We start from the raw sequence: 288,358 nt of genomic DNA, 5'->3' as shown, positions 1-288,358 counted from the left end.
AGATCGTATCATCGGCTACAGGATTAATGTCCTAAAGGTAAACGAAACACACCTGTGGATGACCTGTGAAATGAGTGGCACATTGGAGCTTGTGGTTAAAACGTCACACTCAGCCATTCAGAGCCAGTATAGAAAGCGGTTGTGCATCATACACACACATAAACACACACTTAGATCTGCTTGTTTTTGTGAAGCATTGGGATAAACATCTGTATGTAGTGGAGTGCGCATGCAAAGTAACCATTGGCCTTCAAGAGCTCCGGGAGGGTGAGTGAATGTGTAATTAATCAATTGAGGACTTAGACTGAATGAACAATGACAGCATGCATCTCTTTTTTTTTTTTTTTTTTTTATTGCTCCGCTTCTGAGGCTCACAACTGTCAATGACTTTATTTTCATGTGACAGCTCTTTTCATTCCAGCCCATAACATTATGTTAAGCGCAAGAAACATACACACTAGTAATTTAAATGTATTCTGAGAAAGTGAGAAAACAGCGGAAATGTTACGTATGTAAATTATCAGAATAATTTGCCTTTTGTTTTCATTTTCCTTTCAACTGAACCCTCAAGACTGCTTTTCTTCAGTGAACGTGTATGGATGTGTATGCACACCTGAATGGAGAGCAGCTTGTTTTGTGCCGCTGAATAGTTGATTCTACTCCCATTTTAATACCGGGATGCTGGCCAAATGAAGTAAACCACTACAAGAGAGGAGGAGAATGAGCTGTGTCCTTCCTTGAGATTTCTATTTAGTCGCATGCCTCGGATCTTTCGCTTTTCTCCCCGAGCCCTGCGCTTTGTCCTCTGATTAGGAAAGAAAATAATAAAACACGCACACAGCCTTTGAATTCATTTTGTTGCCCACCTCTAACCCTCCAGCTCTTCAGTGTTTTCATGTATTCAGATGTTGATGGAATTTACTCAGAAGTGGGAAAAAAATGTTCTCAAGAGTACTGTTACTTCAGAATACTATGATGCAAATAAAAGTAAGAAGCTGTCTTCCAAATAATTACTCGAGTAAGTGAAATAAAATAAAAAAAATGACTCAAGTACTGAGTAACTGGTGAGTAATCAGAACATGAACATCCAATAAACATATTAAATAGGAATGTGCAAATTCAGGTATTGGCCAACAATATACCCAAAACAACAATATACTTAAAAAAATTTTTTTTTTTAATGACAAATTCAACCACAAGAAGCGGTCTTAAGTTAACTTTCTTTGTTTGAAGTTTGAAATTGAGTTCTTGTAAGTTGAATTGTGGCCATTTTTTGGCATATTGTTTGATGTGAGGCTGCTGGTTGTTGTTTCTGTCATGTAATGTAATTCATGTAATGGCAGGCAAGGCACAGAAGCTTTATTTATATAGCAGATTTCATACATATTGATTAAAAGTGCAACATTTAAAAGCATTTAAAACATGTAGATAGATGAGCCACTTTGAAAACACTGGTCATGTCATACTCTCACAAGTACAATTTATCCAAAAAGTAAATGTGACAGACTTGGTATTGTACAACTCTGCACCCTTGTATATAATCGAAGTATTTACAAAGTTACGTGTATGTTTACCATATGTTTGCGGCAAATGCAGACGGCAAAGAAAAAGAAAACCGGCGAACGGGAATGAAACTGAAGGAATAAGATGGAAATGAAAGGAAAAACATTAAATCTCGACGGTCCCTTCCACTATTAACTAGAGGAGGAGAACATTGAAAAGTAATACCGCATCAATTTCACAAGCCATCTATTCCGGCAACACTTTCTACGACTCATCCTCTTAACGTCTCAGCACTCCATCTTTTTAGCACATGCCCGATGATGTGGGGCTCCCGGGGGACACATTGAGACGGTGACACGCAAGCGCTCATATCAGACGTTGTGGAGCAGACGTCTTTACTCTAGAATTGACGTACTTTTGAACACCCACATTCCGCACACGTGGCGGCTTCTGCTTGTTAGGTTTGTCTGATGTGTTTAAAGAAAAAAAAAAATAATCACGTGAAATGTTTTGTTCAGTAGATGTTTGTTTCCTTGATCGCATTGGTGAGTGGCCGTTTATGCCATCAGCAACGTGCGCTCAGAACATACGACATTAAAAGGCAGTTCTTGATTGTTTAGTATGTGTAATAAAAAATGTCTCAGCTATGCTAAAGCATCTTCGCTATAAATTGAGCAAGTTACAGGAACGTAGCGTTTGTTGTGGGAGTGGCTTACACCACAGTTCAACCATGCAGGTGACTTTGACAGATGGACACATTGAGTAAACTTCAGCACAAATCTCGTGATCTGCTTTTTTTTTTTCTTTTCTCGGTTTTGTGAGATCATGTGACACAAAAACAACAGGAAGTGGTGGCAGCTCCGATTGTTGACAGCCAAATTGTTAGCAAGGTATATTTGTTTGAACACAAGAAATCCCATTCTGTCAAATTACTGTGAGGATAATACTTCAATTTTCAAGTGTTGATTCCAGCAAATCGTGGGAGAGGATAAAAAATGCTTTTATAGGGTACTCTTCAGGTGCGTATAATATTCGAGTGTGTGCTATTCTGTAGAAACTGTTAGTTACTTAGCAACCACAGTTATTTTTAAAGCGGAAGTCAACCTCAAACATTTCTTAACAATAATATGTTATATATAACCTCACTAGTCTAAACACAACATAACATTAATATTACATTTGTGTAATATAAGTTATGAAGCTCAGGGGGGGGGCATTTTGCCACTTGCTGTCGACTGACGATGTCATCACAGTTGCTCAGGCAACAACCAATCACAGCTCACCTGTTTTCTGAAGTTGAGCTGATTGGTTGTTACCTGCGACCTGAGCAACTGAGATATAATTTTCACTCGACAGCAAGTAGCAAAAATGGCCGCCTTCTGATATTGATAAAAATGCTTGGATTTACCTGCTTAACTCATATATTACACTAACACAATATTAACCAGAATACTGTAGTGGGGCTGCATAGAACATATTTTTGTCAATAATTTTTTTGGGGGGGTAGACCGCCTCTTTAAATAATTTTTCACACACATACACATGATCTGGGGTTAGAAGGCTGTCTCCAAGTGCCCACTTCATAGCTGTCATGACAGGGTCATGCAAGAGTTATGTTTGGGTCATGATCGTGAGGTCAAGTGTCTGTTATGAACTGATGTAAACAGCATTTAGTTTCAACTGGTAAGACACGATGTGATGTCAAGAATCTTTAATCTCTTTATCTGGTCAACAGCCAATCAGATAATTCCATGTCAGTCCTGTTACCCACGTCTAGCCACAACCAATCAGATCGATTCGCTGTCTATATAAGCCTGTATGAGAAGGGTGTGATTTTTTTTTTTTGTCGGATTATTACCTCTGTTCCTCTGTGCAACTCCACCGCCCAAGTTAGCTTAGCGTCTTGCGATTCTTGATACATTCTCGTCGTTTCTCATCTAGTCAAGTTTGTTCCACGGTTCTCGATGTTATGGGAATAAAGAGTTAAAATCTTATTTGTGTCTGCGTTTTTGGGATCCAAATCGAGAACATAACAATAGCGGCCATCTTTATGTCAGTTGTACATCTTTTCAGTCCCACAATGGTGCAATAGCCATTTCTAACTGTCCCCATCTACAAAAACGCCAAAAGAAAGAAAAGTCCACCCGTGCACACAGTTAGACTGCACTTTGCGCTAGACTTGCACTGGACCACCTCCAATGATCATATATATGAGAAATTTGAGGAGGGAAAATCATGTTGAATTGAAGGTGTACGTTGAATCTCGTAACTGCTTAATATATGGATGTAATATAGCCCACAATGCAGATTGAGTAAATTCCAGATTTTTTCAAGACTTTAGAGCTTGTAAGCGTACATACGCATACACAAACAATGACTTCACCTACACGCGGCTCATAGCAGCAGACTGGATCAAGTCATGAGAGATCCGTTAATAGAGGGTTGAGAGAATAATTAACTTCACACTCTTTATTATTTGAAGAGGCCGCCTCCTCTCATGTTCTCAATTCATATTTAGTTCACATGCATAATTGTCTGTTTCCATTGTGTGAATGCCTCCACAATCTTCCACTCTTTCACACAATTGGCTTGTTATCATTACAAAAGGACCTACTTCGGTAATTGTATTGGAAATGTTTTGAAATTGAACGTACTGGTATGATTCTAGTGAGGAAAGGATCTTTTGTCTGGATATACTGTTGCTGTCGCCGTTGATCAACTGCCAGACAGTTATTGATTTTGAACAATGTCGAATTTTATATGAGATGTGTGAAGTAGCTGCGGTCGATGTCCAGATTAGTCGGAAGAAAATAGTCTTTGAATTTATATTTTACACAAGGGAATCAAATTTACAAATATATTGTTGTTAATCTAAAATGTCTAATCTCAAATTGATAACGATTTTTTTTTTTTTTTTTTTTTTTAGTCTAATCACCTATTTCATGTGAATTATCCAAATATTAACTCGTGAAAGTGTAGAAGGAAATTCTACAAATTCATATAATAAAACTGATTATTCAAGCCTGCTGTGTCGGTTGGATATTTTGAGAGTCTTTAACATGGTATATTAACTCATTCACTCCCAGCCATTTTCACAGAAGCAATCCCGTTCGCTCCCGGCTGTTTTACTGAATTTTGATTGATTTTCCAATTGCTATAAAAGCATGGAACCTATCAAAAGAAAGATTAAAGTCTCTTCTTTCATCAGGAAAAAAAAGTATGTTTCTATCTGTTCCCGTTTTGCAGTTTCATCAGTTTTCGCAAATCTATTTAAAATTGTAAGTAATTGAGCTTTTTTTCTAAATGGCCCTGGTTGATCTCCTTTGTTCTGCTGCCACCTTCTGGCCGTTTGTGTAATAACTACCATTTCTGCAACCGTTCTTTGCAGTTGAGAGGCTGCATCAAAGCCTTCTGTATGCTTTAGCATTAAATTAAAATAAAACGTATAAATACGTCTTTGGGAGCAAATGAGTTAACAAATTGTTCAAGCGGGTCCTTTTCTTGAGTCATAGACAGGAAGTCAAATCAAGGCGCTAAACAAACTGCAGTCGCTCAACTAACAGTTTTATTGTAAAAGATGACATCTGCACTTTCAAGTTGTCCTTGATGGTCGACAGTCCGAATTGGAGCAGAGGAAGCCATTAAAAGGTTTTAAGAAATCCGAAAAATTCCGCAATGGTGAGGTCCTCTTATTGGCGACGTTCTGGAAAGGAACTTGTTGACTCAAGAAGGCTGCATAGACTTCATGATGTTTACAATCTTCTATGTCTATATTCCATGACCGCAACAAATGTGCGTCTGTGTATTCACAGACCTTGACTCCTCTGATATGCTTTTTCCTCTCACTTCTGAGAATCAGCTTCCACCGCCGCATGAGCGAATCATCTCTCCCACTTACCACATACTTAATGGATATTACATGCACACCTCTCCACCTTTCTCCTATATTGCACATCATTATGCACGGTGTGTTTATGGGATGTGAGAATGTTTACACGGATGAACACGGGGTTTAACTCTTTGTAGTAAAATTGGAGCCTAAATGTTGATTAATGGGTGTTAGCACTGGTAGTAAATTGATATAAATATGAAGCGTGACAGTGTGACAGATGCCCTGCAGGTATCTGCAATAATAGGAAAATAATTGTCAACAGGAAAATAATGTGCTTTACATGTGAGCGACTGACTCATTGATATTATTAAATTTTAGGGGTGTGAATTGCCTAGTACCTGACGATTCGATTCGTATCACGATTCACGGGTCACGATTCGATTCGATACCGATTAATCCCGATTAATACCAATTTACAAGTCGATTTTTTTCATTCAAATTTAGAAAATACTAATCAGTAGAGTGTAAGATTTGTATGAAAATGTATTATTTATTTATCTGAAATTTCAGTCTAATACAGGTTGTAATCTGTTTCATGTTTGAACAGCATTCAAATAAAATATTCAGGCTTAATGTTCCGTTCATATAACATTCTTCCGTGCTTAAGGTGTGAATCCTAACCCGAAGTAAGACGTTTTGTTGAATATTTTTCCATTAAAAATGGAAGTTTAAAAATCGATTCAGCCGCCTATTGAATCGATTTGAGAATGTAGTATCGCGATATATTGCCGAATCGATTTTTTTTAACACCCCTATTAAATTTGTAATGTGTTTTAAGAGAAAAGTGCTATTTTTTTTCCAGTGCTTCTACCAGAAATCGTATGGTGTTTATGTGTAGTTTATGACAAGCATGATTTAAATATTTTCAATTTATTTTATTTTTTTTAATCAGAAATGAATTAGAAATGAACTCAGTCGACCTCTACATCTCTTTGCTACAAGAGATGATTTAGTAAATAATTAGTCGTTGACAGGTAATGTAATTAACATTATCAAACATGTATTGAGGGGCAGTAAGTATGTTGGAAATTCAGTATAGTTCGACAATGCACCGTGCACTTTGAGGTGTTTAACCCATTCACACGCACACATGCACTAACACACACTTCTGTTGCATGAATTACCTGATAATGGCATGCTGTGGGTGTACCAGTGTGTCATGGTCGAGTGGCTGACCTAATACATTAGAGGGAGCTGACTGTCAGGTCTTTAAGTAGCTCGGATCAGCGGCAGATACACAGCTAATGGAGCCTTCTGTACGGGGGTGGACGAACACCGCAAAAGCGTTATTAAAATGGTGTCAACAAAATACACACTCAAACCTGATTTACTTTACTTTTACAAGATAACAGCCTTCACTGGATTACCGTTTTTACACTTACCAATTTGATTATTAAAGCTTGGGATTTAATGACAGTTGGTTATGTAATGTGTTTTTGTACTGGACCTAGTGGGGTCTGAGAAGTCCGAAATGAATGAAGCATGATATACAACCACAATTTCTTTCTCATCAGAAATTCTGGTAAATAACTACAATTGGATATCTTAATTTGTTTTCTTCAAATCGATATGAATAAAATATGAGTGTTTTTCAAATGGGGCGGCACGGTGGAGGAGTGGTTAGCACGTCCAACTCCCAGTACTGAGGAAGCAGGTTCAAGTCCAGGATTCGGCCTTCCTGGGTGGAATTTGCATGTTCACCCCGTGCCTGCGTGGGTCTTCTCCGGGTACTCCGGTCTCCTCCCAAATTCCAAAGACATGCTTGACAGGAAGAGGCGGGACTGTTTTTTGCACAACAGTTTGTTTCCGGTTCGGTTTGCGACGTGTGGGCTGCGTCAAAAATACTTCCGACTTTGCGCCCCTAGGTTGCGCGTTCCCAACCCAGACCGGAAATAAACTGATGTGCAAAATCACGTCCCGCCTCTCCCGTGGCATATACCCCATTGTCCCTAGGTGGGATTGTGAGCGTGGGTGGTTGTTTTTCTCCGTGTGCCCTGCGATTGCCTGGCGACCAGTTCAGGGTGTATACCGCCTACTGCCCAAAGCTAGCTAGGATAGGCTCCAGCACCCCCCGCGACCCTTGTGTAAGTGGTCAAGAAAATGGATGGATGGATATTTTTCAAATGCCCTCCAACAGTACAAGATACAAACTTGTTTTCCTCACATGGTTTCTCTGTGCCCCGCCATGTGCTTTTTAACCATATAAGTTCTTCAGCTTGTGTGTGTCGTGTTTGTGTGAGCACGGGTGTTACAAAAGCACCGGACTTGCGTTTTTATGAATGAAAAGTGAGATATAAATAAAGCTTGATTTGATACAAAACTTAACCACTCACTGACATTGGGACTGCCCTTTTTTCTTGAATTGGATCACATTTTGCAATTCTTTTATTCCGTTCTTTTACAATTTTATCATGTTCTCCTATGTGTCAATATTCCACTGATACCAGTGCATTACATTTTGCACAAAATCCTATTAAAATCTCACAAGATCAGTCTCAGTCAGACTCATCTCACATGCTAGCAAAATGCTTAAGAGTTGGCTCGTACCTTTCCCCTTGGTCATTAATGGAAATGTGAAGGGCATGCACCGTTGTAAAATAATATGAGGATATGCTGATCAATACGATGCCATTAGTGGTATCCACAGCACAAATCACATACCTTTAGCACTCCAATCAGGGATGCTCTCATCTAATCGTATTTGAATTGTGTGGATTTATAATGAATGTCCTGCTTAACCTTGTATCCTCATTAACTTATTAGTTTTGTCCGGAAGGAGCCGTCAGTGTGGTTGGGTGATCATAGTGCCACCGTTTGCAATCTCTCGGTACTCTGGTACAAATATTGAAATTATAATATTTGGAGGGGAAGAGATTTAGAAGACAGCAAAATATATCCAAAGCTAGCAGACGAGGGAATAGGGAGGAAATCAAGTTATTCAGGCAGTACTGCAGTCTTTTGAGTGTATTTTTTATTATATCTGCGTCTCAAGCAGATTTGTTGTATTTGTGATCCTCTTTGTTGGATTTGTGCACTGTGGGAATGTATTTGTGGTTGCTACTAACTTTTTGTTTTCCCCCACACTTGTAAATGTTCTTGTACGTTCTATCTGAGCTCGGCCTCTGCTTCTCTATGTTGCTGTGCCTTCGATCCAGAATAAGCAGAACATGCTGTCGAAGCACATCGACCTCAAGGGCAAGGAGCCAGAGAAGGGGGTGCTGATGTCCTACACCGTTCCTGACCTGAGAATACCTCTTTCATATGAGGTCCAATTGGCCCCCATCACCACCTACAGTCCGGGGGAATTCGTCAGTCGCAGCATCCAGTACTCAGAGCGTGAGTTCATTCATTCATTCACAGTGGAACATTTAATATCAAAGGCAATACAATGCATTTGTATGTATTCACAATTTAAAATAACTAACCATTATTGTACACAAAAAACGTATTTTTTTTTAATAGCAAAATACTAGATTATTTTTTTTTTACTATCTTTTCCTTCATAAAATTATTTTAAATAATGACACCACAATTCATATATTTCTCATCAGCGAATACGCCGCAGCATGCTACCCAGAAATATCTTAAAAATAAAACTGGTCCAAGGCACTAATTTCTATGGAAGCCCATTCCCGCCAGTAAAAAAAAAAAATAATACAAATATTTATTTATTTATTTATTTTTTCAGCGTCAGGAAAGCGGCAGTGTTTTTTATTTTTGGTATCTTTTTTTTATCGTTCGAACGTGTAAAAAAAAAAAAAAAAAAAAAAAAAAAAATCCACTGCCGGTTACTGACGGTGTAAAAAAAAAAAAAAAAAAAAAAAAAATCCACTGGCGGTTTCTGATGAAAAAAAAACCCTTTATTTTTATTTTTATTTATTTAATATTTATTTATTTTTTACTGGCAGGGATGGGCTTCCATATACTATCACTGCATTTGGAAAGACTTTATTTTGAAGTTGGCCTCACCATATTCGTGTTACGTCATGGATAGCTTGAACAATTGTCGCTGCTTTTGGTTTGACATGATATATAGTATATGTATTAAATGATAAAATGTGAATTTGACTTTTGTCTGATTTCAAATTCCAACATACAGTAAACATTCGTTTGACTTTAAAAGTTCTATTTGCTTGAGTGTTGTACTTATCTACGTTAACCAGTGCTCCATTTTCTTACAGCATACACCTACCCAAGACCTTCAGGTGAGTCCTCTCGCTCAGCTTTCCATCATCCATATTCTTCTAATCTTCTAAACCCGTTGCTGTCAAATGATTGATGACAGGGTGGTGAAATTAGCAGCACGTTTATTTTGTTTTTTATTTTCCTTCCAAAAGCCAATTTATGTTTTATGGCTGCAAGAAGTGTCAACATAGGTTTGTAAAGACTTGAGATGATCCAATCTGGTTGCTTTGCGGAAGAGGATTCGGATGAGTATCATGATATGATAATTGCAGGTATATTCCATGTTCTAAATATCAGGAATGGGGGATAGCTATTATTGGTGGCTGTACACTATAGCCAAGTAGAAAACAAATATTGATACTGCACACACTTCTGTTAATTAATCAATCAATTAGGATTTGGACTTGATCCCTTAGTTGCTAAACTTAATTCTTTAGTTATCGAGACATGTTGGGCATTTTTTGTACTCAACTTTATGGGCACAGTTTGGGAAAGACTCTTTTCAGTGCTCAAGGTTCATTACTGTAGGGCATGATTGAAGGAGTTTGGTGGAGTTTGGTCCAAATTATTATGCATTGCAATGATATTTAAGGTGGTTCATAGCCAGGCAGTCGCTTTCGTTGGCTATTCTGACATCCTGTTCAAGTTCAATGGTTGTAAGTATTCAAGTGTTCACTCCATTTCCATTTATCATTGGTTTGGTCCAAATATTGCATTTAGCCGATGGATATGATGCAAATAACAAAAGGGAGAAAGGAGGTGTCTGTTTGAGAGAGGTGTTTGTCTTAATTTTATGATGCACCCAGCAACTAATTGGCAAAATGTGTCGATTCTTCCCAAAAAAAAGATAAGGTTTGTTTTCCCAGAGTGCTGAGAGCCAGATTGTCTCTTCACAAACAAACTACCTTATTGCGCTTGTCAGCCATATTTTTTGTTTACGTTCCACTCTTTCCTCCTGAGGTCGAACCTCATAAGCTCGTCCAATCTGTCCTCTTCCCCGCTTTACCCGAATGCAGCATTAAACTACATTAAACCTACAACTTATCTCAGGTTTCTGCCATATTTCCTTTTATGTGAATATACTCGCAGCGTCTCAAGCGCATCTCACGCCACCCTTCTCTCTTTGCCTAATTTCTTCATTTTTCACACATTTTTCATGTCTTTATCAGCCCACTGAACATTCTCTGTCCTCTTCAGTAAGCGACATACAGCATTTGTCTGGCACGGGTGTCACTCTGCTCTGCCAGAACGATGCAATTAAAACAACTGCAGATTGGAGCAGACTGCGTGTGAGAACAACGGTGCAAATTGAAACGAGTGCGTGTGGTGGAGCACGGTGTGAATAGTCAATAGATTAGCTCATTGAAACAAATACTAACACATACAGCAGATACAGTATTTAAATGAATAAGGGATCGTGTCCTTATTCATTGGTTTTATTGATTCAACATACTGTGTTGATTACCGATGTGTGGAATTTGATTAGGCTAATCGACTAATCCCACATGTACATTTGTATGTTGGGCTCATTATGACCATTTTAAAATACATAATATATCATATATCTCAGTACTAGTTACCTTCCTGTGATGTCATCATGTAAACACAGGCAAAGATGCAGAATTTAAGTTCCATTCTTGGTGTGCAGGGAGTTACGAGTAATGTGGAATCTTGTAAATGGACTGTGGAAAGTGAGAGGATTCCTAGGTTTGACAAGTTATGTTAACAAGTGAGATACAGTGCTACAGGGCAGGTGGCCACTGCCCGGGGCATGTAAAACAATTTGATCCCTTAGGACAGCACATTCCTCAGGTTTTCTTCACCCAACATCTTGTGAATGGATAAAAACACAAAAATGTCAAAGGAAATGCATTTGGAAAAATACAGATGGCATCCAAAGCTGATTGTGGTCTGTTTTTGTTTGAGCCATTCTAATTGCCAGTTGAATTTTGATTATTTTGAAGCAACATATTACTTGTTAATTGTAATACCTGGGAAGTAAGTGGAGCAAGTTTCCACCTCAGTGTCGATTTTAATGAGGTTTCCTTTGTAAACCTTTTAACTTCATTAAATGTATTACAAGAAAAAACAACTAGCACATAAAAAATACTTAATGTTTTAAGTAAATCTGGATAACTCAGCTGAACTCAACTTTATTTGTCGAAGACTTTAAAAATGACCATAGCATACAAGTAAAAACAAACATAAAAACAAACACAGTTAAAGCAATAAAGGAATAATATAAAAACAGTAAATACCTTACAAGGGGGGAGGAGCTAAGAGAGGTAATGTGGGCCGAGACCAATTAAAGAAAACAAGTAAAAATAAAAATCTTAAAATGAACTGCAAAGTGAACAGAGAGCCAGTGAAGGGAGGCCAGAACTGGAGTTATATGCTCCCTCCTACGAGCTCCAGTTAGGAGGCAAACAGCAGCTTTTTGGACCAAATGGAGACGCTTGAAGGAGAACTGGCTGGCTCCAAAATATAAAGTGCATTCATCCAGCTGAGATGTAACAATTAAAAAAAAATTGTAATTATAATTATGAACTCCAAATGATATTTACAGAGTCAGAAATGTTTGGGTTTTTTTTATCAGTATACATCCGCATTCTGGCATACGAGAGAGTTATTGACACGTTTGCCCCATCTTTGTTCAGGTTCCTGACTTTTTGAACCAAAATTTCATGATGTTTTAGTACAATTCAGCGAGGTGCAACCTCCAAACGAATAGCATTCCCAGGTTGTACTGTACTGCAATGGCTTTCACATCCTCAAATGTTACCCATTTGCTTTCTTTAATGTACCGGTACATCCCTTGCAAGCAACTACAAGACACATACATTTCCTGCAGTGATCTATGTAGTGGCATTCTAGGAGCATTCCCTGTCCAGATCAGTTGATAAACTGCACTTGGCTCCGGTCCAACTTCTCTGCTCTTCACAAAGAAAAGCACTAAAAGTCACACTGTGCTCTTAGGGAGGATGTATCAGAGCACACATGTACATGAGTCGGGTGGGAGTTGGGTCAGCGGTTTGAATTAGAAACAGCGACAAAAAAAAAAAAAAAAAAAAAAAGGGCAACACACTTTGATGGTAATCCAGGTCAGATACTGATTCATTTTCCTGGCTTACTGCTAGCAAGTATTGATTTTTAACCCATGAACATCCCAAGATACAAAGCACTCCGGCACACAGGAGGCTTTTTCATTAAACTTGCCTTCTAGTTGGGTCAGTTCGGGGTTGGACCAAGTTCTCTTCATAAACCCGTCCAATATGTCAGGCGGATTCAAGGCAGGGCAGTTGCCAGGTTGCGAAATGCCAATTTGGTTCCGTTTCTGTGAAGTAAGAATCGGCACCGAAAATGACATGATAAAGAAACCTTTCATAGCCGTTGAAATGAGGTCAGGATGTCTGAAATGTCAAGCTTGATGACAGTATGCACCTCTGCCGTGACTTTAAAGGCATATTTTTTTGTCTGGGAAAAACATGGTATTATCACAATTGTTCTGCATATCATATCGCTAATCTAACACAGTTGCACACTCTGTTTTTTTTTCCACATTGCCACAACAGACCACGTGTGCGGGTTTGAGGATGAGAGGATTTGTGGTTTTTCACAAGACCGAAGCGACGTCTTTGACTGGACGCGACAGAATCACCTGACCCAGAATCCCAAGCGGTCCGCCAATACAGGCCCGGAGACGGATCGCAGCGGAACCAAAGAGGGTGAGGAAAGCGTAATAAATTTTAATCCGCAGTTGGACACAGCAGTGAAGACCTCTGAATGTGGTTTTCTTGTTCCCAGGCTACTACATGTACATCGAAGCATCGCGGCCACGAGTTCAAGGGGACAAGGCCCGTCTGCTCTCTCCACTTTTTAACGTGAGCACGGTCAGGGGCCCCAAGGGCTCTGGCAGAGTCCCTTACTGTGTCTCCTTCTACTACCACATGAAGGGCAAACACATAGGTGAGTGAATGAGGGGGCAATAACATATACACATTTAAAGCCCCCTGAGAGCATCCACAGAAATACGATTGAACGTGCAGCAAAGTCAGCTCTGTATCAACTTTCAAACAACAAAACAAGGAAGGATAAACTTTCAACTTTCACACATCAAAATAAGGAAGGATTCTTATTCAGCAGGGTATATACAATATCGTATATTCAACATTTAACTTTTAATTTTAGTCAACACGAGGTCTGAAATTAGATTGAAATGACCATTAAAAAGTTCTTAACTTATTTGCTCCCAATAACGTGTAAATATGTTTTTTTTAATGTTTTAAGTGTCCCAAAGACGTATTTATACGTTTTGTTTTGTTTTTTTGGTTTTTTGGTTTGTTTGTTTTTTTTTTGAGGGGGGGGGGGTTCATGCTAGAGCATACAGAAGGCTTTGATGCAGCCTCTCAACTGCAAAGAACGGTTTCAGAAATGGTAGTTATTACACAAACGGCAATTACAATTACTCACCGTTTCCTTGTTGAATGTTGAACAACGATAGGCGCTTCGTGCATTTCTAGCTGGTAAGATGTCCGACATAGAACGGAGATGACATTTTGAAAGTTTCACCCATGGCCGTGATTGGTTAAAACAAACGCGTAGAATTTCGCATCGTCCAATCAGCTTGAATTATTATACAAAATGTCCCGCCTTTTCCCGACGAAATTACTGTGGAGCGATACCAGATGGATATTGCGAAGTATATCCATCTGCCCTTTTCTGTCCTCTAACGGCTTTCGGGAACACATGACCTAATGTATCTGGCCCAACAGATGAAAAATTACCATTAAACTAATAAATCTGAACATTGCAACTCCAAAAATCGGGAGAAATAGACGATTATTGTGACACCAGACGTTATTGAAATATGGGACATCTTGGAAAATCTGGAGGTTTGGCAAGTTGTGCTTGAGGGGAAGTTCTCAAACCGGCGTGCTTCTGTGCAAATCTCAGTTTTGGACTTGACCCACAGCTTGACGTGTAGACAATAGCGGGGGTGGCAGGTCTTTGTACGTTTCCACTTGTGCCTTTATATGTGTGTGTTTGTTTTTGAAGTGGGCAGTGGGTATGTGATTTATGGCAATGCTACGACACAATCAGTCACTTGGGTAAGCTGTTCATCATAATATGCTCTGTCACACAGCTAGAAGGCATCCAGCGCCTGCAGAACTCAACACAGGCACACACAAGCACACACACACAGTATTGCCATTAGAGCATCACCAGACTTGCACATAACATAACGTGGGCACACAATGGCTCAATAACAATATGATATCCTAATCCAACCCAGTTCTCGTCTTGTGGCGTAAGTGGAAGGTCAAATTTATGGTGTTTAAACGGAATATCTTAAATGTGTATGGAAATGTGGACAAAACAATATTAGTGACAGTTGCATAAAACTGTCAGTTGTTCATTAAAAAAAATAAACTTGCTAAGCCTGTGTTATTCAGAGTGACTTGAGATAGAAAATGGCTAAGCAAAAAGTTGTAAATGTTAAACGGGATAAATATTTAAGATAATAAAATTTAGCAAAACTAAAGGGACACATCCTTCAGCTGCATGGAGATACAGAATACAAGAGAGAAGCACAACACTTTTTGAATTTGTTACGATGGGGGTGTGATGGGTGGACCCAAAAGCGGAGAAACGTGACAGGAAGACAAACTTAAAATGTGGAAAAACTTGACTAAATGTGGAAAACTTGAACAAACAGAGAAACTAGCAACGCAGCTTAGCACTGGACAAGACAAGACAAGACAAGACAAGACAAGACAAGACAAGACAAGACAAGACAAGACAAGACAAGACAAGACAAGACAAACTACACAGCAACATATACAATGCTCCCACACCCATGTGAAAGAAACACCACTCCCTTATACCGACACTAATGAGACACTAACAGGACACACCTGGGAAACACAGCAGGCAGGGGGAACCAATCAGCAACACACACCGGGAAGGGAAGACACACGCAGGTGGACAAGGTTAACTCATTCAGTGCCATTGACTATACACGTCAAAGTAGAGCTGTGCAATTCATTGAAATTAAATTATAATTTCAGTTATTACACTCCACAATTACAAAATCAGCATAATCACAAAGTAAAAAGTTGCTTAAATTTATACATTTGGACGTTTTTTTAATTTTAAAATAACTAATTTGATCAATTTTGTTTCATCCAAAAGGAACTAGCATAAATATAGTGTTTCAAATAATTTTATTTGTCTTAATATTTTTTCATGTTTTTTTATGTTTAAAAATTTTCTTGTTTTGGACCAAAAATTAAAAAAAATATTGCCCTACTGCACAGTGCATATGCTGCATTCCAACTTTCACGTTTTTGCCAACATAAATAAATATATATTATTATAAATTCTGTTTGGTCCAAAACTTAATTATAGTGTTTCTATTTTTTTTTAAATTTGGTCCTAATATTTTTAAACGCTTGAACATTTTCTTGTTTTGCGCCAAAACATAAATAACCGTTTGAATAATCGTGATTTCAACTATTGCCAAAATAATCCTGATTATTATTTTTCCCCATAATCGAACAGCCCTACTTCAAAGATCCATTTTTACTGGGCTGGCAGTGAATGAGTTAACAATAACGAGACTGGGGAAAAACACAAGAACACCAGACAACCAACACTCTCAACAAAATAAAACAAAACCCAAACAAAACTGAAACATGACAGAATTCAAGGTACAGATTTTGTTCCCCAGTAAACACTATGACTTAAAAAAAAATAATAAATAATTATTTGTTTTTCAATGATGAAGGATTCGCATAGGAAATTAGTTTACTGAAATTTGTAGAGGGCTGACAGAAGGGCCAGGGAGGAACCCATTCAAGTTTTGGTGCTGATCCAGTTACAGTCTGCTGGCATTGGCATGGCAATTAGATGACCCAACAGATCAACTCAACTCAACTCAACTCAACTTTATTTATAAAGCGCTTTAGGAACAGGTGTTGCTGTATACAAAGTGCCGTACATAAACATCAGTTTTGCAGTAAACAAGAACAAAGCAAACATTTTGAAGTGCGAATACAGGGTTTTTTTTTGTTTTGTTTTTTTTGTTTTTTTGTTTTGTTTTGTTTTGTTTTGTTTTGTTTTGTTTTTTGTTTTTTGTTTTTTGTTTTTTGTTTTTTGTTTTATTTTATTGTATTTTATTTTATTTTGTTTTGTTTTGTTTTGTTTTGTTTTTGTTTTTGTTTTTGTTTTTGTTTTGTTTTGTTTTGTTTTGTTTTGTTTTGTTTTGTTTTGTTTTGTTTTGTTTTGTTTTGTTTTGTTTTGTTTTGTTTTGTTTTGTTTTGTTTTGTTTTGTTTCACAAGATCAAGCAGATATGGAATGGCAATCTACTACCATGAACAATTTTGTATTACAGTACACGAAGAAACTTTTGGCCAGTGATTTCTCAGATGACAAATGCTTCATCCTTTGCACTTTTGTATTTTGGAAGACTTTACAATTGAGGACCAAAACACAAAAAGGAATTGTTTACAAAGGTAATCAATTCTACGAGAAACATTTTCTCTGAGGCGTCCATAAAATCAAAGTTCTCATCACTGGTGGTCTTGTTGCGGCGGTGTTTTGGCAGCAAGGCAACATCTGTCACCGAGCACTTGCTTACGATTACAACAATCTGTTAGTAGTTTACGCCAAGCTCCTCGACAAGATCCGCTTTCATCGGCGCTGTTGTTCTCCCATTCGCTTCCAATCTGTTGTCACTTTAATTGCCTTTCTCTGGCCGAGCTCACGCCGTAGCCGCCGCCGCGACAGAAATGAAGACAGAGGTAAGGTGTCCAGTAAAAGGAGTGAGTAGGTGGAGGTCAGTAAAATGAGAGTGGGAACGGAAGTAAGGAGGATGAGTGTTCCAGCATTTCAGAAAAAAAAAAATGTTATAAAGCTCTCAAAAGAGCTTGAAAGGCTGTGCTAGAGATGCAAGGTGATGTGAAAAGGCTTGAACAGAAAGAGCTGCCGAAAGGCCATCAGCACAGCACATTGATGTTCACACACAGTCAGACGACACTGAAGCACAGTTACCACTGCACATGCACTCTAACAGTTTGAAGGGAAAGTACATGAAGGCTATTGAAAGACATACTTGTGCTGCATATTCCGTGTTTTGTTCTCCTAAGGTCACTGTGTTGTGAAACAGTAGAAGAGGTTGTTCTGATTCGGTTGGTTCAGCTTAATGCAACTCTTCCCTAGCAGCAGCACATGAGCAAAATTTGATGATGTTTCTGTGGTCGTACTTTAGTTTGGCTTTATTTGTTTGTTTTTTTCTCGGTGCAACTGGCAAGCCAATTTGGAACTGATGGATTGTTTTGAGAACACAGTGATGGAAGGCAAATGAATGGTTATTTAAATGATCCTTCACTTGCATGATCGTTTGTTTGAGGTTTTTAATTAAAAGAATTCCAGTGTGATTTACAAAGGGAAAAACTTTTTGGGCATATGTTGACAAGTGTCTGGCTGAGGTAGCAACGTTATGTGCTGCTCTACCTCAAAATAACAGTTTTAGTCATTGTTATGAGTGCAATGGAACCTCGAAGGTCAAAGAGATTTAAAAAAAAAAAAAAAAAAAATCCATAGGATATGGAAATAAAAATAATCGGTTCCAGGTAGAAGCTGTCACACAACATTGTGGAGCTCCATGCTTGAATTCATCTGAGACTGCTATGATGGTGCTATTTTGGTTATTAGATCAGATGACAAAATTTTAGTTATTGGCCCATTTGCTCCATTCATGGTCTATGTCTTCATGTTGGGTCGCTATTATCAAGTGATGTTGTTGTTTTTTGTTTTTTTTGTTGTTGTTCTTTTTTTTTGGGGGGGGGGGGGGGGTGACTTTGCAACTCCAACCTTCCATTTCTAAGGGACGTTCCAGTGAACGTTTTTTTTTTTTAAATAAATAAATAAATAAAAATTAAAAAAAGGAAAAGTCCAATTTACCACCTTACTCGAATGCAGCATTAGAGACAATAGTTGAAAAGGGGAGACCTAGAGGAATAGCCACTATTACTATCAGACTTTTCTTCTATTCTGATGTTCTTTTCTCAACACCGATTCCTAAGGCTGGTTCTTGGACTGAGTTGCAAAACAACCCAAGATAAAGAAAATAAAAAATAAAAAAACACATGCAATACATTCTGTGATGACGTCACTCCTGACATGGCTGTTGACACTTCAAAGTTTTGTGCAACTTTAGAGGCACACTTTTCCTTGAAATACAGTCAAATCAAAAAGTCCAAATCATATTTACATTAGAGATTAGAAGGTCCACTCATCTAGTAGGGCTGCACAATATATCGAAAAAATATCGATATCGCGATATTGGCTTTTGCAATATGCATATCGCAATGACATGCAATAAGTTCGATATGGAATTTTATGCTTTTATCTGAATTTGACGAGTCAGACTGTCAGGTTTACCTGTTTGACGTTTATTAAACATGACAAAAAAGGAGAGAAGACAGTTCAAAGCTTGCGAGGAGAGAGGAGAGGAACTGACTGATACAATTCACCACTGCACTCTCAGAAAAAAAAAAAATCCCCTCCTCGCCCTCTCTTTTTATTTGGGTTCCACGCCCCTAGTTCCATGGGTGTTCCAACCCTAATAATGCAAATGCAAAACATAGTTGGAACACAGTGTACGAAAATGTGCATCACCATCCAATAGTCGAACATTATCGAGAGGTAATTACAATTAATTATGAATACATTTAGTTGGTTTAAAAAAAATGTAATTCTTTCATTAGATAAAAAAAAAAAGTCATTTCTTTAGGTACATGTTAAATATCGCGATAATATCGATATCGTTATATTCAGCAACTATATCACATATCGCATGTTTTGCCAATATCGTGCAGCCCTATCATCTAGCACATCTGATTTTCGAGAGGAGCAGCAATCGAATCAAGTTTAATCAAGATGATTCTAAAATCTTGTGTTCACACTACATAGTTTGCTTCAGGACGCTTACCCTTGGCACACATCCCTTGCGACAGAACAAAATGTTAATTACTTACTAGCTTGATTATTTCAAGTCTTGAGTCACATTACCTCCGAAACATGCAAATCTGACCCGTGAGAGTGGACGGAACATTTTGTGGGCATATGGGGTGATGAATTTCCGTGCAAAAAGCAGACTCCCACCAAATGGAAACATAAAATACCTTAGCACCGCTGCCTACGCATGCGTTAAGAGACTGGATGTTGGTTAATATTGCACTTAAGAGCTGTCTGGGAATTCTTAACAAGACGAATGGTTCTTTAACAACTTTGAGGCCGAAGAGAGTTGGAGGAATTGTGCTCTGTGCTTGTTTATAGGACCTCAGGGAGGTTATGCGATGTTGGAACAGTCGTTACTTGGCCTTGTGATATAAGTGAATCACTTTTATGATATTAAACGTTAGTAGGTATGGCTAGTCAATCGGCAAATATTTTGTGCCATCATCTTATTATTTACTCGCGGCACCAAGGAGGGGGGAGGGATTACACTTGCAATTGGATTTGAAATTATTTTCAATTTCCATCTTTGTCCAACAAACCAACATTGTCCAACAAAAGTATTTAGTCACCTTTCCTAAATATGCCCTTCATTTTCACAGGCACTCTCAATGTTCTTTTGAAAGTGAGGAGTATTGCCTCAGTGGACACCTTGTTGTGGACCAAGTCAGGTCATCAGGGCCCCGACTGGAAGAAAGCATACGTCGATATCAGCCCCAGCGGACCATTTCAGGTAAGAGTGCAATGAAAACAATACCCCAAAGCTATTGTTCCATTGTCTAAGAAAATACAAAAAATCCATTTGTTCTATATTTTGGGTCAAGAGAAAATAACGATGACGATAAGTTGTATGGATGGATGGATGGATGGATGGAAATAAGAAAGAAAAGTCTTTAGATGTTTGTTATTATTATTATTATTATTTTAATTTTATGAATGTCAGGGTCAGATCTGGGTCTGGTTGCTAAAAACCTTTGGTACCATTCAGGTCAGTTCATTTGAAATGTGGATGTTACCAGTCACCGAAAGATTAAGAGCGGTCAACCGAGAAAATCACATGACAGAGTAGAATTGTCAAAATAGCCTTCACTTTGTGTGTTCATCGCTTAGTCGTTTTTACCAGTAACTTTTAATGCTAAATGCCATTTTAAGTGTCAAGTGAATCTGAGCAACTTTGCAATGCAAAATTTACTATGTATCATTTTCCGCGTCACCAAATTACAAGTAAACGCAGCCTTGCAGTTCAACTCCAATCCTAACTTTTTTTTCTTGTTGTTGTTGTTGATGCAAATCGTAGAAGACAAAAAAAAAAGCGCATGCAACTCTGAAAGTGAAAACAAAGTTCTCAAACACATATGTTACATGGCAGAAGGCAGCCCAGGTAATAGTGTTTTTTGTTTTTTTTTTGTTTTTTTTTATCATGTAAAAATATGAGTAGAGCAGAAGACACATTGTAGTCGACAAATGAATTGAAGATAAAGACTTTTTATGCATAGAATGCAGGGGGGGGTGATGAAATGTGCATCTTTGTAGTATTTAAAGTAAATTCTGTGAGGTCTTGCGTACATTAAAAAAAAAATCATTTTGGTTGTAAAGTACATGTTAGGGTTTTTAATTACTTTAGTAAAACTTTTGGTGCCTGTAATTGTCCATTTTTCTTGACTTATGTTTTTGCAACATCATGCTCATGCTGGTCATTTTGGGCATCTCTCTCATCTCCAGTTGGTAACGTTTATAACATTTCAAAGCGGTTGCCTAATTGAATTGATGATGCACCCTGTGGTGTTTTATTATGCCGGAGCAGTGTGGGATCATTCTTAAGTGAATTCACAACATAGTGCAAAAGGTTGCAGAGAGTTGAGATTATAGTTATGCAACTTGAAGTGTGTGTTTCTCAACGACAGCAGTGACCTTCTTACTTGGCCCTGCAGCTTTCCGCTCACCTATGTTGAATGCAAAGCCATGACTTGACCTAAATTTTGTGACCCACTCATCTGTAGTAGTGACCTCGGTACTATTTGCTGATTGTCTCTGAACTGACAAACAGGCTCGGGCCCACGGCATGTTCCAACTCGACTGTAAGTCTGTTGGTCCAACAAGAAGAAGAAAACAAAAATAAAGAGTTTATGAGGCTTTTATTTCCACGGTATTACATGGTGTTGCTTGCTTTTCTTGTCAGCTCTCTTATCTTTGGGAGATTTCATCTACTGAAGGGTTCCTCTCTTCTGCATATTTCCCAAGAGGGAAGTCTCCTATGCAGCCTAGATAGAAAAAAAAAAAGGTGGTGGGGGTGTACACTCTGGGGTCTGCTTGGAATAAAAGGAATCCAGCGAAGAATTGAGCCTCAGACTTTGTTTGGAATTTGATACGTTTTTCATTGGAAATTTACCGCAAACGGTGTGCAGTGAAAGAAAAGTTGTAGAACGACAATTATGAGCTTACGTGGAGTTGACGCATCGCTGCCATTTTTAGTCTTCCTTGGAAATGCAAATAAATCTCGGTAAGTAGCTAATTGCTGACAAGGTTACTGAATCCATTTATTCCAATGTCATAAAAATAAACCTCCAAGCATCTGTCATGTTGGTGCCAGTGCCAAAATTGTAGGTTTTGGGATGATTTCCCTTTGCCCATATCAATCCATATAGTCTGTTAAAACAATTTGGACATGAATCAGAATAAATGGGAGCGATTAAACAAAGTATCACACGTTTTAATTAACCTTACATTTTGACACTGGCAGTGAAATGTTTGTTTTTTTTCTCATGCAATACGTCCATTCATTTGGAAAGTTGGAGCATTTTGATATTTTTGGATGGCTGTCCGTATTGATAATTGAGAATCTTTTGAGTGAACATTCAGCTGCTTTTTCAGCAACTTGCTTGTCCACACAGCTGCCAGAGGATTATTTGCCTGGTGGAGAATGTGCTGAGCTCTGAGTAGCCACTGAGAGACAATATTAAAGGAAGACTCTCAACATCGCACTTTCCTTAAAATTGAATGAAATTTTTGGCAGTTTTCTACTATCTTGTTTCCATTTAAGCATAGAACTCCCAACTAAATGAATTAAAATAATATGAAACACATAATAAAGTAGCCAGAATAAGTCCCAGCCGTGGTTGTACAATGTCATTCAACCAATACTAGTATCTGATATCTTGAAATAAGTCATCCCAAGTATGGATGGATGGATGGATGGCCATCCATCCATCCATCCATCCATCCCATCCTCCCTGCATCCATGCATCCATCCATCCATCCATCCATCCATCCATCCATCCATCCATCCATCCCATCCTCCCTGCATCCATGCATCCATCCATCCATCCATCCATCCATCCATCCATCCATCCCATCCTCCCTGCATCCATGCATCCATCCATCCATCCATCCATCCATCCATCATCCATCCATCCTCCCTCCCTCCATCCATCCATCCATCCATCCATCATCCATCCATCCATCCATCCATCCATCATCCATCCATCCTCCCTCCCTCCATCCATCCAATCATCTATCCATCCATCCATCCCATCCTCCATCCATCCATCCATCCATCCATCCATCCATCCATCCATTCATCCATCCATCCATCCATCCATCCATCCATCCATCCATCCATCCATCCTTCCATCCCATCCTCCCTCCATCCATCCATCCATCCATGCATCCATCCATCCATCCATCCATCAATCATCTCATTCACTGTCCCATCAGACGGATGGATGGACGGTGCTGCCAGTTCTGTCTGAGCTGTTATCGTTTCCTGTCCAAATGTGAACGTGGATAAACATTTTTTCAGCAAAGATAACAAACATAACATCATATTTTTGGCCTGCAGCGTGTCAGTGCTCCCAGTTAGTTCTCCCCGGATGTCATGTAACAAGAAAAGTAACGATGACTCAACATGAGGCTAGAAGTCAACTTCACTGAAATTTTAACCCACTATTTGGTTGTTTGTGTCTGGCTGAGTAAGTTTACAACTCGGCGGTGTGAAAAGTCGTGAGGGCAAACAAATTATTATTATTATTATTATTATTTTCCCTCCCTCTCGAGTGTTTGTTGATGTGTGTTTCCCTTTCTATGGCCTTGTGGTAGAACTCTTACCCTGCTCTCTTTTTCATGCCGTCACATTGCCAAGCCGACAACAAATTGTTCCATAATACACTTTTCCCAACTAACAAACCACTCTGACACTTTCCTTTATCACAATGCATTTTCTTCTTATGCTGTAATTTTCTGTCCTCAAAAAGGACAGTCAAATCTGGGTACTTAGTCCTCACCAATACAGGAAAACAAAGCTCACACACATTTTTTAATCAAACATCTGTTTAAAAAAAATCCCATCCACCTGCATAAGTACCATGTTAGATCCAATTACATTCTCATACACACGCAGACGCGCACACACGCAGCAGTCTCCTATCCCCTGCAGCAATTAGCTATGACAGGTCAATTAACATGTTTATTTATGTGCAGGGGATGCCTGCAAGTTGTGTCGTAATGATTCCTGATTCTCTCGGTGTGTGCATGCATGGGGAGGAAATCGAATCCATGATGAATGTAGACTGAAGACCGACGCTGGGGGGTGCGTGAGCCCTTCATTAACTTTGTTTCTGCCGCAATGTGCTTCCTTCACGAGTTGTGGGGAACATTGGGATACGTCTGAAAGAGCGCACCAGCAGAGGTTCACTCCTCTGGGATGTTAGGCGGTCTCAGCGGTGTATTGATTGAGCAATGTAATGAGCGCCTTCAGTAAACTCACAGCTCTGGTTCATTTTGATGCATGTGGCTCACATGGAGAACACCTAGCGAACAAAATCCATTCATTTCATTACAGGTTGTTTTTTTTTTCCCGAACTGTTTTTATTGGATACCATTTTTGGAGTGCATATCATATCATTACTGTGTAACCATGCAGACATGGCCAACATCATGATGAATATTCCTAAGGCAATGCAAGTGCTTTAATATAAAATTGCTTGCCCACAGCATGTGCCTTCTAAGTCAGACTCGAGTGCATTCAACATTACGCGCAGTGTTGATTGTGATTTAATGTATATCCGCAAGTCTGGTTGGCACAGTAAAGTATAAAACGGTAAAATGGTTATAATGGAAGTCTACCAGAACACACTGTTACAGTACATGCAGGTTTGGACAAATTACTTAAAGAAAAAAAAAAAAAAAAAGTGAGTAAATTCATAAACGTTGCCCGTTCACACTAAAACCAACAGCAGTCTGGGATGCGAGTGTGTGTGTAGCGAAGAAGAAGAAAATCATATGGCAAATATATTTGCCGCATCAATAAAGTGATTACTGCATCTTAAATATTCATCATATCGAGACTCGTAAAGCAAGATGGATGAGAGGGACGCCTGTGAAAGAAGCGTCTCCGTGGCAACCGAGGAGGCTGCGTACGTGACTTCCATCTCTCATGGCAGGAGTGGAGCGCTGTTATACGGTGATCTTGAATAATACAGTCAATCCAGATATGAATGTGGCTATGTGTCATATATGTAACACCGTCACTTAGAATAATGTCCGTACTCATGCTGTTATTTTTTAAATTTTTTATTTTATTTTTTAGGAGACCTCAGTCTTATTCATTTGGCCGCAATTCCAAGTCATCGCTTTTATTTTTTTAATTTTTTTTTATTTTTTTTGGTGCCCTTTAACTCACATCTTTGAAACCAGTTACAGATCCAAGACCCTTTACACTCACCGGATACATCAGAATCCAAACAAAATCAGGAAGTTGTCGGGAGACCAGAGGAAGGACCAGAGGGAGGATAGATGAAGCAAATGAGATCTCAATTTTAGTATTATACATTCTAATGGATAGAAAAACTATGACACTGTACACAATTAATTATAAATAAATCAGACATTATGCTATTGTAACCAAAGTGCATAATATGTTTTCACACATCAATACATGTTTTCAATTGTTAATGTATATTAATATGTTCAAAGGTGAATAACTCTTTGAGGTGAATTGTTCGAACAAAAAGGTAAAAATGCTGAATACCTACCGTGTGTAACTGTGTGTAATTAAATAAATTTAATCAGAGCACTGTGCTCATAACTGCAAAGTGAGTTAAAGTTGCTATAAGCAATGCAATGCACACATGATCAAATACAAAAAAAAACATAAAAATCTGTAATTTATTTATGGGAAAATGCGCGTACTGACAGATTTGTCAAGGAGTGCCCACATTTCAAGGTTGCTCCACCCAGAGTGCCTTTAACTCACTTACTCCCAATGACGTATAAATACGTTTTTTTAAATGTTATAAGTGTCCCAAAGACATATTTATACGTTTTTTTTGGGGGGGGGGGTTTATGCTAGAGCATACAGAAGGCTTTGATGCAGCCTCTCAACTGCAAAGAAGGGTTGCAGAAATGGTAGTTATTACACAAACGGCCAGCAGGTGGCAGCAGAGCAAAGGAGATCAACCAGGGCCGTCTAGAAAAAAAGCTCAATTACTTACAACTTTAAATAGATTTGTGAAAACTGATGAAAATTAGCTCCCTTCTAATGCTAATTGCTGCAAAATGGAAACAGATAGAAACATACTTTTTTTTTTCCTGATGAAAGAAGAGACTTTAATCTTTCTTTTGGTAGGTTCCATACTTTTACAGCAATTGAACACAATATTCTGTGGGCCTTGCAAAATCAGTCAAAATCCAGTAAAACAGCTGGGAGCGAACGGGACTGCTTCTGTGAAAATGGCTGGGAGTGAATGAGTTAAGCAGACACGCCCAATCGGGACGTCTACTTGAGCGGAAGAACTGATATGCGACCTCTAACGACAGCGTTACGCATTCAGCTCATGTGCGAAGCTCGTCTTGTAGTTAAGGTGGACCAGCAGCAAGCCGAGGGGCAACCAAACTCAAGGCGGTCCTTAATGAGCTGCAATAAAACATTGACTTATTCACGCAGTGACTCACCCGCTTGTTGTCGAAAAAGTGAATGCCATTGAGTGTGTGACGTGCGACGTTTGAGCCAAATGGTTGAATGCAAATCGGTAATGTTTGATGGTCACTTCAAGCTCAGACGAAAATACCAGAGGCGAAGCAAACCACTATTGTGACTTTAGCTTCCTCTTAAATGTCAGCTGCAATACTAATGACCCTCAATTGGTATTTCCTGAAAGCTATTCAAATATGTGATCAATTATTAATGCTACCCAAACCTCACATAACACTTGTCATTTTGACTTTTAGCGTCACGAATTTAAAATGCCATTCTTGAACGCTTTTAAAGCAACGCCCCGAGACATTCGAGGACTTTTAGCTGTTGAACACATACAAACACAAAGTGTGGCGAGTGCTGTGAATGCGGCACAGGCCATCTGAGGTGAGCTGATAAACTACTTTTTTTTTTTTTTTTTTTTTTTTTTTTTTTTTTTTTGCTCTAGCCCTCCCTGTCACACTTTCCCCTTCTTTCTTCAAACTTTGTTATGTATCAGGGGCCGCGGGGCGAATCCCATTTCTCTCTCCGACCGTTTCATTCCTCCATCAGCTTTCTCTCTCTCTCTCTCTCTCTCTCTCCCGCTCTGCTCTGCGTTTTTCCCTCTTTTCGACCGCCTCCGGTACCGCCGTCGCTCGTCTTCATCCTATTCCGTCGCTACTTCCCACTCTGTTGGTGGTGAACATTTTGTTTCTGTTGTGATCAATAATAATGATTAATCTGTCTGATGTTGACAATGGGAATGACCTGAATCAACTGGTTGTCATTTTGTTCCAGTTTTGATATATCCAAGGATGGCTCTTTACTGATTTCTAATGTAATGCCTATATATATGATTTATTTTTATATTTTATATAGCCAATCCATCCATTATCTATATTATTTGTCATCAAAGCTGTTTTGGACTATTCAAATTAGGGGTGTTAAAAAAAATCGACTCGGCAATATATCGCGATATTACATCGCGCAATTCTTGAATCGATTCAATAGGTGGCCGAATCGATTTTTAAACATCCATTTTTGATAGAAAAATATTCACCAAAACGTCTTAGGGTTCACACCTTAAACATGAAATAATGTTACATTAATGGAACATTAAGCCTGAATATTTTATTTATATGCTGTTCAAACATGAAACATATTAACACCTGTATAAGACTGAAGTTTCAGATAAATAATACATTTTCATACAAATCTTACACTGTACAAGTTTATTGATTAGTATTTTCTAAAGTTTAATTAAAAAGAATCGCAACAATCGACTTATAAATTCGTATCGGTAGTAATCGGTATCGAATCGAATCGTGACCTATGAATCGTGATACGAATCGAATCGTCCGGTACTAGGCAATTCACACCCCTAATTCAAATAATTACTAGAACCGTGTCAAGTGACTGCATCTTTGTGGAATTAAAAAAATAATAATAAAAATTCATAACTCCATAATAAATACAACCAAAACAATTGATGACGAAAGTGTATGACCTATTCCACTGCCAACACTTCTTTATATATAAATATAGGGGCAAATGCCCACCAGACAATGCATGAGATTAAAATTGTGATGCTCGTCTGGTATAATAATTACACATTTACGTTAGTTGTTGTCTTCCCCTCCTCTTTCCCCCCACACGCACACACAAGACAAAATATGTCCAATACCAACATTTCCCCCAAGAAATTCATATTTGAACTCAAATAATGAACTTGTCCAACCCTGAAAGGATGAGTAATGTGTGTCAAGAGAACGTATGAAAAAAAATCTGTTAAATGAAAACGTAGCATAAATGCTAGCTCAGTGGCATGCTAACGCTAGAACCTCACTCCATTTTTCATAGGATTTTACTGTAGATTTATATTGTAGCAATATTTCCAAAATAAATCGTATTTATGGTCCACACTGATGCCATTCTTGCTGTTTTAATGTCAACAGCAGCCCGTTTAAGCAGCAAATTAACTGGGCCTGAAAAAGCTATTCTCCACGATGCCTTTATTGCTTCACACAAAAACTCGTTGATTGAATCTTGGACTTTCAGAAAATGCATTTATTGTGTCTTTTTTGTTTGTTTTGTTTTTTTTCTTCCCAAATCCCAGTCCATCCACTTTACATAAATTAGAATGAGAAGTTGAAAAACAACAAGTCCCCGCATTCCTTCAAGTGAAGTCTTGTCGTGTTGTTGAGGGAAGCCTGGGAACCTGACCGAGGAGACAACAAGGTTTTCACGGGCTTTTCTTGCTCACCGTGACAAGTACACCGACATTAACATATAAACTTAGAGAAGTTGCCCTTTTAACTTTCAGCCTTGTGTGTGTTTGTGTGTATGACTCGCTCGCTTGATCTTTTTGGGAAGTCAGGTAAATGTTAAATGTCAGTAGCGTTGAGTTCAGGCAGTGTGCGTGACCCGTTCTTGCTGGATTGATCACATGAGCTTCACCTGTGAAAATGTCAGTTTTTGCCAGGCGTTATTTTGGCACCTTTTTGTATTAGTTAGTTATGCATTATACGTGGCATGTCGTGTTTGTAGTCATGTTAAAGCATTGTGATATAACAAAAATATATAATAATAGTACATGGTCACTGACGCATCATCTCAAGTAGGGGCTCCGGGTCGTCCCCTTCAAGAACCCTCTGATGTTTTCAGGAACATTACAACTAGAATTTTGTCTTTCAGTGAAGGATGAAACAGGTGAAAGTTGCAGACTAAATACTTACGCCAGTAGAGCTGTCAAAATTAATCGATTAATGGACAAGTAATCGCTTATCAAATTAACTTTTACTGCCACACGTTATCCAAAAAAAAAAAACATAAAAAAAAAAAAACACAGTGCCAGCCGATTTCCACGATTACAAGCATTCATCAGATTTCATCAGATTCTGTCACATGTCATTGTAATTCCATACACCGGCAGCCCATTGAAATGAGACACAATGCTGCCATCTGCTGGCCTAGATAGTGGGTGTTTTTGATTCCACAACCCATTAACCAGGCAGTGGTGTATTTAGACGTTGTACTACCCATTGATTAAATTTTTTTTTTTTTTTTTTAACGTAGATGACGTCATTTAACGTTTATGGCAGCATACATCGCGATTTTACTAATCGTTATTAAACGTTTTTGGCGGTCAAAGAGTTAATAGACAATTACTTTAATAATCAAGCAATCGTTTGGAGCCATTTTTATTTCATTTAAAATTGTCCAAATCCTTTGATTTCAGCATAATTCATTTCTGCAGTCCTGTTAATCTAACTAAATAAGACATTTGAAAACATTTTTTTTTTTAACCACAATAGGAATAAGACGTACGAAATAAATACCAATCACTGGTTAATAAACAATAATCAGGAGGAGGGGAAATGCTTTTGTAATAAACTTTAATGCAAAATTAAAATGAATTCAATAAATAGATTCATCAATTTAAAAAAATATTACATAGTGACAATACACCTGTGTAAATTTTCATCATGTTTTGTCTACAGTAATAAATAAATAAATAAATAAGAAAGAAAACAATACATTTGTTACACAGTACCACAGTCAGCTTGGTAACTCAAAAATGTTGCCAAGTGAAAGTCGCCATGTGCTTATTAGATGCAAACATTTGCTAAAAATGCTACCCTGTTAGCAAGCTCACACATTTTGCTGCTAGCATGCACATTTTCTTCTTGCCGTTAATTTATATCATCTAATTACAATGATTAAGAAGTTCAATGAAAGATGTTTTGTTTCTTTTTTTAAATGGGACATCTCATAGGCACCTGATATTGATAGTGATATTGACTGTTTCGAATCCATTGCATTCCACCTTATCACCTGTCATCATCTTCTCAAATGTCAGAACAAAAAAAATTCTCTTAAGAGTTGCACATTTAAAGCAAATGTTATCTGTGTCAGCACATGCGGACTCACATGGATGTTTGTTTCATGTCGAGCGTCTCCGTAGAGAAGGCAAACTTTTCCAGCGCACTGACTGCACACGCCAGAGGCCTTTGAGGTGCTGCCACTCGTCTCGGCAGCTCCCCCTTGCTTTGTTGCCGCTGCCAACAAAAGTGAATGTCTTTGAGAGCGCGCCTCTCTTCCTGTCCCTCCAAAACAAGAGCAACTGCTGTGGAAATATTCAAATTGTTTACTGCTGCGCAGATAAACATCATGCAAATTCATAAAATGAAAATCGCCATTTTATGAGCCTTTTTTTGTTCCTCATTTCGTCTTTATTGCACCTCCCGGGGAGGCGTGTAACCAAAACAGTGTTTTGCTGTTTTGTTTTTTAGCTTGGCGTGCACATTTCAAAATTGCCTCGCGTTGTCAGTCAGCAGATCTGCGGCGATGGCTCGTTATTGTTCCAGCAAAAGCGCCATCTGCCTCGCGCCTGCGAGCGTGCCAATCACCATCCTGTCTGAAATTGACTTAGTTACAACTGCTGGACTTGATGCCAGTTGTTTATTCGGGTCAACAACTTATCCATACGTATAAAATCAATGGAGAAGCACGTGTCCCTACTTGAACCAGTTATCCAGGGGACATCTTGTGTTTCGTGCCTACCTGTGTAGCTGTTATTTATTTCTTTATTTCTCCCGAGTCAAACTCTGCCCAAGTCTCGTCCCTCGCGGCCGCGTCCCCTCCCGTACGCGGACTTGCACATCAGTGGCAGCGTTAAAGGTTACAAAGCTCGACAAAGCGACACGTCGGTAAGCGCCGGCCGGAAGCTTTACTGTAGCCGCTTTGATGTCGGAGTCACGCGCTCGCATGCGGTCGACTTCCTCAGTGACACGCCTCGCCGACGTGGACTTAAAAAGTGAGCACATTTTACACGCGTCTCACAAAGTAGGGTGTGTAATTACTGGTGAATGTCAGCCTTATACATCAGGCACATTAAGGACGGCGGCAACCTTCTGTGACCCATAACCCCATTTCTACATTTCTATTTACAGTACAAGCCGTATAACCTGACAAAGTGTTCCCAAGCACTCTTTAATCTTTGTCTTTTGAAGAAAAAGGAGACATTATACATCAGATTATTACGGCAAGGCCTTCATCGCTAATCATCTTCACCTGCCTATATGAATAATGAAACCTCATTTTTCCTGTTCTCTTTTAATGTGCCCAAAAAAAAAGGGAAGGAGAAAAAAGTGGAATCTCTAAAGTGGAACACAATCCATTCTGGGTTGCTGGTTGACTTTCAGCACATTTTCCAATAGGACAAAAATTGTTACTTTCATTAAACCGTTCTGAACCGGGCTGAAATAATATTCGTATGTGTCATGGAAGTGTAAGAGAATATGAAATAAATAAATATTACTGTTAAAACTACTCAACTTGCCTGACCAACAATCAATAGAGAGCCGAGTGGTGTTAAGTGAAGTACGACAAGCACATTTACACATGCAAATATTATGTGTTTTTAATGAACATACCCAGACCCTTTTCTCCTTCACGTACATCTTGTGGTTCACACTTCAGGAGTTAGTCCAAAATATGATGCCAAGACTGAGCTGAATTCTAAAGTGATATTGCACATAATGATGAATGTTTTTTTTTCTTTTTCTTTTTACTTTTGACGGTTGAGGCCTATTTTAACAAAATATTTTGGTAGAATTCCAAAGAAACACAACTTTTGGGGAGTTTGACTTTCGATGTTATCCTGAAGACCCTGTAAAGTGGAAAAAAAAAAAAAAGTAAGTAAAAATGCATAAAAGCAGAATGTTAACAACCCTGCCAAAAACAGTTGTCAAGTTTAAAAAAATGAGGCTCCAAAATTGTGAAGTCATGCAATTTTTGCAGCTCTCAAACACTGCGTGTATCTGCTTCATGCCATGAAGCCACGCCCCACTCAAACGTCAATCAAATTTTTGTTTCTATTGCTACCAGTGCTACTTCATCTGGCATCTTTTTTATGCCTATTCTGTACAGTAATTGCATGTGTAAGCCACAAAAACGCAGGTCGTTGTGGGGCTTTTCCAAGGCGTGACAACGAGGCACTCTAATATGGAGGACCAAATCTGCCAAAGTTCATAAGAAATAAATGACGAAACAAGTAAATAAATGACTAAAAGTGAAAATAAAAATGGATATAAAAAAATATATATAATTTGAAAACTATATAAAAAAACAAAACAGAAATGGAAATAAATCCGCTTTTATTTTCACTTTTAGTCGTTTATTTATTTATTTATTTATTTATTTATTTTGTCATTTTTTATCTATTTATTTACTCATTTATTTATTTTTCATTTTATTTTTTATTTATTTATTTTATTGTATTTATCATTTATTCCAACCAAAATAAAATAATTTTTTTAACGTTATTAAACAAAGTGCACAAAGTGATAATAGGAAGAGAAATTGGGAAAAAAAAATGCTTTATCATATAATGTTCCGAAACTACAAATGCAAAAAAAAAAAACTAAAAATGCTGCCTTCATCTTCTTTTTCAACCTAAATAAACGAGATGTTAAAGATTAGCATGCAACAACAAATATAAAACATGAAACAACAGACCAAAAAATAATATATTTTTCAAGTAGAATACTGTATGTGTCTACTACAAAGATGAGATTCTAAGTCATGATGGCACGTGATTGAAACACACTACTGTGATATGCCAGTTATCTGTTTGACCAAACCGTGGCGGTGCATAAAAGAGCCAAACTGAAGCTAAGCTACTAGATCGATATTTTAGTGCCCGTATCGACACGATATCGATACTGACTTGGTATCGATATTTGGATCGACCCACCACTTTTCTGAAGGGAAGATACATTTTCTAGTTACATCGCAGAAGCAAATAAAGGCGCTCATAGGAAGTTCTTATAGAGGAGGGGTGACTCATGCTGGATGCCAACCTTCGTCACACAGCACCAAAAAAAGTACCGTATATATTTTATTCTTCTTAAATTGATCTAAACTTTGTACAAAATCCCGCAAAACTCTCTCAAGTGACTTTGCTAACAGTTCCAAAAACCCCACAGAGACATCGGAACGAATGATGTCACAAGAGGTTGCCCGTTTTCTTTTGTGCAATTTGCTATGCATCTGACTTACGTTTTATACACGCTCAAGGAAACGGCGCTTGTTTGTCAAGGTCACTTGTTAATCTCTGGATTTGCATCTCCCAATTATTTTTGCATTGTCTCCTATTATGCGGCAAGCTTAACGTTGACTTGTTTCTCGCTAACATGTTTGCAAGTGCACTGAAGCATGTAACCATGTTGTCATGATTACATGCATTTACACAGCAGATAGATCATACATTAGCTTTGCATTGGCCATTGTTTTAAACTGAGCATTAAAAAAAAAAAAGCCTGTTCTCAATGGTAATTTAGTTGTATTTTATACAATCAACTACTACAATTAGAAAAAAAAGAAAAGCTGCTTTTGAGTTGGTTGATTATTTTTGCTTTTAGTCCTGACAAGGAAAGTTTTTAACGTGGATTTTTATTTATTTATTTTTTTTCCTTAAAGGAAATTATGTATTTGCTCTATATGATTTGTTTTGTTGTTACTTTCAAAAGATACATTTTTTAAAAATAATTTCAAGTTCAAAATATTTTGTAGAAACTTTATTTGCATGTACTCCACCATTGTTGCTTGCATCACCATGCATTCTAAGTGTTGATGTTGAATGGTTGCCGAGCAAAACAATTGTGAACTATACTAGAATCAGTCAAAAATAGCTTTCAAAAAAGAAAAGTTAACAAAACATTGGGATGCGGGAGAGTCCAGTTCATCATTTTATTTTTATGGAAATTGATTATGAGCAACAAGGGAATATTTTTGTATTCAATTATTTTATTTCTTCAATATTTGTATATTTACAACTTTCTACTTGATCACTTACATACTGTCACTACATCGTCACGTTATCATTGGCAAAATATCGCAAAAAAAATATTGGATAACGAATTTCTGATTAACACATTCATTGCCAGACCAACAAAAAAATGCATCATTTGACATCTTTTTCCGTCAATGGCAGTGAATGAGTTAACATTCATCTTATTGTCAACTAATCTGTACGTGCCTTGCTCATGAGTACTTGCCCCAAGAATGTAAACAAACACACCTTAATGTGGCGACAAGCCACAAATCACACCCCTGAGATATCATTCGTTACACCATTATTACACCTCAGACAAGACAACTTGTCATATTTTATCGAAGTAAACTTTTGCCAATACCTGCTATAGTTTTGCCATTATTGTGACTTTGCTCCAACAAAGTAGTTTCCTTGTTTGTTTGCGCTCCCCCGGTATATCCCAGGCAGAATATGCTCGGCTTTTGATTAGCCGGGTGCGATGGGCTTTTGGAGCCTCGGCACACCGCAGTAATTAGACTGTCAGTCAAAACCAGATGGCTGCTGCCTGAAATGGGAAAGTCGCCGCAAAGTTTGTAAACGAGTCTCTTCTTTGGATTTATTTATTTGTTGTTGCGGTTGCACAAAAGACGAACGCTCCCCTCGCATTGGAGGATTATTGGACAGATTTACAGCATGATCCGATTCCCAACTTCACGCTGATTACGACTGATAGTCGGCCCAAATGTTCCTGTTACACAAGCAATTTACATGCCTTTGTTTGGCAAGTCAATGTCGGTGGGTGGGTTCGCAATTGTTGGATGACTTTTTTTTTTTTTAATAAGGTACAAGTCGTGGGTAATATTTTTTATGGACTACGGGGAATTGTGTCATTGTTTTCGAGGGTCGACCCTCGTGGGACCTCATGTCATGGCTATTCCATCAGATTCAAACAACTAGATTTTTTTTTTCTAGACTACATACGTTTCCTTTTTTTTTTACACAAAATGGAATTTTACGAATTGCTCACCACCACTTGTCTCATTTTGTCTTTCGCAGATTATTTTTGAGGGAATCCGAGGGAAGAGCTTCGAGGGTGACATTGCTATCGACGACGTGTCTATCACCATGGGCAAATGCAAGCAGCAGAACACTGTTGCCAGCGCAGGTAAGACAGGTAAGATAGATTGGGGACTGGTTTTCACAGGTGAATATTCGCTATATGGGAAAAGCACGCAAAAGCGTTTGATGAAAATCAAATCACTCAATTCAACTTGACTGAAATAAGACTAATAGTGCTGTACATAAAATGTAAGTAACGATAATACAATCATTAAGATACTAAATATATTTATTGTGGGAATGCTGAAGCACCATATGTTATTGTGATTTTTATTCTCCACACTTTTTTGCCACGTAACAAATCCCACATAATACTTCCAATTTAAAGTGTTCACATTTCAACTAGCATCAAAAATTCACGCCTCCCGGGGTATATATCATCTGATTCCATATTACTTACGGTATTTTCATAATTTCACTTTTCCCCACATGCATTCAAATCTTAGCATTCAGCTATTAGCATTCAGCTTTCAGCAGTCCCATGCAATTTCTCCAGAAATTGCACTTAGTCTAGTTGTGGGAATGCTGAAACACGCCTCCCGGGGTATATATATCGTCTGACTCCACATTATTTACAGTATCTGCACAATTTAACGTTTCATATCAACTTTTCCCTATTCATTTTCAATGGAACAGACATTGAATTTGTTTCTAAGTATCACTTTCCACGCCCATTTCCGTACATATGACTTACCGTCATTACCAGGTGTCTGATACGGCAACTGTGGCACAGTTGGTTAAGTGCATTGTCTAGTAACCAGGAGGTCATAATTTCATAATTTATGTCTTAATTTACTTCAAAAGCATTCCACATGCATTCAAATCTTAGCATTCAGCTATTAGCATTCAGCTTTCAGCATTCCCACGCAATTTCTCGAAATTGCTCTTAGTCTAGTTAAATAAAATACAGTATATGGGAAAGTCTAATATGCTGCTTCTGATGGCCAATTTTCTACAATGTACTTCTATTGCTTCCACCACATATATATCTAAACTTTCATCCTCAAACTTTCTACACCCACGCTGACACTTTCTACTTTATTATCAGTACACCTCTGCAGAGCCGCATTCTTAAGGGCTCTTTTCGACATGAGTGGGGAATTGTTCATCCTGATACAAATCAAATGACGGTGAAATGTTTCAGTGTAGACAGAAAGAGTGCAGCTTGGATCGTGTGTGCAACTGTGCGTTTGTGTGTAAGTACATGCAAGAGCTAAAAAGGTAGTTGCGGCAGAGAAGATGAGTTAAAATAAAATTATGTTTTGTTTTGTTTTTCTTTTTTTGCACTATTGTTGTCCTTTGTTGACTTAAACTTTAACTTCAACTTTGGTCACATGAGAGAATTCCCTTCCCCGTAAATGTGTGCCGAATCAAACAACTGCCTGCCAATGTCGAATCATAGTTTATTTATAGGGTGACTGCCAAATGTAAAGGCGGGTCGTGACAATTTGTTATTTGGCCACAAGGTCATTGTGAAAGCACATCATGTGAGAAAACACCTTCACAGCCAGCCTGGCCCACAACACCAGCGCCCGAGAAAAGCAACAAAACTGAGAAAGTGAATTACTAACACTCTCCTTTTTTTCTTAGCTCCTCAAACCCGCAGCTTGCCGTGCGTGCGTGTGCCCGCTCGTGTGAGATGTGGCACATATGTGTGCGTAAAGACACTGGCGGATGCTTTGAATAATGGATGAAGGTGTAAACAGGAAGGGGAAAGCTCTTGAGCACTTGAGAGTTTGTGTGAGGTTGTCCTGCAGGTTGCGCGCGAGTAGGAACTCACCGTGCCGGCAGATGGGTAATTATCAGGCAGGCGGGCGGCTGAACGCTCCCCGTAAGACACAAACGTGAAGTCTGCCAACGTGCGGTTGATGAGCTAAACAGCAGGAATAGCAAAGCATTCAGCTCAACTTAGGCTTGACAGGTATTCAAAGTGAGAGGAACTTTTGATTCATCTTCAAAAGGTACCAAAACATAGTTTCTATCCAGGTAATGAACCAGAACACTGCATTACGGTATAATAAAACTAGGGATGTTCTATACCACTTTTTTCAGACCGATACCAGTGAGTAAACGTAATAATAATGAATATCAAAAATATATGAAAAAATAAATAACAAAATTAATATACATGAACTGTGATTGGCTGGCAACCAGTTCAGGGAGTACCCCGGGATAGGCTCCAGCACCCCCGTGACCCTTGTAAGCAGTTAAGAAAATGGATGGATGTACATGAAAAAACGAAAGATATATGCATAAATAAATTAATAAATGTCAACATGAATACAAAAATAAAAATAAAAAAGATTCAAAAATTAAAAAAATAAATAAATATAAAAATAAATGTGTAAATAAATACATAAATAAAATTATCAATAAATTAAAACACTCATTTATTAATTTCATGTTGCAGAAAATGTCAAGCATGAAATGTGCAAGGAAATGTTATTTATATGTAAATTTATTTACATATTTATTTATTTTATTCTCACTTGGTATGTTTGTATAATGTGTATAAAGTATATATTTTGTTATTATTTCCATGTATATTATTATTTTTGTATTTCATTTAAGAATTATATTTTTTAATATCCGTTTTTATTTTCACTTTTATTTATCTATTGTTTATTTCGGCAGTGTTGGTCCTCCCTAGAGCAGTCACTTATACCAAGTAACAATACCACATGTACTTTTGTTTCATAAAATGCCCCCCCCCCCCAAAAAAAAGACCATTTTAAAGTAACACTTAAATAACCCATTATAAGATTTTTTTTTTTTCTTAAAATTGAATGAAATTAATGACAATTTTCTATTATTCTAATTACTAATATCTAATTTCCAAATAATTCGGACAAGTAGTATTAATCCCGGAAAGTCAGAAAACATCATCTATCTATAAATAAATCTATAAATCTGATGATATTACCTCATTGGGTGGCTCTTCTTTCTCGTTCATAGTTCTGATCGGTGGCTCGCAAGCGCTCCCAGTGGCCAGATGGGTGACCGTTGTCCTCTCCTGCGTCGCCGCCCTGCTCTGCAGATGATGAGCGGTTGACCACAGCGCCACCTTCTGTCTGTGCTGACAGACACTGCCCTGACTCGCGCTCTTACTTCTTCTCTCGACCCGACTCCCAGACTTCTTCCCCCTCTCGCCTCTCGTCCTCCCTGCATCGTTGATCCATGCAAACACGGCCTTTACTTGATTTCAACACTTTGCCCCAATGACATACTGTAACAAACATATTCTTATTATGTATTTAAGAAAAAACATCTCTCTTAGTCCATTAGATCTCCTAATATCCATCTCAAGAGTCCCCTCGTCTTCATTATTAGCCTTCATGTATGACCATCCCACCTTCGCACCCCCTTTTCCTCCCTCCCCCGAGACACACCAAAGTGTCGGACACTCTACCAAAGATAACCTGAGGGAAAAGAACGAGGGGCTCCCGGGAGCTGGCGAACGAGACAGATAACGTGGGTGAACTTTTCCTTCTGCTGACCTTCGCCACCAGTCGAGCCGCCGAGCGACAGAGACAGCTTCGACGAAGTGAAGAATGAATGAATGAATGAACTGGAAAGACAGAAACGAGATGACGGGATGAAGCGGACGGTAGCCTCTCTGCGCGCCGCAAAGAAAGTAAACTCAGTGTGGATTATACGTGTACATTAATCACTATATATTAAATATAAGCAAAGTTTAAATATAAGCGGGGGATGCTGAAGGACTCTATGAACTGAAATTAAAGAAGCACAACATTTATACGACCTCTGTTGTTCCTTTGGGTTTTGTTGAACTTATGTGACGTTACAATTTGTCCGAGCAATTCCCTGTTTCGTTTTTTTTGTATTTTTGGATTTGCTTATGCCGCTACGGGCAATGTCTGATGTGAGTGTCGTGACACAGGTGTCAGGCGGTAACCGTACCGAGCATACTGTGTGTGTGCGTGTGTGCGCTATGGAGGGGCCGAACAGTGCGACAAGTAATTGAATGTCCCGTAAGTAGAAGTTGGAGATGCGTATGTAGCTGCTGTGCTATTCACCCTTTCGCTAAGCCACGCCCCTGAAACCCAGACTAGACAAAGAGAGTGCTGCTGTACCGAACAACGGTCCAACACTTACCTGGTGACTTTAATGTTACAGTTGCTGTTTTTTTTTTTGTGTGTTTTGTGCTTTTGAAAAGGGATGATGGGGAGTTCATCATGCCTCTCAACCAAAATTACAATCCGAATGAAGATGCGTGCCATTGAAAATGGATGCAAATGCATAAGGAACGACACATGAAATGCAGAATCTGATAAAGCTATGCGACTATCTACATAGTAGATTCAGTACGTGAAAAATCGGTAGTTCAACTCATCCAAAGTTGGCAGTGTACTTATATTTTCCGTACAATCACAGCATGTTATAACATTTCATTAATGTGAGGTCCTAGCGAGCTAAGCTAGCCTAAATAAACAGAGTTTGCTAGCTTTAGCCACAATGTGTTGCTCCTTAATAACATCCGTTATTCCATGTGTCAATAGTTGGGTCTCCGATCACCTATTTTTATTCGACTTATCAAGAATTGTGAAAATATCCCTGAATGGAAACGTCAGAAATTTGAAAAAAAAAAAAAAAAAGGCCTAAAATTCTCCAAATAAAACAAAATCTTGGCAACAGAAACATGTTTTGCGAATAAATGATGGCAGGACCGGATATGCGTTGCAAGTTTTGACTGAATATTACGTCACAAAAAATGGCGGTTGACAATAAACTAGGATCTGTTTGGGACATGAAGAAACTGAAATATTTCTGAAATTAATAAAAGAAGCATCATTAGGCTACTTTTTTGTTGACCATCAACCCAGAGTCTTTTGGCATTTTCACTAAATTGTGTAAAAATTTCAAAATATTTGGATGGAAACCACATTATTGGGTAATATTACAGATGGCAGGAGCTCCACTTTGAAACAGAAAGCTTGACGTACTTATCAACGGCCGCGAAGGGGGCGGGTCTTAGCGAAAGGTGAATTAAGAAGGAACTCTGCCGACATTGTTTAACGCTTGAATGTCTATGTGTTGTGGACAGTCATAAATATCCTCGCCTTGCAATGAACAGCATGTATCGCCACATAAACTGCTCATTTTTATTGACAAAAGTGATTTTTTTTTTTTTTCTTGACAAATCACGTAACGTTTACGGTTACATGCTTTTCATTGCATGGTATGGATATGATTGTTAAAATCAAGCAATACTCATATCTATAGCTCTATAACCCATAGTTTACAATTACATTTATGGTAGCAGTTCATCTTCATGTCCAAATGGCATCATTATTGAGTTTTAATGTATAATTTATGTGTTTATTCATACAGGTCTATACTGTGACTACAACTGTAGCCTGTTTAATCATTTATCAATGTACGGTATCTCAATAATAATTCTCTACTTTGATTCCAGCGTGTTTTGCCAGCATTCTCTGTGTCCGCCTGCCACCTCATGTTTTTATTGATCAGGGTTTTTTTTGTTTTTTTGTTTTTTTTTAAATCTCATTTTACCTTAACCACACGCTATTGCTATTATCGAGTGTGTCAATGTCACTTTTTGTTCCCATGTGTGTCGCTCACGCTGGACAGTGCTACAGATGGATGAATTAAATCAAGCAAAAGCAAGCAGCTTTCAAACGTGTTTTTGTCTGTTTTGTTCCTCTCATGCTGAGTTGATGCTTTTATTATATTTCAACAATGTATTAGAAAGCATGTAGACAGAACCTTTTTGCACATTTTGTTTCAACTGGCAGCCATTAAAGGAGAAACATTTGCAGGTGCAACGTATTAAAGCAACCCTTTCATTAATATTAAAATAGATCACATTTGTGAACATTATAAGACTGAAAGTTTAAACATGCACATCTTGTTTCTACATGAACATTTTTATTTTAATTAGCTTATTCTCATTTTTTATATGATTTTATAAACAATTCTGTTTGGATATAAACCAAGCTTAAAATATGTATTGCATAAACACCACCTGCTTGCTAATCTACACTGTGTTTATCAAAGAAGCATAAGGCTTTGTTTCATATTATGCCATCTGCGAATCCGAATATCAAATATTTTAACATGTTTAAAGTGAAAGTCAACCTTAAGCATTTCTTGACAATAATATGTTATGTGACTTCACTAGCCTAAACATGACATTCTAATTAATATTACAGTTATAGAATATGTTATGAAGCAAAATCCAGCTGTTTTGATCCATCTCAGGGGGTGGCCATTTTGCCACTTGCTGTCGACTAAAGATGACATCACAGTTGCTCAGGGCTCAGGCAATGACCAATCACAGTTCACCTGTTTTCTGAAGCTGAGCTGTGATTGGTTATTACCTGAGTTTTCTTTCAAGTTTTCTTTTTTACGCTCCTTTTGTTGAGTTGTAGATGATGAACTTTCTTTATTGCCACTGGTAAACATGATGTTTTTGTTTTTTTTGTTTGTTTGTTTTTCATGCCATGATTATTTCCTGATGGTTTGTTATGATGTATTACTATGTTTGGCTTTCTGGAACATGTCATATTGTCTGATCTGCTCAAAAAACAAATCAATCAATCCGTCAATCAATCAACCTGAGAGCTGAGCAACTGTGATGTCCTTTTCACTGGACAGCAAGTGACAAAATGAACCCTGAGATGGTGGTTTTTGCCGTTACACTTATATCCCACTAACGCAATATTCACCAGAATAACAAGCACTTTCGAGAATGTTCTCATCAGAAAACAGTCGGTGGAGGACGTCGGCAATGCAATTAATCTGAAGCCTTTTTAACAAATCCTGCAGCAAGTCCAGATGGCGATGTCGGAATTGTTTAAAACACTCCTGGAGCAACAACCCATTTAATAAAATTATATTTCTTCTTTACTTCATCTATAGTCATTTATAGAAGCATCGCTGGGCTTAAGTCCACGGAACAGGAGGTATCCGACTGTTAACATCGCACCTGCTGTAGCTATACTCTGTGCACTCTCTTGAATAGATTGAATTTGGCCCGTGAGAAGCGCCGCGCTGTAAAATCATCCAATAAATGGAACACATCTATTCAGTCCTCAGGACAAAATGAAATACATGCAGACGTACAGGTAGAGTCAAGTTGGAGGATATATTTTTATATTTATATTTTATTTATATGTGTTATATTTTTACAAGCCCCGCGACCCTTGTGAGGAATAAGCGGTCAAGAAAATGGATGGATGGATATATTTTTACAAGCATCTTGATAAAACTCTTTTTGTCAGAGGGCGGCCATTTTATCGCTTGCTGTCAACTGAAAATGACTTCAAAGTGGCTAAGGGCTCGGCTTGTGGAGATCACATGACCAAACTACACCTCATCGTCTAATCGTGATACACAAATGAAGATAGATGATGTGATTCGATTTTTAAACGAACTGATGATTTTAGACTTAGACTTGACTATTGATCCCTTTGGGATGGCTCCCTTTGGGAAATTTACATGTCCAGCAAGCAATGAGAACAGATAATAAAATAAAAAATAATTCAATCACTCAATCAATAAGGTTATTACACCAGAGATTGAATTAATAATAATAATAATAATAATAATAATAATAATAATAATAATAATAATAATAATAATAATAATAATAATAATAATAATAATAATGGGCGGCACGGTAGTCGAGTGGTTAGCACGTCTGCTTCCCAGTTCTGAGGTCTCCGGTTCGAGTCCAGGCTCGGACCTTCCTGGGTGGAGTTTGCATGTTCTCCCCGTGCCCGCGTGGGTCTTCTCCGGGTACTCCGGTCTCCTCCCACATTCCAAAGACATGCATGGCAGGTTAATTGGGCGCTCCGAATTGTCCCTAGGTGTGCGTGTGAGTGTGGATGGTTGTTTGTCTCTGTGTGCCCTGCGATTGGTTGGCAACCAGTCCAGGGTGTCCCCTGCCTACTGCCCAGAGCCAGCTGAGATAGGCGCCAGCAGCCCCCGCGACCCTTGTGAGGAATAAGCGGTCAAGAAAATGGATGGATGGATAATAATAATAATAATAATAATAATTAATAATAATAATAATAAATAAAAATTCAATCAATCGATAAATAAGGTTATTACACCAGACAGAAATGGAATTAATAATAATAATAATAATAATAATAATAAATAAAAATTCAATCAATCAATAAATACGGTTATTACACCAGAGATTGAATTAAATAAATTAAAGTACAGTAAAGTCTACAATTTCAATGTCTTTGCCAGTCCATCTTTCTGGCTCTCTATGGATGTGATAGATTGAACACGTGTTGGATACAACACACGTGACGATTAACGAGATTTCTAAGGAGGAAATAAATTACCCACATGCACCCGCAAAGAAAAAAATAAAAAATAAATCAGCCAATGACTTGCTAATGAGTTTCATATTCAAAGCTGCCTGCTCGTGCAAGGCTAATTTGTGCATAACGTCTAATGAATCGCACATCTGATCGTTCAGCGTGTCACCACAAAGTCTTAACGACAAAACAAATACCACACCATCCATTACACTTCAGCACTGTGTGATTAAGCTCACAAACAGTATCACTCACCTTGTATTGTTGTTTATTCATTTCATTGTTGGTTTTTTTGTGTTTTGTTTTGTTTTTTTAATCATCTTGTCTGGATGTTAGCACACGTGTAGTACATCACATCCAAAACATGCCATTGAGGAGCTTTGTAACCAGCTCATAAGGAGCCCCCCCATTAAGAGTCCCCAAACTCTGCTTCTTCATCGCTTACTCATGCTTCGACATATCTCATATCATTCCTTGTTATATCTAACTTCTAATTCATAGTAATTTGAGCAAATTTGTTCTTTAAGAAGTGTGTTTCTAACCAGACCTTCAAAAATAATATCTAAGAAAGTAGTTTTCAAGAGGTCTTCTGATTTAGAGTCTTCATTTAGGCCAAGGCTAGGCTTTTTTTTTTTTTTTTTTTTTTTTTTTTAATAAACCCAAACTTAGAAAACACTCATAAATGTTAATTAAGTGTTTCACCAAAAATCCCAGAAAAAATGAAAAAATACTAATAATATTGAAAAAAAAAAGATTAAAGGCTGCGAATATGCAAGTTGCTGTTTTGTGCCATCATTGAATGGTAATGTTTGTGCAAGAAAGTTCTTTGCACTGGGGAAAAAATAAAATAAAATAAAATCATTGTATAGCGGGTATTTTGTTGTTCGTGTGAAACCCTTTGTTGTTAGTTTAGGATAGTTGATTTTTTATAAATGATTTGATAATAAATGAAATGAGCAAGTATTTTGCGCATATGCATATATTTTGTGCAAATCTACATTTGTTGTCATACATTTACATTTACCATAAGTTGCTCATTCCTGACTTAACCCATAACACGTGTTTCGAAAGTGTATCATTTTAAAGCCATTTGCTTTTGGGTTATTTAGAAAGGCTAACATATGTGCCATGTGTTTAAGAGTTGAATATGAAAATGTATTCTGCTTGAAGAGTTGCCATTGATTTGATATTCAGCCGCACACATTCCTTGTGTGTCAGCCACGAGCGTGCAGGGAGAACAATTGGACATCCTTACGACTGTCCTCTTTACATTATTCATCAATCACTCCTTTTGCTCTGCTATCTTTAAATGTTTCCTCTGTTAAAAAAAAAAAGAAAAAAAAGAGGGCTGCAAAAAGGTAAAAGGTGGAATTGTTCTGATAAATGTTTCACGCTCTCATGAGAGCGATAAAAGAGTGAAATTGACCTGAATGTGTGGTAAAGGTCAGATCTTTCGGGTCGTTTCTCTTCCAATGCGTACTTCTCTGACTTTTGTGCTTGCATGCCATAAGCCTCGACACTGTCTCCACTTGCTTGGTGGACAAAAACTGACCTTTACAGGTCTGACCACAACCGGCATTGGCTCAATGTATGACATTGTATTATCATCTTTTGAAAGTAATTTGCCAGATTACAGTATTTCTGTAACACTAACATTCACGTTTTTTCTTAGTATAACATTTGCTTCAATGCACCGATAAACTTTCATTCAAAATAACAGATTACCAATTGCAAAAATATAAACAGTACTGCCAGCTCAGGAAAATTGTTTTGGTCCATGCCAGACATCTCTCTCAACCAGACTTGGTCAAAAAAAAAAAAAAAAAATCCATTGTCAAAATTTGTCATGTGTGTTTTGTCTGTGTTTTATTTGGGGCAAGGGTTATGTTCGGGTCATCATTGTGTGGTTAAGTGTCTGTTTTGAACTGATGCAATCAGCATGTAACCGGCATCTAGTTTCAACCTGTAAGAAGCTATGTGAAGTCAGAAGCTATGTGATGTCAGGAATCTTCAATCTCTTTATCTGGTCAGAAGCCAATCAGAGAGATCCATGCCAGTCCTGTTCCCCACATGTCTAGCCACAGCCAATCTGATCGATTCGCTGTCTATATAAGCCTGACAGAGAAGTGTGTTTTCGCCCATTTATTCCTCTGTCCATCTGGCCACCTGCTCATCTGCTCCTCGGCCCAAGTTAGTTCCATGCCTCTGGATCCATGATGCCTACTCGTTGTTTCTGGTCTAGTCAAGTTCGTTCCACGCCTCTTGATGTGATGCAAATAAAGTGTTAAACCCTTATTTGTGTCTGCGCTTTTGGGATCCAACCCCAGAACATAACAAAATTCAAGTTATGATTTACAGGCTGCAGTGACTACTTTGAGGACTAGAAAAAGCACTGCCATATGTCAGATTGGGTTGTTGAAGTTTTGCTGAAAATGTAGCGGTTCTACATAAAACTTAGTGCACTCCACTTGAGTACTTCCACATATCAATACTAAGTAACTGATACCATTAGTACTTTTGAAGTGTAAAATTTCATTTAATCCAATGGCAGATAATTTCAAAAAGACATAACAGTCATTCAGCAATAAAGAGTTAGAAGTCCAAAATAAAACACAATTATTGATTAAATTGAGTGAATTTGATGATTATAACCTTCAAAATAAGAAGAAGGTTTTTCTTTGTGCGTGTTTGAATGAACTAAACAAAAAGAAATAAACAAATAAATGACATTGAGATTAATGTTAAACCTAAGAATTTTGTTCTGAAACATGATATCAGCAGATGTTTTAAGTCGAGCACACGGAAAGATAGATGTGCAACATTTGAGTTTGAAATACATTCCGAGGTCTGGTGTACTTTGGCATGCAACTGGAATTAAAGTGACTCCCCATTGCTGTAATGATCACAACTATCGATCGGTGTGTGCCGCATATAGACAAGGTCACGCAGTAACTCTCAGACTAAAGGACAAAAAAAGAAAAGAAACAGGAAGCCGGCTGTAATCACATTTGGATTTACAAGACAATGCCGATCCATTTTCCACTTAAGTTAAGGGTATACATATTCTGAGAACATCCTCTACCTCTTTGTATGAGCTATGATTTTATACGTCAGTATTGTGCAAATGTACTGCAACTTTGGGAGAAAGTTAATAATGAGCCATTTCAGCCAACAGGATGATGGATGTAGGTCATATAAGCCTTTATAGGGCACTCATTGAAATACAGAAGAAAACGTAGTATTGAACTGTAGTACATTTCTCAGAAGTTTTAATTACGTTTATGTTTTATTTCCAATATAGTAGACAGTTGTTTCATTATGTGAAATTGCCTAGCGACCAGGCCTCAAGTCAGCTGGAGAGAAAATGTCTAAATGGATGCTAATATCTGAACTGTATTATTATTATTTTTTTTTTTCATTAGCGCAAGTATTTGTCCTTATTTGAATGGATGAATGAATTATGCTGTTGTATTGGATCTCATGTACAGTAATGTTTTGACCAGGGCGAATAAACATTGATCTTGTTGTCATTCTCCCGTGTGTGTTGGATTTTCTATATAGTGAGATTTGAAAGAAAGGGGGGGGGTTCTTTTTTTCATGGTTTCATTAAAGTATTTTTGTTATTCAGTTACATTGTGTAATTGTTGTTTTAGTCAGGCACATTTGTAGACGGCCATTGGGGCTTATGGGGCCCATTATGCTAGTAGTGTTGGGAGTGTTAGCTCATCATTTGAAAATGCTCATCAAGGAAATGTCTTCATTAACTGGTAAGCAGTTAAGCAGTTACTATTTTTTAATAGACTCTTAAGTAAAAAAAATTAAATTAAATAAGAAAGCACTAATATGTCTATTTTATTTATATAGCACAACTCCCAATTCACTTCAGGGGCACTTCCTTCGAGTTCACCAAGGAATTTATCTCTTAGGGATCAATAAAGTGTTTTAATCTGAATAAAATTCGAATTAAAGTGGAAGCAAAAACACCATACCATTAATAAAAGAAAAGCTAATCAAAACAATCAAGTAGCAGTTAGCTGAAACTGTCAGCTTAAAATAAGTAAACCCATTCGATGATTAGATAAACATTGAGTTACACATAGATATAAAAGAAATATAATGATAGATAGATAGATAGATAGATAGATAGATAGATAGATAGATAGATAGTTAGCTTGCTAGGCCAGATGGATAGCTAGTTAGCTAGCTAGGCCAGATGGATAGCTAGTTAGCTAGCTAGGCCAGATGGATAGCTAGTTAGCTAGCTAGGCCAGATAGATAGATAGATAGATAGATAGATACTGTAAATACTTTGTGACCTTGTGTCTTTTCCCACAATGTCGACATTCTCCTTCACACATTCCAAATATAACACGTGAGCCAGTCATTACGCCACTGATCTTATTCCTGGTCAATTAGTCTGATATCCAAATGACTCGCTTATCCCTCCACTGTTTGCACATACGCATCAGCATGGAGCAGATAGAGTGTCCGCGTTGACTATGTTTGCTGTGAGGGCGCTAACGGAGATAAAAGCCTAATTCAGATTTCTGTGTGACTGTTATGTTTTTAGTCCATGACAAAAACTTTTCCAAAAAACTTTTCAATAAGTTTTTTGGAAAAGTTTTTGTCATGGACTAAAAACATTGGGACAAAAAGTACAGTCATCATATCAGCTGGCTGAATTATCATGAAATGAACAAGCGTAAGTGGCCTTGCAGTTTCAACAGAATATGTCCTTGGATAAAGTCATTTCAAATCCAGGCTGAAATCTTCGTATTTGGAGTTTGCATGTTTGTCTCGTCCTCGCGTGGGTTTTCTCTGGCTTCCTCCCATATTCAGAAACATGCATGTTAGGTTCATTGAAGACTCTAAATTGTCTTTAGGTTGTGAATGTTGAGTGTGATTGGTTGCTTGTCTATATGTGCCCTGTGATTGGCCTGTTGTCGACTCTAGCACAGTGGGAACCGTCACTTGCTTTCAGTGACGGTAGGCGTGGGTTCGCTTCCCCGCCTGGGAGACCTTGTAGGTTTTGTGTGCGTGTTTGTGTGAGTGAGTAAAGAAAATAATAATAATAATAATAATAATAAGTGGTATCGAAGATGGATAGATGGGTATGAAAAATATGTTTAAAAAAAAAATAAAAAAAAGTCCCTTGATTCTGAACCAAAGCATTGCTTAGCATTCTTCGCTATAGCCACTTACTGAATCACTGCCATTAAAGCAGGAGTGCAAAATGACATTCATTTGCTAAATGAATGCGAATCCATTCTTAAAGTAAATCCCAATCTAACCCTTGAAAGCAGCACATTTGTAATTCTTTCCTTCCTCCCGAACACTCCTTCATTAGAGACCAAATAGCATTTGTCGGGTGAACGCTGATTTGTATCCCTTCAGCTCTAATTAAATTTGTCCTGGTAAAACAAAAGTGAAAGCCTATCAACAAATAACAGCAAAACAAACACGTATACATAGAGCAAGATGAGCAAACCTTGGCTGGGCCTGACTGGGTTCAGATGTTCTTGATTAAAAAACAAAACAAAAACAAAAATAAATAAAAATAATAATAATAATAATAATAATAATAATAATAATAATAATAAACAACTTTTAATTATTAACACGTCAATGAAAAAGCCGCATATTCTAAGAGGGAGTTCTTGTGGGCTCATCATAACTTTTCACTTTGCGTTACGATGGCAGGATAAAACACCATCATCTTCCTCCTTTTCGCTCAAGCGCAGAACTCTGTCACTCACTTTCATTCCTGGAGCAATGAGCTGGGCTTCTCAAAGTCTTCAGTGAGCTCATGCTGACAAATATCTCAGTTCTTCAGCCAAAAGTGGCGACTGGATTCATTTGACCTCCGTCTGGATCTCAGCGGTGGACATGAGCAGGGGGAAATGGTTTCTATTAGGATGAGGCAGACAAAGAGGAGGACTCGGGCTGGCGGCATGTTCTGTGGACAAGTGGACAAGGCAGATGGTTTATTTGACAGATGGTTAAATACATTTGTAAAGCACCGCGCAACAGGACAATTCCCGCTTGTCATTGTCTACATTCGCAATATTTTTGTTCCTTCTTTAAAGGGGCAACGTAAGACTCAAATTGAAGTGTTAAAATAACCATATTTTTCAACCGCACATGTTATAAGAATTGTATAATTGAATGCACAATTTATGGCACGAATCATTAGTACTTGTAAAAATCCATTAATCTATTTTCTCTAGCGTCAATGGTTTTGTCTGTAGGTGAGTGGGAGCCTACATCAGGGATTACTAAGGGAAAACCCACGAGGTTAACATGCCTTCGGGAGGCCAGAACTGAGATTTGAACTCTCACCTTTAAAGCTGTAAGACACACACAAGGCCGGAATAAAAACTATTCATCAGTCAATTCATGAACAAACCTAAGATAGCCTACAGGTTTTTGGAGAGTGGGAGAATCCGGAGAACCTGGACAAAAACCCCAAGTTGACATTTGAATTAACTAGTGTCTTTCTTTGTGTTAGCATTCAGCCACGCTTTGGGCAAAAACAGTGTGTTTCAGAGTTCTTAAGACATGTTGGCAGTTTAATCCTTTATTCATGTCCCTTTTACATCACACCGGCACTAGTGCTGCATTCACTTTTCATTCTTCATCTGCCAAATGTGAACAAAAGTAACTTGTAGGCAGCCTGAGAACTGTTGCTTGAGGGGCGCCAAACAATGTGCTAGCTTGGGCAAGATCGACTTGCCAGTTGTGTAACAGGCCAGTGGCAGAAAACTGTTTGGAGAAACTAAGAGAAAACGAATAGGGAGCCACACGTTCTCAGTTGCTGCGCCAAAATTGCAACGGACAGACTCACTTTCTGTTTTGAGATCCTCTCTTAAAACGATTCGCTTCACATCCCTTGTTGAGACTGCGGCTTCTTTTGAAATATGATGTTTAACACACGAAAAAAGAAAGTACTGTACAAGTTAATTATTTGAAGCTCACTATGCTTCTCAAATTCGGCCATCTTGTATTTGTAACAATCTCATCCAGATACTAAAAAGCAAGCATTTGCTCTTCCCTATGCTCACTTTTAAAGGGGAAGTCAACCCAAAAAAAATGTTTGTAACATGTTCTATGCAGCCCCATTAGTCCAAATATGGTATTCTGGTTAATAATGTGTCAGTGGAAATGTGACTTAAGTCGCAAAATCCACCAGTTATTATCAGTATCAGATGGCGGCCATTTTGCTACTTGCAATCGAGTGAAAATGACATCACAGTTGCTCAGGTGTCGGGTAACAACCAATCACACCTCAGCTTCAGAAAACATGTGAGCTGTGATTGGTCGTTGCCTGAGCCCTGAGCAACTGATGTCATCTTCAGTTGACAGCAAGTGACAAAATGGCCGCCCCCTGAGAGCGATAAAAACTGCTGGATTTTGCTTCAGAACTCATATTCCACAAATGTAATATTAATCAGAAAGTCATGTTTAAAACTAGCGAGGTCCTATATAACATTATTGTCAGGAAATGTTTAGGTTGACTTCCCCTTGAATGGATACAATCCCATTCACATGATCCATCTTTTTGCACTTTCATCTTCATCTTTGCTTCTCTTGTCTCCACTTTCCCTCTTGGAGTTTAATGTCTGCTTGCATATGGCTTTCTTCTTCGTCGTCTTCTCTCGCCTCCATCTGCTTGGAGCTAATCAGTATCTAATCTCAGTTTTAATTCTGCTGCTATTAACCTCATGCTTGTTTTACAATTAGCCTCCACATACACAGTACACACACATGCACACTAGATTGCCTTCTGAGCTAAATTGTGCTTTATTTCCACTTTGAGAGAGATATGCAGAGTTAATTACAGGGTGCAAATGAGGCTCGAGGAGGATAGTGCGTGTGCACAGGGGGAATGAATGGATAGTGCTCGCAATACAAACTCATATCTTAGCACTGGCACTCATTCACAAATGTTTCCTGCCAATTCATGTGTTCTTTGATTCTTTTTTTTCCAGTCTTTTCAAGAAAGTGTTTGAAAACACAAAAATCATAAACAAACCTGTCTGTATAACAAATTGTGTTGTAGTGGGATGTGTATGAATCGGTGGTGATTCGAGTGAGGGTAGAAAAAAAATGAGTATCAAATACAAATTTATGCACATGGATCAGAACGAAATGTTTTACGTAATGCTATTGTGTGCACTGTCCTTTTAATAGCGAACTCAATGTACACGACATACTGTACCGATGTGGGGAGTGCATCATTGTTGGTTGTTTGCAGGCCAAAATTCGAAATGAATAATACTTAGTCATTTATTTATTTATTTAGTCATTTATTTATTTTAAATTTTGGCAGTTTTGGGCCGTACTGCCAAGTCGAAATGTTATTCAAATGAGGGGGCGGTCCTAAGCGTGTCTTAGATAAATAAATGACTAAATAAATAAATGACAAAAAGTGAAAATAAAAACGGATTTACTTCCATGTATATTTATTTTTTTTTATATAATTTTCAAATTATATTTTTATATTCATTTTTATTTTCACTTTTAATCATTTATTTATTTATTTAGTCATTTATTTATTTCGAATTTTGACAGTTTTGGTCCTCCATATGAATCAACTCTTCAGCAGTGTAGTCTTAAAAAATAAATAAAGCCGATCTCTGCACACTGTATCAGACATCTGTTGTTAGCCTTTCTCTCCCACGGTCACGCCTGGCAAAAAAAAAAAAAAAAAAAAAATGAAAGCGATTTGCCCCAGAGGGAACGTCTCCTCAGCTCGTTAGCTGAGCTGTAGGAGCCGCTGATGCCCACCGATGTGAAGGATTTATTTTGTACAACACCAAGCGTCACAATCACTGACTTGGATTTTACCTTTGGCTACAGTGCAGAACGGGATCCTGGTTAAAGTAAGCCATTTTGAACAAAAACGTGAAACTTTTTGACATTTAATGAGCTAAAACGTTTAATGAGTAATAAAACGGCAGCAGCCTGCTCAATATTCTAAGTGGTTTTGATATCAATTGATATTTCACTGTTTAAAATAACAAAACACAACCTGCAGCTATACACTGTTTCAGCCTGCATTGAAGAAAGACAAAATGCTGCATGATCATAATGTCACTTAAAACATTAGTTAGTTAACGAGGCAGTTACCATATGACAGAATGGGCAGAGATTTTAGGGACGGGTGCAAAATCTTCACTATGATCATCAAATAATTTGGTTTACAAAGCCATGTAAAAATGATTTTTGTGGCATTGAACCATTATTATGTGTGTATGGGACGTACCAAAATCACCTTACATCAAATTCAAAATGGAGACGTACGTGTGCAAATGTCTGGCCGCTTGTAATAAGTCCTCAAAGTTTCATTATCATTATTCTGCTACATTTCCATGATGACTGAGTGATTCTGATGAGGACACTTCATATTTTATAAATCAATTATTCAAGTGCTGCCAACCTTGGATAATGAATGAAATCTTCCGAGCACATACATGATTGACAACAAAAGGTGCACTTTTGCTAAATGGAATTTAGCAATGTCAAAATACACTGACTAGCCTGGGAAATAAATATCAATTATGCTAATTTTAAAGTCACATATGAAGGCAATGTGCTGTCGAGTCTAGCTTTGTGTAAACATGCAGTTTTACTTTTTGCTATGTGTTGTCAAAAGCTGAGCCAAAAATATTATTGAAATTCCTTCTAAACATCTCAAATGATAAAATGGATACAGTGTCGATTAGGAATTAGGAAGTATTAATTGTGTTTTTTATTGATAAAATACGTTGTCAGTCATGATCATTTCTGTAAAAATAAATAAATAAAAATAGACATGAACATTTCAGTGAATGACAATTTTTTTTACTTCTCTTGCACAGATAATATGGTATATTTTTCTCGATATATTGATTATCACAAAATAACGGTAGTGTGATGTTGCATTACTATATGTTCCCCACACCTAATCAAAATATGATAACGTGTAAACGAAGGGGCCGCAGTCAAACACTGTCACTCGTATGCATTATGACTCGTCTCAGTAAATTCAATTAATTCAATGGCAGTTTATAGTCGTTGTTAAACCTACTTCCAATAGTGCTGCGTATCCGGCGTTCACTTTATGAGATCTTGCCACCATATTTTATAAGCTCGTTAAATATATATGTGCATGGGAGTAAAACGGGCAAATAAGGACAAGCGTTCTTTTTGTGAAAGCTTCAGGCTGCAAAAAGTGAGCTTAGATGAGACTTTCATATGGGAGATTGCGTTCTCCCGCCTCATACAGTAGAAGCGGTATATGCTGTAGGTAACAATAAGACAGGTGTGGGCCGGCATCCAATGAATAAAGGCGAGCAGTACATTTAACCCTCGGAGGGGCTGATTTTCAATATAGCCAACTTGCTGTTCTCCGGCTGAGTCAACAGTTCTTTGGAGGCTCACGGATCAATGAAAGATGCATATTCTATTTGGCCGTGCTCCGCTGTTTGCTTTGTGTTTCTTCATATATATTTCCAATGAGCTGAAGTTGCAAAGGGCCACTCTGGACAAATGAATTTTCAATTCCAGTCTCAAAGGGGACCATTAAGATGCTGGGGTTTAATATAGTGGTTGCAACCTCAAAGGACTCGCAGCACTTGACTGCAATTTACTTGAACACTTTTTTTTTTTTTTTTTTTTTTAAAGTGCTCAAAGGTGAACCACAGGTTTGGGTAACATTCACGTTTTCAAGAATTAACTGGGATTGAACATAATTAGGGCCCCATGTCCACTTCATTCCATTTAAAATCTATTCTGAAATGTACTAAATAAGAATCACGATTCTTATGAGAATCTTTATATATATATATATATATATATATATATATATATATATATATATATATATATATATACATATATATTAAGAGTATGTCTTCAACATTTTTTGATCCACTGCACACTCGCATCCTCTTCTTTTTCTAATGAGTGAATTACTTGCATAATTTAAAATGAAAAAAAAAAAAAGACTCCAGTAAGTTTGAACAAATTCTGAATGTCACACGCAAACATTTATTAAATGCTTTACTTTAATGCATGTAGTTATGTTTATTGTTCAGCCAAAACCTGTGCTATCATTAACGTAACCATCCGCTGTCAAGATAAAGGATAATCTGTGGTCAAAATTAATAGTGCGATTAATCTGAATTAATACATGTTTAATGTGATCATTTTTGTGATTAATCAAGTAGTTAACACTTTAACAACATAATTTTATATATCAACAGTTAAAGGGTTCAAGAGCCCATTCTTCAGTTTTTGCAAATTTAATTACGCTTGTGATAACTGTAAACAATTTGGCAATGCCCTGCTGCTAAACATGACATTTTTTTTTTTTCCACCAAGTACTGGATTCTTCCAACAAAAAAAACAAAAAACAAAGACCAAAACCTTCGGCCTTATTTACATTGCCAGTCTGTGCCGCTCGAGCTTAATTGGCCTGGCTGATGGAATCACACTTCAAGTTAGAAGTGCATGAGGCATAGATCGTAGACCCGGAGCAGTTCCCAGGTGAGAGCTATGCTGCGGGAAGCTGCCTTTATAAGTCTCACAGCAATTTGCTCCAGACTGTCGAGAGGAATACCAAGAAGGGGTGTCACACGGAGAGGGCGAGCGCGGTTATTTTGTTTTAGATCGTTTATTTCCACACAACTTCAGCTTTACTTTTTCAAGTCACTGCTGCTAATAGGCATTTTTCCCTAAATTGTTGTCAAACGTGTGTTTACGTGGAGAAATATTGCTGGTTTTATCTAACAAATGTCAAAATGAAGTTATAGAATAGAGTTGAAAAGAAAATGCACAGGAGAGTAAAGTCTTGCATTGGACTCACTGTGTGATTCTGTGTGGTAGCAAAACAGTGAGAAGTTCGCATGCGCCGGAGTGTTTTGCTGGAGTGTTTGTTGAGCATGTCCTGGAGCTGTAGCGCGCTGGGAAAACGGCACATTATGGAAGAAGGACGGGAAGGGGAGGCGGGTTTTGGATGGAGGGAGGGAAGTGGCAAGCAAAGGAGGAAAAGGAGATCTTTGATGAGGCCCCGCGAGTGTCTCTAATGAGACGCAACGTGCCGCTCTCCTCCATTGCAAACAGCGGCGTGCCACGCTGCTACTGTGTTCAAGCCAAAGATAACCAACGGCCTTAATTAAAAATCACAAAATCACCATTCCGCCCGGCGCCTTGCGAAATGCTTGCTTTCTTCCAGCAGGAAATCTCAGAGCGGGCGCACAATAGGGAGACAACACTATCAAAAGCTTGTTTTGACAGTGATTTACACTTTTTAGTCGCAGTCTTTGTAGCAACTATTTACTTAAATGTGAACTTGTGTGTTGTTATTTTGTTTGGTCGTTTCCGTGTACACTCGTTGGACATACTTTCAAAAAAAGTCTCCGTTTTGTTTGGCCATGTCAGAGAAGTGTTGTCAAGTGCCCCAATTAGTTGACACCTCCCTTTTCCTACCAAAGATGCTATTCTTCACACGAAGATAATAGTGAGCCTGTTATGGCTGCTACTAACTCTTTTGCTAACCAAAACAGCAACACCAAAGCATGTGAATAGTCTTTTGGATGGATTCAAGTTTGGAGTGTCCACCCAAACGTTCCACGTGCAGGAAAAAGATGATCTTACATTATGTGAAGGTAATTAGAGTTAGGATATTCAACACCACTTTTTTGGACCGATAATATGCCAGTACTCCACTCTTGAGTAGTCACCAATACCAAGTACCAATACCACTACTACATTGGATACATTAAATTTCCCCCCCAAAAAAACAAATGACAGAAAATCCTATAGTATTTTCCTTAAAATTGCATGAAATTAATGGCAACTTGCTAGATCCTGATTGTAAAATGGCCACAAGTATCAGCCCGATACTGATACCTGGTATCAGTACTTGCCCATCCCTCGTAATTAGTGATCTCAGCACAATGTATTTTTTAATGCTAACTTTGCTTGACCACACCATCCATCCATCCATTTTCTTGACCGCTTATTCCTCACAAGGGTCGCGGGGGCTGCTGGCGCCTATCTCAGCTGGCTCTGGGCAGTAGGCGGGGGACACCCTGGACTGGTTGCCAACCAATCGCAGGGCACACAGAGACGAACAACCATCCACACTCACAAGCACACCTAGGGACAATTCGGAGCGCCCAATTAACCTGCCATGCATGTCTTTGGAATGTGGGAGGAGACCGGAGTACCCGGAGAAGACCCACGCGGGCACGGGGAGAACATGCAAACTCCACCCAGGAAGGTCCGAGCCTGGACTCGAACCGGAGACCTCAGAACTGGGAAGCGGACGTGCTAACCACTCGACTACCGTGCCGCCCTGCTTGACCACACATGAGAAGAAAAAAAAAGTTGGAGTTGTAAAAATTATTTATTTATTTTTTCATTTTCCAGTGCATAACATCTTTTTTTTGCCATAGTATGACAATTAATTACAAATATTAAAATAAAGGGCGCCACGGTGGTTGACTGGTTAGCACGTCTGCCTCCCAGTTCTGAGTACTCGGGTTCGAGTCCAGGCTCCAGCCCCCCGTGCCTGCGTGGGTCTTCTGTGGGTACTCCGGTCTCCTCCCACATTCCAAAGACATGCATGGCAGGTTAATTGGGCGCTCCGAATTGTCCATAGGTGTGCTCGTGAGTGTGGATGGTTGTTCATCTCTGTGTGCCTTGCGATTGGCTGGCAACCAGTCCAGGGTGTACCCCTGCCTACTGCCCAAAGACAGCTGAGATAGGCTCCAGCACCCCCCGTGACCCTTGTGAGGACTAAGCAGTCAAGAAAATGGATGGATGGATGGATGGATATTAAAATATTACTTAAAACAGAGTCTGTATGGTAAATAAAAGTCATGCTAGAGATAGCAAGGGTTAGGGTTAACCACAAACAGACAATCCTTTTGTCTTTTGTCTAAGACATGAGAGTGGTGTTTTGATTTTGAAAAGTTTCTGCAGGAACATACAATGATGACCGCATTAAGTCTATAAGAATAAAAATAAGACAAACAGCACAATAGACAGAGCACAAGTGACCAGTGGAAAAACAAAAAAACATCAAGTCAGATCAGCTTTTTTTCCCCAGACAATAACGACTGAACCACCTTTTTTTTTTTTTCATTTTGTTCATTATATGTGCAGAACACAGAGCAAGAATAACTTGAATCATGCATCGCTCACAATATCACATGCCCATACAGCATAGGACTGTGAAATGGCACACCAGAGAAGACATAAAGTATCAGAGAAAGTGTCAGGGACTTGTCTGCATTTTTTTTTTTTTTTTTTTACGCTCTCGCTAATGCCCCAAATATGACTTTTTAAGACTTTTTTAACATGGATTTGTGACTGATGTAGAGCTCAGACTAAGACCTATTAGCTACTCGCTTCAGTGGCACTGTGATGAAGTCAGATTAGCAAGATGTATTTGACACTGAAGTCATGCACAAGTAAGGCAAGGCAAGGCAAGTTTATTTGCATAGCACATTTCATCCACAAGGCAACTCAATGTGCTTTACAAGACAACACATAAGCATCAATAAACAGTAGTTAACATTCAGAGGAAGAAAAATAAATGAAAATAGGTTACAAAATTTACTAAAAAGAACATACAATAACAATCTTAAAACATTATGCAACAAACTTTAAAACATTTAACATAAGGAAGTTTAAAATAATAATACAAATAATAATAATAATAATAATAATAAAAAAAAACTTAATTAAAGCTGTTTAAAAGTCCCTAATTAAAGGTGTAAGATAAAAAGCAAAGTTTTTAACCTGGATTTAAAAGCATTTACATTCGGGGCTGACTTCACTTCTGTTGGCAGCCTATTCCATCTGTGTGCAGCATAATAGCTAAATGCAACTTCACCATGTTTGCTTCGAAGTTACCTCAACCTTAGTAAGGAAGTTACCTCAGCAGGTCTTAAAATGACAAAACTACTGACTGCTTCGAACAGCGACAAATATTTCTGTAATTTGATAGTGCTGTGAAATGTTGTTGTTTTTTAAAATAGTATTTTGTTTTGCTTTTATCCACTACAAGGTGCAATCATGCTGCTGCAACAAGTAAATAAAAGTACATATTTCTTTTCAGCATTATTTCTATAGTCTGTATAGTGCTGTATAGTGTTTAAGTATAGAGTAAAATAATTATGAAATGTATTTTAATAACATCACTGAAGAAGTAAATAAGGAATCAAATAATCATCGAATTAAGGCAATGTTTGGGATTCCAATGTAAAAATAATGGCTTTTTGGTTTCATTTCACGTGACACACATGCAAAAGGATTTCTAATCACCATGCTTCGAAGAAAAAAAACTGCTTATTAACAGTGCTTAAAAACACCAAGGTCCCCTATTAAAATAAATTAACTAATTAACCTTGTACTTGAATTAAATACTCTGCCTGAATGCTCAAAAACATTGGTTGCAGTTGAATACAACTCGAGCAGTATTGATATTGCATGCTAAACACGCATAAACTGTTTTGATTAGTTTCATTTCAAATGCATTGCCCTGGGAAGAAGGAAGATGATTCAAATGTGGATGAACACCAAATAATGGAGGAAGATTTTTATTTATTTTTTTAAGGGCTGACAAAGTGGTTTACAAGCTTGCTACCGGGAGAGTAATTAAAGAGGATGACGAAACAGCATCCCAAGTTTTATATTAGCGGAATACACGCGCGCTGATCAATGAACCATGAAATGAAAAGCCATTGATCTTTGGCTAGCAACTATTCCAGCATTATAAAGCCTGCAGCATCATCTGTGACTGATGAAGTACAAGTCCAGCTTTCTTTGGAGAAATGATACAAATATGCTAATTTCTTTGCAATAAGTCAAATGTTTATATCATTTTCTTCTTAGAAAGCTCGCAAATATTGTAAGTGGAGAAAATTGAGAAATCTATGATACACGCATTAGAAGGACTGTCATATTTATTTGGAATGTTTGTTACCACATTTTTTTCAGACCGATACCAAGTAACGATACCACTGGTACTTTTGATACATCAAATTTACCCTCCAAAAAATAATGTCATATAATTAAAAAAAAAACAAAAAAAACAACAACTATATATATATATCCCAATATATTTATTATTTAAAATTGCATTAAATTAATGTCCAGTTCCTGATCATAAAATGGCCACAAGAGAGTGGCTGATACTGTTGTCATGATTACCGATACCTTAAAACAAAGCCAGGTATCAGCCCGGTATCGATAACTTGAATTGGTAACCGCGCTTCCCTAATAATGACCATAAATTAAGTGTTATATTTTTACGTGTATTTTATGAATTAATTTAACTTGTGGATTATTTAGGTGAAGAATGGCAATTTAATTATGTAAATAATAATATTGTTTGACTTTACTTTTACTTTCCTATAACATACATCATGCAAGCCACTCTCATCTATCAGCCCCAATTTGTGTGTGCTTTGACCGCCTTGATTTGAATGGGAATGAGTGGAGCTGCTTCGATTGGCAGCGAGTCGGCTGCATTCCATTCCGCAGCGCTACAAAACGCACACATAGTTAGACTTGCGCACGAAAATAGGGCTCCTAATCTTTTAATTTTATATATATCTGTAATCTGCAAGCGTTGCCGTGGTGACGTTGAGCACCTAATGAAACGGGCAATGGAATCAGAATGATTCAAAGCACAATAAAGATGACAGGACGTCTTAGCAGCAACAGCTGAGCTCCAACGATAACCGCCGGGCACCAATCCTCCAACTTCCCGTCCAAGCTTGACAAATGAAGAGGGAGGAGAGATGACATATACAACGACCCCGTCATCTCGGCTTCCTGAGAAATGACTCAAACTTTCCACACACACATAAGCCATCTGCTCAATTAAGACTTCTTTTAAAGATGTCTTCTTTTACCCAAGAAAAAGTTAGCGAACACTCCACTAGGCATGGGTAATATTTGCATAAAGGTCACACATCTCTATAGCTTTTCTAAAAAGAATTCACCCCAAAGCCCACGTTATTGCAGTCAGCGGCAAAATAACCCTTGTTTATGAACCCAAATCTGTCTTTTTTTTTTTTTTTCTTTCCCAGGCTACCTCCCTGTGATGTATGGCCACTGTGAGTTATTCCAAAAGGACTCTGGGCGGTTCACAATGTGTTTACCTTTCTGCTTCACGGCACAGCCTGTGTAACTTTGATAGCAGGTACTCGTGTGGGCTTTGGGGACACAACAGACGGTAAGCATGCAAGCACACAAAGCTGATCCTCGCGGAAGCAGATGTTGCGTACACGCGTGAGATGCACACACGTGCGCACGAGGGCAGAGGTGCGTGAGCCTCGCAGTGGTGATTGATGCTGCGGTGAAGAAAGTCGCGCAGAAGGTGAGAACAATGGCTTCTGGCTTGTCCACAACAAGAGTGTAAATCAACTCTAAGCAGGAGCGTGTGCGCGCGCTGACAACGCGTGTCCCAAAGCTTGTGAACACAGGACATTCATAACACTGACACGCTGGCAGCTGAAGAAAAATGGCGACCGTATCAAACTTGCGTTTTTCTGTATAATGCACATTATTTTATATGATACCCAGTGTTGCTTGTGTTACTTGTAAAATGTAAACAGCGAAACCCCGAAAAGCATAATGTCCATTTGTGACGGGCCATACCAGGTGATTTTGAGTCGATTCGATACATATTCGATATTTTGGGGAGAAGAATTTTTTTCAATACCAACACTAGTACCAATGCATTGTGTGATTTTATTTTTTTTTTTAAGTGTTTTGTTCACATCAGTGATAAGAAATGACATTTTTTATTTTTTTATGAAAGATATGTAAATAACTAAACTAAAGGCACACTTCAGACCAACCACCATTACATTAAAAACAAAGAAATTGTCACTAGTTTATACACAAATAAATATTTAACGTAATTATAAATTAAATAAAATAGGAATGAATTAAACAAAACAACATTTTATGTTGTCAGATAAACCATATACCTTTAGTGACCAGGATTATTCATAAAAAAAACAAAACAATGTATATATATATGATATGAATAAAAGCAAACAGATAATACTTACAAGTCCTTACAAAATACTTCAAAATTCATTCATTCCCTGTGATTTTCTTTTTTTTTAATGTCTTTTAAGAATCCAGAGATTCAATACCTCGTTCATATTTTTATGTTTTGTTTTTACATATTTTTAAAGTGGGAGGGTCAAGGTTATTATAGTTAATGAAAAAAATAGCTAAACAACTCAAAGAAAAAAACACATTTCCATGAACAAATTAAATTTAAAAATAAAAATGCTTTGACATAAAATGAAAAGACGGTTTTTATTTTTGTGAATTAAATTCATGCATGAGATTTCAAGTTTCATTTTATTATTTCAGCACTGCTGTACATCTTTTGCTACAGAAGCAGGAAATTCAAACAGTCATTTGAGAATTGTAGTTTACTTTATTAAACATATACACACATAGATACTTAATTGCGACCATTGTCAGTCAAGCCATGATGCTCCGGTTCCAGATAGCACCACTCCATAAGACATTTTGAACTGATCTAGCATTGAATAACCCATTCCAACTACTGCAAACGTCAACCCAGTCAGTTACAACTTTGTTTGCTACTCTCTATCTGACCAGAACACATTTGGATCCGCCCGCACCGAAACCCACCATTAAAATTAGAGAGCATCATAACTTCTCGTTTCGGGGACTAATATTTTACATGCAGCATCATGCCAAAACCAACAAGCACCTTGTTACCACTTGATTATCATTAAGCTCCTCCTCCTCCCATCCATTTATATATATGTATAACCTAACCACGTTGAAATGTGTGCGTATAGACACATGCGAGCACCCTCACCTTGTGATATTGACACACAAGCTGCACAGCCACCAATGATGATCACTCTCACATAAACACATGGATGCTCTCTTCGAGCACAAGCAGCCATGCTGAGTGTTAAGCGGCGGGGCCCAGATGGCTGCCACCTGGGGTGCGGCCATGTGGGCTCCGGACAGGATCTGACACACACGTACACAGATGGAGACCCACTGCAAGTGGCTGGAAGGTGGACATGCTTTGCTATTGGTTTGCTCAGATCAATGATTCGCAACCTGGTCATCTGACATGAGGGGATGCAGGGGGTTGCACCCAGTGAGCTGGATTAGCGGCTTTGGTCACATATTACTGTTTGTATGCTAGGAATACATTTGAGCAAAGATTTAAAAGTGGATAAGGACTGAAAGGCAGCTCCCACCACTGCGTTAAGATCTTGAAATGCACACTTTCACATTTTATCTGAGAAAATTGCCTCTGTGGGTGCTGCTGTTAAGGTTAGCAACAGGCTCTGAATGGGCTGAGCAGTTTAACGTGTGAATGAACTATGAGGTATCATAAACGAGGGAAACGCAGGGAGGCGTCTATTTGGAGGGAGGCACTTTTTAAATCATGTGTGTATTTAAACCTGACCCTGACCATTGGAACAAATAAGGTGTTATGGAAATTCAGGTTAAATCCTGTTAAACCCTTACTAGATTGCTGGTAGAAAACTGAGTCTGTTGTTTGTGTGCATGTGTGTCAATACATTCATACAACAGATTCAAACTTTGTACTAAAACCGTTCAAGTGACCGTTTGTCTCATGTATCAGATGTTCAAAAGTAGTTAGTGGATTGCAGAAGAACAACACATCTGCTTGTAAAGTTTTGGAGTTCATGACCTCATCGGTTCCCTCAGAGCAAGTCTCTTCCTCACTGCCTATTCTGCAGTGTTCAAGTCACAGTGGGGGAAAAAAAAAAATGATGGGGCGGATATGTTAATTTTCAGAGGCAATTAATGCTTAACACCCCAGAAGCCATTTAAGTTTCTTGGCTTATTAATTATGCACTTTGTACATACTAAAATATCCTCCTATGTTGGGGGAGTGGAAAAAAAAAATCTGCTAATTAGTGTCTCCAAAATATTGGTCGTTTTTCTTCTTAAGACCTTTAAATAGGACAAGCGGGTGTTGGGAAAGCGAGCCAAGTTATCTTCTTTTCTTTTTTTTCTTTTTTTACATTTATTTTGTTGCTGTTTAACATTATTTAAAAGCACAAATTAACTGTAATGAGGTTCTTTAGACAGGAAAAAAAAAGTGCATTGGCACAATCTGCTCTCCACAGTGTCATTGTTAATGAGCAGGCTCTTTTCCCACTTTCATCTAAACTACTTTTTTTTTTTCTTTTTTTTTCTCAGCAAGTCTTCCAAAGTAGACTCGCTTCAAATTGTGCTTCTGGAATGAAAGCAGAGGTAAAGGAAGGGAGGTGCAATAAACACTGTATTAAATATTGTCTTAATGTTAGAGTTGCAATTAGGGATGGGCGAGTACCGATAGCAGGCATCGGTATCGGGCCGATACCAGCCTTTTTTCAAGTACTCGAGTACTCGTGATGCAGACGAGTACAAGTGACCAATGGCAGAGGGGGAAGACGTTAAGTGAGTCCTCCTTGCCTGTAACTGGCGCTAGCTTGCAACAGTTTTTCACCAAAACTTCACCGGTTTGGAAATACTTCAAAATTGGGACTCTTAAACTAAAAGCATTTTTGTGTTTTATTTTGAGCATTAACACTATTGAAGAGTGACTGGTTTTTTTTTTTTTTTTTTTTTTTTTTTTCAAAATTAAAGGAAATATATTTGTTTAAAAATATCTTTTAGTGATTTTTTTTATTTGTCAAAATGTACTATTGGTATCGGTATCGGTGAGTACTGAGGGTCTGAGTATCGGTCTGAAAAAAAGTGGTATCGAACATCCCTAGTTGCAATATAATAGTTGTGTCATACTTTACTTCATTGGAAAAGGCATACAACTATCAGTAGATTCCACTTTAATAAATGTGTCAATTGCTCGCTGGCATCAATTTAAATAAATTACATTTCAATATCCACCATAAGTGAAGTTTAAATCCATGCCTACTAAGATGCAGTTGAGTAAATAAACACCACCTGCCACTATCAAGGAAATCACACATGCAGGAGATGCACTTGGATCACAGTAAGAGTTGGTGAAACCTTCACCGTACGCTTGGTAGTCATCGTTACTCGAGAGGTTGCGCTTTGTTTTTTTTTCTTCCCAGCAACACATTTGGAGGAAACGTTCGTAGCCACTGGAGTCCTAACAATGACAAATCCCCGGGATGAGGCGCCTTCTCACAGATGACAATGACAAATACCCCCAGGCTATTTTTTTCTTGATAAGTCTACTCGGGGACTCATTGTTCTAAGCTCACCTCAGAAAAGTGTATCTCTTCAGGAAGTGGGTTAGTAGCCCGTGTGGATTTCATCCATGTGCACTTACAGAAGAGATGTCAGTCAAGTCACGTTATATGGAAAACTCGGCACAAAGTGGTGTTTGTTGACATTTTTGGGCGCTTTCAGATGGACAGTGATGAAAAAAAATTTAAATAAATAAATAAAAAATCGGCAATCTTGCAACCTGGTTGCTTTTCACTCACCAACACTTGCATTTCCACTGTTCATATTACTATTTTGGTAGTGTAGAGATTATCCACCACCTCACTTTTGAATTGTACAAATAGTTTAAAATATGAGAAAGACAAAAAAAAAAATCAGGCTGCGATACACACCATCTGTGATCTGACATCATGGGAAGACAACCTGATAGTGTCAGTTGATTAAATGTGACTCTAATCCATTTTTTGATTCCTTTTGATCCTATCAAGATTTTAAATGCAATCTTCTGTCACGTCTGCACAGTTAACACCTCTTAGAGAAAGAAATTATGATGAAACTACAGTATATTCACATTTTGTTTATTTTAATAAATTTAGAAAATATTTTATTATTTTCTTTTTGAACCTGCTGTATGCATATGGTTTATACCAAGTACATCAATTAACTAATAATATTGGTGAAAAAGATTTAAAAAGATAACACAATATACTGGACCTGTATGTCATATTAATATTTATCTATATATGGGGGTTATATTTGTATGCACAGTATGCGTTTTTATATGTTACCGTTATATATCACAATCTATGTCAAGTGAAACTGTTATTTAATTCTTTGACTGCCCAAAACGTTTAATAACGATCAGTAAAATCACCACGTATATTGCCATAAACGTTAAATAACGTCAACAATTTTTTTATTTTTTTTTTCTCAGTGCAACGTCTAAGTGCAGCGCTGCCTGGTCAATGGGTTGTGGAATCTAAAACACTCTAAACTATGGCCAGGAGATGGAAGCATTGTATCTCTTTTTCGTCAATGATCAAAGCCTCTGTCATATCAAAGTTTTTCTTTGATAACGTATGGCAGTAAAAGAGTTAAGAAACAAAAAGGACTATTAGGGCGGCACGGTGACTGACTGGTTAGCACGTCCGCCTCCCAGTACTGAGGACTTGGGTTCGAGTCTAGGCTCCAGCCTTCCTGGGTGGAGTTTGCATGTTCTCCCCGTGCCTGCGTGGGTCTTCTCCGGGTACTCCGGTCTCCTCCAACATTCCGACATGCATGGCAGGTTAACTGGGCGCTCCGAATTGTCCTTAGGTGTGCTTGTGAGTGTGGATGGTTGTTCGTCTCTGTGTGCCCTGCGATTGGCTGGCAACCAATCCAGGGTGTACCCTGCGTGCTGCCCATAGCCAGCTGGGATAGGCTCCAGCACCCCCGTGACCATTGGGAGGAACAAGAGGTTCAGAAAATGGATGGATAGAAAAGGACTATTATAGAGAAATGCATAGAAAGTGCTTGTACAAGAATCAAGGCAACATAGTGTAAGATTTGACATTTGAATTCATCTGCTTGGTAAGTGCTGCTCTTTTTGTTTTGGTTAGCAACAAATACCAATAACAATCGTGTCTGTATGAACTGTAATTATTTCCCTTGCGAGGGAGAAAAAGGCACCTATTAGAAGGCACCGAAATAAGAAATATATCTGTTCAGCTCATTGCTTCCCATACACATTTATATTCTCAGCCACTCATAATGCTACTCCTATCACATATTGCTGTAATAAAAAATGGAAGCAGGCTTCTCTTTTTTTTTGGAGGAGGGGGTGACTTTTCCCTACGTGCCTCGCTCCAATGGTCCGAAAGGTCACAGGGTCCTGTTTACCTCCGTGAGGATCCATAATGCATGCTTTGTATCGTTTACTTAAGGGACTCCCTGTGCCACTCATAACTGGCTCAGCCCGATGTGACAGTGAGGCAGTTGGAAGATTACCAAATGTCGAGACGCTCCTTGGGAAAACTGTGCATAGGCACTGCGCACACGTTTGCATGCGCAAGCACCGTATACGAAGCACACTTCATGCCGAGTTCATGTTCTCGGCAAACATTTATTTATCACTCCTAAAAAGTTGTGCGCGACAGGCAGGGCCGTTTCTAGCTTCATGGGGGCCCTAGGCAAGATTCTTATATCATTTTCACATAGCACCAGCAAAAGCACGAGCAGCAAATAGAAGAAACATACAGTCTTATTTAATTACCAGTAGGATAAGTAGGGCAGAAAATGAGGCTAGTTGCCCATCCAAAATGATCATATGGCCAAATCAAGGGTTGCCTCAGCATGCAACCTGAGCACGAGGTGCCGGACCCTCACTGACCAGCAATTGTGTGCGTGGGTGTATGCCTGCGCACGCATATGCTTCATTTCCATGAGCATGCCGCATGTGTGCACACACACACACGTGTGTGAGTTTGTGAAAGTGTGTGTGCATGTGTCAGGGGACCTTGGCACCTGCTGATGAAGAAATCAAGTCAGACAATCCCCCCCATGGTCGCAAGCTGCCCTTTCACCCCACGCGTCCTTCTTAGCAGTCTGTTGCATTGGCCTCAGCAATCATTGCTCAGAGTGGGATGATAAATATGTATCTGAGTGGAACACACACACACATACACGGTAACACCTCCAGAAAGACGTTTCTATACTTGTCTGTCCATTAAATGCAGATGTTATCAGTTCTTATCTAGCAGTGAACACTTCAGACAAGGCGTGTTATGCCTTTGGGGTGTTGTTCAAATAGGCCTATCATTCTGGCAGCAGAATCACTAAAGGTGATTCCAGGACAGCAAAGCATAGTCATCGCTACATCCACAGCATTACAGCTTTGAATGTCAACTGTTTGGAAGTTTGAAATCACATACTGGCAAAATGCTATTTAGAAAAGGCAACAGAAATAAATAAAAAAAAAACACTTGAAATCCCTTTAGTGATAAACAATTCTTGTAAAATTGGCACAAAATGGAGAAGAGTTGCTATCTACCCTGCCAAATTTAAATAATAAAAAAAAAAATGTAAAAAAAATTAAGTGGTTGTCTCCACTCTCAAATGCTGTAGGTGTGTCTACTGAATGCTAAAACCACATTTTGACAGTTTTGAAATTATTTATCTTGGTCTCATATTTTTATAATAAACAAAGCTGGCATTTGTACATGGATGTACAGACTTTATAGCCACCCTATAAGTATAATCGGTTCCCAGGAGCCGCCAATTACATCCTTCCAGGTTGAGGAACAGTGCACTGCTGAGCTGGGACGGATATGTCCCTAAAAAGACACTGCCATCCTTGAAGGGAGTGCTGCAGGCAGCAGGGCAGAGTTCTACAGACTTTAATGAAAAAAAAAAAAAAAAAATCCAGATATCCTTGGGTCTTCCAAAAAACTGTGCAGCAGTTATTGGAACAAAACTGAAAGAAAAACAGATTTGTATCTAGTAGTAGAGAATAGCAAAATGTTCCATATCATGAACCAGATTACCTGAACTTTCGGTTCATAGGCTATATTTTATTTTTTATTTTTTAAATGTCATATTAGACTATTGTGTCTCCACTGTGCCATATAGCGAAGACTACAGTTTGTAACAGAAAGGTGCCATGAAGTATTGTCCAAATAAATTACACTGGTTGCTTGAACGGTGTTACATCAGAATGCATCAGATGAGGCTAACAGTGCTATAATTGCAACAAAAATTAACAGTAACAATATACCTTATGTTGTTGCTATATTTTCAATGTTGCAGTTAACTGTAAGCAACCTTACACTAACATGAGTTTACTAGCTTAATGCTAACATATAAAGTGAAATGTCGTGAAAAAATTAGCATGGGTGTAAAAGTGAGTAAACAGTTACACACAGCAGCATATAGCGAGGGTTCACTATGTGTTTTATTCGACAGTGGTTAAATTCTCTTTATACACTTATCACAGTTAAGGATGTTTGGATGTACTGTAATTCATAACATAGTTAAAGATTTTGAGTGTTGTTTTAGCAATTAGAACAGCTTGGGCGTCCAGCATCACGGAATGGATTTTGTTCCATTTTGTCGATTTCGCAATATACCTCTATCAACAAATACTTTTGTCTGCTTGTTTGACATAAGCATAAAACTCTTAAAGTTATCATAGAAAAGGTTACGACCGCCATTCAGACCCCACGGTTTAAACCGTGAAGCAAATCAAACTATAAAATGCTAGAGGAGACCGTGTCTATAGAGCAGGACCATCTGTTTTATGATACAGCAGCTGTGCCATGCTTTGAGACGGCGACATTAAACGCAAATTGCTCCTTGGCGTTTGGGAACGGCGCTAAGAGCAAGCGGAGCTCGGCCACATGCAGCTTTTTGAAAATGAAGAGCTGAAAGTGCGAGTGGCGCTCAGAAGCCGTTCCTCTTCGACTTTATTAATTACCGTGCGCACCCCTATGTGAAAAGGTGTCAGAAGAGCAGAGAAGCGAGCCCTGTTCTAATAAATGGCAGCAGATGGACGAGACGAGCAATGAAGTCAGATGACGGAGGGTCTCAAAGGAAAATCTATCTATCTATCTATCTATCTATCTATCTATCTATCTAGCTAGCTAGCTAGCTAGCTATGCCCCCTTACCTCATTTAGAGTTGTGGGCAAGCTGCCCTGGACTGGTTGCCAGGCATATCTCTCCAATTATTCCCTAAAAAGGCAAACTAGTGGATGGCGACAAGTCTCTTGTGATCCCTGTGAATCAGCTTTAGTTGAGTGAGTGCAGGGATTACACCGCTGGCTGCAATGGACTAGCTGTTTAGTCAAGGATGTAGAATTTAAACAGCAATTTCCCTTAGCAGACCGTCATGTCTTACTTTGACAAGTGTTTTTCAAGTAGAAGGCACGGAACGACAGGGCCAGGCAAAAAAAATAAAATCTGTGCGTGCTGTCAAGTTGCCACGGGAGTGACGTCATGCAGCCGACAAATTCGCCTGGCCCCGTCTGCAGACAGTGAGTGACACGCCCCCCCGCTCTGCTATTGGCTGGAGGGGTAAACAACTGTCTGTCCTCAGAAACGTCCCACTGTTGACAAAACAAACACAGGCTGGGGGGTTAGGAAAAAATCACCACCACACATTAACAGAAGCCCAGAGGTGTCGATTGAGAAGGAGTTCATGGCTATACATCCTGTATTTATATAGTACATTTTCCTGAGTGAAAATGGAAGACCCTGCCTTTAAACATTTGCATGAATGTGCCAAAGCATGTGCAACTTGTTCAAAGAAATGTTAAACTGCTTTTAAATGGTAAAAATGTGTAAAAAATAAAAAAATAAAAAAATAAGTCTTTCAAAAATTCGATTCTGATCTGAGAAATGTACCAAAGAAACTGAGAAAAATTCTGAGGCTCAGCTGCACCAGCCACCTCTGTGTGCAACACGCCCGTCTGTGTGCATGTATCAGCAAAGTGGAGAGGAAAGGCTCAATAGATTGCTTTGTATGGCTAATTTGCTCCGCTCATTAAATATTGAGGCGCCTGTGTGATTGCCAATATAGCGGCTGCGCTGCTCTTTGTTATGCCTCGCAGCCTACAAAATGGGAGTGAGCAATGTACTCGGATGGGGGAAAACAGCAGAAAATGCGGAGACACTTGTCACGGCAGCAATTTGTGCTTGATGAGCGTACAAATCAGTAAAAGCATTTTCAAGCTTTATTACAAGTGCAAATTAGTTTAACTTAAGTGATTTTCTTTTCACTGTGTGAGTAGAAAGATTAAAAAAGGGGCACTGTGCAATCATATTAGGCCATTATGTGCTATTTTAGCAAGACAATGCTCTTTTAATAAAGATTTCACAGCCTCTTTATTAAAATGTTAAAAAAAAAAAAACTAATAAAAACTAAAATTTTTTTGTGTGTAATTTCCCCTTACACTACACTTTAGTCATAAACACAAACTCAAATAGTTTCATCCATTTCTGCAGGACTTTGGGCAAGAGTCAACCCACACTTGTTGCTGGCCAATCACAGCTATACTAATACAGTATAACATGCAGACAAACCATCTGAAAATGTTTATTAACAGTTAGCAGTTCAGGACAGCATATTATGAACTTACAATTCTACATTTTAATATCTTAACTGTAGTATCAGATAAAGGATTTGTCAACTCGCTTTTTAGTTACAGTTACATTTGTCACTCAAGATGAAAAAAAAAAAAAATGTTTACCACTATAAAAGTAAAACAACAGATTAACACGTATGGTGACGATGAAGCAGGGGTTTGATGGACTTGAAAACATGCATTCAGTCACAAGCACATTATACTGAATAAATGACTTTTATTGGCCTTATTTTGTTTAAATTAAGAAAAAACACATTCTCCTTCAAAAGTCTAACGGTGCATCCACTACATAAGGTATTCTCATATTTAACTTGCGCTATATTTCCAAAATGGACATTCAAAAGTCTCCATGATTTGCAGCCGGCCTCACACCCGTGTTGAGACTACCCATCAAAAAAAAAAAAAAAAAAAAAAAAAAAAAAAAAAGGCACTTAAAGGTCAAAGGTCAAAGCAAGACGGGCAGAATTCATCCTTTTCAGAAACACAATTCAAAGTTGTTTGAGCTATAAGGTTGGTCAATGTCGAAATGATACTTGGGGACAAATTTAATAACATAGTGCAGTCCCCCTCACCCCCCATTATATTTTTCTTGCATCAGAAAAAAAACAAACAGCTCAAATTTTCTGCTATGATACTGCTTTACCTTCATTCATCCTATATATCAATTAATTAAGTTACGAAATGTAGACTAGGTCAAGATTATGGTTACGCATGAAGAAATCCACCCGTGGCTCCGACATTTCCAACAAATCCCCCTCCAGATATCGTACCGCTTCTCTCCATGGAGTGCTAAGGTTAAGCATTCGAGCCCATTGTTCTGTGCTCTTCTTGCCCTCACATACTAAACCTGGCAGTGGTATGCAGGACTCCGGCTATATAATATACACGCGCATCTCGGCATTCCTCCACCCCAATTGAGGAACTCAAATTCCCCTGCACATCCTCTCAAATGGCCACTTTAGCCTTTGTTGAATTGTGCTCCAGTGCAATCTCGGCCATTGTCAGATGCAGTTTAGAGGCTATTTCTTAATGGTGCAGCCATTGCTCTCTGTCCTGTTTCCCCCTCTTCCACTCTCTCCGTTCTTTATTGGGTTGCGACGTGCCCTCCCTTCTGAGAACAGAAGCCTTTTCCCCAGTGCTGCTTCGAGGCACCTGCAAGGGCAGCGAGTGCTGTCAAAACAGCTTTGGGGAGAAGAACAACTACATAGGCAAAACCAAACTATGGCGAAATTATAGGTATTATTAACTATAGATGATCATGTTAGGCATTTTTTGTCAGAATTACTTGGTTTCCGAGTAGGGACAGACTATGAATGAAATTCAGCCTGGGAAAATTTTCATCAACGAGGGTCTTGGGGGATTTGACGATGAATGACAGACAGTGAATCTTATTCGTCGACATAATAAAGTCATAATATTAAGTGAAGTAGATTTGTGTTTATTGGGGGCGGGGGGCGAAATTTTACATTATTTATTCTCCTGACTACCACGGAAAAAAAAAAAAAAACATTGTCCAATCATGGTTATTTTGATATTCCCCAATCTTTGTGAAGTAACTGGAATACTGCAAAACACATTTTTGAGGAAAAAAAAATTATTTTTAAGCTATGATGTGTCCACTACAGAGGACATTTTTTTAAACTTAAAAGCTAGGCTCAAGTACAGTTAAAATAATTCAAACAATACTTTAATGTGTTCTTAACAACATTTAAAGCCTAAATTTGTTCAATAAAAAGTGTTATACACGTACTTTTCCTCTTCCCTAAAAAGTGCTTGCACTGAGGGAAGCCATTTTCTTTTATGATGCAATCAAAAGTAGCCCCACCCCTACACATTTGGTATCATTGGAAAGCTCCAAATGTCCTCTATAGAGCATAAAATGAGTTAATTAAATCGTATGCACTGGGTGGGAGATATTCACGTTTAAAAAGGTCCACTACAGAGGACAAATTTGAATTGCTGATAGTCAGGAGGTTACGACAGGTGAATTTTAAAATTTGTGCCTTTAATGTTACACTTTTTTTTTTTCAATTATAAACAGAATCACGTATGCATCTGTAGTTGATTAGGGTGAGACCATCCTTTAGTTATAATGCCGTGAAAATGCAGCCAAAAATGTAATTGATGCTGTGTCTTGGAATGAAAGTAATAAACATCTCCCATTTTCCCACCTGAATAAATGGTTATTAATTGTGATTACCTCAGTTCATACATTACATATTTAATTGCTGTGTACATTTGAACTCTGTGAAATAGTGAAATCGTGATTATGACGTTTGCATCACTGTGAAGATGTTCTGAGTTTGAATCAAGCCCTTCTGAAAAGTCAGCTACAAGTAAAAGGCTCCAGCTAGACAATAAATGCTAACCAAAACAGCATCACCTACTCATGATTTATTAGTTCAGTGAGGCCAGTTTGCCTCAATTCCATTTCATTTCTCCATAACAGTACTTTTTTCCCCTCATTTTAAGCTCCAGTTTCACTATTATTATGTATATTAGTTCAACCAAGTTTCATTTTCACCAATATATATTTATTATTGTATTGTAAAATTCATTTGAGGCCTTACCAAGTGTGTAATCAAGAAAAAAAAAAAAGACAATATGAGGACATGCAAACTTTTAAATCTGTCCTTCCCGAACAGTCATTCATCTGGCGTTCAGATAGCCAAATGAATAGTATACGGGAATTTTACCAAAAAAAAAGTCCAAGGAGAATAGGAATAGAAAAGTGTCGGAAAGTTCCAATCTGACGAAGGCTTTCAAAGATGTGATGAGCGCCCACGCTGTTTATATGCTCCGTGCGGAGTCTCTGACCATCTCGGTGCACGGCTTGCAATCCAACGTGTCGCCACTATATCTGGCCTGGATAACAAGCACTGAGCTGTCAGACAGTGTCTAACCCTCCGAGGATAGCTGCGTGTCTGGACCTCGTCTCGCTGATGGACAACTACAGGCCGAGAGGGAGAAAGGGGGGTGGGTTAAGAGAGGGAGGTGATGGTGGAGATAGAGAGATTGTGTATGAAAAAGACGCTGACAGGTGAAGAAAGACTGAGTCATTGGTGGACAAAGTGTGTGTGAGAGAGAGAACACACTTTTATTGGGAGGAAACAGCAAAATAAGCACAATCCGCCAGCAAGCTCTTCATCTTGTATGAATTTAGAAACACATGATCTGGGTTTGAATCTGGTCCTCCTTTATGGTGTGTTAATGCGTGTTATCTTCCTGCAACTTTACGAAAATGTGCTCTAGGTCCAATGAAAACTTTTTGTCTATAGGTGTCAATGCTAGTTTGTCTATATGTGCCCTGTGATTGGATGTCCACAACCCCAGTGTGGAAAAGAATGAACTTCTATTACAGTGGGCGGTAACTTCAAGACTATCGGAAAATGTACGTGCGTGTCTCGGGGTGTCATCATCCCAATGTAAACAAACACAGAATTCAACATCCTGAAAGTTGTTTAGCTACCGACAAAAAACAGTCTCATGACTTTCCTGAGTGAAATTGCAGCATCGGAGCACAATTTGTACCCTCAAAGGTGCAATTTGTCTTCAGTCCAAAATCAATAGTTGGCAGTATATTATTACCATCAAAAAGTTCAGGTGTCCATCGCTATTTGGAGAAACAAGGTTATGTGAACTTGTCTCGCATAAAAAAAAAAAATGTTGTTTTTGGGAGAGTAGGCTTCGACCTGTAAACACGAAAACAACTCTCACGCAATAGTTGAGTTAATCAAGCTGCTCTGAAGCACACCAACAACTGATGAAAGGTTCAAACTACCAACATATTTCAATCTTGAGCCAAATAACATGAATACAAAGTGGACATGGACACAGTGAGGAGGACTTCCAACCATCCATCCATTTTCCTTATCAGTGACATTCACACATTTTAGAGTCTTTAATTAATTAAGCAAACATGCATGTTTTTATTCTGCTTTATGCGAAGAGAAACTGGGTGGCTCTCTAAGCTATAGATTTCCTCGTCCAACACAGGAGAGCAGAGAAATCAAGACGATGCATTAGTGAAGGTTTCATTGGAAGCTTATAGCTCAGACGAGTATATTTCCATTAGTGTAAGTGGTCCTCTCTCAGGATTTCACCTTTGTGAAAAGAAAATCAAACAGGTTTCCCTTTGTTCCCCTGTCTTAAGAGCTGATAATACGTACATATATATATATATATATATATATATATATATATATATATATATATATATATATATATATATATATATATATATATATATATATATATATATATTTTACACAAGAGTGGCTGATGCCATTGTTCAGTGTACTTTAGATTGAAGTGTTCAGTGCGTACAGCTCGATATGGATTTCAAAACAGAGCCAGCACAGTCAATTTACCGTAATTTCCGGACTAGAGAGCGCACCTGATTATAATCCGCACCCAGTACATTTCTAAAGGAAAACGCATTTTGTACATACATAAGCCGCACCTGACTGTAAGCCGCATGTGCCCAGATTGAAACATGAGATATTTGCAAAGAAAGACGGTACACAGAAAGAGTTTTCAAAGGTTTAATAATCTACCTTATCTTTTCTTTCCAAATTGTTCCGGTTACGCGACAGTACCACAGCAGCAATACGGTAGTAACTAACAGGGATGGTTAAAATCAACATACCGAGCGCCCCTGGTGGTCGTTAGAAAAGATGCATAAATTAGCCACATCATTGTATAAATTGCAGGGTTGAAAGCGTGTGACAAAAGTTATAGTCCGGAAATTACGGTATTATAAAAACATACAAAATATTTATTCTTTCTTACTATTTACTAAAATCTACAATTTTACTATTTTCTAGAATTTAGGACATACATATCTACAATGGTCGTACCAGGTGATGGTTGGTCGCATTGCATAATATTTTCAACTTAAATCAAAGTTATGTTTTGTTTTGTTTTTTTTACATGATTGTGAGACAGTACAAGCCTGATAGCTGGTCTCATGAGTTCTTTCTTAACTGTCTCTTTTTTTTTCTTTTTTCTTTTTTTATAAACCACTCCTTTAAATGTATTTCAAAATAAAAGTCCCAAATTGATCATTTCTTTTTGGTAATGGTAATGATAATTCATTAAATGAGCATCTGTCAATGAACCCATATGCATGCAACTTTGCTGCTTCAACTTTTTTTTTGCCCATTTCGACCCAAGACAACACCCCCCCCCCCCCCCCCCCACACACACACACACACACACACACACACACACGCACAACAAAACAAAACAAAACAAATACAACCCTGCTATGTGTAATCAGAGGCAACAAAAGCACACCAGGGATGGTCTAGTTTCATTTCAATGCAGATTATGTTCATTATCAGTCAACACTGCTTTCACTGAACTTTTGGCATTCCAAATATGGGCAAGTTTCCGCCCATCCCCGAGAAAACAGAGTGAGAGCGCCGTTATCTTTTCTGTCCTTTGTCACTGCATGCACGCATGTCTGAGCGCATTTCTTTAGAAGTTTCCGCGGCACCTTTCGCATGCAAGGTGACAGTCAAAGTCACTTTTTATCAATCAAAAGGCGGATCTACGTCACATGCTGCTACCTCTCCATAATTTAACATGCCTTGAAAGGAAGAGAAGCTTTGAATATCAATTCCACACGCCACAATATGAAAGACTTTTTTTTTTCTTACACACACACGCACATGCGAGTCTACATTGTCATTCTCCACACTGGGAAAGGTCTCTTTGATATTTTAGCATCGTTCCGGGCCGTGCTGGCAATTAGCAGCCACGCCGGATTCGTTGGCCAAGATCGTTGTGTTATATCGTTGTGTTGCGAGATGAAGAAGAGAGACCAAAGAGCTGCAGGGACAAAAGGAGAAGTGAGTGAGGAAAAGCAAGACAGGTTGGCAGATTTATGTTTGCCCGGCGACCAAAGGCAGTAAAACATCAAATTGGACTTGTGTCCAACTTTGAAGGAAGCGGCCGCAGAGAGGTGAAGGACTTATTAAGTGAAACTTTGTAATATGTCGCCACTGTTCAATGACAACACTGTATGTCATATTTTCCTTTCAGGATCAATATAAACTGCGCTACATAACAAAATATTTCACCAAAACACACCACAAAGGAATGTGAAAAAAAACCTCAAAATTAAAAAAATACAGTCAAACCTCGGTTTTCGAACATAATCCGTTCCAGAAGGCTGTTCCAAACGCGAATTGTTCGAAATCCGAAACAATTTACACAAATTAAATTAGCGCAGTTAAGCTAGCGTCATTTAGAACGTCACTTCCGGTATGCGCTCTTATTATGAAACTAAATGGTGACACTTCCGGTTTCGGACTTAGCAGCTTAACATCAATTTAGGAGTGCTATGTGGTAACGTGCGGATGAGGAAACACCGCCCAAACATTTGTAACAAACATTTTAGAAGGAACAAGCTATAGCTGATTCTGGCAAGAAGGTTACAGACAAGAAATAAGGACAACAGGACCCACCAGTCATTGACGCACACGCTAGCGTCAGACTTCCTGCTGCTATCGCTGCTGGCGAAGACTGATTCTTAGGATTCGTCTCAGTTACGCAGTTAAAGTTGAACATATCAGACTTAAGGCGAGTGAGTCGCGTTCAGGTACGCTCGGCTATTTTCAGTTCGAGAGCCGTTTTTTTCGGACGAGTTCTGAGACATAAAATTCTCAAATTTTCTGGTCGAAAACGGATTTGGTCGAGAAAAGAAGCGATCGAAAACCGAGGTTTGACTGTATAAGGAAGATAAAAAGCATTTTGTTATGAACCTGCATCACCGTCACTCCAGCCACACCCATGATGACCAAACACACGCACACTCGCATGGATGATGAGGATGTTGGTTCGGATTGGCTTTGCCCACCTTAATCCGAGTCTGAGTGGCCTGCCTCTTTAATAATAGCAGTCTTACCTGAGCTTTATTGAGTGCACAGCAGGTCTTTGCGGACTCATCCTTGTTATTTTTATCCCTGCTGCGCGCTTCACAATTATAGTGCATTGCGTCGGACAGCAAGTGGAGGGTCACCTCAAGTGGATATGAAAAGGTCTTCACAGGTCACTTCCATTTTATTAGGATCTTATAGGAGTTGTTTTTTTTGATTATGTTGTTCTGCAAAGAATGAATGATGTGTTTGTTTTGAGATTTACTGTTTTTTTTGTTTTGTTTTTTTAATTTACTATTTCCAATCATCAACTGTCTGTAAGCCACAATGTGCAAAAACATGTTTATTAGATTCTTAGTTCTATTATTTTACTCTTTTTTTTTTTAACAAGAAAGTCTATTTTCTTTTAACATTAAAAAAAAATGTGAATTTACAAAGAAATCATTTTTTTAAAATAAAAAGTCATGTTATGAAGTGATAGTCTTGTTAAAATAAAGTCATTCTTTAAAAAATAAGACGTATAAAAAATATTTCAGTAGACCTCAGTTATTCGCAGACGATAGGGATTTTGGAAAACGATTTAAAAATAGCGTATTTGTTATACTACACCTGGTTGGAAGTAGGGATGTAACGATACCGGCAATATCGTGATATTGCGATATTAAAACTGCCAGAATATATCGTCGTCGTCATGTCACAATATTAAAAGCAGCACACCTGTTAAAAATATCGGGTTGATTTCCATCTGTGCAGTTCTAGCATCTTCTGGTGGCTAGCGTTTTAGCACAGCTTAATTTTCACAAGGCATGTTTTGGCCCGTATATGTTTAAAATCCAAATGAAGGGGATCGTAATATGCTTGTGAGTCAATATGTGAACTCAGTGTGAGCCTGCATTAGCAAGTAAGTGACTCAATATATATTATATTTATATATTTTGTATATAATATTTTTATAATATTTTTAATTGCTGTAATGTACAATAGCACAATATTGTGTGGGTTTTTCTTTAATATGAGCTCATCCATCCATCCATTTTCTGAACCGCTTGCTCCTCACAAGGGTCGCGGGAGGTGCTGGAGCCTATCCCAGCTGGCTATGGGCAGTAGGCAGGGTACACCCTGAACTGGTTGCCTGCTAATCCATGGCTAGTATGAGCTCATTTTTTTTCTGCTATTTTACAACACCAACGTGTGCAAGGACCGACCCACGTTTTACCCAATGGTATATTTTCAAACAATTGAATGTTGGGGTTCATTAAAAAAAAACAACAACAACAACAACAAAAACGCTTTGGACACTAGCTGTATGGCATAGATAGAGCACTATTTTACAAATCCAGCCAGAATTCGCTCCCTGACGTCGGCACGATTAGCAAATCAGAATTTCAAGTAGGAAGTGTGCCCCAACGTATAGCGCTGATGAATAACCGTGGTCACCCCACTATCATTTAAGTTGCCCATCCCTGTGTATTTGCAACATTAGCGTTGTGACTTTTCACCATTACAGAAAGATCTTCTCTGCTCTTGTCGGCATGTTGTGACTCTCCACTTCCAGTTCTCTCCATTTCCATATCTGATGCACAATTTTCCAGATTGGTAAACGCAGCCGGGGACTCATAAGAGCGCTGGGCGACCGGAGTGAGAGTTCAGCCGCAAAGCAATAACTGGCTCGGGGATGCAGATTGCTTGTGGCTCACCAACAACACGTAGCCACCACAGCTGGGAATTACTCCCGTCCCCCGAGTTCTACGCGGACACGAGGCGGAAAGGTCCATTTTTGTGGTCAAACACATTTGCAAAGTGAGGCATTGAAGTGCAGTACACAAAATGTGTCTCCCTCTTGGTGTTCGACGTGTATAAAACGATGATTGAAGAACAACTAATGGGAAGTGTGCGCGTCTCACTGGTGTGCTTAGATGTCGTGTTGTGTTGTAGTGTCTGCGTAATGATTGCAATAGCGGTCACACTCTGAAGCGCTGATGATCACTTGGCTATACACATTGACCTCCATCCACTTTTTATTGATGGCTCTTTTCTCTTATACGCATGTTCTCCAGTAAAAAGTTGACACTACTTTATTCTAATAGATTAACGTAACGACTTCTTTCTTAATGAAATAAAGCAAATTCATTCTGCAGAAATACAATTTACTGTCTTTTTTTAAAAAACAACAACTTTTTTTCCTCTTCTTTTTAGCTTTTCTTTATAAAACAAGCCTAGCTAATTTCATGAGGGAAAAATATATATTTTTTTTAATCTAAAATAAATAAACATGTACATTTTTTTTAAACACAACTTTGTTCTTTCTAATGTTTTTCATGTAATTAAGAATATTTTTTTATTAAATTGAGACACGTTTCCTTGTAAAACAATCTAAGATTACACATATTTTTCTCATACGATTACAACTTTTTTTTCTGATGAAATTATGACTTATTTCTAAAACTCATTGTAAGAGACAATTTTGTTGAAATTGTTTATTATATTAATATTTTTACTTTATTTTTATTAGACTTTCATGAAAATGTCGATTAAACATGTAATTTTCGTGACATTACAACTACAGTATTTTGTATTTCCTAAAATCTTACTTTTATTAAAATAGATATATAATTCTTGGAATTATTCTTGGAAAATGAAGTTGTTGTTTTCATAAAATTTAGACTTTTAGAGGCCATAAAAATCATTTTTTATTTAAGACTTTTTAACATATGAAATAATGATTTTTTTTCTTGATGAAGAAATGTTTTTGTAAAACTAGATTTTTTTTCTTGATACATTACACCTGTTTCTTAAAAAAATATATATACTTTATCCTTCTAAAATGGGAACTTTTGCTTGTTAGATATAACATTTTTTTTTTTATAAGATCACATCTTTAATCTTTGATAAAATACAACTTTTCATTGAAAACAATACGACTGAATTCTCCAAAAAAAGACTGCTCATAACAATACAACTTCATTCTCATAATAAAATGATTGAAATAGTTTCAGTGTGACCCTAACGCTCTTTACACCGCAAGCAATTAGCCAGCACGTAAAGAAATGTGCTGCCGCTTTTGTTCCTCCACTGACAAGCCAGAAAGTGTTTCATAACAGTGAGTCGAGCGCTTCCCGACCTCTAACAGTCTGCTTTCATTGTGTCTGCTCTTGTCCCTCCTCTGAGTGAAGATACCTTCTGCTACCAATGAAACAAAGGAGGTCACCTATCACACGCTGGCAGAAGTGAACAAGGCAAGAGGGAAGGATTTTAAAGGGGGTAGAAGTGTTGCTGGTGGAGTGGAGTGAGAAAAAAAAAAAAATCATATCATCCGAGTAGTGTTCTCAAAGTGTGGTACAGGTACCACCACATTAGTTAAGTATAGTTCAGCTGTATTTATTCCTTTACAACTTTTGTTTCTTGTGTAATTTTTTTTTTAATTATTACTATTATTTGAAGACAACCCAAAGAAATTCTTTACAACAATATGTTCTATGCAGCCCCAATAGTCTTGTACGTGCGGAATATGAATTAAGCAGAAATCTACCTGTTTTTATCTATCTCAAGGGGCGGCCATTTTGCCACTTGTTGACTGTAAATGACATCACAGTTGCTCAGGGCTCAGGTAACAACCAGTCATGGCTCAGCTTCAGAAAACAGGAGAACCATGATTGGGATGTGACAAGTACAATAGACGAATAACAGCAGACACTATGCGTGTCATGACTGGGTCATGCCAGGGTTAAGTTTGGGTCATGCAAGGGTTATGTTTGGGTCATGACCGTGAGGTCGTGTCTGTTTTGAACTGATGTAACCATCATCTGGTTTCAACTGGAAAAACGCGATGTGATGTCAGGAGCTATGTGATATCAAGAATCTTTAATCCCTTTACTTGGTCAACAGCCAATCAGATAATTCCATGTCAGTCCTGTTACCCACATGTCTAGCCACAGCCAATCCGATCAATTGACTGTCTATTTAAGCGAAACCGAGAAGTGTGTGTTTGTCGGATTATTGCCTCTGTTCCTCAGTGCATCTCCACATTCTAGTGATTCTCGATGCATTCTAGTCAAGTTTGTTCTACGCCTCTCGATGTTATGCGAATAAAGAGTTAAAATCTTATTTGAACATAACACTGGGGGGAACATACTACACCTTGCAGCTGTGTGTACAGTTTGAGCAGGACTACCAAATAGACTTGTCCCAAGTCAAGTGTCCATTGTGCTCTTAATGATCAGGCAGGAGAGCGCGTGTGTGCTGCATTACAAACGTGTAGGGAGTTTCCCCGCACAAGTCTGCCAACTCCTCTCAGCCGAGCCCCACAAGGTGATAAAAGCCGACACTTGGCAAGCCACTTTCCCCAGCAAAGCATCTGCCCATTTGCAAGCAACCGCTTTAATGTCAGACTCTATCATTCTTACGTTGAAAATGACCTTGGCATCGGCGTGCGCGCGTCACTAACTGATGCATGGCTCTTAAGAGCAAGAGGGAGAAAATGTGACTGCAAATCAACTCAAGTTTCAACACAGGGCCGTGTGACGGCCATTAGTAAAGTAGTAAAGTCACCTTCAAAACGTGCACAGACAACCATCACTTCTGCGAGAGACGCCTTATTTGACGTGCCGCTTGATTCGCGTCACGCTTGCTTGCCTTGCAACTTTTGGAAATTGGGTTCTCCAGCCAGTTAGGAGCGCACACTCGGACGGCTCTATCAACTTACAGTTACGCTCTACTTCGCCGTCTGCTTACGAACATGTAGCAGTAGCAGTGTGACGTCGCTACTTTGGTCAGCACCACCTGAAATGTGTGAGCTTGCACAATGTGGCTTGTAGAAGCTTGCTCATTAAATGGGCCTCTGGAGAAAATGCTAGTTTTTTGCTCAGAAAAAAAAAATGGGATGGGCAACGACTTGTAATGATACCAGGTATCAGTATCGATATTAGGCCAATACACGGCTTTACTTCAAGTATCGCCGCCAGTCCCCCTCTTGTGTGCCATTTTACAATCAGAAACCAGAAATTAAAACAATTGAAAATTATATATATATATAGATATATATATATAGAAAGAACAAATGCGAATGGGGATATACTGTATAGGACTTTCTTCAAAATCTATGTTATTGCTTATTGGCGGAAAACTTTATGTATCAAAAGTACTAGTGACATGGGCACTTAGTAGTGGTGACCACTCAAGCGTACTCTTCTGATATTAGTGCTACTTTCTCAATAAAATATAGTTATAAAAATGACCATTAAAAAAACACACATTATTTTCTTGATGACAATTGAAATTGTTCTTGATAATGTTGTACGTAATAAATGTCAACATTTTCCTGAAAAAAATTAGACTATAGAGTGGGGATGTACAAATTTTACTATACAGTATGTACAAATATGCTAATATGATGTAAACAAAAAGAGCGAGAGAAGGACAGATCTTTTTACAGTATTCGATTGAAGCTACAACGAAAGTAACTTTTTATTCTCGCATTATATCCCCTTTTTCGTTGCTATATTCTCCTTTTTTATTAATAGGGTGGACTTTTTCTGGAAGAAATTATCTGAAAAACTTCCGGACAAAATACATCATTGTTCATTAATTAAAACATGAATTTTACTCTAAAAAAATATATATTCTCACTTGTGACTTGCACATCCTGTATTTGATTTTCTCCCACCTTTGCTATATACAGTGTATGCAATGTGTGCTTTTCGCCTTGAAATAGCAGCACCGTGCCAATATGGTGCATGGCGATGAAGCGTCACGCGAGGCTCGAATGAAGTTCAGTGTGACACCCTCGAGCTCATGAGGGAAACAACTTGACCTTTCCATCCTCTTTTTATAGAAGAAAGCGGCACCGGTTCCGTCAGATATTCCCTCGTTACAAAGGAACGGGAGTTATATGCTGGAAGGCGTTGCATAATTCCCAGTAGAACTGTAAATAATTAGGACTAATACAACCGGTGGCAAGGTAGACATTATTTTTCAACTTCTGCATTGATGTTTACCGGTAGTTGATGAATAGATTCAAGGATTACATTTTAATTCAGTTCTGGGTTGTTAGGCACAAATTTCCCCATTGTAAGTAGGAGGGGGGGAAAAAAATCCATTATGGTGTGATATGCATAAATAGATGTTGCTCAAAATAATCAAGAACCTTTTGCGCTAACATTCTCCACTTAAAGACAAAAGGTGGAATATTCTGCTTAATAACAAAATACTGTTCTTGTACTTTAACTTTGCCCCACAAAAAAAAAAAAAAAAAAAAAAAAAAAACGAACCGAGGTTTACCTTTTCAAACTTTTATGTGACTATACAGTGCAGGCCTTTTTCTGCATATGAACAATGTATTGACATACAAACTTAACCGTGACCGCAACAGTAAGTGTTCACTTTTAATAAGTCCTTCATTTATAGACACATTGAATCCTATTTGGACCATTTGAGCAGATTGCAAACACAGTTGCTATCTCCGATGATGCAGAATTCTAATCGGGGCTAATATTGACAGTGGGAAAGCAACCATGCGGAAACAAGACAAACAAACAGAGCCAGTGGTGCATTGGGAAGGTCTGTCTGTCTGTCTGTCTGTCTGTCTCTTTTCATTGGCATACATTTGTAAATGAACACGTTTTATTTCTGTTGTTAACTTCTCAATTGCTATAAGGACACAGAGTGCTGTCTATAGTGATTTAAACATGATATCACGTTAATATCTTGTTGCTTTGCTGTCTCGTTTCTAAGTTCTTAAAGGCACGGTCTTCCGTTTTCACTCAGAAAAATGCACTATATAAATACAGGATTCATACACATGAACTCCTTCTCAGTCTACACCTCTGGGCTTCTGTTAATGTGTGATGGTGATTTTTTTCCTAAACCCCCACCCCCTCCAGCCTGTATTTTGCCATTTTGTGTTTGTTCTGTCAACAGCGTGCCGTTTCTGTGGACAGACAGTTGTTTGCCCCTCCAGCCAATTGCAGAGTGGGGGGTGGCGGGGGGCGTCCGGGCGAATTTGTCGGCTGCATGACGTCACTCCTGCAGCAACTTGACAGCACACACGGATTTTTTTTTTCACTCACTCACTCACTCACTCACTCACTCACTCACTCACTCACTCACTCACTCACTCACTCACTCACTCACTCACTCACTCACGCACTCACGCACACAAGCTTACATGTGTGAGTGACTGAAAAAAAAATCTGTGCGTGCTGTCAAGTTGCCGCGCCAGCCCCCACATTTTTCTGAGTGAAAACGGAAGACCGTGGCTTTAACAAAAATAACAAAAAAAAAAGTGTTATGTTTTGCTATATGATGAAGCTAGCTTGTGGAAGCGACATGAATCATCTCTAATTGACAACCCAATTTGTAACCCTGTTTGAAAGACTAAGCCAGATTGAAATGCTTACCGTATTTTCCGCACTATAAGGCGCACCTAAAAGCCTTCAATTTTTTCAAAAGCTGACCGTGCGCCTTATAAACCAGTGCGCCTTATATATGGATCAATATTGAGCCACAACAGGTCTCGCTGTCAAGACGCTATCGGTGACCCTGCACGATGTGCAGAAGATCCCGCCATCTTGGATCGCTAGCTAATACTAATACTTTACCTCAGAGAAAATAATAAAACAGCTGTTTATTCATTTTGGGAATGAATGGAGTTGTCAGAAAGCTGGTTTGTAATCTATTCATAAAGTTTGACTGACCTATCTGACGGTTTTGTTGACATTCCCTTTAGCGCAGCACCATCTAATGGATGCATAATGTAACCCCAGCCTCTACTGTAGCGCCTTATATATGAAAAAGGTTTTAAAATATGTCGTTCATTGAAGGTGCGCCTTATAGTGCGGAAAATACGGTACTTGAAATCTTAACTGTAACTTCAAATCCTAATTTGAAACCAAGTTCAGTACGTCCAACAAGGTTGAATTAAGAGTATGCTTGTGAGCATTGTCTTTCATTCAGATTGTTTCATTCTTACGGCATTGAATTGATCATAACTGGACTGTTCTGTGCTGTGATTGGCCAGGCTGCATTTCAGGGGTGTTGCTTTATAAAAGGTGAGAGGTTTTAAATTTGGTTGGACACTTTTCATAGGCAGAGTATGGCTACTAGGTTATGTCTAAATGTGTAATTTGCTACTTACGGTACCCATAAACAGCCTAGCTCAGCTTTTGATTATGGAAACACTATGTTTTTGTGTTGAAAAATTATTCTAAAAGCCAAACATTCATTTACAAGGTAAACGTATCCAGCCGCAGGAGATTAAATGGTATGCATGAAAGTGAATTATCCTTGGCTTGTGAGATATGGGCCACAGTAAATGTTTCCCATTCATCTTCCATGCAAACAGTGAAAGAAGTGACACCTTCGCAATGACTCCCCAGTGCCTGTCTTGGAGTTCCAGCACTAGGCCAGCAATCTCTTTTAAATGAACTGTTTGTGTTCCTCTGACACGCTCGGTGTTATTTTAATGGTCTGGAAACCACAGAGCAATATCGTAAAGGATTATTATACCTTTAAATCACCTGTGAGAACCAATCAGAGTGCACAGGTATTCCATTAATCATCTTTGCCGGAGTGCGGCTCAAATTAAATGCTGAGCTTTAGTCACAGCAAGCAAGCAGCTTTTTGGGCTGTGGCTATTTGTTTTCGGGGAGTTGCAGTGTTACCTTTGCAATGTGTTTCCTATTTTACGATTGGTGCACAGTAATAGATGGTGGCCCAATCAGGTCCAGCCAGGAAGTTGCAGAGGACTACAAAGGAAAGATACACACAAAAAAAACCTCAGTAAGTACACGATTGAGCTACAAGAATTTACCCTAAAACCTTCTAGTGGATGAAATGGATACAACCAAGTCATCGCAGGGCTTTTCCATGCCACAACGAGGCACTCTAAAGTGGCCACACCAGCATAAACTCTACATGAAGAAATTGGCTGCCACATCAATTTTTTTGGTTTTATTTTGGTTTTTATCCCTTCTCACCCATCCACCTTTCTCTCCCTGATGTTCGCCTACTTGTGGCGGACAACAAGGTGCTCTAAAGCAATTACGGAAGCAGTCCACCTTCTGGCTGCGCTTTTTTTTTTTTTTTTCTCTCTTCCGCTTTTCCAAAAAACTTTGAAGCGGCCACTCCAGGGGGCTACCTAAAGGCAAGATGCGTTTTTGGAGTGTAGACTAGGGTGACCAGGTTTTCAAAATAAAAAACTGGGACACCAAAATTTTGCTGAAAATCAAATATACAATAATATTTGATTTTCAGCAAAATTTTGGTGTCCCAGTTTTTTATTTTGAAAACCTGGTCACCCTAATTGCAGTTCTAGGAACTACCGCTAACAAATTTATTTGCTAGTCAATCTGTTGACATTGTGGTTGTGTTATTACTTTAGCTAATGCTAAATGCTATCTTGACAAACAAACCAATGTACACTCACTGTAAGTGAATGTCAAAGTAAATAGGAAGGAATTTAACAACAAAATGAAGGGGCTAATGAAATCCTCCAGGACTCGTGACACGAGGCTGAAAACTTGGGACTGTCCCGAAGTAACCTATGTAGAAGAAATTATCTTCAAACGTGTACAATGTATTTCAAAACCAATTTCTGAATTCAATTCGCAGAATCTTTAATATGTTTGTGTGCAAACATCATCTTGATTTTGTGACATGTTTGAAGCACCGTTCTGGCAGCCATTGGAGATACTTGTTTAAAAAAAAAAAAAACGGCGTTGACCACATGCTTCTGTTGGTTGTTTAGCTACATGCTTTGAACAGAGATGATAATGTTAAAAATTGAAGTGGAGGTCCAGGCATTCATTATCAAACATAGGAGACTTAATTGCTGAATGAATTAAAAACCAATCTAACTCTCTCGCAAGCGTATTATTTATCATCACATAGAAGCAGCAGAAAAATAAAATGGATGAAAGACAGATACTCATCCAAGCGCAGTGAGTCAATCGATACATCAGCCAACAGCGCGCCATGCCAACGCCTCTTTAATTGCCTGTTCTCGGTGAATGATTCAGGTTCCGCTGAAGCCTTTAATGAGGTGTTGAATTTCACTGCAGGGATTGAAACGCCGGCAATTAAAAAGGCAGATGTAGCGCGGCCCAGGTGAACTGAAGGATGGCTACAAGATAGCATATAACATATTAACATCATCAAAGCTGATGATTGGAACAAAGGTCCCAAATGCATTACCGCTGCCTATAGAAGAAGTGTGATAAAGAATTAAAATTACCCTAATAAAATGCATTTTCTCATATTAAATACATTACAGTTGCTTCTGACACAAATAAATGTAAAATATATTCTTCCAGTGTTTATTGTTGTTAACTCCGCCTCTGTCCTAAATTATAAAGCAGTACATGATTAGTTTGGGGATCTATTACTCATCCACAAAGAGAAGGAAACAAAATGGGTAATAGTGCAGCAAATGTAATCGTTTTTACACAAAGAGCCCTGTTTACGTTGGTTCATTCGGGTTAATGGTGCAAAAGTGTCTATTATCAACTAATCACAATTTGCTCCCCTTTAAGCTTGGATGGATCAGTGAGTCCGGATTCAACCAGCGAGCAGTGAATTCTAATTAAGGCAATTGAGTGTTGTGTGAAACACTTACCAACAGGCTAATGGCCTCTGCGCTAACATCCCATTTACAAGCAAATAGCCGACCGTGGGGCAGCACGATAGGGCACAAGGTTAGCACATTTGCCTCATAGTATGGGGAGTGGAAACATCTCTGCGGAGTTGTTGACTTTTAACTCATTCACTCCCTGCTCCAGTTTTGCAGCAATTAGCATTAGAATATAGCTAAGTTTCATCATTATTCACAAATCTATTTAAAAAAGTGGCGAAAAGAGCTTTTTGCAACATGGCCCTGGTTGATCTCTTATACTCTGCTGCCACCTGTTGGACGTTTTTGTAATCACTACCATTTCTGCGAGCATTCTCTTCAGAGGCTGCATCAAAGCCTTTTGTATGCTCTAGCATATATATATATATATATATATATATATATATATATATATATATATATATATATATATATATATATATATATATATATATACTTTGTATATGCCACTATACAGGACTGTCTCAGAAAATTTGAATATTGTGATAAAGTCCATTATTTTCTGGAATGCAATTAAATAAGCAAACATGCCATACATTCTGGATTCATTATAAATCAACTGAAATATTGCAAGACTTTTATTGTTTTAATATTGCTGATTATGGCATCTTTTTTTAACTTGGCCTGAGGAAATATTCTAATATTTTGAGATAGGATATTTGAGTTTTGTTCAAGCTGTAAGCCGTAATCAGCAATATTAAAATAATAAAAGGCTTGCAAATTGCAATATTTCAGTTGATTTGTAATGAATCCAGAATTTATGACATTTTTGTTTTTTTTAATTGCATCACAGAAAATAAAGGACTTTATCACAATATTCAAAATTTCTGAGACAGTCCTGTATTTATACGTTTTTAGGAGCAAATGAGTTAAGGGCCATATTTTGGTGGATCGGTGCATGTGCATTTCATGTAAAAATGGGCACAACATAATTTTGGGCAGTCGAGCATGTTTATGAATTTGGTACTACATGCAACTTTTATTTATTTATTTTTTCTGCAGCCACTTTTCTAAGTTCAGCCTTGATGTGCCATGTTCGGCCCATCCTCAGCCACTTTTTACTCCTGCATTTGCCTTACTTCACATCCCTTCTCTTCTTTCTCCCACATGAGAAGGCTCACTTTAATCTTGATTTCTTGGATTCTTTTTTTTCCAACTCTCACTTATCTGTAACCACGTCCCTTTCCAACATCACTAGGCCATCTAACAATTCAGTAATGGTAGAATAAGTCTTTGGAGCCCAAAGCTATGGGATTTTACGCCTCTAATTGTTTTGTTTTTTTCCTCCTCTCTCTCCTCCTCTATTCTTTTACTAGTAACACAACTGCCTATTACATACAAATTGGCCACAAAAGCGTGCAACATAAAGACTAATCTTAGACATTCTCAGCGGATGCAGTCAAAAGAGGGAGCTAATAACTTCATACTTGTGCAGAATTAAGAAAGAAATAGAATAGTGCAATCATGTCAAGTCATTTATTGAAACTCTTTTCTTCTCCTGCATTATTCACTCTTTTTCCCCACCTCATTGTCGCCATTTCTAATAGCTGGGGATTAACATTTAATATACTCTGCTGTCGAGGATTAGAGAACAGGTGACACCGTTTTATTTCTGTGTCACTCCAGTGACGTGTGCCCAAATTTCATCCAGGATTACCGCAAGAAGATAAAACACAAAATGATAAAAACGATTGTTTGATGTAAGCCGCCTTTGATTTTGATTTTTTTTTTTTTAAGACACAACTGGATTAAAATGATCAAACCATGGACTCACGCTCTCTATGAAGAAGATGGTCTGCATTTGTTGTCAATAACTGGAAGAAAAATATCAAATCATTTTTTTTTTTGTAAGCATAGTGGCACATACAATGTTGATTAAATTGTTCTAATATAATTCCAGACAAACTAGCAGTTTTAAAACCGTACGGCAAAGTGTTTTTTTTTTTTTTTAAAGGTCATTTAGTTACCATCTGATGCATCATTCTTGCAAAAGCACATACTGAGGCCGTCAGATGGGAGCACTCGCCACAAAATCAAGCGATAATTGATTGATTTGACCCACAAGGCTAACCTTGATTAGCCCTGATTTAAATCATTACTAACAAAGCTAAAGTCTCACAATTTTCCTTTTAAGTGATATTTTCGCAGAAAATGTTGGTCGAACCCGAAACTCCACCACTTCTGCGCCAGTCTGTACTGTTTGTTTAACAAGTGGATATTCCCGGCTGACATCAATATGACACGCAGCGCGAGTACGTTGAATGACAGAGCGTATTATCATCGCATTCGCTCCGCTTTTGTTGCCACAACCCTCCACAAGCTCTCGCAGCTCATCAGAGGTGACAGCTCCTGCATGAAAGAAGCAAACAGCCTCTTGACATCCTAAGTGGGGGTTTCACTGCCAGCTATCACAGCACAGCAACACCGGGCCAATCATGGCTTCCTGCAGGGCGGAGGCTAATTAGGTGGCCTTCAGCCCGTGTGGCTGCATGGCGGTGTGTGGAACTGGAATGTCACACGATCACGCAGTTTGCAGAAACAGAGCAGAGCGACCATCCTTGGCTAAGGCATATTTTCACCGCTCCGGCCCTTCATTCTTGATTCGCACACTCAGCATATGTTGTGATGGTGGTTTTACGGCAACAAGAATGTTGCCAGATTGCCTTATTCCTAAAGTCATTCAGATAAATTTGGAATAGTGACAAAAGATTCATAAATGTGCATTTAAAGGGGACAATAATATGTCCCATGCAACCCCACTAGTCTAAATATGTTATTCTGTTTAATAGGTAACAACCAATCATAGCGCAGCTTCAGAAAACAGGTGAGATGTGATTGGTCGTTACCTGAAACCTGAGCAACATTAAGTGTCATCTTCAGTCGACAACAAGTGGCAAAATGGCCTCCCCCTGAGTTGGATCAAAATCGTTGGATTTTGCTTCATAAGTCATATTCCACAAATGTAATGTTAATCAGAATGTCATGTTTAGACTAGTGAGGTCACATCTAACCGTATTTTCCGCACTATAAGGCGCACCTTCAATGAATGACATATTTTAAAACGTTTTCCATATATAAGGCGCTACAGTAGAGGCTGGGGTTACGTCATGCATCCATTAGATGGCGCTGCGCGAAAGGGAATGTCAACAAAACAGTCAAATAGGTCAGTCAAACTTTATTAATAGATTACAATCCAGCTTTCTGACAATTCCATTCACTCGCAAAATGAATAAACAGCTGTTTTATTATTTTCTCTGAGGTAAGGTATTAGTATTAGCTAGCGATCCAAGATGGCGGGATCTTCTGCGCATCGTGCAGGGTCACCGATAGCGTATTGACAGCGAGACCTGTTGCGGCTCAATATTGATCCATATATAAGGCGCACTGGATTATAAGGTGCATGGTCAGCTTTTGAAAAAATTGAAGGGTCTGAGGTGCGCCTTATAGTGCCTTATTTATATTTATGGTTAACTTCCACTTTAAGTAAAATAGTCGTCATTACATTACAGTAGCCTTTTTGTTTGAGCATAAAAAGAAGAAATGAGAGGGAAGCACTCTTGATGTACAGGATTAAGCATGTTTTTTTGTCTTTGTAACAAATTGTTAACTCACACTAAGAGAGCATAACAATTGGAAGCATTGCAAGAATAAAAGCACCCACAGGAATTTTATTTCCTGGGGCGGGAAAAAAAAAAAAAAAAAAAAAAAAAAAGAGCATCACAATGCAAATGGGTTTCTTTAATTAACTCATCCCAAATTGGGAGAGACTACAACACTAATGTGCATAATCCACCATGTCTGCTCCATGCACATTATGGACTTTTATTCAAGTCCCTGTGTTTATATGACGTGATAGAATTGCAGCCCTAATTGTTCAAAGTGATTTGCATGACTTATTGACTATACGCAAGCTGACCCTTCAGGGGTAATTCAAGTCATAGTAAGATGTATACTTTTGTGTTACGCACCACACATACAACCAGATCAGATATGGGGATGAAAGGAGCTGCTCCCATTGGCCAATCAGATGGACGGCGGTTGTGTTCACCCCCACAACGGCGCCTCTTTCTTACTACATCAGTCAATGAAAACACCAAAAGAGAGAAGACAGCAACAATGTGCACAATTAGACTGGTATGTGCGAGACTTGAATTGGACATAGAAATAGTTTTATTTTAATTATTTATGAAGCTACTACTTGTTTTTTTTTTGTTTTTTTAACTCTTGTAGGGAAGTTATTCATGGTTATCTGTAATTTAAAAGGTTCCTAATAAAAATTTTATGATGGTGAGAGTTTGACCCAAGCAATTACGTTGAATAAGTTTAGCCTGACTTAAAAAGCCAAACTCGAGTGTTTTTCATCCAATCGTGCTTTCACTCATGCGCTTAAATGCATTTAATTTGCGTTACAGCGACCGTGGATTGGTGAAGTACTATATTGTTTGTGCATATTAATCCAAGGTCAGAGACTGGGCGCATATCTTACGGGCGTCTTGCATCACTCCAAATCGACACATTGACACGCCGAACACGCAAGTGATTTGTCAGTCAAAATGAATGGCTTTTCTTTCATAGCAAATGTGTGCTGAGAATCGAGGCCTTTGTAGGCTCACTGTAGCACCGTGAAGGTCAAGGGAATGGTGATGGCTTTGTCATTGTGGGAGCTGTTCGTGTGCAGTGTGTAGTGCAATCATCATCCTTAAGAAACATGTCAAAACAGTGAACGTAGTAAAAACAAGCGTCTCACTAGCTGAACGTTCACCTTTGAGTCAAGGTGAAGGGCTAAGAGATATTTCAAAAGACCGTTTTTCAACCCCGAGGCATGATTCCAAAGAGCTTGCAAAAGGTCAGTGATGCAATAATACTGCTGGTGCGAACTGGACCGGGGCACAATAGAGAACCTCTCATCTATTGTATCATCCGATTGTATTTTGAAAGCACCAAATCACAATAGCATTTATCTCAAGGCGCTTTCACTACGGAGCCTGACTAAATGAGTCTCAAGTACCGTATTTTTCGAATTATACGTCGGTCCGGATTATAAATCGCACCAGCCAAAAAATGCATAATTAAGAAGGAAAAAAACATATAAGTCGCACTGGAGTATAAGTCGCATTTTTGGGGGAAATTGATTTGGTAAAATCCAACACCAAAAACATACGTCATCTGGAAAGGCAATTTAAAATAAAATTAAAAGAGAACAACAGGCTGAATAAGCGTACAGTATACTAACATTACATGACTGACATGCCTGGTAATGTCAGCAACGATGTAACATATTAAGAGTTTGTAGTGAGCAGTGACGGGAGTCGGAGTGTTGAAGCTTGGAGCCAAAGGCTGGCGTTTTATTGACATCAGCTTCTGGGGTCTTAACAGCAACTCCCCACTCAGCTAGAAGCCAACAGGCTAACTCCCCTTTTCCACATAACAAAACCTTCCCACACCCGGAACTCTCCCTTCGTCCCAACGTTCCGTGGGTGAATTATGTTCCCATCACTACAAGTTATTCATATAACACTAGCATAAAGAACATGCTAACAAGTTTACCAAACTATCAGTTTCACTCCAAATCACTAAATCCAATGAAATCTTCCATCCTCGGTGTCACTTTTAAACAACTCCCCCAACTCGGGAGGTAGACGATGCAATGTTGAACTTATCAACACAGGCCTAGAGCGCCCTCTTGCGGTTTAGTGTGAAAATAACATGTGGAATTATATAATAATGTGTTAATTTCACACACAAATCGCACCAGAGTATAAGTCGCACCCCCGGACAAACTATGAAAAAAACTGAGACTTATAATCCGAAAAATACGGTAAGCTAAATGGAGCAAAACAGTCATTTGTTGACAACTAACTGGATAATATAGGCCACAACAATAAAAATGTAAATTACTGAGTACACATTAAACACAATACTTGAGTACAATATTTTAATTTGTGTGGTAAAAAGAAGACAATAGCATGCTATGCTAATCCAAAATTGTATTCTTCTCCCTCTTCCAGCAACCAAGAAGCTCTTTCTGTGAGATTTCTGCAAATGATCCAACTTTTCCCCAAACTACAATACTTTGATCACCTTTACTGTTGATGATGTGATCCCTGTCAAAGTAAGCTGCTTGCCTGAGTGTGAGCCTCCTTCATCACATCCTTTTAAGTTTGGAGACGACCGCACATTGTGTTCTGCCTTTCTGCTATACAGTACACGTCACAACATACGGCTACATTTGACTTCAGTCTTGTCATGTTTTAAATGTTGAAAAGGTGCGTATTTCATTTAAAAATGAACTATATAGTCTGATTGTTTCATTCTAAGATGAAAGCTACATCCGGGACTTTATAGGAAACGAAATAAAATATGCGAAGGCGTATCATGTCCTACTTTGAGATTTAACATCAAGTAAAACCTCACTTTTACAGTCAGGAAAAAAAAAGCCCTTATTGAGGTAAGTCTTTCAGAAGATTTAGTGTTAGCGCATGTTTGACTGAACGCACATAATTCAATTTCAAATTGCTGCTGCCACCTGTGGCTGAAAAATGAAACTGCGCACACCCTTCTGCGTACACAATGCGGGCAAAGTCTAATCTGCAGACAGAGGGCGGGAAATTCAAACCCAAATCCAGTGTGAAAACTATTGCCCATTGTGAACAGCTAATGTGTTAATCTACTAATTAGAAGATGTTCCAGTCATAAATGGTCAAATAAAAAGTCTATTGTAGAGATTTCCATCCATTTTCTGAACCGCTTGCTCCTCACAAGGGTCGCGGGGGGTGCTGGAGCCTATCTCAGCTGGCTCTGGGCAGTAGGCAGGGTACATCCTGAACTGGTTGCCAGCCAAATTGTTACAAAGAGCAACTTCGAAGATGATTTTACTTTATGTGGAGGCTTTGCCTTTAAGAACGATTAGTGATCCAATAGACGTACGTCTTATGTGACTCCATGACAATGACCCAACAATTTATTAATTCCGCACAGTCTGCCTCACTTCTTATTTTTGTGCTACATATCTCAATGATTTTTTTTTTAATTTACTTTTGAAATACAGGTTGCAATATGGTTTCCGTTTTAAATGTGCAAATTGGCATTTAAAAAAATGAACAGGATGTTTGCATATCTACTTTCGCCATTCTAATATATTTGATTGTATTACATGTTTAAAATGTTTTATTTGTATTTAGATCCTGTAACTTAGCTTGCTGCAATTGCAGCACACTTTGAGAATCACAACATTTGTACTTGAGGACCATCTGGCATCATCAGAATTCTCTGTAGGCATTAAGAATGATATGTTAATTTATCTTTTAATGACTATTCATACAGGGCAAAAAATATATATGCATGGCCAATGAATTTTCTATGAGGCAATAAAAATGTAAAATCTTGTTACAAGTTACATCAAGGATGGTAATGTTGGCTGGTTTAACCAAGACACAATGGCATAATTGAGTCTGAATAATAATAACGATTTTCCTTCTCGACTTCTGACCTCTTCTCAAGTGTCATGTCAAAATGTCAAAAAATGGATAATTATGGATGTTAAATCTATTGAAAAGTTCAAATGAATGAGATCAGGGGGAAAAAAAAAAACTTTCATACAAGTAAATCTGCCTTTCACAAACTTTAACAATGTATTCGTTTCCCCCAAATAAATTAAAATACAAAGCTGATTGCAGACAATTAACCTTTTTTTCTAATTACATTATTTTCTATGGCAAAACCTGTTGATTTTCAAAATGTTGTTCCTAGAGTACCGTATTTTCCGTACTATAAGGCGCACCTAAGAGCCTTCAATTTTTTCAAAAGCTGACCATGCACCTTATAATCCAGTGCGCCTTATATATGGATCAATATTGAGCTGCAACAGGTCTCGCTGTCAAGATATTATCGGTGACCCTGCACGATCGGTCACGCGCATGCGCAGAAGATCCCGCCATCTTGGATTGCTAGCTAATACTAATACTTTACCTTAGAGAAAACAATAAAACATTTCATTTTATTAAAACAACTCATTTTGGGAGTGAATGGCGTTGTCAGAAAGCTACTTTGTAATCTATTAATAAAGTTTGACTGACCTATCTGACTGTTTTGTTGACATTCCCTTTAGCGCAGCACCATCTAATGGATGCATAACGTAACCCCAGCCTCTACTGTAGCGCCTTATATATGGAAAACGTTTCAAAATACGTCATTCATTGAAGGTGCGCCTTAAAATGAGGTGCGCCTTATAGTGCGGAAAATACGGTAATTTGACTCCATGGAGTACTATTTATTGATAAAACTGCTGCATACAATGTATTTTAATTTTCTGTGCCCCGTGCAAACAATAATATCCGCTTGATGAGCACCTGAAGCATATTTACTTTGAAGCGTCCTAACTTTTACTGTCAGTGCTTCGCAATGTAGCGCTCATATTATTCCAACCTTTTATCCTTCACTGCTCCCTTTGCTCTGCATCAAAACAGACAGCCGGAGGTGCGTGTATTCTTATGTATTGATCTATTCATTTTTAATGGCCCCCACGCTTCCCTGAGCAGGAACCGTCGCATGTCGGTTCCGCCGGGGCAAATGATGTTGTCAGGCCTCGCCGCCACTCTGTGCTTCTTAAAAGCAGAGCAGACAGCCTTGGAAGTGTTTTGAGCGGATTCCCAAGAGATGTGGCCTTGTGGATCGTCATTGTCCTTGTCTTTCACAAATGTCATAACCTTTTGGTCTCTCTGCCCTTCTTTCACGTCCGTCACCATCAAACAAAGACATAAAACAGAAAAAAATAATAATAATAATACACAGGATATTGAGATCCCTTGGGTAAGAAAGGAACAGTAATTTTCTGATTGCATGTTCTCACTGCACAAAATGTCACCATGACATATAAACCGACACACATCAATCATATTTCTTCCACGTTCTCCTTCCAGATGCATTAGAAGCCAATCCCTCTCGCCTCCTGACTCCTCTTTTTGTCCTCTGTTCTAACCGGTTTAACTCATTTCCTCATTGTGATGAAGGCGATGTTACTAATGAAGGTTTCAGACACTTAAAGGCCAGTCAAAACTCAGCCAGCTGAGATAGCGAGCAATTATTTGCTCAGGATTCCGAAAGATATCGAGTCAGAACTGGCCAGCCAGAAGATGAAGGTTAGGACATTTTGGGAGCCGAGCTGGAAAGCCGTGCTCTAATTCAGCGTTTGAAACTCTGACAAATTGAGCCGTGCTTTTTCCTCCTAAAGTGTACCACAGAATGCTCCTGGAGGTTGTTCAGTGCCTTTGGCCGTCAAACTTTTTGAATTTGTTATAGATTGTAAGTCGTTTATATTATGGTCTATTGTCTCACCCTACTCAGTTTCTGAAGCTGACCTCAAAACAATCCTGCACATGCCCTCGGAAACCTTGTCGAAAACTCTGCCAGAAGAATAGAAGCTGCTACAGCTACAACAAAAGACAGTGTGATATAGTTATCTTTTCGCCTCCATCCATCTACCATTTATCCCTTTCAACCTAACCCAGCAACTTAAGAAAACAAAGAGGGACAACGTCAACATAGAGCCTAACATTCAATAATGTAGCATTATTGGCTACAATGGCGAATGTGTTGTCTTGTTCCAGCCTAAACTTTAAAAAAAATAAATGCTGTCTATTTGAAATATAGAAATATGAGGGGGTTCAGTTGTCACAAGCTCATTTTGTTTTTGTTTACCAGATCACAATGTTTAAAAAAAGCCATGGGCAGACATTGCGTTGATAGCAAAAGCAAAAGCTAGCTAGCTCATAAACAGCTAAATGTGACATTTAAACATAATTATTCTTCTCAGAACGATCACTATTTGGTTTATTAAAATAAATGGACTATTTAGTGATTTTTATTACTGGTATTTTAAATTTTTGGTTTGTGCCAAGTTATTTAAAAAAAAGAGCATTGGACACAAATGTCATTATTTGTACTTAAAAAAAAAACAAAAAACAAAAAAACACACTTACGAAAAGTACTTCTACTTTTATTTATTTATACAGTACAGTATATTTTGTAGCTCCACTGTCAGCCACTTTCAAACTGCAGCTTTGTCTTGTCTACGTTTGCTGGGGAAAAAAAAAAAAACAGCTTAATGAGATCACTGGCAACCAATTCGGCACGGGTCAACACTCACTCAGAACAATTCCTTTTTAATTGGTCTCAAATCCAATCCATTTCATATTGTCGGCCCCCGTATTCATCATTATCGGAGTCGGCTGAGTGACACGGTTGTTCCCTCACGGTTTTCCACGTATTGTGCATTGATAATTTGCCTGCTGTGACGATGTCATATGTTTTATGTTGTCCAAGTACTGTAATCTTTTCCTTGCCCTCCACCAGTGATGTTCAAAATAAAACCTGATAGAAAAATAACGTTTTAGTTCTTATTTTTTGTTCATTGGAGGAATGAAACCATTTATAAGGGTCACTAGCGACCAAAGCCAAAGGAAGTAAGTGATGCTAATGTTGACATAACAAACTAAGTCACCCTAAAAATCAAACATCACAATTTCTATTATACATATATAAAATCTATCGCTAGTGTATAATGTAAAACTGCGAAATACATCCACACAACTGTTTGAGTACAAACAAGGATATGGCAACTAGCTTAGCCGTCGTCTAGCACGAGAAGGTAATGTATGTTCGCTCAATGCTTGTTTTTGTCAAATATCCCAAATGGATTCAAATGCAATACACCATGCAGTCACAGAAGATTCCAATCAAAGTCCTTTGTTCACAAAAAGCTGCTCGATGCAGAATGGGAGTCTTATCCCAGCCTATGGGAATGGGAACAAAGGACAAACATACCAAAAATAAAATTTGTTACAAAACAGCACCTGCTCAGACATCCTGGAGATTATTTCAAATGATCATGCCAATGAAACAGCTGGTAACCCAACTCCACATTATTCTTTTGCCGTGTTTCAACTTCATAGTACTAGTATATTCATCAATCTGCATAGTCCGCTTTGTTTGGATTCGATTTGTGTCTGCTTTAGCCACACATACACACACCTTTTACTTTCTTCTACTTTTCAAGCGTTCCCATCCTCCGTCTAACTTTGGTGACTAGCTGTGCCTCCTGCTTTGGTTCCATCAATGTGTCACTTCTAATTTGGTGTTTGTGCTGACTCCATCCCTGCTAGCAATCAGTGAAGAAGACATCCATTACTCCTCGCCGTGACAGCTCCCTTCAGACTCTCACTGGACTTTAATGACACCTGACAGAGCACAGGTTTACTACTTAGCAAACTGCCCTCCCCAAGTCCCCCAGAGACGGCCGACGGGGCCGGTTTGGATAATACATCCTTACTTGGTGTACAAACACCACACAGGGGAAAGCAAAGCAAGTGATCTCTAACCCTGGCCAAGAAGAAGAAGAAGAAGAAAAGATGTTGAAGAACTTTGCTACATTAAGTGTTTGGTTTTTTTTTCTTGTACAGGGGACCTTATTTAGTCAGTTGGAAACTGAATTAATCCAGATGGGAGCTCCAAGTTTTGAGCCATATTTTTTATTTTAGAAGCTAATTTTTCCAGAACATTCTGGTTGGTCTCTGAATTGTATTACTTTGGTGGTTCCACTGCATTTCCAAAAGATTAATTTACCAACCACAGAAATGATCTTTGAGGCTGACTTCTTTGGGAGACAAAACAAAAAGGATTTTCAGTTAGAAAATTTGGCGTATTTGTGTTGGGGCAATCCAAGTGTTGCTTGTCACATTGCTTGCTCTAGCCATAGGCCATTTAAGACCTGCCAAAAAAAAAAAAAAAAAAGTCAACAAACAATGTGGCATTGCTGAAGGAAGGCTGACTTCTTCTTTTTTTTTTTTTATGCCTGGGGCTACACAAAGCAGCATGCAGTGCGCGAGACATCACAACACTCAGGGTCCGACTTGCAATATTTGCACAGACACAAAAAGGTTCATCACAGACTCAATTAGCTTGAAATGGATAAGAAAGGAGTGCCAGAGATGATGCTATCATCACTACTGCTTTGTGCTCATCATCAAATGTACTCATGAAGTGTGTGACTCACACTCTTCTAGTACTAAAAACATTTAAACTTCGCCGGAGTGGCTGACCCACCCTGAAAGTGAAGTCATATTTTTTTTTTATATTACTGCTATGAATGCACAGAAACACATATCACATAATTTGGCAACAGCTACTGCATGAGAACAGTGTTGGACGTGAGGTAATAATTGTTTAAAATGGACCCATATGCAGTGATAAGATGGCAAGTGTCCTTACCACTTCCTGGAGTGCAAACTTGTACGTCTTTTGATTTATTCCAAGCTTTTCATTTTATGCAAATTCCCTTTTAAGAGTGTTCACTTAATTAAGCAAGCAAGCAAGCCGTGATAGAAGGCAGTTTTAATGTGTGCATTTCTTTGCATCTGTAAATCACAATGTATGAGCCGAGCTGGGAACACCAACGCTAATCCATTTAATATTGTTGTGACCGTATTTCAGTCGGAAGCTGTGAGACACGCCAGTCACTTGTGAATGAAGTTTTAAGTGGCCACTGTGAGTAGATGTTATATACCATAGCGTACCCAAATGCCAAAAGCTATAAAATGTTACATTCTGTCTCAGTTTGTAGAAATATACTGCACTTAACTACAAATATCAATTAATTATGAATTGGTATGCAATGCTTCACAATGTAGACTGAGGTGGGCGCATCAATGAATTTAGAGCATCCGTCATTTGTCAACAGTTCCGTCATTCGTCAATACGTATGGGGCGTCTATAACTATGTCTGATTATGATAAAATCCGGACTACTTCCGTTCATACTCATTTTTTTTGTGTACTTGCATGTGCTAGAAATCCATTTTGTGATAGTGTGCAAGGGTACAATCGGTTAGTGTTGTTCCGATACCGATACTAGAGGTGCCGATACTGCATTAAAACAGTGGTATCGGTATCGGTGACTACTCACAAGTAACATGCCGATACCATTAAATCCAACGCCAATATAGGATTTTGGATGCAGCATCTTGTGTCTTGGTCATGCACGACATTCACTGGTATGTGACATGCTCACTGCATGCCGATCTAAGATATCTTATTGGTCCTTGGATGCTCTGAACCAATGGCAGGACAGCTTTTTCATGTTGAGGAAAAAAAAAACGTAAGTATCGGTATGGTATCGGTATCAGCCGATACTGCAAAGCTGGGTATCGGTATCGGGAGCCAAAAAAACGGTATCGGAACAACACTACAATCGGTACAGATATAGTCTGGCAAATCCAATTTATAACCAGTTGTAGGGTAGGGAGTTTTGTCATGTCCAGTTTGTATCCACAAAGATGAAAGTCTTAGCTAGCTCAATTTGTGCACACAGGTGATGGTACAGTCTGGACAAGATCAATAAATATCAATGATTAGTCAAATTTGTAACCACAATTTAGATCTGGGCTCTAATTCCCAGAGGCGAGGTTCCAGTCTGGACTACAAAAGTGGTGTTTTACCACCAGGAATACAAGAGGGAAGGACACATGGAAGAGCTACATTATGGGCTACGTATTTTCATATAAATGCAAGGGACAAGAGAAACGTCCATACTTAAAAGGGTTGACTACAGCTGGAATTGTCTTTGTGACAGTAAAATGTGTTCAAAATTTTTGTCTCGCTGTATGCACATTCAAATCAGGAAGTCACACCGCTCCAGATGGAGACTTCCTGTAAGCTTTGCCGAAAATGAAGAGGTAAAAGATGAAGGGCTAGTAAAAACCTGGCTTAGCACCTGGCTGGTAAAGACAGTGGACTCATAAAGAGACTTCGACAGCTAACCGCTGAATCATAAATCCCTCCGCTTCAGGCTTTACAATGATAGGTCTCCTATTGTAGATGGAAATTTTGACCAATGCCTTAAAATTGGCTGTATTAAATTTGCTTTGTAAAAGTTTTACAGTAGCAGAGGCCAACTGTGCAGTGGCTCCCCATGCCAGACATTAACAGCACAGCAGGACAATTCCTTTCATTTCAGTTGTTTAATCAATTATTTAGAATTCTACGATGGGACTTGGGGGGGGGGGGTTTGTATCCACGACAGTACCTTTGGGCTTCATGATTGTCATCGGAGATATCCTTAACACATTCACTGCCAGCCCAGCAAAAATGCATTATTTGACGTCTTTTTCCGTCAATGGCAGTCAATGAGTTAAGATGAGATGTAACCAAAATTGATGGATTTCTAAGCAAAATTTGCCTTAAAAAAAGAAAAAAGGAAAAAAGGATGCTGCAATATAATCACAAAATATATTGGCACATTGTGTTTAACACATTCACTGCCAGCCCAGCAAAAATGCATTATTTGACGTCTTTTTCCATCAATGGCAGTCAATGAGTTAAGCGTGTGTTGCTGTGATGAATAGCAAAACCGCATTTTTCATTTTCCTTAATTTTCATCCTGTCTGCCTTTAAAACAATTTTGCAGTGGTCTCCTAAATGGCATGCTTGTTTTAAATATGGCACATTATAAAAAAAATCTTATAGGAGATGTGTTGTGTTTTTTTAACTTGACGTCAATAAGAGTAAATACAAATATTTTGCTTGATAAATGCCACCTGGCAGCAATGCTTCTATACCGCCTCTGTGGCAAGAACATGACATATTTTTACAAATAAAGAATCGCGGCGAGGAGGAAGAGATGTGGGAGTGAAAGTGTGAGCTTGAGAAACCTCGGGGCACCGGTGACCTTTTCTGTCTGCGAGAGGCAGAGTTGAAGTTTGTGTGAGCTGATGACATGTCAGCTGCAGCTCATCTGATGACACTTCTCACTTGTGGCTCACATTTGCTTTTCTCAGGGCCAGCGGGTCCTATAATTGAGGTGATGCCTGTGGAATGTGCTGAATTCTTGCGGGACGAAAACAAAAATAATCCATGTGGACCACTGTGTGGATAGAGAAGACTTACTTTTTTGTCATGCAGGTCAAGGTCAGAGTTTATCAAACATGGCTTAGTGTAAAAACAGTATCGAAATAGAAATGGAGCAGAAGAAATTATATTGAGACATTTAGACTTGTCCCTATTAAATCCATTCATCACATGGATTTAATAGCAAGGAGTCTAGACAAAAAAAAAAAAACACGGTATCTTTAGCATATTTAACATGGTCCATTACAGAAATACAAAACCAATAACTTGTTGAATAACTAGTTAGACAGATAGATCAGGTCCATATCCAATTTAGGGCTTCCATGTTACGTTCTGAGTTTGGACACAAATAAGATTTTAATTCTTTATTCGCATAACATCGAGAGGCGTAGAACAAACTTGACTAGACGAGAAACAAAGAGAATGCATCGAGAATCACGAGACGCCAAGCCCCCTTGGGCTGGGGAGATGCACAGAGAAACCGAGGTAATAATCCGACTAACACTTAAATAGACAGTGAATTGATCGGATTGGCTGTGGGTAACAGGACTGACATGGAATTATGTGATTGACTGTTGATCAAGTAAAGAGATTAAAGAATCTTGACATCACATATCTTAAAACCTGTTGAAACCAGATGATCAGTTCAAAACAGACACTTGACCTCACGGTCATGACCCAAACATAACCCTTGCATGACCCAAACTTAACCCTTGCATGACCCAGACATGACATTTCATCTTCATCAAGTATTTAAAAAGAGCAAGCTGAACGTATTTGAAATAATAAACAGGTTTGCCCTTGCGTGTATGATTTATATTTAATTGTCACTTATTTGTGGGTAGAAGTGTACGGTAAATTACAGTTGGCACAGAGCAGAAGCATTTCGATGGAGGAGGGAGAAAGGGAGTACCATGCAGGTAACTGTGGATTCATTCTGGAAATGGGTCCAGTAAACCAGGACAGAACAATGACACTACATTAATAGCGTTGTTGTTGTGTCAGTGGCTGATTTGTACGGAAGGTGGAACTCACATTAGCGGCGTAGTATGCTAGAAACTAGCTCTGCCATAGCAGGTGCCGCAGGACTCTGACAGCTCCAACTTTGCTTTGTAATTATTATTTAAAATGAATAAATCCATCGGTGTGTGTATAGGTGCCCCAAACAGTGAATAGTGGTCACCCCCTCCGCGCTGCTTTCAAACTGGAGGACACGACATTGCCCTTTCACCTGCTCCTCACGACCGCACTTGTACACCCGTTTGCTCTCAGCAACAGCGCGTGAATGGAGTCAAGGCTGAGCTATGATAATTTATCCACTTGTTATGGTGAGGACTCTCTGGCAATTTTAATACAGCGAAATAATCCAATTTGTCAATAAATGTCCCTATAATCTGGTTGTTTTTTTCCCCCCCTGTAACTGTAGCATAATACTTTTTTTTTTGTTTGTTTGTTTTTGGTATCCTGAATAGACCCTTCCAGATGACGTCATCGCTTAGCTCCCGCGGCTCCTCCCGGAGGGGCAAACATCCCATAACAAATGAATGTAGAGAGCTCGATTTTCACTGAGCGTTTTTGTTAACTCATTTGCTCCCAATAACGTGTAAATACGTTTTTTTTCATGTTTTAAGTGTCCCAAAGACGTATTTATACGTTTTTTTTTGTTTTTATGCTCGGGCATACAGAAGGCTTTGATGCAGCTTCTCAAATGCAAAGAACAGTTGCAGAAATGGTAGTTATTACATAAACGGCCAGCAGGTGGCAGCAGAGCAAAGGAGATCAACCTGGCCGATCTAGAAAAAAAAGCTAAATTACTTACAATTTCAAAATCAGTCAAAATTCAGTAAAACAGCCGAGAGCGAACGGGATTGTGAAAATGGCTGGGATGAATGAGTTAAAAGGTGGAAAATATGTCAAGTGTCACAAAAAACGTCCCGAGTAGGACACTACATTACTGCGAATCATTGAAACCAGTCGTTTGAAGCCGCTAGCTACAAAAATAAGTTGCGTCGTAGTTTCACTCTAGCCACTGTGCTCGTCTTTTACTCCTCGCTGTCTTTCGCGGGGTTTAGAAACGCTGCCGGCAGCCGAAAGAATGCTCTCATCTCGCTTTGAGCCATTAGAGCGTCTATTGGCCGCGCAAAAGTTCACCATAGCATTGGTCGCTGATTTATCAACTGTTTGACCTATTTTCTAGTTCACACTGATTGTTTTTTAATTCACTCGCATTGACGCCCTGACCCCCACCGCTAGGGGCGCACTTCAACATGTCGTCACACTGGAAGGGTTTATATGTCACATACGAAACACACATTTTGTTACTTAACAAGCCCCTTTTCTACCGTCAAGTATGCGCCGGTTGACCCCCACTTAAGTCGTAACAACATCCTGTTTCCACCGGCTAGTGCCCACGGGCTACCATTAATGTTTGAACTAGAGTACGGTAAAGAAGTTGGTAACGCCCTTACTTCTTCACATGCACTGTTGTCATGGTAACGAAAGCCTACCCATCATTTGCATGAGACAGGATCGCCGGCAAAAAGACTGTGATTTGAACCAGAATGTGACAAGTACATTTTATGCGTGCTATGATTTTTTTCATTTTTTATTTTTATCCTTTATGTCAGAATGCCAGACAGGTTTTATTAAAACATATATACTGTATAAGATTGTGATGGAACTCCATATGTCTCCTTTCAGTACAGTATATCTGTGAAATTGACCAATGACATTGCTTATTTTCCTGCAAAATCCTATCTGAGAACTTTTTACACACACAAAAAAAATCAACTTCTGCGTAAGTCACAAGTCGTCAGTGTCACTTCTCCTTCTGCCGACCAATCAAAATCAAACATAGGTGTGACTTGATTACCAAGGTGCACTTGCAATCAGAAAACTCTTGCGCACGTGCGCCCTCTCCCTTCCACCTTGACGTCCTTCCTTCTTTCTCCCCCTTCCAGAGCTTCTCTGTTCTCTCCCCAGTCGGGATTATTTACCAGCACATCCAGCAGACTGAAGCGGCGCGGCTCCCCTGCCCCGGGAATGCCCGCAGCCAAGCAGCAATCAAAGCAAAGCGTCATCTCTCTACCACCTGCTCCCACGGGTGCTGCGGAGGCAGTGCAGAAGGGAGAGAAGGGAGAGGTGCTGCTTGGGGATGGGAGGGAAGACGGAGAAAGGCGGGGATGGAGAGTGTGAAGAAAAGACTGTGAGTGAAATAGCACGAAAAGTGAAATAAACAGTGGATCAGACGATTGGAGATGGTCTGTGGGGTGAGGATTGGGGGTTAAAAATGAAGGATGACAGCAGTTGAAAAAGTTGAGTAGACAGGTGACAAAGTTCATGGACGTTACGTCCAAAGAAGCAAGAAAAAGAAAGATCCATCGTGATGAATCTCACTAAGGACTTTTGAGAAGTTGTAAATTCTGTCAGTGTACTTTTACCTTCTGTTCTTACCTTTACAGCACGTGTGTTGTGGCATTTCACATCTTGAAACCACAATTTCGATGTTTGCTCAAACTGCTGCTTAGGAAACTCAAATCTCAAGTTTGTGCTCGCAATTCAAAGCAAAAAAATAAAAATACCAAATTGGCCAAAAGATAGCTATTATCTCGACCACTGTACTGTATGAAAAAAATGTCGTGCAGTTTAGAAGGCATGTTTAAATTAAAGCAACAAGCATCAATGTTCAGATACCTGTAAACTTTTTTGTTTTACACTTGCTTGACAACTATTGAAAAAAAAGGTGTGTACAGTGTTAGTCATGTTAATGTAAAGTTATATTAGGGCTGAGCAATAAATCAACTTAATTAGAAATCATCATTTTTAAAATAGAATCGTTGAAAATTTGCTAAATCGGGAAATCCAGTTTTGTCTTCTGGATTATTAAAAGCTGTTGTTCTTATGTTCTGTTGCATCCAAATATTGTTGTGAGTGGCAGAATGCTGGATGGGTGGCTTACAAGACATGTTTACAATAGCTTCCAACTACTTAATTGTGGCATTTAAGCACAAACTATGTTGTTAATGTGCAAAATCATTTTGCACAGGAATTATTTTTGAATAAATAAATGTTTGTTGGGTTTATTAGATTAAAATCGATTAAAATCTTAATGGTCCTGAATGACTGAAAAGAAAAATAATTGAGATTTTATTGTTTGGCCATATTGCCCAGCCCTAAGTTTTATATAACCAGAAGCAACCCGAACAATGTGTCTGACAGGTCATATTCAGGTTTAAATAAACTCAAACCAACAGGCAATCAACTACTCCAAGGTAAGTTATAGTGGACTTAATGTATTCAGTTCGACATGATTTCCTAAAATTTATGTCAGGATAAAGTTGCATAAACATTTGATCAACAGCCATCGGCACTTTGACTGACCGATAATGAAACCGACAACGTGGAGCCGAGTGCGTTAGCAGCGGAACCACTTCTCCATTGTTTTGTGTGGAGGTGGGCGGATGTTGCGGCCCGTAGGCGGCCCGGGCCCACCTGCTCCGCTGTCAAAGGTTCCACCTGGACCAAATGCTCTGGTTTCTCTTCTACATTATTCATAACCTATATATAAAGTTTCTTCTGCTTTTGTTTTTGTATCCATTAAAGGACTATTGAAGAATGGATGACAACTAAAATGTTTAATTACAGCAGTAGTTTGATTTAATAATCAAAATAAAGCTATAAAACTTAGTGGAACCTAAGATGGCTTAGCATAACTTGACATGGCTTGACTTTCACACTTCATGTGACGTAATCACATAACGGACTTCACGTTGGCACTTGATTTGGACAAGTGCCGTAACTTCACAATAATGGCAGCGACACCTCACAAACACTGTCATCGAGCGTAGCTTAACTTGATGTAGCGTAGCTAGAATCACCTAGTGTAGCCTAGCCTAGCATAGCTTAACATCATAAGTGCTGCATTATGTAGTGTAATTTCATATCTGCATAACATTGTGTAACCAAACCTCCCATAAACATTACATAATGTCATTTAACACAGTATACAAGATACATAACACACTTTAATATGCCCCCACAGAGGAAGTGATTAATAATAAGAAGTAGAAGAAGAAGTAGAAGAAGAAGGAGGAGGAGGAGGAGGGGAAGAAGAAGAAGAAGATAAAACTGTATTGGCTAACATTGTTTTGTATTTAAAATGTATCATCAACTGTGAAAAGGGCGTTGTCATCTGATACTATTCTCCAGATGGAAGAAAATACCGCTCCAGAGGATAATGTCAGTGTTAACAGCTGGTTACACAAATAAGCAAATGTTTGCAACTGAAAGTACCTCATTTTATTCAATTATGTTCTATTCATGGGGAATAAAATGCTTTCCTGATGCTCAAATTTCACCTAGCCTTTCTATTAGTGAGGAGTATTGCATAACCTATGGAATTGCACATCGGCGTGAATATACTGTATCAGAAATTCAAAGTGGTCACGTCCTTTTGAAATGAACCGCTTTGTAGCGCCCCAAGCAACAGCCTTGCCTGCCTGTTAACCGCGGCCGTTCTCCAATTGTACTATGATAAAGTTAGTCTGCCTTAATTGTCCATTAAGGTAATTATCACGCGCAGTAATTGCCTTTTAAAATAATGGGCACCCAAAATGATCCGGTAGCTGAATTCTGATAAGCGCTACACCTAAATTAGACCCATGATGTTTAAACTGAGTGATAAAAAATACGCCAGGGAGTCATTAAACCACAGGAAAACACTTGCTGGGATCATTAAATGTTCAAGAAACACAATTACAAAACCCTTCCTTTGAAACTGCATGAACAAGCCAATAAAGTGGATAGATCTGTAAACAAAAACTTGATCAAACTAGAATAGCACTTGATAGAGTGCAAACTTTCGGCAAGTCTGAACTGTTAACAAAAGTGAAAACGAGAATAGTAGGCTACCATGATTGATTGTGGATATCATGGATAGCAGCCACAAACTTGTAACGTAGTTTTACACAATCAGGAATTTAGGGCCGATCACTGATCGAGTTTGGAAAAAAAACGTTCATCAATTTGATCATAAGATGGAGTAATATGTCGATTTAAAAAGAACTTATTTTTACTCTGCAGTCGACTGCCACCATTTGTAAGGGAACAGCCCGGTTCACAAATAGCGGATTTTTATTAATTTTTTTAAATAAATGTTTATTTTTATTTTTTTTTGGTTGTTATTCCAACGCCCCGGTTCTCGTGAAAAATCTTTTTTATTTTTTGTTTGTTTCTAAAAATGCATTTCAATGTGTCTATAATGCTATATTCAATAATCTACCGTATATAATAAAATAAACCAAAAAGAATGCGATCCAGTATGGCGCAGGAAAGAGTTATTGGGGCCACCTGCCAAGCGAAGGCCCGACAAACACCTGAGCCTCAGCCGATGAAGATGGCCGTCACGGAGCGAGGTGATAACAGTAATAAACAGCAGCATAAATGAGCTCGCCGCCTGTATGCATCCACGCTTGCGCAAATGAGCTCCCCTCTTAGCGTTGACGGGGCTTTATAGATGGCTTGCGCATTGTCGGGATAAAAAGGCAGATCCATTTGCATTTCACATTAGGTGAGTGCACGGATTCGTATTTTCTTTCGCGGACCATCATCTCGCTCAGATCAGATCTCCTCATTTTTTAACCTCCCTCTTAAAGGCTTTTACAAACCTGACCTCTTCTTTTTTTTGCGCGGGATGTGATGTTATATTATTAGCCTATCCCTACACGTTTGAAATCTGTGTTTAATCATATGTTCTAGGGATGTAACGATATCCAAACATCACGATATGATATTATCACGATATGAAGTTCACGATACGATAATTATCACAATATTTTGGGGGTGTTGATGATATTTAAAAAAGATCACAATATTGTAAGAAAGAGAGCTCATACTAAAAAAAAATACAACAACAATATTGTGCTTTTGTACATAACAGCAATGCATATAAACCACCTTACAATCTCTCATAACAATACTGAGGCATTTACTTGGTAATGCAAGCACATATTGATCGCTTCACAAGTAAATTAGGTTCCCCTTTATCTGACAATTAGCATAGATTTTAAACATAGAAGGCCAAAACATCCCTAATGAAAAATTCAATAGCACTAATAAACTAGCCACTAGAGGGTGCTATAACTGCACAAATGGAAATCAACCTTTTTTTTTAACAGATGTGTGTTCCTTTTAAATATTGTAAACATAACGACGACGATATTGTGGCAGTTTTAATATCACGAAATTGCCCTTATCGTGACATCCCTAATATGTTCCTCATTGTTACAAGACATTTCTTCTCAGTTCTGAATTAAAATGTTGCTGAAAAATGTGAATCTATACAAGAAAGTTGTGCGGTCATCTGCAACCAACGAAGCTCTTTGGTTTGTGCATCGAAAAAATGAGAAACAAAATGCAGAAAATGAACTTTGAATTTTGAATATGTTTTTGACAGCTGAAAGAAACAGTGTATTGCATTCTACGTCAACACATCCAATTCATTTTCCTCACTTGGGACCAACTGGTCCCAAAGCATGTGAAATGTTTGGACAAGTTCTATTTGATTTTCCTGAGAGTCATATCTATGGGCTTCAGCTTTGCTGCCAGGACTTATTTATGAGAAACTACCTCAGGAAGTTCGAGTCTTGCACATTTAAAAGGCTCACATTGAAGCTTAGAATGGCTTATGAAGGTGGGATGGCCCCCTAATTGGTCAGCAATATACTCTGACTCAGCTCCGCTGCCGTCCCACAGGGGTGTGTGCCATGCAAAGGAAATAAGATTTGTGGACTAGGCTGCTGGCAAGAAGTTGGATGACCTTAATTATTAGTAACAAGCTGCATATTAAAATCCGGGAAATGTGTTAATTCCTGCCAGGGTGCCTGACAGTGATGACTTTAATGGTTCCCATTCAGCCATTATTCCCCATCACTGCGAATTTACTTGGAAGGTCCACATTGGGCACCGGTGGGGGGGAAAAAAAAAAATCCAAGGAAAGGTGTATTTTTACTTTACTGTCTGCATTTGAATCGATTGCACCTCAGTCACTGTACTTGATAATTTAATCCTATTAGCAGCTTCAACATGTCCAAAGTGTACTATGTTAGTCCTTGAAAGAACTCTGATGTAATGCTCCAAAGTGTGTTATGCCAATTGTTATGGGATGGGATTCCTAAATGACTCATGAGCGTAAGAGCAGAGACCTCCACCAAGGCTTACATCACACAAAACTAACTAACTATGTTAACTGTCCGTTTTAAAACGCTCTCGTGAGCTGGAGCCTATCCCTAATAATTTTGGGCAAGTGTCCAGCCTTTGGAATTTGGAGTGACCGCAATGTGGGCAAAGAAGCTGCAGTAACAACAATACAAAGTTATCGACAAAATTGTGTTCAGCTTTGTAATCCAACAAACAGATCCAGTATATCTATCCAACCTGTGCACACGTGTGTGCTTGTGAGACAGGGGCTTTCACGTCTTGCTGGCTCCGCATCTCTGAAATGGCAAGAGGAGATCACTGGGATTAAACCTGGGGTCCTCTTCTGTCCAAACCGCAGCCTCACGGGAACTTCAGAAAAACAAAGACTCGACTTTATTTATAAAGCACTTTAAAACAAGGATTGCTGTATACAAAGTGGTGTACATGAAACAGAAATTGGTCATGCAGTAAAGAGTAAGGTAAGAAAAACAAGAATAAAGCAAACATTTTAAGTGAGTATTCAAGTAATTTTTTGTATACAAGTAAATAAAGTTTACATCAGTAAATTAGTAACAAGAAGTAGGTGAATGAATGAATACATACATAACTGCACAGATAAATAAATAGAATAAACATCAGATTCAAAACACAAAATACAGCACACACCACAAAACACCAAAAACAATTGAAGTCTCATGGTGCGCCAAAAGCCAAAGAATAAAGATGGGTTTTAAAAGCAGACAAAGAGGGGTACCTCCAATCGTGTCTGGTCTGCTGATCCTGAGGCACCGGGCAGGTGCGCAGGGGTGCAAGAGCTCAGCGAGGTAAAGTGGGGCAAGACCATTTAGAGATTTAAAAACAAATAGAGGAATCTAAAAGTGGATTCTAAATTTCACGGCCAGCCAGTGAAGAGAGGCCAGGATAGGGGTTATGCGCTCCCTCTTACGGGCACCAGTTAGGAGCTGAGCAGAAGCATTTTGGACAAATTGGTAAAGTGCATTACAGTAATCCAGACATAAAACACGCACCATGTTACTTCTTTCTCGCCATAGAAATAGGATGAAATAAAAACTGATGTGTTATATTTTTATGGAATGGCAACATGCACTAGCACACACATCCACACTTCTTTTTTTTTTCTTAGGAGTGAAAGCTAAAGAGGTTGATGAGATGACAAGACCCGGGAAATGACACCCTTAAATAAATGACTTCACAATCCAGTTTACCTTGTTCCTTCTACAAAGTTAATATTGACTGGGAGCAAAGATAGCCCAGTGCAATAATGGGAGTTGAACATGTTTATTAGAAGAGGAAACACTTTGAAAACCTCTGAGTGGGCTCAAACCTCGGAATGACCACTCTTATTTGTGTAAATACACATTTTCCAACCCAAAAGAAAAATATTGAATAACTAACTAAAAAGAAGTGGAGGTATTTATATGGCAGAGACAAATATCTTTTGAGGCTTTAAAGGTAACATGGGAAGAATTTGATCATCCAATGACGGAATGTAGTCAAGTGCTGTGTAGGCATCCATTTACAGTAAGCTACTGTGTGTAACAAACATTCGGCCATTTACAGTAAATAAATGCTCATGATTGCTTTTGGAAATACACTGAAATGAGAGCTTCAATAGGAATTCATATCACATCTCTTCTCTTCTTAGTTGAATCGCTCCCAGTCTACATGCAGCCTTTTATATCAAATTAAATGCGAGACACTGACCTTTTCAAAGATGCAACTTTCTTGTCTGCGCTCTGGCGTCCTAGTCAGAAAAACACACATGAAATTTAACTTAAGGGTTATTATATTCGCAATCCGCATGCCTCGCTTGTTTGAGGCCCTCACTATACAAATACAACAAAAACCTTTCCATAAATTGAGGACTGCTTCTCCCTCAGAATGACTTCTTGATAACATTTCTTTTCAGAACCAAACGTGTGTTTTGAATAAACTTGTGAAAATGGGATTTTGAAACATCCAGTTTGTTCATCTTGTAACAACGCACACTGAATTGAATGCTACATTGAATGGTGGTTAGATGTCTCTTGTATGCAAGTGTAAAAACAAACACCAGTATACTGACAAACGTCAAGTGGAAGTGGCATTCAAAGAAAATAGAAAGAGCTATTATGGAGAAATGTTGCTCACAGTGGACAGAACTAATCATTTGTGTAGCTTCTCAGAAGATAAACGCGGATGCACATTGTGGGGAGATTGCTTGTCAAGACTGGAATTAAGCAAACATCATCACAAAACTTGTGGAACTTATTTATGACGTGCTTGCCTAACACTATACATGAGTTCAACTGAGACATAATCACACACTTCACTTCGTTGGTACTGCTGCTTTGAGTCGCAACAGAATTCAAAAGGGCTCAGCAGTTACTCCTTTAATGTCTGTGTTTACACAATAGCACCAATGAACTGAGGTACCTATAGACAATCTTTTTTTTCTTGATTGGAAGGTGTTTATTCGTCCACCTAACAAATAACAATAGTAGAGGATGTGTTAGAAGGACAGATAGTATATTTCAAGACTATCAAGACTTTAAACTACTAAACTAGGTAATTAGCTGTGTTTAAAATATTGTTCCTTAATTTCTGTATGCCATAGTGCATCCTTTAAATAGCCTCAGTACATCTTGATAAATTCAGCAATATTGTCTGCTGCTATTTCTATTTCGTTTTGGTTTAAAAGGCTACTTGTGCTATGCGTGTCGGGAGTATACCTTTATGGATTTTACTGTTTTATTAAATGTGTCATCAAGACAAAGATATTGCGTAAGATGGCGTCAGCATGAGGAGGTTTTTCATTCAACGTGATATAAAGGACCAAATAGATCAGACTATTTTGACTCTGTCATCCATTAACTTGACTAGAAATTACATTAGACAAGAATCACCACTAATACTAAAAGTTAACTCACCTGACTTGTTATCCGTACAGGCAGCGTGGGATCAATTCCCACTCCAGTGTCTCTATGCTTGTCTGCTTTTCATCCAAAGTCAGCTGGGATAGGCTCCAGCTCTTCACTACAGGAAGCTGGAATGGATGGATAGACAGGAAACAAATCAGAGCATGTTGAATGACAAAACTAACAAACGTTCCTGTCAGGTGTGGGACGTCAATGATGACTCATGAAAAAGATGTGAATGTATTGTAGAACAACCAGAATCCCGTCCCATCTGCTGTTTTTTTTTTTTTTTTGTCCTTGAGATCAGCATTGCTTTCGCTCAGTCGTCACACCAGAGACACAATCTGCTGCTCCGAGCGCTTTCATCGTGAACAAAGATGTGTCAGAGGCCTCGCACCTCGACCCGTTAGCCGGACTCAGTGAGCAATTGTGGCAGGTCCACTAGCAGGAGGAGTCCACTATGCCATCTTGCATGTGGTACAGTCCAGTGTTGGCTTGGTGATAGATGACACCGGCCGTTCTGTTGCTGTGAGCTGTCATCGTTCGTATTGATCGGGTGACAGATGAGCCCCAGGAGGAAGTACGCAGCGGCAGATTGGGTCTGCTTCTTGTTTTTGCCTCCTGCTTTCTTGGCATGATGCGATTGACACAGAATCTATCGATTGGGCAATTATACGAGTGGACTGGCAAGGAAATAATTGCCCATCCCCCCTTACGGACGTTGGCTGGATGCGAGGACCCACCGGAAAACTAACAAGCGGTTTAACTGGGAACATCATGAAATTGATTCCTGCTTGTCCCTAACCACTTGCTCATTAGCTTGGGTAGCAGTGGTGGTAGGCAATCCACTAGCACATATAAGTATCGATTGGCCAGGTGGGGGACGCAGAGCCTAAATCACAAAGAGACCTAAAGCTACTTGTTAGGACAAGAATCAACCGAGGGCCTAATTGCGTTGTGTTGCTTAGAATTTGTTTTCCCCGATTAGCTCGATGCCTTGTCAAGCAGCTCGGCATTCAGGTGGGCTCAATCAAAACAGCCCCCACCTTTAAGCCAACGCCGGCACATATTGCAAGGCGAGTTGGAACAGCGTGGGGCCAAAGATTACTTTTAATGGCGCTCTTAAATCAGCCCGAGTGTCAGGGTGAGGGGCTTGTGTGGGCGCAACATCCAGCAAACCGCATTACTCACTCTCCGGAGGCCCGCGGTGAGGGGACAGCGGCGTCATATAAAAGCCGCCTTAACTCGACGCTCTAATTGCCTGTTGTTCTTTAGCAACACTCGAGCTGACGGAGAGGCGTTTAAAGACAAGGATTATAGCTTTTAGAAGCGCGATCGATGCGGGAGGAGGAAGCGAGCACCTCTCATGTACAGCGAAACCTGAGAATATTGACGCTGTCAAAGCCTGAGAGGTCTCCGGTGCAACTAAATTTATCTCAGCAGGTGAAGTTTAACAAGGTTGTCTTGGACTGAAGCACATATTTTTTCGTCGGCTGTAGCTCTCACTTACCAAAACAGATCATCCATTTTGTTGTAGAGGGGAGGAAAAGTGACATGTAATGAGAAAATAATGAGCAGCGCGAGTAATGAGCCTTGTGCCCGCCATCGTCATTTATATCGAGAAATGTAAGTATTGACTGAGACGAGGTACTTTACTCACGCATAAGTGACCCACTGAGATTTATAACAACAAGAAAAGGTGATGCTAATCATTAACAGTTACCATTATTAATATGTGCAGTGATTTAATGAGTCTTAATTAGTATGATATGGCCTGTAATAAGAAAGTTAGGGAATACAATGCTACAATGCAAAGTTGATCACAAGAAAGGAAGTCAATAAAATTAAATTATGTTTGGAATAATTTGCTCCAGAATCCAAATTGTAGCATCCTCAAAACTGCATTAACTGTAACAGTTTAACATTTTTGCCTCCAAGACAAGTAGACCTACATAGGTCTACTTTAGAAGCACATAATAAAACCCTATGATAACTTCACTGAAATGACATCAAGTTTAACATTATGAATCTGCTGTTACCCATGCCGAAAAACATATATGTGACGTCACACGCCAAATGAAATCCAATTTGATCATAATGGTAAATGGAGAGCCCATATTCTGGTTCAACTACACCAGTTGTCCACAGCAATTTACCAAACCAAACCAAACCATTTTTTTGAAAACATATCACATAGAGTGTACAGAGTGTGCTGCCGACTAGCTAACATAGTCGCATCAACATAAAGGAAAGGTTTTTGTTTTTAGTTTAAAATAATTTACTTTACCCACCAGGATACCTTGTACTCTGACCAACCGCAGAACCTAGCAGCTAGCTAGCGCTAAGCTAACACCTGTGAGGATTGGTCTGTCCGGGCCAACATCCAGATTTGCAAATTCCCTTCGTGTTAGGAGGACACCTTCAGAGGCCAAGAGTGTCATAACTACAAAGGCGTTGATACACTGCCTTTATGTGCTGTATTGACAAAGCAGTTATAATGCTTGTTAGCTAGCTAAACATTGGTATCTGAGCCACCACTGATTCATGCCCAGACTTAGCGTACATCCCGGACTGGTCCCCAAGATTTTGTAGGGCACATACTTATGTTCAACCTTTCAGGCTCCTATGGACAATTTAGAACATCAAACCTAGCATGCATATTTTCAGAATATTGGAGGAATCCAGAGTACCTGGCCAAAACAATTTTTTTTTTTAAGATGGCTGAATAGTGAGGTGGGCCAAAACCTAAATTACATATGTCACACATTATGACATTTAAATTGAAATTGAAGCCTTTGGGAATGGATGTTCTGTTCACACACACTAATGCATAAATTAGGATTGACCACTACTACATACACTTGAAAGGAGAAAAAGAAAAACATAGATAACAGGCCATGGCCGCACACACACACACACCTGGAGGCCATGCTCCAGACATCCTCAAGAGTACAATGGGGGCAAGGGAGACAGTGATGGATTACAGGCACATCTGGGTTGTAATAAGTAGGTCCCACATCCCACCTGCGTGCAGCAGGAGGCAGGAATCCAGCATAATGGCTGCACATAGTAAGGCCAGGTAGCCAAGGCTCTCTAATGCCTTGTCAGCATGCAGGCACACATCTTGTCACCGCGGGATTTACCACTCAGAGGGCAGAATAAAGCAGTCTCATGAGGAGTTTGGCCGTTTTTTTTTGTTGTTGTTTTTTTTTGGTCATCCTCTTTTTTTTTTTTTTTTTTAAGTTTCTTTTTTATGTAACAAGACAGACTTAAATCGAACTTAGTAAATTTAGTTTAGTAAATTACAAGCTTCGGAATGTAAGCGTGTGCAGGTTGCCTCAAGAGCACACCTGGGGAAAATATTTTACGATAATTTATTACAGCCATGTCCTACCTTTGTTCCTGTATTACTTTCAACGAGAGATAGGATTAAAAACAGCTACGATTTCAGGTTATTAAATGATCACAGGCATATTTATATTTGTCAATTTATGAGGTCCACCAAGATGATGAACAACAACAACAAAAACAAGAAATTTGAACAAGCAGGCACATTCTGAGCTCTGCAGATATGTGTGAAAGGCAGACGCATTTAATTCATAAATATGAAAACAGCCAGCATCAAAACCTCTGGATCAGTGTAGAAATAAATGTATTGAAAGCATTATTATTATTATTATTATTTTTAAAGCACAAATGATCAAGGATGGGTACCCTCTTACATTGTCTGTTGCCACACCAACCAAGAGCAGTAACAATGCTCCAGTTGCGCATGGCTCGCTGAATACTTTTCACACAGAGATGTCTCAATGCGAGACAAAACACCAGCATTTAAAGGGAACAAAATTATTTGCTTTTATTGTTGGCAAATGATGACTTGCACAGGTTATGAAAATACAGCCTTGAGTGTCAATTAGTGCTCATTTACATAATCTACCCAAATAGACACCCTCCATGTAAGTGTAATTATGTTATTTCATAGACCTTCATTGTTCGCACATTGACAATAAACAGTCAGTTGCTGAGCCAACTATGATGCAAGCCGAACAATAAGTATCCAGTAAAGTAGGTAAACTATTTCCAATTAATTAACATGTGGAGTCTTACCGCATTTTGCAAAAGTCCCAGTAGAGTTTGACGTGATTTCTCAAAATTTATGTGTATTTTTCTGCCTTCCCTGCTTCGGATTTTGCCATTTGGCTTAATTTCTCCATCCATCCATCATCTATATTCTATAGCACCTGTCCTCATTATAGTCACCGCTAACTGGAGCCTATCCCAGCTGATTTTAGGCAAGAAGCGAGGTACAACCGAGACTGGTTACCAACCGCAGCGCAATTTCTCCATAATAAGCCATTTTATTTTGTATTGTGCGAAAGTAATTGGCCTCCATTCAATGTTTTATTCGCAATGCCATAATTCTCATACTAGTCTGTATATAACTACAATTCCAATAAGTAAAGCACAGACCTCCGTCAAAGCTGAATTATTAAGAATTTAAGTTTTAACTCACATATTTGTTTCTGTTCCTGTTTCTTGGAGGTACTATTATGATTCTGGGGTGTACGGTTCAAACAGTTATTAAAATCATAGTCAAATATCAAAATGAATGATGAAAATAAAAGGCAGCAATACTTTTGACTTGTTACAATGAATATGTCTCTCAATCCGGACCTAGCTCCTCCTCACAATCAGAATCCGAGCAATTTATATGAGTAGGATAATCACTGATAGCGTATAGTTGACTGCCGCTGTAGATTCCACTCTAAATGACATTATTGTCAAATAAAAAAGTATGAATAACAATGACACTTTAATAATAAATAAATACGACAGTGATTTACATTCATATTTCATGTTGTGCAATCTTGGCTCCAATGAACCAGACAGGATCTAGAGTTATATAAGGCTACTATGATTGGGTTGGTCTCTACATAAAAAGTACCTTCCCAGAAAGCTATTAACGTTATCACCGGAGAAGTACAACAGACGGCGTTGGCATGTGCTTCCAGGGATGTGTGCTCACGCTTCAGCGCCCTCCTTGTTTGAGGAGCGCTGACCCCGTACCGGAGCTACTGGCCGGCGCTGATGAAGTGCTCGACGGCCGGTTGTAAGGCAGGTTTGGATTAATTAGCACCAGGTCGAGATGCTGCGTTGGTCGTGTAAAGCCCTGACCTTTTTATGTTGGGGTGAAGTCAAACAGAATCGATCTTGGCGGGATCCCACTATCTGCCAAGGGTGGGCGTTAATAGATTTCCATCAACGCTCTATGTCTTTGGCAAACAAAACATGGCCTGTTATGAGCCGTGATGACAAAATACTATTGTTAGCTTGAGGAAGGACAGGACTATTAGCCGGGTAAATCGAACAAAAAGATGTGCGCCAAAAATTAGCACATCGAATAAGATGTGCACATTGGAGTCAAGAATCGATCTTACTAAATACTACTACTTTAAAGTAATGACTCCAGCCCTAATTAAGCACTATAGAAAATTGGTGGATGATTTTCAGAATGCAGCATCTGTAACTTTATCACAACTTCTAAAATGAACAGCAGCTCCGTAACGCAAAGCTATATTTTCCTGAAGAGGTGCTCATCTTCATGCTCTGTCTCTCACCTGACAGCGAATGTAGACCAAGAGCACGCTGCCAAGTGAGGTGGTCAGTGAGCTTGCCGCCGCCGGTGTGAAAGTGTACATCTACAAGTTTGACACATTCCGAATGAGACCCTCAACGAGCCTCCCACTCTGGAGCACAAGCACAGCTCTTGGCTATTACATCCAAGCTAGCATCACTCCATCACGATGGCAAGCTTTGTGACCCTGAACTCAGTCAACCCAACATTTTCTAACTTTTTGGAGTGTTGATTCAGTGGGTGGATGCATATTTCACCTTTGGGGTGTCTCTTGCAAACTATGCAATAAAATGAGTTGAGTACTTCTGGTGGAATACATACATTTAAGACACCACTTTCATTCAGTCCTTCAAAAGTAAAAAAAAAACTGGATGACTCACATCAGGGTATTCCTATCGTACCGTGCTTCAGCACAGCTATCATCCCTTCGCTGGCCTGTTTTTTTATTATCAGAGGTGTGCAATGTACAAAATTTTGCTGGTCCATCATTTGTAATTTGTCAGTGAGCTGGGCACCGTTCCGTCATCATCAGTGGATTTTCAAGCCGAATCGAACTGTAATCGTCAGTCCGTCATTTTATTTTAATTACGCTTCCGTCATAAGTTCATCACCACTATTTTAGGGCCGACAGACAAATGTGGGCATTCCGTCAGTCCATCATTTGTTAGACATCAACAAAATGGGCGTCCGAAAAGTTGGAAACCCACATCAGTGCTTAGTCCATCTTTTTTTTTTTTTTTTTGTTTCGCGTCATTCGTCAGCAAAATGGGTGCAATGTCCACCTCTGTTAAAGTCTGAACCATAAAATATATGAGATAAAATTGAAATTCTAATTCTGTTTAGAGTATTTATTTGTCCTTTTGAACAATTATTATTATTATTTTTTTTAAATAAACTTACACATATGACTTGATTTGTGTCATATTTGATACATCCGGTCACAATGCTTTAAATTCGTACATTTATTACTGTCAAAAATATAACAATGAACAGACATATCAAACATATTAGTATTTTCAAAAGTCAGAATGAACATTTCCCACTATTAATAAGTATAGGTATATCTCCTTTGTGGGGCGATCTTGCAAGGTCGCTGGAAAAGCCATCAGATGGGTGATACTGCCCTCTAATGGATTATCCGTACATTGCATTTGTCAGATTCTATACTTCAGGGTTTTAATAGGGAAGAAAATTTATAGAAATAGAGGGCTCAAAATGTCTTGTATTTAATATGTTTTTAGTTGTTATGCTTGTAGGTGATGTGTAACTGTGGTGTGTACCGATCTGCATCATACTGTTTCTAATTTTTACCATCAGAAGTGAGAACTGCCAGAACCAACTCTTGGCATGATGACAAGCACTGCAAAGTACAACCACAAAATAGCCACATTGTGAAACAAATACCTTTCTGAGAGAGTCAATCAAAACTGTGCATGATTATCTCATGTTGGATCTTATGTTACTGAGATGTCTAATGACCCCACCAAAGGGTCCAGTTTGTTAATTAGCATGACACACTGAAGTGACGGTGTTTAGTGCTCTAGCAATATGCTACAAAGCAAAGACAAGCCACCAGGTGACAAAAGGTTGTGAACTTGTCCATCACTCTTGGACGTGTGTTGTTGTTGTTCTACTTCTGATGATTGAACCCAAATCAAGTATGTGCCATTCTCCATCTGGCCTGCTGGCTACAGATGCTGCTGCCAGACTTTTTTTTTTCTGATTGCGCCATCTGGACCTCTCTTTGCGGGAGCAGACTCAAAGTAAATATAGCATTGGAGTTATCTCCCCCTTCCTGGTCTTTTTTAATGTGCAGACATCGACAACTTGAGCACACTTTTTAAATGCAAGGCACAGCCAAATGGATACAGTGCCTGGCCTGTGCCATAGCAACAGCTTGAACTAACAATAAAGTCCTATACAGTGGTACCCCTACTTACGAAATTAATTGGTTCTGGAAGAAAGTTCTTAAGTAGAAAATTTTGTAAGTAGAGACGCATTTTCCATGTAAATGCCGTAATCCGTTCCAAGCCTCCCAAAATTCAGACATAAATGTTTTATAAAGCATAAAAATGCATCAAAACATGTAACAAATACATGTTACAATTAGATTATTGCACAATAAATGAGTTGTGCTTGATGTAAAAAACAAAGAATAGAGTAAAGAATAAAAATGATGCTCATATACCCTTTTAACTGCTGCCCTCATCGTTTTTTGCCCTCTTTGGTTCATGTTCTCCTCTCTCAGTAGTGTTGTTGTTGTTGTTTTTTTATTTGCCTGGTGTTTTGTAAAGAACTGATCCAAGGATGTTTGCTGTTTTTTTTTTTTTTTTTTAAACAATCCTTCGGAAATGTCCAAGGCAAACATCATCTTAGTGAGCAAACGTCCGACTTGTGAACACTTTTTCTGGGCGATTCTTTTAAACAAATTCTGCAACTTCATGGAAACTTCCAGTATGGCGAGGCATCTTTTTGCAAAAAAGGCCCGTCCCGTCGCTATTAAAAACTTACTGTGCCTTCATCAATCACTAATTGTTTGAATTTTTGCATAAATTTGTCGCAAAGCAAAAAGCAAAGTCCAAGGAGCTCAGTGAAGATCAAGAAAGGAGAATTATAATTCCGGTGTGTCTTTTGAGGCCCTTTTAAAACATTTGCAATGAACTTTTTACAGCTTAAACTTGGTCAGCTAGAGTCACGCCGCACCCGTCCCTGACCTGACTAACCCCAAAATACTGCATCTTCTCCCATGCACCCTTGCAGGGATTAATACATCGATTTGTGGCACAGGACCATGACCTCAGGGAAGGAGCCGCTGACTTCCAATCTGACGTCCTCTCGCCACACATACATCCGCACAGCGAGGACCTCACCTCTGCCTCTTCTGCCTATTTCAAAACATGCCTGACCTTTCCACCTGTGCCACCAGGGGGGCAGGCACATAGAACATCAGCTTTTATTATGCTTCTGCAGGCTGGGCTTTGCTCTCATGCCCTGCTGGCCTCATTTTACCTGTCTGCTGCAATAGAAATACTGTATATACATGTCGAGTACACCATTACTGCACTCAACACTGACATACGTGGTAACCCTGAAATTCGATTCCCTCAAAAGTTGTGGTGGTGGGGGGGGGGGGGGAAGTGAGGTATCTTTCTGTCCTCACGAGAAAGATAACACACCACTAAAACAACTAGTTTAAATGTTACCTTAAAAATTGTAGGCAAATTATAATTTGGTGACAGTTAAACCTTGTAATTGTCGAATTAATAAATGCTCCAGTTTCCTATGGAGCCTTTCTTTCCAAATAAATGAATAACATTCAGTATTTATTACATTGGGAAATTCTTATTCATGCCAACCCGTCCACACCCATAAACATAAACGCCCTGATAAAAAGCTCAATTTTGTTTGCTTTCATTTCCTGTGGAATAAATTTCATCCATCATCTCATATCGCTTTGCTTCTTATGACAGCCATTATTGAAACTTTACCAAAGGATGAAACCTGTCCATCTGTATAACATTTTGACTTTGGGTTGGAAGAACATGAAGTCACAACTTCGTGATAGATTTTTTTTTTCTCTCCCTCTTTCTCTCTCATTGGGGTCACTGCTACCTGGAGCCTATCCCAACTGAATTGGCAGGAGGCAGGATAAACCCTTGCCTGGTCAGCAGTCAAACGCAGGGCACATGCAAACAACTTCATACATATGGACCATTTCGAGTATTTTGTTAACGTACATGATTTTATAATATATTATTTATATTAATATATTCATACAAAGAACAGAATAACGCTAGAACCATGCTAAGCTAAACACTAGACTGATATGTTCTCAAACATGACAGACACTGTGCAACCTAATCATGTGGTCACACAGAAAGCAATAAATATCCAAATCATGAGTGATGTGATTGTGCAGTTTGACAGCCCAGCTTTCAGATGAAATATGTGAAAGTATACTTTTGTTGACCAGTTCAAAGTAGCAAATTAAATTAGTATACAAGGGACACTAGCTAGCTTCGCGAATTCAGATGTGTAGTACTTTTAGCCCGACAGAAATAGAGCAGTATGAAACACTTTGCTTTATTGCACCATCGGGGGTCTATTTCACAAAGAAGGTTTAGCGAGAACCCTGGGTCAAGAAACCCTGAAATGTGGGAAACTCTACAGCTTAATTAATAATTTGTGCTCGCGGTCAATTACCGTAGCACCATTGTCCATGAACCTAACCTGTTCAGTAGCAGGCTTTTCACAATGAACCTCAAGGTTTTCTCTGTTCCCGCCTCCTTTCAGCCACACACGACAATTCATTTCCTCATTCATAAAGTCCGCTGCAGCAAGTTTGTGCGTAAATACATCCATAATGTATAGCGTAAAGTCCACTTTTGTCATAAACATGGCAAGTCCTTTCAACAATGACCCCATTGATGAAGGTGCCACTCAGGGAATTAAATATTCATTTGTGAGATAGTTATCATACCGCGCATAGATATGCTGACATTTCCGGACGGTTATCCTTTTGAACAATACCGTTTCACATCACAGTCCATCATCTACATACACAACTTTATCCGTCCTTACATTTGCAACATTACCGGCGACGTAGCCATGCGCTCACATCGCAGTATATATTGTGTGTTACGTTACGCTTTTTTCTTATAACCGTTGGAATAATGTTTTTATATTTCATCTTAAGTCAAGTGCACTTCTCCTCCGAAGGATTGCACCTAAATGAAATGGATGAATGAGCTTCCATTCAACAGGTTCCCCCTGTAATAGACTATTATTGTGATTGCAAAGGTCTACATTTAAATTTATGCACTGACCCGAGCACCCGAGCAGCAACGTTCTCCCACGCCGCCTTCCTCTACGGAGAGCTGCTGTGGTGTTGCACTTTTTCCCCCCTAAAGACATGTTAATATTCAACATATGATCACATTTAGATTTCCAGTTGAGATGGGTAAAAAAAAAAATGGGGGAAAAACCGTTCCCCATTGCCATGGTGACTCGACAATTCGGTTCTCCATTGATGTGGTCTTTATAGTGGACTGGTGAAGTGATCTGCATTGATAAAACTACTTTATTTTCTGCACTATAAGGCGCACCCTCAATGAATGACATATTTTAAAACTTTTTCCATATATAAGGTGCTACAGTAGAGGTTGGGGTTACGTTATGCATCCATTAGATGGTGCTGCACTGAAGGGAATGTCAACAAAACGGTAAGATAGGTCAGTCAAACTTTATTAATAGATTACAAACTGACAACTCCATTCACTCCCAAAATGAATAAAGAGCTGTTTTATTATTTTCTCTGAGGTAAAATATTAGTATTAGCTAGCGATCCAAGATGGCGTCACCGATCGTGCAGGGTCATCGATAGCGTCTTGACCGCGAGACTTGTTGCGGCTCGATATTGATCCGTATATAAGGCGCACCGGATTATAAGGTGCATGGTCAGCTTTTGAAAAAATTGAAGGCTCTTAGGTGCACCTTATAGTGCGGAAAATACGGTACCTAAAATCAATTGTCCTGGAATCGTAAATGCAGTTTCCTCTCTCAGTGTATGTCAACTTGCATATGGGGTGCATTTATAATAATGCCACTGGAAGCTTGCAGTTTCAATTAAGTGAAAGTAGAGTTTAACAAACTCAATGAGAAGAAGGAGAACTGTAATGACGATACCGACACTATCGGAGTCTACGGTCAATTGCTCGCAAAATTCTGCTATTAAACGTTCAGTTTTCATCACAATATCTGCCCTATCGGTGCACAGATTAAAAAAGAAAAAAATGGACAGATTACCAATGATAACATATCAGGCACTTACCTCGACATTGTGGGAATATAATTCACCTGAGGCTCAAATCCTTCAAATAATCTCAAAATCCTGTGGCCTATCAACCTGATGTACTGTAGTGACCAGATAAGACGGGTGTGTGTGGAAAGTGCTCTAAAATAAGATTTTATTTTTTTTTTAAGTTGGGGGCACTCGGTGCAGTGTGCACCATAGCAGAGAATCAAGTCCTTAAAAAAGGAATTAGTGAAGGAAAAGCAGGGATCACAGCAAAGTGCCACGGTCAGTCTGCTGTGGGAAGCTGGGCTGAGCAAAGCGAAGACAGATGGGAATGATATGAGAGCTCTAGATTAGAGTAGTCATTATCCACAGCTATTTCTTTCTAAATGCTTTTTTTATTGCATTTCTGCTTTATCGCGCTGTGGAAGTTTGGATTAAATGAAAGTGTTAATACGGTCAATTCAAATACAGAGAAGAGCAACAGACAGCATTTAATTGTGCCAATAAAAACAAAATCCTACTGGAGAAGGATTAGCTGTCACAGCCAATAACCTGATAATTTCAAACACTATAACATTGACTGTAATAACTCTTTGAGTGTCAATGAACAGTAAGCCTCTCTGTAAAGTGAATGGTGGATTGTCAACACCATATGTGCCCTGTGATTGGCAGAAACCAGTCAGTGTGTTAGGTCAGCTTCAATAGGCTTCAGTGCACCCGTGACCCGAGTAGGATAAGCGCTGTTCCATCTCAAGTAAACTAAAAAGGATCTTGCAGCACTTTCTTGGCCTGAGTCTTGGCTTTTTTCGATAAAACGTTGTTTGATCTTCTTTCAAAGCAATGCCCTATTGATTGTTTAGGATATCAAGGTAGCTTATACCAAGTGTCACATCGGTTTGTTTACAAACATGCTCAAAATTAAAGGGATCGTTGGACTTCCGTCAAACTGCTATTGATTCTAAATCTTTATCCAAAATCCAAACTACCCAATTATACCAATATGCAAATTCTTAGTTTAATTCCATCACTGCACTAACAGTTGTAGTTTTCAAACAATAAACACCTAATAAAATGTGTTCCATTTCATTTTTTTTTTTTTTTTTTTTATTTCCTGCTGTATACAGTGTTTTTACAGTACTGTATTTTTCGGATTATATGTCACTCCGGATTATAAATTGAACCAGCCAAAAAATGCATAATTAAGAAGGAAAATACATATATAAGTCGCACTGGAGTATAAGTGGCATTTTTGGGGGAAATTTATTTGAAGTTTGAAGTTTGAAGTTTGAAGTTTATTGAACATATGCATATATACACGTATAATTATATAAACACATAAAGTTAAAAATAAAAAAATAAAATAAAAGAAACATCCAATAAATATCGATGTATATGTTCAAGGGAGTAGGAAGAAGTTGAAAACTTATCCAGTCCTACCCCTTATTCTTCTTATTCTATTTGGTAAAATCCAACACCAAAATCATACATGTCATCTTGAAAGGCAATTTAAAATAAAAATAAAAGAGAGAACAACAGGCTGACTAAGTGCCTGGTAATGTCAGTAACGACGTAACATATCAAGAGTGAGTCGGTGACGGGAGTCGGCGGCAGAGTGTTGAAGCTTGGAGCCAAAGGCTGGCGTTTTATTGACATCAGCTTCTGAGGTCTTAACAGCAACTCCCCACTCAGCTAGAAGCTAACAGGCTAACTCCCCTTTTTCACATAACAAAACCTTCCCACACCCGGAACTCTCCCTTCGTCCCAACGTTCCGTGGGTGAATTATGTTCCCATCACTACAAGTTATTCATATAACACTAGCATAAAGAACATGCTAACAAGCTTACCAAACTATCAGTTTCACTCCAAATCACTAAATCCAATGAAATCTTCATCCTCGGTGTCACTTTTAAACAACTCCCCCAACTCGGGAGGTAGACGATGCAATGTTGAACTCATCAACACAGGCCTAAAGCGCCCTCTTGCGGTTTAGTGTGAAAATAACATGTGGAATTATATAATAATGTGTTAATTTCACACACAAGTCGCACCAGAGTATAAATCGCACCCCCGGCCAAACTATGAAAAAAACTGCGACTTATAATCCGAAAAATACGGTAGATCTTCATACAATAATGTAATACAACCTTGACATCAATAACCTCTTCCATCAATACGTTTCTTAGCTACATCTTTTCAGAACCCTTATAATGTCTCAATTACCCAATTAATGTCGTGACCACATTACAATTGTTAAAGTGAATAGCCCTTGACAGATTAGCATGAAATCACTCTCATCGCGTATACAGTTTCACAAAATGAACTGAGCTTTGAGAGAGATGGATGCGTTCTAATTTGCACTTTGACTAAGTCCAAAGACGAGTGTCTACATGCTAATTGTGTGCACGTAAGCATCATATTTACTCTTAAATTATCTGCACACACACATACGTGCGCGGCTATCGACACGCATGCAAACACGCGCGCACGCACTCAATTATCCCGGGCAGTTTGTGCACACACTTCAAGTTGCGCTTATTAAACAAGAAAAACAGTTGCTTGTTTGATTAACATCAACACAAATTCTTCCTCTCATCTAACCAAGCGACGCGACGGCCTCGGTCTGTTCTTGTCTGCCTCAATTTGAATCTCCACGCTCGCTCCTTTCCACTCGGGCGGCATCCTTTAATAAAGGCGCCTGCCTGCTTGTCCTGTCTCTAGTGAGATGGTTAATAAAGGCGAGATGCTCTGCCCACATCCACAGGCTTTGAAAGAGGTGGTGGGGTTGAGGAGGGGGGGGGGGGGGGGGGGGGGGGGTTCTTGACTATTATTCAGTCAAGAAAAACAAGGGGCTTTACATAGCGGTGCCACTGTGGGGGGGTAGTGCTGAACTTTCTTCCTCTCCCTTTTTAATGTGTTTTTCTCTCCCAGAGTCTAATAGCTTCCCTGGACCCAGACAGCTTCACATTAATTGGCCAAGGAAGCGATGCCAAGGCTATTCTGCTCAGGTCCGCTGGCGCTGCTGCCGCCAACTCAATATAGACCTTGAAGTTTGCTCCTATTCTCACACACACACACACACACACACAAATGTTATCAACTCTTGCTTTGTCCCTGCATACATACAGTATCATATAGTCTGTGATTGCTTCCATATTTCTGAGCAAACAAAGGCGCACATATACACATCTTCCACCTTCTTCTTCGTATGACTGATCATTTCCTCCCTCTCTTCCTCTCAGTCTCCTACCTCAGGAGCATATAAGCAGAGGGCTTCAGAGCGAGCCATGGCTAATTTGGAGCCCAGAGCCCAGCGGGACTCGCACTGAGGTCAGCCCAGCAGGACATGAGAGGCACCTGAAGCACTTCTTCCTCTCAGGCTCCCCTTCCTCTGCCCACTCTTTGGTGTGCTACAGGCGGAAATGTGCAGGTTAGCTGACACTACGCTGCAGAGGCTATTTTGAGATGCATATATATATATATATATATATATATATATATATATATATATATATATATATATATATAAAATCAATTCGGCAATATATCGAGATACTACAGCACGCAATTCTCGAATCGATTCAATAGGCAGCCGAATCGATTCTTTAACATCCATTTTTGATGAAAAAATATTCAACAAAACATCTAACTTTCACACCTTAAGCATGGAAGAAGTTTGACATCAATAAATAATACATTTTCATACAAATCTTACAGTGTATATGTGCAATTTTACTGAATGGTATTTTCTAAATTTGAGTAAAAAAAAGAAAATCGCAACAATCGACTTGTAAATTCATATTGGGATTAATCGGTATCGAATCGAATCGTGACCTATGAATCATGATACGGATCGTATCGTCAGGTAATAGGCAATTCACACCCACTGTATACGTGTATAAAGATCTATAAATATAAATATATAAATCTAAATGTGTGGCACTCAACCCACGGGAAATACACAAGCAGAGAAAACCAAACATGGCGATGCAGCACAGAGCCAAAATTTTGGACTGAGAAGGAAACCGACTACTTTATTAGCGTGGTGAGTAACATGAAAATAATGTCTTTTATTCAGGGTAGAAACTTAAAAGCTGAAATGCTAATTATGAACCTGATAATAATAACTAATAATAATGTGATTTCCTTTTGCTATGTAGACCTGGAATGGAGATCCAATTGTGTGTTAGTCACGCTGTCTGGCCCGCTGCCTCGCAGTGAGAGACGTCATGTGGGGAATGAAATAAATAACTAATGAAGACATATCTCTTCCTGCTCTTTGACCCGACTTTGAATGATGCCTTAGAGGAAGTTTGCAGCTCCCGTGGCGTCGGTGACCTGCTGCAACTCTGAATCATTCGCCATACACAATACGTTACAGTTTGTTCAGAATAAGTGCTTTTAAAAAAAATAGAGAAGCATAAAATCCAAATAAAGCTTTTGCATATCCAGTTGTCTGCAACAGAGAATTTCAGAGATACCAGAAGCAGGTCTTCACAGAGACATGTGAAGCTGTTCTGCAAAACAGTACTACGATTCCATATTGAATGGTTTGCTGAGAAGTCACCTGGGAAAGGTTCTAGCTCACCCTCAACCGTAACGAGGACAAGCACTATAGAAAATAGGTGGATGGATAAATGGATGTACCAAAAATAGGTCAGATCTATGCAAATTTGAAGCAGTTCTCCAAAACTGACTGGCAACCAATATGCTTCAACCTTCACCCAAAATCAGCTGGGAAAAGTTCCAACTCAAGCAATACAGGAGATATGTTGTCACGTCCATCTCTTTTTCCTACAAATAGGTGGCTGATGAGTCAAACACCGTATTCGGTTGGTGATTCAGTCTAGTTAGCGCAAACACGGCGACCCATCAGTAAGTCGACAGCTATTGATCACAGCGAGGCTGTCAGATGTATGAGCGAGGGGCTTCCTCGGAAAGCTCTGCTAACGAGCTGTGTTTTCTACCCCGCTGACACTTTTGATTCATTGGCAATTTGGGAGGGAGAACAAGATGGAAGAAATGCGCTCTGGTAAATGCGCAGCTTAGTGTCACAATCAATGGAAACGGCAACGGCGCGCTAATCGCTGGAGACGAACCCTGGTGCACACAAACACTCTTTTGCCAAATGAAATCGTTTTTCGGAGGGGAGGCTGTAGAGAGGCGAGGCAATTGAGAGCTAATCAAATACCCTCACCGGGAGAGCCTCGGAATTGACTAGCATTGCAAGGCAGAATTAAGCTCTCCCTAAGTTAGCTCAGTGTAGTCGAAAAGAATAGACACGTACGGAGACAAGGAAAAGGATTGGAGGAGAACTTTACTCTTAGTGAATCAAAACAACAGCTAACCTTAAAACATTTATGTGGAATATGGAATAATTCCAGATTTAAATACAGCCTATCCCAGCTGACTTTGAGAATACCGTATTTGATTTGTGAATGGTTGACTTATTTTTTTATTTAATAATATTTTGTTGAATTTTTATTAAACAATACTCACAGTGGTGTTTTTATACTGCATACAGGAAATACACATTTAAAAAAATTAAAACTTGCCATAGCTGACGTCATTTTGTTGAGACTAAATCAACAGCGCCTCTGCTGGTGGCACCAAAGTAGTGCACTCCTTTACACCTCAATTGATTCGTAACGCCAATAATCAACCATTAGTCACACACAGTCAATGTAATTCTTCGGAATCAATTTATTGATTATGTCCAGCCCGAATGTTAAGTGTTGTGTAACATCCTTTTTCATCATTAGTGTTTGCTGGCTGCCTCACGCACACAGCAAGCTGAGTTCCACTGACCAGAAATGATGCGCTTGTGTCAGGCAGCAGGACAGACCTCCAATTAGCTTCTCTCCATCTCTTGGGAAGTGAGCGGGTAGGAGTGGGGGGGGGGGGGGGGGGGGGGGGGTACTCTAAAAAGCTCCGGCTGCCTCCTAATGAGAGCACTGGAGACCACCAAGACAAACCCAAGCATTAGACAATTTCACTTTTGCAGACTCTTTAAACTGTTTGTCCCTGCTGGTCTCACTTTTTCACCTGTGTCATCTTTTCTCCAGTTATCCCTCCACTCAGGCGAAATAGTACTCTCAAAAAGAAAAAAAAGAAAGAAAAAAAACATGAATTACTGCTGGGTAGTGGAGATAGTCTTGGTAAATTCCCAGAGAGGACGTTTTAATCTAGAGTCATAGGAGCGCTAAAGGTAGTAAATTACTTTAATATGTGAACGTCCAAGCCATTAACGTCACAGTTTGAGGGGGAGCAGCAGGTTTAGTTGTGCAAGAAGCGGCCGGGTGGGCTATGTTGTGTTTTGATTAAAGAACGCCCCTCATTAAAAGCTTCCCTCCAGTTAGTAATCAAAGCCATCAAAGCCGTGTCGATATCTGGGAATTAGCTTGCCAAACACTCTCCCCGTGCTGTTTTTCACTCACTCTGCTGTAGCTCTCTCGCTCACCCCCCCCCCCCCCCCCCCCCCCATCTCTTCTTTCTGCCCTTCGTCATCTTCTTTTTGCCATACCGGATCGCATCTCATTTTGCCGTCAAATTAACGGTGACAAACTTGTCCCAGTAGTGCAAGTTCAGGCTCATCTGGAACAACAACATGGCGGTTGGAACTGCAGAAACCAAAAGCTACAATTACAAAAGGTATTTACATGAGGGTTAGTTAGTTAGTTGATCACATTCCAAATGTTTTGATAGAAGCTTCCTTGGTTTGTCCTGACAATGTCGACGTTTAATTCATCCCACTGGGATTTTTTTTAAGTGTTAATGGAGAAGCAATTGACCGAATGGACAGAAGAGTTCTGACCTTGAAAGGAGTAGTTGATGATTTATACAAGACAGTCAAAGCCAGCTCACTTTTTTTTTCTTGTTTTAGTCATTCCACTTGCTGAGTTTAAACACAACTGTGATGAGAGGAGTATTGTGGCGACGATATTGTGGCAGTTTTAATAAGTGTTGTTCCAATACCGATACTGGTATCGGCAGAGGTGCCGATACTGCATTAAAACAGTGGTATCGGTATCGGTGACTACACACAAGGAACATGCCGATACCATTAATTCCAACGCTAATATAGGATTTTAGATGCAGCATCTTGTGTCTTGCTCATGCACGGCATTCACTGATATGTGACATGGTCACTGCATGCCGATCTAAGATATCCTATTGGTCCTTGAATGCTCTGAACCAATGGCAGGACAGCTTTTTCATGTTGAGGAAAAAAAAAACTTAAGTATCGGTATGGTATCGGCCGATACTGCAAAGCTGGGTATCGGTATCGGTAGCCAAAAAACGGTATCGGAACAACACTAGTTTTAATATCACGATATCACGATATTGCCCTTATCGTGACATCCCTAGCTTTAGGCCAACCTGATGGACTGATTTTCGAACATCAAGATTTAAGTTTCAGTCTGCAGCAACATGAGTGGTAACAAACAGTAACATCATGAATTTGGATATATTTCACATCTATTAGCAAGAAATGTTTTGTTCATGTCATTCTAAAAGGGTTCTGAAAATGAACAGATATCCCTCAGTTTCTATCAGAGCATCCCCATGGTAGCCTCTATGCTTGTCACCGAGCTGACCTTATCTTGTGTATTCAATTCCAAACTCCTTTGTATGTTCATGCCTTTCGCTAATCACAGAACACAGCGCTCCATTGGCACCATTAGAGACTCCCTCATCACTCGTCTGTCTTTTTCACAGTTTCAGAGAGAATCGGCATCATTGCCCCACGGGGGGGGACTGAGCCTCGGCCACTGTCTACTCATCCCCCCCCCATCCTCTTGTGTAGACAAACGTTTTTTGTGTGCTGTGCAAAGAAGCTACAAAGGGTTTCTGCCTCATACTTTGTTGGCTAATTGCATCAAAGCTGTTGGAGGCCGCTGTCTCAGCTGCAGTGTTTGTACAGGCATCATAAGGGGGAGAGCCTCAGCATGGAGGGGGAGACCAGTGCCAGATATCATCTATCGAAGATTGAGCTGCACAGGAATGCAGAGGCTAAAAAACCGTGTCAGTGCTCGGTGTGCCAGGGTTGTACGGATTTATAAGCATTAGCACTTTATAACACATTACAGTGAGACAATCAAATGATAGCCACCACAGCCAGAAAAAAAAACCTCGGAGAACTATACATGGGCTATGTCAAGTGACCATTACGTAACATCTACAAATTTCTATCACTAAAGTTAACAAAGACGGTTTAAGTAGAAGAAATGGGACATGGGAGGAGTTAGGAGGTGGCAGGCCATTCACCAAGTAGGAAGAGGACAAAGGAGAGCAGATTAGGACAGAAAGAAATGTCAACGTCAATGCGTCCAGGTGTAGAAATGATGGCGGGTGACAGATTGTGTGTAAAAGCCCGGCTGGGCGTGATGAATATTCATGAAGAAGACGGGCAGCAAAGGGAGAGTTCAAAGTCTGCTAGATGGACTCTGGGAGGAAATTGGAAGGGACAGAGTGACTCCTCTGATGGATAATGACGGCAGTGAGTCCCGGATTAAAGCCTTGGACCACCACTTCTATGTTAAAACCACCTTGGGGAATTTGGACAATGAAAGTAGGAGAAAGCAAAATAAAGCAATGAGAGAGGAAACTTGCTGCTTGAGACAATAAACAGCCATTGTAAATCAAGATGAAGTGGCAGTGCGCTGAATAAGAATTACCCATGATGCACTTTGAAGAAATGAAAAGGAACATCTCCGCCACAGAAATGCAGTTAATATAAATATGTTGAAAAGTGAATAACAAGACTAATTGGGCAGAAGAGTCCTACTACGTCACACTAATATGGCGACAGCATGTCACTCACAATTGCAGATTGCATTGAAGTTCAATAACAAATCAAATAATTGTTGACACCCAACAGCAGCAATGTGAATGTGATCTCATTTAGGGTAAATAACCGTGTAGTTTGCATGTTGTCTTGGTGCTTATATAGGTTTTCTCCGGGTATGCTTTTTTATTTGTTTATTTATTTATTTATTGTCTATACCAGGGGTTTTAATTCATGTCCTATTTTTTGGGTGCACAAAATGACAACTATATTATGAAAATATTACCATTTATTATTATCTTACTGCAGAGTAATTGGAAATTTCTTCCCAAAAATTAGTGCAAATTGTTTTACATCAAGTCCTGAGGAACAGCCGCATTTCAGAATGTCATTTAAGTGGTCGTCAGTATACCCTGCGGTGGAACAAATTAACAACAGTAGTTAATTCTAGAAAAGGAAAAAAATTAAAAAAATAAAAATAATTCCCTTTGCGTTCTGGGATTCTAGGCTTTAGTCTGTTGGGGCCCCAAGCAGCAATTAACTGGGGGGCCCCCCTCTAACCAGTGTTTGTCATCATTTTAGTTAATCAACAAAAAAAATGGTGAACAGTAAATGTTTTTATGCAATTAAAGTGTCAATTATAACAATCATGGTTCAAAACAAAAATCCTCAAATTAGAATATTTTCATCTTTGAAATTGTTTTGTACAAAAAAACCCAAAGCATATTATGACAGTAACATTGTTAGAAAGTACTTTAGTAAAAATGTCACAATATAAAATGCAATATCCCTCAAAAAATAAATACTCATAGTGCAACACAAAAAGCAGTATCTTTACTCAAGATATACAATTGTTTTAAGATTATGGAATGCACTTTCAAAATGCGATAATAACAATACTGTGGGAAGCCACTAGATAGTTTTTTTTTTTTTTTTTTTTTTTTTTTTTTTTTTTTTTTTTTTTTAAATAGCTTTCTGGAACCAGCTGACCTTGGGTAAGAAGGGTACATCCTGGACTAGTCGCCAGTAGTCAAGCATCAAGTCTAACAGTCTTTCATATGATCAGTAGATAGGTCAAACATTCTCGAAGGCTGTAATAGCGCGCACACACATGCATAGTGGCACAAATAGTGCTGTAAAAAAATTAGAGCACTGAGTTCCTTCTGGCGAGACGGCTCGTGGTTTGCGAGAGAAGCATCTGGACAATACCGTCCCACTGCGCCCAACACTGGCAGCTAAAGTGCTGGGTCCCTGCTGTGTCTAAGAAGAGAAAACGGAAAAGCTCACAGCCCAGAATCGCACATCAGTCGAGACAACTGGGGCCAAGTCACATGTCCAAACTAGTGCCACAGATAGTTGGAGGACAGAGAAAGTTCAATTCCCATGTGAAGGAAAACTTTTTCAGAACTTTACAGTCATGCAGTCGTAAGTTAATGTCTTTGTTGTTTCTTAAGTCAACACTAACTTAAGAGGACCGTGAGCAACTTTTTGAAAAATTAGGTCAAACATGTTTTGTTTCCAGTCTCCAGTAGGAAAACCAATTTTGCCTTAAAAAAATAATAATAATTAAATTATTCTAGTGAACCATCAATCAAAACATTAGTATGACAATGTACCGTATATAACTAAACATGCAGAACATTGTCAAAAACTTAGGCTGGCATTCATTCCGCAGGCTGCTCGGCGCAATCGGCAAGCATTAGACACAAGAGCTAAGGGAACGATTACATAAAAAGAAATCCACTCTTGAGATTCTTGGTTGAGAGCACTTGAGCCAACAAATCTCAAGGGTAAGGACAAGCTCAGGTAAAAAAAAAAAAAAAAAAAAAAAGCTTTCAAATATGTGGCCCTGTCTTCCTGGAAAGATATTTTTGAAGGATTTAAAAAAATTCTTTACCCATAGTGAATGCAAGTCTTGATCATTATAACTGCTCATGTTGAGTTGTCCCGCCACATACTGAGCAATGCAATCAAAAGAGACCTCACATATAATGACGTGCTGCAATTAAAAAATAAAAATACAAAAAAATGTTACGTTTCTGGTTTTGAGGCTCCTCATCTACGGAGCATTGTCCAAAAAGAGACAACCACAGAAGGTTCAGGCAACAGGAGGCACCGACACTAATTTGTCAGGATGTATGCTAACATCTACCGTGCTGCCAGAGCCCATTCAGTTGTCTCTCGTTTTGTTCTCCCATTACAGACACTGTGAAATATCATGAATACGTCTCCATTTAGATCACATACATGATGCTATTAAAAGAAAAGAGAGCCCTGGAACACTACTAAAGTTCTTAGCGGAAGTTTGAAAGTTATTTCTAAAAGTTTTCATTTGTGACTAATTTAGCACTCGGATAGCCGGACAGAGGATTTAAATAAAAAAAAATGCTGCTGAAAAGGAAAACCTAAAAAGATTTGTCAGAAAGAAAGCTAGGTTAAATGAACCACGTAGATAATGATCACTTTGAAGCCTTTAATGGCTAAAATGTAGCTCAAAGATGTCAAACCTGCTTTGCAGGATTACAGACTGATAACTGTTTTTATGTCTCAACTTTGAGGGACAGTATCTCCGTCGTAGCACTCTAGAACATCATTGATTTCGAATGATATCCAACACAAGATGGCTAAGTTAGCGCCAGGCATATGTCCTGTTGCCGCTGCTTCAACCAGTTACAGTTTTTAATATTGGTGTATTTTACTAAATGTGACCGACATGACGACGCCTGACTGCATCACTCCGGAAAAATGACAGAAACAGACACTGACGCCAACTATTAAGTACCTTATACGGGAGGAGTAATCCCCCTCCAGACCACCAGCGGCGGTAGTCACTATTCCTCATCGTTAGAACAAGCAACCGGAAAGCTTTGTACAGGGGCCAAGATATTAAAATGTACATGTAACACTTTCTTTTTAACTCACTGTCTTTTACTCCCACATGAAACACACAATCAGGCTATTTACAGTGTATCGTGTAATATAATAGCAAATCCTACCTTGTATATCCAGTTGTGTCTCCATGAACTGCCATAGTTTGGCTTTCATCACTCGATCGTCATACCCTTGAACGGTAATGTAAAGAAATGCCGGTATTATATTTATTTCCAAATTACCAAAATTGTAAAGTTTTTCATCCGCCGTTGTCACTTCCTGTTCTTGCCGCATGCGCTTATTCGCGCTAGTTAACAGCCAATCTGTCATCAAATGTCACGATGTACGGACGCCGATTCAACAAGTTGAATCCGCCAAAAACGCTCCCCAACGGCGATGGCGTTATTACGGTGAGTTTATATTAATCAGACGGTGAATATCAATCAATGCCCGAACTCTTCCCAACTTTGGATTGGTGGATTGGTGGCCTTAGCTACATGTTAAATATAGCTGTGATACTGCAATATTATAATATTCAACACCCATATCGCATAGTCTTTTTTTTTAAACAACCTTATCTACAAATAACCTGGCCCAACTGTGCCTTTTAAAAATCTAACTCTTGAGCCCAAAAGTTTGCTCACACATCTGATCCAAGGTTGTTGACAAACTTGGCAAAGTATTTATTTTTTTGTCAACGGTGCTAATCAGCAATGTCGTAGGTGGATCAGGAGAGCCCTGTGGTAATTGACGATGTGAAAGGTGGCGAAAGAGGATCAATGAGGGTCATTGTAGGTGAAAATATATATTATGACCCTAATTCAACGAGGCTTAGGTTTGCGATTCCTGCATTAACCTCGCCGTTTAACGGGTTGCGGCAGCTCTCGAGCGACATATCACGCTCTGATGTAGAACGTTACCTTTAATTATCTCGCGCCGTGTGCTGCATATTGTTATCGGCGGATGATTAATTAGCTCCTGGCTGTCTGTCCCCCAGGTAACGCGGATGTCAGAGCCTGTTGAAGATCGTCGGCGCGTTCAGCCGTCGCCATTTTATCATCTCCCCGCTTTGCATGTCATGAAAGCTTTAAGCGACACAAACAACATTTTCTGAAAATAGCTTTTCTCCGTTTTGCTATTATGATGCACAGGTCTCTCGCAGGAATGCGGCATGTGTTTCTTCTCCGTGCGCTTCACCACAACAAAAAAAGGAGAACCTACAGTAAATATCTGCAGACAGCCGGTTTCTATTCTTTGAGGCTTTGCTTGTTTTTCCCTCTGATTTCATTAGAGCAGCGAGTTTCCCCCCGGGGGCCGCAGAGCTGGTGACTGATTACAGATTCTGTCTGTTGACAAGCTTAGCATCAGTGTGAAATGTGCGGTTGCATAATTACCCATTTCATTATAGTCCATCAATGGCTGCAACACAATATTTGGCTGCATCACAGGAAGCCGTCGTGGGTGGCAGAGTTGTCACCAAGCATTAATGGAGCAGCTCTTTAAAAGGCTTTTGTGATGCTGACGTGCCGACATTGCCACTAAATCAAGAAGTTTTTTGTTTCTTCCCACACTTTTGGTGTCCTTGTTCAATGGTTTGAACATACACAATGATTTAGATTGTGTCACTCAGCCGCGGTACTTGTAACACATCTCACGCTGTGGGTAATCATTAGTTTGTCTATTAGCTGCAAATGTATACCTTAGCTCAAATTTCTCATGCTTTCGCTGTATAACAATAACCTTATTAACACAAGCTCTATAATTGGGGCTACAGCTTCAATTAACCCTTTGGTCAAAGCCTTTTTTTTTTTTTTTGATTTTTTTTTTATATTTGCCCAAGCCTCACAGTTCTACCAGACAAATGTGTCATGGGTGTAATTTTATTTAAACCTTAAATTATAGTGAGAAAAGACAAACAAACAAAAATAATTAATTATCCATTTTAATTGTCCTTTAAAAGTGTAGACTGATTAGATAGGGATTGTGTAGCCTATATTTGTCGTTGCATTTGCAAATATTATTGATGTTTTCTTCTTTGCACACCATTAGTTATGTAGGGATGTAACGATAAGTGCAATATTGTGATATTAAAACTGCCACAACATCATCATTCTCATGTTCATGATATTTAAATGCAGACATATGTTTAAAAAAATCAGGTTGATTTCCATTTGTCCAGTTCTAGAACCCTCTGGTGGCTAGTTTTTTAGCGCAATTAATTTTCATTAGGGATGTTTTGGCCCTTCTCTGTTTAAAATCTACACTAATTGTCAGATGAAGGGGAACATAATATGCCTGTGAAGCAAGTCAATATGTGGAGGAACTCAATGTGTGCGTGCATTAACAACATAACATAATAATGATAACATAATAATAATAAAACATAATAACATAACATAGATGTTATGTACAAAAGCACAGCATTGAGCTTTTTTTTAGCATGAGCTCTTTTTTTTTTTTTTTTTTTTTTTTACAATATTGTGACCTTTTTAAATATCACCAACCTTCCCACAATAATGTGATAATTATCGTATCGTGAGCTTCATATCGTGATAATATCATATCGTTACATTTGGATATCGTTACAGCCGTATTAGTTATTGGGCCTTACAATCAGTGTTGACACAGTTAACGTGAAAAAAATAACTTAGTTTTGCTTGCTAACTTGCTAACTAAAAGTTAGATTACAAGTTACTTTAATAGTTACATTTAGCAGATTCTGACAACTCTGCTGCTGCATACAAATGAGACCTGCTTTTGACATTTAATTGAAAGTGTGTTTTTAACAGTGACATTTAAGTTTGCGTACATTAAAAATAAAATACAAAAACAGCAACTTTTTTTTAACTCAAGGTCGTCGGAAGTCGATTTAAAGTGATTCTCATACACAATTGGGCAAATTGAGCACATGTTCAGCCTGAGAACATGAATTGCTTGGTTTCTTAAAAAAATAAACTACGTACAACTATGAGTTACAGTACTGTAGTAATTCTCTGCATTGGCTGCATGAGAGAAGAGGGGATTATATTCCTTAATACTGAGGCTTAGCCCCGTTCTGTTTGCCAGGTCTCTGGGATCCGCATGGCCTTGCCTTATTATGAAGTGGCCTAAATGATTTAAACCCTTCCTTGGTCTAATCAAATAATTGCTTGGTGAAGATAACCACCAGTTTCTATGATTGCAAAAAAAGGATTCCCCCCCCCCCCCCCCCCCCCCGAGAATGTCCTGGCTTTGCTCTCAAAGTGCTTTTTACGAAGCATATTTTCGGATTGCTTGTGGAGCGGAATAAAAAGGCTGCAATTGCTCATACGATTGTCCGTTTGTTTTTCTTATTTCATTTGCTGTAATGCGTGGAGCGTTTTTGTCATTGTTGCTGTGGAGTTAATGAAGCTTGACTGCAAGTCACTTGCTGCTTTATTGTCCTCATCCGGAAGCTTATTCATAAAATTCACAGTGTAACCAACATGCTGACACAAAATTCAAAAGAGTATCAGTCTCTTACTGATGGTGAAACTATTGTGCAGTCAGCCTAAAGGAAACACAAACTCAGTTTTGTTTTGTTTTTTTGTTTTTTGTTTTTTTACAGTAGCTGCCAGTTCTCATCCAGTACTATACAGTCATCATGTCGGTCTGCAAAATCTCAACATATAGCATAATAGTACAGGTTAGTAGTACGTACACATTTTTGTCGATGGCCACATCATAGTCAGGGTTTCCCTCAGAGGGTTGTTATGACTATGAAACCATTTAAATGGATGTTCAATTCATCTTATTTCACAAGGAATTGATAACTAGTTTCAAAATCAGAAGCTATTGCAAAGTATAAACACTATTAAAAACATAATTTGTTTTTTAAAGGCTAGGAGAATATATAATGGTGGTATTTTTAGCACACACACAAAAAAAAAAATCAGATTGACGCAAATGGTTTACTTTTGCGGGCCACATTAAATGATGTGGTGGGCTATATTTGGACCCCAAGCCACCAGTTTGATACCTGTGATATAGTACAATTCGTTTTTACAGTTAACATTATTTCTACATTTGATTACCAATTAAAAGCCCTTCCCACTCAAAACTGTTTTCTCTAAAAATATTTTGTTTGTCTGGCCTTTTTAAACACTAGCTTTCAGTCACAAAATTGTCATTGTGAAGATAATAGCAAAGTCGCGATGGGCTTGAGAAGCGATTACAGTTAGTCAAATGAATGAGAAGTCTGGCAATTGTGTGCAACCGCTTGCTCCTCCCAAGGGTCGCGGGGGTGCTGGAGCCTATCCCAGCTGGCTTCGGGCAGTAGGCGGGGTACACCCTGAACTGGTTGCCAACCAATCGCAGATTTATACAATGCATAAATAAAGATAGTCTTGAATCATTTGCTCATCCCAAATGAAACACAGCAAATCTAATTCACCTTTCTCAGAACCTTACCAAAATAGACTTCTTGTACTTCATTCATATCCTATTCACTGAAATGGAGTGAGTAAATTTCACACATCACCAAAACGACTGCCAGTGGTTCCAGGAAGAACCTCTTTTGGAATCCAAAACCGGGCCGATGACGAAATCTCATCCCAAATCACCTCTCATGAATCACCCGGGGTTGATTATCAGAGTATATTTGAAGGATGTAATGGTAGCGCTTATCATCAGCCCGTGTGTCTGTAAAGCAGCGGCCTCCATTCTGATGGCACCTTTGTAGAGTTTCACTGCACTTATTCCCTCAAACTTTACTTGCACACAAATCCAAACAACCTCAACATGCTATATGCTCTAAAATGGGAATAAGGGGTATTTTCTGTATTATTGTTTTCAAGCTTTTCCCTTTCATATCCTCCCTCATTCCTCCCCATCATTTCACCTGAGAATAAACGGGGTGTCCCGGTGTCAAAAAAGCGGCGCGCCTGTTGGCGATGCGGGCTGACGGTGGCACGGTGCGTAATGAGGGACTGTCACTTGAGCAGCGAGGGTCGACGGCGCTGACACGTCAGCATGTGAAATTCATCTAAATCCTATTACCAAACTGTGGCCTGAAGGCGCGCATGGCTGGCGTGTCTGCCGCTGTTGGCTGGTAATAAACATTGTAATCAAGCCCACCGTGCTGAATGGCTTAACAAGAAAACTGACGGTAAAGAGAGGGAAGGGGAGGAAGCATGAACACAACTTATACAGAGAGTTGCGGGGCTACACTGTACTATGCACAGGATTCAGGTAGGATCAGCACAATATTTATATTTTTTTTCTCCATTAGTAAGTTGAATTTACTGCTTTACTCTGCATAAGTCAACAGCTATTCCAGTATTAATATGCATTTATTTATTTATTCTCTGAATGGACCTGGATGTTGTTTATTTAGCTTCTTTTTTTTTTTTTTTAGGAGTTTAGGGTTAAGTTTGAGTTCATGACCTGTTAAGTTTGGGTTCACGACCGTGAGGTCAAGTGTCTGTTTTGAACTGATGTAACCATCATCTGGTTTCAACTGGAAAAACGCTATGTGGGTTTTATGCTATGTGATGTCATGAGCTTTGTGATGTCAACCTTTAATCCGTTACTTAGCCACAACCAATCAGATCGATTCACAGTCTGTAGTAGCAGTCTGAGAATTGTGTGTTTGCCGGATTATTGCTTTCTGTCCCTCTGTGCAACTCTCTTTGTTTCTCGTCTAGTCAAGTTTGTTCTACGCCTCTCGATGTGAATAAATAGTTAAAACCTTATTTGTGCCTGCGCTTTGGGAACCAACCTCCAGCACATGACAAGGTTTAAAGTATTCCTGGCATTTAATTTTCCACAGCTGTTCATTTAAACTTGGCTTTGGTTGCTGGTTCAAATATATGTGTTGAGCACTGTTTACACATTAATTACTGACAACGTCATTGTGACCATTAGTGGAAAATGTGGATGTATTTTTCTGTGGTATTACTAAAGTGGAAGTAAAAAAATAAATAAATAAATAAAAAATAAAATAAAATAAAAAACATTATTCTGGTTGATATTGTGATAGTCTGGTTAATATTGTGATAGTGGAAAATGAGATAAGCAGCAAAATCCAGCAGTTTTTATCAATATCAGAAAGCGGACATTTTGCCACTGACACGGAGCGAGAAGGTAGGACTCAGACGCAGAGTGTAAGTTGGCCAACAAGGCTGCAACTTTAATCCAATTGAACAAAAAACACCTCTCAAGGAGGGAAAAAAGGCAGAACAGAAAAAGCTCCAAACTGGAGATAAAACAAGGGCACTCAAAAACAGGGACAACTAAAGGCGCTCCGCTAGGGAGGAAAACAAGGGGCAAACTAAGGGCGCAAGACAAAGCAAGGCTAGACATCGAACGAGGACTGTGGAACAAGGGCTGTGAGGACGCTTCCATGCACTGAGATGTGACACTTCGGCAACGGAGGGGAGAATGCAGGTGGCTTTTATGTCCGGGTTGATTGGGAACAGGTGGTGGTGATCATGGGCGTGGACCGGTAATCAGTGAGCTGCAGGAAGGGTAAGTGACCTGGGGTGAGAGGAGAGTTAATACTTTCAAAATAAAACGGGAACCTGACTTTGAAAACAAAAGCATGAACCGCCACTCTGGTGGCGGCGTGACAGTACCCCCCCCTCAACGGCCGGCTCTCGACGGCCCAGGAATGTCAGGGTGCTCTTCATAGAAATCGTCGATGAGGGAGGGGTCCACGATGAACCGGGCGGGCACCCACTGCCTCTCTTCTGGCCCGTAACCCTCCCAATCCACCAGGTATTGGTGTCCCCGGCCCCGCTTTCTGACGTCCAACAACTTTCTTACTTTATAGACCGGGCCCCCCTCCACCATCTCCGGAGGGGGCGGCGCGGGCTCGGGCGGGACCAGGGAACTGTCCTGGACTGGCTTGACCTGGCTCACGTGGAAGGTAGGGTGGGTGCGGAGGGAACGAGGCAGGCGAAGGCGCACGGCGGCAGGGCCTATAGTCTTTGCAACTGGGAATGGCCCCACGAATCTCGGGGCCAACTTTGGACAGGGAACTTTGAGATGAAGATTTTTTGTTGAAAGCCATACCTTCTGCCCTGGCTGGTACTGTGGCGCGACCCTCCTCCTCCGGTCAGCAGCTCTTTTCACCCTGTCGCCTTGACGTTGAAGTGCCAGTCGAGCTGCTGACCAGATTCGGCGACATCGGCGGATCATGGCGAGGACCGAGGGGACTGAGGCTTCCTCCTCCAGGTCCGCGAAGTACTGTGGATCGTATCCGTGAACACATTTGAACGGCGTGATTCCTGTGGCAGAGGTGGGTAAGGAGTTATGCGCCAGTTCAACCCAGACCAAGTTCTTGCTCCAGGAGGACGGATTTTGGGAGACCAAGCATCGTAGTCCGGTCTCCAGCTGTTGGTTGAGCCTCTCGGCCTGTCCATTGGCCTCTGGGTGGTAGCCTGAGGTCAAGTTCGCCTTAGCCCCTATGGCTCTGCAGAACTCCCTCCAAAAACGAGAAACAAACTGGGGACCGCGGTCCGACACTATGTGCCGCGGGAATCCATGGATCCTGAACACCTGGTCGATCATGACTTCGGCGGTTCTTTTGGCTGAGGGAAGCTTAGGTAATGGGATAAAGCGGGCCATCTTAGAAAAGCGGTCGACGACAGTGAGTATTGTGGTTTTACCATGCGAAGTGGGAAGTCCAGTCACAAAGTCCATAGAAATCTCCGCCCAGGGCCTTGAGGGGATCGGCAGTGGTTGGAGGAGACCCATCCGGGGTTGATTTGATGATTTATTCCGGGCGCAGACTGGGCAGGCCTTGACATAATCACGTACCGAGGTCTCCATTGAAGGCCACCAAAATCTCCGGGCGACGACGTATAGGGTCCTGCGAGTACCTGGGTGGCAAGAAAGACGAGAGGTGTGTGCCCAATTGATCACCTGCGCTCGTAGACCCTCCGGGACGTAGAGCCGTCGTGGTGGACACTCCTTTGGAGCGATCGTGTCTTGGAGAGCCTCCTTGACATCCTCTTCAACCTGCCAGGACATGGTTCCGACAATGCAATCCCTAGGCAGGATGGGTTCAGGTTCGGCTGTTGTGGTTTCCGGGTCATGGATTCGGGACAGAGCATCTGCTTTGACGTTCTTGCTTCCGGGTCTGTAAGTTAGAGAAAACGAAAACCTGTTAAAAAACAATGACCATCTGGCCTGTCGTGGGTTCAGTCTTTTGGCATGACGTAGGTATTCCAGGTTGCGGTGGTCTGTCCAGATGATGAAGGGGTGTTCCGCGCCCTCCAGCCAGTGCCTCCATTCTTCCAAGGCGACCTTGACAGCCAGCAATTCTCGGTCTCCCACGCTGTAATTGCGCTCAGCCTTGGAGAGCTTTCTGGACAAAAATGCACAGGGGTGCACCTTCCCATCTTCCTGGCTCCTTTGGGATAGGACGGCCCCGATACCCAGATTGGAGGCATCCACCTCGACCACGAACTGGCGGGTAGGATCAGGAACTCTGAGTATCGGGGCCTCTGTGAATCTTTTCTTGAGTTCCTTGAAGGCAGTGTTGGCTTCCGGGGTCCAGGTGAAGCGTTGCTGTGGCGAGGTCAAGGCATGGAGTGGAGCAGCGATGGAGCTGAAGTTGCGGATGAAGCGACGGTAAAAGTTGGCGAAGCCTAGGAATTGTTGCACCTTTTTTCTGGATTCCGGTGTGGGCCAGTCCCGGACCGCGCTGACCTTCTCCAGCTCCATCTCGACTCTGCCCGGAGATACGATGAATCCCAGAAACGAGACGGTGTCCGCATGAAAAAGGCTCTTTTCAGCCTTTACAAAGAGCTTGTTTTCTAGCAAGCGTTTCAGGACCTGGGTGACATGGTGCTGGTGGGTTTTCAAATCCGGTGAGTAGATCAATATGTCGTCCAGATACACATACACGAACTGGTCGAGGAAGTCCTTGAGTACATCATTAATCATGGCCTGGAAAACCGCTGGTGCATTAGTGAGTCCAAAAGGCATTACTAAGTATTCGTAGTGGCCTCGGGGAGTATTGAAGCCAGTCTTCCACTCATCCCCTGCACGAATACGGACAAGGTGATAAGCGTTGCGGAGATCCAGTTTGGTGAATATCTTGGCTTGCTGGAGCTGGTCGAATACTGAAGACATCAAAGGCAGGGGATAACGATTCTTGACTGTGATTTCATTCAGAGGACTGTAGTCAATGCAAGGGCGTAATGAGCCATCCTTCTTGCCCACAAAGAAAAATCCGGCTCCAGCTGGCGATGACGATGGCCGGATAAGTCCTGCTTTCAAGGAAGTGTCTATGTACTCGTTTAGGGCCTTGCGTTCGGGACCCGACACCGAGTACAATCTCCCCTTGGGGATGGTAGATCCAGGAATCAACTCGATCGCACAGTCATAGGATCGATGTGGGGGAAGTGACATGGCCTTGGTCTTGCTGAACACCTCCCTGAGCGGATGATAGCAGGAGGGAACGGTGTTCAGGTCCGGGTAATCCTGGTCATTCTCGAGAGACACCTGTCGGATGGCAGCGGGAGGTGTCTCTGCCGCTGGCCGCTCCACCCCATGGTGGTCACAATCATCTCCCCAGTCCAGGACTCGCCCCGATCGCCAGTCGATGCGGGGGTTGTGCAACTGCAACCAGGGATGACCCAGGACCAGTGTGTGTGATGGGGACCGGAAGACATGGAAGCGAAGGAGTTCTCTGTGCTGCCCAATGTGGATCTCGAGTGGTTCTGTGACGTGCGTGATGAGGAATAGATCTTTGCCATTGAGCGCCCTGGCCCTCATGTGGGTAGTAAGTGGTTCCGTGCCGGCCTGCAATTTCTTCACCAGCCCCCAATCCATGAGGCTCTCGTCCGCTCCAGAGTCAATGAGAGCTAGTAGGTCTGTGGGAGTGGTATTGCAGGAAATCGTGACTTGCGTGAGTTTTCGGTTTTTGCCTTGCTGGTGAGTCGCGGTACTCACCGGAGAGCCTCTCTTGGTGGGACAAGCTACCACCAGATGGCCTTGTTCTCCACAGTAGTAGCATCGCCCCTCTTGACGACGTCGCTGGCGTTCGTGGTGAGACAATCGGGCGCGGTCCAGCTGCATCGGCTCCTCGTCACTCTCGCTGGGCCTTTCCGCGGTGGGTGACTGGGGAAGGACACCTCGCGGAGGGCCTCTTGCTTCCGGATGCCGGAAGAATCCGGAACCGTGTCCTCGTTGATGTCTGCTGGTCTGCAAAAGATCTCGCCGTCGATGATCGGTGCGAATGGCCAATGAGATCAATGAGTCCAGATCGCCAGGCAAGTCTACGGGCAATAGGAGCTCTTGCATAGTTGTGGAAAGCCCCTTTAAAAAGTGGTCAAAAAGAGCTGTGTCATTCCAGCCACTCCTGGCCGCTAGAGATCGGAATCGGATTGCGTAGTCATTCACCGATTCTCTGCCCTGTCTGAGGTTACTAAGTTCTCGAGTCTTTTCCCGATCCATGTTAGTTGGATCGAACACGAGACGAAGTGCCCTGCTAAACCCGGCTGCGGTTGAGCAAGTCGGGGAGTGCCTTGCCCATTCCGTGGTGGCCCAGTCTCTGGCTCTTCCGGTCAGATGTGAAATCATGAAGGCCACACGGGAACGGTCAGTGGGGAAAGCCTGTGGCGAAAGTTCAAAATGTAAGTCGCATTCGGTTAGGAATGCCTGACATTGTCCCTGGTCTCCCGAGTATCGCTCCGGGGGAGCCAGTCTCAAACCAGCCCCGGTCAAGGCTGGAGTCGGGATCGGTGGTTCTGCTGTCTCTGGATTCGTGATGGCCGGCGTGGAGGGTCGCAGGTGGCTCATTAGCTCCTGCACCTGTCCAACGAGCTCTCCCATGCGGGTGGCCATCGCCTGCTGGACCTCCTCCGTCTGCGACAGGCGGACGGCCTGTCGTCGAAGTGCAGTCTCCAACTTCTCCGCTGGGTCCATGCTGGCCGAAGTGTACTGACACGGAGCGAGAAGGTAGGACTCAGACGCAGAGTGTAAGTTGGCCAACAAGGCTGCAACTTTAATCCAATTGAACAAAAAACACCTCTCAAGGAGGGAAAAAAGGCAGAACAGAAAAAGCTCCAAACTGGAGATAAAACAAGGGCACTCAAAAACAGGGACAACTAAAGGCGCTCCGCTAGGGAGGAAAACAAGGGGCAAACTAAGGGCGCAAGACAAAGCAAGGCTAGACATCGAACGAGGACTGTGGAACAAGGGCTGTGAGGACGCTTCCATGCACTGAGATGTGACACTTCGGCAACGGAGGGGAGAATGCAGGTGGCTTTTATGTCCGGGTTGATTGGGAACAGGTGGTGGTGATCATGGGCGTGGACCGGTAATCAGTGAGCTGCAGGAAGGGTAAGTGACCTGGGGTGAGAGGAGAGTTAATACTTTCAAAATAAAACGGGAACCTGACTTTGAAAACAAAAGCATGAACCGCCACTCTGGTGGCGGCGTGACAGCCACTTGCTGTCGCGTGTAAATGACATCATAGTTGCTCAGGGCTCAGGCAACAACCAATCACGACTCATCTGTTTTCTGAAGCTGAGCTGTGATTGGTTGTTACCAGAGCAACTGTGATATCATCTTCAGTCGACAGCAAGTGGCAAAATGGCCACGCCATCAACAATTTCTTAGTAGGAAGAAAGGAAGAAACATTTGCATCAACGTCATGGTCTTTATATGACCAATTTTGTATCTTAAGTTCTCTGAAATCGGTTTGATTCCAACTAATAGGGCTAATAGCTCTAAGCTGTGTAATGTACTTGTCAGTGGCAGTCTGACACAGCGCACAGTGACTCAGAGGGGCTGTGACAGCAACAGCAGGAGTCTGTGTTGACGTTTATACCACATTAGCACATTCAGCTTTCTTTCAAACGTACATACATGCACCCACACAAAGTTGAAATCCAAGCTGGAGAGAGACACGGACTAATTTTGGCCTCGAGGCTACCAAGTCATTGACAAGCATACCTGGAAATTCTGTGTTCAAAGGCAATATTTTTTTCAAATAACTGGAAAGAATGGCAAAGACAAGACTGAAAATGTTAAAGAAATTAAGATGAAAATTGTGACATTTTGTCTGATCTATCCTGAAGTCTAACGATGAAAAAAAATGACATACAGTATTATCATTTATTCCCGTTGGCATAGTAACTGAACAGCAAGACTCCTGAAAGTCACTCGCTAATTACAACTTCATTTTTTTCCACAGAATATTTCCACATCTCATTGCTGGGCTAAAACGTGTACGAACTGGTTACCTTTTTTCTGGTTTTGTTTCTGCAGCCACCCGCTTCACATTCATTGAACCAGTTAAGTGCTTGCTCACCTGGGAGCTAAACACTACAGCCACTCAATATACGGCTCTTTCTCTTTGACTCGACTTAAGCCACCAGAGAAACTGGGGGTTAAGCGTGTTGCCCCCGAAGCCCCTCGACAGGAACACGCAGGGTCACTGAGTTTGCAAGCCGGGACTCTCTCGAAACTTCTGGACATGTAAAATGAATGTAAAGCAGCGCAGCGCATAGCGCGGTGTAGAAACGCAGTCGTAAGTGAAGCAGGAAGGCTTTCCACGATGAAAACGATCCGTTGGTAGAGTCATTAATTCAACCGCGTCAAGGGTGTTTGCTCATCGCCGGCGCATTAGGATAAACGAAATTCATCTTTGATTGCCTGAGATGTTGACCTCTCCCTCAACATCTATTCCCTTAATTCCAAGTGAAAGCCACTAAAGCCACAAAGGCTGAATTAAAAGTGAGATCTATTCAATATTGGGGCCCACGCTTGGGGAGCTCGCAACCTCCTGACATTTAAGACGGGATTATAAAAGCCAAGACATATATGCCTAGCGACTGGTGTTAAGTGGAATGAAGCCCACAGGACCTGGGCAGGTTCTGGCCCTTTGAAGCTGACAGGCCTGCTCCCTCCTGGCATGCCATGACTCCACTCTATGCTTTATAGGTAATTTATTCAGCTGAATAATTAAAGGCCATTTGGCAGCAGAAAGCACGAATAGCAATAAGGTTCGTTTCACTTTTTGCAGGTACAGTAAAGCCAGACTGCCCACAAGCAAAGTTGTATCCATAATGTGATTTGAGAGGATCCTGGGTGCTGATTAAAAAGCTACAAAAAAAAAATGCTGATGAAAGTATAAACTATAAACTAAAGCAGAATCACAAGGTTAAACTCAGTTTTGGAAATATTTTTTTTTGAAAAGGTTGCCACCATAAAACTTTACCGAATCATACATGAAACTAATATAAACATAAGGTACCCTAGTATCAACAATTTACTTCTTTTTTTTTTTACCCCAACAAGTGCAATGACACATGCAATCAGCTGACACTGCGGTGTTATTATTATTATTATTATTATTATCTGGGCTCAAGCACATTCTCAGTCATGGCTCGAAAGCACTACACCCATAAAATGTGTTTCTTAAAACTATTTTCACCAATTGACAGCAAGTTAGGTAGACATGTTTAGCATGACAGTATGCATGAAAAAGTCTCAAGATAAAATTAACCGGATAAAATTAACACGAGTCTCATGCATTCGACTTAAAAAAATAAATAAAATAAAAAAGACTATAACTAAAACAAAATTAAAATTTCTTGTCAAAATTAACACTGCTGACACCTTGGCTCGAAATGTTACAGTCGAAAATTCCAAATGATGTTGCAAATAAATTTGCTCACCAATGTGGAGCAATCCAAGCAAATGTTCTCATGCTCGGTGGCGCAGTAATGGAGTCTATTATGACGTGAAGGCAATTAGATGGGAGGCACACACCGTAGACGGCCTCTGACCGCACTTGATTATGGTGCAAACACAATGATTTTGCTCTCAAACACCACGACACTTGCTCAGTCTTCCATGGCCACACTTGCTCCCGGTTGCCTACACCCAATAATGACTGTAAATGTGTTGAAAAGAAAAGCTCATATGCTCCAAACTGGAGTCGCACTCAGTAGTGAAAGAATCCCAATTTACATTAGCATCAAATTGAACACCTACAAAGATAAAGCCAACCTCTTGCCATTAAAAAAAAAAAAAAAAACTCAAGAGAGGATGTGAGAAATGATGAGCGCCTCAGACCTCAAGCAGTGTGACATTTTGAAAATTACATCAATTCCACTGTTATTTACAAAGTCACAATAATAATACAGTGTAATAGTATTCCTTTGTCAGAATTTGCATTTGGTAACATTGTCTCTTCCTTTCCCTCCCAGTAATAACATTTCAATGTGAGGCTACTGATATCCTATTGATATATTGATAAATACTGTCTGCTTGTCTTTAATTTTTTTTCACTTGTTTGTCCAAGTGACAATTACTCAACATGTCTGTCTCGCTTTTGTTTTTGTTTTTTTGTTTCAGAGTCCAAACCATTGAAAACATTGTAAAACCTTTTTCACTGTGCTGTGTCGACAGACAGACAGCATGGAAACAGGAGACTTGTGCGACAGACGCGTTTCCCCTTCCTATACAGCAGCAAAGAGACCATGACCTTAAAATGACCTGTACAGTATTCTATTTGTGTACATAAAACTCTTCCTTTAGAAACCTTTGAGACTCTCCACATCTTTTGGATACAATAAAATCCTTCTATTTCCTTTATTGCATTTGGTGAAGCATCATTTTCTATTCTTTGAGCTGTGGATACACTAACACTATTCATACTTCAATGAAGGCCAAATAAATACTTTTTGTAAATCAATTTGATTGTCATGAGTAGCTTATAAAAGCAGCAATGATTTGACTTTCCATTTATTGCAAGTATGTTCAAGCAGAAACCTTTTCCAGATCATGTTTCTTTTGTTAGATCTATATAATTGGGTTTGACTTGTATTCATTTATACAATGTGAATAGAACACATCTCAAAAATATTGCTATAGCTTATATCTATGAATAACACACAACTTAATAGTAATAAATGCAAAAACTGCTGTGCCAGTGAGATCAGTGTGTCAGTTAAAAAAAATAAAAAATAAAAAGCAAGCAAAAACTTCTACATATAACACAGACTGGTGGAAACAGAATGGAGTGAGATTCCTTGGAGACATTAGGACATCAATGTTTGCAGCTCTCAGCAATTAAAGCGGAATGTATCAAAGACATTTTTGCAAATGCCCAAATCTTATCGGTACATTTCTTTAGATGACATTTTAACTGTGTTCTACTTCATTATCACTTTTGATGATTAAATCAATGGTCGAGATAGTCTGATCTACCAAATATCCAATCTTAGGAATACGGCCATTTTAAAAATGTGTAAAACATATTACTAGTCTGGTTCTTTGTGTTCTCATCTCCGCAGGATTCAGTGACTATATCTCGACGTTAAAAAGGCTCTGATCCAAATCTAATCACATTCTAGTCAAATCTAATAGAGCACAGAGTTGCTCTTACATTTTTCTTTATCTTGAGCAATTGTCTACATAACGTGCATTATTGATTTGAGACGCATCCAACAGACTTAAGGCTCTGTCAAAATAACGGTCCCGCTGCTGCAAACAATTAGATTTTCAAGTGATAAGCGCTTCTTGTTTCATAGTTATTGTACTGCTTTGCCAGGCTGGGAATCACTCATGAAATGTGTTAATGTAGTTCCACCAACCGCGTCTCTCTTGCTGGCTTTAAAATGGCAGTGGATGATAATCTATTACTGTAAATAAACACTCCCTCATGGGTGTAATGTACATGAACGGATTGGAAGTTGCAGGATCGCCATCAGACTTGGACACAAATGTTTACATTTAGTGGAACAGAAAGCCCGAGAGTCAGTACAATCAGTACAAAATAATAGCAAAAATACAGAAGAATAAAATCACACATCTCAGGAAATGTTGAAGTCGAACAAACTTGACTAGACGAGAAACAACGAGAGTTGCACAGAGGAACAGATGTAATAATCCGACAAAAACACACATTTCTCAGACGGCTTATATAGACAATGAATCGATCTGATTGGCTGTGGCTCGATAGAGAGATTAAAGATTCCTGACATAACATAGCTCTTGACATCACATAGCGTATTACCAGTTTAAACTAGATGCTGTTTACATCAGTTCAAAACAGACACTTGACCTCACGGTCAAAACAGACACTTGACCATAAGGTCATGACCCGAACATAACCCTGGCCCCAAATAACACACAAGCAAAACACGGCCATGACACCTAGAGGTTCCCACCCCTACTTAAAACTGTCAGGCAGTAATGCTAACCACATAATGGGTCAGATTAAATTAAAAATCAGTAGACTGAAAACTTTGGGGTTTTACTTTGATTTACAGGGTTTGAGTTAAGGGGTATTTAGCTAAAATTAACCAGGTCTTGACGTTTGAGCCATCTTGTCTATATTTTATCAGACATCCTTTAGCATTTTTTTTTCCATAACAATTTAATATTCAGTACCATGAGACTAGCTAGCAGCATTGTGCGAACATGTTTTCTGTGGGCGACTAGTAACTGATGCATGTATGTGTATATGTGTGTGCTGAAGAGAGAGAGAGACACACACACACACACCGGCGAGTGATATAAATTTTTTAGCCACATCCAAGACTTCATTGATTTTTAAATATGTCCTTGCGGGCCCGCTTCACTTTGATGTGGTGCTGGTTGTGCCTACAATGCAACAGTAGTCAGCCAGGATAGTGAGGAAATAATTGAAACAGACACATGGGTAGACATGCACACACTCACTCACTAAAAAAAAAAAAAAAAAAAAAAAATGTCTGTAATCCACAGGCATTTGTTCCCAGAAATTTCACTTTCCAATAAAACTGCATTTGTTTTTATATGACGGCGAAGTAAAAATCCTCATTTTCTCACACTGAGAGGAACATATAAAAAATTGAATTCAACATATCAGGAGCGTCAAGAACTCTTCACCTACCCAAACATATTTGGATCCAATGTACGCGTTTCAACCCACACACTGGCTGTTTTACTTGGCCAGCCCAACACACCGTATATGCATGAGGCCACCGTTGCCACGTTGTTGTTTTTTTTGTCAAAGTGAGAAATTTGCTTTGTTTGTGAATATTTGGTTAAGGGTTCTTGTTTTGTGATAACTTTAGTGGAGTAGAATGCTAAAATCATTTCAAACTAGACTAAGTGCAATTTCTGGAAAAATTGCTTGGGAATGCTGAAAGCTGAATGCTAAGATTCGAATTCATGTGGAATGCTTATGAAGCCAATTGAGAGATAAATTATGAAATTATAACCTCCTGGTTACTGGACAATATGCTTTACCAACTGTGCCACGTGGAAAGTGATACTTAGATAAAGTTCAATGTCTGTCCCATTGAAAATGAATGGGGAAATGTTGAAATTAAATGTTAAATTGTGCAAATACTGTTAGTAATGTGGAATCAGACAATATATACCCCGGAAGACGTGAATTTTTTTAAGCTAGTTGAAATTTGAACAGTGTAAATTGGAATTATTATGTGGGAGTTGTTATGCGGCAAAAAAGTGTGGAGAATAAAAATCACAATAACATATGTTAGCATTCCCACAATTAATATACTTTACGTTTTAACTGTACTGCTCCACCTGCCTCTTTCTTCCTTTCGCATGTCTTATTTCCTCTCATACTGAACACATTCCCTGTCAAAATTTCTCACTTGCTTGTTCATTAGACATGTCTACTCTGGCCCAGTGAAGCCTGGAACACAGCAGGTGTGTGATGTTCTATAGCAGCGACAGAACTTCCTGGCGTGGCCCGAAGCAGAATCGCCACCTTGCACTTGTCATTGGCTGTGGCATGAACTCTCTCGCACACAAGCACACATCTCACACACACACAGTGGTACAACAAACTCAACACCAGTGCCCCCTATTGGTAGCAGCTGTAACTAGACGTGGCTCTTACCTAGAACTAGTGACTAAAAGTTCCAAGTTTGGAGTAGAGAGGAAGAAAGTGGATGTGCAGGATAGGCAGGAATTTATACAGAGCTGCTTTAATTACAATGATCCAATTAGACACGAGGAGACTGAAGCTCAATTAATGACCTGACATTTGCACATGCAGGATGTGGACGTGTGCCTCTGTGAGCGTGTGTGTGAATTTTCACACTGTGAGTGTGTTAGCACTTGGCATATGTGTGGATAAATGAGGAATAATCAGCATCAGAGGTTCAGATGGAGGAAGACGAATATCACCATATATCGTCTTTAACTCATTCACTCCCAGCCATTTTCGCTGAAGCAACAACTTCCTTCACGCCCGACTGTTTTACTGGATTTTGACTGATTTTGCAAGGCCCACAGAATATTGTGTTCTTTTGCTATAAAGACATGAAACCTACCAGAAGAAAGATTAGAGTCTCTTCTTTCATCAGGAAAAAAGTATATTTCTATCTGTTTCTGTTTTGCAGCAATTAGTATTAGAATATAGCTAAGTTTCATCATGATTCACAAATCTGTTTAGAATTGTGGGGAAACCGCTAGTTTTCATCATCATAATCTCTTATACTCTGCTGCCACCTGCTGGCCGTTTTTGTAATTACTACAAATTTTCCACCCATTAGCTGCAGTTGAGAGGCTGCATCAACGCCTCCTGTATGCTTTAGCATTAAAAAAATAAAATAAAAACATATAAATGTCTTTGTGGCACTTTAAACATTTAAAATAGAACATATTTATAAGTTTTTGGGGGCAAATGAGTTAACGAACAGGTACAGTTACAGTAGTCTCATTGTATAACAAGCGACTATATTCATAACATTTCCCTTCATGGAGAATATTTTTTTTAATTTTATTATACTGTATATATTTAATTTGGTCATTTAGAAAAATTATTAGTACTGTATATATAAACAATTATTAATACATATGAATTAATAATAATAATAATAATAATAATAATAATAATAATAATGGAAAAAAGTGGTAACGAATATCCCTAAAAAAAAAAAAAAAGAAAAAAAAACATGTAAAATGTAAAATAATCCTTCACTTGTAGCTAGGCAGAATGGCAGAAATATACCCAGAAATAGACACATACTTAATGAAATTACTAGATAACATCATTCTATAACGATCAGAAATGTTTCCCCACAGCGCCATCTGTTGGATGTGGTGGGACAGTGTCCGAGTTGTTCCTGAAGCATAATAACCAGTTTAAATATCGGTTCAATTTTGGCCCGTTTAAGCATCATGGCATTATTAGAGTAAAGCACTATGTCTTACATTAAATTGGGAGTTTATCCGTGTCATCCTCCGACAGACAGACCTGTCATGAGCTCATCCCTGCATCCCTGTGGCGGTTAAAAAAAAAAGAAAAAAAAATCCCCCTCTCCATCTGCCATATCTCAGGATGCCTTGGCCGACCGCGGCCCAATCCATATCCTCAGGCCTCCACGTCCCGTAGTAATCTTTCTTCCCTTCTTTTTAGTTCACCCCTACCCTGATGTTCCTCATCGCCTCTGCCCATTTCCCCAATTCTCATTTCTCTACCGAGCGCCAGTTGAAGCATTGTCCTTGCCCGGCTTTTGATGTCGCCACTAAATCACGGCGGATTCGCACCGTCACCTCGTCGGTTTCCCCACTCATTCGGATATTGCGAGCTTTGGGCCCACTGGCGTCATTCCCGGTTTGTTTACGAGCGTCTTTTTTGCTACCATGAGCACGCACGTCCCGAGATTATCGTCAGCATGGCGCAGAGGAGATAAATGGGTGTTCTGTTGCCTGGCCGCTGGCTGACAGAGCCTAGAGGTGGGAAAAGATCGGCAAGCGAGTGTGGGATTGTCTGGGAGATGATTGACAGAATTAGAGTCAAACTATGTGTTTGTAATTACAAACAGGGTAAGAAATAGGGCTAGGTATCGATTCTAATTTCCTGAAATGATTTGATCTCGGAGCGGCACGGTGGTTGAGTGGTTAGCTCGTCCGCCTCCCTGTACTCAGGACGCAAGATCAAGTCCAGGCTCCGGCCTTCCTGGGTGGATTTTGCATATTCTCCCCGTGCCTGCGTAGGTCTTCTCCGGGTACTCCAGTCTCCTCGTACATTCCCAAGACACGCATGGCAAGTTAATTGGGCGCTCCGAATTGTCCCTTGGTGTGCTTGTGAGTGTGAATGGTTGGTTGTTTGTCTCTGTGTGCCCTGTGATTGGCTGGCAACCAGTTCAGGGTGTCCCCCGCCTACTGCCCGAAGCCATCTGGGATAGGCTTCAGCACCCCCGCGACCCTTGTGAGGAGCAAGCGGTTAAGAAAATGGATGGATGGATGGATGGATGGATGGATGGATGGATGGATGGATGGATTTGATTTCGACCCACAAGAGTTCAGTTCGATTCGATTTAGAATTTTCCAGATTCAATTCACTTCACGTGAAACCGAAATTGATTAATTATGAAACATCAATTCTTCCTAAATATCAAGGGCATGATAAAAACTCTACAAACATCAAAATTAAATTTTGCGGAGGAAGTAACTGGTCAAATGATTTAATTTATTCATGAAAGTAACACATAACACAATATAATTAAAAATGTTCACAGTATAAATTTTAAAAAATGTTCTGAATTGTCTTAAAGTACAATAAGTCAGGTCTTTCATAAATGAAAGAAAATATTTTTAAATTCAGGTGAACTGCCAGTGAGTAAATTTCAAGAAGCCAGATGATACAAAAAGAAAATTTGGCCTTCATAATTCTATTTGCTTATGAATTTATGGGAAAAATAGATATTAAAATAATCAATTCATGGCTTTATAAATCAATATTATGCTCGAAAAAGAAAATCGATTCAATATTGCCCTAGTAAGAAATGTGTAAGAATGCGTAAAAATGTCATCACGTAGCACAAGATGAAGATCCATCCAGCAAAAGATAATCGATCCTTGAGTAAATGTTATGCACAGAGGAATGAGGACAGTACCGGTACTCCCTTCCTGATGGCTTTAGAAGTCCCCATACATCACAAATATTGACATTTCCCCCCTATACCCACTGTCATTTTCTTTGAGAGAAATATGTATAAATATGAGTGCAAAACTACATTAAAGTAAATAAATTGGCATTAGCCATGTCAGGAATCAGTCTAGAATTTAGAATCCCGCATCGTGAAATTCAGGCCCATATAAAATATCAGCAATGTGATTGGAGTGGCATGCATCTCCCCCGTGACCGATATACTGTATATCTACTGTTATTATATCAGCTACTAACATTAACATCACCAAGGCTGGGACTAGAAGAAGCAAGCAATGTTATCAGTATTCTGTCGGAGTGCTTTTGAGACCATGCGGAGGCCAAACTCTCTCGAACCCTCTCGACAACCGTCTGTTCTCTTAATTGGACTGTGTGTATGGGGGCCAGACCAAAACCTCTGCACATGCCCCAGGGAAGCTTGCTTAACTATTAAATCAATAATTTGATACGGTATGTTAAAAGATTATGACAATAGAGTGAGCCTATAGTTTCGTATAGTCTTGTCTGCTCATCTAGGTATAGCTATTGGCTGCTAAGGAAAAGGGATAGGCGTGTTTGTTGTTGTTGTTGTTGTTTTTTTCCTCACATTAATAGAGTATGGACTTGTCAACATGCATGAAAAGAACAGCGTTGCTCTCAAACTTTGCTGTAGGTGTTGGTTTATTTTTGGCGGCAGTGCTCTGGCACCGGCGCTTTTAATGGCACCCAAGGAACACAAAATACAACCTATGACAGAGTGTATGGCTAAGTAATTTACAGAGAGAGAGGGAGAACATGTCAGGTTGAAGAGAAGCAAAGAGAGGGTTAGAGATTCATTAGTGTTTTCCACTCCTTCCATTAGTATAGGAAAATGGGGCTTTTACTTTTCCCATTATTGTTCTGGGCTCGCACAAATCCAAGCGGCAGGACTGTTTTTGTCTCCGCAGCTCAGCACGTGTGAGAGCTTAATAAGGAGAAAGAGATAAAGGAAGGTGTCCGAATAACAAAAAGACTTGAATAAAAGGATGGCCAAGCGAGACTCTATGTTCTATTCTAATGGGCTTAATGGGTTTTACAGATGGTTACTGATGATATTCCTGCTTCACCTTGCTTATACACACACATTGCGCAATAATAGCCAGCACACAAGCCTTGGCTAAACGACATGTTTTAAAAATTTTGCTGAGTGATTATAAATCGCACACTTTCAAGCCAAGTTGTCGAATTTGGAAAATGTCATTTTATGCTTATTATGTATCTCAAGTTCTATATTTCAGACTGCCTTTGTTATTTCTTTTTTATAGCGTTCAATTAATGCTGATCAATAGTGTTAGTCCGAGAAACAAGCTGTCATGACTGGGTCATGTTTAGGTCATGCAAGGGCATGTGAGGGTTATGTTTGGTCAAGTGTAGCAGGATCTCGTTTCAACTGGTAAGATGCTATGTGATGTCAGGAGCTATGTGATGTCAAGAATCTTTAAGCACTTTATCTGGTCAACAGCCAATCAGATAATTCCATGTCATTCCTGTTACCCACATGTCTAGCCACAACCAATCAGATCGATTCGCTGTCTATATAAGCCTGTCTGAGAAGTGTGTGTTTTTGTCGGATTATTACTTCAACTTCACGGCCAAAGCTAGCTTAGCATCTCGTGATTCTTGATACCTTCTCATTATTTCTCGTCTCGTTAAGTTTATTCTATGCCTTTTGATGTTATGCGAATAAAGAGTTAAGATCTTATTTGTGTCTTCGTTTTTGGGATCTAAATCCAGACGGCTACATCCACGCTACCTCTCTTGGTCACATTGAGAGCGAGAATGTGGAAATAGATATTAAAAACAGCTAATTGTACAGTAATAATTAACATAAGCATCACACCTGTGTGCATAAACAACAATGAGTGAAGGTCAGAAATAATATAAACGGTATGCCCGCTAATCACTGTTAGCGATATTAGCTCGACGGACATCGGTTCCAGAATGTAAGCTAGCAACTATAACACGAGCACAAAATCACGCAACAGATTAAACAAAATAACAGAGGTTACTGTAACATTAAGTTCTATTACATTAATCATGGTTACGGTGTCTTACCTCTGCCACATCAAGAGGTAAAGGACAGGGCTCATGAATGTATAAATACGTAACACGTTTGAACATACTTACTTGTAGCTAAATGCTAAAAACTGCACAAGTCACTACCCAGCGGCAAAATGTTACGTTTTTAGCATTTAGCCTACAAGCACATTCAAACATACTTGCAGATATGTTTACAAGTATGTTTGAACGTACTGTATTTGCCAGTCAAAAATGTTTACTTCATATTGGCAGGTCCATGTTTCCGTAGCGTTATCACTAAATCAAAAAAAAGTTGGCTGACTACACACTTCCTAAAAGAACTTGCCACCCCATCTGATAGAACCTCAGAATATTCTGCCAAAGGACAAGCGAGCGAAGCGCCGTCCGTCCTCCCTCAGACCTCACACTGTGACATTTTCCCCCTGAGGTATGTAACCTTTATCAGGAAGCCGAGTCCAATGTTGCTTCAGCTAACTACTGATCCTCTCCCGGGGAGCTCATTAGCCAGTCACACTCTCAACGGCCGCTTCCCAGACACTCGAGCAATTAGGCTCTTCACAAATAGAAGCGCTACCTGAGGACAGCTGGCAGCCGGGAAGTGGCCGAGAGGCCAAGTGATGAAAGTGAGTGTGACCCTTGGATGACTCAGTGTCTGGGTCTTTGTGTGTGAACATGTCTGCTGCTTCAGGAGATGTGAGGTTTGACTGTCTCTTAGAAACACTTTCTTGATGCCGTTTTTGTCAAGAGGAGATCATTCTGGGAATTTTACTTATTAATTTCTTGGATACAAATAGTCACTGGAGTGCCAGCCCACCCATGATGTGTTAAATTAAACCTATCCACCTTAAAAGTTTCTCGGCCCATGACATGACTAGGTAGAGCAACTTTCAAGTCGATCTTTAAAGTCACTGTCAAAAAACACTAACATAATTGAACTGAGCTGACATGCCACCATTTTGGATATGATCCACCAAGACAAGCAGTAAGTGGATATTCTTTTCCTTTTTGTGGTTCTCTATAAAAAGTGAAATGAAATCAGGGGAAAAATATTTTTGAATTTTTAAGACATTGTAAAGAACTACAGTATTGAGTAGTGTTGTTCCGATACCGTTTTTTGGCTCCCGATACCGATACCCAGCTTTGCAGTATCGGCCGATACCGATACCATACCGATACTTGAGGTTTTTTTTTCTCCTCAACATGAAAAAGCTGTCCTGCCATTGGTTTAGAGCATTCAAGGGCCAATAGGATATCTTAGATCAGCATGCAGTGAACATGTCACATATCAGTGAATGTCGTGCATGAGCAAGACACAAGATGCTGCATCCAAAATCCTATATTAGCGTTGGAATTAATGGTATCGGCATGTTACTTGTGAGTATAGTCACTCACTAGTATTGAGTATGAGAACATTTTCTAATTATTATTATTAATGTAGCCCATGAATGGAAGAGTGTTCATTTAAAAGTCACAGCAATCCAAGTGGGGCTACAACCTACTGTAGTTTTCAACTCTGTCCTTCGGGGAAAGTTCATTTTGTTACATGAAACAGTCCAAATTTTAGAAACAGCTCTAAGTCTGACACGTTGCATCATTGTACCCTCATCAATTTACCATTTGATACACTATGAACCAAATTCATGCCTTTCCAGGGGCAAAAAAAACAAAACAAAACAAATATTTGAGTAGTGTTTTTTCCTCCTTGTTTGAGATGAAAAATATTCACAAGCTCCAGCCCAATTCACTGGTCCGTTTAATGGAAGCTGCCTCAGTATATAAGCGCAAAGCATTAGAGCGAATGACAGGTGACCCGGCACAAGTCAAGTGTCGCCGATGGCTCCGTGAGTTGTGACACTGTACGTAATTGCGGCAACTTTGAACTTCTGTCAGCAAGTTTTGATTTTACTCTGGCAAACGTGAAGCGTCCAATTAGAAGAACACATTAAAATTCTGACAGTTTGCCGCTTTGATTTCATTTCATTTTTTAAGATAAAAGCCGGACAAATCAGGTCCCTTAATGACAGCATCAGAAGACAAATAAAGTTAACGTAGTCCCGCATCTGTCACAAGTCCACACTATTAAAAAGTTGCCAAATTCTAAAGCCACCATAAAGTCTTTCGTCCTGACAGCGACAACGACTGCGGAAGGAAGCAGGATAATGAGAGACGGATGAGAGTGAGCGCCTCGTAGGGACAAGGTTGAGCCGAACGTCGCAATCCAACACGATGTGGCATTCTTCATTAGGCCAGCCATCTCATTAAGCACACAGTGATGCGCCTCCAGGCATTCGCCCTTATTAAGGATGTGAGGCCAATTAGTTGATTCTCGGTGAGGGAGTTCCTGCAGTCTCTCCAAGCCCTCGTAAATGATCCCCTGCCACATTGTCATGTCTCTCCATACGCAACATGTTTACCTCCTCCATAACACGAGGTTGGGTTGTTACAAGCATCACTCAAAAACAACTTCACTAGCTTTGCCCAAACTTAATTACATTGGTATGGTCTGGATCAAAGTAGGGATGGATCCAGGATTTGGGGAAAGCTTCTAGTTTGGATTAGAAATATATCAGCGGTGACATCAGTCTTGGAACTTTTCTGATACATCTTGTATTCAATTGTGCATCTCCTTCGCAATCGGTGGAGCCCATCTCATGCTCAATCCCCACGCAACATCACCAGCCTGCTAAGACCACTCACAGGAAAAGGTCACAAAGGCAAAATAATTGTTTGTGTACAACAAACGGAGGCCTTTCTGCGGTGGCTGTCTGTCTCATGATGTCAGGTCGACGGTTCATTTGCATCTCTTCGGAAGCTTCCTGAAAGTGTGTTCAAATTTTTCTTCTCCTACACTTACACAATCAGCCCCAGCTAACCGAAGACATAAATTAGTGCCAAAAACGAGGAGTGATAATCCACACTGACATCCTTTAATCTGGGTAACTGAAGATGCCTTAAATTTAGGGATGTCTATTTTTTATTTTTAAGTGTTAAGGACAAAATGAAGCAAGTGATGTCTTCACTTCTTCAAGGGTCTCACCTGTACCGCTGTCGATTCATGAAACATATTTGAGGTTTCGTTTCATTAAAGAGCCAATTGCAAACTCTGCCACCTTCCCCAAACCCTCAAAGGGATTTTAAGATTTAAAGCAACGTGTGAGAAAGTAAGGTTTCAAGATCCTTCAGTGGAGCGAAAGTGACAAAGACAAAGCTTGAGAGAATAAAACAGTGAGTGACAAAACAAGTTAGTCTATCTGTCCATCCATCTATTTATCTAGCTAGCCAGCTATCTGTCTGCCTGCTTCTAGCTCCGTCTTCTTGGCCACAGGCTACAACTGAATAATTCTGTTTGAGATTTGTAAAAGGAGTCTACAGAGAAAGAAAGAGTTGACACGTAGACTGTGAAAACAGTTGTAGAGGAGCATTTCGTCTGCCAGAGGTTGTGTCACTGAGAACTGCACGCCTGCTTCCATGTACAGTACGTGATGTTATTTTGGAACATGATTTGACGTTCAAGTCGCAGGCTGGTCGGGTTTTGATATGTCGACGCTGATGAAAGCGCAAACTTGTCTGCCTCGTTAGAGTAATAAACATTATTGCAAGCAGTGAACTCAAAGATGAAACATTTTGAAAATGGAGTGTTGAAGAGACAACTTTTTTTGCTTGCTGGGGGGAAAAAAAATAATCAAAGCACCAAATGTAAATGAACGAAAATGTAGAGTGAGCTTGACTGGCATCTTCTTAACTTCAAAGTATGTAACGTGTCAGGATATGGAGATAAAGAGTCTTGTTGTTCATGTACTGTATTTCATAACATGTTACGTTTTTCTTTCTTTTTCTTTTTTTTTTTTTTTACTTGAATTGCTAGGTAAGTCGTGATTAAATTAAACTCGTTATACTTTAGTATAATGCCCTTATTACAATAGTTAAATGCGTTCATTATTGTCATTGTAGTGTATATTAGTGTAGAACTAATTGAAAATAATAAGTTATCATACATTTGCTGCAATGAAGAATGCTTTGCTTTGTTCCCACTCACATTCACATAGCCTGAAGATGACTCAAAAAGCTGAAGAACAACAACATCTAATGCAGCAGAATGGTTCGAGCCAGTCTGCTGAGGTCGCCTGTTTTCTGTTAAGAAATGATTGCAAACTTGACCACACATGTACTTAGCAATGTTCCACTCACATGCACAACACATAGACAAAGAAGTACACTGTGTTCCAACTATGCCTTTTGCATTTTTAGGGTTGGAACACCCAAGTAACTAGGGGCGTGGAAAACCAAATAAATGGAGGGGGTGAGGAGAGGAATCTTTAGAGAGTGCAGGAGTGAATTGTGTCAGTCAGTTCCTCTCCTCGCGAGCGTTGAACTGAGTGTCTTCTCTCCTTTTTGTGTCGTGTTTAATAGATGTCAAACAGGTAACCCTGACAAGAAATGTTTAGATAAACAAATAGAGTACAGTTTAGATTAGGAGTTTGAACGTCTCGGAACTTGTACAAATCGGACCTCGATCAAAAAAGATCAGTAAAAATGCCTCGGAGTTTGACCTCATTCTCGGAGTCTGAACAACCAAGCAAAACCGAACGTACCTTGAACGGGTAGCTGAGCGAAGCCGAGCGATGCCGAATGCACACATCACATTGTTCATTGCGAGTCAGAGCATGAATACTCCCTGAGGTGCTCCGTACATTCGTGAGTCCATTTGAATTTTTCCACAACAATTTTCTTTGCCACGAGCCCAAAGAAAGACAACAGTGCCAGTGGCAGCAAGGAAAAGCGCAAAGTGCTACGAACCACAGCGGATTTAAGGAAGGAAAATATTGCAAAGACCACCTTAGCTGTTCAACAATGTGCCTGACGTGAAACAGCACTCACAAGGACCCGCTAGTAATCTAACGCCCAGTTCACACTTCATTGGCTTTTGCCTGCGTTACTCGGTGTGTGGTGGGCCTAACCTTATAATTGTGACCAGCAGTCCCGATGAACCTTTCCACTGACTATACCCATTATGTGTTCTGTGTTACTCTGTTGTTAGAACAAGGCATCCAGTAGAAAGACAAAGACTTCCCGAGGGAATCATTGAAAAAGTGATATATGTCATCCGTGATGGCAGAAAAGGAAGCCGCAGTAAAATTAGCTGCGCCGCCAGGTCGGAGGGTGAAGGGATGACGTCTGAGCAGATCCTCATTATCCCGCCAGTCGCCTTGTGATCCCTGTTATCCGACGCTCATCCCTCTCCTACCGCCCAGGAGAGTGTAAGTAAGATTTCTCACATTTCCTTAATTCCCCCAACGTAGCTCCCAGTGTGCCCGAAGGCAACTGCATTTTATTGTTGTTTTGTTGCTGCTTTAAAAACATGATCCCGGGGTTCTCTATCAGGGGAGACGCTTGCCATAAATACTGGGAAGAGAGGCGTAAACAGGGGCTTGATCTGAGCTAGACAACCATTCAATCAGCAAAAAGCTAAAATGAGATATTAGAATAGCATCTAAGCTAACACTGTGTATTTTTTAAATGTTAAGCGGCAGCACAGTTGTTCGCATGTCTCCCTCACGTTCAAGAGGTTCTGGGCTCAAATCTCTCATATATGGAGTTTGTATGCTGTCCTTGCTGATGGAGCGAAACTGAAAATGTGATTAGTTTGTTCAAGCATAGCAACATATTTCATCGTAAATTCAATATGGCTGTCAGAGGACTTTATAGAAACTGGAATGGCCCCACTCCTGTTTTAATAGGTGTATTCACTCATACGTTCACACCATTTGATTATCACGCATCACTTTACAATGAGTCAGTAACCCACATGACAAGCAAGCCCAATTAAAAGCAGATTGTAACGACCTCACTAAAAAACAAGAGGGGTCGCGTGGGTGTTATTGTGTTTGATGCAACAGATTCCGCAAATGAGCGAACAATCGCGAGCGATGCCATCGGCTGCTGCTCTGCTCGCGCTAACTGGCAACCGACAACGGCGAGCAGATGTGGCGTTAAAACATTCCGGAGGCCACGACCCAACGATCATCAAGGTAGCGTTAAAACCTTCTCAACTGCGACAGTGGCCGAGACGGGAGGACGTCTTCTTCTGTCAGCAGCTGCGTCATAATTATCACTGTTGCATATCAAAACAGGAGCACTAAACGCTGCAATTATGGCCAACATCTGTCGGCAAAAAACACTCGTGGAGATGGTTCTGAAAAAAAGGGTTGTTGGTCGTTTTATTTGTTTGTATATGGAGCTATTGTGTGTACATTTGTAGCATACTTATCCCATTAGGCTACATATCCTCAGCTAGAAAATCTTTGCTATGGAAGCAATGAAACTGACTGACAGTATGGAGTATATATTTTTGACTAACAAATACATTGGAATGAATTTGCAAGTACATTTGAACATAGTTGTTAATTGGTACAAACGTACTTGCAAATACATTTAAATGTATCATGCAGGCTAAATGCTAAAAACTTAGCATCTTTTTCCCATAATGCCATGAGGCATTAACTTGTGCGAGCACAAGTTTTAAAAATGCTATTTATTTAGCATTTGGCCTATATTATGACAATACGTTTATTTTTCATTTTTAGGATTTATTGTTATGTCTATAGTCAGTGCATAACTTCTGTTCGGCATTTACTCCCATCATGCCACGGGGTATACCTGCGCATTTGAAAGTCAACAGCCAGTAGCATCATCGGGAAAAAAAATGCCAAATGAAATCGTGCACTGCAGACATAATAATGTAACATAAAAATAGGTATAAACAATGCTTACTTAATTTTCGAACATATTGGCATAATGTGGGCCAAATGCTAAAAAAAAAAAAAAAAAATACATTTAGATGCGCAAATGCAAGTCATTCCCCCATGGCATTATGGGGGGGGGGGGGGGATGCTAACTTGTTAGCATTTAGCCAGAAGTATGTTCAAAAGTAATGGCCTACGTTTGAACATATTTGCAAATATGTCTAAACAAATTTACCAGTCAAAAATATTTACTCCCACATTGGCTGTTCCACGCTTCCGTAGTTGCAGACCTTAAGCCCCATGGATAATATCCATTTATGTTTGGGTCTGTTCACAATAACTTGCTAGTGAGCTGGAGTATTTCGTTGCTTTGGTTGAAAGGTTGGGTTACACCCTGGACTGGTTAACAGCCAATCACAGGGCAACCATTCACACATTCACTGCGATGGACATTTTAAAGTACAAAAAATGAAATGGTGATGAAAATCACGATAGGTTGAATTATAAACGCTGACCATATGTTATCTAAAGTCTTATTATTTGCTTCCATTCAAAATTAATAATCACATCAGGTCAATCGATAATTTTCTGGTGGTTCTCGTCCCATTTATTGTACGTAATTTAACTTGTGATACAGTGCGTAAAAACGTTTGCATCCCTGGCAGTCAATCATTTAGAGTATACTTGAAAAGTATCTGTGATATTTATTTATCAGTAAATCTTTCCCCTTCATTAAATCTTTTGAGTGTGTCGACCTTTTGGGGATCCCACGAAGGTTCTGATGTTTCTGATTGCGCTCGATACGTCTTTGTGTCCCAGTCACAGTCAATACACGCAGACATCTGTCTTCATCATGAGGCTTCCATGTGGATTCCAAAGGTAGAAAAGAGAAAGATGTGCGCTATTTACCTGACCGTGTGTGTTTGGCTTATTTACAAGCATCACCACTACTTGGTACAAAAAACAAAAACAGCTTCTATACGTGTGGAAATGTGTTGATTTGTGTTTTCCCCAAAAATCCTCTGCAGTATTCCTCAGCCTCTCTAAACACCATCCCTCTGTCTGCTATCTGTCCAAGCTTAAAACGGCAGTTGTTTTCAGATGGGGGCCTTTGGGAGAGGAAGAAACAAGTGGGCGATTACACTTCTTTTATCCTCGCAAAGATGCTCCTCTCTTCCAGGAGGTCTTTGCTGTCAGGCTTTTTCTCTTCCTACTTTCAGCAGATTTTATTTATCCATTTTCTCTCTCTCTCTCTCTCTCTCTTGTATGTGTTTGGGTGTACATTCTTTTATGTACTGTACAATACGTGCAATTAGGTGCAATAAAGTATTTTGTAAAACTAAATTTGCCTTGCCACTTGACAGAACAAAAACACAAAGACAACCGCTACTTTATCAGACTGACTGACTGACACATAAAACTTGACAAAACTGACCTTTTAATTGCATGTGTACAAATATTTGGGTCTGCCTCACATCACTATCCATCAAGTGTGAAATGTGCATGAATGAATGAATGAATGAATGAATTTTATTTCTATTGCACGTCACTAGTAGCCTAAAGAGCAGCAAAATAGTGCAAATGTTCCCAACTCATTCAAAGTAGAAGTTAGTATTCAACCCTTCTGTTATGTTGCGGGTCCAATTGACCTGTTTGGAAAATCGAGGAAAAAATAAAAAATAAAAAATAGAAAAGCTTAGGTTGACTTTGCATTGCATTATGTGATTAAACAGTGATTAGAATGGGTCACATTGACCCATGAACCTTGCTAACAAACAACCGGAGAGTTAAGGAACCCAGACGCGCACACACTGTGCTTATATTGCAACAATTTTTGCCATCACTACACAATCCCATCAGGTTCCATTTTAAGAGCTGAGTGCTATATCACACTCCTTCACCCACTCACACCCCCCGCTAGCGAAACAGCGAGCGCGCTGCTTATATAAAAGGATACGCGCGTGTCAATCCCGTGCCTTTTTGTCACTTGTTCATCACTCAAGTTGAAATTGCAGCTCACACGCGCACACACACATCTTTTGTTAAGCATCCTTGTCTGTATACTTGATTTACTCTGCTCATTATTATTCTAGTCCAATTTTACGAGTGATGACCCGCTGCTTTAAATTCACATCAGTGTGATGCGTGGAAACACAGCCAATCAAATAGACACACACACACACACACACGCACGCATCAGGATAAGGACACGTTCCATTGTGGGCAAAGCACGTTGGAAAGCTATAAAGAAAAGATTCACAATCTATAATTTGGCTGATTATCATCCTCAATTGACTTGTTTATTGCACTATTAGTGCTTGTGTGTATTGTGTCATTATATGCAACCTTATTGCCATGTGACAACGTAGCACACTCCATCTAAAGTTTGTGTTTGACTATCATCATAACCAACCTAACATAGATTTCAAACAAAATGTACAATTATCGTTTATTTTATTCTATCTTTGAGTTTCATCATCATAAGCGTTTTGAATATTATGAATAAATTTTACATTTAGTTTTAGAGAATGCAATGCCACCAGCAAGTTTAGTAAGTGATTTAATTTAATTTTAATTTTAATTTCATTTAAAATAGTGTTCCACAGGGCTCTCCTTTGGGGCCCCTACTGTTTTTATTGTATTTTCTTCCCCTTCGACTCCATCTTAAGAAAGTATATTTCCTTTCACTGCAATACAGATGACATTTTCGTTTTTAGCTATACAAATTCCCAACTTTAGCTCCGAAACTGCTTTTCTACAGTAAACTTGTGTCAGTTCGTGCATGAACAAACCGAGGTTGAAACCGAGTCCCTTGGCAGCGTTGATGTACTTGTGAATTCACACCATCAAATAACGCCCCCCGCATGAAAGATGACTTACAATTAGTGACAGGTGTTTTCGCCCTCCGTTCAGGGAATTCAGTGACAGGTTGCAAACTGTTGGAAACATACTCGACGCCGTTTCACACGTGTTGCGTTTGTGTTTGTGTGTCGAGGGAAATGAGCCGGCAGTCAACCTGGGAATGATCTTGTAAATAAAGAAAGTAATATGTGTAAAGATGCAAAGAGATGGCAAGTCTGTGATTGACATAACTTATTCCTCTTTGATGGCATTGAGTGCATTTTATACACAATACGGACAAAAGTTTTGAGGCAACAAGCCATTGCACCTACATGGAGTTTGGCGGTCCTTCTTTGGCAACATTCTTTGCTCTACTATATTGACGAAACATTATCGGATTATCTTGTGGTGTGTTAAAATAAATAGTACATGTCAATAATTGGCCAGTTTTGAACCAGATTCCCTTCTTATAGTTAGTCATCAAAAGACAGATTTGCAGATGATCTCTGGAAGATTATCCTGTGGTGTGTTTACAATGATTTTTCAAACCTAATCTGCTTGGATAATGTGAATCATCAATCTTATAACTGGTTTATGTTCTAATGTGTGTGGTCAACATTAGGGATGTAACGATATCAAAACATCACGATACGATATTATCACGATATGAAGGTCACGATACGATAATTATCACGATATTGTGGGGGCGTTGGCGAGATTTAAAAAAGATCACAATATTGTAAAAAAAAGAGATCTCAGACAACAACAAAAAAGCACAATATTGTGCTTTCGTACACAACAGCAATGCATATAAACCACCTACAATCTCTAATAACAATATTGAGGCACTTACTTGCTAATGCAAGCACACATTGATCGCTTCACAAGCAAATTAGGTTCCCCCCTCATCTGACAATTAACATAGATTTTAAAACAGAAGGCCAAAACATCCCTAATGAAAATTAAATTGCACTAATAAACTAGCCACTAGAGGGTGCTAGAACTGCACAAATGGAAATCAACCTGACAGATGTGTTCCTTTTAAATATTGTGACCATGACGACGACGATATTGTGGCAGTTTTAATATCACAATATCACGATATTGCCCTTATCGTGACATCCCTAGTCAACATTGAGTTGAGGTGGAAATATGTGTGTGTGTGGTATACTGTGTCGATCAATTCCAGTACACCACACACGATAAAAGCAGGAACCTTATTCCCAATCTTGTATTTTGAAAATTAGACATTAACAAATCAGTATGTGTGTTATGTATATTTAGTTTTAGTTAATCACTGTGACACATAACACAAAAAATATTAGACTAAAAAATTGACGTCAGAAGAACCCTGAAAGATTGGCAAAAGGTAAAAAAAAAAAATAGGATACCAGCCTTGAATTGAGGTCCAGTCCTGTCTGAAGGGCCTTCTACTTATTTATTGTCTTCCTTTTCATCCAGCACTGTAAGCCTTCCATCTTTTTACTCCCTCCCTCCTCTTTCTCTCTCGCTGCATGTCTTCCTCCTCACTCTGTCTTTGTATAACTGCACTTCTCACCCTGTGTCAAGTGGAAGAGAGGGGACACCTGGGTGTAAATTGCTCGGCTTGCGGTGGCTGAAGAAAAGCGCAAAGCAATTCCCGACACCATTTCATGGCGGGGTCCGCTTTTGCCGAGGCGCCCCACGGAAGAGACAGAAAAGAGGCGACGCTGCTTAATGGGCAGCCAGTCAGCATGGAGGAGATTAGGAGGGAAAGGAGCGGCCGGAGCCGAAAGAGAGCGACATTATCTCGGCTCGCACTTGACAAGCAGTCGGAGCAGCCAGATTACTGTTATTGCCGCCCATTTTAAACAGTTTCATTCACACTGCGGCTCACAATGTGCAACATAAACAGCTCCGTTTCATATTCCGCGCTAATAATGACTGTGTGTTTAAAGGGAATATACTGTATTACTGAAATTTTACTTTTTCATTGTTTGTATACAAATAGGTGGGAGTGCCTGCCCAGCTATCAAGTGTGAAATTAAAATACTAAGTATTTCTGTGTGTGAGCGGTTCTGCACTTCCACCCCACTTTTCTATAACAGCTCATTTACACAGCAATCCTGGATCCAGACAAACATTTTCTACCCTTGACATGATCATTTAGGCTGGGGAAAGATCCAGAGCCACTTTCTGAAGCATGATCATCCAGAGGCAATGTCTTGTCACATCCCCCCCACGGATGCAGAGCCAAATCCGAAAGTTAAGTAGAGCTCATCGAGATTTGTTTGACGTCCATATTAGCATTAGCTAACAGCGTTAGCTTCTGATATGTGGTGCATATTGGAGTTGCTTGGTGAAGTTGTTGACGTGGTTATAGGGTGACCAGATTTTCACAATTAAAAACCGCGACACTACAATTGATCTGAAAAGCAATGTTCATCTAGAATTATTTATAAGAAATGAAATTGCTTGTCAATCTGGTGACTGGTGCTTGTGTTATTGTTTTTTTTTTTTTTTGTTGTTTTTTTGGCTCATTCTCGATGAAACGTGCCGCCAGAAATCCAGAAATGCTCGGCTCACTTTCGGCCTGACATTTTCCATGATTCGAAGCAGGAAGTAGTTCTAGTCCAGTAACGTGGGGAAAGTAAATACTGTACAGGAATGAAATTAACAGTTAAATTGCTTTTTAATTGGTTGATTGTATGAATCTCTGACAACTGTTTGATTGACAGACACATGGTCCAAACATTCGGCTTGAATATTGTACTTAAAAAAAAAAAAAAAAAAAAAAAACAGGACACCAGATCTACTGTCCTAGCTATATCCTAGATGTGGTCAAAATTAATTTCATCAAGACAAAAACAAACAAACAAACAAAAAAGCCTTGAAATTCTTGTCAGCCCTTCACTGCCGCTAGCTTTTCTTCTCTTGCTTCACTGTCGTCTTCAGCAAGTGACAAGTTGCTCAATTTGGTTGAGAAGCTCTTTTTTTTTAAGGATACTTTAAAGTCTTTAAGCGTTCACCTACAACTTTGATCCATCCTAAATCTTAACCCAGCCGTTACCGACAGACAAAATCTCCCAGTAACAAGCGGACGGCACACAGTGGTCGTTCACAAACGATAGCGCTCTTCCCAAAGCAAATTGGGGTCCTACTTTAACCTTCTCACTCGATCTAATCTTTGAGAAATACCCGGTTGGCAGCGACCAAGCCTTACAGTACATCACCGCGGGGCCTGTTAAATGAGGACAACAGGATTGTAAAGGCGACAGCGTTGTTTATTTACAGCGCCGTCTTCTGGCAGAGTTGTTACGTGGCTCATAACTTCCAGCAGCCACTCACTTAGTCCATTAGGCAAACTGCATCCGTTTTAAAGCTAGCCAAGCAGGCAGACTTTGCACCATAACTCAGCTGGGGCCGAGCTGATCTAACACGGTGCATGACACCCACCGGGGACCCGTCGGAGAGACGGCGAGGTCACAGGGGAGGCAGAGCCTCACCAGATGCTGCCTGACATCTAAACGCCGGTTTGAAAATCACTCATGGAGATTAAAAAGGAAGCGGTAATCGTGTTCATTCTGGAATCGAAACAATCTTGCTGCCCGGTTGGCGTAATTACAAACATCATACAGCATTATGCATTCTCTGTTTCTACTGCAACCGCTCTCCAGGGATATTTGGAATACTTCTAATAGCATTTGAAACATCTTGCTTGTCTGGATCACTTAAAGTCATCCATATTGGCCGAAGATGGAGAGCATGAGGGAAGATGCTTTGGATCTTTTGTCAGGCCCCTTTCATGTATCTTTTTTTATACAATGCGGTTGTTTTCATACCATTCTGTTACTAATTAATATTCTGCCTATGTTAGTCCAAGTCAGAACATCCTGATGACTACATGTACAACTTGACAGCATGTAACTAGCTCTCCAAAAATTTCGGCTGACAAATACCTCTACTTACGAACGGCCCTTCATATTAAAATTTTCAAGTTACGAAACTCCTCAACAGGAAAATATTGCCTCTTGTTACGAAAGAAGTTTCATATACGAAAGGTAAAAATACAGTATGGGCTGTTACTCGCAGCTCCCAGAGTTTCCTGAACGCAACATAATTACAGCTGCTCTGCCATTGGCTATTACCCTAGCATACCGCATGGGTCTATGTGTGTAAATAGATAGATAATAGATATGTGTCTATGTAGCGTCCTCGTCATTCGCCCCTCGGGTCATGAGGTGTTCAGATAGTTTTACGTAAATGTATTAACTAACGTCTGACGCATTTGTGCAAAAAATTCAAACAATTGGTGATTGATAAAGGCTACGTTGCACAGTAAGTTTTTAATTGCGATGAGATGGGCCTTTTTTTTGGAAAACGATGCCTCGCCGTACCTGAAGTTTCGGAATTCGTTGAAAAGAATCACCCAGAAAAAGTGTTCACCAGTCGGGCGATCGCTCACTAAGATGATGTTTGCCTCGGACATTTTCGAAGGACTGTTTGTATAAAAAAAAAAAAAAAAAAAAAAGGCAAACATCTTTGGATCAGTTCTTTACAAAACACCAGACAAAAAAAAAAAAAAAAAAACACTTCTGAGAGAGAACATGAACCAAAGAGGGCAAAAAACAATGAGGACAGCAGTTAAAAAGGTAAATGACCATCATTTTTATTCTTTACCCTATTCTGTTTTTTTACATTATGCACAACTCTCATTTATTGTGCAATAATCTAATGGAAACATGTATTTGTGACATGTTTTGATGCATTTTTATGCTTTCTAAAACATTTATGTCTGAATTTTGGGAGGCTTGGAACGGATTAGGGCATTTACATGGAAAATGTGTCTCGACTTACTAAATTTTCTAGTTAAGAACTTTCTTCCCGAACCAATTAATTTCGTAAGTAGAGGTACCACTGTACTACGCAATACTGATCCACTCCAGTCCTACAGGTGCAGTACAAACTCTGCAAAAGCAAAACAGGCTCTTTTCCCACAGTATCCATCTGCATTTATACTGCTACCCCAATGCAAGTGGACTGTGAAATGGACAGTGAGCAGTAGAAACAAATTTACACCGTTATTTAAAAAGTAAACATTTAATTTATCCAGATCAGCACCGAGTTATAGAATGTTAATATTAAGGGATGCAGTGCTCCTGCTAATACTCACTGGGCGGGTGCATAATCCACAAATTCTCCCTCAAATGTTTTGTGAGTCTATGATGAAGTTCCTCTGCATTAGTCTTTGACATAAATTGCCATTTAGCAGTAACACCAACATGTATTTTATTTTCATATTAGTCCAAATATATTTGTACAAATGTAGTAGTTGTAGTCTGCAAGTACACGAATGCCACTGGACACTACTTAGGAGGAAATACAGCTATAATGATGCCTCACAAGTAGGGATACACGATAATGCTATTTCCAACCGATACCGATAAACCAATAATTTAGAGGTGCCGATGTCGATAACCGATAAGTAAGCCGATAATTGTTTGCAAAATTAATTTGAATACAAATATGCTTTCAAGTGCTACTATAAGTCTAACAAATACATTGAAACATGGTATAAACTTTGCACAATGTTTCATTGTATGTAAAGCACCATGAAGCTGATTTTTATTGATATGAGCCACAAACACATTGATTGATGGATTTCTTTCGTATCTAGTTTATCTGTATGAAATCAAATTGCCGATAATTATCGGCAGATTTCTCTATTATCTGTTTTATCTGTTTGACGTCAAAATGGTCGATAGGGGCCGATAATTATCGGCCACCGATATTATCGTGCATCACTACTCACAAGGTGACATTAATGATATGATCATCTCTTAATGGCACAGATTGAAGTAAAAATGAGCATTAGTTCACCAAAGTAAACCACTGTCCATTGTCCACTACTGTTGACACGCCGGTCGATCTTATTTTGAAAGTTATTTTTAGCAGGACTCATATCACTCAGGCTTAAAGGGATACTTCACTTATTTAGCCCATTATAGCAAGAAAAAGTTAATATTTTGTCAATAATTAATTTGATACTTTCATTATTTTTTATGTACAATTGGTACCTTTAAAGACACATTTTGCAACTTGCTGTCGACTGAAAATAACATCACAATGGCTCATGTAACCAATCACAGCTCACCTGTTTTCTAGGTTTGGTCATGTGACATTCACAAGCTGAGCAGTGATTGGTTACCTGAGCCCTTGTGATGTCATTTTCAGTCGACAGCAAGTTGCAAATGTGTTTTTAAAGGTACTAATTGTACGTGAAAACTAATGAAAATATCACATTTATTATAGGCAAAATATTAATGTTTGACTGCCAAAAATGGCTAAATAAGTAAAATATCCCTTTAAGGCTTGCGGCTCAACCCGTACTCTGCAGCCTTCCTTGCAGGACTCAGACAAAGACAAACAACTTCTTCTCTCAAGTAATGGAATCATCCAAGCCTCTCTCGCCAATCTTGACCTCTCACTCGCGCTCTCTCCCGCTCGTCTGATAATGTCTCTCGCTCTGCCATCTTCCCGGAGTCATCGACTGCACTAAGTTGTTGTCCTCGCCGCTCTTGTCGCCCCACTTATCTCCTTCTCCCGTCCTCCCTTGAACCTCTCCATCACTGTCAGCCCGGCGCTCTACTTCGCTGGACGGTGGCCATTGACACCACGTATACGCACACGCGCGCACACGCACGCATGCAAGAGCACGCACGCTTTTCGTTGTATTCACACGCACGCACAAAAAACATTTGTCTTTCTCTTGCAGTCTCTCTCATTCAAAATATACACATCACTGTGTCTCTCTGTCAATGTCGTGGAACGACTCGACTCACTTTGGGGTGCCCAAACTCATCCATCACGGCGTGTTGCTACATTAGTAACTTTCTGGCCTTATCAAGTTTTTCTACTTGGTACATGGTGACAGTAGTCGCTACTTAAATATGTCCGCGGACCTCATGTTTCGATCCACACCCTCGATCGAATCCCCAAATTTAAATTTGGAGTTTTTATTTTGAAATTTGGGCAAAAACAAAATATAGAAAATAAGAATAAACTGAGCTTGGTTTAAAGTTGGGACAGTTTGAATCAGTGAAACGTTGAAATTAGAAGTAGATACAAGATTTTCATTTTGGGCTTTTATTTGGAAATTTTGGGGAAGAAATCAGTAAGAATGAGGTGAACAGTTTAAAGTGTTATAATCGGTCCAAAAATGTGGAAATTATAGGTAAAACCACCAAAATATATATTATGGGCTTTTATTTTGAAATGTTGAAAAAATAAATTGTAAAAGGAATGCGCTGAACAGTTTAAAATTGGAGCAGTTTGAAAAGGTTTCACAGTATGGAAATTAGAGGTAAAAAGCCGAAATTTTTCATTTTGAGCTTTATCTCAAAATTCCAGCCCCCACCCCCAATAATTATTTTTGACACCAAGATAAAGATGGGAAAAGACATCGGGGACGAGCCTGAAAATGGACCGGCCGTTCAGGAAAATAATGAAATTCCTGAATGCCACCCCTGGTAACGCTGTTAGTGGTACTGCTTGCTCCACAACATGTGTTTTAAAAATATAAGAATGACTTGGGCTGCTCGATTATGAAGAAAATATTAATCGTGATTAATTTGGTAATAACTGAAATCACGATTAAGACAATCTTTTTTTTTTTTTTTTTTGGTACAAAACAAGAAAATGTTTATACATGTAAAAAAATATTAAGATAAATAAATTCCTTTGAAACAGTTCCTTTTGGACCAAACAAGATTTATAACATTATTTTAAAAATAAGGAAGGTTCAAATATATAATTTAAACAACTCAAAATGAGTATTAATAATCTTTTGTCTTTGTTTACAATTATGCAATAATTTAAACTAATTGAATTCAGATTAATTGCACAGCCTAAAGGATGATTATGCATTCAATGATTTGATTTCTGCAACGGCACAGAAGGTTTAATGCCTGCTATTGTGCTCTTCATAAATGAAATATGTCCGACGTGCACGTGCATATCTGCTGAGCTCAGAATCTGTCCAAATGCACCCTGATCAAATTCATCAAAATGGCGTTAGATTACCTACGCCAGTATTTAGACGTGGTCTAAGCAGGCGTAACTTTACAGCGACTGTCTGTCCATAAATAACACAAATATCTGTCTGTGAATTGATGTACACAGCCGATGCAACATCACACTCAACACAACATAAAGCAAAGTGTCAGGCCATTGATATACACACATAATGCAAACATCTGTTAGTTTCTTCGCATACATACTTGATAGAAACATCTGTCCCTTCACATTAACCAATGTCACTCTCAGTATCTCATCTGGTGAAAGTGTCAAAACATCACTGCCGTACAAAAATGATCAACTCAACATGCCTCGGCCTCTGCGGGCTCTCATAAGTTGCGCAATTAACCATGCATTACGCGTGTTAGCCTTTTATTTACGACTAACAAGCGGTTAACGAACGGTGATTTCCTCCATGACCGAGCGCGTTGTCGGCTCTCAAAGGAAATTCGTCTGAGTTACAGCAAGTTGATGGCGGTATTTCATAAAGAGTCGGCTGCGCCAGGCGCAATAACGCTGATTTAAGTCGCTGTCGGGAGCAGCCAGCGCTCCGCACTGCAACGGCGTATCGCTTTATCACACTCCGCATCCATCTCCCAACACCAAACAAGCTGCAGAATAAGCACAATAGAAGTTAAGTGGTGCTAACGTTAAAGAGATGTTGATTTGTTGCCCGTCTGGCAGTTTGTGTCGAGGGAAGTCATAATAGATGAACAGGAAAAGGAAACGGAAGATGGAGACGGGAATAAATACAGTGCAGTGAAGGAAGACGGTGTGAAAAAATCTGCAACAGGATTGGAGACCGCATGGGCGTGCTTTTGAGAGTTCAACAGCAAAAGAAGAATACTCTGAGGTTAACAGCGTAAAAGATTATTTGTGTTCAAATGAAGGTGAAGGGATGTGAGGACAAGAACTTGTTTTGGAAAGTCACACTTTCTGACAACTGTATAAACAAACATGTACTATATGTACACCCTTGTCTTTTTTTTTTCTTTTTTTTTTTTGACAGGTCAATACCTTGCCTACGTCTCACCAATTGACATTGGAGCAGTGTTGCAAAATTGTCACCTGGCAAGAAGTTTTTCTGTCCCATATAGAACCGCACATTCCCAACCAGATGTTGGACAAAAAAAATATTTTTGATATGGACAAAATGCATGCTCTTAATATATTTCATTTTTCATAATACATCTATTATCCTAAACTATTAACTATTAAGGGTTTGAGGCAAACAACAAAAATACTGTGATTTTATTTTCCATTGCATACAAAAATTACCATTAGAGGATGTCACAAAACATTTAAGTGCAAGAATTCATTTTGTGCATTTTTTTTTCCCCACAAAAATCAACTCACTCACAATTTTTTATAATTGAGGTACTATATTGTTCTGCATATCGTTCCAAATTCACAAAAAAAAAAATAAATATTAGGCCTACTTACATTGTAGTGTAGGGCAGTATAAGACCCAGTGTAAGTAAAACGAAGCAATGTCCGCCATCTAGTGGTGAATGTTGAAATTGCAACTTAAAACTACAGTTGCTGCATAGTCACAGATCAGAATATGCAAATTTGCATGTTAGAAAACATTTTGGGGGTTTAGATAGATAGATAGATAGATAGATAGATAGATAGATAGATAGATAGATAGATAGATAGATAGATACTGTAGTGTGTATTTGTTTTTGTACAGGACCCCCTGACCGCCCATTTAACCCGATTTTGTTATTAAAAATGGATATTGGATGTATTATCAATGTTTCCGTGTTTTTTGCAGATTTATTTTGTAAGGCACTGTTCGCAATACATAGATTAATTAATTAAAATTTAAAACCTTTTTTTTTTTTTTTTTTAAATCAAAGGTGAATGAGAGTGTGGTTGTGGGGGCTGCAATTGAACTCAGTATCAACAAAAGCCTGATTCACCAAAGTCTTCGGACACTTTACCCGTACCGGCGTCATGTTGCTGAACATCATGATATTACTGCTTGAAGTCTTTGAACTACCGTAATCATAAACCACAAACACTCCAAAACGTTCTGAGAGACAGGATGAGGCACGCAGAGACTGCAAATGAGAGGGAAGAACATCACAGAAATGATTGTCGTTATTTCAATTATCATTAGCGTGTGTTGCAGCCGTCTCATTAAGGTGGATCCTATCATGGTGTTAATTGTGGAGGATGTCGGGCGGCAGCTTGCGGGGGGGCCGCGATGGCTGACTCCTGCCTGCACTCAAGCTGGCAAATTTCTGCCTTGTGAAAGACGAGTGAACTCCTGCACCACTGGCCGTGAAATGAATCTTGGATGACTTTATTTACAGTACTACTCTACTAAAGATTTTAATTGAAAGGGAAAAAAGTCCTTACTGTCACTTATTCACTGATTTTTTTTTTTTTTTTGTTCTCCATGCAGCGGGGATGTTTTAACTCATTGACTGCCAAACCTTATCCAAACAAACAACCCTGACAGTGCCAGCCGATTTTCACTCATATTTCAAAGCAAACACAATATTGGACGGTATGAAAACATAATCATGGTGGATACCATATGAAAGATTGGATTCCATTCTTTTATGAGAAAAAAAAAGTATGTTTCTACCTTATTCCGTTCTTTAGTAAGCACCATTTGAAAATGGGCCATTTGAGTAGCGTAAGCGAAAATACAAAAAAATAGAGAAAACAAGCTTTTTGTGAAAATATTTTTTTTGCACAACAGTGACTTTGATACGAATATTTTTTATTTAGTGACACTCTGTGAATTACATTTAATGTGACAAAGACTTTGAGCATTCATGTCATCCTTGAAAACGTTCGATTGCATCAGATTCGTCATGTTTCATTGTAATTCCATACACCATTGAAAAGAGGATACAATGCTGCCATCTGCTGGCCATAGTTAGTGGTTGTTTTTGATTTCACAACCCCAATGACAAGGCAGAGCTGCACAGGACGTTGCACTGCCCAATGAGAAAAAAAAAAGAAACAAAAAACATACTAAACGTCAATTAACGTTTATGGTGGAATTCATTAAGATTTTAGAATACGTTATTAGCCGTTTTTGGCAATCAAAGAGTTAAAGTGCCCGATGTTGAGTCTGTAACCTAACGTATACTTGGTTCGGTTTTTTTGTTTGTTAGTTTGTTTGTTTTTTATGGAAGCAGCTAAAACAAGGCAAACAGGATTCAAGGAAGAATGTACCTCATCTGAAAAATTCATATGAAACATATTTTGTGGCTTAGTGGAGGACACTTCTTCTTCATCTTCTTCCCTGTCAAGCCCGCACAGAAGCATCAAGGTTCCGTCTGATGAAGGTCTAATAAACCATAATCAGCATCTGGGCCCATTTGCAGGCAGCTATACCACATGGTCTCCAAGGCATTTATATGAGGATGTTGTTCGGTATCATTCTAATTCCATCAATCCTTTTTTTCAGGCATGAAGATCAGCAAGTAAAGATCCCAGTGCAACCTCCCCCAGGGACTACAACATAGCTTAAATGGTGAACGTTTCTATCAGAAGAGGCTGTAAACGCTGAGGCGACTCTCGCTGAGGGAGCTGGAGATGTTGCTGCTTTGCCTCTGGCTTGCACTGAGAGATGCTCGTCTTCATTATTATTAATATGTACCAAAAGGGGTGGGTGGGGGGGGGGGGCATTTTTTCACCCAACATTTTAATTGACTTTCATTTCCCTCTCATTGCTGTGCGTCATTTGTGGAGATGTTCAGAAAATGCCAAGGCCTTTTTCAAAAACTGAAATATTTCTTTTTTTTTTATCGTGAGAGATTTTTCAAGGATATTACAAATATATAGGTTGTTTTTTTTCCATACAAGAATCTGATTAACAATACTGAGTAGTTTTAAATACATATTTCAAAATTTCAAGGCATACGTAAAATGTTGTGTAAAATGTTGCCCTTCCAAGAACCACTGTATTTATTTATGCAAAAACAATTTAGCTAGTATAATTACGCTTGTAATCATTTGGAAACCATGTATCACCAAAATGTGTTTTCTGACAAGAAAAGTCAACTTTGGGGGGAAAACTACAATATTATTGAAAAATTAATAGAGTTGTACTGCATACACAGAAATAGTGACCAAATGACGAACAATCGGGCAAGTTTGATGACGGTTGAGTGTGAGGGCAGAGAGAGAGCTGATTGGCCAACACAGATGGAGGGGCGGGGCTAAATACATCTATTACTCTGTCTATTAGAGTCATACTGATCGGGGCGGAAATGCTTATTTGCAATTCAAATGCCACAAAGTCAAGTATAAATTCTAAAATCATTAATGATGTATTTAATATTGAATTCTATTTTTGCATCATTCTTAACTCACTCAATGCCAAAAACATGTAAACACGGGTTTTAATACTTTATCCTTCACTCCCAAAAACGTGTTTACACGTTTGTTTGTTTGTTTTTTTGTTTTTTGTTTTTTTTAATGCAAGAGCATACAGAAGGTTTTGATGCAGCTTCTGACATGGAGAGGTGGCTTAAAGCAATGGTAAACGGCCAGCAGGGGGCAGCAGAGTATAAGAGATCAACCAGGACCTTGTTGCAACAAATTCTCCTATTATCCCCTCGCCGCTTCTCCGTCTTTATTACAGGAAGATCGAAACATATTGTGACAACAGGTTGTTTGTAAGATAAAGCCAAAGCGCGGCAAACATCAAATGTAAAGTTGACGACTGCAGCCCTGCGTATGTTTGCCTTCATATCACATTCTCGCTCGTAACCTCGAAGAGGCGCGATGACGATGATTTCACTGATTAGGACACTTTCGTTCACTCTTGAACTGCGAGGACGCTGCAGTGCAGTACAACAGGGTGAGGACGTGATCACGTGAATTGGCGACCGCCCTCGCGAAGCAAACGGACGCTTGGCAATGAGTCGCCATTACAAGAGCCCTCTCCTGTAGCTTCATCAGCCGTCTGATTACAAGGAGCGCGCCGGTGACAAAACATCAACACTGATTGGCCATTTTATCGCGCACAAGTGATTTGATTGTCCACTAGTGACAAATGAATGCAAATGCAAACAAACAAACGCGTCTCCTCATGCGTCAATTTGATCTCATGAGAATTTAGTATCAACTCTTAGCGAGTTGGAACTGAATCATACGTACAGTTTCATACCGCCACCTTTTCCGATTAGCCCCCAAGTATTGTGATTCACTTTTCTGAAAAGTTTTGCGGGAATGGCTGCCTCCTGCATTGTGCGTTACAAGCATTCATCAAGGGCAACGCGAGTGAGACGTGACCTCGTGACAGTGCTGGCGGAATAGAAAACAAGCAGTCGAGGCGAAACCGCACGTCTCCTCCATTACGCCAATCCGAGCGCAATCAAGTGAATCTCAGGCGGCGGTGGACGAGTGGGCGACACTAAATACGACAACACATCTAATTAAGTCCTCAGGTTCCCAGTTTTTTTTTTTTATTGTGGCGAGGCTGCTGGACTAATTAAAGCCTCCAGTATGAGTTTGTTTGATCGCTTTTATTAGTCAGAGGGTAGTTTGTATTAGCTTCCTGCTTCACGGTCACGGATATTGCATTACTCTTTTAATGCACCGTGTAATAATGATGCATTAAAGTTGCACACAAATGTAACTCTTATTCACTTTTAGCAGTGAGAAAACACAAGAAAAACGTCAACAATACCTGCAGAAGAAAAAGATAAGGCGGGAAGCGGGGAGCAGGAGACGTCAGGGAGGGCTTGTTTGTAGAGGGGGGGCTCGAAGCTCTAGTGTGTTCTTTGGCGGCGTCCTGCTGTAGCAAAACAGGAGCAGAGGCCAAGCTGAGCAACAACAAAACAGCGAAAGCGTGCGATGCACCAGCAGAAAAAGACGGGAGCATCACCAGTTGAGACCCCGACGCTCCACTTGTCAGTCAAAGCTTGGAAAGCGAGTCTTCGCCGAGAGCGGCGTGTCAAAGCGTGTTAATGATTTGCTGCATCACTGCTTGCTTGCAAGCCGACTGACAGCAGGCCGGAGCAGAGGGGGGGGGGACATAAACAGTGGAATAAAACAGCCTGTCATCCGTGGATATTAAACACTCAACTATGCAACTTTAATCCAATTATAGTGGAAGCTCAAAAGTCAGACGCAATTTTGTGATGCTGGTTAAACGGGCAAAACATTCTAATTGTCAATTACTGTAAAATCTGTATTTAAAACAAAACAAAAAAAAATCCTAATTGTGGGGGGTATTTTCACATTGTTGAGATCACTCTGATAATAAAATATAGCTCCAAAATGCAAATTGGGGACTGTTTTAGACACAAGTACTGTTTTTAAAGAGTGGTTTTGGGAGGGCGTATTCACTGGATTTTACACAATTTCCAATGAATAGAAAATTAATTATCGCATATAAAATACCTCAATTATCTGTATAGGCAAAGTTTAAGTCATATTTTCACATTGTTAATTGTCATTAAGGTTGCAAAGGGAGGACGAAATTTGTGGCAAATTAATTTCAATAGGAAATTAGTTGTTGAATTTTGGAAATTTTCCAATTAGAACCTTCCAAGGGTGTGAAACGGAAATTTACTGTACTTTATTGGAAAGGTATGATAATCAATCATAAACCTGTTGGCTTGTGAGGCAATTTACTCTGAAAAATAGAAAGCTCTCCTTTCCCATATGTGAGGGCATAAACCTAACCCCTAAACCTCAAACAGACACACGATCTGGGTTTGAAGGCAGTCTTCAAGTGCACATCCGTGAGTGGAGATCTTTCAGTTCCTTTTACTGTAAATGCGGTTCCAGTGTACTGTCACTTGTGCTCATTTGAATTCCTCTAACCGAAACGGCGGCACCTGCTATATCAGTAATACTATATTCAAATTTTGTACAAATAAAGGCCTCCCGCCTATACCCACCTTCACCTCTTTGCATTTGAGTCAATCAACTAAAACAGTATTTAAACTCCCCGATGATTTCCGCTAATTGCACAAATATTTGCAGCCACTTGCAACAGGTTGACTTTGATACGCTCTAATCGTTACTTAGCAAGAATTTGGCAGAGCCCGTTAGCCCAAGTGCCCCCTTTACGCTGAGAAGCTAATTAGTAAAAGAGGAGCAGCTGCGCAGGCAAGTGGCTGATAATGAGGGGAGACGACGGCACATCAACAAGGGTGATCAACGTGGGGCGGGGTCTCCGAGCTGCCGAGGCTTGATTTGAATGTGCTCGACAAATATGTCTATCAGAGGCAAAGCATGCTGCGAAATAGTGTGTGTTGTAATGCGGGGTGGGGTTGGACGTGGGGGCTCGGTTGTGGGTACCTTTCAATGTGAAAACTGAGTGTCAAAATACGGGACCCTGCTCGTTGCACCGTAAACTTGGACTTGAACTTTTAACTCGGAAAAGTCCGACTTCCGCCATCCCCGAATGCAGCATTAATCTCTTGTCTCCCCTTTGTCTGTGTCGATCCATTGTTTTCCCCCTGTCATGCTGCCACTGTTTTGCTGTGTCGTCCCCTCGCCCGACATCTTGCTTCGCATGCCTTCTTGGAGTTTGCTACGGTTTTTGCTTCCAGCCCGTACCTCGTTTGCCTGCTTGTTTTTGTTTGATTAAAATCCCTTTTTGACATCAACTCTGCCTCCTCACCCTGCTTGCTCGCGTTTGGGTCCTCAATCGCACTCCAAACCTGACACCAACATAGATAAGAGCAGGAACGTGCAGGTGTGGGTGCCAAACATAATATTTTCAATTTTCCGACTGCTCGGAAAATGTTGTCGACAAGGTGGCGAAGTTGAGGTGATATACAAACCTATCCTCAAAAATTGAGTGAATCTGGAGAAATCTCTGCACATAAGCGGTAAAGCCGAAGACTGGGGCAGCACTACATTAAAAACAAGTCAAGTCGTCTTTATTTATATAGACAGGCATTATTGTGTAAAGAATATTTCCACATCGACTCAGGAACACCTCAAAAAAAATTTCGTCTTTACATCTACAAATGCAAGTTAAAACCCTCTACCATGCAATGCGAAAGCCATATATTAACAACACCCAGAAACGCTGCCAGCTTCTCTGAGCCTGAGCTCATCTATGTGAGAAGTGTGCTGTGGTCTGACGAGTCCACATTTCAATCATGGATGTCGCATCTTACCAAAGAGGAAAATGACCACCCGGATTGTTATCAGTATTTGTGATGGTATTGTGATGTATTAGGACCCGTGGCAAGGGTAACTTGCACATCTGTGAAGGCCTCGTTAATGCTAAAAGATGCATACAGGTTTTGGAGCAACATATCGCCATCCAAGCATCGTCTTTTACAGGGATATTGGTAGTAAAATAGTTTGAGTATTGCCAGCAGTCCAGACCTGTCTCCCATTGAAAATGTGCGGCACATTATGATGCGCAAAAACAACAAACGGAGACCCCTACTTCTCAAGCCAAATCCTAAAATGAAAGCACAAAAAACGATTTTATCACTTAGCGGAATGTTGTTTTATGTATGACCAACAAGTGTACAAATTACAAATCGATGGGAGGGTAGAAATGCAGCTTAGCAGCTCGGTGAAGGATAACCAAGTATGTTAGTAGGACCTTAAAAGACAGATTGTGACTGAAATCCGTCATGTAAAGACATTTGGGCAAACATGTATGACGCTCATGGTTGAATAATGCATCACGTCCCGTCTCTTCTGACGGCGCATATTCATGTGCATGAACAAGTCTGCACGTGGAAGTCTTGCAATGTCTGAAAGCACGGTTTCCGCAGACACTCCCCGTGTTAAATTTCCCACAATGCACCCCAACCTAGATTGCGTTAATGGCTTATTCATGCAAAAGGGGACCCCGGCACGGTTCCTGACACATTCCGAATGTGCGTTTAGCTTTTTGCCCCATTACAGGCGATATTAATCTGATGCTGTAGGGCTCATTTCCAAAGAGCCACTCGGTAATGAGAGATCAGAGGCAAGGTTTTATCATAGGCAATAAAACATGAGGATCGTGTGTGTCTGTTAATAAGACCTCCAGAGGATTAGAAAGGGGGGAAAGGCATGGGATGTTGAGCGCCAAATAAAATGTCTGCCTGGACACAAGTAGAGAGGTGAGACAAGGAGTGAATGAACAAAAATATATATTGCATTAAGGGTAAAATAAAAGCAGAAGAAGAAGAAGAATGTATTTATTTCTAAAGTTTAAACCAAGTGTTACATGAGCACAGAACTCCCAAAATGACGCCATTGCAGCCATCACTGGAAGCCCTGTTTTTCATCTCTTCCGGTAGATCAAAAATGGAGGTGGGGTTTGGCGTGTGGAGCAGCTGCACTTGATGGGAGCTGAGCCATCCCAATTTATTTAGATTGGCCTTGGCTTATGCACGCCTTGGGTCGCGTTCCCATGGGCAAGCCACACACATTCCTGGTAACACTGGACAATTCCAAAATGTGAGAGGCCTGCAATTGAAAATTGGAAAAGCATCGTGGACGTTTGCGTTCTCCTCAAGGTTAATGCCGATCATCATTAAATTCACAACCTCAATGAGCTTCCCGCACAGCTTTTACATCGCACGGAGGAATCTCCATGGAAACCAGATGAAAGGCTCCAACAAGAGTGACAATTCTCCACTCAATTATTGTATGTTGAATTGCTTGTTTTAAAACAGACAATTTGCGGGCATATTTAATTAAACATTCTTAAAATTCCGTAAGCGTTGCTAAATCCGGCACTAAGTTGATATATTGACTCGGTGTCTACTGTCTGGCTGGAGCTCATTACCCGAGTTCCTGATCAAATGCCAGGTTGTGAAAATTGAGTCATATAACACAGAATGTTGGCGAAAACGATTTGTTCAAAGTCAAAACTTTTTTTTTTCCCCCAGTAATTGAAACAATCCAAATGTAGATTATCATCTAGTCACGTTGTGTGGTCATTCATTGCTATGCAGACTTCAATGGGCTCAATCATATACGCCCCAGTAATAGTGAGAACTGACATTCTTTATTTGAATATAAAATACATATTGGAGAGAAAGTAACAGAATCACAACTCTATGTTAAGTGAAAACAAACACTTGAAAGAACAAACAGAAGTGCAACGCTTTAGAAAATAGAAATATAGTAAAGACAGAAAACAGCACCACTCTGTGTTAGCTATAAAACATATATTGTGATGGGAGGAACAAACATCAACTATTAAATTTATGCACACATTGTGAACTTACACAATGCACTTGTATAAAATTAATATTAGCGAAAAACACAGCACAAGCACACTAATTATTAATTAATTATTTAAAGTATTAATACATTTAAAAAAATAAAGTGACATCAAAATAAATGTTGCAAAGCCAGAAACTTATCATTACTCTCTATTAGGGGTGTTAAAAAAGTTTCAGATAAATAAATAATACATTTTCATCCAAATCTTATACTGTACAAGTTTACTGATTAGTATTTTCTAAATTTGAATTTAAAAAATTGCAACAATTGACTTGTAAATTTTGTATCGAGATTAATCAGTATCGAATCGAATCGTGACCTGTGAATCGTGATGCGAATCGAATCGTCAGGTACGAGGCAATTCACACCCCTACTCTCTATTAAGTATAAAGCAAACACTGGGGAAGCACCATAACTGATTACATACAAAAAAAAAAGAATGTATATAAATACAGTATTAAATTGTACGAGACATACAAAAAAAACGAAACCGTACAGGCTTTAAAATAGATTTATGATTATATGCAACTTCCCCAAACAGACTTGTTTCCAAATTATCGAGTTCAACTTTGCACTGCTACAAAATATTCACGGGAGTGTGTGTGTTTTGATTAAATGAGCGCATCTGCGGTGGTGCAAAGATGAACATGTTATATCACCTCCAGAAAAAGTTGCGGGTTTGATCTGGGTTTGAACTTAGCGGCCCACTGGGAGCTGACTGCAAGAAGCTCGAGTGATCTCCCCATGCCTGCGTTGGTTTTGGGCAGCGGCGTGGACGGATCAAACGCAGACTTTGCATTCCCAAAACGTCGCCAAACGGTCCCAAAAATAAGTCGAGAGTGATCATATGTTGGTTCACATATTGTTTGTTTACAAGGCAACTTGTGTCCCTGGTTGACATTTTGTTTGTGTTGTTTATAATGTTTGAAAGAGTTGCGCAAAAGTAAAACTGTAGAACACAGCATATGCAGTTTTTTTTTTTTTTTCTTTCTTTCTTTCTTTCTGGAAGGCATGTACCGCCAGTGGTCATTTCTTGGCATTTGGGCAGAACATTACATTGCATGTGCTACCATTAGTGTACAAATGAATGAACACTAGGGTAGACGGGCATGTGGTGATAGAAGAAGATGAAGAAGAAGAAGAAGAAGAGCAAGCTATAAGTCAATCAACGTTAGTCATGATTTCTTCCCTGAGTGTACTCTTCTGAAGAGAGCTGACACAAAAGTGGTCTGACGTTTAGTGGTCTGCATCTTTAACGAGACAGGATTTATGACGCGTCTCCTCACAAGCAGCCAGGGGACGGATGCCCTCCCCCAAAAAATAGTGGTAAACACAATTAAGGGCCCACGTGTCAGCGTGCCCGTATTTCATTCCTCTCATTAAAAATAAGCACCAGCCTCCTCAGATGTACCGTTTTACACATAATTTGATGTCATCAGCTTGATAGAATAAAATTACATTTTACTGTTTGTGTATGCTACCTGGAATTGTGTCTTTTTTTTAAATGTATTATTATTATTATTATTATTATTATTATTATATATTATATTACTACTCCCTTTAAGTTCAATCAAGCCTCAACTTCGTTCTTGGTTTTCAATAGACATTTAATGTCGTCTACATGTCTTGCACATGTTAAACAAGACACCAACAATGCCGTCAGAACTAAGAAAAAGAGTGTAAATAAGCTCAATTAGCAAGCACAATAAAGAGGCTTCACAATAAACAATTGAGAAATTAAATGACATGTATTTACCTCATTGGCCACATTCACTCAAAAGGAATAATAACTTAACAGAAAAGAACCTCTTCTGGGCAATCTCCTTCCTTGTTGTCCACCTGTGCGTCAATTAACTGCTCCCTTAGCAACATGATGGAACAAAAAGTCCATTCCCCTTTTCAATAAACTTTAAATTCAAATGAGATGATCTCAATATTATGACTTATTTAACATTTTTAAATAAAATAATGACTGTATTTATTGTTATTTTACTACCAAATCAAACCTATGAAATTAATCAATTAAATTAATGAGCGTTGCCTTTGACGGGCTGGCGACCAGACCAAAATGTACCAATTTTTTCGCCCAAAGTCAACTTGGATGGGCTCCAGCTCACTCGTGATCCTCGGGTCAGGTGATGGGCTGCACAAAATGGATGGATTTCTACTGTAGTATGTAAAGTGCTGCAAACAATTAACATCCAACGTTCCCCACAGACACCACCTGGCAGGCTGAATGTGATAGCCAGGGGGCTGGTGCGTGCTTCAAAGGCGGTCTCTTGCTTCTATCTAGTGAGTTTCAGAGGCTACTGCACACGAAATGCAAAACACAGTTCACAACTACATCAGTGACCTTGATGAAATTTCAGAGTCTAAACAATACTAAAGACCACAAAGAAGTAATTATAACCACCAGGAACATTGGATCCATAAGATGATGTTTATTTGTAATTATATGTATTTTATATTTAGTATAGAGATAAAATTTTAAAAATTAATACATGTTTATATAAATAGCATTAAAATTCAGACTAATCCACTTGAGGAGCTGGAGCCTATCGTAGCTGACTGAGAAGTTGGGTGCACCCTGAAATGGTACACCAGCCAATAAAATAAAAATAAAAAAAATGTGTACAGGAGTACTCCTGGACTATTCCAAAGTTGTAAGACCACACCCTTACTCGAATATAATAATAATAATAATAATAATAATAACTGACAGCCGATTAAACCAAATGAAAACCCGAATTGGATATATTTTCACCAAATAAGAGAACAGCTTCTAAGAACAATTTGCAAATAATCATAATTACCAAAACTACTTTTGTCCGACACTATATTATATATAAAAAAAATCATTAGAAATACTTTATTATTATAGTATAAAAACAGAATGGGTGTTCTTTCTTTTTTTTTTTTTTTATGTAGACAAAAGTCTTCCCTCTTTTTACCTTGATGAGCAGTCCATTTTACATGCAACTTCCTGTTTTACGTCATTAGCCATTTTCTAATCGGCTGTTGCCGCTGTGCATCTCATATATTTCCCCCAGATGTCGCTGTTGCCATTTTCTCTTTCTCTCTCTCTCTCTCTCTCTCTCTCTCTCTCTCTCTCTCTCTCTCTCTCTCTCTCTCTCTCTCTCTCTCTCTCTCTCTCTCTCTCTCTCTCTCCGGGCAATCCGATACTTTTGGCTTGGTCACGTGACGCCCGGACTGTCAGCGGGGGAACAGCATGGCGGACATGCATGTGGAGGCTGGCGACGAATTACATCGACTTTCCAGCTAACCCCTCCCGAGAGACGAGAACCAAATCGGGTCGCGTCGAGCCGGGTACGGCTAACGTGGCCGAACCCCTCAGCGGAATGGACGACGAGACGAAGCTCCAATTCCCGTCTCTGCCCGTCACCAAGGAGGAGCTCTTGGTGGGTTCTGGACGACTGGCTAACCTCAGCTAGCCGCCGCTAAATATAACCTAAATGCCCGGTTTGTGCATATGTGTAATTTTTGGGGTGAACAAGATCCCTTTTAATCGTGTTACGAGAGTCGAATGTTGCGTGAAGTCAACCGAAATTTTTATCAAATTAATCTTACGTTCACTCGTTAACAACAACTCGGCTAGCCTGTTAGCATTAGCCATGTCACATATTTGCATTGACAGCGGCACGTCACCGTTTTCATTTTAAATGTCGTGTTTTTGCAGGACTGGGCTTATCCAATGAGACGAGAAATGCAGGTATGTTCATCAATAATGACGTCGGCACTATACTGATTTACTGGGTTTCTAAGGAAGAGCCATTCACCATTCAATGCTATTTATTTGGCAGCAGCCAACGAGCAGTTTCTGAGTGAAAATACATGTACTAACTATATCCTGACTATATGACTCAAAGTGATTTAGCAAGTAGGTTTTAGGCCAGTCAAATCGCAGCCTTGGCGATTAGCAATACAAATTTTTATCACATCGCGATTATGTTGCAAATACAATTAATCATTCAGCCCGATTTGACCAGGACAGCAACGACCAATTGAAATTGAAAGATTTGCAACGTGAAGTTGCCACTTTGTGTCATTAACAAGTTACAACAGAGATACTAGAAGAGTCACAGAAAGGCAATTACGTTTTCAAAAGCTTGGAGAATGTCAAATAAAGGGCACCTGTAAAGTTTAGTGTGCATTTTAGGTCCATCTTGACAAATTTCACCAGAAAGTCAAATATCCTTTAACTCTGTGGCTAGCTTGTAATATGGATGGATGCACCATTAGGTACACTTGCACAATCCAGTATTCACAAAATGGTGCCTGTGTCGCTCTCATTTGTTTTGATAGGAAATATTACCCGGACTGTTTTTAGGTCCTTATTCTGCTGCCATGAAGAGCAAGGTAATTATTACACAGTGCCATAAATCAATAATTAAAAATGCATTTTTAATATGTTGTTTGCTGGTGTTAGCTGCAGGTTCTGGAGAGACAAGGCATCACACACGTCGTGTGTGTGCGCCAAGACATCGAAGCCAATTTTATCAAACCTAATTTCCCTCATACATTTAGGTAAGAACTGCAAATTTGTACTTTAGTGAGTTGTTGTCTCTGTCTGACTGGTTTTTTTTTTTTTGTAGATACCTTGTGTTAGATATTGCAGACAATCCAGTGGAAAATATCATAAGGTTTTTTCCCACGGTGAGTTTGAACACTATTCAAATCCTTATGCCAACGTTTTCACAACAAGACATTTGTTTTAATGCTCTGTGATTGCTTTTTGCCTACAGACTAAAGAATTCATTGATGATTGTTTAGCAACTGGAGGTGAGATCACATTATAAAGTCACCACACACTTTTAAAGATTGAGTTTGAGTTTTTTTAGATTGAGTTTGTTCTTTCCGTTGTTTTTTAGGAAAGGTATTGGTTCACGGTAATGCAGGGATCTCAAGAAGGTACTGCATTTATTTATTCTTCACCATTGCATTCATTTGTCACCTCATTTGATAGCATGGAGTTACCCACTATGTATTTTGTTTGTAATTTGACATGAATTACAATACAGCAGAATGTCTTGCCCCTAAATGGGAAAATTTTGCATTGAAATGTGACTAACTTCAGGCCGACCATTTAGAACCTTAATGAACAAAGTCACAAAACAGCCTTGTGAGCATAGATAATTAAAGCTGGAGCTATAAAAATGTCTGCTTGTTTTCCACTTTCAGTGCTGCCTTAGTGATTGCCTACCTAATGGAAACGTTTGGAATGAAATACAGGTGAGTCATTGTCCTCCATTTTATCTTTGACCCTCAAACCGCTTTTTCATTGCACACTTTTTAGCATTTGGAAATTCTTCTGAAGATGCTAGTGGACATATTGTAAGCTAGTGCAGGGTTACTGAGAGTTGTGGACATGTTTAGTGTTGATAGTTCCGATAAGACTTAGAATTTGTTGAGTCATGATCTAAAAGACGTCAAGTTTGGACAAGAAAGGGGTTAACATGGAGCCTCGTATAAAACACCTTAGTTGAAGTAAACAGGCCAAAACTGAATGGAATTTCTTTCAGTGTCACGGGTGGAATATTCCGTTTTCAAAAGCGATCACAAGTAATTTTTCATGTCTGCACATGCTTTGTCTTAATGTTGTCATTTACCCACCTCCAAAAAAAAAAAAAAAAAAAAAAAAAAAGAGGCATCTTCCAAACAGAACACGTGCAACTGGTCTGCGACAGAAAACTTGTGTTGCTGTTGCTATAATGGTGTAAACAATGTCACGTCTAACCACCTTGGCTACCGGCCATGCTGGTGACTCTTGTTCTAACCTGTGTATTTACTGTAGGGATGCATTCAGCCACATCCAGGAGAGGAGGTTCTGCATTAACCCCAACATGGGATTTGTGCATCAGCTTCAGGTGAGCTTCGCCCTATTAACAAGTGACCAGTTGGGCCTTTTCAATACATACAGGTACATCTCATTTACAATATTGAGGTCAGAGGAACAAATTGTGTACACACCCCTGTGGTGCAAATGCAGAGAGATGACATGCTTGTTCGACTATTTGCCGACCTGACTGAGAAGTCACAACTACTTCCATGTCTACAGCATGCTGCATTGCTTTTAATTGTCTGTATTTAGATCACAAAGAAAATATCCCATTTGTGGAGTCTCCCGTGATGAGCCTTTTTTTTTTTTTTTTTTTGCTTTGCAGGAATATGAAGCAATCTACCTCGCCAAACTGACCATTAAGATGATGTCGCCAGTGCAGCTGGACCGCTCCTTCTTGCAAGCGGGCATGCAAGGTACATACACACTCCCCACCCTCCCTCCTCTATCAATGAACGTGATTATCAAAATGGTGTTTGACGTTGGTCTAACTGAGCTGTCCTGACCTTTCTTGGAACAGGAAGCCGTAAGCGCACCCTGGAGGAAGACGACGACTTTGGCGCAATGCAGGTCACAGCAGCACAAAATGGATGAGCCTTGCTTACATTTAGCCACATGGCATGTTGCACTCTGTTTTGGTTTTTTTTTTTTGTTTGAGGGGGGCGGGGTTACATTTTTAATACGATTAAAAATGTAGACATTTGAACCTTTTTGTAAGTGGGAGGGATAGGAGACTACTCATGTCTGAGACATGGAGGTGATCTGTTGGGGATAAGTAAATTTGATAACTTTTTTGTTGTTGTTTGAGCTGTATGCACTGATGGGAAACTTTTTGCAGTTTTATAGTATTTAAAGCATTTTTGCATTTGCAGCGGGACAGTATTGCAATAATGCACTTTCAATACTTGAATTTGTGTAGATGAACTGAAGGTGGGGAAAGGGTAAGTGGCCAGGGCATCGCCCATCAGAGGATAGTTAATGCCTTTATTTTGGTGTCATAGGACGAACTACTAACAGGATTAATGTTGAAATTGTTGAATAAAAGTTTTGACTGAATCATTGGGAATTGTTTGTTCTTTTTATAAAAAAATAAAAAATAAAACTATCCTGAGGTGCACAGCACAGGTTGCAATAGTATCTGGAACATTGAAACGGTAAATGTAAGATTGTAGTAGTCTACGATATCAATTTTCTACAGCCTTCACCTTAAGCTCATTTGAGTCACAGCTGGGCTAATTGGAGCCTATCCGACCTAACTTCGGATGACAGATGGATGCACCAAAAATGAAGAACAGACGAAGCACAAATTTGAACCCTGAACTTGATCTATGAAGCAGATGTTGCTACCCTCTGATTTCAATCAGTCCCAAAGCCAAAAAAACCCCACAAGAAATCAGATAGGATTATTTTGTATTTTACTGCAGATTTATTTACTTTTGTACATATTTGGCAATAAATTGCATTAAATACATTCCCACTGCCCAACTAAGAAAAGTCACTTAAATAAGAATTTGCAGATCTCATTTGTGTATCCACACCAAAATCCACAAAATGTGATGCATTCCAAATATAAAATGTTAATGAATTTCGGACACATAATACAAACTTATTGTTGGCTTACTTATACCGATTTTAAATCCTGTAGGATTTACCATCACCAGATTGCAAGACATTTTTCATCACTGATTAGTTTTCTATGATTTTTTTCTTTGGTTGCAATTTATTGGTGAGTTATTGGATGCTCGAAGAACATAAGCTTTCACTTCGTGGCTGGCTTACTTCATTACAATTTTCTGTCACCACTGTCACAAAATAAGACATTTGCAGTAACTGATGATCCCTTCTTCAGAGCTCTGCTGCTGTGAGGTAGCCATGGTTACCAAAATTTAAATAAAATAAAAATAAAAAGGGGGGGGGGGGGGGTTCTTCGACATGTGTTTGTGTTTACTTCAGCTCTGAGGTTAGGACGGCCCAAAGTTTCTAAATGACGCACTCCAAACCACAATGTTCTCTTCGGCTGACGTCAGAGATTGACGTGAAAAGTTACGTTCCAGGTCCAAGAGTTCCTCAGTGGGAAAAGCGACACTGCATGTAAGTCTCTTCGGAAGCGCCGTAACCAAACTTTTGGTAGAAAGCCACATTTTTGGGTGCACATTCCAGTGTGATTTTATAGCAGTTGAGTTTTTTGCTGAGAAGCGTTAGTGTGGACATTAACCTATGGGAGACAAAAAGATGGACAAGCTGGAATTAAAAGAGGAAGCCAAACAAAGTCCTCGCCCCATAAACAAGCACTTTTAAGAGTCCAAACTGAAGGAGACTTAAAACGGCATGTGTCACTTGATATATTTGACAGACAACGGCAACTGTTTGAAGAAATACAATATGTAGTCAGTCAGCCAACAAAAAGTGGAATAATTTTCACTCTACATACACACAATTTTGTTTAAAAAGGTAACAGACTTTTGGGCGGAGATAACAAAAGCGTCTGAGTTGTACTCACAGTTTTCCCAGCTGTTTGCCTCTGCACAAGTCACTAACGACCACCTCCTCCACTCGGCCTCTCTGCAAACAAACCCCGCACAGATAGTTCTGACACAAGCGCAACAGTTCACTAGTATGCAGCACTAGCACGTCAGTCACCTCCTCATAGGCATTAGTATGAAGGAATACACAAACTCACCTTTGCACAAGAATGAATAAATTTGTGCTCCGTGATTAAGGTGGCCGTGGCAACAATTTGTCCAAGATTGGTGTCCTCCACCACCACCACATAGTAGTCCCCTGTTTTCTTCATGTGCTCAAATTTTTCTGAAAAATAAAAGAAAAACTGCCTTACTGTTTTTTTGTTTTGTTTTTAAATTGAGCTTACTATGAGGTAGGAGGAATTTAAATACTTTTTTCAATAACACTGTTACCCTTCCTAAGATATAATTAAGATCATTTTAATTATGTCAAGTAACTTTGACTTACTTATAAACTGGTCTGCAGTGACATCACCTGTCTCGGTTAATTGAGATAGAACCTTGAAGAACCCTGAAAGGCAAAAAATGGAAACAGGTTGGTTGTCAAGTTTACCCGTTTGACATTTATTAAACACGACACAAAAAGGAGAGAAAGACACTCAGTTCAGGGCTCGCGAGGAGAGAGGAGAGGAGAGGAACTGACTGATACAATTCACTCCTGCACTCTCTGAAGATTCCTCTCCTCACCCTCTCTAATTATTTGGTTTTCCACGCCCCTAGTAACATAGGTGTTCCAACCCTAAAAATGCAAATGCAGCTGCCATCTTGTGCAAGAAAAAAAATCTTAACAGTATATGTATGTATGGTCTATTGACAGCACTCCCAAAAACCACAAGATTGCATTAATGTACTACAGGGCTATGGTGTGATTAAATAAAGCGTTTTCCCTCACTTCTATGTAGTTCCTTGGAGCCTAGATGCCACAATATGGTGCAAAACTGAGGTTAGATTGTGTTGAACAAACATCAAGTTTATGCAACATTTTTGGAGAAGTTGTAAATGTGCCACTCACCCCTGTTGAAGTCGGCAGTGCAGAGGGGACGGAGCACCAGGCCTTCGCCCGGGTTCGAGGGGGAGATGAGGGGTGAGAAGGAGACACTGTTGTCGCTCCACTCTAACTCCTGTAGCAGTGAAGGATCGAACAGGGGAGTCTCATCCAGCAGCATTCCACAACCTCGGCCTGGGAAACCCAGAAGAATATAAATGAGCTCACGTGGGGAATTCACACCCATTCGATTGTGTTTGACAGAGAATTTACAGGAAAAAACAACACTGTGGCTTTCAACAAGGCAACAGTATGTTTGTTTTACTTTATGCAGAACCTTGACCTGTCAAACACAAATTCTCCGCCTGTTTAGGGTTCATACACCTTTACCGAGGTCAAATTCAAGCACTTTTACAAGCCTTTTTGTAGCAGCTAATGGTTGAATGTAAACAACTGTAGTTTTCTAATAGCCGTTACTTCATCCATTGCAGAGTAACCTCAAATTCCCAATAATGATCAATGGAAGGAATTCATTCAGTCCTCGCTCTCACAATAAAATAAAGGAGAAATAAAAAAAATTAGGGGAGATGATATTGCACGTTTGTTTGTGCTCTTACTTGGACTTGTAAAAATGCGTGTTAGCGTTAGATGAGGGAGTATTATGTCCCTGGAACAATTATTCCTACTTCCATTATCCCTCTTGGAAAATTGACAGTACACTGCTTAACAAGCTAGTGTGCTCGACAATAAACTATCATGAGTCATAAAATCCTATTTGTCTTCACAGGATCCGTGCCAGGTCCCAGAACAGGATACTGTACTAATTGTGATATGAGCCCATCCCACAAAAGGCTCATTCAACTCAACCAACACCAGGAAACCTTCACCCATTGAAATGAAGTTGTCATAGCAACATACACTTAATACTGCTGTCGTTCATTAGTTACATTACTGTTCCACATACTGCAACTACAAGTAGACATTAGTCACACGCCAACAAGAACAATATGATAAAATGCAAACAGCCCTACTATAAATCAAATCTACTATAAAAGAAAAAAAAATAAACTGATATTAGGTGCTACTGTACGTAATCTACACCTGTCAAACACATTCGATAAACCATGAACAATAAAATCCTCAGGAAGGATGGGCTTTATTTTTATTAGTTGCTTAAACGTCAAATGTGTTCAAAGTCCATTTTGTTTCCCTTTCCTATATACCCGTGTTTGTTCAATCAAAAAAATATATATTTTCAAATGTGACGTGTTGATGACGTTGGTAGCAAATGTTTAATAAGAAACCATGGAAGGAATTCTAGTTTGACGCTGAATAGTAGTTACAAAAAGCAAAACTGTCACTCCAGTTGACCATACTTATTTAATTTTAGACAATTTTATATGCTCCAGCTAGCCGGCTAGCTAAAGTACTTACCGGTAAACAGCAAGCAAGAACAGACGACAGAGTGGAAATTCGGAGCTGAATTAAGGTAGCTTCGCGGTTAAAGACTTCTACAAGTTCTCCAGCAAATCAAGCAACTCAATTCGCTTCCGAAATGAAACATATTTTTGAATGGCCTCGGCCACACCACCGCGGTGGGTGTTTCGCGTCTGACACACTGTGACGTGGCAAAGTTCCCGGTTGTAATGGGCGCGCCCCGATGACGTTACTCAAGGCGTTCAACAACTTTGGGTTTCTTTATGAAAAAAAGGTGTGCTTGTGCTTTCGATAGGAACACACCAGTCATTACAACGAAACCTTTCAGTACTTTAGTAAGCTGAATGACTCCGAAGTCACAGTGTAACACTGAAGCCTCATAGTAGCCTACCTAAAAACAAGATGTTACCTGGAAGAAGAAGGGGGAAAAAAAAGTAGCCTACCTAAAAGTCGGAAGGCACTAAAAGAATAGCTGGAGTAAATATTTGTATGATATAAAAACAAACAAGTCTTTCATGAATATAAATAAACACTGTTCCCATGTTGGAGTCTTCGTCCCTTTGAGATGGCTCCCTCTGGGAAATTTACAATTGTAAAGTATATATATACATATATATATATACATATATATATATATGTATATATATCCATCCATCCATCCATTTTCTATATATATATATATATATATATATATATATATATATATATATCCACGCATATAGGCTACGTCAGGGGTCTCAAAAGTTCGGTCCTCGAGAGCCCCTATCCAGCCTGTTTTCCCTGTTGCCGTCCTTCAGCACAGCTGAATGTAATGATCAGCTCAACAGCAAGCTTTGCAGAAGCCTGATAAGGACCCCGATCATGAATCAGGGGTGTTAGTGGAGAGAAACGTGGAAAACAGGCTGGATAGGGGCTCTCGAGGACCGAACTTGGAGACCCCTGGGCTACGTGATGTGACTTGACAAAATATCGTAATTGATAAGTGACGTAATTGTAAATTATATTCATTTAACAATGTGCTTTTTTCATGCTGTTGCGTGATTAAAAGTGTAGTAGCTAAATAAGGAAAGCTGTCAGTAAGATAATATAGTTATATAGCATAATGTTCAAACAAGAAATACATGCAGCGTTGCATACTTGGTGAGCTTCTCATGTTAAAGTACATTAAATTGTACATACTGTATGGTGTACTCTTCAGAATGACAACCATTCCCATTATTTTTGCTAAAAAGCTGCAGCCATTCTTTTTATTGAGTATGTATTCTGTATATTTTACATTACAAAAAAACAACAAAAAAACTAGATTATCATTTACACAAATGACCCATGAGAGAAACATCCTGATTTGTAGGCACATTTACACCGGTAACGTTCAGTCCAAAAACTGTCTCTCCTCTATAAACTCCGAAAATTGTTAGAAATTAAGTTTCAAATGAGTGAAAATAAAAACGAAATGCTTCCTATTTTCACCTATCCAAAATCACACCCCAAACATCCCCCTCCAAATAGTGAGGAAATAGTATCCATGTCAGCATTTAGGACAGGCATGGTAAAACTTGTGCATCCACCTTGTTGCACTATACCTCCACATTAACAAATGCTAGTGATTAATGATTACGTTGCTTGCTGGTAGGATTCTCCCTCCCCTTTTTCTATAGACAAAGGTAAAAGGCTTCCATATAACTTTTTCATATTCAAAAAACAACAACACCATAACAGACATGGGAAGCCAATACTCGTTGGAAAATAAATTATCAACAGAGAGTAGTTTAAGGAAGGAAACCCAATGCGCCTATACAAAACATAACACTTCCCGTTTGTAGCTTACAAGAGAAGAATATTAGAAACCAAAATAATGTACACACTATATACTCCCCTTGCTGGTTCAATAACGGCTGTAAATGATACACTGCTGTCACGTCAAGACGTGTGCAGCATTAAAAACATTCATGTCCTGACTGAAAAATACTAAAGTGACATTCTCTTACACAAGAGTAAGACGCGAACAAAAGATGTTTTGATTACGCTGACTGCAGTTCACAGTTGAAAGCCATAAAATTACACACCAATATCACGTTTGTTTTTTCTCCCAAAAGAAAACAAGAATCCTAAAAGGAAAAAACAAGAAACCAAACCGCTCTTCAAAGACTTGGATTCACTGAATGCAACGCATGCTCTTATACTTTCTCAGCCGGCAACTACATTGTAGCTTCCTGCCTGCTCAAGCTGCTGCTTACAACGTGTGGCACGTACACAAAGAGCATTGGCATACACAACGCTCCCAGTAGTTTAGCTGCAATTGGTGATGCCGAGGCCTGTCTCGATAGTCCGGCCTTAGGAATACGTGACGGCGGCCGGGGACTGTACTGTACATCATGAGGGGGAGGAGTTAAAAACACTGTCATCAGGTCATGCCTTTATGCTGGATGCTGAAGTTTGAAGCTGGATTTTCAGGGCTCGGCATCCTGATGCATGCGTGTCTCGGCGGCTGACGCCGGGGATCGACGCCTCAGTGTTGTTGACTCTGCAACTAAGAAAGACTCTTCCTCCACATCCTCAAAGCCGGGAACATCTTCATCCCGCTCCTCTGGACTCTTGATCAGGTATCTCCTGCAAGTAATGCAACCATGGAATGAATGTGTGAATGGATGGCTGTCAGGGTTACCTGTTTGACATCTATTAAACACGACACAAAAAGGAGAGAAGACACTCAGTTCAGGGCTCGCGAGGAGAGAGGAGAGGAACTGACTGATACAATTCACTCCTGCACTCGCTGAAGATTCCTCTCCTCACGCTCTCTATTTATTTGGTTTTCCACGCCCCAGGTTACATGGGTGTTTCAACCCTAAAAATGAAAATGCAAGTGTTAGTGTACTTGTTTGTCTATGTGTTGTGCATGTGAGTGGAAGATTGCTGAGTACGTGTGGTCAAGTTTGCAATCATTTAACAGAAAACAGGCGACCTCAGCAGACTGGCTCGATCCATTCTGCTGCGTTAGATGTTGTGGTGCTTCAGCTTTTGAAGTTAAGTTATCTTTGAATATCCAGGCTATGTGAATGTTGAGTGGGAACAGAGCAACGCAGTCTTCATTGCAAGCAGAAGCAATTCTTCTTTGCAAGCAAAGCAGTCTTTATTGCAAGCAGAAGCAGTTCTTCATGGTAGCAAATAAATGGCTAGATTATGTGAATGTGAGTGCAAAGCAAAGCAGTCTTCATTGCAAGCAGAAGCAGTTCTTCATTGCAGTAAATGTATGTACTTATTATTATTCTTACAATGGCCACAAAGGCCAAAGAAGATGACATAAAGCACTTTTTACTAGGCAAGGCATAAAGGATGAAAACCCACTTCCATCAGTGCTTAGTCTTGGTGCGACTGTACCTGCGCGCCTGCTGCATCAGCTCCTCTTTCCGCTGCCTTAACATTGTCTGCCTCTCCTCAGCCGACTTGGAGAAGCGACCACCTCGGGCTTCCGTGTTCTCGGGCTCGCTGGGACCCTCGTCAGCGGCGGCGGCGGCTCCGCTGGGCCCCGCCTGCTCGTCGAGTGCAGGACTCACCTGCAACGCTCCGCGCTCAACGGCCTGCAAACACATTGGCACTTTTCACGCTCGACTTCAAGTCAAAAGATGGCCTGCAGGCTACATATATTCTTGAATTTGGCCAATTTATTTTATGAAGTAGGGCTGAATCAAAAAATTTCAGGAAAAGATTGACGATTGCGGTGAAAAAGGTCAATAATATAAGCAAGTAACAGAAGATATTGTCGTAGAAAGTTTAAAAATTAAAAAAGGTTGAAAGAAGAGAAAGTAGTCAGTCGTCATTAAGCACAATTTACGTTTAAAAGAGAGTAGCATGGAAACAAACACTTATTGACTCCTACTCCTTGGGTTGTGTATTTCTGGGAAAGCAGAAATAACAGAAATGGCATGCGAGTGCTAAGTGAGCATACTTCAAATTTGCCACACCTGTGCGGGTGGAGGGAAAGGAACCTGGATGCGTCCCTCCAGGATGTTGTCAGTGGTGACTTCCACAGAGCGGGTTAGCTGAAGGTCTTGCATAACCAGGTAGGAGGGCACCTGAGGGAACATCTCCTGGATCTGATGGGCCTGGTGACACACAGGTACAAAAGGAATCCCAATCACAGGGCTGCTTAGTATGAAGTTCTCTGACTGGGGAAGCAAATTAAATTCCACACCCCCATCCTCACATAATGGAATAATAGCCTTAACACAAAAAAAATAAAAAACTTACCATGGCTGTCAACTGAGAGTTGTTAGCCTGAGCAATCCCTAAGATGTTGGTGGTGTGCATCACTTCTACTGAGAAACTGGGCAACCAGCTGGCAATACGTGAGCCTGTGACAGAATGCCCAATTAAAGTGTCCAGCTAGCACACTATGTGAAACTGCATGCTTGTACGTGGAGGCAGACCATCGAAGTGGAAGAAGTGATTGTGCTGATTGATGTGCGGTCTCGGATCTGCAGCGGCTCCGGCGGGACCGGCGTTGTCCTCCATGCGGGCGCCCTGCTGCTGGCCTCCCGCCTGCTCGCCTTCCCCGTTGATGTTGAGGGACGTGCGGCAAGTGGGGCACGAGGTGTCCTGCTCCAGCCAAGAGCGCAAGCAAGAGCTGGAATTTAAAACAAAAGAAAAAAAAAAAGAACACACACACAAACTCAGATCAGGCCTTTTGTCCATCGGAAGAATGCATTTTAAGTCACAGAAAACACACTTTTGGAGGACTGTCAGGTCTGGATCTACGGAAGCGTATTGCATTCAGTTTTTTTTGGGGGGACGCCTCTGTTTTTTTCAAGTAATTTTTTTCTGTTTTTCTGATTTTTTTTTTTCTGTTTTATTGAATTTTTTTTTTTAAATCCGAAGACAGAAAAAATAAATAAATAAATAAATAAATACATTACTCTGAAAAACTGAAGTTGGTGCTGTTATTTGGAATATTTTTTTTTCTTTTTTTTGGAATATTTTTGTCCTGTTTTTTTTTTTTATAATGTTTTTCCCCCTGTTTTTCGGAGTAATCCCCCCCCCCCCCCCCCCCTGTTTTTCGGAGTAATATTTTTTGTTTTGTTTTTCGGAATATATTTTTTTATTTATTTTTTAATGACAGAACAAAATATTCAGTAAAGCAGGAAAAAATATTCAGAAAAACAGAAAAAAATACTAAATAAAAAAACAAAGCTCCCAAAAAGATTAGTCAGAAAAACAGGAGATTTTTTTTTGTCAAGTGAATACACGCTTCCGTATGGATCAACTGTAGGAACATTTATAAAAAAAAAAAAAAAAAAAAAAAAAAAAAATCTCACTTGTGGAAGAGATGACCACAGGGAAGCTTGCGTGCTGTCACCATAGCATCCCAGCAAATGGCACAATCGTCATCATTCGCTGCCAGTTCCTCGGCAGTGGCAACTGCAAATCTGTATCAGCGTGTGCAAAAATGATAAGCAGCAAAAAACAAAAACAAAAAACAAAACAAAAAAAAAGATACTTTTATCAATATTGATTCATTTTCACCTGGCCTCCATGTTGTTGATGACGCGAAGGTAGTTCTTATGTCTGCGGATGCGTCGTTGCACCTCGTGGAAGAGATATCGCAGCTGCATAAAGATGACCAAGCTTGCCATGGACAGCCAGATGTTACCAAAAAGCTGACGAGACAAATATGAAAGAAAAGGTACAACATTACAGGAGGACGAGGTCAAAGCGGGCGCGCCTCATTTATTTCCACTCACCAGCATATGAATATGATGCATGAGATCTAGAAAGAGCATTGCCAACTCCATGATGAAGTCTGTGTAATAGACATAGGTTCCTTTACTCTCCCATGTTCCTGGGTGGTTCAGGTCCCACAGGTGGATGGAGTAACTATAAAAGAACAAAGAGACGAACATTACTAAGTGTCGGCCTCAATACTTGGAAAAAGTGCCTCTGTGTGACTGCTTTTGACTGTAGGAATTTTCTACTTATGTATATGTAACTCTGTGGCACAAAAATTATGAGACTGAGAGGAAAACAACTCGTCTTGCTTTGATTAACCTCCGCTAACCCCAATCTAAATCTGCAGAGGCAACACCATCGCATGCTGAACTGGTGCGCGCACGCGCATTGCTGTCTTAAGGAGGCTTTAAAATGACTTACCGCATGATGACGTGTCCTGTGCGAACAGTCACCATCAGACACTGAAGGCAAAAAGTAGACAGATGAACATATCAGTCTGCTTCAAACAAGCAAAAGGAATAGATATATATCAAAAATATTTACCTCTGCGGCCATGAAAGAAAGGGTGTGCATTCCATGGGATGCCCCCAGCAGACCACAGACCACTGCCAGACCACAGCAGTCCAGCAGCAGGGAGACCAGTAGACAAATGACTCGCACGTGGCTGTTCATGGGAGTGGAGGGCGAGAAGGACAGCTGCAACAACAAATAATAATAATTAGGGATGTAACGATATCCAAATGTCACGATACGATATTCTCACAATATGAAGCTCACAATACGATAATATCACAATATTGTGGGGAGATTGGTGATATTTAAAAAAGGTCACAATGTTGTTAAAAAAAAAAAAAAAAAAAAATTAAAAAAAAAACAGCTCATACTAAAAAAAAAAAAAAAAGCACAATCTTTTAGACAAAGATCTATCTAAAAAAAAAAAAAAAAAAGACATACAGAGGTTCCTGTAAAGCCTGAGATGGACCCCTTTCAGTACTATAAATAGCATTAGAATGTCACAGCCTGTTAGGTCCCTGATACATTTTCCCTTGCTACAGTGTAACACACTCCTGTATCATGTGGTGGAAAACAAAGTATCATATGCTGCTTGTGGAGTCGCGCTCAGTTTGAGATGTCCTAGAAAACAGAGAAACCACCAAATTTTCTTAAGAGCTCATAAAATTTGGACTTTCCGAAACTTTGGGGAAAGAAATGCCTTAAAATGTCACTTGTGATCTTATTTTATATTATTTTACATTGAACTAGTTTAATATTTTATGTGGGTGTGATATTTATCCTAAAATAAGATGTGAAGTGCGTCAGTGATATCTGATATGAAACGGTTGTATAAATTGAGTCTTATTAATTCTGATGCATTCATAGGCAAGTTAATTTCCACTTGTATTTGTATGATGGTAAATAATATTAAAGTGTTCCACTAAACATTGTCTGAACAGTTAAAAAGGTTCAAATGCATGTATTTATCAGTTTGTCAATATTTTTGACCCACATATTTGTTCATTTGACTTTTTACAGTACCCTTGGTTTATTTTTTAGCACAAGTTGGTTTTGTCTTCCGGTTTCTGTGGTACGACTAAGTATGCAAAAAAGAAAGCGTGTGCTCAATAAAAACTTACATATTCAAATCGGTCCTTGCAGAGCTGCACCATGAGGTGAAGAAAGACCAGTGCAGAGAACCACAGACACCACATGACCACCTCCTCCACTGTCTGTACGTTCAGCACGCCAAAAATGAATATAAACTTGTAGAAGATGAAGTTCCAGAACTTGTCTTTTAGGTGCTGGGGGAAGTTCAAGTTAAGAGATAATTAGAAACAACGCTCACGTTTGCTCATGGCATTCAAATGTTCAACTCACCTGTTTCTCACTGACCCTGAGAGGGCCAAACACCACATATTGGATCATTTTTGCTATTAACATTAACGAGCAACAGAATGTGTTCACGAGCACCTACAAAGAGAAGAGGAAAAGCAGGCACATTATCTTTGAAAGCTACTCTTAACGGGTATATCACAGGCGTTCTATTAAAGGCTTGTGGGCCATATCAGGCCCTCCGCAACATTGTATAAAGCTTGACAAATTTTACATTGTTTTCGGCTACAAAATGGCATAAAAACAATAACCAAATACAGGAGACATTTCATAATATGATGGGGTAATGATAAAGGTTCCCACACAGCACAAAGTATTTGGTAAGAGACAAAAAGTGGAACTGGCTCTAACCACAAGTCTAGCCATGATAGCAGACTGATGGTGATCTTTGTGTTGAATCAAACAATTGTGTTTACTCTGGAAACCAGTTATCAACATTTTAGCCCGTGTTATAAACCAAATCAGAAACAAAACCATAATGTATGTCATTTGCACTGTTACTGTGAAATAATGTCCTGTTTTAAAAAAATGGGTGGAAATTAAAACATTTATCTGATTTACCACAACCATCAACAGATTTGTCTATTAATAAAATAAGTGGCAGCCCTATATACAAATTAAAAGTACCAAAGTTGTTTTGACAGCTATTATTACACTGCTTTTACTGATGTCTTGGTGTTTTACCGTGGTATCATTTCAGTACCAGCAATCATAAGTACAACGTGACCCACAATGAAAACAATTTGATGTCTCCGGATCATACCATCGTTTTTACACACACAAAAAAAAACTCACCCATACAAAGAGGCTGTCTGTCACCAGATACCACAAGACAGTGGTCGCCAACTCTGTGTTACTAATATCATTATTCAAGTCTTCAAGATCCACATCCGTGGGCGTTGGGGACTCATCCGCTTCCAAAGACCCAAAGCCGGGATCGGTCACAGTGGTGTAGGCGCTGAAGATGCTGCCCGCCAGCAGAACCACCGTCAACGCCGTGTAGGTCTGCAGACTGGGCCAAGGGAACCTCTCCAGAAAGAGCAGAGGCATTTCTGCTCCAAGCGTTCTCTCCACTCGTTAAAAATGTGGTTTGTCCCCGTTCGAGACCTTTAAAGAGAACAAGAAGTTCGTTAACTAAGGGTAGTCACATGCAGGAGTTATGCTAAATTCACGGCAATGAGTAGCTAAATTGACGAAAGGCTCATTCTGATGACCTACGTATTGTGCAAAGAATGTTGAGAATGACGTTAAACAGGTGAGACGTTTACCTGTTAGCACGACGACAGCCTGACATTTGTGCATCAATCCCTCAAATTCCCTCCGCCTTAAAATATATTTAGCTCATTTATTTACATTTCCTTAAAACAAAACAAGTGAGTTTCCAAACTCCAAGCTAAACGATATTGAATTCGAGCTATTCGCATGGCTAACGTCATGCTAACACTAGCTTCAAAGTTAGCTAACATTAGCTACTTTGCTAATCCTTCTACGCTTCAAAATGAGGCATAGAACACGTACAAAACTTTCACTTACAGTTCCCCGGAATCTCACATACAATATCCAACCTCCGCGTTGTATCGTACGCTGCTTAGGAGTACTGCATTAAAAACAACGTAATTGTCAACATCGTCATGTTTGTTTCACCGAGCTGCAGCCAAGCTGGGGGGGAGGCTCCTGTCTCGTGCGTGCGCCTTGTCACTACGTCATCATAAGAGATCGACGTCCCCTATGCTGTCGGCCACTAAACATATCTATGGAATGAGTACATTTTCGTGTCTGTGAAATATTAATACAATTTACGAAGGCTTAGAATTCGTATATGAGCTGTTTGACTTGTATTGGTTCCCTTATTAACATACTAATTTTACTTTTACTTTTTCTATTTCCTTGTAGCCGTGTACAGCAGAGCTATTTATAAAGATGATTGAGGGAAGAAATCTCAATAACGAGTGAATCATTTTAATATTAAAAAAAAAAAGTTTGTTTATACTAAATTTGAAAAAAATTCAGTATAAGTGGATTCAACACATACAACAGGTCATAATTACCCATAGAAATGCAGTGAAATGCAGCTCTTATACATATCGAACCATTGTATGCATAATAATGTGTCATTTTATTAGCAATATTAGTGATCGCAAGCAGGGATGCTCAATACCACAGGGATGTTCAATACCACTTTTTTTTTCAGACCGATACCAGTACGAGTACTCAACATTTGAGTAGTAACCGATACCAAATACCAATACCACCAGTACATAATCAAAAATTTAAAAAATGACAGATAATTTTAAAGAAATATATCTTAAAATAGCATTTTTCCATAAAGAGACAGTATGTAGAAGTTGGTGCCCCAGGCACTGATACACTATTCACTGTTTATTGAACAGGTCAAACAGTCAAACAAAAATACAAAACGAGAAAACTTGAAGGACCTACCATAGGCCAAAAGTCACACACAGATGCTTACAGCAGACTAAAAGGCCAAATTAATAGAATGCAACGTTTGAAGCGTGTGCATTTTGAAGCACGCACACTACGGTGCCGCAGAGAGTCCACACTTTGCAAGCCTACCACCAATTACTACATCAACAAAGTTATTTTCCTTCTGATATCCTTAGCAGAAAAATTGTGGTGAAACATGTTCGCCTCCTCTAAGGCGGGGTGCGACCTGTGTAACATAATTAGCGATTACTAGACCTACAATTATAGTTTAAAAATGTACGTTGATATAAAACATTTTTTTTTTTTGCATAATATGGAAATTAATGGGGTTTTAAAATAAACATTGAAAAATAAAAAATTCTACAGAATTTTCTTTTCTTCTAATTTGTAGTTACGGATTACATGTTGTAAAATCCATACAATCTTTCACATGCATTTTCCGATCAGTTAAAGACCTGTTGAGTTGACAAGCATGAATGCATATTCCACACCAAATGTTGATCTTATGGTGAAAGAATGAGTCACCCGTCACAGGAAATTGCCTACTTTTTCATGCAAAAAAAGAGGAAGTGAGGCCTTGCTGTTGCTGCACTTTGTTTTTGTTTTTCATGCAGACACCACTGTCAGCACCTCACATTCAAGCGAGCTCTCTCCTCCGGATGAGATGGCCAGCGAGGAATTTGGCAGCGGAATGGTGGCGGTCTGCGTGATCCTAGGCCTGTCTTTTCTGGTCGGGACCCCCGGCAACCTGCTGGTGATCTGGACCATCCTTCGCCACGTCAAGCACCGCTCGCACACGGTGATGCTGATCCTGCACCTGGCGGCCGCCGATTTACTGGTGCTCATCACCCTGCCCTTGTGGATCTACTCGTTGGTCCACTCGTGGGTGTTCGGAGAGGTCTCCTGTAAAGTCATGGGCTTCTTGATCAACGCCTGTATGTACGGAAGCGTTTTCCTCATCACCCTCATGAGCGTGGAGCGTTTTTTGGCCGTGCGCTATCCCTTCGCCTCGGCTGAATGGAAGAGGCAAAAGGCCTTCAGCAAAGTGTTGCTGTTTCTGTGGACTGCGGCCTTCTTGTTCAGTGTGCCTGCCCTCCTCACACGATTTCTTGATAAGGAGTCGGGAGAGGAGCACTGTTTGTACAACAAGTACACTTCCGACACTCAGGAACTGGTGTGTGTGCTGCTGGAGACTCTCGTGGGCTACGTACTGCCATTCTCCATCCTGGTGTTGTGCTATGGCTGCCTGTGCAGCCGCATTACTCAAATGACCTTCAAGTCCAAGCGCAAGTCGACGGTGCTGATCGCCAGTGTGGTGGTGGTGTTCGCCATTTGCTGGACGCCTTACCACATCGGAAACGTTCTCTCGCTGGCCATCCTGGCCACGCAGACGTCGTTCCCGCATGTCGAAGCTCATTTGGAGGACGTGCGCAACAATATGGCCTACATCAGCGGCGCTATGGTCTTCATCAGCAGCTCCATCAACCCTGTTCTCTACATGTTTGCCGCCCGTTCCTTTCGCAGCTCTTTGCGAGACACGGGTATCGGGAAGCTCTTCCGGCACATATCCAGCACTTCTCCAGGTGAGGGCAATAGGGAGTTCTCCTTTGTGTCCAAGAGACAAAACAATCAGACCAGCAGCTCTCAGTGTAACTCTGAGCCTAAGGAGCCAAGTGACATTTGTGAAAACAACCATTCCTAGCAATGTGAGCCAAAAAAAAAAAAAGGTATATGTATCTGCATGTATATACAGTATCTATCCTTGTTTTTAGTTTATTGTATCTGAAATGTAACTATTTACATGTACATTTATTAGCATGGAAATTCAATAAAATACATCAACCTTCAAATATTGTGTTTCTCACCACAATCACAATAATAAATATTTACAAATAAAATGAATCATCCTTTGACTCAAAAAAATTAATCAGCGTTATTTTAGTATAGTATATACATTTTTGTTTTTTTAATTGCATTATAGAAAATAAAAAACTTTATCACAATATTCACATTTTCTGAGACAGTCTTGTAAATTAAAAAAAAACTAAAATGAGTTGATGAGTTAATGAGTTGAAGTTAATTTCCAAACCAATATCTAAAATTTAAAAACATTCTAAATTTAGTGTGCCAAACGGATACAGTTGCATTCACTGCCTTTGACAAGTATACTTGTCAATTGTATTTTTTAGAGCGGTGCTAAATGGGGGCGAATCTGAGCATGCTCCACTGTAAATATCAAACTTGGAAACAACTTTACTGATGCCCAACCACCGGTAGATGACATCATTGCCCCATTTTATAGGAAATAAACACAGTTTCAGAGTCCATGGGAGAAATGGCTGTTTTTTGGCAAACCTACATTTTTCTGCTGTCAATTATAAAAGAACGGGACGGGACAAAAAGTAGGGAGTCTATTCTGTTATTTGGTAGATTCGGTTTATATATAATTATTGAATGGAATATCACGTGCGTATTGGAAATGTAAAAATTTTCTATAATGACTGGCAGTGAATGAGTTAAAGGAGGAGTCAGCACAAGTGGCTAACACATCAACTTCACATTTCTCACATTTGGGGGTAAAATATGGACTTTGGTCATCTCTGTGGGATGTGCATGTTCTCCCATCTTCCAACATACTAAAAACATGTATATCATGTTAATCGAATACACTAATCTGTCCTAAGCGTGAAGGGAAGTGTGAACGATTGTTTGGCTATATAATGCCCTGCAAGTGGTGGCCAGTGGAGGGTGTACCCCAGAAATATAAAATGTTTTTGTAAGCTACGACTTCTTGAATCTCAGAGCAGACTGTCAGACTCAGGCCCCTTTACTTCCTCTACATGACAAGATTGCAAAATGAAAAGCTGCATGTTCCCTTTGTTGTTACACAAAATGCGGAATTAATGTGTGAGTGTGTATCTGGTTTTAAAATGTTTAGAAGTTTTACAGCGCTCATACCATTGCGTAAACAGTATTCTATCAAACAAGCCAGTTAATAAAAACTCTTTATCACTAGTTACCTGACCAGTAGATGGCAGTGTTAGGACTACATTTCTTTTATTTATTACGTTCTGTGCCATACATGATAATGATGTAGTTTGCGTCGACGTGGTGTCACAGGTCAACTGCTCGGACTGGTTCATCTAGGACAACAAAAAAAAAAAAAAAAGTGGCGTTTGATAAATTAAGAGTAACACTCAAAGAGATGGGTGTGTCAGAGTTAACAAAACATGGAATGTGAGGATGTTGGCAAGGCCAATGAGAACTTTTGTGCTAAATGAACATTGTAAAATGTTATACCAATAGATGGATACACTCGATTACTGCACTTTTTAGTGGTATCGTACACTAATATTCAATAAACTGCCATGCACAATTTATTATTGTTATTAAATTTAAAAAAAAACACACACACAGATATAAAGGTGTAGGAAAACTACACCGCATGGGCCTTTTATGAATCAAATAAAACCGCTGAGGAAATGCTATAAAATCCACCACACATTTAACCCTCAAATACGATATGCCCCTGAAAAACTGTTTATAATTAAAACCAATATGGAAAGAAAAGGAAAAACACCCACCATAACATGACAAATGTCTTTGTTTTGAAAGTGTGCCTCAAGCTTATCAATATCTATTTAATATAAATTTACACATCCAGTACTTTTGTAAACTTCATAGACGTTCAATTTAATTATAAAAGATGAATTTTCAGTGACAGCCGCTGTTTTTCTTGTGTGTGTTTCTTACTCACTGTATCTTCAACATTCCACGGGAATAGGAGGCTTTTGGTTCACATTCACAGCCTCATTTTGTCATGCTACTTCCTGGTTCAACGCCACTGACCAATCAGATAACATAATACGCCTCATTGTCCCGCCCTCACCTTTGTGAAACAGCCAATAAGACTCATGCGGGACTCGTCTGTCTTGAGGGCTGAGACACACACAGGTGACTAGAAAAAAAAAAAAACTGAAGAAGGGAAAAAACCCTCCCAGGCTTGTTATGGAGTTCGTGTGAACGAAACACGGATTTCCACCCTTCTTTACCAGTCAAACCAGTATCGCTGGATAGAACGCTCTCAAGTACAGCAACAGGTAGAGTGACTGGCCGCAAACTCCTTCGTGGCTCCCTCTGAAAATAAATCTCCCTTCTTTTTTCTCTCTCTCCCCTTACCTCAATTGAGTTTCCAGACCTTTTTGGTCGCTCCTCTTATCACTTGGAAAAAGGTGAACCCTCGTGTTGTTTTTAGTTTAATCTTTGCTTTAATTGTAGTTTTTACCCTTGTGGTCCCTGATGGCTTCGCACAGTGATACTCTGGTGGTGTTCTTTGGGGCAACAGCTGGTGCAAATGGGGGTAAACTGGGTTCGGATGAGAGGGAAATAATTCTCTTGGTGTGGCAAATTGTGGACCTACGTGAGAAAAAGGTACGGCCCGTTCGTTCGTTCGTCCGGTTTCTTGTACTCGAGTGTGCGTGTGTGTATTTTAATTCGGTATCGTGTCTGTTAACTGTTGTTTGACATAAATCAACACGGTGTGTGCTAATGCTAGCTCTTTAGCCCACTTTCTGTGCAGGTGTGCAGCTCAAATGTAGCGGGCACACGAGGGGGAGGGGGTAGGGGTACTTTTCTTTCTTTCTGTCTTTTTTTTCCCGCTTTTTACCCAATTGGAGGAAAAACACACCTTTTTGATTTTCCATGTCAACCCATCCCTTGTCTAATAAGTTCTCCTTTGCAACCACGTTGTCATTTTTATTTCTTAAATGTCCATTTCCTGTATGGGAGGGTAACCTGCTATAAGTAGCTTGTCTCTTGTTACCGAGGCATGAAATGCTAAAAGATTGTTCCATTCAGGTGGGCAAGCTTCACAGATGTCTTGTCAAGCCAGACACTTTGGAGCTTGCAGATCAGTGCAAAGAGGAGACGGGCCTTAGTTCGGACGACGTCGTCAATGCCGAGCCCCTGGATAAAGTTCTGCAACAGGTGAGTCTGGAAGACCCTTGAGCATCTTCAGCTGACTCTGGCATGCAGCACATCTCCAGAGATGCAGTGGAACCTTTCAATGGAACTCAAGTTTTTTTTCTAGGACCACGGAGTTATTAGTTGGCTGCAGGTAATAAGGTACTCCAGGGTCAAACTGAAACTTTTGCCATTTTATAACTTTTACTGCCTATACAGTCATTGTCATAAGTTACATGTTCCTACATGTTATACAACTTGGTGTAAAAATGAGGAAAAACACGATTGACATTAAGATTCAACACTCGGTTGAATTTAATGCTGAGAAAAATTTAACGCCCAGTGTACAAACGATCTTGGCATTGTCCATCTGTTTGTATGAGTTTTGGGATGTTTTCATTTTTCAGGATCCACTTTACAGTATTATAATTTGAGGAGCTTGTTAGTCATGTTCAGTGCACAGATCTGTTTAAGCTGTAATACAAGAGCCGCAAATCTCCTTGATGGCCTTTTATGGGGGTGGGTTGGTATTCTGACAGTGTAGAAGTTCAGGAGCTCGTGTCGCCCGAGGTTGTTGGAGATTAAGAAAAGTCGCAGGTCCGGTCTTGTCTCGGCTTGATGCATGCTGTAGACATCTGGAAGGTAGGTTGTTTACCTGCGACCGCACCTCTCCCTTAGCTGGAGGACAGACAGAGGAGAAGGGAGGGGATGGTGGCGTGGGGGTTCTTAAATGGGGCGTTTTAGATACAATTTGCTTGTGTTGCTCCTTGTCAGTGTGTGTGTTTAGCCAATAATGCTTATGTTGTCAAGCATGTTTTTGACCAACCTTGCAGTAGTGTTTGTTTGCACGGGGTCCTCCTTTCGCCACCCCTGCCAGTGTTTATAATGCTGTCATGGGCTTAAATGCTAGTCCTGCTTTGTATTCTTGCTCAGAGTGAAATGCAAAAGGACGGTTAACGTTTCAAACAAGGCTGGTTACCTTAGGATAGTTTGTGTGCTGAACCTTCAAATATTAACCCAAGCATTGACTTGGGTCTTTTCATTCCTTTGTGTCACCCATTAATCTCTTGCTATTGGTCCTTACAAAGCTTGTTTTTACCCTCTTTCACCAAGGGAAGACCAAATTAAAAGTAATTGATCATTTTACAACCAATTCAGTTTGTTAAAGGGAAGTTGACCCAATAATGTTCTTTACAAGAATAAGTTCTATGCACCTCCACTAGTCTAAACATAGGACTTTGATAGTGTTTTGTATAATATGACTTAAGCAGCAAAATCCAGCCATTTTTAACCATATCAAAGGGCGGCCAATTTGCCACTTTCTGTTGGCTGAAAGTGACATCAGTTGCTCGGGCTCAGCTAACAACCAATCACAGCTCGGCTTACCAACGTCACCTGACCAAACTCAAGAAACAGGTGAAACGTGATTGGTCGATATTCGTAACCTGAGCAACGGGGATGTCATTTTCAGTCGACAAGAGGCAAAATGGCTGCCCCCTGTGATGGATAAAAATTTGTGAATTTCGCTGCTTAATTCTTAATCCATGTAGGCAATATTAATCAGTATACCGTGTTTAGACCAGTGGGGCTGCATCATGTAACATATTGTAAAAAAGAAAAAAAGAAAAAAAGTTGCTTCTACTTTATTCAGTGATTGTGCAGCTGCCATTTGCATGCAAAACAAACAACATACTGCTAAGTATCCATTTCTCTCATAATTATATTTATTTTGGACACGGATATGCTTTTCAGTGAATATGGGACTTTAATTGTTAGCCAGCCATGTTACCCCAACATTACATTCTTAACCAGAGATTCTTGGCACTCAGTTTATCCAGATGCAGTAAGAGGGGTTCTTGTATTGACTGATTTCTGACAAAGAATGGGCATATTTAGTCCAACTTATCATGAAGTGGACTTTTTATTGACCGCAAGACTTTAAAACCTGTTCTGCTGATGCAAGTGGTGGTAGTGTTGAAATGTGCGATTTACGTTCGCAGTCAGACGTCACAGCTTTAATTATCTATTGTCGTTTTAGGAACACGCCTATAGTGATGTGGCCTGAAGTTGGTTTCTTCTTTGGCACATTTACAGCGTGTCACAGCCTGTGTTGATGCATGCACCTTATTCTTAGGGTGAAACTGAATCACTTCACCGCCTTCAATACTGTACCACCTTGTTTTGCAAGATGCTAAAGCTTACCTTGACTTCACGAGGATCTTGAGACTAAATCAACAGGCAAACAGTGAATAATCTCTACTTGGTGTGTCATAAAATATATATAAAAAAAATTGACGTGTTTCAACATTTTTGGATGTTGAATTTGCTCTTTTCATTTGCTTGTGTAAAGTTCAGAAAGGCTTGTGCTTTACTGTAAACATTCATATTTCAAGTAACTAATATTTACCCTTGATAATATTCAAAATGAATGCTATTTACAAGAATACTTTCACAGTATACATTTGACACTGTCGCTTGAAATGCAGTTTTAAGCAAAAAGTTATGTTACAAAAAACAGTCAGGGTAGGATTGTCTACTAAATTGGCTGTGGTAGTTTGATCCTAAAAGCAACAACAATAATCATACCCTTGTGGCGGTTCTATTGATACCTTTTTAGCACTTAAGTACTTCCATGACACACCCTGACACTCTTATCGGAGTTTGCTGAGGTGCCACCAGCAACACCCTTCCTCTCACCTCTGCATGAAAGCGCTCTACTGGAGAGAGACTTCTGATAGGGCCACGTTCAAAGGCCGTTTCCTCCCCCTCAATTGTGAAAATACCTTTTAGTTGGTCGAAGCATGTTGGAGTCAAATCTGCGCCTGTATTGTTTGAGTCAGCTTACTACTTCTCTTCTTACATTCTTCTTCTCTTAACAATCCTTGTTGAGACAGGTTGAGGAAATCTTAATTGCTTACTCAATAGAGCTCTTCTTCACATAGTTCATGTGTGATGCAGTAAAATGCAACATGGCGGACCTTCTTTTGGAGTGTTGCAAAAAAAAAAAATAAATTATAGTCATACCATTTAAGAATATGTTAAATTCCAATTAGTAAAATCTCATTGGACTTGGTTGTTCCACTGTTTAAATGTTTATGCATAGGCCTATTGTAGAGGTAAACTCACGGGCTTGTGTCTTTTTGTTTCTCTCTCTTGTTGTGGTTAGTGTAAGATTTGAACACATTCGTTCAGTTTGAATGGGAAGAAGTCAGGGTGTGACCCTGTTGTTGAGAATGGTTTTTTTTTTTTTTTTTTTTTTTTTTTTTTTTTTTTAAATAAGATCTGTCACTTGTATTTGCCCAGTGTAAAATCTTTTTTGGTGAGGATGATCACCAAGCTAATAGTAGAATTGACATTTTGATGATGCTCTTTCATTAGTGATTTTTATTTTTTTTTTTAAACTACTCCCCTCGTTCGTTAGCAGATGTTTGACATTGCCTCGTGGCCCTCCATTTTCCACGCTGAGAAACGGGCCCAAACATGCACCTGTAATACTTGGTTATCAGTCATATGTAGCCTGTGGCACATGTGAGACTCCTGCCTGTCAGCCAGTTTCATCGGGCCTTAATTTATGTTGTCACCGATGGCAGCTGTTGCTATCCAGGGCCCCTTCCAGGGGCTCCTAAACTTTGTGAACTTATGGCCCAAATTGGAAATCTTAAACAAGGTGAAGATTCAATAGAAGTTTAAAAAAGGTGACAAATACAATCCACTAAAAATTTAAAAACATGTTTTAATCAACACTGTCAGTTACAAATGTCACAATATTTTTATTATTGCTTTTCTAAATGTGATTTAGCTTTATATGGCCTTAAAAAGTACTGTATCCAAAATATTAGAAACAGCTATTGGTATGATGCAGGATGTTATGTTGGTACTAAATAGCATCAGGTTGACACAACATGGTAATTGTGTGTATCTGAGTTTAAATAAAACACAAATGTGTGGGATGCTGGTGTTATGGGCTGGGTGTTAGCATCAACTTAAACAATGCAGGTTAGACCTGTATGGCCTCTTGATGAGCCGAACTCGCTCCCCTCCCACACTCGACAAACAGTCAAACCTGTCAGACGAGCCTCGTTTGCGACGACAAATGCACGCAATCCAAACCTCAAACATAACACCACCTTCACTTGTCTGACCTTCAATTTCAAGTCCCTTATTTAATTCACACTTTTCTCTTTGTCACTGCTGTTTGCACAGCAGTTGAATTGTACTCAAACTATATAATAATTGTGCTACAAAAGTCAATCAGTTACCACTAGATACATACTGTACGATCCGATGAGAGCTCTTAGAGCTGTCTGCAAATGTTCCTTTGTAAAAATAATTAGAGTTACTGATAGACTACAAGCAATGCCTGAGCATTATCGGAGAAAATTACAGTTTACATTTTTGACTCTGTTTGGTTTTGCAGTTTCAGCAGTCTGTGACATCGGAATTGGAGTGTCTCAAAAGGAGCTCTTACACTCTTTGTGTCAACAGTCCCCTGGTCATCCGACAGGCTCTTCACCCTGAGGCTTCTAAAAAGGTAAGAGTTTGCACAATGTTCAAAAAAAAAAAAAAAAAAAAAAAAAAAAAAAAAATCATCCCGTCAGCTGTTTTACTTTGTGCCCCTACTGGTTCATGAAATAGAAGCAGGAGACGAGTGCCGGGAAAAAATGCCAGCTGATAATTTTCCAGATAAAATACTCTGGATGAATGTAAATGAAATGATAAGAGTTGGTTTCCTTCTTTCTTTGTGCCCCGGTAGCGAATATTCCACAGCCTTTAATAGATCCCAGGAATAAATGTTAAACGTACACATTTGAATTTGTGCATTGCAAAGGAGTGCTTCTAAAATATTACATCAGGGTGCAATATTATGTAAGAAAAAAAAGCTTTTGTAACCGGAGCGCCTTCACTAAATACCAAAGAAAATATTTTGGTTCAGGACAGCCTTGCTGCACTGCCTTATAGCAATAAATCCATTCTGCAAAACCATAACATGTCATTTTAAACTCCTGTCATTATGTATTCATGTGACTCCTGCATGCTTTTGACATGGCATACTGTCTTGTACCTGAGCATTCCTTCTGCCATCTTGCTACACAGAATCTGGTCCTTCCCGAGTGTTTCTTCTCATTTGTGGACTTGAGAAAAGAGTTTGAGAAATGCTGCCCCAACGCCGGCCCTGCAAACAAGCTGGAGATCCCTTCCATGTTAGAACGTATCTTTTTGTTTTTTGGGGGTTTTTATGGTCAACTGAAATGGATAACAATTAAATAGGGATAATCTTGAATTCGCTAACAAATGTTTGGTCATTTTTTGAGATCTATGAGTAAATTTAAAGTAAAAATAGTACCATGACTTTAACTGAGCGTGCAGATGTGGGTCTAGCTGCGGTGTCAGAACAGCTGATGGGAGTGAGGGAAGTGAGGAGCATGGTGCAGCTGATCCTCTGCATCCTGGCTGAACCTTACAGTAAGTATCCATAACTCTTGGTAACATCATTACATCGTCGAAATAAGCTACACGCAACTTGCTATGAGAACATAATTAAAGTGCTCTTAGCTGTAGCTGTTAACCCGCTTCGACTACCCGATTGTTTGGGTTCACGTAATTGTCGCTTTTGGCACACAACCTGTCTCGCTTGTTTTAGGAAAACTCGCCTGACCTGAACGTCAACAGGAAGAATGTTTGTTGAGCAGTAATCTTTAGCTTGGTGGTGTATTTTTGATAGATTTTCCTCATTTCTTCTCTATTTAGATCACAATTTTTCCTGTGTGGAGACAGTGAATTACAAATTTGATTCTGGCACATGGTAAGTGTAAACCTTAGGACACACTATTTGTTCCTATTTTTGTTGTTGTTGTTGTTGTTGTTGTTTGTTTTGTTTATTTTTTTGTTTTGATTTTTTTTCTCTCGCTTTGCTGGACAGTTGTCAAATAGCAAATTTAGCCACACTTTTGAGTCCTTGGATGGAAATTGTTTGTCAATAATTGCAATAAATGTCAAGGCTCATGTTGGGGGTTGCTGCATTGTCTAACACTTTCTAGCAGTGACTTTCCAGCGTTGTGTTTTCCTGCAGCAGTAAGACGGAGCCCGTGGACAACGAGACGATAATCAGGGCAAGAGGACTTCCGTGGCAGTCTTCAGACCAAGATATTGCTCGCTTCTTCAAAGGCCTCAATATAGCCAAGTAAGAGTGTGGCTTTTAAATTGAACCTGCATTACTTTTGGAGTGATTTCAACAGATGCTTTAAAGGTAATGATTTGTTTCAGAGGGGGCGTGGCCTTATGCCTCAATGCCCAGGGCAGGAGGAATGGCGAGGCCTTGGTTCGCTTCATCAACTCAGAACACAGAGACTTGGCACTGGAGCGCCACAAGCACCACATGGGCAGCCGCTACATCGAGGTCAGCTTGCACATGGATTTCTACTGGACTCGTAATAGTGATATGAAGCGTACCTTAGTGTTTGTGTCATTACGTTTATAAGCAGTTTGAGGCTGCGCAAAATGTCAAAAACTAAACAAGCCTCAAGCTTTGCTTTCAGGGCCGCGTCACTGTGAAAAGTGAAACTTGAGCACCATATTGGCGGAGGTTGTAATAGGTTCCTCCAGGCTTGATGGGAGTTAAAGCTTTACATTCAGGGGGGATTTACATCCCCCGACGATGAAGATGAAGGTGCACAGTCAGCCTGTAGGCATTCAACAAATTTAATAAGACACTTTTATGTTTGTTTTGGTAGTATCTAGACTGTCACACATCTGACAAAACATTACTTTTTAGGGGTCCATGCAGAGCTGTCCTTTTACATCATGTGTAATGAATAGAAAGAATGTTGAAGTCTAAATGGATGTTTCCTCCGTTTTGTTTCAGGTCTACAAGGCCACAGGAGATGAATTCCTCAAGATTGCTGGAGGTCAGATATAAAATTTTCTCCCTTTTGTACTGTGTGCATGAGGAATCATTGTGAAAAGCTTTGCGTTTTGGTGCAGAGGCCTCCTATTTTTATTTATTTTATTTTTTAAATTTTTTCTAAGCTATCTAAGGAACTAAACACACACACACACACACATCTCAAAAAGAGCAACTCTTTTAACGGCTGTAAAGGAAGCTTTCTTTTGCTGTCTCCTGTTACCTGTGTGCCTGCCTCATCCCAGTGATCTCCAGCAGCTTATCTTGGACTCATAAAAGATGCTTTGTGAGGAGCAAAACATCACCCCGCCCCCCACCCCACACGATCCACCCTTCCTCACCTCTTCCTCCCTCCAGCCCACCCCTCACAGACTAGAAATTGTACCCTCACCTGCTCTGCTCAGCCTCAAAGTCCACATTCCCCTAAGGGGGGGGGGCAGGCTGACGACCGCTGCAAAGTGCAGCCCAATGCTGATACAAAGGGGGTGTGAGGAGACAAAGCCGGGGCCGAGGGCCTCAGGTGTACAGAGTAGCAGTAACACAACAGAGATGGCTCACAAAGAAATTCACAGTGGACTTTAATCGGAACGAGCGCAGATCGATGGAGATTGACACACAGTGGCCTTTTAAGTAAATAATTGAGATGAGATCTTTTATGAAGGGGGAAATAAAAGTTATACACTTTGAAATCTCACAATAACAACCAGTCAGGGACATATGCCATTATTTGCATATGTTTGTGTAATTTACCAGTTTTGACTAATTACATTAGTAATGTAAATAAGTGGACCACAATTTTTATTTATTTTTTTTTATTTATTTTTTTCCCTCTTTCTCACCATGGACTAGTTCATACAATGTATATGCTTTTTGTGGACCGGCAACCATTCACCAGACAATAAATACTGTCGGATCATAATCAAGACTTCACATTTTAAACTGCCAATTTAAAAGCAGATGTACCTAAAACTAAGGTAAATATACGTCGTTCTGACAACAGGCACATCCAACGAGGTGACGCAGTTCCTGTCCAAAGAGAACCAGGTGATCGTCCGCATGCGGGGTCTGCCGTTCACGGCCACGTCGCAGGAAGTCCTGGACTTCCTCGGCCCCGAGAGCCCGGTCACAGACGGCGCAGAGGGCCTGCTGTTTGTGAAATACCCGGACGGGAGACCCACCGGGGATGCGTTTGTGCTTTTCTCCTGTGACGAGTACGCCCAGAACGCCATGAAGAAGCACAGGCAGATCCTGGGCAAGCGCTACATCGAGCTCTTTCGCAGCACTGCGGCGGAGGTGCAACAGGTCAGTTGGGACAGTCTAAGTTGAGAAATTAATGTGTATGTTTTTATTTTATTATTGTTATTTTTTTAAGTTTTCCCTTATTTATTTGTTTATGTATTTATTTTTTTATATTTATTTTTATGATAAATTATCAAATAAATTTGATTCCAATGATGCTTTATTTTTTCATAAGAGCTGATTAAAGCTATTTTCCCAACCTACCTGCGAGATAGCAGCTACACTCCAATTGAGCTATTTTTATTATTTCATTTGCTTTCTTCCCCACACGCTGTTTTTGCCTCTTTCAACCTTTTTTTGTGCTTGCTTAGGTGCTGACTCGCTACCTGTCCACCCCTCTGATATCAACGCTGCCCGCCTCGCCCATCGTCCCCGTCCTCGCCGCGCCGCCCTTCCTGCCGACGGCCAGCAGCACCCGCGATTGCGTCCGCCTCCGTGGCCTGCCTTACACGGCCGGCATCGAAGACATCTTGGAGTTCATGGCCGAGCACACCTCTGACATCAAACCCCACGGAGTCCACATGGTCCTCAATCAGCAGGTGAGACGGTGGCCGGATTTTTCTTTATTTATTTTTTAAAATTTTTATTTGTTGATCACACATCTGAAACTTCAGCACAATGCTGATTGCTTGGTTTCCTTTTCAGGGCCGACCCTCGGGCGACGCTTTCATCCAGATGAAGTCCCCGGACAAGGCGTTTATAGTGTCCCAGAAGTGCCACAAGAAGACCATGAAGGACCGCTACGTGGAGGTGTTCCAGTGCTCCACGGAGGAGATGAGCATCGTACTGATGGGAGGAACCTTGAACCGCAGCGGCCTCTCGCCACCGCCTTGCAAGCTCCCCTGTAAGTCGAGTTTGCTGAACACTAAATGACCCGTTCAAACAGTGTGCGAGTCTCCTTTACAACAGAAATTATTTGGGCATGCTTAAATTGCTTTGTGATTAATGTAACATTTTGTGTGTGTTCATTTCTGAATGAGTTTGGAGGATGCCGCTTTTGACTGCATGCAGGGAAACTGCACTTTGCTCTTTGCACTCGCCTTTCTATTTGTAGAGATTAGATTGGTAGCCAGATTTCCCCCACCAAAAGTCTCTCTCGTAAGTGTTCTTTGGCGTCTTCTTATTATGTTCCCCTCTAAGGTGCCCACAGCCTCAAACTGGATAGAGGCTGTTTGTATGTAAATATGTCCATGCTGCCATTTAGCTTTGTTTTTGTGACAATGATGGCCTGAAGGACAAAGTCAGCTTTGTAAATAAAATACCATATCGTTAAAGGTTGATTTTGAAAGTGAAACTGAATCATCATTTAAGTTTCTTTTCAGTTGCTGGCTGTTTAATGTGCTCTGTAACGTATGTTTGTCCCTCTCGCTTTTAGGTTTATCTCCCCCAACAGCCTACGCCTTCCCCACCCCACCTGCCATCTTGTCTGAAGCAGCCTTCTACCAGCCCCCCCTGCTGGCCACTCCCAGACCTCATCAGGCCACACACAGCCCCGCCTTGGCCTACTATCCACCTCAACCTCACCTTTATATGAACATGAACATGAACTACACGGCTTACTATCCCAGGTGCGCACGTCACCTCTTTGCTCAATTATGATGTCATTTCTTTGCTTTTAGGAATTGTATTTCACTAAAGCAATTATTATTATTTTTCTTTGTTTTACAATGATATTTTTATCACTTTTTTTGTTTTTCTTTTTTTGCCCCAAACCAAACTGCGAGCTAGGCTTTCTATTTATGCGCAATCGCAACCTCTTTGGCCAGAAAATGACTCAATCAACAGCACCCTCTGCTGGTTACTGTCAAGCAGTGCACATTTTGCTGACAACACTAGTTTCCCAAGCAAATTATTATTTTTACCTCAATCATTTCATGATGCCGGCCAACTTAATCATATGTGTGTTGAATGGAGAAAATTCCACACGTTGATACATTATGCCCATCACAACTATTTCAGTAAAAATAAATAAATAAATCACAAACTCCTCCTGTCTCCGCAGCCCACCAGTGTCCCCCTCCACAGTGAGCTACTTCGCCGCCCCGCCATCAGTGGCAGCAGCGGTGGCGGCCCAGCCCCACCATGCGGCCGCAGCCGCCGCCGCTGCAGCGGCCGCCTCGTCCCCGGTGCTGCCCCAACCTGGCGCTCTGGTGCGGATGCAGGGCCTTCCCTACAACACCGGCGTCAAGGACATCCTCGGCTTTTTCCAGGGATACCAGGTCAGTACCGGCATTGAGGAGATGTGAGGCTTTTATTCTACAGTGGTTGAGGGAGACAGTGGCCACACGCCCACTTTTCGTTTCAAGCCATTTTTGCCTCCCATAAAACTTTGCTGCCAGACTGAATGAGGTGGCGCTCTGAGGTTTGACTTGACACGACCAGCTAGAGAGAGTGGATGGATTTTAGGTGGAGGGATTATTATTATTTTTTCCCCCATCTTATTTGCTTTTACTCTTGTTGAATTGTGTGAACTGACTTCGCTTCTGACTGTCAGCTACTAGGGATGGGCATGAGTTATTTATTATGATTATTTGCTACTTAATTCATATATTCATATTTCACAAACATAATACTAATCAGAATGCTGTTTTTTTTTTTATTAATCTCCCCTTTAAATTGTATTCTAATGGTAAAATTAAAATTTATTATTATTATTATTTTATTTTTATTTATTTTTTACACACATTTTTAAAGCTTGTCTACAAATGACCTGGCCACTATAATAATAATGGGAGAAGGAAGCCCTTGAATGCAAAATTGTGACTTGACTCAAAGCCACAAAAGTGACACGTTGATTGTTTTTGTTCACATGCCCATCACTATTGGCGACATCAATACACCTTGTCTTGCAAATTTCATCCATTCCGGGACGTGACCACACGCAAATGGTCTCTCCCCATTGAAGTGAAAGGAAATGCCACGCCTACAAAAAACGTCGACACATTTTTGTAACACGTTTTCTTTTTCTTTTTTTTTTCTTTTTTTTTGTTTAAAACAACGTAGCACTCTACAGAATTGTTCTCATCAAAACAGCGTGTGCTGCGTTTTGTGTGCCTGCGTTTTGTGTGCCTGCGTTGGCCACCAGGGGGCAATATAATAAAGCCAAAGGAAGCGTTTCACAGTCATTGTTTGTAAATAAAAAATATTGTTAAAGTTTCTCTTCAAATAGCGGTTGGTTAAAGGCTTCTAACTACTGCAACATTGATTCTGTTAACTCTGGCTGAAACAAACAGACTTTTGAAAGTTGTTTAGATTAAATAAACATTTTTGTTGTTGTTTTCAATTCATTGGGAGTGGCAATTAACACTTTGAAGCAAACAATTGCCTCATTTTTAAAAAAAAATTGTACACTATCACTAAAAGTCATCATTTGGGTGAGTTGAAAGTCAAGGTAGCACTATATTTGCATTTGCTTGCTTAATTTGGGTGTTCTCTTGCAGTGTGAGAAAGAACCTTGTCATAATTATGTATGTGTGTGTGATAGTAAATGTACCGTCGTCAGCCTGACTGGACTGTGTTGGTTATGATGCTGTGTATAGTACGCCCCCGAGGAGTACGGCAACATGGTTCAGATGAGCGAACAGGCCAGGAGTCTGATTCAGCCCAAAGAATGGCTCTGCCTGTAGGGGCTGACCCCAAGGTAAGCGGCCCCGGACGTGACGGGACGTGACGGAACGCGGCTTGACGTCACGTTGCTTGGCTTGATGGCGCTCGCGTGCTCTCTAACTCGCCTCGTCGGCCTGCATGTTTCCCCAAATGGAGCCTTGCTTCCCTTTTGGACGAGTTCTTGGCAGTGTTGATTGACAAACAGGGAAATTCTGCTGTCATGGCCTCCATTCAAATACTCTGCTCACAGGTGGCGCCCCTTGCTGGCCTGTTCAAAAAATGCAGCTGGCAAGTGCTGTATTATGTACTTAAATACAGCAGGGAGTGTACCTTTCTAGGAAGACAATCAGAAACTTATGCAAGGACTCAATTTTCATATACATATATATATATATATATATATATATATATATATAATGTACATTATATTTTGTATTTTTTTATCTAATGTAACAAAATGAAGTAGTTTTTTTTTTTTTTGTGTTTTTTTGTTTTTTTTTGTATGAAGGCCTTACTTCCTAATGTGTTGAGTGAGCACTCCTATGTTAACTTTTAGCAAGCTTGCAACAGTTTGTCCTGAACGCAGCCTATTGCCTCTCTGGCTTCTTCATTTCTCCTTTTCGCATGCTAGCTATGCTAACTAAGCAAACTAATCAACGTGAGCTGTGGTCTGCTGGCATCCAAATGACCTTTTTTTAACCTTGCCGCCTCCTCCCTCCCGCCCCTAGTGTGAGCTTCCTCAGACTCGCGGGCTCCCCCTGGTGTTGAGCAAGCACACTATTTATTGAGCGTTTGTTTGTTTTTGTTTTGGTCGCCGCGCAGCTCCAGCCGGACGCCGTCCTCATCCTGTACAACTTCAGCGGCCAGTGCAGCGGCGAGGCCTTGGTCACCTTCCCCAGCGAGGAGGCGGCGTGCCGGGCCGTGGCCGAGCGCTCCAGTCACGCCTTCTACGGCCAGCAGGTCCACTTGACCTTCTGCAACTGACTGACTGACTCCAAACGCGCTTTTTCTTTTTTTTGGCCACTTCCTTCCTACAAAAGCATTTGACCGCACTTGAACCTTTCATTTCTTGTTTTTTTTTGTTTTTTTTTTTGTTTTTTGTCCACATCGATAATTCTTCATGTGCCAGTTGGAGCCAAGTGGCAATCGAAAGCCTTAAACTTAACTCGCATGGGAGGAGGAGGGAATTTTTAAACGTATTCTTCTCTGTGATTGGATACATTTTGACCCCACCTTCAGATGTTGGATTATAACAAAATGTGTGATGAATCAACCTTTTCTTTCCATTTGGATGTCAATGAAAACGTTAAGTATGACACACACACACACACTTTCACTTTGGAGAAATGTTTGTTCTCCCAGGAAGCAAGCAACTTCTTGACTTCCTGTGACAAAACTACTGACGGGTATCATCCTCCCCTTTCCACCAGAATGTGCCTAGATTACCCAGAGTGCAACACTGGCGCGCCTATTGTTAAACCTCCAATAAGCCAAGGAGATATATATATATATATTTTTGTTTAATTTCTTTGTATGTCAATTATGATGCTATATATTATATATATTAGAATTGTGAATAAGAATGTTAACAATAAAGTGTTATTGATGATTGGGTGCTTCTTCTTTTTTTTTTTTTTTAAATAGTGTAGAGTACCTTCAGGCTTAAAAGTAATTTTAAAAATATAGAAATGGTGAGAGAGTAAGTCAGTGGGTAAAAAAAAAAAAAAAAAAAAATAGAACAAGGCTAACTTTTTTTCCATTTTATTGATCGTCACTACTTTGAAAACCTACAGCATGATGCAAGTTATTCCCTTTGAATAATTTCCAAAAGCACTGCAGTCTTAAAAATTACAAAACCTTTAACATACAAAATATACAACAGTTGACAATACAAGGCTTGGTAAACATCAGCTAAACCTGCATTTCCCCCTTTATTTATTTTTAATTTCTGTACAAAATAGTTTGTATACAGATGGGTAACATAAAAGGAAAAAAAAGCTGCAAACGCTGTCAACGTCATGTCATACGTCTCGTCCTTATTTGTCATATATTTATATCTATATATTGCGTTCAACACTCATACACTATATGTCCACAAACTTTTTTTGTATTTATTTTTTTTATTTTGTTAAAGGAATGACATCCATTTGAAAAAAAAGTATCAAAAATAGATTTGAGTACATTTATTTTATTTTTTGTCAAGTGGGAATACAACACACTGTATTGTTCGCTCTTTGGTTGTGGCCGAAGATGATTTGAAAAACAACGTTTTGTCCCGCCCCCTGAAGGAAAAAAAAACAGCACATAAACTGACAAACAAGTTAAGGCATCCTCAACACAATTTTCATTCTGCTGCTGTGAAGTTTATTAAAAAAAATCCTTTTGTCATACTTATTGCACTTTGCATAGCCTTAGATATATGTGTGCTTAAAAATGGTACTTTCGCATAATTTGGTAGAAACACTCATCACTCACATACTGGGCCTTGGCTGTCTTCAGGGTTTTTTCACTTCTCTTTTGGAAATTTCTTTAAAAAAAAAAGGTGAGGCGGGCTTGGATCATTTGTTTTGGTGGGTCATATGTTGCCCACCCCTGTTCTACAGGTTTCATTTTCTGCCTTGAGAAGGCTTATTAGGCTGAAGGTGAATGCATAGATTAGAATACATTTTATGACTATATTTTTACTAGAAAATACTTGGACAAAATTAGTCTTGCTGCAAACAAGGCACACCAGGGAGATTTTTTTTTTTTATTATTGCACAGAGAAGACGATCATCCATCTTATCCCGTGAAAAAAATGGCGTCTGAAGATTTCCGTTTATTTGGTTGGAAAGGGAACTTTTCTGCCATTCAATCCTGCTACACAAGTAATAATTAGAACCATACTGTGAATGTTGCTTATTCACGTTTATTTTTTTTATTTATTTTATTTTTTTTGCCTATTTAGCTAGCTGATGTTTTTGTGCTCAGGCCACAGCCATGTCTAATTTAAAAAAAAAAAAAAAAAGTATTGCTTTGGTGCCATCTAGTGGCAGCTTGACGCCAAGCTACGATGTTGAAGTGAAGGGAGGAGCTTTCTTTAGCCAGGCCATAGCTTCATCTAATAGAAAAATGTGATTTGCTGCCATCTTATGGCATCTACAGTATATATCTATAACAAAAATACAAATAAGGCAGTTACACGTATTGCCAGCAGGGGGCGTGGGTGATGTCCAGAGATGTACAGATGATTGACAGTTGCGGAATGTTGAGCTTCTTCTCCTCCTCCAACTGGGATCATAAATGCTTTGATCGTTTCAAAAAGGGTGATTTTGGTGTAGAAATAAAAAAGAAAAGAAAAGAAATCACCCCGATTGATGCTCTTGATGTGTGCACACAGTATATTGAGCTGTCCTGACGGGTGTTGCATCATGGGAGTTAAGTATCCTGACGTGGTGGTTTAGCGTCCGGCGGGTTTCGCTATGACGGCGCGCCGTGGGATGCTCGGGCGGGGCCGCGGCCGCCGGGCGACTGCGACATGTCTCGGCCGATGATCTCGTTCACTGCGGGAAAAAAAGAAAAATCACTTTTAATGTATTTTATCTTTAATGAGGAAAAATGTAAGAAATATGCTTTATAAGTGTCAAGGTAACAGCATAAATCAGCCAATCAACTAAGTGAACTTTCGTGACCTCTGTTGCTCTTGCCGACGACGAATCCCACGTGTCATATTTTTTGCACGCATGTAAGTCGTTCCCGCGTCGGCTTTTACGTTTCCCGGCGGCGACCAAAGGCAGGACGGACTGGTTTTGGGGGCGGCGAGATCAAGATGACTCCGGCTCGTCTGCCCGCTGGTGAGGGAATTCCGCATGCATTCTTTTTGCCTTCTTTCGCGCTCGCGTCACGTTCAAAGAAAACGCGGCAAAACAAGATCACGCTTGCCTCAATTCAGTTGAAGAAAAAGTCATTGTGCAATGATGGGGGGGAAACAACGCAAATGATGATATTCTTACTCTAAATAAGTATGCATGTATCGTATTATATATCAATTGTAATGATATATACCAGCACATAATTATGTAATAGACTACAATAGATTACAATAAAACTGTCTAAATAAAGTCAAATTAAATCAGTATAACCACATTACATAATTACATTCCATGTGAATTATTTAATATGAATCTATAGAAATATAAAAATAAAAAAAAGACCTGTAAGTCTCAATATAGCATTTTTTCCCCTTAATATTACATAAAATTAATGGCAATTTTCTATTTGACTACTTTGTAGTTCCCCATTATAAAATGGCCGTCGCAAGTACCAATATTTGTGTCTCATACATAATTCTATGTCATTTGAAATTAATACTGGAGATACATAATCTTATGAATGTGCGGGTCACTTTGTTTCCAATTTCTCACAAAAGATTAATAATGATAAATTTAAAGTTGCAATAATTCCTCTTCAGTGACTTAAATGTATTAAAAGAGGAGAAAAATCCAATGTATGTTGTATGTAATAGATTTTTTCCTTAATATAAATATTTTTGATATTTTGATTTGTCCCAATAATTTTCTAGCGTTGCAAATTTTAATTTCGGTTGAACTGTTTAAAAAAAAAAAAAAAAAAAGCTTAAAGGGATAGTTTAGACATTTTTGGCAGTCAAACATTAATATTTTGCCTATAATAAATTTGATATTTTCATTATTTTTTATGCAAAATTAGTACCTTTTAAAAAGACGTTTTGCAACTTTCCTGAAAATGACATCACAAGGGCTCAGGTCACCAATCACAGCTTAGCTTGTGAATGTCACATGACCAAACCTAGAAAACATGTGAGCTGTGATTGGTTACATGGGCCCTTGTGATGTCATTTTCAGTCGACACCAAGTTGCAAAATGTGTTTTTAAAGGTACAATTTCTACGTGAAAAATAATGAAAGTATCAAATTAATTATAGACAAAATATTAACTTTTTATTACTATAATGGACTAAATACTCAACTCAACTTTATTTATAAAGCGCTTTAATAAGTGAAGTATGCCTTTAAATGACTTTATTTAAATGATTCTATCATGAGATTAAACTGAGTAATTAACACATTGCTACTTTACACTCTAAAAAGATAATTCTTGAACCAATTTAAGATTACAAATTGAATTGTTGACAAAATTTGTTAAAAAGAAATCGCTTCAATTGTAATTTGGTAACACATAATTGAAATAAGTTAGTAGTCCAAAGTGAATATATTAAGTTAAATTAATTATGAGTTCATTAAATTTAACAACTTAATTCATTTGTTTGTTACCAATTGAAGTGATTTTTTTTTAAGTTGGCCAACAATTTAATTTGTAATCACAAACTGGTTCAACAATTCTCTTTTGAGAGTGTCTGCTGAAGCAAAACGATCCAGAACATGAATATAAATCTCATTCGAGGCCACCAAAGAAATGTGCATGTAACAATGTGCGACATTAAAACAAACGGCGTTATCGGTTCAGGCGTGTGCTCTCTTTTTTTTTTTTTTTGTGCCTGGCCACCACGGGTCCCGTCATCCTGTTGGCGTGGGAGGCTCTTCCTTCCCCATGTCACCAAAACCACATACACAAACACACACTTTACCTAGTTAACTTGTTTGCGACGATGCACGTTTTTAAAAATGTTCACATTAAGAAAGTGAGGACCAACATGTCAAGAAATGAAGTCAAAATCTGCATCAAAAATTTGCAAAATACGGCCACAAAATGTCGCCAATCTTTTTGTAGGAACGTTACCTTACTTACGAGTCAGTCGGTTTTGTTTTGTTGATCCAATTGCACTTAGTCTAGTTGTGGGAATGCTGAAGCATTCCCACATATTTTATTGTGATTTTTATTCTCCACACTTTTTTAACAACAATTTAACATTTAATATCAACTTTTCCTCATTCATTTTCAATGGGACAGACATTGAACTCTCACTTTCCACGCCCACTTCCATACATAATTTATCATCATTACCAGGTGTCTTACACTGCTCGGTGGCACAGTTGGTAAAGTACATTGTCCATTAACTAGGAGGTCATAATTTCATAATTTATCTCTCAATTTACCTGCGATTGGCTGGCAACCAGATCAGGGTGTACCCCGCCTACTGCCCGAAGCCAGCTGGGATAGGCTCCAGCACCCCCCGAGACCCTTGTGACGAGCAAGTGGTTAAGAAAATTGATGTATGGATCTCTCAATTTACTTCATATTCATTCCACATGCATTCAAATCTTAGCATTCAGCAATTAGCATTTAGCTTTCTGCATTCTCACACAATTTCTCCCGAAATTGCACTTGTCTAGTTGATAAAAGTGTAGTCGCGACGCCCCCACCGGACTTCCACTGCATGTCCTTTATCAGAAATGTCATGTGTCACCTGCTCTGACCTATGACTCTCCGATGAGTGTGCGGCAAAGGCACGTTAGCGACATTTGACATCACCAGCAGACATCGTCTTAAATTGGAGAGCAAAAAGCCACAAGCGAAAGAGAGATTTGAGTGGAGAGTGACGTTTCGTTTACTGCTGCTCCACTCTCTCACATTTACTGGTACGGCGCACACAGAGATGTTTCCCCCTGTCAGCCAGAGGGAGACCCTCTACAGATGACTTGCAAGGGGGGCTCCCTACTTCAAAGATACTATACACACCTACAGTTAAATGACGGTTGCTGTACCCTTTCACACTGGGCTGATATAGTTACAATCAGCACGGGTTATTTTACAGCTAAAGACGACAAACTGGTTTGGATCAGACTTGGTTGTTCTGAATCCATGAGTTCCACTCTCTTATGGCGTTCCACAGGGTTCAATCTTAAGGCCTCTGCATTTCTCTCTTCTAAAGTTGCCATTTTTTTTCAATAAACGTTACAACACTCAACCATAACAGAAGTAGGAACCGGCCCCATGTGATGGGAATACATACGAATACATAAAATGTGAAGTGACCAACTGCCGATCACAAGCCACTATGCCACATTCTCAAAAGGTTCTTTCTGGTATTAAAAACTTGAAAGTGGCACAGTGGTTTTAGGAAAGCCACAGTGGAAAAGCTTTACACGGAAGGGGCTTGATTTGCCCACAAGAAAAAAAAGAGAGAGAGAGAGAAACTAGAGGAGAGGAAGAGAGTTTCCACCTTGCGTGGCTTTGTAATGACGTCTTTCGCAAATGCTGGACGTCGAGTCAAAAGCCAGCAACTCTTAGGAAAAGAAGTCATGCAATAACTTCATTGCATCATTTCTTTGTCCTCTACATAATGCTTAGCTACTCACAATCACTCATTCAGGATTTAATATCCAAACTATTCACTAATACTACTCTAATACTTAACAATATAGGTTTATTTTTTCTCTATTTTTGTCAGCTTTTTGTGTTTATTGGCAGATTTTTTTTTGTATTTTTTAATACATGTATTTTTAACACATATTATATACATAATATATATATATATGTTGTATTTATTTATTTATATTTTTATTTATATTATATATATTTTTTAATCTTTTTGTTTTTTTTGTGTACATTTTTCGTTATATTTTCCTGATTTTTTTTCCCAGATATTTGTCAGTTTATGTTATGGTGTTCCACAGTGATGCATTTTGGGGCCCCTGCTGGTTTCACTGTATTTGCTGCCTCGAGGTTCCATCTTATGAAAATATGGTATTTCCTTCCACTGCTGTGTGACAGTCAGATTTGTGTCTTATGTCAACGTATGGTTTCTGCTGTATTTGTGATTTTCATTTTTGTTTTCGTTGTCTTTATGGTATGACTGATTTATTTATTTGTATTTTTTTCTTTATTCCATGTATACGGTAATTGTTTTTAAATGCTTTATAAATAAAGTCATATTTTCTGAATCTTCATATACGCCAATGGTTGTTCGTCTCTGTGTGCCCTACGATTGGCTGGCAACCAGTTCAGGGTGTACCCCGTCTACTGCCCATAGCCAGCTGGGATAGGCTCCAGCACCCCTGCGACCCTTGTGAGGAGCAAGTGGTTCAGAAAATGGATGGATGGATGTTTTGTTTGTTTCTTTCTTTAATCTGTCAAACAACATTTTCGTTTGGGTTTTTATACTTAGTAGTGAAACAGTACTCAACGAGTCTAATGATTAACAATGTTCTTAAGCCTTTAAGTATGTATTGTACAAGACACTCAATAAACAGTGTGTCAAATGCCTCCTGACAGTTAATTACAACTTCTGTTGAATGTTCTTTTACCTGCATGTCATCTTTCCAACAAAAACAAACAAACAAACAAAAACATCAGTGCACATATTCCCACGTTCAAAACATTGCATGCACGTGACACTTACACACGTAGTGTACTTTGTATACTTTTTTCAAGCTTTTGCAGGAGTCAAATCGACTTGTCACGTTTGGGCCTCGAGAAAAGCTTGACGTCTGCTGACGAACCACGACAGTCGCAACAATGCGTTTTTGAAAAACAACACGAGCATGGTTTGAATTTAGTATGTGCGTGCTCATCGAGGCCTTTCCATCCTCCTGTCTTGGAAGGGGAGGCAAGCACTGGCACCGTTCTCTCAACTTCTGCCAAACATTTGCTTCTGTGAGACCTTCATGGTATGGAAAGATGACACATGGCGTCCATTTCCACTTCATTCAAAGGGGAGCAGAGCAGCAAATGTTTGTCATTGACTTTAATTTGGTGGAAACTTATTTTTTCCCCGGATTCCAAGGTTCTTTTAAAGCCAGCCAATCAGGAGGTATGCTGGACAACTCTATTAGTGACCTAGACTAAGTGCAATTTCTGGAGAAATTGCGTGGGAATGCTGAAAGCTGAATTCTAATAGCTGAATGCTAAGATTTGAATGAAAGTGGAATGCTTATGAAGTAAAGTGAGAGATAAATTATGAAATGATGACCTCCTGATTACTGGGCAGTGCACTTTACCAACTGTGACACCGAGAAGTGTAAGACACCTGGTAATGATGATAAGTTATATGTATGGAAATGGGCGTGGGAAGTGATACTTTGAAAAAGTTCATTGTCTGTCCCAAAATGAATGGGGAAAAGTTGATATTACAAGTTAAATTGTTGCTGCAGATATTCAGTGCTAAAGTCTATTTTATTTTATTTATTTTTTTTTAAATTTTTTAAATAAAAAATATATTGTGTCCACAAAATGCATGATTAATGCGATATTTTTTTGTGATTAATTAGTTAAAAGCTTTAACTTTGACAGTACATATATATATATATATATATATATATATATATATATATATATATATATATATATATATATATATATATATATATATATATGTATATATATATATATATATATATATATATATATATATATATATATATATATGTATGTATATGAGAGGGAGTTGGTGTGATTAGTTGATGAAATAAACAATTTTAAAAGCATTCCATAGTTACAGCCCTAAAGTCGATGTTTCATCAGAGTTATCAAAATATTTTTTGAAGCCTAAAAAGCTCCTCATGTTTCTTTCAAATAACCACACAATGTCTGGTTAGAATTTTTCTTGTTTATCTCTATATTGCAGATTTTCAGCGTGATACAGGAGAGGCGCAGGTTGTCTTTTCGATACGGTTCACTTCACTTCCTATGTGTACATTTGTGCCAATACTTAACGCTCACGTGCAGTTGGAGGCAGCTGTGCCACGGAGGACGCACACATATTCGTGTAAATGGTGAAATTTTGAGTCTCATTTTCTCATCAAAGACTGCATAACTCATTTTGACGTGAGGCCAAATCTAGTCATGAGCTCATCAATAGTACACTTGTAATCGTTCCAGCGTCACTGCACTTGATTACGCGTGCCCGATGAAGAAGCGACATGTTTTGGAAAAGAGCAAAGCGCGCACGCGCTTCGCTTTGGACGTTTGATGCCCAGAACGTTCCAGATTGAGTGTCTCGGCCGCGCGACCCTGCTGTGTGATTGGATGCTAAAGTTGTCCGCCCATCTGTCTGTCAGTCTGTCCTCTTACCTCCTGTGTGCAGCAACTAGCCATGGGTTGGTTTTGTATCATCAATTAACGCAAGTCATTTTTGTAGCATTGCTGTGTTGAGTACGACGACGGCATGGAAGCAGAAGTTCCGAACAATCGCACGTTGAAAATATTTCACTTCTCAACAACATAGGACAGGTAGCCACAAAGACACTGAATCATCTCTCGCTGTGTCTGTCTCACTCACTCACTCGCGCACGCGCATGTGCGTCACAGGGGCCATCTGCTAGCTAACGAGGGCAGTTTTTCTACACACACTCCATGTTTGTACTCGTTCCACTTTGGCGCTTCTGTGATATTGCTGCTGCTTTTGCAGTGGAGCAGTTTATTCATTATTGTTCACATCAATGTGGATAAATGTTGGACTAAAAAAAAAAATAAAAAAAAATGCTTCTTATGTAACAAGAGGACATGAGGAGGTGTCCTACGGTTGACTGAGCTGATTAGCTACCCTTATTTATACTTCACAGCCTGACATGATTCATATGCTGGTCACTTTTTGAGTTCAAGGTACTTTTTTTCAGAAACGGGTATCTAACTGGCTTCTCTCTAACTGGCAGACTGGTAAGATCTATTTTTAAGGCTATTCACATTATTAGCATGGGTGTCAAAATTAGTACGTTAAATTTTTGAGTTAATTTAAAGTACCTTTACCACCACTATTTTTTTTTAACGCGCGATTGATGACCGCCCGTTACTTGGAAAACGTACTGGGGGAATTCCAGTCAGCATATGTAGAGACTGCGGTGCAGGATTTCACAACATTCCATGTTAAAGATTAGATAGCTCTTAATATGAAAAAAAAATGCACTGAGCTGTCAGCAATGTCTTACAAATGTAATTATGCCATCTAGTGGCAGAAAAATTACCTCAACACAAACTCGTCACACTTTTTACAGTACATCTTTTTTTGTTGTATTTCATTTTTAAGTACGATTTTAAACTTCCACAATTTAATTTATTCATTTAAAATGAATTGAAATGCGACTGTGTTTAATGTGGTCATGATGTTAGTATACTAGTAGAGCTGCTGTACGTATTTTTTATTTTTTTTAAGGTATAACCTGGTCACTATTTGAAGCAGTATGCATAATATAGTATTTTGTAATGAAATACCTGTTTGTTGCCATGTCAACATGACTAGTCAGCAGAAAGCCTCGCAAGGCATACATCAAGCTAATGGCCGTTATGCCTGTCAGTGGCACATGCAGAGTGAATCCGGTCTACTTGTCGGTGAGTAGGCAGTGACCTCTTAAAAAAAACAAAAAAAAAACAGAGCGGGACCAGGCTCCATGTTGCTACTTCAAAACATGGCCTACAGAGCCGGGCTGGCACACAAAGCTATTTTTAGCCACGGGCTCAAAGGGGGAGCTCACATTCCCGGCTGAACTGTGTCACTCGCAAACTTTTTTGGAAAAGAGCACAACACCCCCAGAAAGTACATGAGTATGTTAAACACAAAACAACAACAAAAAAACTTTAATATGCATGTTCAATTTAAAATCTTAACGTTTTTTTTTATTGAGAGTAGCGTGTGCTTTTGCATAAAAACAGCTCCCCGATGAACCTCACTGGATTTTCACACATGACTTATTGACAAGTGGCCTGTGTTAATTAGGTTGACCCGTGCTCGCACACAATGTAACACCTCCCCACACGGCCTCGTCAGGCTATTTATTAACCCCCCCCGCCCGCCAGCAGGACCCTGATTTGAATATGGCGAACTAGCCAAGTTCCTGAGTGGCAGATAAGAGGCTGTTTGGAGACATGTACTTCAGATAAAAGAAATCCAGGGGGAGAAAAAGCCAGCGGCGTCACGCTTTGCAGTTTGCACTGACTTCACTGCTAATTGTTAAGTCAACAAGTTCTCTCGAGCATCTCAATTAGATCTGTTTCTTCTTCGGTACGTTAAAGTTTAATGACAGAAAAGGGAAAAAAAAAAGAAAGCTGTTTCTTCTTCAGTTGTTGCTCCAGATCTTTCCGGTGCACTGCTGTTGATATAGCGCCTCCATAATGGCGCAACGCTGCAACTGCAGTTAAAATGTGTTTCTGCTGAGCTCAGTCAACACAGCTGGAGTGCTGTGTTGAGCAACATCAGTGGTTCAGGCTGGAGGTGGTCGCCTCTCAATTTTGTACACAGGAAAAACCCTGGAAGCTAACAAATGATAACCCCTTGACCGATGGAGGTAATTAGTCTCCTAATGGCCGCCATAGATTGGCGCCTTAATCTGATGTTTTGGTTATCAGCCCTTTCGTACTCATTTCAGTCCTAACTCAGTCTATGGCGACAATGACAGATGAAACACTATCACTGTAATCAAACACCAAGGATTTAGCTCACAGAAAATAAACTGATGCTGACGAGTATTATTTTACATCATGGGGTATGGATTTGCGTAACATGTCACATGATGTAATTGAATCCCAAAGCGGTGTCTTGTTTTAGATATGGATGCTTGCAGTAATCTATGCAAGCACTGTGCGCACGCTCTTCAAATCTTAACGGCAGGAGGTACAGCATTAACGACAACTGATAGACTTTGATGGTCCTACACCATCCATCCATTCGATTTCTATTGTGCTTGTCCTCATTAGTGTAGTGGTGCCAATACAAGCTGACTGTTTGTTTGGGGCGAGAGACGTGGTACACCCAGGACTTTAGTTGGCATTCAAATAAGCCAGAAATATTAGAGTTTAATTTTCAAAATGGCCAGCCCGAAGTTGAATATGTCAAATAATGCCCCTAAGTTATGAACAATCACAACCTTTGACCTATTATTATTATTATTACATCCTATTATAATTCCAAAGTGGCCGAGCGTCCATCACGTACCATGTATGTAATGTATATGTGTTTAACATTACTTTACAAATTCATGTACCATAATCAGTTTGTAATTTGATAAATTGTTTTCTTTCAGAATGTGTATTTTATCTTGACAGCTATTGGCCATTATTGCTAAATACAAAATACTATTTATTTGTATGGGTCTAAAGAAAAAAATATTGATTCTTACGGCACAACAAATTCAGTGACAAAGAGGAGGCAAGTCGCAGGTACAAGACTAAACATGTTGTTGAGTTCGCTATATTGGATTGTGCAACCAGGACAGTGATTCTAGTCCACTGCAGCCACTAAGCAACTCCTTATAAGTTAGGCAATTCCCATTGCTCATCATACTTCTCCCTTTTGCCATTACAGTGTTCCCTCGTTTATCGCGGCTTCATCTTTTACGCCCTCGCTGTTTCGCGAATTATTTACAATGTGCTTTTTTTTTTACGTGCTTTTTGGTTTGTTTATTTTTATAATAATAATAATAATAATAATAATAATAATAATAATAATAATAATAATAATAATGTATTATATTTATAGGCGCCTTTCTAGACACTCAAGGACACCGTACAATTTAAAAACGATTTAGTTAAAAACACTATGCAAGCTATGATATTTAAATTAAACGCTGATTTCCATTATTGCAGGTAGTTTCTGGAACGATAAACGAGAAACGAGAGAACACTGTACTGGCACAAGAATGTGTTTTCGACTCCAATCTGCACATTCAAATGCTGAGGTCCCACTTGAGTAAGGTCTGATCAATCTTACCATCATCCAGCGTGATGTCTTGTAGGCCTATCGAGCGGAAGGTGGGCTCCCTATCCTCCGGCTCTTCTTTGATGTTCAGCCTCTCGTCCTCCGACGTGAAGGGCCCCTGGGGGCTTAGCGGGTGCACCAAAGCCCCTGCAGCAGTCGGGGACAAGCCTGCCATAACCGGGCTGGCCGCCTGAGGAGAAGGCTGTCCTGAATGCGGATGCTGCAAGGCACCCAAGGGACTGTTACCTGGTGAAGAGGACGTGGGAGAGTGGTAGGGCAGCGAGTGGAGCTGAGGGGAAGAAGGCCCGGAGTGGGCTGACGGGATCATATGCGGCGGAGGGGCGGTGGATGGCGTGGGGCAGGAGGCTGAGCGTTGGCTCACTGGGTGGTAGCCCATGGCCCGCTGCAACTGGGAGGTGGGATTCGGGGGGCAGTGGTAGCCCCCGAGCGTGTGAAGGTGTGGGGACGAGGGGGCCAGAAGAGGTTGGTGGCCCTGCGGCGAGCCCGCGATGGGGCCTGACGACCCTGGCGTTGACGGGGACGAGCAGGGGGAGGAGGAATACACCATCCCCATGCCCAGCGGGTGCGACGTGGCACCGGGACTCTGCTGGAAAGGCATCCTGTCGTAACTCTGAGGGGAAAGGCTGGACTGGCCGTTGAAGGACAGGCTGTGGTTGCGTTGCATGGGCTGGTACGAGGGCGAGGAGGTGGCAGGGAGCGGGACGGGAGAGGAGCTCGGATGGTACGTCATGTGGCAGTCGGCGGGGGCGTGGTGCAAACTGTGACCGTGGAGGTGAGGCAGATGCTGGAAGGACGGGGAGCCCATGGAGGGGTGGGGAGCCTGCAGGGGCAGCATGACGGGTCTCGAGACGGCGGCCAGGCCGTGCGGGGAAGTGGACAGAAGGTTGTCCGATGGGTGGCCCTGATCGGGGGAAGGCAGCTGAGGGCGCACCAGACTGGAAGAGTGTGTCAGGGGCATGGACATGGCAGGGACCGCGGGATGCTCCAGCTCATCCCGGTGCTCCTGTTTCACCATCACTAAGAGAAGGAAATAAATCCATCAGTGCTTTTATACTTCACAGAAATACACCTCTTTAAGACTCCAAGTGTTCCTGCTAAGTTGGGCCAATAGAAGTCATAAGACAAAGAATTATGATTTACCCCGACTTCACTGACCGACTACAATGTGATGTCACTCTACAATGGCGACCCCTTTGGAAACACAGACGGTGAATGGAAAAACACAATTTACTCGGGTATAAAACTAGATTGCTTTCGTCATTCATAAATATTCGACAAAACTTCATGTAACAAAACATATGTGACAGTATGCCGCTATCTTCCTGATGAAATTATAAACTACTGAACTGTATGAAATAAGATAAAAACAATAGATGAAGCAAAATTGCGAGAAGGCAAGTTTGCTGGAGGTCAGAATGAGTTTTGAGGCCCAAAATAAAAAAAAGAATAATAATTTATCACTAGCCACCATTTTGGTTGTTTACTTTCACCTTGAACGTTTTCAGGTCGTAACTGGGGAAAAAAAAAAACATCCTCAAATGCAACATAATGATTCTAATTCAAGCCCTGATCGAACAAAAGAATTTTTTACATTTACATAATAGACAAGAGAATTACTTCAGATCTGAAATGCACCAAACTGTACCTAATTGAGAGTTTTTTTTATGTTTTTTTTTTTTCATCTCAGAATGAGATGGCGAGCATATGCTGCCAGTCAGTCTGGTGGCATCACGTGAAACGCTGTGTGACAAACTGACTGCCCGAATGCCCCCAAGCACGGATCAGAGAAACAGAACAAACGGGTTCATTGATCTCACGCTCTCGACTCACCCCATCACGCCTCTGGGATGGAGGGACGAGCGGTTAAAAAAAAATAAAAAAAAACAACAGACAGATATGATGGGTGTGCAAAAATAAATTACTTTCAGCTGACCCTTGGAACTTGAACAGATTGCCAGTCAAACAACTTGAAAGTGAACCTAGAATCTTGTTGACAATGTGGCTCTGAAGTTGGGGGTTCGAGTTGTTCTTCCTCTGTGGAGTTTGCATGTCAAAAAGGAACCCAATTATGCATCAAATCAATTTGACCCAGCTTTCTGGGCTGTTTTATACAAAACAATTTTTTGGACCCAAATAAGGATCTGACCAATATCTACGAGTTGTTTTACAATAAAATACCCATTCTTGACTCGAAGTTGGTTCAAATTGACCCAAGTAGAGGATTGGTTCATTTTTTAACAATAGGTTGTTATGTGCTGGGGTTAGATCCCAAAAACACAGACACAAATAAGACCTGAACTATTTATTCACATCGAGAGGCGTAGAACAAATTTGACTAGACGAGAAACAACGAGAGTTGTGCAGAGGAACAGAGGTACTAATCCGACAAAAACACACTTCTCAGACAGGCTTATATAGACAGCAAATCGATCTGATTGGCTGTGGCTAGCGTGTGGGTAACAGGACTGACATGGTATTATCTGATTGACTGTTGAACAGATAAAGAGATTAAAGATTCTTGACATCACATAGTGTCTTACCAGTTGAAACCAGATGCTGGTTACATCAGTTCAAAATAGACACTTGACCTCATGGTCATGACCCAAACATAACCCTTGCATGACCCTCGTCATGACAGTAAACATAACCCTTACATGACCCTAGTCATGACATAGGTGGGTTATTTTTGTTTGACCGAACAGTTTTTTAGAGTGTGCATGTTCTCTCCAATGCTTGCATGGGTTTATCCAGGTACTCCCACATTCCAAAGAAATGCATGGTTGGCTCATTGAAGACTAAACCGCCATTATTTTTTTACAAGGAGTCATGATGATAATTATAATAATAAAAAAAAAAACTCTTGTTTTCAAGAAGATAAATTTTAATCTAATATGTAATTATTTTTCGGAAAAAGTTGCCTTTTTTTGTGAAAATAAGATGGCAAGCCAAATTTTTTTTCCCAAGAATAATACATAATCGAAAAAACAAAGGGTTCTGTTGACTGCCCCTCAAATCCACACAATTGTTCCAAAGTCCTGATACTCAAACCAATCTGATCTTGGTGTGAAAAGACTTGTACTACAACCTGACAAGATATGAATTGTTTTCTAAAAACAAAACAAAAAAATAGCTTGTTTCTCAGTAAATTTCTTCATTTCCAGTGTGACTTTGTGAAACAGACTCCGTCAGTCATAGCAGGACAGCATAAAGGGCGTTGATTCCCATTTCCAGTTTGACAGTGGGATAGTGCATATCTAACTCTTTAGCATGTGGTACCTGCTACAGGGATCGTTACCACCCAGCCCACAACAAGACAGGAAACATAACTTATTAGAAGACCACCACCTCCTACACACACGCACACACACAATCAAGCAGGTGGTGTCTGTGGTGCCTCTGATGGTGGCAGCAAACCTGCTTTTGCGAACAAACAGAGCAGGGTTTACTCTGCTCTGCTGTCATTGGCTGCCTCAACCTGTCAAAAGAGAACAGGAACAGGAACCGCCTGAGTGGGCGTGCTCACAAATATAGTTGAGCAGGTGGGTGGAGGGGCGATGTCGCGTATAGTCTCACGCACACACACTCAAATTATGGCATGAGAAGACACTCACCTACATTCACCCACAATATTGAGCAGATAAAGACTTAAGACATAAAGCGGCGTGGGAGTTAGTGAAGGTTCTACAAAAAAAAAAAATAAAGCACGAGCAGGTGTTTGTGTTATTGTGCTACACATAGTCACAGTCAGCCATTGCGTCACAGTCAGGTTCTTGAGACTTACAAAATGGGTTACTGACACAATAGTGTGCTGTCATTTTAAATGTACTCTCTAACTATGAGCGTGGGCGTAAACAGGAAGCAGCAAACTAAAAGAAATACATACTGTCTGTATAAATACATTGAGTTGGTTAAACGGCATGTTGTCACCCTCTTAAAATAATTGTTCAAGTCATCTTTTTGGCATTTTTCAATTTTTTGTGTTTCCTGAAAAATCAGGAAAAAAAGACAGGTGATTATTTTAAGAAGGCGTCAATACAGAAATAGCGACATTTTTAAAAATAATTAATGAATAATAATAGTCTGGCAATAAAAATGATCCCTTTTTTTAACCTCACCTGAAAGGTAAGTGAAGCGTTGGGATTGGCTCCGTTTCCGTTTTCCATTGCAGACATAAAACTGGACTTGCACAGCTGAGCTCACAGTCTTAATGTGGTAAGGAGGGATTTCCACGACGATACATGACTGTGGTGTGAAAACAGTTCACATTATTTAAATGCACTTTATGTACTTGCCAAAAATAAGCTGTACAGTGGAACCTCAACTCTCAAATGGCTCGTACCATTTGGGGTTTCACCAACCAATGTCAAATTTTGCCCCAACTCACTTGACCTCATTTCAGCCAGCATCAAAATACTGTGTGTCTACTTTAAATGTTATCATCCATCCATTTCCCACAAGGACGTTTGATTCCGCTTTGAATAGACTGGTGTCGTGTAGTCCATCTAATGTTGTTAGACAAGAAATAGCACTGATTGAAGATGTAGACAACTACATTAGCTTCTCACACTAGCTGTTAGCTGGAGACTGATTAGCTTTGTAATGCTTGTCCCTGGTGATCAAAAGGTAGAGTTTTATGTGTGTTTTACAAATTACATTACCTATTGATGTAATTGTATTCACTATTCAGTGATAGTGAGTGTAAACAAATTAGATGTGTGACATTTATTACCTCCTGACATTTGTCTTTAAAACTTTTGCACGTGAGAGTGTAAGTTTGCATTGATGGTTTTATGATGACAAATTATTCCAAAATTCATCTGAATGGGAAATTTTATATGGTAATGCAAGCAAATCTCTGGAGGTTCCGCTCTATTTACACTTGAGGTAACTAAAAGACAACTCACCCCTTGAGTCTTCTCCCGGATGATTTTGGCTTCTGCTTCCCACTGTGGCCGCCCGTCTAGAGGACAGTTGAGAAAAGAGGGGAAAAATAACTTTTACCATCTGCACAATCGAATAGGGCTAAGGAACCGCAGGGTTTGTTATTGACGAGCAACGTGCCCTTTTAGAGGCCCCGACGCCACGCGGAGAAAATCTTGGGAGCTGTGACTTAATCACAATCAAATGTCTAAATAATCCTTCTATTTGTCTTGCCTGGCTGACATTATAAAGCGCGCAGTGGAATGACTATTTATTTTAACTGCAGAAAAACATCCTCTGCCGTTTTCCTATGATGGATCCAATTATTTGGCCAGACATCGTAGGGAACATTGACAGGCCCCTGTGGTTGCAAGACACTGCAGCCATTGACTAAGGGGCCTATTCACTAAAGGTTTGCTTCACCTTTCCACGGCGCTAACCGGTAAAAATGGAGCAATCCGGGAGCGCCTAATTCACGAAACACGAGCAGATGGGGAAATCTGTCAGTAAGTGCGCTGCCAACCAGATTGCACGACGGTGCGCCTGTGTTATTTGCGCGTATGTAAATATGCCCACCCCAATGCAAATGAGACTCATTGATATACAGCGTCTAAGAGAGAGAGAGAGAGAGAGAGAGAGAGACTTTTCCATGTTGGTTTAGGACACCATAACGTAACCCGGGCTGATCGGCAATGGTGGGTAGGCATTTTACGATAATTTTTACGTGCCAGATGCATACTGTACGTCCACGCCAACCTCTGAAAATATATTTTGAAAAAACAATCGCACCAATAATTTGTACTTCATGAATGAATGACGTTGTCGTTCTCTCTGCTCTGTACAGCTTAATGGCGCTATAAACGCTTACTCTCGGTCCAATCTCACAACTGTTACCATAACAACCATGTTCTTGGCGCAAATCCATGTGTGGTAAATCAGATGCAAATTTGCTCCAAGCTGTCAGTTTTGTGGGTGTGTTTGCGCCGCGATATGATTAGTCCTTAGTGAATAGGTGGGTAACTGGGCGCAGTTGTGGTGCAATATTTCGCGCTATTACCGGACGCAGTGCATTCTTAGTGCATTCTTAGTTACTACACCCCTAAAAGTTGATTTGACTTGCTACTTTAGCACAGAATGTCGCATTATTTGAAGTTAATGTTTCAATGCTGTTACCGCAGTCTGCACCTGCATAGCGTCTTACCCCAAACACCAAAGGCGTCCCTCATAATTCCCACCATAAACATCTGGATGAGTCTTTGTGTAGCTTGAGTGCACTCGCTTTTCGCTTTTCTGTAGCTTTAAATCTAACCTTCTGTAGCTGTAATCTAACCTAACAGTAGGCAGTCGCATATCCATCGAGAGAGACATTTCCTTTCCCGATGAAGAAATGACCTTCAGCGTCTTTGCAGCTGACAGCAGTGCATTATTGCAATGCGTCTTGTTGACATTCAACAGGCTGGAGCAAGGGCCCCACATGCTCCGTCAGACAACAAGCGCCAACAAGAAGCTCATACCACGCTAAGACAATGACTCGAATCGGCCAGACGCCAGAGTCAGAGGGAGAAAGAAGCTGCACCTTCTGTGCCAGATGATCAAAAAAAAAAAAAAAAAAGTTTGGCTTTTATTAGAGGAAAAAAACGTTGCGAAACAAGTTAGCATGCGTGTTTCTGTCACTGCTCAGGTGGAGGGCAGTCACAGCGGAGCCTCATTTGTATATGCTTGTAAAGTTGATATACTTTATTTAATCTTAGTTTGAATGTATGATAAAGAGTGGTTATTCTACAATTCTATTCTAAATAAATACTTAAGATGTGTATACATAAATACTAGACAATTTTATGTACTGTTTATCATTGCTGTCCAATAACAAATAAAAACATTGTATTGCTAGTATGCGACAGTTGAATGAAAGCAACTGGACTTTTCTGGTTTGTTAAAAACATTAAAGCTTTTATCCAAAAGTCTTCTTTTGTTCTACATTAAGTGACAACGTCCTATTCTGACCACCCCCACGGGACAACCTCCACTTACATACACACACAGCAAAGGATGTTGGATCAATGTTGAATGAATGTTGAATCAATGTTAAATCAACCTTCTCAACATTCAACTTTGATTTAACATCCTTTGCTAGACTCCACACCTAAAATTTTAAACTGAAGAGGTGAAATGTTTTCAACAAACAGATAAAGTTGCATCAAATCAATCTGTGTGGATTAGCATGACCTGGATGATCAAGAATCTACAGATATATTGAACTGTTACTTTATTGTGGAATTTTTAACAAAGTGAGATTCTCTGCGTTCTACTGCATGGAGAGTTAAAAGTGTCAAATAAAACAATGAAATAAACTATGTTTTATAATTCATGATATTAACAATTACCTCATTTCCCTACTAAAATCTGTGCTGTCCAACTGTGTTTGCAAAAAAAAGTACTTAGCGTCAAAATACACCTTGAATGGTTAGTGTTGAAGTACTTAAGATCAGTTTAGGTCTCAAGGACAAATTTAAGACTACTTTTTGGTTGGTTTGAGGTCATGTTGCAGAATTGATTGTATTTAATCTGCAAAATCAAATGACCAAGACTGTAAGGACAACAGTGGTTTAAATAATCACAAATGCTACATTATCATTTTGTAACCCCCTCCCACAGAAATTATTTTGAAAGCGCCTACACTTTTAGACGTTTTAGATCCTCAAAATAAATGTATTCATAAAATGGTCCCCACATTAGCTGCTTTTCCACCAACAAGTCCAGGATCTTTGAGTTCTAGGTAAAGGGAGTTCTTGGTTGTAAAAGTTCAGCAGGGAATTTATAATTGTGTTTCCACAGCATCTTTGAGTTCTTGGTAATTAATTCAAATGAGTTTGATGACCTATGAATTTGATGAACCCAGCTGGTGTAAAAACACCCCCCCAAATTTGACCAACCAATCAGCCTTGGTCAGTACAGCCCGCCCCCTCAAAGTTCCTGCCTGGCTCAGCAAGACCCTCCTCCTGAGATGGCCCCTGGGGAATTTAATTATCCTGGAAATTGTTATTGGTGGAAAAACGCGCAAACCGAATTTTACTAAGGTAAACTAAAAATTTCTCCAAAAGTTCCAGCGGTGGAAAACCCCCTATTTTGGAGATCTCAAGCCTTAATCTGGTCTTAGTCTCCAAGACCACCTGCTCTGGTCAAAATCTTGGTCTGAACTTGGTCTTAAATGTTCAAAATCTTGGTTGACTTGGTTTTGACTCCTCAAAGTCTTGGCCTGGATTTTGTCTTGACCTCGGAGAATCTTGGTCTTGCTGTGGTTTCAACTTCTCAGACTTGGTCTGAGCTCCACAAAGTCTTGGTCTGGACTCTTCTAAACCACTCACAGTCTTTAGGTCTGGATTTGGTTTTGACTCCAAAGTCTTAGTGTCTGTCTCAAATCATCAGTCTTGACTACAAATGTACACATGAAAAGGCTGATGAGTGATTTCTGTTTGTTCCTAGTTGGATCACATGTGCTTGGACTCAAGGGATCAGTGTCAGACTGAAGCCATTTATGGTACCATCTTAAAATCACACAACTACTTGTTTTTCAGTTAGACCAAATGGAAAAATATCAATCACTGCCTTCCATTCTTTCTTATTTCTTCCATTGCTGCAATTACTTCAATCAGGGCCTTTCTACACTAAAGCGGGAAGATTAGTTGAGATGAGGAGGATCGTTTAGACAAACCTCAATCATCATCACCATCACCATCATCATCTTCCATTCCCTTTTGGTTCACTCTTTCTGCCTTCTTCTACAGTCCACTTCCTTCATGCACCGTGCGGCCCAGCTTTACCTCCTCTCCAAGGTTTCTCTTTGCTCCTGTTTTTGGACTTGACCGTTCAACCACGCTGCAATCTCTATATGCTATGCGTCACTGCATACCCCTGAAAGAGCTGAGGACATTCCTCTGTGCCTTATTTCCCTCAAAGATCTATGCAAGGGGCTCCCACTCACACGACTTTACTTTCTGCTATGTGTGAACTACATTTTAACAGAGCAGTTACAACAGTGTTTGGGCAGGCAGCGACTGACTCAGTTGAATGCTCTCCATTTTAAATTTCAATGTGAGGCTATTGTGTTTTGATTGCAAAGAGAAAGCCATATAAATAGAATTCTCTTAGACGCACTGCATTAGCTACAACAAATGTACTAAGCCATTTAGAAAGTAGAAGTTAATTCAATGATGAATCAAACTCCAGTCATTTTCTTCAGAAAAGACAACTACAAATACACCAACAAAGCTCTTACCAGGGCCTTTCTCCAAGAAGATGACCTTGGACTCTGGAAAGAAGTTACTCCCGGTGATGGCCATCTCCTCTCCCCCACTCACCAGACAGCTGGTCAGACTGGATTTGTCAACCTGTGGCAACTCTTGAGCCGAACGCTGGGCTGAAGGAGATGCAGCAGAGACAAAACAGTAATCATTTGCTAAGTTGTCTTTGTTCACATGTAAAGAAACAGAAGGCATTTATGTCAGGAAGCGGTACAATTCAAATTTTTCAAGGTTGCTGATGATGCGCAGCCCGCACGCTGTCAACCTCAGCAGCAAAGTTTTCCACCATTGCAACACGGTAGCACATGCATAATGAATAGGTGGTTGACAGCACTGTGTTAATTCCACATCATTCCAAATTGAATAAAAATGTGCTGCTTGGTGAAAATTAGGCTTTTGATTAATTCCATTGAGAGAAACGTGAATTGTGTGTGAGTGATTGCAACTCACAGCATTCTACAGGAATAGAGGCAGCCTGTAGCGACAGCACCTTCCCGTTCGGCTGAGGGATGTGAACTCGGAACACCACCCGTACCCGTGTGTTCTTCCTTCCTATGTCCGTCTCCCCCTTCCGCAGTTCAATGTCTGAGTTCCGTAGCTTGAGGATGCCCGCGCAGTCAATACTGCGGGAAGAGGAAGGGAAAGTAGTTGGCAGTAACTTGTGAAATCCACAGAAAACCAAATATAATCACAGCAGGGGTTGGAAGAATCATATTAAATTTAAAATGTAAAATAAATGGGAAAGTCCAGACCACATCCTTTCCAGTTAATTCCAGTGTAAACAAATGAAACAGGGCCTTATGCAAATATTGTCATAACGCAGAATCTTAAATAGCCACATAAAGTTTATTTCTCTACCCCTTTGGTGTTGACCACTTTCTGTTGGTTTAAATTAAAAATACATAAAAGTTCACATTGGAAGAGGCCATAAACGCCATAAACAGGGTTGGACTTCCCTCACGGCGGGAAGCTCGTAAATGAAAAATGCAACCTGGAAATGCTTGTGACATGTACCTGGCGGACATGTTGTTTTCAGGCAGGAGAGGAATTTCGAGAACTTTGGTGCTGGTGATCACAATCTCCTGGCTGGCTGTGGCCACGGTTTTCCCAGTGATTCGGTGCACTTGGTAAAAAGCGTGCGGCCTCAAGTAACGGTCATCTGCTGTTCCAATGAACATCTGCAGGTTGACAGGCTTCTCGCTGTAGCCAAGCAGCTGAAACATGACAGAAAACGGAATCCAACATATGTGAGTCCAGCTGTAAGGTGTGAACAAAGAAACATTCAGCTGTCTGACTTTTGTTTGGGAGGGATTTCAAATGTCGACTCAAGGTTGTTGTAGTTCTGGCAAAGGCACTGGAGATTCATCTGGCAATTTGACATTAAATGATGATTCACTTAATAGGCCTCAATATTTTTTCCTATTCCATACGCGGCACAGAAGACGGTAATGCCCAAAACCAAGTAATTCCCCAGTTCACCTCGGGCTACTATGGAAAAGCGAGAATATGACATTAAGGGGGAAAAAAAGAAAGAAAGAAAGTGCAATCAATGTTTCTCTTTACAATAACAACTAAATAATTCACATCTTCAACTAAATCTCCACCAAGGCTGAGCAATTCAAAACATGTCCACCTGATTCTTTTGATTGAAAAGAAACCACATTGTGCGTGTTGACTAAGTAAGTAAAGATAATTAAGCAGTGATCAAAAGGTAATCTCTTTGACTCGACTTATATTGAAAGATTTCCACGGCATAATAGTACAGCCGCTATGAATGATTTAATCGGAATGAGAAAACGAGGGTTGTGTTAACATGGTTTCAAGATGGCAGCTCCCAGCAAAGCCCTTCTCTGTTGCCCTGGCGTAATCCACAGGCACACAACACAACATTGATCGTTACAGTACAGATACAGTGTGAGTGTTGCTTGGCTGGTCAGGTTAGTGTGGAAGGGTGAACTACCAAGCTGATGGCTATTAATGACTACCACGCAAATTTCCGATAGCTAATATTAGCATAATCATTTTGATTTGAGCATGGAAAGCTACCTACTCGTCCAGCGGGAAAAGAGCTGAGCCCTGCAAAGGCAGCGTCGGTTGGAAATTCCCCTCGTCTTTTACCGCACGCTAGCGAGCCAATATTAATCCTGTACTGTGCTTTTATCCAGGTAGGCTCCTTTTTTGTTTTGCCTCCTCGGACAAAAATCTTCGTTTCTTGAGTTGTTTGCAGCGAGCTTTTTCATGACAACAGTAATCGCGTTTTGGAACGAATGGGGAAAGGGGGACGTGATGTGTGCCGTAAAGAAGCCATTTACAGGATTTTTTTGTGTGTGTGTGTGTTTGTGTGGCAGAGTTCACACCATCTATCTTTCAAGGTGTGAGCCCACAACATTAATACCAGACCCACGGCTCAACATTTGTACCTTGTCCAGAGTAGAATTTTAGGGTAGTTCCTTTCAGGGTACCAGCTAGGGAAAAGCCATTGTTACAAAAAAGTAGAATGATGCACTTTCCTCTAAAGCAGAGTGTAAACAAAGCCCATTCATGGTTCAAGTGAGTATGACAAGGAGAGAAAATTGCCAGTAATAATGTTGTCGTCCTTTTCAAATCCAGTTTTCTAACGCCTGCCAACCGTGTTGGCCTCGCACAAAACGGCAAGCAGCTGCTTTCTCTATTTGTCCTGAGAGTTGGCGCCCCAGTTTCCACTCAAGAAGACAGGTGAGAAATTTGATGGCGGAAAGTGTTGTGTGTCTGGTCGAGTGGAGGGCAAAATGGAAACGAGAGGACCTTATTCTGAAACCCAGAAGCCGCACAATCCCACTACTGTTCTAATGTTGTGCTTGGCAGACACAGTGACGGCAGGATGGCACCCCCGCTCACATTTGCACGCTCTGTACTGCCCTCATAGTCCACCCCCCCGATCTATCCCCAGCTTAGATGGAGGGCAGCTCTGCGAGGCTCGCAGAGAACAAGGTCTTTCAGTGCTGTTTGCACCCTGGAAACTGCCAAGCCTCAACCGAGCTGCAGCTGGTTACTGACGCCGTCTTCATCGAAGCTTTGCGTCACACGCCACCGCGTCAACCCTCTGTCCAATACTGTGGTAACTGGAGGGAGAGCAAGTGGGATTTGTCACAAGCTGTTCCAAAATCAACCTGAGTGAAAAGGCTTGTGTGAATAGTCACGATCATGCCTTGAACTACATTAACCTATGTGAATACAACATGCTTAATCAAAAGGTAATTCATTCAAAGGTATGTTCAGCTCAGAAAAGCAATCACAGTAGTAGTAGTAGTAGTAGTCACCCTTATGCATCTTTCCTAATGCATGTTAAGTACTCAGCTATTCCAAGCTCTACTGGCTAGATAAGGCACTTTTATACTGGCAAATACAGGTACTCGCCTAAACCACTTCCGGTCACTCACTGCTAAAACCAGAAATGACAAATTTAACACAGATGCTAACGTTAGCGTACCCTGCTGCTGTGCCTTTAGCTTTGGGCACTGCAGTGCTTATACTCCATAGTCAACATTTTATTGCAATGTTCCGATTTATGCTGCACCCAGGCTTTCCTGTGGTACAATTTGTCAACTAATTGCCATTTAGCTATTTCTTGAACTGCCCTTTCTCAGAATTCAAATGCTATTTATGAGGGAATCTGTTTAATTATCATTGCTTATTATAAAAGACACAAACAACCATGCCCAGAAAATGTAATGCAAATCATAGAGTGATGTTATCTTTACCCCAAAGCGTTGACAATTTAAGAGTTCAAACGGATTTGCGTTAAGTCCAAATATTACTGCTCAACAGGAAATACGGCACAAAACCTCTGTTGATCTTTTTTTTTTTTTGCATTTCAATAAATTCAATTGCTAATTGTTTCGATTTGAACAACTACAAATTTCCATGCCCTCGGCTTCATTGTGAAGCAAAGACCTAAGAGATGTTTATACAGATTCTGTGTATTTTAGAAAATCTTTTCATTGTGTTCCAATGGAAGCAAGACGGTATAAGCATGACGGGATAAACATGACTTGACCAGTAATTTGCCGTACGCAAGTTTAAGCTAGGGCTTATTGTCAATTTAAGTCCATCCATCCAGTTTCTTGACTGCTTTTTCCTCACAAGGGGCGCGGGGGGTGCTGGAGCCTCTCTCAGCTGGCTTTGGGCAGTAGGCGGGGTACACCCTGAACTGGTTGCCACCCAATCCCAGGGCACACAGACACGAACAACCATCCACACTCATAAGCACACCTAGGGACAATTCGAAGCACCCAATTAACCTGCCATGCATGTCTTTGGAATGTTGGAGGAGACCGGAGTACCCGGAGAAGACCCACGCAGGCACGGGGAGAACATACAAACTCCACCCAGGAAGGCCGGAGCCTGGACTCAAACCCGAGTCCTCAGTACTGGGAAGCGGATGTGCTAACCACCACTCATCCACCGTGCCGCCCATCAATTGAAGTATTACAGAAAAGAAAAAAGTCTAATAGTCACATGAGAAGATAACTTCTGGTGTAGTATAAAGTGAAGAAAATCCCATTCCGTTGTAAAATACAGTATCTGGCACTTGGAATGTATTCGGAAGGAAGTTACACTAAGTAGCAGCATGTGGCCTCCATAATAACCAGTCATGGGCTCATCTTTGGCAACCACACGAGATCTTAAAAGCCACATAAAAGAATAAATCATGCTAGTAACAAGCTAACAGGTCATTATGCATCCAAGTCGGAATGGTCCGTGAGTGTAAATGACACAATTTTTATATTCAGAAAACCACACGGTCTCACTTGTTTTGCCCAGATGGTCAGCGCTTGCTCATGAATGCAGTGCAAACCATTCATCTGCAGCAGCAGCACATGTGCCACAGACAGTATAAAATGAATTAATAGTTGCATGTGGAAAGACAAGAAACTCCACCAAAACTGATGAAGTCCAACTTCATGTGATGCTTTGCCACAGGCCGGAAGAAAACACAAAACAAAAGCAATAATAAAAATCGCAATTGTTTCTTTCCACTTCTTTGCCATTAAATCCGCAACCCATCATATTTAAGCCCTCTTGAAATTGCCTGTTTGTTAATTTTCAACCACATAAATCACCAATCTGGATGGTTTTGCAATATTCATGGTCTTACTGATGAACATTTGTTTGGCAGGTTTCGCGGGCGAGACTCCAGATGGCTTGTTTTGGGAGAAAGAAAAGTCTTAAAAAGTCAACTCAAAAGTCAGCTGAAACCATTCTATAGTCTTTTTGGCCATGTTGACTTTCAAAGACAAACCATTCCTTGACAGTCGGAGCATGGCATTAAATTTTGACAACTAATGAAATGAAATGATAAGACATTCTGCACCTGAAGCTTGGTATTCCGTGAAATTCGAAATACTGCACACACATCCTCACTCCACCATGACAAGTGTAGTGGCTGTATGGATGTGCAAGCCCATTCATCACTTCTTGGAGCTTTAATTTATTTCTTTATGATTTGGTATGGCGTGATGATGACTAATACACACTTAGCAAGCCAGGGTATCTTTTCAAGCAAGCAGGAAACCCTGACAAGACGACCACACAAATGTGTCCTTTCATATTGCAATGACGCTTGACAATCAGAATACAGACAGACTATTTTATTCGCACACTCCAATGTGCAACCGTTTCTAAAAAGCTGTATTTTGGCAATTCCCTCTCTCTTTGATTCAATAATTACAATTAGTTCTCAAAAATACAAGGGCGCTTCAAGTATCAGCCGCCAAGTGCTACAAAACCGTCTCTGTTAACATAAAATAAACACGTGAGCCCTAAAGTGGGGATAGTTTGAAGAATAACATTTACTTTAACAACAAGAGCTAAACCACGGTTGCGTTGCTCATAAGGGTAAAACTACTCGAAGAATGACAGGCAAACAGGGAAAAAAGTTCAGGCGAGGAGAAAGTAGTGACGTTTTTAGAAAAAGTATTAATGATGGTTGTTGAAGGTCATATCATGTACTTGATTTTTCTTCAAAACATACAAATTGGTAGCATATCATGTGGAGCCCCAGCAATCTAATGTGGCCCGCACTAAACTTTGAGCATGGAGACAGTGTAGAGCTGGATTGGGTCTTAAAGTATAGACAGTGCCAAAAAACTTGCTCCAGACAGTTGCACCATGTTGAGACACATGCTGGTGTGTTGATGTGTGTATCAAATTGAGACAGCCTGTAAATGACATCAAACGTGGTAAAGACACTCAGCAACGTCTTTTATGACATGGGCTATTTTGGTACAAACATTTGCCTTCAGCCTTCAGATATTTATGCCCCAAATGGAAAATCTACCCTAGTTTGGACTTGGCCGTGTTAATTTTAGACCTTGTGCAAGTCATCTGCCACTAGCGCTCCGGCTTGAACACAATGTGTTTATGAAACAACAAAAGACGAATGGCAGTCTAAGCACTCTTCGAAGGGGGGTCGGGTTAAACACATATGAGGGTAAAAGAGGGGTCCTGGTTGAGGATGTGTCTTGACAACAAAAAACACACCGCTTGCACTCTTGACTTGTCTCACATTCTGGAGTCACCCTGAATCTGTGCTGAGTGTGAAATACCGCAGGAGGGTGGTCTCTGCACTTTTAACTCATCTTCTGTGGCTGTCCACAGCAAAACTGTATGGACTTTGCTGGCCAGTCAGCAAGAAACTGGATCTTCAAAAAAGATCACTTCTATATTAAAGGCCGTTAACCAACAGTACCGCTGCTGCTGACTCTGACTAGACTGGGTTTGGGTTGGGGATGAACTCTCTCCCCGAAAATAAAACAGCTGGATACAGTTACATATCCAGCTCCCACTAAATAAAGTCCCCATTTATTTTTGGCCTTCATCTGTTCCACTTGTCCAGTAATAAGGGCAACAAGCTCAGGGGCAAAAACATCTTCCAGGGCTGCGTGTAAACATGAAATTGTACACGCAGCAAAGATGTGTTCAAGGTAATACCTGGCCTAAACACAAATTGGGTTTCCATTTACGTGCACATGTGCTCGGCTAAGTCGAACGCTCTTGAAGGTCATATAATTTGGAAATTGAATTGAACCAGCATCATGGAGGACTTCATTTGAGGTTACTTTAAAGAAAGCTCAGTTCAGTGATTGTCAGAGGATGACTGGCACTGGGCATGTTTTATTTTTATTTTTTGCTTTTCATAATGGATTCATCTAAAAGAGAAACCCGCCTCAACAAAACAAGTGATGAACACAAAGCAATGGAGATTTCCACTATATTGAATATACCAGTTTGGGTACAAGCGGAGAAACTTTTGTCTTCAGAATTTTACCAATAACATATTTTAGCTTAAAATACAAATATAGCTTAGCTGCAAATGCTTCATTTTCATCATGTCTGCTACTCCGCCTAATATGGAAATCCAGGGCTTTCTGTTGAACTATTTTACATCCAAATATTTTAAACCAGCGGGAAAAGGCACCAGGCTACTATTTGTTTAGTAGCTTAGCAACAAGTGCCAAATATGAACACACTTGCGCCTGGCCACTGTTTTTTCTACGCCATCCTGTACCATACCCATGAAACCCATGAAAACCAAGTGCAGTGTGAAAAGGCCTTTAACATTCTACTTGAAAAATTGCCTGTGCTTTTAATAAATGTGTATGTTTTATGACTGCAGCAATTTGATCCTGGAACAGACCGTTTCTAATTTCATCATTTCCTATGGGAAAAAATGGAAACAGATTTAGTTTAAAATTTGAGATTGGTTGTATTAGGTGTTGGTTCATATGTATGAGCACTAAGGGGGAGCTGATTCTCCAGTGCGGTATTTTTTATTCCACAGAAGAAGAAGAGGAGGTAGCACGAAGTGCTTTCGTGTTTCAGCAAAAACAACTGGTACACATTGGAATGAGAATATTTAGAGCTTGCCGATTTGTCCAAGCAAGTAAGTTGAGATATTCTTTTGCAGCTCTTGATGAAATGGCGCTACAATATTTTGGGCTTGTTTCTATACAGTCATGGTAACATGAAGGCTGCTTAACTTATAGCTGCTTAACTTTTCCAAGACTCAAACATGAAGTATACATAGATCCATCCATCCATCCATCTTCTATACTGTTTCTCCATTTAGCAAATTGCAAATACTGAATAAAAAAGAGGTGGGTGGTTCGATAGTAATTTGTTGTTTACATGTCCTCAACACTCTGCTATCCCAATTTTGCTTCCTGACGCTTGTCACAAGTCACCGTCCACCTCAGCCCAGGCCGTAACTCGACACTTTCTTACATCTAGCGCCTGACTCTGCTAAGTTGTTTCCCTGTGTTGCTGCACCGTTGCCATGGTGAGACTTTTTGTGTATGCAATCAAGTATGCGTGTGTGCGTATGTATGTGTGTGAGCAAGGGGCTTTACGCACATAAGCTCTTCAACTTACGCTAGAGAGGGGGAGGGGGAGGGGGACGGAGCACGTTGACTTTAGCGTAAATGATGGTCCTTCAGGGGTTAATAGTCGGGTTTAAGTATGTGTGTGCATGTATGCATGTGACAGATGTGGAAACAAGCGCAATGGCGGCGAAGGTCATTTTTATCTGGCTGTAGTTTGGTCAGGCAAGACTTCAGGAAGTCATCTGAATAATTGTACAAATTTTTGTTTTCTTTGGCTTTTTTTGTTTACCAGCACAGAAGAGAGTTCGAGTCATGGCAAAGCTGAAACGTGTGATGATATCCATATCCATAAAACTGGACATTTTACTTTCTGTAATCTAAAAAAAAAAGGGTCCCACCTTCCTGTTTCCTCTACCGCTTCATTTCGTTGTATGATCGGCAGCACGGTGAAATAGTGGTAAGCACGTCTGCCTCGCAGTCCTGAGATTTTCAAATTAAAATCTTGCCTCACATTCCATAAGACTACTTTTTTTTTTTTTTTTTTAATGTTGTAATACACTACAATATAGTTGTTTGACTGATCGTGCCCTGTGATTAGCTGACAACCTGTCCAGGATGTACAGTACTGTATCGAACTTCTCTCCCAGAGTCTGCTGTGATAGGCCCCATCTCACCCGTGACCCTAATGAGGACAAGTGCTACAGAAAATGGATGGATGGATGCATAGTTAGAATAATATTATGGTTAAAATCTCTTTAAACTTGTATAATTAGGAATTGTATCATGGTACTTAAAATATTAGCTCTAGTGTACAGTAAATAAAGGTTTTATGATGTCAAACGTTTGCGCCTCGAGTAGATTATTCACTTCCGATGGAAGAAAATGTTTAGAAAGCTGCTCTTCTATTTTCCAGTTATTTTTTTTTATTTATTTTGTCATGTATATGTACTGTGTTGATCTCAGAGGTTTGCTGTTTGCCCAGCACGCAAGGGAGGGCAGAGGGAGCCAGTTGACTGTTTGTTTAAACAAGGTCAATACATGCGCACACACACATATACGCACAAGCATTTACTGTATACTGGATCAGAGCTGTATATGGCCTTGGAGGACGGGCCTGCGCTCACTCCTTCCTGTTTCCCATTCTATCCTCCCCCGACCTCTCCATGAAACTCATACTCCTTGTGACTTGTCTCTTCGCTGTGCGCTAAGCCTGATTACGACGAACGGCTTCCACCGTGTTTATATCAAATAAAGCCCGGCGGCAAAGCAACAGCAGCTTCAAGTGAGAAGCCTTGGAATTGTTGTCTACACGCCAATTATGGCAGCCAGTCTATTTAGGGAGCCGGCACGTAGAAATAAACGGGCTGCAAAACAAAAAAGGGGGTGAGAGAGCTGAGCAATCAAAACAATAAATCAAAAATCTCCCAGAATAGTTGGAGGCGCTTAAATACACGGTCAAAGTCAACAGATGCATCATCTCTTTATTTTATTGCCAACTGCCCCTGAAGTCGCAGAATTTGGAGTTCAACCAAAAATCAGTGGGGAAATGTACTCAAATCTCTCAGAAAAACAGCACGATTTTTGAAATATCCGATGAGGACAACCACACGTCTCTGTCATGGCTGCTCAGTACGATACGTGACGTCTTATTATAATTTAACATCAGTACAATGGAAAATGCAATGTATATGGCAAAAAGTCTGTTGTGTTTAGTGTTATGGTGAAGAAACTCATCTCACAGGCACCCGTCATCACAGTTAATGGTTAGTACATGATGTACTTGTTCCAAATATTCATAATCAGCCTTTCAATTAGTTTTCTCCACTTGTATGAAGTGTCTTTAGCAAGCCTCCCTTTCCCAGCTTCCGTTACGCGTCATTAATGGGTGAGTCATTTCATTTAGTTTTGAGTTATTTTAATCATTATGGGGAAAGAATATATATGTAGATAGATAGATAGATAGATAGATAGATAGATAGATAGATAGATAGATAGATAGATAGATAGATAGATAGTTTTTTTTTTCCATCTTTGTGTACGCACTCATTGTCCAGCACGGTTAAATGTGCAGTGTAATAATGTTCTGCAAAAAAAAAAATATATATAAAAATAAAAAAATAGAATGCTTGTTCTTTCGTCATATCCGCCAGTTTTTGTCTTGTGTCTGCTCGCCTCCATCCGCGGCCCAGCAGGTATTACCAAAGTGCTCCTTGTATTTGTGTGGGCGCAGCAGCACTCAATTAAGCTGGTTAAATACGCACAAGGATACCTCAGCCAGCCAGAGAGGCTTTGGACTTATATGTCTCCTAGCAACAGGTGTACCGATTGTGATCTGTGGCTGGCCCCTGAGGAATGGCTAACACAGCCGCAGTCAGTCGGGCACAGATATGGCCATTCTATAATGTATCATTACATGAAAAAAGATATCGTGTTCAACCAACCAACCAAGCAACCAAGCAACCAACCAACCATCCATCCATTCATCCATTAATCCATCCAATTTCTATACCACTTGTGTGTTTCAGGACTGTAGGTGACTGGACCTATCATACCTGACTTTAACCAAAAGCACGGGACATAGATTCGTATATGAAGAACACGCTGCAATAGTCGCCACTTGTTGCTTTTGGCGTGCGCTTGACGGTCTGGGGGTGCGCTTCATTCTGGTTTAAGGCTAATCAGACTTCAAAAATCCACAATTAACTTAGTATGCAGAGTTATACAAGACATTTATCTTGTTTTCATTTACCCCTCTTAGTCCAAAATGTCAACAAAAAACAATGCTGTGCTCAAAGGAGTCCCACAAAAACAAAAATAATATGTACATACACGACCCAGCAGTCCCTGTTCTCAGTCCTTGTTTTCTGTTGATACGGCAGCTCAGCGGTGCGCAGCACAGTCACAAAAGGAAGTCATGGCCATGCCCATATGGCAGCCGTGGCGTCATCGGGTGACATCACACCACTAGAGTCAAGCCCCACAGAGAATATAGTGCAGGGCTCACAGGAATGAGAGAGGAGAGTCTGCAACAGAGGGCCGCTGCTGCTGGAGTACTACAGTTTGCTTGGTGTGTGGAATAGGATGACAAGACAAGATGCAAAGCAGAAAAAAAAATCCTGCATTGTGTCATCCTCTTTGCAACTCATAAAATATTATTTGAGACATCAATTATGCCGTATTATTATTCAAATTGCGCGGCTGGATGACTGTGATCAGATTTTGCTGGCACAAGTGTTATTGTGCCTCCAGGGAATAGCACTATCCACACCTTGGGTGCACCTGGGAAACGCGATATGTACAAGCTTGTTTACACTCATGTGCTCTGACCCCCTTGCAACCAGTGGATAGGGTCAAGTAACTCGGAAGTTAACCCTTTATTACCTTTGGCACATTCCTAACTATTATGTCCTAATACTACATGTAGCGTGTGGAAAAGGTGCAGGTGTATTGTTTTGTTCGTAGTATGTGTTTTTGGAATAACAAGAATGATGTCACAATGGCAATGACGATTTAAGATGAAGACAAAATACGGCGCATGGCATGTTTAGTAAATAATATGACACCTGAAGGGCAAGTTCTGATAATAAAAACTCATGCATCACATTAGGCAAATGTTTATTTTGTAGTTTTGGCGACAATTATAGGGACACATATTTCAACACAACAAACTAATCAGCAGCCTAAAAACTGCAGTAAATAAAAATTCACATTCACAACTTTTTACTCACCCTTAAAATAAATGTCCGACAAAAAGTGTCCCACAGAGATTCTAAAATCATCAGTGACTTCAAGTCATGTGACTTGCACTTCTGTTTAGGTCCCATCCTTTTTTACAGTCATAGTGCGCCGCCATTGGCTTATTTTTCAGTGACTTTTGGTGAATTTTGGATTTACAGTCACTATATATACAACGTGAGCAGGGATGGACTGGCACAAAAATTCGGCCCTGGCATTTTGACTTCGGCCCATTGGCCCGGCCCGGCCCGACTCCTGTCTATCATGTAGTTCTGCCACTGATGTTGATTGATGACGTTTCAGGTTGCCATCTATATTTGAAATGAATTAACGGAATAGTCCCTCTAAATTATGGGACAGTTTTTTGGGGTAAAATGTAGGTAAGTAATAATTAAAACGCACTGCATCGCCCCAAAAGACGTCAGCCCACCGGGCATCTGCCCTGTATTTCAGATGACCAGTTCAGCCCTGAACGTGAGTACCAGTACATGGTAAGGTAACCATAGCATCTGGCAAATTTTATATTTTACTGCTTTCTGATTTTTCTTTAAATTTATTTAATGACAGATATTTAATAGAATAAAGATTATTTGGCCCAAAATACCTGTACACCTGGACTAAAAATGACATCTACATAAAAACTAGGGATGTTCAATACCACTTTTTTTTCATACAGATTACTGACACCTCCAGTATGCTTTTGACATATAAAATTTTATTTAACATAACGCCAAAAAATTGTGAACAAAACCTTTCTTTCTGACACAGATTATGATTCGCTGATGTGTCAAACTACCATAGCGCCTAGGAGGACTTAATGTCACATTTTCTTTGCAGACTTCACCTGTACCCAACACCTCAAAATGGGGTGGTATCAGCCTCATACAAAACCTGGTTAGTACTCGCCCATTCCTAATAAAACAAAATAGTTTATGTTTATTACATGGAGGGTAATAGTAGCCCACAAATGTTCTGTGTAAAGTAGGGCCTATGCTGTCTTATAAAGGCCAACAATAGAATACCAAATTCCACAGTTGATCTGGTGATTTAACTCAAAAATTTCAAATGACTAACTACAAATATGCAATTTATTATATACTGGTATAAAACACTACAGGATGCGAAGCAACAGCAAGACCCAAACAAATGACGAGAAATCAGGACAAGTGATCAGCAAAGCTTGGTTGACAAACTTTGACCGCTAAATTATGCATCGTCACATATGGGAGGATAGAATCTTGGTCACGCTGAGGTTGAAATGGTTAATTATCAGCCTGGAGGGGGAGCCTGCCTGACTGAATGTGTGAGAACAGACAGAGGCCATTTCTTAACCGACAGCAATATAATAAAACTTTGGTCTTCCAGGTTCTTTTCAAGGGATTTCATGCCAACAGCTGTTCGACCTTTCCACCTGCAACTTTGTTCGAACTGCTCTAAACCTGGTTATAACGCTCTTATCTTGTGCTCGATCTGCATACTTAATGTATTGCTGAGCTTTTAAAAACCTGTTAGCCAACACAAGTAGATATAAAAGAAACATCAAACTTAGGCAACGAGACCACGAACATGTGATCCAGCCTCAGGCGTGTTCTGATTTTTAAATAAATTTTCAGTAGTTCCAAGGTTGAGCTGCCACCCCTTAAAACCTTGATAAACTAAACAGGCTTTTTTCATTCTTAGATTCTTTGCTGTCCAACAAGTAAAGATGAGATGTGCCCCAAGTGTTCCACATTTTTACCAAATAAATAAATAGCTAAATCACGAAAAGCCACAGCAAAAAAAGATAAAACAAACTTTTTTAGGTAATATTGAATTGTGTAATATAATGATCTCAAAGTTTGTGTGCTACTTTTGAGGCAGACTGTTAACTAAGCAATATAAACTAAAGTTACAGACAAAGTTATCTTCATTTTGGAAAATATGACTAAAATAATTGTGACTACATTGTGACGATACAGTTGTTTAGTTGGGCGAATGGAATATATGCAGTGTTCCTCATGGGCTGATAGGGCCACTATTAAAGCTCATAGCAGGAACACAGCCAGGGTTAAGGTTCACAACAGGTTCTACTTTAATCATATTGGAAGATGCTTGTTTCCACAGCCATAAATTATTAATGGAACAACGTCTTTTAATGTTGGTTGCCCAATATAATTTTTCTCTCTATAAGGCAAATGCAGTGCTGGTTTGAAAATTAGTGGAATATACATGCAAAATAAAATCACACCGTAGATGCTTATTATCAACATAGAGCAGTTGCACAATATTGAACAGTTAACTGATCTGGTAAAAACTACTGAAGAAACACCAGGATGTTGGCGGCAGAAAAATAGTTCCATAACATTATTATCAGTTACTGGCATCTGCACCTCAAGCATGAAAAGTGCTCCAAGTGCAAACGGGGGTTTCTACACTCGTGGTGAACGCCAACTGTGTCTCAAATGCGGAAGGAAATCCCTGAAAAGTTGTGAAACAGTCTGACTCTGAGGAAGTGGCTGCTGAATTCAGCAACTAATTTGGGCTCAGTCTATTTCTCTTATTTTGTGTACAATGTGCACTTATGGGCGTAAGAGTTCAACTTTTTCAAATAGTATTGGTTTAATTGCACAATAGCGTAACACACTAAAAGAGTTGGCAACAATGTGCTGGTGTCAAAGTGTTAAATGCCAAAATGTGATACCTTGACAATGGGATGGCCACTCGACGCCGCTTTGACAGCTCCTCTGCTGCCCTCGGTCTCATAGTGTGCTCGGTGGTGTGCTTTGGGTTGCACCTCGATCTTCAGTTCGTACTGACCAAACTGATTTGGCAGCGGCCAGTCTAAGGGAGGAAGCGAGGAGGTCCTGAGGAGAGAAGACCACACACACACAAACAATTAATTCAAACTAAAAGAGTATTCAGTAAGAAGATGTGTGCCAACTGCCAAGGGGAGCAAAACATCATGAAGCGTCACAATTGTGTTTGTTTGTCCCTGGTTTTGTTCGTTAGCTGTTTGATGGTGGATGATGAAATACGCTACAATTAAACGAATGGTACCATTCTGATTGAGGGTGGAGTCTGGAGTGTTGCATCAAGAAGGTAAAATGGTTAAAATTTGGAATAAATTCCTTTATTTGAATCTGCACCAAAATTGTAATTCCTTGAAAAGTTCGTTGGAAACTATTTACAGTATGAAGTTTTGCACAATCCTGCTTAGTAACCATCCTACAAAATGTGATGATATTGTCAGTGGTAACAATGTTTACTTAGTGCAAAACATATTGCGTAGAAAAGGTCTGCTGAAAAAATCAAATCAAATAGTAACAATCATTTACATAAACGTACCACTTTGTGACTTTAGTATAAATTTGTCTGGAAGTATGAAGCACATTCAATAGACCAATGTAGCCTGGTACAATAAGTAAGGTAAAGAAGGGAATGTGGTGTATCTAAATATAGCGAGAAAGTCCATGTGGTGTTCCGGGTGGCGGATGGGTCAGATAAACACCAGACTTTGCCCAGGAGAACCATTACTTCATCCCCATGTCGATCGCAAAAGTTTCTTCTCTCTGTTCACTTTTTTGCAAGTTGTACTATTTCCAAGTCACTAAGTAGGCTATGTCACCGTTGTAATAGCAGTTTGTTAATCTGTAGGTTATCCTGGCAGTAGTCATTGCATAACCACCTGATCAAGTGTGACTTGTAAGGCTGCCACGGTAATAGAAGTAGAGAAGGGCAGATGAAACGTGAGCAGAGACAGACTGGGAGGCCTATAGATTGTCTCAGGCTCACCATAACCTTTCTCTAATGTCCAAGTCCTACTGCAGAGCGGTTCTGCCTACTAAGAGATGTACACTACAATGTATACATTGAAGTACTGTACTTGAAGTACTAGAAAAAATAGGCATTAAAATTTTTCAAAGCACTTTATTCAATAATTTCATCTTTGTTGTGTTTTGTCCAATTTCTAGTTCAAGGTTGTTTACTTGATATTAGGGTTGAATGGACTAAATCGTCCCATTTCAGAGGCTGCATCCTTTGAGGGTTGACAATGAAATAACGGTGCACAAAGGCTGCTCCAATTCCAAGGCACCCTCAAATGCAGTCTTCTTTTTAAAATATGTCACGGTAGTGATGGTAACAACATGTAGCTCCCCATCTTTGGCATAAGAGACTTGCCTAACAAGCTACTAATTGATTAATGAATTGTGAAGCATTATGCTGACTCTATGGAAATGATTGCTCATTGTTGATTAATTGTTTCTTGAGGCAAATGAAGTGGAGTGCACTAGAAGAACAAAAAGACACCAGCTATGGGTAGCTAAGCTACTCCTCTGGAAAGCATTCCAGAGGTAGAAAAACGATGTCAACAGTTTGGCTACTACTATGGATGAAAATCAAATGACAGTATTTATTACTGCATCAGTTAATTGACGCTGTTACTATCTAGAAAAGTGGCTAGCACGAGCAAGCGCATGTTTACATCAGTCTGTGTACACAAGTGTGTGGGTGGGTGTTGTTGACCTTGTTACCATATGCACCCTCTGCTGATTTACAGCACTATAAGGCCCAGCGCATGCCGGAAAGGCCTTCATATGGTGAACAGACAGCAGACTTTTAGCCTAGAACTTTTAAACTTTATTTATCAACCTTTCATGTGGATATTATTTTACAATACATACGCTTCTCCTCATAGACATAGTGTAACTATTTAAGATTTATACTGGTTATACACAGCTCAAAGTTCCTTCATTGAACATTGGAGCAGAGTGTTCCAGCCAAAAGACGAGCTAGTCAATGTTCTTTTGATCTTACAACACTGTTATTTGTCTTTAAGATCAAAACGTTCAATCTTTATGGCAGCTCACAACAGTGCACCAACTTCGTTTATGGGTCCTTTTATGGCCTTGACCAATTAATTGCCTTTCAACTCGTCAAGTAGTGTTAGCATTCATAATCATAAAAGAGATAACTGTTGTCCGGTCAGTGTCTGGAATTGTAATCTTGTAGGAAAATTCCGAATATTTGCTCAAATAAAAACATTTTGCTTCTCTGATTACGAGGGATGTGTATGAAAGGGAAACTTGTGATATAATACTTTGTGTTTTTATTTTATTTTGACAACAACAATGATAGTTAGAATCACAATAGTAATTGTCTATTGGGAGAAACAATCTTTGATACATCACAGCCTAGGTAATAAACTCAGGGAAAATGCTTTTTTTTTTTTTTTTTTTTTTTTTTCTAAATAGAACAATCGGTAAATCTGTTCCTGCACCAGCTTTTTTTTTTTTTTTTAATTAAATAATTGGCCAATTAATAGCTTATCAGAATTTTTTGCTGTTAAAGATCAGAATCGGCCTAAAAAAATCCTTATCGGTCAGGCCCTACAAAATACAAACGTTAATTTTTTTTGTCAAGTGAAACCAGTTTAAAACAAAAATTAATAGGACTATTATTGAGAAATGCAGCAAAACGGCACAAATAGTGGCAGAATTGGTGGATGCGGTAATTTGCTGTAAACACGGACACTCAGAACACTGTAGTGCAATCCTATGTCTGCAGGAAAACTAATCCACATGAGGGACACTCTCCAAATAATGATCATGTACAATCAGTACTGTGTAGGGAACCTATTCACAACATGCGGTAAGACTCTACACACCGAAGGGACTGTTTATGCATCGGTATGTGTTGCTGTTTTGGTTAGCAGAGCTCAAATGGGGTCAGACTCAGCAGTTAACTGTTTAATGTCTCTGTGAGAACATTAGCGTCTATGAATGGAGTTAATTAGAGTTGCGACATGTTTTCTTTCCCAGTTTGAGGGAGCTGTTAATTTGTGAGATAATACGGTTTTTATTAGTCAGAGAGGCATTATATATATTTGATGCTCAATAATGCTACACCGCATCATATTATCTTGACTGTTGGAGATTTGAAATGCAACATTTTGATTCACCCTATAAAGCTTGAATCCTGAAATATATCAGAGAAAATTTTTATTCTTTGTAAATATAGTATTTATTGGAAAAAAAAAAATTGATAATCATCTTCCCCACACGACTTTTGATTTGTGTCATATTTGATATTATTCGTACATTTATAACTGTCAAAAATATAATAATAAACAGACATATCAAACATATTAGTATTTCCAAAAATCAGAAAGAACATTTCCCCCTATTAATAAATATAGGTGTCTCTCCTTTCTCAATTAAGGTGATCTTGCAAGGCCCTTGAAAAGCCATCACCTGAGTAATACTGCCCTCTAATGGATTATCTGTGCAATGCATGTATCAGAGCATATACATCAGGGTTTCAATGGGAAAAAAATATTGTACTCATTAAATAGAGGGCTCAAAATGTCTTGTATTTAATGTTACGTTTGGCTTTATAGCGTAACATGAAGTAAATTACCTGAATATAGGTGTGTGTCCAAGCTTGGGTTTATTCCATGAAATATGGGAGGGCACGGAAAGGAATTGTTCCCCAGGCCCATCCTTCTTGAGGCTGTGGAGAGCCTCTTCTGAGGGAGAGTCTAGATTAGGAGACATATTTCCTGTGTCATCGATTCCCAACTCTCCTTTTGCTGAGGGCTGCATAGCTGTTGTGTCTTGTGAGGTTTTCCTTGTCTTGGATGGGATGTCTGCCTCGGATTGGCAGCACTGGAACGGTGGCATTCCTATAGAGGGACTGCCAGCCCAGGTGTCCTCTGTCACACTGCCCCGAGGTGAAGGTCCCGGCGTAGGTGAGGGCGAGTGATGTGGCGACACGGAGCCAGGATAGCAGATGTCGGCACTGGAGTGGCGCCTCTTGCCGCAGGGCGAGGTGGGACGCGACGAAGGCCGAGAAGGTGGCCGTGGACTGAGCCAGTTCTCATCGGTGACACTGGTGCGCGGTGAGTGGCAGGGGGACTGTCGAGGTGACAGCGTGACGGAGTGGGAGTGCTGGACGAAGGAGGGGTGAGGGTGCTGCCACTGCGGCTGCTCCTCCAGATTGCCGACACCCGTTTGAGGGGAGGCGCAGCCCGGGGACGTGAGCGGTGAGCCCAGGGTGAAGCGTGCGGCGGCCTCATTGAGCTCAGCATCAACGTCGTCGTAGACGTGAGAAAATGATTCGCAGGAAGAGGCGTCCGAAAACCAGCTCCTGGATGAGGCGCTGCTGCCTGGGCTCGGGCTGAGGGAGGAGTCCCGGTACAAGTGCTCAAGAGGCAAATACAGGTGGTCTCTGGACAGAGGCCTCTCGCTGCGGTAGTCCCGATCAGGGCCATTTTCCCTCAGATCTTGTTCACTGGCATCCATCTCCTGCTGGCAGCTCGGAGAAATGGAGGTAATCTGGATACTGGGGCACTCGAAGGCTTTTGGTGCCTCCACTGGGGCAGAATGGAACAAGGGGGAGGTGCCATACTTAGAGTCTTGTGCCTCGTAAGTCAGGTGCAGGGGTCCTTGTTTGTGTGACTGAAGGCGAGGCGAAGTGCTGATGATCGGGGAGTGTGACTGCATGCCATGACGGGGGACGCTGATTGACTGGTGATTCGTGACCACTGACGGGGGCTGCCCCACGTTTAGGATGTAGAACGACGTGTTGTCATCTGGCTCCAGATCTGAGAGGAGACATCAAATGAAATATTAACATATGGTCTTATAGTCATACTTATCAAAGTGGATTTGAGCGTCTCATTTTTAATCGTGCTTCTCCTCATTAGGCTTGCGGATGAGCGGGAGATAGGGCTGGGCAATTAATCGAAATTCAGTTACAATTTCAATTATTACACTCCACAATTACAAGATTAGCATCATCGTAAAAAATATTATTAATACTAATTTTTGAGTTGTTTAAATTTATACATTTGCACCTTTTTGAAATTTTAAGATAACTAATTTAATAAAATTGAGTTTCATCCAAAAGGAACTTGCATAATTATCGTGTTTCAAATAATTTTATTTGTCTTAATATATATATATATATATATTTTTTTTTTTAACGTTTAAACATTTTCTTGTTTTGTACCAAAAATAAATGATCGTCCTACTGCACAGTGCACAGGCTGCACTACAACTTCAAGTTTTTGCCAAAATAAATAAATGAATATATATTATTAATTCTGTTTGGTCCACAAGGAATTTAGATAATTATAGAGTTTATATTTTTTAATTGGTCTTAATATTTTTAAATATGTAAACATTTTCTTGTTTTGTACACCAAAAAATAAATGATCGTCCTGCTGCACAGTACACAAGTTGCACTCCAACTTCAAGGCTGTAGATCAATGTTTGCACCCTTATATCAGTATCCTGATGTATGAACTCCACATCCGAGCTGCGATGGCCGAGAGGTTAAGGCGTTGGACTCGAAATCCAATGGGATTTTCCCGCGCAGGTTCGAACCCTGCTCGCAGCGTTTGCTTTTATGGCACCAATAAGACCAGTGAGTGCTCTTTAAAAGTTCAAAGCTGTTATGTGTAAGTCACCAACCAAAAAAGTTAGATTCATGACAAGGAGTATCATTCTTTCGAATGTTTTTTATGTGTTCGCATTAATGGTGGCAAACTTTTTGAACCTCTATATGACTGGTAACTCTTAACTGCTACTGTAAAAAATACAAGTAAAATTACTTGTAGAGTTACTAAAGATTTTATGTTGTTAATTGACCACAATTTTGTCCAATCCTGGAATAGATTATTTTTATTTAATGATTTCCCACAGGGAAAATTATCTCCAAATCCAAACAAACTGGCGGAACTGATTAAGATCTTACCGGTTCCACTGCACTCTGAAACAATTATTTGATATTCTCTTGATACTGCAGTTTTTCTAACAGTAACTCACTCCGCTTCCACTTCTTTTGACCAAATGGGTCAGAGAATCTCTAGACTAGTGTATCCAAATAAATGGAAGCATATTACCACATACAGTCTGCCATACAGGCATTGTTTCAAGAGGGCTAACTGATGAACAACACTACTCAGGAAACAAATTCACACAGTGGTGCGTGCTGTCAGCTGTCATCACACAGCACTGGCAGGCTATTTATACCCAAAGTCATTCAGCACAGGCAGCATGTACACAAACATTCACAAATACACACACGCACACACACACACACACACTAAAACAAACAAATAGACAAGAGCACATTGTCCACATTGGCTCCACTAGGTTAGTGGTTATTGATAAACTTTCCACTGGATGCACTCTGCAGCAACTATTGGGAGTGTTTCCCCACTGCCCCCGCCGCAAAATGTCTCGCATGCCAAATGGCGAGCCACCTAGTCCAAATAATAACACTACATAATCGTATTTTCTTCCCTAGTAGTTAGTGGCAACTGCAATACTGTACATAAGAGAAATAGAACATGAAAAAGCAGATTAGGCACAAGACCACAGAGGCATTTGTAAATTTCAGGCACTAAATTGCAGATGATAATTACAGATCAACACATGGTATTGTGTTTGAGTGCCAAACAACTGAAGGAAAAGGTGTCATCTCGGTCATTGAGTATGATAAAACAGAATGGCACTCAGTCAAACGCAGACCTCGACCAGGTCGCTGAAACGTTTAGCTCGTGCTCGTTTCTGTCCGTTTGTTAGCAGATTTCTGGGTTCATGAAGGATGGATGACCAGGCCAGACCATATTTGATTCTGGGCGACGGAAATGGATTGACCATGACTCAAAGTACACAGGAAAGTAGAAGTAGTAGAGGAAAATAGGTTCTTGCAAAAGTGAAGAACTGAATTGATTAATAAACTGCCTTGTCCACATTTTTCCTTAGATTCACTTCAACAGTATCTTCCTTGGCACATGTGCAGCATACATAAACAGGTTCTGTGGATATAGACTGTGTAGTTTTCTGACTAACAAATCATCCTACAGCTCTTCAATAAACAATACCTCAAGCCTTTGTGCTTTTATTCTTGAAAGAGGACATACAAAAAATTGTAATGGTTTCTTCCTTTGCTCTTGGCACACACTTCAACAAAGTTTTTGTGGATATCTGTAACGTAGTTTTTCCAGTTACACTTCTAACAAACCAGACATAGGTGGCATAGGTGAAACGCAGCTTTGAGACTGTCAGGTAGTAACGGGTGGGCTATACAAGTATTTTGCTTAACCTACAAAATGCATGCAGAACATATTAAATACATGTATAACAGTCACATAATATTGTGAAATCATTTCACAATACTTCCCTTAATTCCAGGGAATTAGAGATTATGTTCTGCATAAAAGAGCAAAAATGACACACTGGGCTGCGCTCTAACTTTGTGATTAACTTCGAACATTCTTCAGTTTGTAGTAAAGTCTGTCAAATCAGATATTGGGGCTAACGGTTAGAGAGGCAGGCTGACCTCCGTACACTCTCTTCCTAACAACAGCAACAGCAGGAGCCGCAGCAAGCTTTATATTTAGAGCTGCTCAGCTTCCAGGCTGCCTGTCACAAGACTGAGCATGGGCTCCTCTGACAACAGCATCTGACTGACAGACGACACACAGGCATCATGTACGCACAGACACACACACAACTGAGGCAAGCGGAAGAGGCTGTGTGGAAAAGAAAAAGTTGCAAATTTCATAGTGGCAGCATGGGACTGGAGACATTATGTGAGGGAAACAGTGAGTGAAACAAAGGTCAGACAACGTAAAGAGTAACAGTGTATAACTACCCAAGTCTGTTAAATAAAGGGCATTAATAAGGTGAAGGTGAACGCAGTCACAAAAACTGCATCAAACTAGATTTTTCTTACAGAGTTTTTTAAGTCATACGTTATTTGTGATTAGAAGTCTAGTAATGCACCACCATGATGAGTACATTTTGAGAAACTCTGATGTACACCAATGGTCACAAGATGGTACCATAGGCACTTTATGACTATAGTTCTGTCGGACAGCAGCCAGGCCAGAGAATAGGATAATTTGCCAAAACCATGCTATAGAAGAGTCTGAAAGCCGTCTGTGTTGGCTTGGTGGTAGAAACGAGAGCAGTCACCTTTTAAGGTCTGTCTTTTTAGCACTGTAGTCAGATGCAAGATTACGAAAACATTTTGCTGTCTTCGTCCAACAGTTAAGTGCCATAACCTATAAATTATCAATTCAAATTCAACTTTTTATTAATTGCCATGAAACTGTCGCGCTCTTTTCACGATAGCGTTACACTTGAAGACAAGCGGCCAAAGTCAAATGTCATCAAGTCCATCTGCTTTTCTACTTAAGACATATTTTCAGCCGTCAAAAGTTGAGGGTCATACGGGGGACGGTCATGCTACCTGGTCCCAGATATTATTAGCCCGTGACCTTAAACCTCCAGAGTGGGGAAAGTAGCGGGTGATGGGGAAACCCCTTGTCAAAGCCTATTCACCTTAGGAGAGTAGGTCACAGAGAAGAAATGGGAAACGTACCTTTTTTTTTTTTAAATCAATGGCTTTAGATGTAAATCCCCTATACAGTTCTTGAAAACCCAGTGCGTCACACACTCCTCAAGTGTCCATACATCACAGCCAATCCGTTTAAATAAAGATCTCTAAGAGGCTTTGCTGTACCTCAGTTATTAATAGCCTAACCATGCCATTTCATTGAAGCACAATGTTTGTGACATACCACAAAGTGACCATAACAACGGGGAAACCTTGTTGGTGACGCTGACATCCATTTGGGTTTATTGTTAAAAAGTTCACTAAGCCTTGGAGTAATTGTAACAGACTGTCTGAAGATTCTTGCTTGGAGATAAGGCGCAGGGACTCTGTTGCTCCCTCCTCCTCCTCCTCATCATCCTCACACAAAGTGTGTCAGGGTCCTGTGACCGGCAGTGACATACAAGCCCACATTCTGAGAAAGTCCAGTTAACAACAGAGAAGTAGGGTTAGTCTCTCCCTGAGCAGATTCAGGTTAATGCTGTAAGCCCCACTTTCAGACAACACTAATGCATTTAGTTAAACCTTGAATTATTAAGATCCAAATTCTGAGATTAAGTATATTTGTTGAATTTGTATCTTGTAGTTGCAAATGACACATTTAAGTGGCAATTCACTTTAAGAGATGTTAAATAAGAAGTGTTCACTTTGAAGTATGAGCACAAAACTACTAGCTACTACTGATCAGAGACTACTGTTTAACTGATACGAACGTGCACATGCCCAGAGTGAACAATTAACACCAATGCACATGTTCTGTATTCAGTTTTAAACATTAAAAAGAGTTCCTCTGTAAAAAGCCATTTTGCACGCATGTTCATGCGCCAAGACATATCACAGTCTTGGATTACGCATTTGCCACAAAACCATGTGGCACAGGAGCTCGAGGTAACCTAACCCCAGGTTCCCTTTATGGTGGGCACGCAACTTGATTAGAACCAGATCTGCTTACACCCCATGTGTACAAAAGGCTTTGTATTCTGACCACTGGCCCTGTTCTCCTCTTTCAACCTACGTCAGGAGCTGCTGGGCAACAGCTCACGGCAGAATTATGCCACTAACCCTGACTCTCACAGAGAAACAATCACAATCATAATTGTCTCTTCAATTATATGTTTCCTCTTAGTGAGTGGGTATGATTCTGCTGAGTTTGTGGCCTGAGGTGAATTTTAGCCACTTTCCCAAAATTTTGAAAAGAGCATAATTCTTAACACAACACTGACAGGAGTTCAGCACATTCAGATTCTTTCATTTCTCGAACTTTTGTCCTTTCAGGTCAGAGAAGACCCTTCTCGGTAAGTAGGTGTTTCATACTCCATTGTCACAGCAAGGCTAATTGAGTACATGGCACACACGTTAAACAATAGAAATTAAAAAAAATGTGCCTGATACCATTCCAAATTCAGATGTATAGCTCATTGGAACACAAACTTTTATCATAACAATGATTTTTAGATGATACAATTACTTTTATTAGGTCATTCATTCACAATCATTAAGTAACAAGTCGCCTACCCTATATTCTTTTAAAGCTTTGTTTTTTTAGCTCTCGTGGGCTGGCTGGCGGCCTACTTTTCTAAAATGGGAGCTTGTGACGCACATACATACGTGTTACAAAGGTTTGCCATCACCTGTGGCTTAAAACCTTCCTGACTGGGTTTGTGCCAAGCCTACTGGGGTTCCCTGTACTGAGTGTATACAAATGAAAATCTGATAGTGGTGGCAGGTTGGTCTGCGTGAATTAGATACATAAATCTTAATTTGTTGGTTTCTGTTTAATTATCACTAGTCGTGTGTTTGCATGTTATGCAATGTTTATGTGAGAGTTACTTCATAATGCCTTCCTGTGCTGTCACAGAGAATTCACTAGCCAACAGAGGCTCACCCTAAGCCAACATTAACATACGCTGGCAGCTAAATTAGGCTCCTAATTAACAATCTCATGCCGAGATAACATTATGGGATAAAGATATGGTGCCAAACGACAACCTGAACTAAATACCCACAAAGATCCTGTTGACACACAATTGTCTTAAAGATACATTAATTTGTTTTTCTGGGGGGAAAAAAGGCTAAGAAAGCTTCTTATCAAGACTTATAATATCTTGTAAAATCTTGCAATGTGCCACAACTAATATACCCAGTCACTTCTATACAAGGCAAGCATGTCAGATTCACCTGTAAGGTTGGCATACACGATAAACAGCATACTTTGCTCCAAATAGGAAGAGCACAGTCGTTGAACGGGAATCTTCAAAGGACGGATGTTGGGAAGCTGGATACTGTTTATGACGATCAGAGGAGTAAAAGGTGGTGCGTATGATTGGAACTCTATTCAGAGTTGGCGCGAAATGCCCTTTTTGCCCAGCTGTCAGAGTCCACATGGGTCCACATTCCGGTTATGACCCATGTAGTCATAACATACAACCTTATAGGCCGCAGTTGGAATGTGGAAAATCATCCTGTGATGATCTTACTGGTGCAGCACACATGGAAATTTACACTTATTATGGATACTCAACAATTTTATTCTCAAGGGAAACAATCCCCACATTGGCCAATCTTTAGAGACTGGTGGTAAAGATGACAATACCAACTGGTATTGGTATTCTGGTAACTTAAAGGTGTTTCTGAAAATAATTCCGATTCAAACAACTGTAATCTCTGTGCTCCACAGTACAAAGGGAGCAGTGGGGAGAAAGAAACAAATGAAATGAGATCCAGGAGTTAAACAGCTTTCTCTCTGGTGTAATGCAGCCTCTGATATGTTGATACAGCACAGCCAGCAGTAGCTTCAGTTACACTAAATTTAAACTAGACAGATGCCTCACATAGTTAGTCATGCCTCGCCCCCGGGGAAACAAACGTCTCATTCATCACACGGGGTGCTGGGACCCCCGAAGTTCAGTCAGGTTAGGGGGCACCCACGTGGTGGTCTGCTCCCACATGTTGACCTCTTACATGACTGTCTGACCTCCGACCGCTTTGCCTTACATTTTCATGCAGATTACAAGGTGGTGGTGACTTAAAGTCGCTTTTAAAATTCATGCAGTCTCATGAATTGTCTTTAAACTACAAGTGTAAATCCAATTATTTAATCTGGGCAGATTCTCAGTCATTTGGGTCATGGTCATTTGGAAAAATGGCACTTCATGGCTGTTAGAAACATCTTCATCTCTCCATTTCAAATGAGAGTGGAGAAATTATACAATTTTGGTGGCAAAAGTGGCGGGGAAATTTAACATTTATAGTAGAGTTGTGGAGACAGTCTAAACTCATATAGAGAGAGTGATGGATGTCTGGTTTGTCTGGTTAAGAACTTGTAAATTTGTGGTATAGAGAATACCTGGGGCTAGTGAAAAAGAAAATTACAAAGAGTTGTAGTGAAATTCTAAATGTGTGGTCTAAAATGTGGTGGACAAGTTTACAAACTTGATAACTATCAACAACTGTAATAGATTTTAACATTATGCCCTACAGGAGCATCATAAAATTCCAAATTGCTGGTAGATTAACAAAAATGGATTGTAGTTTATCTCATAACTCATCCATTGCAGGGACGGTGAACAAAATTTCTAGACCTGTCGCTAAAGAACTCAGGTACCATTTGTGTCTTCTGGCCTTTTAGGAAAAGATAACTATCTCTGACAGACCTCATGAGCTCGTACTTGCACGGGTTGAGTCATTGCTACCACCCCTCAACCTTTAAGTCTACATAAACACACACACACACACACACACACACACACACACACACACACACACACACACACACACACACCTGGCTGTAGTCTGGGAGTGCCGACACTCACCTGGAGATGTGGCGCACAGCATTGTTCTACACCTATCCTCGTTAAATTCATGAAGTGTCCTAGCAGTAAGAAAAAAAAAGGCTACAGACGTGCTAGGACGAGACAGATCCACACGCACTGACTATGATCGAGTCACAAGAAACTGCTGTCTGCCCTGTGCCGCTCTCTTTTGGGAGCTCAAAATAGTTCAACATGAGAGCGATGTAATTTCAGTCATTCAGTCTTTCCCCCGAATGAGGAGGACTGCGAGGGAATCGGTTCAGAAGTCAATAACAGAAAATGCCAAAATCTAGAGCAATCACTTAATTCAATCAATATTTTCGTGGAAATTTTCTGTGTCGTTATCTTGAGTTGTGTCAGCATGTCAACTGTTTCAAATTGTTATTTGAAATAGCATTTAACCACAGGGCACAAAGTAAAATCCTTATCAATCAAATCTGTTGCTTTCTGTACTTTGATTTCCATCTTACTATGTTTGCATACCCCAACTGTTCACATGCTAGCATTCAACCCATCTCAATAGGTCCTAGTCCATCCCATGACTACAGCAGATTAACTCCACTTTTTGTCACTGAGCGGTACTAGACAAAGTGGAGCAATACCAAATGAACTGCTGGCATCTACAGTATATATACTACTCAACTCAACTCAACTCAACTCAACTTTATTTATTTATAAAGCGCTTTAAGAACAGGCGTTGCTGTATACAAAGTGCTGTACATAAACATCAGTTTTGCAGTAAACAAGAACAAAGCAAACATTTTGAAGTGCGAATACAGTTTTTTTTTTTTTTTTTTTTTTACAAGTACATACATTATACATCAGAGAACAAATAAGAAGTAGTGCGTAAAAAGACAAATAAATACATAAATAAGTAGACTAAACTAAACATCAAACTCATACACACCACACGCTTTCATGGCGGCGAATGACAAGGAAATATGGTGAAATTATGCTAATTGTTAAGCTAACCGAAGATTTAAGATACAAAACAATGTGGAAAGTGCAGTTTTATTGATTATAACTCACCGTAAGTCATCAACATTACATGAAGTCAACCATAAATGAAGTAGAAATACATTTTGTTACTGTACCTCTGCTTTAACAATGAATAAATATATTGTGTTGCAACTGGTGGAAGGTGAAACAGCAGCGTAATACCTTATAGTCTTCAGTGCATGCCTTGGGGCATTAGCATTACATTGCAACTTCTACAGAGTCTTTACTAGGAAAACTCGTTTGTTAATCATGTTGTCTTCAAACAGGAACTGTCAAAATTCTTGTTCAGTGTTACTCGATGTACTAAAAACACTGTTGTCTCCTGTTACTTCATGTGACGGAACATAACGTGTTTGTTTGCGCCCTTGTTTTGTTGCAATTTTTTAAGCTAAGCACGACCTGCACTACACCTCAGCTTGGTTTAGAGTTTGTTTTTTTACAATACTAACATCTTGAATGTTCATATCTAGATATCGATATGAAACGTAATTCAGCCCTATGTAGCTATATGGAATGACAACCAAAAAAAGAGCAATGTAGACAAGGTGAGTGAGAGATCAAAGACAATGTTCATTGACAATATCCCCCAGTTTTTAATTGCAGCCTACAATAGCTGTTAAAACCACCACTTTTCTAGCATGAATCAAATGTCTCTCTGCACACGGCCAACTTAATTCCAATTTACAGATAGATAACGCATATCTACCACTCACAGTTTCCAATAGATAAATTACACTGCTTCTGCAATCATCCACCATATAATTATTTTGGGCAACACAATAAATCCTACTATTTTGTCTTTCCCTTCAATTGTTTTCTCCATAAAAAAAATATGTTCCTACTTGTACCTACAGCAAAGTTCTAATTAGTATGGTTCAAGGGCGGCTCTATTCAGCCCATTCCCATGCAATTTCTGGGAAAATCCCGACCAGTAGAATTTGCTTGAGAATCTAAATAATAGCGCTGACATATTTCAATTTAGCCTCGTACGTCGTTTCCTGAGCAACAAAGACACACAAAGAGCATGATAAAGAAAAGGTAGAAAGACGTATAATTAGACAAGGAGGAGCAGGATGGAAAAAGCAAAGCAGAGGCTTCTGGCATTGTACAGAAATGCACACTATTACTCAGATTTTAATTAATATTAACGTCTTGTGTTTACTTATGCAAGTAGAAAGGCATAAAAACTGAGAGTTGAGATTACTGTAGGCCCTATAAGTAACTTCCTTAGCAAATAAGAGAAAACCTCATTCAACCTCATGTCAGCCAGAGTCAAAGGATTAACTCCGCGGGTGTTTTGCCGCTTTATGGATGTGACACATGTTTTGAAACAAGGAGCTAAGAGAAGGAGGATGTGTACCTGAAGTTACACATTTAGCAGAAAGTTTCCAAGTACAGTACATTTGTCAAGTGTTTGTCAGTGTTTCATGTCACAGTAGATGGAGATGACCGCCAGTAGCCTGTAGTTTTCTCTTAAGTCATGTATGGTGGTACTGGTTTATTTTTTTTTCTATTCCCATTGGCTTTATAGGACCCTCAACCTTCATTGAGCTTTTTTTTTTTCTGAACAAAGGATTTCGATTTGGATAATTTTTGACTGCTGCAGTGCTTTTGACACCTGTTTGTCTGTTTGTGCGATTTCAAAAGAAATGGGAGTAAAGATGTGGACTGTTATGTTAGCTTCTCACACTATCCACTGACTGGATTGGTTGATTTTTTTGTGTTTAGAATTTTGTATGGCTTTTAACAGTTAATAATAGATGGTAAACTACAGCTTCCACTTGTTTGACTATTAATAAGGTTACTGTTAGTTAAAGATTGCCTGTGCAGCTAATACATGATTTTATGACAATTCGGACTCTGGAACTAAGTATAACAAATATACAGTCGTTGACTTCAGTGAGAAATGTTGTTTTGAACCAACAAACAGCATCATAGAACAGGTAGTGCTCAATTTTGCAGGTTTAGGTAAGCAAATACTTGATACAGAATACTTTTTATTAACAAAACTAGTGCAACAAAGCGTTTGTTATTTTTTGCTTCTGGGAGTGCAACCTCAATATTTTTACAAGACTGAAATTCCAAATTGTAAAAAGACATCAGCCCAAATCCAGTCCGCAACAGTCGACGGAACAAAACAGCGCTTTGTAGAAACCTGTTCGAAAAAAAAGTAGAAGTTCGCCAGCTTGCTACAAAAAAAAACAAAAAAAAAACAAGCCGTGACATGAGTGTTGCCTTCAGAGAAAGGAAAAAAACACTGTGGCACTCCCTCTTACTGTGATCCTGCTTTTACGCTCCGCTTATTCATTTAGACAGGACACCCCCACCCCCCTCCAATTTTTGGGCCAAGTCAGGCCATCTAAGCACAGTTCAACTCACTTTTCTTACTACAGCACTAATTCAAAGTGGTTAATTTATTTTCCCCCTCGAGCCATCGGCAGTTCAAACCATTCTAACCAGGGAAAAACGGATTTAGGCTTGCAGCAGTTCCATGAATATATTCCAAAGTTTAAGAAATACACAGTGGGAGCATTCATTGGTTCTGCTGGTTTTGAGTCAGACACAACCAATAAGCATCTAAAACACAGCGTGGATGAACAGAGTAAAAAATAAGCTCTCAAACCGTTGATGCTGTAGTTTGATCAGTCTATGAAAACACATGACTTGACTCAATTGTGACTCAAATACATATCACAACAACTAAAGTATGGCTCAAATGTGTCGTTTTTAAATAGTTGCAAGCTTGCATCATTTGGGACTATTCGACATGTATTGTGCAAAACATTCTACACCTACTCACATCCTCTTTAAAGCAACTTGGGGTTTTATTATTAAGACTTTTGGGGGCCATGTACGATATACTAGCAGAAAGCATGAGCTGCGTGGCTCAAGGAGTAGATCAGTTGTCTCCCAAGCTGAAGGTCGTGAGCTCGTTCCTACCTTGAGTCACTTTTATTTTTTATTTTTTACAATTCTTTATTTTATTCTCTTTCTGAGTATAAATATTACTCTAGAACTAAGTCTATTTGGTCCCTATCTAAATAGGGTCAAATTGACTCTACAGAATTTACTGTGTACCAGCCTGCGTCAGAGTTTTTAGACAGACAATGTATTGCTTTAAAGGTTTAATATAGAGCAACTGACTTCTTTTATCACGCGTATGGCACTAATCAATGATAAAAAGCATGGTGCATGAAGTTAGCTGTTGGCAGTGTGCCCCCAAATCCGCTTTCTTTGAATGCTACGCTCACAAAGTAATTTTTCTGTATAGTAGTTTTTGTCAGGTTTTTATTTATACAACAGTTCTTTGTACACAGTTAAGAATGTTTATTTAAATCCCTTTTTAGTTAATTAATGTTTTTACAGTATGATAATAACAATTTTGACGCTTCTTCCAAATACATGTCAGAAAAGTCTCAGGATTGATGTCAAAAAAACGTTTCAAATCCAAACTACAAGTTTTATCCTTTGAAGTAATCACCCTGGAGTCTTAACGCATATTCCTAGCCTTCTCTGCCATGCCTTCATGTACTCCTCAAAGGATTCTTCTGCAATCCTCCACACCACCATCATCTTGATGTCATCCACGTCATAATGAGTCCCCTTGATGACCGCTATGCGCTTGTAAAACGGGGGAAATCACACAAAACTAGGGTGTGTAAGTATTTAGGCTGCTCCTGCATGGCAATGTTCTTCTCTGCCATGAACTTTTGGATGCTCCTGACATTGTGAGCAGCTACAAATTGTCCTGCCACAGCGCTCACCTCACACACTGAACAAAGCAAATAAAGTAGGATCTTTGCTTGTTGATCATCTGGCCCACAATGAGGATGAAAACTCGTAGTATTGAGTTGGGTTTGAACTACTGTATATCTTTTGTGACAGCAGCCGTGGAAGTTTTTTGACCCCTTGTAATGTGATTAAACCCACAGGTATCAGTTTGACTATGTGACTAAACATTTCTATGTCCATTCGTAAATAGTTATGAAACATGTACAAATTGGACTGATTGAAACACAACCCAACTCGACTTTAATGTTTATAAATAGTAAATAACACAATTTATAGCATTTAAACATGCACTTAAATCCTGTACAGTATATGTAGATATTGACAATGCCAAACAACATTAAGAAAATAGTAATGAGCACTACATGTGAGAATTATTTAGAATACTACTTAACTTCAGTAAACCTGATTTTCTTAACAGCTATATTTCTAATCTACCAAGTAAATATTACTATCAAAACAAAGCACAAGACGTTAAACAGCAATGCAAAAAATCGCTATAGACTTTTTGAAGCAATAACACTTCCATTACATTACCAGTTAGCATGTCAGGCTAATGACAGCTGCTGCTATTCTCTGGCAGGCGGCCATAGAAAAGTGATATGTAAACATTTGACTTTCTCAAGCACAACGGGTCCCCAACGAGGTTAAATTCACAAGGTAAACGGTGAAGTAACAAAAAGAAGCAAAGTTAAAAAAAATTAAAAAAATAAAAATAAATAAATAAATAAAAATTAAAAAAATAAAAGTTTTGTGCATACTGCATGTATGGGGGGGGGAACATGGCTGGCACCGGGCAAGCACACTGACCTGCGGGGCCCAACTGCTGCTGCTGCCCGTCCTCCCCGAAGATGAGTCGGAAGTCCAGCTCCTCATTACCGGGGCAGTTTGCCGTCGTCATCGGGTTTGACAGCTCGGCTCACTAGTCACTGAAACCCCCCCGGGCCGCCGCTCGACAGTCGAAGCAGGTTTACGCTCTCCGTAAACGTCGCAACATTTACCGAGTGGCGCGACGCCGGAGCCGAACTTCAACTTTGCTTCATTTGGCGCTTGAACCACGGCGCCAAAGTGTCCTTCTTCGTTCCTTCTACAAATCCAAAATAGTCTCCTAATTTGGCAAAAAAAAAAAAAAAACGATTAAACTTCGGAGAAAGTCGCCCTCGCCGTGTACTCTTTCTCTATACAAACAGAAGAGTTGTATCCCGCTCGCGTTTGAATGGTCTTCGTAATGTTAGCGAACCGTCGGGTAGCTTCTAACCCGGTTTCGCTGCCTCTGCGCCGGCCTGACTTGTGTGTCTCTCTCGCCCCGTGGAGCTCCGATCCCAACTTTTACTAACCCCGCGTGACAAGGCACTTCCAGCAGTGATGTCAGCAGACACAACACACACATACGCACACGCACGCGCACACACACGCACGCTTGTTGCTGGGGACGACTGCGAGCGCCAGTAGGGGCACGAATTCTTATGGATTTGAGGCATATAATAATCGCTCACAACGTTTTAATTACTGTAGATTAAAATGAAAAAAATAAATAAATAAATAAATAAATAATAAATAAGTACAAGTGTGCATGTATAAATCGTTCATTTTTTAACAATAAAACAATTGTCCCATTGAGTTGTACTGTTGATGACGTAATTATGATTTAACCAATTGTTTAATACAATTGATCAATGTACATATGTAATACTAAGGAGAAAATACTTTTCAGACCATTTTATTATTACATTTATTATACGACCCCAAGGAGCATATTTTGTTTGTTTTTTTGCCACTGGAATAAAGTGAAATTACACATCCACTACAGTAGGTGGCAGTGGTGCTGTTACTGTCAGGAGTGAGCGCAGGGAGAATAAGTAATGTTAATGTTATTCAGCAGATTTATATTCTTTTTGCTAGGTGGCAGACAGTAATCCTCTTTTTATTATTTTTTTTATTTTTAATGACGGGCAATGCAATGATGCACAAAAATCTTTTCTGTGACAGACTTAAAAAAAAAAAAAATTAAATTAAAGTTATAAAATATTATTAATTAGCTGTTAATGAATTAAAGATATGTATATAAAGTTAATTTGTAAGCTGATGTATATTCCTTTTTGTTTCGTTAATGTTAATAAGGGTAGGATGTTATGCAGAGGTGTACTTAGAACAATTTTAAAGAAAAATTATACTATTTATAGTAGTGGCGGGACTTGTGGTAGCGCAAATTGATTTCTTCTTCCTAGAGGGTGCGTAATAGAAAATAATTGAGGAGCACTGCATTAGTGCAAGTATGTGCACAGAATTAGTTTAACAAACGTTAGGGATTCACAAATTGTGGTGCCAGTAACACGAATGTATGTGGGCACCCTCTAGTGGTATGCAAAATAATTACTGAATTTATATAAACTATACATAATTTAGCAATGTGACAGGGACTTGAACTTTTTTTTTTTTTTTTATTAAATAACTTTTCAGAAATAAAATCAAAGCCTTGTTTTTGCAGAGCAGAGCGCTATGTACTACAAGTCTAGTACACTTTACTGTATTTTTAATGTTTTTTTTTTTTTAGGTCGTACTTGGTGTAAACATCTTGAGTACCATTGCATGCAATTCAATAGTTAAATCCATGATGTCACTAAATGAAAATGTGAAATGCAGAAAAAGTGATACAGAACACCCTTTTGATGAGCAAGCCGTCTAGTAATAAATTCATGACTAAAAGGTTATTTCAGTATTGCCTTTCATCAACATTCAATTCCTGGTATTTCCTGTGACGAAAATGTGCAGCTAAGATAAAGTACCCCTAATAGAAATCCGTTTGTACAGGCTTTCCCCACTCCTTTTAACCCTTCTGTTTGCATCCAACCCATCATCTCTTCAGGCTCAGGTTAATCTTGTGATCCGGCGGCCATACTCAACTACACACACGCAGTCACACAGGCAAATGCAGTCTAAGGTTATAATGAGTTGTTTTGATGCCTTAAACATCGATGTGCTCTTCTAATATGCATCAGTGTGTAAATGTGAGTCATGTTTTCATTTGATCAATAGGTGTGCCGCGATCAGATAAGCTCTGCAACAAAGCTGTAAAGCTATTTCAGTCAGTAATAAACATATAATGATTGAATGGGAAGGTCATAACTTTCATAATACTTTTTTTTATACAATTAATTAAGGTGAGTACAGTGTTGTTGTTTTATTATCATTTGCAATACAAGTGCATACAATACTCCACTAGCTTTTATTTTGTTATGTTTTTGTTCCAGTGATTTTGACATTATATCCAGTAAAATAAAACAGACACAGAAAAACAAGAAAAGCAATTTCCATAAATTGTCGAATGATGTTGCATGAGAAAAGGAAAAAATGGTACCAATCTAGGTAAAGGTATGAACGGATGAATACATATTTTATGTTTTCACCATTTGAGTCACTATAACGTCAATTCAGTCTCAGTCTGTTCTCCTCCCTCCTGTCTGTCCATAAGCCTCCATAAACCAGGAAGTGAACTGATGAATATTTGCACAAACAGATTTTTTTTTTTCTATTAAACAACTTTTATTAATACTTTAACCCTGGCTGCGGCGTGTTATCTACAGACTGCCATTCAAGTCATAAAGTTGTTATGGCATTGTTAAAAAAATAAAAAATAAAAAAGCGAGACCGTGAGAGAGACCGAGACTAGTTTTGCACAACACTGTACATATTTCACCTTTTCAGTTGAAAAAGAGCATTTGTAATATTGCAACACTTCCAAACTCTCTCTTGAGACAAGACACGTGTCGTAGACAGCACCCGCTTATTCGTGACACCGACGCCAGATGCATGTGGGCGTTCGGCGCACAGAAGACATCCGAAAGCATCAATATCACATTTCCTGTGGTCTTTTATTTCCATGCAAAAACATCAACGTTGTGCACCGGTACCATATGCAAAATATATTGAATTATTGACACTTGAATTTGTACTTTTTGATAAGCTATCTTTTAGCTTAACTGACACAGTTGTATTTATCACCAATGCATACATATCAAAGATCCAAATTTATGTTTGATGAGAGTGTTCCAAATCTCGTAGAGCTGCAAGGTCATTCAGAACAAACGGTTGAATTTGTTCACAATTGTCCAAGATTGTGAACACGAATAATTAACATAATTTCAGCAACAGCATTGGCAAATAATTTGCATTACAGTCATTATTATTGCTAACATTCTTGTATCCTTCCCAGTTAAAAGAAAAAGACTCCGCTCATACAAAAGGATTTTTACTCTAAAATTTAGCCAGGGTAGGGTGACATTAAATAAATGTTTGGGCTTAAAAAGTGTTTCAGAGTTTCATATCTGTGTTTCGTATTGCTTACCAGACTCAAACACTTATTTTGAACATTTATTGCGTAAACTTTTAAATACAGTACTATGTACATTTTTTATTTCTTGTCAGACACTGAACTGCTGGTTTTTTGCATTAAGAGTTATTGTATTTTTCTTTCTTTCTTTAAATGCAAACATAGGCCTACTGTATGAACGAAAAAAAAAAAAAGTTGAAATATTTTCATCGCTAACTTATATTTAGCTACAAGTTGTGTTTCTGGGAATTGCTTCACATTTAAATTGCATTTTTCTTTCAAATATAAACTTTTACTATAAAGTACACGCGATTTAGCGTTTAACTGAAAGATACTTCAATAGTCTGCTTTCCTGTGAGCCAATGGACTGATATCTTGCTCTTTCCAAGAACTGTTTCACATCTGTGTTGTTTATCAACTCAAATATTTAAAGGAAAAAAGAACGTACTTTGCATTGCTTTCCTGTGAGTTGCTAATCTTATATTTAGCTGTACAAGCTGTGTTTCTGAGAACTGTTTCATGTCTGTATTACAGATACAAAGTTGGTGCAGTCCTAGCCAATCCTTGTTGCATGAACTGATGAAGCCTGCTCATATGCAAATATTCACGGGCATCATCGTGTTGCATTTTTCTTTACAAGCTCGGTTAGTCCTCACAAGGGTCGCGGGGGGAGCTGGCGCCTATCTCAGCTTGCTCTGGGCAGTAAGGCGGGGGACACCCTGGACTGGTTGCCAGCCAATCGCAGGCAAGCTCAAACATTTAACTGAAAAAATACTTTGAATATTTTGCTTACTAGCGAGTCACTGAAAAAGATGTTCAGTTGTATTGCCACTCTTTCTAGCAACTGCTTCACAGCTGTTGTACATTGGGGTCGACTAACTTTTGTCACCCATGGAGACCTATTCAAACATTTTTATTATTCATGTTTAGATGGAAATGCAATTTGAATGTTTGCTCATTTGTTTAAAACACTGTATTTACTCTGATGCTAATTTCACACACAAACAAAACACAGACAAAATTATACAAAAAATAAATAAAAAATAGTCTTTCTATTGTGGCAGTCACCTAAAAGGGCTAGAACTTTCTCCTCGGCGTACACACCCATGTCACTTGTTATCATCACAGATGACCTTTAAAGTGAGAAGATAAAAAAAAAAAAAAAAAAAAGGCAATTTGTGTGGGAGGCTGCCGATGTGGTTTGTTCTAGAGAAAGTTAGAAGAAAAACAAGCAGGCAGTGTCGTTTCCCCCATCTCACACTATTTTTTTGTGTGCTTTTGAAGCATCGCTCTCCTTTCAAGGATTTGCACACACACTTGCTGCAGAAAAGCAAACGTAAGCACCTACGCAACAGGTGTTTGCTAAATGCCAACAAATATCAAGTTACGTGCAGTCCTGTATTAGAATGTGGACAGATGAGGACTCACTGAGGCAATACAGCAGCAGCAAAATGATTTGTGGAAGATCTAATAGAGTACACAGCAGGGCTTCCCCAGTCTTAGAAATGTGGTCCCTCACAGAACCTAAACACAAAAAAAAATACATTGTGTAGCCTATTCCCATGACTTCAACATAATGTCCAACACAGTAGACATGAATTTACTACAGCAACCATGATTTCCAAGAAGCAACTATTTGGGAACTTCCTCCATCCATTAATTTTCTAAAATTGCTTATCAGGGTCAAGGGTGAGCTGGGGGCTATCCCAGCTGACTTTAGATGAGAGTGAGAATTGACACTTACATTCACACCTAAGGACAACTTAGAATCCTCAAACATAGTTTTGAAATGTGGTAGGAAGCCATAGTACCTAGCGAAACTCCTCACACGTCAATGTACCACCTTTTGGGAAGTTCATCCATGTTTAATATTTGTAAATATAATAATTAACATTGTTTCAAATGCTATGACAATACATTATGTGTGATATGAGAAGGGTACATTCATATTATGTTACTATTTCAATTCTCCAATTCCATACAGGGATATACGGTACTCTTCGTGCACTGACGAGTTGTTGGTTCGTGCTTCCCCTTAGTGGTCAATTGGTGAAACTGCTTCGAAAAGCAGGTTGAAGGCCCAAAGAATGTGACCATAAAACTTACGCAGAAACGCGGTGTATTTCCTGACTAGAATAAATAAAATTATTGGTTGGAGTCCAGATTCCAACAGCCACAACATTAATTTGCGACAGACTTGATGATACTGACAATCAATGACTGGGATTGAGTTCATTCAGCACACCAGCTTGTGTACAATCAATTCTACAATAGCCAGCAGCACATACTGTAAAAGTGACGACTGAAACATGCTGATGAACAAATTCAAAAGAGCAACCCCCTTTTCGGACCGCTTTCTCTGGGTACTAAAAGAAGATTAGTGACCTGTTATTATTTTAAATGTCCAGTGGCGTAGCAGCAACACTGGATTATCCCCCAAAGAATCCCAGGACAGGCACACAATGACGAACCAACCTTAAAGCTTTAATTAGCCGTGAAAAAGTTAATAAAAGTCGACTTTAAAATTTTCTCATTGCCTGACCACAGTTGATTGACATATTTTAACATTGCTGTATGGATTACAATATTAAAGAAAAAGTCCAACAAATTCACATCTATCATTTTTCTATAGCTGGTCCACATGAGTGTACATCCTGGATTGGTCACCATTCAATCATATACATGTATACCTACTGTATGTAGACAAGCATTGACACTCATGTCCACACATTTTGTCTTCAAGTATGTTTTGTGGAATGTGGGAGAAAGCTGGAGTATATTCACCATTGTAACCACAAACCTCAAAACTGTGCTCCCTTCCTCTTGACAATGAAAAATATTTACAAAACAGTGCTGAATTATGTCCAAAACAAAAAGCATAATTGCCAAATCACACACATGTATGCTACTCTATCAACCA

The 288,358-nt window shown here is 39.8% G+C and overlaps 7 protein-coding genes, 1 long non-coding RNA gene and 1 other non-coding gene across 16 annotated transcripts in view; 5 read left to right on the top strand and 4 right to left on the bottom strand.

Moving 5' to 3' along the window:
• The window catches only part of mdga1 (MAM domain containing glycosylphosphatidylinositol anchor 1), a 176,479-nt gene extending 135,333 nt beyond the window's left edge, over positions 1 to 41,146 (top strand). For 3 of the 4 annotated variants that reach the window (XM_077519860.1, XM_077519859.1, XM_077519862.1), the window contains 8 exons: positions 1 to 37; positions 8,551 to 8,731; positions 9,577 to 9,600; positions 13,153 to 13,305; positions 13,385 to 13,546; positions 20,204 to 20,334; positions 35,423 to 35,540; positions 38,441 to 41,146. The exon at positions 1 to 37 is cut by the window's left edge and continues 112 nt beyond it. In XM_077519860.1, coding sequence (XP_077375986.1) covers positions 1 to 37; positions 8,551 to 8,731; positions 9,577 to 9,600; positions 13,153 to 13,305; positions 13,385 to 13,546; positions 20,204 to 20,334; positions 35,423 to 35,540; positions 38,441 to 38,526 — 892 coding nt within the window. In that variant the 3' untranslated portion in view covers positions 38,527 to 41,146. The remainder of the gene's footprint in view (positions 38 to 8,550; positions 8,732 to 9,576; positions 9,601 to 13,152; positions 13,306 to 13,384; positions 13,547 to 20,203; positions 20,335 to 35,422; positions 35,541 to 38,440) is intronic. The other variant, XM_077519861.1, reaches the window with a different exon arrangement.
• Positions 41,147 to 76,767: 35,621 nt separating this feature from the next.
• Positions 76,768 to 184,349, bottom strand: LOC144017502 (uncharacterized). 3 transcript variants are annotated; one of them, XR_013283197.1, is made up of 6 exons: positions 184,232 to 184,349; positions 184,034 to 184,138; positions 114,696 to 114,811; positions 113,491 to 113,530; positions 112,003 to 112,134; positions 76,768 to 76,999 (listed from the first exon to the last, which is right to left on the bottom strand). It is a non-coding gene; the product is annotated as an uncharacterized LOC144017502 (long non-coding RNA). The 3 variants fall into 3 exon arrangements; XR_013283196.1 differs by lacking the exon at positions 76,768 to 76,999 and having other exon boundaries at positions 111,359 to 112,134; XR_013283198.1 differs by lacking the exons at positions 76,768 to 76,999; positions 184,034 to 184,138; positions 184,232 to 184,349 and adding an exon at positions 116,975 to 117,083 and having other exon boundaries at positions 111,359 to 112,134.
• A 7,376-nt stretch (positions 184,350 to 191,725) lies between these two features.
• styx (serine/threonine/tyrosine interacting protein) lies at positions 191,726 to 195,460 on the top strand. The gene is made up of 11 exons (XM_077519858.1): positions 191,726 to 191,966; positions 192,245 to 192,277; positions 192,871 to 192,924; positions 192,995 to 193,092; positions 193,161 to 193,221; positions 193,311 to 193,347; positions 193,437 to 193,476; positions 193,747 to 193,797; positions 194,360 to 194,432; positions 194,730 to 194,820; positions 194,925 to 195,460. The coding sequence occupies exons 1-11, from the start codon at positions 191,790 to 191,792 to the stop codon at positions 194,996 to 194,998; spliced, it is 789 nt and encodes a 262-aa protein (XP_077375984.1). The 5' UTR covers positions 191,726 to 191,789; the 3' UTR covers positions 194,999 to 195,460.
• A 342-nt stretch (positions 195,461 to 195,802) lies between these two features.
• On the bottom strand, positions 195,803 to 199,557 carry gnpnat1 (glucosamine-phosphate N-acetyltransferase 1). The gene is made up of 6 exons (XM_077518249.1): positions 199,346 to 199,557; positions 197,939 to 198,106; positions 197,375 to 197,437; positions 197,085 to 197,212; positions 196,905 to 196,966; positions 195,803 to 196,619 (listed from the first exon to the last, which is right to left on the bottom strand). Exons 2-6 carry the CDS (start codon positions 198,090 to 198,092, stop codon positions 196,472 to 196,474), a joined length of 555 nt encoding a protein of 184 aa, XP_077374375.1. The 5' UTR covers positions 198,093 to 198,106; positions 199,346 to 199,557; the 3' UTR covers positions 195,803 to 196,471.
• Positions 199,558 to 200,441: 884 nt separating this feature from the next.
• Positions 200,442 to 208,663, bottom strand: LOC144017886 (E3 ubiquitin-protein ligase AMFR-like). Its single transcript, XM_077519856.1, has 14 exons — positions 208,496 to 208,663; positions 207,758 to 208,069; positions 206,948 to 207,040; positions 206,707 to 206,871; positions 205,616 to 205,768; positions 205,493 to 205,533; positions 205,087 to 205,219; positions 204,869 to 205,002; positions 204,661 to 204,771; positions 203,776 to 203,972; positions 203,597 to 203,700; positions 203,311 to 203,451; positions 202,727 to 202,926; positions 200,442 to 201,958 (listed from the first exon to the last, which is right to left on the bottom strand). The coding sequence occupies exons 2-14, from the start codon at positions 208,010 to 208,012 to the stop codon at positions 201,799 to 201,801; spliced, it is 1,887 nt and encodes a 628-aa protein (XP_077375982.1). The 5' UTR covers positions 208,013 to 208,069; positions 208,496 to 208,663; the 3' UTR covers positions 200,442 to 201,798.
• Positions 208,649 to 211,309, top strand: LOC144017887 (leukotriene B4 receptor 1). The gene has a single exon (XM_077519857.1). It carries the CDS (start codon positions 210,072 to 210,074, stop codon positions 211,107 to 211,109), a length of 1,038 nt encoding a protein of 345 aa, XP_077375983.1. The 5' UTR covers positions 208,649 to 210,071; the 3' UTR covers positions 211,110 to 211,309.
• A 2,066-nt stretch (positions 211,310 to 213,375) lies between these two features.
• esrp2 (epithelial splicing regulatory protein 2) lies at positions 213,376 to 227,784 on the top strand. Of its 3 annotated transcripts, XM_077519854.1 has the most exons (17): positions 213,376 to 213,507; positions 213,686 to 213,838; positions 214,265 to 214,393; positions 218,787 to 218,900; positions 219,464 to 219,578; positions 219,737 to 219,832; positions 220,118 to 220,172; positions 220,440 to 220,550; positions 220,634 to 220,766; positions 221,232 to 221,274; positions 222,271 to 222,572; positions 222,881 to 223,108; positions 223,215 to 223,413; positions 223,945 to 224,137; positions 224,572 to 224,788; positions 226,109 to 226,209; positions 226,998 to 227,145. In XM_077519854.1, exons 2-16 carry the CDS (start codon positions 213,707 to 213,709, stop codon positions 226,193 to 226,195), a joined length of 2,154 nt encoding a protein of 717 aa, XP_077375980.1. In that variant the 5' UTR covers positions 213,376 to 213,507; positions 213,686 to 213,706; the 3' UTR covers positions 226,196 to 226,209; positions 226,998 to 227,145. The 3 variants fall into 3 exon arrangements, with proteins under 3 accessions (XP_077375980.1, XP_077375979.1, XP_077375981.1); XM_077519853.1 differs by having other exon boundaries at positions 213,410 to 213,838; XM_077519855.1 differs by lacking the exon at positions 226,109 to 226,209 and having other exon boundaries at positions 213,410 to 213,838; positions 226,998 to 227,784.
• A 136-nt stretch (positions 227,785 to 227,920) lies between these two features.
• nfatc3a (nuclear factor of activated T cells 3a) lies at positions 227,921 to 282,457 on the bottom strand. Its single transcript, XM_077519852.1, has 10 exons — positions 281,919 to 282,457; positions 267,517 to 268,702; positions 263,801 to 263,963; positions 250,037 to 250,236; positions 249,473 to 249,645; positions 248,998 to 249,138; positions 244,706 to 244,761; positions 243,917 to 244,043; positions 239,793 to 240,818; positions 227,921 to 229,717 (listed from the first exon to the last, which is right to left on the bottom strand). Exons 1-10 carry the CDS (start codon positions 282,007 to 282,009, stop codon positions 229,635 to 229,637), a joined length of 3,246 nt encoding a protein of 1,081 aa, XP_077375978.1. The 5' UTR covers positions 282,010 to 282,457; the 3' UTR covers positions 227,921 to 229,634.
• trnas-cga (transfer RNA serine (anticodon CGA)) lies at positions 269,418 to 269,499 on the top strand. Its single transcript has one exon. It is a non-coding gene; the product is annotated as a tRNA-Ser (tRNA).
• Positions 282,458 to 288,358: the final 5,901 nt, after the last annotated feature.

This window comes from Festucalex cinctus, chromosome 4 (assembly GCF_051991245.1).
Source record: "Festucalex cinctus isolate MCC-2025b chromosome 4, RoL_Fcin_1.0, whole genome shotgun sequence".
Lineage (NCBI taxonomy): Eukaryota > Metazoa > Chordata > Actinopteri > Syngnathiformes > Syngnathidae > Festucalex > Festucalex cinctus.
The sequence above is the reverse complement of the archived record's forward strand: the minus strand, read 5'-3'. Positions and strand labels throughout refer to the sequence as shown.

Bases quoted from the DNA above. Each gene is read 5' to 3' on its own strand.
- nfatc3a (XM_077519852.1), bottom strand. From the start codon at position 282,009: ATGACGACGGCAAACTGCCCCGGTAATGAGGAGCTGGACTTCCGACTC. The intron at 250,237-263,800 runs GTATCACATTTT...GTCATGTTTCAG, and splicing joins GTGGCCATCCCATTGTCAAG to CTGCTTGGCTACAGCGAGAA. The intron at 240,819-243,916 runs GTGAGGTTAAAA...TCCTTCTCTTAG, and splicing joins ACGCTTCACTTACCTTTCAG to TGATGGTGAAACAGGAGCAC.
- esrp2 (XM_077519855.1), top strand. From the start codon at position 213,707: ATGGCTTCGCACAGTGATACTCTGGTGGTGTTCTTTGGGGCAACAGCT. The intron at 219,579-219,736 runs GTATCTTTTTGT...CTGAGCGTGCAG, and splicing joins GATCCCTTCCATGTTAGAAC to ATGTGGGTCTAGCTGCGGTG. The intron at 220,767-221,231 runs GTCAGCTTGCAC...GTTTTGTTTCAG, and splicing joins TGGGCAGCCGCTACATCGAG to GTCTACAAGGCCACAGGAGA.
- gnpnat1 (XM_077518249.1), bottom strand. From the start codon at position 198,092: ATGCTGCTGGATGAGACTCCCCTGTTCGATCCTTCACTGCTACAGGAG. The intron at 197,213-197,374 runs GTAAGTCAAAGT...TTTATTTTTCAG, and splicing joins CACTGCAGACCAGTTTATAA to AAAAATTTGAGCACATGAAG. The intron at 196,620-196,904 runs GTGAGTACAACT...TGTCTCCCATAG, and splicing joins GGCAAACAGCTGGGAAAACT to GTTAATGTCCACACTAACGC.
- styx (XM_077519858.1), top strand. From the start codon at position 191,790: ATGTGGAGGCTGGCGACGAATTACATCGACTTTCCAGCTAACCCCTCC. The intron at 192,278-192,870 runs GTATGTTCATCA...TTGTTTTGATAG, and splicing joins CAATGAGACGAGAAATGCAG to GAAATATTACCCGGACTGTT. The intron at 193,798-194,359 runs GTGAGTCATTGT...TATTTACTGTAG, and splicing joins ACGTTTGGAATGAAATACAG to GGATGCATTCAGCCACATCC.
- LOC144017887 (XM_077519857.1), top strand. From the start codon at position 210,072: ATGGCCAGCGAGGAATTTGGCAGCGGAATGGTGGCGGTCTGCGTGATC.
- LOC144017886 (XM_077519856.1), bottom strand. From the start codon at position 208,012: ATGCCTCTGCTCTTTCTGGAGAGGTTCCCTTGGCCCAGTCTGCAGACC. The intron at 205,003-205,086 runs GTGAGTGGAAAT...TTGTCTCGTCAG, and splicing joins TGCATCATATTCATATGCTG to CTTTTTGGTAACATCTGGCT. The intron at 203,452-203,596 runs GTAAGTTTTTTA...GTGTGTCACCAG, and splicing joins ACTCTCAGTTGACAGCCATG to GCCCATCAGATCCAGGAGAT.